This window comes from Hippopotamus amphibius, chromosome 6 (genome assembly GCF_030028045.1).
Source record: "Hippopotamus amphibius kiboko isolate mHipAmp2 chromosome 6, mHipAmp2.hap2, whole genome shotgun sequence".
Lineage (NCBI taxonomy): Eukaryota > Metazoa > Chordata > Mammalia > Artiodactyla > Hippopotamidae > Hippopotamus > Hippopotamus amphibius.
The window spans coordinates 67,121,770-67,410,127 of record NC_080191.1 but is presented as its reverse complement, the minus strand read 5'-3'; the positions used below and the strand labels follow the sequence as shown (position 1 = coordinate 67,410,127).

The window sequence follows — 288,358 nt, the reverse complement described above, 5'->3', positions numbered from 1 at the left end:
AAACCCACAAGCACGTGCCTTCAAGGCTGTCTGTGGGCTACCATGGGCTCACTGAAAAAGGAAGGTGGGGGCATGAGTCAAAAGGTCTGAAGCAACAGGCTGGTTCTAGGTTGGGATACACTTAGTGATGACTTACATGGGTAGGACTGAATGGGAGATGGCCATGTTAGCTAATAGAATTACCATTACTAGGCCAAAGGACAGAAAATAAATAGAGAGCCCCCAAATAGTGTTGTTTCGGGCCTTTGAGCAGATGGTTGAAATGGTGCTTGCTTCCGTGAGAGGCAAAAAGATTTGCACTTGGAAGAAATCAGATCTCCCAAGAGATGTAAGTGGAAAGAAAGTACATTGGACAGGTTTCAATCTAATGTGAAGAGTCGCGTATTTTCAGTCCCACAGTGCTGATAGAGGAAATTAGGTTTGGGGGTGATTCTTTAGGGCTAACGATTTGGAGGCAGCCTTGAAAGAGCTGCCAGGGGACTCAATGCTCTTTAACTGCTATTCATTCTCAGGTCCTTCACAAAGACTGGCGTGATACCTTTAACAGGAGAGGTCCTCGGTGAAAGAATATGAATAAATGAATCAATAAGTGGAGCCCACCAGAGGGTATAACCTTGAGCTACCAGAAACGTAAACTTCCGTAAGACTCAAAACCTTTCCTTCCCTCCGCCCTCCTATTTCCACCTCCCCCTAAAAAATCCCTTCCCTCTAGGAAGTCACTGCATGTGGCCAAGATCCCTAAGAAAACTCATAGAGGTAGTTATTTCTCTCCAAGTCTAAGATGCATAAAGTAACTCCATAGGAATATAAAGACCAAAGGCAAAGAGATCTCCAGGAATAAATGGATTTATAAGTATGTATGAATTAGTTATTATGCACATTATACCCCAGATAATTTGTGCTACTCTATAAAGTTCTTGGTCATCATCCCACACTAGGTCCTCAATATTTCCCAGTAGTCCTACTAGATCTGTTGTATTTGCCACAGGCTTTTTCTTATGTCCAGAGCAGTCAAAATCACCAAGTCTCACCAATGCTGACCCCTAAATATCTCTCCAATCCATGTGATTTCATACATGCCCAGTTTTCTTCTGGAGTTTGGACCATCTCTTCCCTTCTTGATTACAGCACTAAATTCCTAACAGGCTTGCCTACTTTTCCTACCATGCTTCTTTTCCTGCATTCCAGTAATTGTCTTGGCCTTCTCTCGACTCCTAAAATGGGCCACATTCTCTTCCTCCATGTTTTCCCACATGTCATCCTTTTCTCTGAAACAATTTTTTCTCTCCACTCTCCATCTCAAGAATATCTGCTTATGCTGAAGGTTTCCAATTAATATCTCTTTTCAGTGAGTCGTTCCCAGATCATAAGCCGGGCCAGGTCCCCTTCCTGTATATTCTATCAAATAATCAATTCACTTTATTGCATTTATTTGTTGAAAGTATCTTCCCTGTAAATTCTTTGAGGGCAGAGACAGAGGTCTTCTCTTCTTCACTCCTGTGCTCTCAGCTCCCCAAGTTGTACCCCAGGAACCTACGGGCTTCTAAGTCTCTCTACTTTCCTTATTGAAGCCCAGGGAATCTTTATCTAGTCTGGGAGGGGTTGAGAAAACTTTTCTTACACTTTCTACTTTCTTCCAAATATTTTCTCCTTGCCAAGGCCAAGGTTTTTGAAACTCAAAGGCAAAGAATGATCCCTTTGTTCTCTGCATTCTGCTGTTTCATCCTTCTGTGGAGAAGGATGGCGGAAAAGTATGGGGTGTAGGAATGTGTATGTGGGGGAGGGACCAATCAAATGCTATCTCAACTGTCAATCCACCTCACATTCAGAGCCAGCACCTGCCCCGAAGATGACACCCGTTCTTCATGACTTCTGGATCCTGTGCTGCCCTGCCTAGATTCCCCCTCCATGACTAAAGTTCTTATTTTCTGGAGAGGTAGGAATTTTGCCTGCTGACAGCTATCAGCTTGCAGCTTTCTCTGGGAATTGCCCTCAGCTGTAGAGAGCTTCCTTGCCTATGTTCAAACCTCTTCCCTTCGATATCTCACACCCAGTATAAAGGATGGCCCCTTTTTCTAACCTAATCCCAGGAGCTGGCTGAAGTCTTGTGACTGCATTATAGCTCATCTTCTTCGTTCCACTGGGCCTCCTTCCCTTTCCCCATTAGTGTCAATCCCAAGACCAGTTCCCAATAAATTTTCCACACACAAGTCTCTATCTCAGAATCTACTTCCTGGGGGACTTATCCTGCAACAGACACCTTTAGACTCCTTCTGTCTGTGATTATACCTGTGTTTTTTCATCCGTCTATCTCCCAGTTCCAGACATCTGAAAATGGTGGGGGAGTTTTAAGTTGCTTGGAATTGTCCCTCAAGCCAGTCACATGGGAAAAGAACTATAGCTTATTTCTGTTCATTTTAGATTTTGGATATGGTCAATGGGATATTATTGCAAGGGGAGGGAAAAGGTTGGGGAGAAAAAATTTTGCATATTTACTCCTTCCTAGATTTCACTGAGGAGGATTTTATGCAGATATATTGGGAGAACTTGTAGAATTAAAAATAAGAAGTGTAAATGAAAGTTGCTGACAATTTTTAAGTACAAATTACAAAGTCTTATAAAATTTTCTAAAAACCAAAATAACTTAAGTCATCTTGAAGAGCAGAGCTGATGTATATATGCATATTGGGAAATACCATATGCCAAGACTTTTAGTGTCAACTGCTTTTCACTGGAAAACTGAGGAAAATGAAGTTGAAGAAAAGGTAAGACTAAAAGAGACAACATTCATTGTGTTTTTTAGTACAAAGGAATAAGAGTATTATTTTTTCCTGAGAGTTGGAAGGATCTTAGAAGTCATAGTCTATAAAGTTCTGGCCAGTGCAGGAATACCTTCTGGGAGTTATTTTACTTTTGCTGAGGACAGACAAATATAATATTAATTTTATATTTTCTTGTTTTGAAATTTGATAATCTTTGCTAAATATTAACTTGAGGCTATATGCACTACATTGCTTTTTCTTGTTCCTTGATTGCATTAATATTGATACTTTTACCTATCTTCTGTTTAATCTTGTCCCTGGAGTCTATTACATTTAGTTAGCACAGAGTGTCTAAAGGAGATACAATGATTTACTTTGGTTTGCCCTCAAAGTCATACTACATTTAACTCATCCATGTTCATGATAGTTCAGGTTTCCCCTCTTTGCTGAAAAACTTGTCCAGTGTCCAAGTAATGTAGTATAACAACTATCTTGAGCCTTGCCTCATTATGGATGGATTACGCTACCAAGGATGCATCTGTAATTTGTTTCCCTGTGTACCTGTGTATGAGGAACAAGAGCTACAGTGTCTCCTTTTCCATATAGGATTTTTGGGGGGCCTCTTTATGAACAAAGAGCAATTATATTCAGAACACAGAAATTAAAGTAATAATAATAATCACTTTTTATACGTGATTCCCATATTGTAGGCACCATGCTGGGTGTTTTACATACATTTGGCCCATTTAAGGCTCATAACCCTCTGAGGTAGGTATTTAAACCCACATTTTATAAATTAAAAAACCCTGAGTCCTCAGAGAGGTTTAAGTAATTTGCCTAAACTCACGCGGCTGGAAAGTTATCCTAAGTCATATCTTATCTTTTTAGCCACTCTTTCATAATTTTTAAAGATTTCCCCTTCAGGTCTTAGCTCCGCACTCCTTCCCACGGCGCGCTCTCTTCCCTTCTCCAGCCATCTCTCTCTGCTCAGCATTTTATCTCTTTGTTATCTCCGAGACCTTACTAACTGGATGACTAGCTGCCAAATAAAATCACAGGAGGAAAAGATAAAGCATCTCAGCTTTCTCCCTTAAGCCTCTGCTCTCTTCCACTTCCTCCTCAGTGAGTGTTCACGTTCTCCAGTTTCCCCAGGCAGGCCCAGTGCTAAAAATAGACCACTCTGCGTGAAGGCGCTGGTGGCATTTCCTGGGGTAGGAGAGTCCGAGTAAAAACAACTGGCGAGATGAGATGATGAAATTCTGAAGTGAGTCTGGGGACACCCTATACCTCTCCCCGCACCCACTGCTGGGATGCTGAGACTTCCGCAGGAATTGGTTCATAGTCGCTCTCGGACTGATCAGATCAAAAGGAACTAGTGTGTTTCCTCTTCTCAGATGAGAGGGGCGTAAATTATCATTGTTTCAAAGGCATAAAACACGTGTAATCGAAGAAATATAATTCAAGCCTTTCTGTCCACCATATCGCTGTTTCAACTAAGCAGAGAAATTTGATGAGAAGTAAATGTTAATTGAACCGCTAACGTTTAGCAAACATAAACTCATTGCAAAATTTTTCTCATACATACATAATGTTTTGGGGGCCATTTTTAAAGGAAGATTCCATTAAAAAAAAAAAAAAAAAGACTACCTGACAGGACAAAGATGGAAATGAAATGATAAAAAGAAACTATGTATAAATCTGTATACTCCCCAGCTCTCTGTTATTATGAAGTATACTTTTTCCATAAAAAATAGCTTTATCATTTTTTTCTAATTATGGTAATAACATGTTTACTTCTAAAAATTCAATCTGATATTAAAGAAGAAAGTAAAAACTAGACAAAATCCCCCACAATGAGAAAACCAAATTTTGTGACAATCCTTTTATACACATACACCTAGGCTGAAGCCCATCAATTCATTTCCCTCCCCACAGGGACTCAGAAATGTGGCCAGTTGGGGCCAATGAGGTGTGAGAAGAAACTTGCTGAAAGGTTTTTTCCTCACTCAAAGAATGGACCATTGGAAGAAATTTGCTCTTTTTCTCCTAGCCATTGTCAAGTGTAGATGCCGTTTCCAGAAAAACTGCTGTAAGCCATCTTGATACCAGCCTCGAGAAGGCCAATTCAAAAAAGTGGGCAAAGATGGGAGAATCACAGAGAATGATTCTGATAAAGACACCGGGTTGAGCCACCCTACCTCTGGACTTCCAGGCATGTGAGCCTATAAATTCTGTTATTGTTTGTATGACTTGCATTTCTTGGTACTTGAAGCTGAATGCATCCTAACATGATATTTTTTGCCCTAAGAACAAGTTAAATATTTATATAAGGTCAATCATGTATTTTCTTAATAATTTCTGGGTTACTAACTTGCTTTAAAAAGTATCCTCAGCATACAGGTTATATGTATATGATCTAAATTTTATCTCTTTAAAATTGTATTTATTTTTTATTTTTTTAAATTTTATGACTAATACAATGTTTTTATCTATTATATAACATCAGCTCTGCCAAAGATGTCTTAATCTCAGACTTCTAGCCTCCAGAACTGTGAGAAAATCATTTCTTTTATTTAAGCCTCCCAGTCTGTGGTACTTTGTTACAGCACCCCTAGCAAACTATCATTAATATGTCCACTCTCACCCTCAAGCCCAGGCAATCAATGACCCATATATTATCATTATAACTTTGACCTTCTTTGAATTTTATATAAATAGAACCATACAGTATGTAACATTTAGCATTTGACTCTTTTTACTTAAAATGTTTTTGAGATTCATCCATGTTGTTGCTGTCATAGTTTGTTCCTTTTAATGATAGTTTTCCATAGTATGAATATATCACAATGTCTTTATCTTCCAGTAGTTGTGGCTATTATAAAATAATGCCCCTGTGAGCACTGATGTATGTTCTTGTGTGAGCATACTTCACTTAGAAAAATACCTAGAAGTGGGATTGCTAGATTCTATGATAAATACACTTTTAATCTTATGAAATACTGCCAATCTGTTTTCAGAAGTTGGTATCTGTATCATTTTGCATTCCCACAGCAAGACATAAGAATTACTGTTGCTTCCCATTCTTGTGAATACTAGATATATCAGATATTTTATCTTTGTTCTAGTGGGTGTGTTGTGATATGTGATTGTGATTTTGATTTGAATTTTTCTGATGAATTGTGATATCGGCCATCATTTCATGTGATTATTTCCCAGCCTTTTATCTTTTATTGTGAAGTATTCAAACTGTTTGTTCTATTTAGATTAGGTTGTTCATTTTCTTATTACTGAGTTTTGAAATTTTTTTATATATTCTATATACAGGTTCTTTATCCAGGATGCATTTTTTCTTTTCTTTTCTGTTTTTTTTTTTTTTTTTTTTTTTTTAGCAAATGGGTTGGAGAGTACACAAGTGGAAATAGAAATTACTTAAGAGGTAGATGATGCAGTGGTCAAGGTAAAATATCCTCTGTTTGTTTAAGAAAACGGTTAAGGAGATGAGACATGAATTGGTTTGAAGGATATTAACAGGTAAAATCAGTAGGATTTGGTGATTGGGAATGTGGTGAAAGGAGATAAGTAATTGTTGAGGATATTTTTAATGTAACAGTTTGGACGGTAGCACCCACTAAACATTGGAGCATGACTGTCTTGGGAGTGGCTGATGGAGAGAGTAATTATGTTTTTGGACATACGGAGTTGATATCTTAGTGAAAATGTGAAAGGGGAAATTGAATACATATGTCTGGAGCTCAGGTGAGAAGTGGGTATAACATTTTGAGAACTATTAACATATAAAAGGGTAAATAAAGCTTCGATGCAAAATAAAATACAAACTAATGCAATGTTTCTATGTATCATGAGGTAGTGGTCCAATTTTAATTTTTTTCAAATGAATAGCTAATTATGCTACCTACTAATATAAAACTAAAATGTGCTCATTTACTAAACCATTATCTCCCCTTTGAAGTGAAATACCACCCTTATCCTATGTGGTGCTCCCATGTATTCTGCAATTTTTGTTTTGTTCTGCTAATCAATTAGTCTATCCCTATGCTAATAACAACCCTTTTGATTATGCTGACTTTATAACATTTTAATATCTGGCAAGGAATCTCATCATCATTTTTCATGTTCGTACATTTCTTAGCTTCTCATGGACATTTATTCTTCCACATAAAATATAAGATAATTCAATTTTCTAAGACCATAGAGATTTTTTTAGTTGAAAACTCATTAAATGTGTCACTATATGGGCAGAATTGACATATTTGTAAAGTCAAGAGCCAGTTATGTTTTCCCATTTGTTCAGCTCTGGATGTAGCCCTTTAATAAGATTTTACAGTTTTTTATAGGCTTTGTGCCTTTCTTGTTAAATTTATTTCAAAATATTTTAAGTTTTTTGTATTATTGTATGTGGCTTATTTTTTCCATTTCTAATTCTATCTGATTATTTCTAGTAAAGAACCACTATGGCTTTTGAAATAGATATTGTTTCTACAGGCTTGTTACTAAATTCCCTTATAACAGTTTTAAGATAGTCTCTTGGGTTAATATCTAGAATGATGTTTGCTCTTGGTTTTGCATAAGTAGTATTTATCATATTTAGGTGGTTTCCTTTTATTCTTACTTTGACTGGAGGTTTAGTACAAATGGCTGCTGAATATAACCAAATTCCTTTTCAGCATCTATTAGGAACATTTTAATCCATTAATATTACTGGTGTAATAAATTATGTTATTATAAGAACTCTCTTATTGAAAGAATTCGTGACATGAAACTGTCTTTGTATCTTGGCAATAAACTATATTAGTTCACCACTGACACATTACTGGACTTTATTTGCTAGTTTTTTATGAATAATTTTGCATCTATATTCTTAAGTGAATAATTGGACTATTACTTTTTTCTATTATTATTACCTATCTTTACTCAACATTATGTCAGCTTCATAAAATATATTAACAAGCTTGGTATCATTTTCTATGATTTGGAATGGCTTAAATAACATTGGAATTGTTTATTCTTCAATAATTTTACATGTAATAAATGTACTTATGTTTTGTTTACATAATAAAAGAGCCCCACAGTCAGCTCTTGGTTACACCTGAGAATACATACACTCTAAAAATATTCCACATGGTCAATGTAGAAAACAAAAATGGATATGTTAAGGTATATGAAAATCAAAAAAGTAACTTAACTCCCCATCTCTTACCCCATGATAATGGCTCAAGGTGTGTATTCTTCCATTCCCCTTCAGAAAACTTTTTACCTTCTCTTTCTCCAATCAGACCCTTACCGATTCTCCTTAGAAAAAACTTTTCCAAAGTGACTTTGGGACTCTTCATTCATAAAAATCCACAGATTTTGCTTAGTTGACCTCCTTTTCTCCTCTTCCTCACTGCATTGACTAAAACATAGCTTTTTCTTTTTCTTTCTTTTTTTTTTTTGGGCATGCCGCATGGCCTGTGGGATCTTAATTTCCCAATCGAACCCGTACCCCCTGCAGTGGAAGGTGGAGACTTAACCACTGGACCACCAAGGAAGTCCCAAATGTGGCTTCTTCTTGATAAAAATTTCCTGAAAACTCTGTTTTTCATATCTATATATACATCTATCTATCTACCTATATACACACATACATATATTCTTTTTCAGACTCCTTTCTATTTTAGATTATTAGAAGATATTGAATATGGTTCCCTGTGCTATACAGTAGGTCCTTGTTTGTTATCTATTTTGTATATAATAGTGTATCTATTTTAATCCCAAACTCCTAATTTATCCCTTCCCCCACTTTTCCCCTTCAGTAACCATAAATTTACTTTCTATGTCTGTGAGTCTATTCCTGTTTTGTAAATAAGTTCATTTATATCATTTTTTTAGATTCCAGATATAAGCAGTACCGTATGATGTTTTTCTTTCTCTGTCTGACTTACTTCATTTCATATGATAATCTCTAGGTCCGTCCATGTTGCTGCAAATGACATTATTTCATTCTTTTTTATGGCTAATATTCCATTGTATGTATGTACCACATCTTCTTTATCCATTCATCTGTTGATGGGCATTTAGGTTGCTCCCATGGCTATTGTAAATAGTACTTCAGTGAACATTCGGGTGCAGGTATTGTTTGAATTAGAGTTTTCTCTCGATACATGCCCAGGAATGGGATTGCTGGATCATATGGTAACTATATTTTTAGTTTTTTAAAGAACCTCCATACTGTTCTCCATAGTGGCTGCACCAATTTACACTCCCATGAACAGTGTAGAAGGGTTCCCTTTTCTCCACACCCTCTCCAGCAAAAGTTCTTGAAAACTCTTGAAAGGCGAGGCTGTCGTTTTCTCGTGCTCTATGTCTCAGCAACAAGTTGTAAGAATGGACAACCTTCCTAGACTACTAAGTTACCAGTCTTGAAGGTCATGCCACAGTTATGCCATTCTCTTCTCCTCATGGTCATTACCTTATTATGTCATGGTATCAACTGAGAATATCACACTAGCTCACAATTTTCTTTTCTTTGTCCTCAGCATCTTGAGATTACGCACTACCCACATTTACAATTTGCCAACACAGTAGCCACATTTACAATTTGCCAAATCTCTCATCTTACAGTTTCTTAACCCCCTTTCCATCAGCAGTGCTCATCTCCTTACACCTCAGCACCCATCTCCATGGCTGCATAATCTCTACCATTATAACAACTTATGCTTATAGAACACTTTATGCCAAGCACTATTCTAAGAGCTTTTTCTATATTGACTCATTCAGTCATCACAAAAATCCTTCAATGGAGCTTAAAATGTCCTATGAGGAGACTGAGGCACAGAAAAAAAATGTGACTAACTTGGCTAATATCATATATCACTAGTAAGGGGCAGAGCAGCTACTGAAACCCAAACAACCTGCTCTTAACCATTGCATTATACTACCATCTCGATGTCTTTTAACCTCTTCCACACCAACAGCCCTGATAAACTTTCCCTCTGTCCCACTAAAGCATCCAGTTTTTTGTAGAGTCTTTTGCTCTATCAGCTTCCTTTTGGCTTCACTTTCTTCCTGTTTGCATCAAATGCTATTGTCAGTCACTTCAACTCTACTTTCCCAAGCCTCCCTAATTTTTTAGATATCTCCTCTTCATACCACAGCTTATTTTCCAAGCCCTCATATAAGCATAATTATTTGTTTTTACTCTCAGACTGGCAACCATTGCTGTAGAAAATGACAAACTCATGTTGGCTGACTCCACTATAAATGCATGAGCCACAGATCCAGCTGAGCGCCTACCTCTGCTCTGCATTTCTTTCCTTCTGTCTACCCCATTCTCTCTCACATTCTGTATGGTAATTTTCCCCTCAGCAACTGCTCCATCATTTTATTTCCCTCAGTCTTGCCAGTCACCTTCTCAGGGGAAGACTTAATTTCCAATATCAGAGGATTGTAGTAGCCATCATGAATAAACTCCTTTCACTTCCCTTTTTATACCTCCAAATTGTTCTATATTTATTGTTTTATATTTTATGCCTCCATAAACTTTCCTACATGTTTCAGGGGAAGAAGTAGCCCCATTTCTCTCCACACCTCTTAACTTATAACCTTGAATCTATCCTATGTGACCATTGAATTATATGCTCTTTAAGTACTGACTTTTAAATTTGTGTTTTGGTCAGGATCACCTATGCTATGCTGCAGTAACAAAAATCCCTAAATTCAAAGACAATAAAAAAAAATTTTTTTAATGTATTCCTTCCGCCAGATCTGCTATGGATCTGGGCAACCCTCCAGGGCAATTGTCTGTGATGTGGTGACTCATGAATTCAGGCAACTATGATCTTGTGGTTCCTTATATCAACATAAGGCCCTCTTGGTTTCCATGACAGAGGAAGAGAGGCACTGGAAAATCACACTGGGGCTTTTCACTACCTCAGCCCGGAAGTAACACATTAAACTTTTGTTTACAATATATTGGCCTGAACTATTCATATGACCTTGCTTAACAGCAGGGGAGCTGGAAATGGAGATTTCCTTGTGCACTGGAAGGAAAAATATGGAACAGATTTGAGGGCCATGTAGAATTGTTTCTTTCATCTTTTGTATTCATCCGTCTCTCTCATTTTGCTGACTCTTTTGCCTCTACCACAAGTAGTGCCAAGTATAAACCATCTTGAAAAATGCCCACCTACCATTACATCTGCATAGCTTCTCTGATGGGTTCCCCACATTTCAGCTACATGCACTGCCTGATATTGCCCATATGGCCCATGCGTTCACATGCCTCCTTGTCTCTCCTTATGTGATTCCAGCTTCCACGCATATAGATGCTCCTTCCTGGAATGCACTTTCTCTACCTCTTGCCTCTGCAGCATCCCTGTTCATCCTTCAAAGGCAGCCCAAATTATATCTTCTTACTGTAGCTTTCCCTAAGTCCTGTAGACAGAAAGAAGGCTCTCATATCTGCAATTTATGAATAACTCTATCTTAACCTATATCATTGTATATTATAATTATTTGCATGATTTCTTGGCCTTCCATCTAAACTATGGGATCATAGTAAGAATAATCAAATTTTATTTATGGATATATTCAGCACCTTGCATAGTGGTACCTGGCATGTAGAAGGCTTTCAGTAAATGTTTAAATGGCTGAATAAATCAGTGAATAGTAAAATTGCTGAAAACTGAGAGTGGAGGGTGTACGTTGCAATTTTTGAGGTATTATTTATGTTATAATTGTTTTATTTTTTCGGACAATATAATGATTATTTATTTTAAAAAATTAGTTGATAGCAGAAGTAGAAGGAGGCAAAGAATTACTAATAGTATTATAATGTATTATTTATGCAACATTAAATAAACATAGCATGACACAAAGGACAGACTAGACAAAGTATCTATTTCAAGGAGTTAAAGTACATCTTGATATTTATGATACAATGCCTTGCAGTAAAGGCTGGGGTGCTCTGGCATGTCTCCCATGAGTGGTGATTATGCTTACAACACCAGTAATATTGAAGTGAATTTTACTTCTGTATGAAGTATAGATGTTGTAAATGAACCTGTCTGCTCCAATATATAATATTACTGTTGGAAAAGAGTTGACTAATTAATAATAATAATAAAGCTAACCAAATGTTTAAGGAAAGGTCTTTTTAAATATTCTGAGGAAAATTATAATTATTAGTCGGAGTTCTTGAAATTTAAATTTGAAATAGATAATAAGTCTTGGGTTATGAATAAAGCTAAAATATTAGGACATTATTTCAACATTTAATTTTGAGTATTTCTATAATGCTTATTCACTTGATTATCACATCCTACCATTTTGTTTGAATTGCAGGACAAAAATTATTATCTTCTGACCCTTTCTTTTGTCCTAAATTATAAGCAAATAGACAAGGGGATCCTGGCTAAATAAAACACTGTATCATTCACTCACTCATCCTAAGTCACACCATATAGAATTTAGCCAATGTGGATGTTGCTTTTGATAGAAAATACTTTATAAAACTAAGTTTCTTTCATGCATTAAGCTCCTCACAGTCCCCAAAATGGAGATTACGGATTATTAAACTTCCCCTCACCCCTTTTTTTTGTTAACATGTCCTGGTCCATACTCTGGAACTGGTTGGAGGTAGTTGGGAAAGAGTCAGGAAGCAGGCAGCACAAGTAATAAAACGTCAAATATTCATCAAGGGTTTGCTCTGAAATGGGAGTCAGAAACCAAAAGGAATCAAGGTGAGAAGCTGAATCCAAGGATCAAAGGCAAGTGGGGTCCTAGTAGACAGAGATATTGGGGGGGGGGGAATAAAGAGCAAGCAAGAGGAGTCTAGGTAACCAAGGCAGTGAGCAAAAAACACAGTTAAGAGACAGAATCAGGGAGGGGGCAGAGTATTTAGCTGGGAATGAATTAGTGCCAGAAGGATAGTTCAAAGAGCAAGAGTGCTTGTTTGGAATTCTGCTAGACATCTCTTTCTGCTTCTACTTTTGTTTATTCTTAATCCTCCCATCCTGGGGTTTTGAGCCCAGTCCTTGAAGGCATGAAGAATGGCTACTGACACTTCAACTTTTACAAACATTTTCTTTCTCTCCAAGAAAAAGTGCAAAGGTCTTAACATTTCAAACACCAAAGGTAAAAGCATACAGCTGAGAATTTTTTTAACAGTGAGGAATTGTTTAGAAATTCACAGAAGTGTTTTTCCTCTATATGTTGTTTCAAATTTCATTCTACAAGAGGAATATATCTATATCTATGTGTACAAGAGGAATGTGTGTGTGTGTGTGTGTGTGTATACGCTTTTCCCCTGGAAGACAGTAGCCAAATACTTGTCAATCATTCTGTATGCTCTATTCCATGTCACTGATTCACTCATCTTCAACTAAGTGGGAGTGAATGGAAAGTATTCAAGTCAACCCTTTGTTTATCTTATACAAGATGATGGTGCATTAAGAAGAGAACATATAAATCTACACAACTAATGGTCATATCTTGCCATTACTAACCCCCTGGCAAAATGAAATTTCAGATTCATTTCCAGGAGGCCAAGAATTTCTTGCATGGTGGAGGCTTCCTGGAGTCATCCCTCCTTAGATAACAAGGAAAACACATCCTAGATGGTGTCTGTGAAGGCCTGCAGAGAAGTGGGCATCAGCTCTTCTCTTGTATGAGGCTGGCAAATCAAAGTCGCAATGATGGCTACTTCATTGAGCACTGCTCTGTAGCAGGCACTGACATGGGCTCTTGTTTAAATTCTCCCAATAGAATCCTAACAATTAGGATCCCATTAAATAGGCATTAGTATCAACATGATTTAAATGCAAGCAGAGGCTCAGAGAGGTTTAAAAGTTTAGCAAAGGTAACAATACTAGTGAATGGTGGAATCATAAGTTAAACCTAGCTCTGGCTTCAAAATTATGATTCTCACCTTAGGCAACGTACGCATTTACTGTGAGCTTCAGTTTCTTCAAATATCAAATATAAATACCTTGTTACTAATTTAACACAGATCCTGGCACATAATCCCAGGTTGTCCAGAGATAAGATTCTTTGAAGTGAGTGTGAAGATGACAAAGATACTGGTCTGTCTCTTCCAAGAGTAGGGAGAGCAGGATACACCAACTGATTTCCTCTTGAAGGAAGCACTGCTTCTGTAAGAGGTATTAAGAAGTAGTAGTTAAGAGCACAAAGCTTCCATTTCCTCATCAGTAGAGTGGGGGTGATAATATTTGGCTCATAGGGTAAATGAGATGATATTTTAAAAGTGTTCAGCTCAGAGCTTGCACATAGTAATTAAACACATTATAAATTATTAACACCATGGTGATGATGATAGTGAAGATGCAAAATCTGTATATTAATCTTGAATTCAAATTACCAGAAGCAATAATGCTATTCACAGATTCTAAAAATATAAAACTCCTAAGTAACTGTAAATTACTCTCCAAACACAACAGTTTTCATATCCCTAATTTGCTGGAGAATTTTGCTTTGTAAGATCTACCTTTCTAAGGAGAGGCCACCTAGATGGGTGATGACTTTCCCTGACTTGTACTCAAGGTGCTTGATTCTGAAAACATGATTGGCCAGCTTTTGGGCATCCACGCATGTTTGTCTGTGGATACCCAAAGGAGCAGGGATCTCTGAGCTGAGTCTGGCGCCCAAGGATGCCGTGGTTGGCTCCCATTCCCACTCTTAGCCACTATCAAACTGGACATATTCACGGAGAACCCACATCTTTGACCTGGGCATAATTTCGGCCACAGAGCCATTTCACCTAATGAAGACTTTCTTAACAATTGTTAAAGCAAGTTACACAGAAATAATAGGCAAGTGATTTGGTTGTATTGTATTAAGAACCAACTTAGGCTTTGTTTTTATCAGACTTGGTGAGCATAGCCAAAGGAGAAATGTAAAATACAGCATGAAATATATTTATGATCTTTCCAGGGCTGTGGACCTCCATATGTAAACTAAATAATTGCTGAATCAAATGACCCATTATTCAGAACTGTGTTATCACAGAGTCAAAGTCCAGCTCATATTGTACATCCACAGTTAATTGTGGAATTTCATGGCTTTAATGAATAAGCAAAAGTGAAATATTTTACTATTTCTATGAAACATTCAAATATCATACTCCTACTCAAATTATTTATTATTATAATGATGCTTTTTATGAAGATCAAGCATGAGTAACCTGAAAAAAAAAAAACTTAAGCTGTTTCTAAGGGCATAACATTTAGAAACAACATATGGTTCTTGTAGTCAAGAATAGGTTCCTTAAATTAGCCAAAGACATTCACAGAGATGAGTTGGAGGAAATAGGATCGTGGGCAAGAGGAAAAAAATTGTCATCTCTCTTCTCTCTGCTCTTCTTCTTAGTCTGGCTGAAGGTGGTTTTCATTTTCTACCCAGTTCTGAATGTAAAAATAAAACAAGAGTAAGTCTCATAGTGCAAGGGCTTTGAATGCACTCACCTTTAGTTACTATTTTAAGTGTTATTAAAATAGAAGAGTACCCCATACTGTAAAATGTAAATATTCCATTCATTCATTCAATCAGCATGCATGCATGCCTTCTCTGTGTTCAGGGCTGGGCCCTAAGGGGCAGCACCTATCATCTCTTCACTATTACAATCCAAATCAGGGGAGAAAGCCAACCTACCCTGGCTCCTGCTCTCGTGTTCTCAACTCTTTTCAGTATAGATAGGATCATATACCTTATCTGCTGAAAATCCCTCCATGGCTTCCCGTGTCAGTAGAATAAAATCCAGACTGATTACTTTGTTTCATACAGTCCCGTTTGATCACGCCTCTGCCTCTCCAGTGTTAGCCTTTGCCTGTATCATCCACTTGCCTTCCTTTAGCCTCTCACACTTATTTGCTTTGCTTTTCCCCATCATAGGGCTTTATACACATCTCTCCTCTGTCTGGAGCATGTACACCCACCCACCCCACCCCCCACCCCCATGCTAGCTTCTTTTCATTCTTCAGACTTCAACTTAAATATCACCTCCTGGAGAGAATTTCCATGAAACCTACATGTAAAATAAGTCACTTCACGTGCTTTCTCTTATTCCCTGTTATTTCCTTCATTGCAATTACTGCAATTTATAGTCATATTGCTTACTTACACATTTTTATGTGTGTTTCATATATATATATATATATATATATATATAAAAGCAGTTTTAAGTTCACAGCAAAACTGGGAGGGAGGTACAGAGATTTCCCTTGTGCCTCCTGTTCCCACACATGCACAGCCTCTCCCGTTACCAATATCTCCCACCACCCACAGTGACACTTTTGTTATAATTGATGAACATTCACCCCAAAGTCCATAGGTTCCATTAAGGCTCACTCTTGGTGTTGTCCACACTTACTCATTTATTGTGGTATGTTTCTCACACTAGACTATACATTACATGAGGGCAGGGACAAAAAGCAGTGTAATGTGTGGACCGTAGTAGATGTTTAATAAATTTTGTTGAATGAATGAGTATTGAATGAATAAAACAGGAAATAACTTCAGAGTAACATTTACACAAGCACATGACAGTATAGTAATAATTCTAGATGTATATTCTAGGAAAACCTTGGTCAGAATAGAATGGAATTTATAGTAAGATCTTTAGTAGAAGTGAACTAATCTAGCTTGGTAGGTCATATGTTTCCAGGAGAATTTTCTTCACTGAATTCCATGAAATGAAAAGAAAAGAAAGATCCTTCACAACCACCATCCTGCTCTCTCTGAACGTGCAAAGTATGGTGGTGGTCTTGGCTCTGGACAAGGAGCTTCAGGTAGGCAGGGCTTATTACAAATGTGGAGGAAATCGAAATTTTCCTTAGGTGACTCAAGTGGTATAACAGTTGACTAGAACTTAGAACTCAGGTCTCCTTCCATTTCCTTCCTGCTCTACTTCCACCACAAACCCTGAGCAAATCATAGATAATTCACAGACATTTATCTATGGCCTTTCTCATATTTATTATTTCATCTTTCAACCTAAAATGGTTTCCAGATATTTGTAACAGGGTGTCTTCTGTATAACCAGGAGGAGGAGGAGATAAGGTTTTTGCTTCTAAATTGTGCATTTTTTTAAACAATCAGAATTGTATTCCTATCCATCAATGAGATCACCTGCTTTAAAATCCTCATGTCATTGGGGAGAACTGAATACATTGACTTCAGACCCAATTCTGAACTACACATTCCTCTCTCTAGCATGTTGGTAAAAATTATAAAAGTGGAAGCATCTGTGCACTTATCTTAAAATCTTGACATTTCATTCAACTAAACCATTATTTTATAGCTGTAACACACAAACTATACACTGTTGCACATTATTTGTCCTACATGCTAACAAAATTCTTCTGTTTGTCATGGTTATAAATTTCCCAGTAATCACAATTTTAATTCTAAATCTTAGGAGTAGGTAGGTAACACAATTATAATAAAAAAAATCAGTTGAGTTAACTAAGTTAATAGCCTCACACAAGGTTGAATTAGACCATGTGGAAAGTTCCTTTGCATAATCTCTTCAGGACTTTGCATTTAGTTATTTCCAAGCTAGTGTAGCGAACTTCTAATTTTAAAGGAATTATAGACACAAATTTATTATTTTCCCTTTGGAGAACTTTCTGATAAAAATTGAGTTGCTTTACTATCTATTTAAATCTCACTATAGCAGTGGTCAGAAGTTCCAATAACAGCTCTCTCCAAGGATTTGAGGTTTGGCATCCACCTTTGTAGGAGCTGATACACTCTGTTGTTAACTAGTTTCCATGTAAGGAATGTGGGGCTCATTCACGTCACAAACCTAATAATTATATGGGCATAATGCTTCTCTGTATATATCACATGATGGATGGCAAAAGAAATCATCTCTTAACAAATATGTATTAAGAGTCTAACGTGCCCCAACCATTATGGCTGGTGTGGAAGGGTCAGAATCAACTAAGAAGAGAAAACAGAAATGGGAACCTGATTTCAATGCAGAGCGAGCTACAAGGGAAGTGTGTACAAGGTGGCACAAAGATCTGCCTAAGAGAAATTGGGGAGGTTTTCTAGAGAAAACTTTTAAGCTGAGGTTGGATGTAAAAGTAAGAATCTGCCTGGTGGATTAGGGTTGGAGGGTGGATAGGAAGAAATCGGGAGGACTGGGTCATCCAGCAGAGGAAACATTAAAATAAATGTGCAGGGGCATGAAATGATGTGGTGCACAAGCTCAGCTTGGAAGAAACAACACATTTAAAAGGTAGAATAGTTAGTTAGGCAACAAATATTTATTGGGTGCTTGCTAAGTGTCAAGCACCCTGCTTAATTTTGCATATTCCAGAAGTGACTGAGACAGACCCTCAAAGAGATTATAGGTTAGACCAGAAGGTCAATATTAAACAAATGATTTCAAGTGTGTTATGTGCTTCAGAGAAGAAGTAAGAATAGGATGCTAGGATAGAATAATACTGAGTCTGGAAGAATAATAATTTTGACATACCAAAAAATGTTGTTCCTTTCCCTCATGTTTGCCCATCTTTGCTTTCTTCCATAAATGCCTCCTTTTCCTCCAAATCGAATTCGGGTAGCTAGTTTCATTGCCTAAGAGTAATATTTTGACAGTATGGAGAAAAGAAATAATTTCTGTGGCTTTTCCTGGCTTTGCCATCAATGGTATAATAGTTTAAGTCATGGAAGTGAATGATTGACCTAGAAAGGACAAAGGGTATAGAGCGAACAAAGGATGGTGCCTCTCATGCTCCTTTGAGAACCACACAAAGGAATTTGTGAAAGAGCTAACAGAGACATAGGAGTAAAAACGGACAGTAAGAGAGAGAGTAGGCAAGTTAGGTGGCGAGGCAGGCAAGGCTCAGCTCAAGAAGGGTCTTATGGTCACCCCTTCTCTTTTGCCAAATCTATTATATTCCTTTTGCCACTCCTCTATGTACATTTCAGAAACTCCTTTTATTTCGTCTTTGTTTCACACCATCTGCTGTGGGGCAACACTTCTCTTACCCACATGCAAGGGGCTGCTGTACTTATTTAGCAACCTTTACTGTGAACAATGTAGAGTCACTAAAAGGGCTATTTTTCCCCACTACTTTTTTTTCCTGTTAAACATTTTTGTTAGTTTTACTGAAGTTCAATTTATATAAATAAACATTTATTTATATAAATAAAATCCACCAAGTCTGTACTTCAGTGGGGTTGGACAGCTGGATGTAGTAGTGTAATCACAACCACAATTATGATATAGAACTTACCACCGCCATGAAAAGTTATCGTGTGCTCCCTCTGTGGTTAATTCCATCCCCCCACCTCTTGAAAAATGTGGATCACTTTGCTGACACTACAGTTTTGCCTTTTCTAGAATTCCATGCAATAGAAATACAGTATGTAGTCTTTTGTGACTTCTTTCAGTAACTGTAATGCTTTATAGAATTGTCAATGTTGTTGCATGTAGCAGTACTGTTCCTCTTTATTGTTGAGAAGTAGTCCAAAATATAGATTTATCACAATCTCTTCATTCATTCACAAGTTGATGGTATTTGGAGCTCTTATGAATAAAACTTCTATAAATAGTCCTGTACAAGTCTTTATGAAGATATGTACTCATTTCTCTTGGGTAAATCTCTAGTAGTGAAACTGATAATTCATATGAATGTATAATAGAAGTAGTAAGAGTAAATATCCTTGCCTTGTTTCCAAACTTAAGAGAAAGGCATGTAGCCTTTCACCATAAAGTATTATGTTAGCTATAGAGTTTTTTGTAGTTGTCCTTTATGAGATTGAGGAAACTTCCTTTAAATCTTAGTTTTCTGGAAACGTTCTAGTTTCTTAATACAGTGAATTACATTGATTGATTTTCTAATGTGGAACCAAACTTGCATTCCTAAGAAAAACTGCACTTGGTCCTGATGTATTTCCTTTTTATGTATGTATATAACTGTATTCAATTTGCTAATATTGTGATAAGGATTTTTTGCATCTATATCCTTGAGAGATATTGCTTTGTATTTTTCCCTTTTGTTATGTCTTTGTCACATTTTGTTATCAGGGTAATGCTGCTAGCTTTGTAAAATAAGTTAGAAAGTGTTTCCTCTTCTCCATTTTTTGGAAGAGTTTGTATACAGTTTGTATTATTTCATCTTTAAATACTTGATATAAATTGATGGTGAAGTCACCTGGGCCTGGAATTTTCTTTATGTGTAGATTTTTAGCTACAAATTAATTTTCTTTAATAAACGCTGACTATTCCCATTATTTATTTCTTCTCGAGTAAGCTTTGATATTTTGTGTTTTTGAAGGAATTTGTCCATTTCACCTAAGTTCCCTAATCGATAGGCATGAAGTTGTTCAGGTACTTATTATACTTTTAGTATATGTTGGATCTGTATGATGTCCATTTTCATAGTCCTGATATTGTTAGTTTTGTCTTTTCTCTCTTCTTGATGGGTCTGGCTAGACAGGTTAATCAATTTTATTAATTTTTTCAAAGAATCAGCATTTGGCTTCATTGATTGTTTTAAAATTGTTTTTCTGTTTTCTATTTTATTAGTTTATGCCATTAACTATAATATTTCCTTTCTTCTACTTGCTTTGGGTTAAATTTGCTCTTCTCTTGCTATTTTCTTAAGGTGGAAGCTTAGATCATTGATTTAAGAACTTACCTCATTTCTAATACAAACATTTAAAGCTATAAATTTCACTCTAACCACTTCTTTCACTATGTCCCACAAATCTTGAAATGTTGTATGCTCACTTACATTCAGTACAAAATATTTACGAATTCCCTTTATGACTTTTCTCTTTGACTGATATTTATAAGTATGTTGTGTAAGTTTCAGGTACATAAGAATTCTCCAGATATCTTTCTTTTACTGGATTTTAGCTTAATTCCATTGTGGTTAGAGATCATATTTTGCATGATTTCAATTCTTTTAAATTTACTGAGGTTGTTTTATCACCTAAAATATACTCTACTTTGATGAATGTTCCATGTGCACTTGAAAAGAGTACGTGTTCTGCTGTTTTAGGGAGGAGTGCTCTAAAAATGTCAATTAAGTCAAGTTGGTTAATAGTGTTGTTCAAGTCTTCTATATCTTTAGTGATTCACTCTAATTTTTCTATCAGTTACTGAGAAAAGAGTGTTGAAATGTCTAACTATAATTGTAGTTTTGTCTATTTCTCCTTTCAGCTTTATCACTTTTTGCTCTATGCATTTTGAAGCTGTTATTGGGTACATACATATTATGTTGTGTTCTTGTAGTAAACTGGCTCCTTATCATTACGTAACATCTGTTTTTCTTATTATGAAGTCTTTGATATTAACGTAGTAAATTCAGCTTTCTTTTGACTAGTTTTTTCATAGTATATTTTTCCATCCTTTTAGTTTTTTTATCCTTTTTTTGTTTTAACTTACCTATGTGTTTATATTTAAAGTGGGTTTCTTGTAAATAGCATATAGTCAAGTCTTGCTTTCTAATCTAATTAGAAAATCTCTGTCTTTCTACATGCATGGTTGATTGGAACTGCATTGTCAAGTAAGGTAGCTCCCAGTCACATGTGGCTTTGAGGAACTTGATCTATTGCTGGTCTGAATTGAGATATATTGTCAGTATAAAATACACATGGAATTTTACAAAACAGAATGTAAAATATGTCATGAATAATTTTTATATTGACTATATGTTGAAATAATATTTTGCATTAATTATGTTAAATATATTATTAAAATTAACCTCATCTGTTTCTTTTTCTTTTTTTAACATGGCTACCAGTAAATTTAAAATTACATACCTTACTCACGTTATAGTTCTATTGGACTACACAGCTTTAGACTACTTTTATTCAATTTAATTGTTAGTATGATTTTATTAAAATCCACCATCTTGCTGTTTGGTTTCTATTTGTTACTTTTTCCTTTTTTCTTCTCTTTCTCTGCCTGCTTTTGAATTAATTTACTATTTCATTTTTATATATTACTGGCTTATTACTTATAATTTTTTAAAGTTTTAGTGATTTCCCTAGGGTTACATTATAGTGTATTTACTGTACATTAATATACATTGTAGTACATTTTTTTATTTACCACAGGCTACCTTTAAATTGTTAATCTTCTTTTATATAGTATAAGAATCTTACAACAAGATACTGCCAATTCCTTCCTCCCTTCTTTTATGTTATTTTTGTCATACATTACACCTTTACATTTGAGTTTATTTACATAAACTCACAATACGTTGCTTCTATTTTTGCGTTAACAGTCAATAGTTTCTTAAAGCAATTTAAAATGGGGAAATGTCTTTTATATTAATTTCATTTTAACTGTTTCTGGAGCTCCCTATTTCTTTGCATAGATCTAGGTTTTCTCATGGTATCATTTTCTTTCTACATGAAAAATTTCCTTTAACATTTCTTATAGCACAAGTCTATTGGTAATAATTTCATTCAGCTTTCATTTTTATGAAAAAAACTTTATTTGCTTTATTTTTGAAAGATTTTTTTGTAGGTAAATATCCTGGGTTGACAGTTTTTTCCTTCATTACTTTAAAGATGTCAATCCACCGTCTTCTGGCTCATATAATTTCTGATGTAATGTTTTAATTATCACCCCTATTCCCTTGTATGTAATGTGTGTTTTATCTCTTGATACCCTCAAAAATTATTTCTATATTTTCAGTTTTACACACTTTGAACATGATGGGTGTAAAGGGCTCATTTTTTGTATACTTTGGGATTTTTTGGTATTTTCTAAGATTCTTAGATCTATGTTTGTCTTCTTTAAGTTTGGCTGTTATCTCTTCCAAGATGTATTTTATACCATTATTCCATTCTCTTCCTTCTACAATTCCAGTTACACATATGTTAAATCATTTTTATATTGCCCCAAAGCTCTTGGATGCTTTGTTATATTTTTCCCACTCTTTTTTTTTTCTTTGTGTTTTACTCTGGATAATTTTTATTCAGCTATTTTCAAGTTCACTGATTGTTTCCTGTATCAAGTCAGGTGAGGAGTACATTGAAGGCATTCTCCATCTCTGTTGATTTTTAAAAATTTTTAGCATTTTGTTTGACTCTTTTTTGTGGTTTTCTTTTCTTTAAATTAATTAATTAATTAATTAATTGGTTCCATTGGGTCTTCATTGCTGCACACAGGCTTTCTCTAATTGCAAGGAGTGGGGGTTACTCTTCATTGTGGTGTGTGGGCTTCTCATTGCAGTGGTTTCTCTTGTTTGCGGAGCACAGGCTCTAGGTGTGTGGGCTTCAGTAGTGGTGACACACAGGTTCAATAGTTCTGGCTCATGGGCTCTAGAGCACAGGCTCAATAGTTGTGGCACATGGGCTTAGTTGCTCCGCAGCATGTGGGATCTTCCTGGAGCAGGGCTCGAACCCTGCAGATTGTGTAATACTGTAGTATTTGCTGTTGAAAAATTTCTACATGTAAGTGGACCTGTACAGTTCAAACCCATGTTGTTCAAAGGCCAACTGTACATGGGAATAGGCACACCTCTTATTCTATAAGACCATGAATTTTGGATGTTGCGTCAATCTAGTCAGAAGTTGAACTGGGTTTTGATTTTGTTGTTTGTCCTATGATAACAGTTCTCCACGGGTTTCAGTTTTCTCTAGCCTTACCTTGTTGTTAGGGTTGGAAACTCTGTGCTGAATGTTTGTTTTTGTTTTTGTTTTTTCAATGTTCCTGATATATTATCAGCTTTCATGCTTTTCTGTGCTCCTATGACACATTGGCGATCTTTCTCCACAATGCTGCTTACTCCCCAGTAGTAGCCTACTATTATTTATTATTCAGTGTTTGCTATCTGGGGAGAGGGCAGGAAGTTTCTCTGTTGTCCTGGTCCAGCTCAATCTTACTTATGCTTTGTGTGCCTGGGTCTTTGTGATGGGGCTTTCTCATGATCCTTTCTCTCTACCTCATGACAGCCAAACTCTGCTTTGTATCCTTAGGCGGTCTTTTCTGGGAGTTTCCAGATTCTGCTGCCCACTCCTCCACCCACCAGCAGTAAGACATGCTTAATGGTATTGATTAATCTAGGATCTGTGTCTAGGACTGTTTCCTACCTCTGTCTTATAAGTAGAGAATATTTTTCTTTTACCCATTCACCAGCCACTGTGGCACTTCCGATGTGTCTTTGAAGTATCTGGGTTTGCTGCTTTTGCCTCCATGACTTAGGCTATTATTTCATAGAAGTAAAGTGTCCAGGAGGTGCTTTGTGCCTCTTCTGCAGCAGTTCCCAAACTCTTCAGTGATCCTGTACCACTGAAAGAAGATCTTTTTGGTCTCTTGTTCTGCGCACAATCTTTCTTGTGAGCACCCAATGGAAACCCATGGAAAAAAGTCTGAGTAGTGCAGACTCCCCTTATGTTTTTGGCTCTCAGTTATCTATACTGTCATGCTAGCCAACACTTAACCTTTTTATCAATTTCTTCAATTTTTAGCTGAATTCTTCTTACATGCTTTTATGGTCCATATCGTTTCTTTTTCCTATGCTATGCCATAGATAAGCCAGTTCTCATGTTCTCTCTCTTCTTGGAGAGCCCTGGTTTTGGATTTCAGACCTCATAGTTGCCCCATAATCTTAGCTCTCTGATGGATCAAGAAAACATATGAATTTGCAATTCATTGTTACAATTTTTTTTCTCATTATTATGGTAGAAATAGCACTCTTTCCAACTTTCTACATACTAAGAGAAAGCAGAAGTTTACTTCATTATTAAACGTTTTTTCTGGGTATGGAAATATAGGTTAAAATTTTTTTCTTTTGGTTTCATTTATTTGATGAATTCCTCCGTTATCTTCTGGCCTGCAGTGTTTCTGATTAGAAGCCTGCTGTCATCTTTATCTTTATTTCTTTGAATACAAGTGTGTCCCTTATCTCTGGATGCTTTTGAAATACTTATATCACTGATTTTTAGTAATTTGATTAGAATGTGTCTTGATGTGCTTTTCTTCATGTTCATGCTTATTGAGGCTCACTGAGATTCCTAGATCTCTGGATGTATAATTTTCATAAGAGTTGGAGAAATTGTGGCCATTGTTTTCTAAAATATGTTTTGTGTTTTGTCCTTTCTTTCTGGTACTCCAATTATACATATGTTATTAGATTGTTTGATATTGTCACATAGCTCATTAATCTTACGTTTATTAAAATTTTTTTTCTTTCTCTTTATTTCATTTTGGGTAGTTTCTCTTGCTGTGTTATCAAGTTCACTAGTCTTCTTTTTTCCTGCAGTGTGTAGATACTATTTATCTCATTCAGTTACTTTTCATTTCAGATCATGTATTTTTCATACCAGAAGTTCAACTTTTTTTTCTTTAATATCTGCTATTTCTCTCATCTTCATGTTCATATTTTCTTTACCTTCTTGAACATATAGCATTTATTCATAATAGCTGCTTAAACATGCTTCTCAGTCAGTTCTTCTATCTTCTCATCTCTGGGTCTGTATCGATTGATTGATTTTTCTCCTGGTTATGGGTTTCATTTTCTGCTTCTTTGCATGTTTGGAAATGTTTGATTGGATGCTGACAGTATTAGTTTCTACATTGTTAGATGCTGAATTTTGTAGTACTCAAATATTGCTGGACTTTGTTGCTTGAAATCAGCTTGATCCTTCAGAGATTTGTTTTCAAGCTTTGTGAAGCAGTTTAGGCTAATGTATTCCCATTACTGAGGCACCATCTTTCTGAGGACTCTACTTAATGCCCATATATTAGGAGGTTGTTTTACTCTGGCTAGTTGGAACACAAATTATTGCCTGCCTGTGTGAACTTAAGGACTGTTTAGCCTGTTCCTTCCTGAGAGTATTTTTCTTCAGTCTCAGACAGTTCATTACATGTATTCACACACAGATCAGTATGCAGCCTCAAGACTTGTGGGGAACCCTTGAAAGATCTCTTCAAGTTTTCCCCCATTTTGAAGGTGGTAGCTACCCCCACCGAAAAATTCTCCAATCTCTTTAGCATTTTGCTTCTCAAATTCTAGCCACCTTCATCTCACTGGATGCTAAACTGTGTCTCTTCAACTGAGCAAGGCTGCCAAGCTGTCTCTCACCCTTTCCAGGCAGTTAGCTGGGGCAATCAAAGGGCTCACTATATTAGTCTGCCTTCTCTTAGGGATCAATGTCTTGCAATGCCAATTGTCTAAATGTCTAAAAATTGTTTTGTCAGTTTCTAACTGTTTAAAGTGGAAATTACTATACTCTTTTGCTCTATCATATCTAGAAGTGGATGTAGCCAACTTAAAGGTATGGAGAAGATGGGAAAATATGTAGTTAAGTCACTCTGATGGGCAAATAAAGTATTAATTGGAAGAGAGTGAGACTAGGGACCAAACCAGATTAGATGCTAGTAGTCCAAACAACAGACAGCAAGACTATGAATTCTTGGCAGTAGACATGGGTAGGGGTAAGAAGTGATGGATATAATAAATATTTAGTGCAGTGGGTTGAATCTGGGAAAATCAAAAGAGATAATCAAAATCATTTTAAAACACCCATTTAAACATTTATTGAATAGCTACTGTAAGCCCAGCCCTATGGTAGGTTCAAGACTACAAATATAAAAAATAATTTGTACCTGGGCTAAGAGAGTTAACAGACTTATAAATATAACTATAAAACAATACAGGAATTGCCATAATGAAAGTACAAACAAGGTGCTATATTACACAAATAATGGAGCAAAAACAGCTAAGGGGGGTTAAAGAAACCCTTAAAGAAGAGGTCATATTTGAGGCAGTTCATAAAAGGTAGGTGAAAGTTTTTCAGGCAGATAAAAAAGGAAAGAACATTGCAGGAAAAGAAGCATAGTGATTTCTGGGAACAAAAACAATTTCATTGTGAATGAAGTGCAGAATATGTTGGATAATCAAGGTATATAAATATCAAAGTAATATTATAAAAGCAGAATAGTATTATTGTATCTCCAAGGATTGATTCTCTAGATGTATACACCATGTGAAATGTATAAATAACTTTTGGTGATGCCATGGTACTCAAAGTAGACTCTGTGCCATTATTTACAGAGAACAGAAAAAAAAAATCAACATTTATGCCTACTTTCAATCTAGGATACAACAAATGCAATTACTTAAAATGTCTATATTCATGTACCAAAATAATGTTCAGACATTTTAAAAGAAGTAGAAATAAATATTTGAAATGGCTCTAAGAAGTAAAGAAAATTTTACATAGCATTCATTTTTTAAAGTTCCCTTTATGTAGGTGAATGCCATTGACAATCATTGCTACACATCAAAATAATGTTCTTTTTCTTATCTGCCCCTGTATCCCTAAGAAACATATAGGGCACTTCCTTGATATTTCAGTTGTAAGCATTCTGATGTTAATTTTGACTTAATCTACCTGTTTTCTATTTGGAGTTCTCATCTTTAAGTGTGCCTCTTGTTCTCCAGTCAAGACCCACTCTTTAATCCTCTCCAGAAAATAAACCTCCAATCTGTTGCTGTGTAGGAGAAGGTTAATCACCTGCAGTGCAGAGTGGTGAAAGTGCTGTGGGTGTAACTGCTTCTGAAACAGACTTTCAGCCAAGTCTGTTGTTGCTGAGCACTTATCTCCTCTATCAGAGGTGCCAGACACCAATTCCTGCGCCTTGGGGGTGGGGGTGGGGTACAGGATTCTGAGCCCTCGTAAATCAGACCACCTCTTGGCTTCTCCCCACAGCAGCCTCAGCTCTCCTGGGTCTGATAAGTTAGTTGCCATTCATCTGTCTTCTTCCAGCTTCCCATATTCTGGTGCTATTGTTTGACTCCTGTTCTCTTTGTCCTTGCGTGTTTATATCTTATTTTTAAAAAAATCCGTTTCCTATCACCGTAGTGGTCTTAAGGAGGGAGCTGAAAAATGCATGTGTTCAACGCTTCCACTTTCACTGGAAGTCCGTCAGCTCATTCTTTTTTTAATATCATGTCTGTTTTTTATAATGTACATAATATATTTGTACAATAAGACAGCTATCATTTATCAATAAAAATCTACTATACCATTGCTCAATTTCAATTATTCTTTTCTTCTTCATACAGATAATGCTATGTGATGATAAAGGTTTGAAGACCACTGCCTGCTTGGCCTCTAAATGGTGGACTCCTCCAGGGCTCAGAGCTTAGCATTTATCTCTTTTTGTGTCCCTACTCCCCCAGGTGACTTCATCTCATCCAAATGTAGATGACTCCAAAATTAATAGGTTTAGCCTTAACCTCTGTATTCAGCTGCAGAAATCCAGATTCATTTGATAGCCTCACCTGGATATCTAACAGGTACTTCAAATTTAACATCCAAATCAAAGATCTTGATTGCCACAGTCTCCCAGCCTCCACAGACTGCACCTTGCCCAGGCCAGCAGTTATTCGGTCAAAAATTTGTATTAAATATCTATAGATTCCAAGGCTTGAGAATACAACACTAACCCAAACTAAAAAAGAATGCTGTCATGCAGCTTACATCCTCCAGGTTGGGGGGGTGGGGGAAGGAGGAGAAGGCAACAAAAATTTTTAAGTAAATATGTATCTTGTGTTTATATGTATTTATATTTGTCCAGGATAAGTGCTACTGAGAAAAATAAAGCTAAGTAAGCAGAATAGATAATCTTGTGTGTGTTTTCTGTTATCTCTTCTTTCCAGCTTCCAAAATGTTGTCATTAGTGTCTCCTCTTTTGTTCTCTTTGTCTTTGCGAGTCCATGGGCTTAAAATACAGTCATCAATTGCTATTTAGTGGAGACTGAAGAAAGTGCTGAAGGAAATGCATTTGTTCAACCCTCTATCTCCACTTAGAAGATGAAGCGTATAAAGGGAATGTCTTTATGAGAAAATGATATTCAAGCAGAAACCTGCAAGCAGTGAGGAAGTAAACCATGTAGATATCTAAAAAAAGAGCATTCCAGATGGAGGCAGTTGCAAGTGAGAAAGGTCCTAACGTGGGCGTGTGCTTAATGCGCTCAAGGAACAGCAAGGAGCCTAGTGTTGCCGGAGTGGAATTGAGAGATGGGATGGAGAGGGAAGACTATTAGCAAAGGAGGGTGGAGAAATGACAAGGGGCCGGATCATTTACTGGAGGCCATCGTAAGGACTTTGAATTTTATTCGGGATGAAATGGGAAGCCCTTGGATGATTTTAAGCAGACATTATTAAATTATATTTTAAAGAAATCACTCGGGCTGCTGTACAATATCCTGTAGGAAGATGAAGGCAGAAACAGAGACATCAATTAGGAGTGTATTGTCAAGAGACCAGGATGACTTGCGCTGAATGGTGGCCACAGGTGTGGTGAGAAGTGGTAGGATTCTGGATATGCTTTGAAGTTAGAGTCAACAGAATTTTACTGCTCGATTGGGCGACAGAAGAGTCAAGCACATTTCAAGGTTTTTGACTTGAACAAATGGAATCACAGTGTCACTGAAATGATGATGGCTATAGGTGGAACAAATATTTGGAGGGTGGGGGGTCAGGGGGACAGGAGCTCAGCTGGACATGTTAAATTTGAGATAACTGTTAGACAACTGAACGGTGACGTCAACTGGCTGCTGAATATACGAGTCTGGGGTTTGAGGGAGCAGTCAGGTGGAAGATACTAATTAAGGCTCACCAGTGTATGAATAGGGTTTAAAGCCATAAGACTTGATTAGGTCAACAAGGAAGAGAGTATGGATAGAAAAAGTGAAGAGCCCTAATGACTGAGATCTGAGGAGTTCTACATTTACTGACAGTGAAAATGAGGAAGAACTCACTGAGGAGACAGAGAAAAGAGTGGCCAGTGAGATAGGAGAGGGAAGAGAGGATGGTGCCTGGAGGAAAAGTGAAGGTGTTTCAAGAAGAGAGTGATGGACTCTGTTAAATCTGATAAGAACTTGAATAATATGAAGTCTGAAAAATGATCATTAGATGCATAGTTTGGAGGTCACTGATGACCTTCACAAGGATAATTTCAGTGGAATGGAGGGAGTGTAAGCTTAAGTAGAGTGCTGCATGTGCTGACTGATGACTCAGGAGAGACGGGCATTACCTGTTGGAGCAATGCTCACAATTAGGCGAGAAAGACGAGATCCAGAGTTTAGGTGGAGAGGGTGGGCTTCTTTCCATGGAAGATCAGAGAGTGCACCCGTGGCAGGTGGAGGAAAGGCAGAAGGGGCCATTTTAAGTAGGTCCGCAGATGTAGCCAGAGGCATGGAAACTCACTTCTCATCGAAATAGAAAGCAAGGTCATGATCAGCTGAGAAGATGGAGAATGGAGAAGTAATGGGGGTTAAAGGAGAGAAAAGAAGCTATAAAATAGGTACCAAGGAGAGCAGGATGGGGAATTCCCTAGGATATTATAGTAGGAGTGTGTGGCAGGACAAAGGCCCACTTGAAGTTTGAGTTCTTGAAGTGAGATCAGTCAGCTTGAGCATGTGCTTTTTCTCTGTTTATGTTTCATTGCTCAGATACAGATGAAGAGTCAATGGAGACATATGGACCAGGTTTGAGGTTTTTCCAGGCAAGTTTGATGAGGAGGTGTAAGGGGGCTGAAGGTGTGGCATGGTGGTGATTATACAGCGATGGGACGTCTCAGCCAATGCGCTCAATCACCTGCTTGCTCCACCGCAAGATGTAGGAGTCAACTTTCATTCTTCCCTTTTTCATTCCCCAAAATCATTCTATCAGCAGATCCTATTGTTACTTCCAACTTACATCTGGTATCTATCACTTTTTCTTAATCCCCATGGCCACCACCTTGGCTTAGCCACTCAGCTCCCTTTGGTGCCAAGGTCTTGACCGTCTAAGTACTCTACCTGCCTCAGTTCTTACCACCTAGCAACCCATCCTCCACACAGCAGCCAGAGTCACCTTCTAACATCTTCATCAGATTATATAGTCCCTTATTTCAGGCTTTAGTGACTTCCCACTGGACTTCTGTTTTAATCCAAATGGTGGTCACCAAGGTCCTTGTTCCTCTGCCCAGTTCTCTAACCTCTTCTAGGGCTGCTTTCTCTGATGACCACTCTATTCCAGCCACACTGGCCTCATCTCCGGTTCTCAAACATGTACACTCTTTTTGTCTCAGATTGATGCAATTCCTTCTTCTTCTTGAAATGCACTTCCTCTGGCTCTTCAATTGGTCACTCTTACTCACTCTTCAAGTCTTAGATCTAATTGTAACTTTCTCATGGAAGCCTTCCCTGGGCTTAGAATTGAAAGAACTTTTACCCATGATGTATCATACCACCCCATTTGTTTTAGAGCCTCCACAATCTGAAGTCATGTTTATATATTTGTTTACCTGTATACCCCAACTAGAATGAGGTCAAGGACTCTGTCTCTTTCATTCTCCTGCCTAGTCTTAGAGCAGTGGTTCTCAAGCTTATTTGTCTCAGGAAATTTACACTCTTAAAAAGCATTCAGGAACCTGAGCAGCTTTAGTATATGTGAATTATATCTATTATTATCTACTACATACCAGAAATTTAAATGGATAAATTTAGAAAATATTTATGTATTCCTTTATTTTAAAACAATAATAATAAATCCATTACATGTTAACACAAATAACACTTTTATGAAAAGTAACTCTATTTTCTAGAGTAGCAAAAATAGTGAGAAGAGTGATATTACTCTTCATTTTTGCAAATATCTTTAGTGTCCGGTTTAATAAAAGACGTGGATTCTCTTATCTGTTTCTGCATTCAATCTGTTGTGATACGTTGTTTTGGTTGAAAGAAAATCTGTCCTTACACTGACATGTAGTTGGAAAGGGAATAATATTTTACAGGCTTTTCAGATACTGTGTACAGATTTTCCTTAACTTACAGTGGAGTTATGACCCAACACATTCATTGTAAGTTGAAAATATTGTAAATTGAAAATGTGTTTACTACACCTAACCTACGGAACATCATAGCTTAGCGTAGCCCACCTTAGATGTGTGCAGAATACTTACAGTAGCTTACAGTTAAGCAAAATCATCTAAAACAAAACCTGTTTTATGATAAAGTTTGAATATCTCATATAATTCATTGACTAGTGCACTGAAAGTGAAAAATGGAATAGTTGTCCGGGTACAGAATGGTTGTAAGTGTGCTGGTTGTTTGCCCTGGTGATTCTGTGGCTGACTTGGACCTGCAGCTCACTGCCCGTGCCCAGCATCTCTAGAGACTATCATAGGGTCGGCATATCAATGACCCAGGAAAAGATAAAAATTCAAAATTCAAAATAGAGTTTCTCCTCAATGTGTATCACTTCCTATAATGTCTAGAAAGTGTATGTTTTGAACCACCAAAAGTCAAGGACCATCTGTATGTGTTTAAAGTAGTTCCTTAAAGGCTAGTTGCAACATGGAATCTGAAATCACATCAGTTAACTTTTTCACTGTGCATTAAAATTCATTGGTCTATTTTGAAATTTGAGTGGATCAGTTGCCTTTGCATAATTTTGTAGCTTCATGCAATGGTCATTTGGTAACTAGTTTATGGAAATTTTTCAAATGTTGACACATTTTATTAGGCAATATCAAAAAAATCATATTTGTTCTAATCTCATCAGAAAAGTCTTTAACTATTGAGAAGTCATCAAACTCACTGGGTGGATAAAAAGTCTCCAAAATTCCAATTTTTATTTGGAAGCTTTATTTTTTTATTGGCGTCATCTACTGCTTCTTTTGAAATGAAATGCTCACTTTTCTCATTTTTGAGGAGATATTTACCAAATGCCCAAGTCTGATAATCATAGTTTGTCAGCCAGTTATTTTTTCAATTATTAATATGTTCCATGAAAAAAGAAATTCAGCTTTTAAATAATAGCAAAAGTCCTTTTTCTCTAGAGAACCACTGCACTTCAGTATACATACTTTCCACTTTATCACAAAACATTTTTAAAATATTCATGATAAAACTAATAATTTTATTGCCTCAGCAAGGAGATTCTTAATATAACTGGTGTTTTTTAAATTTTTTCACTATGAATGCATGTCAGTGAAGAACACAAAGACTGTGGGACAGTTTGGTACTACTGCCTTGATTCACGCTAAGACTTCAGCAGTTTTACCCACGATTGCTTTTGTACTATCTGTGTAAATGTAAACAGAGTGGAAAAAGCAAATAAATCTTAGAATCATTATGAATATAATCTTATCTCACAGACCTCTTGGAAGGGTCTCAGAGATAAATGGAGATCTAGCCCATGCATATGGATAGGAGTGACTTGACAATGTAAAAATGTCAACTATCCCTGAATTACTCTGCAGTCCCAATCCAAATGTCAGTTGTAAGAGACAAATAGATGAATGGAATAGCCACAAGAATAGATAACGGAATAATAGCTATAGGTGTACTATAAAGGGAATTCCTAGAATCAACAAGACTGAAAACCCTAGAGAGATGGAAATATAGATGAATAAATAACAAGTATATTATCTCAGTAAGTAAAGAAGAAAATCAATGAGATACTACTTTACACCCATCAGATAGGGGAAAATTGCCCAGTTCTGTAATGCAAAGTGCTGATGGGGAAACAAGAACTTTTTCACACTTGAACGCTGCCATTTTGGAGGACAATCTGGCACAGTGATTGCACATATACCATTTCTGTACGGTTATCCTATCACACTCCTAACGGAAAAAGGAAAGGGAGAAACCTTACAAAAAGAATCACGTAAGAGAATATGTTTTTGCCAACACTGCGCTAGCAGGGAATTGGAAACAAGCTCATTGTCCACCACTAGAGGAAGAAAGCTGTGGATGCACCCTCCTGAAGATGACACAGCAGTTAGAAATAGCACACCTCATAGAAAAATAACACTTGGTGAAAAACAGAAGAAAAAGAATGAGATCTATTTATGTAAATTTAAAATATATACACACAATATGACACTACATATTTCCAAAGATGCATGTACACTTAAGAGTACACATTAAATACATCAGAGCAATTACCTGTTGGGGGATGGGAAAATGGGAGTGAGGAATTTGATAATAGGAGGAAATCCGTCTAAAATTGCTTATTGCCCTTGCCCAGATCAATGATGATACTGTGCCATGAACCAAAGAGTTAGATTCATTCAACCTCTGCATGTTTCCCACCTCCTTCAAAAAAGACAAGAAAAAAACCCTATATATATTATAGTAGAGTTCCTCAACTCCCGGGCCACGGACCAATAGCAGTCCACAGCCCAACAGCAGTCCACAGCCTGATAGCAGTCCACAGCCCTTTAGGATCTGGGCCACACAGCATAAGGTGAGCAATGGGTGAGTGAGCAAAGCTTCATCTGCCACTCTCCATCACTCCCCATCACTCGCATTACCGCCTGAACCACGTGTCCCCTCCACCCCCACCCCATCCGTGGAAAAACTGTCTTCCATGAAACCTGTCCCTGCTGCCAAAAAGGTTGGGAACCGCTGTATTATAGGATGGTAACAAATTCACATAGTCTGCATGTTTGGACAAAAATAATTAGAAAAACTTGTTACCTACCAATCTTATGATCAATCAGGAGAATTAGTCAGAGCACTGTAGAATTCTTGAGAGCTAAAAGATCTCAATAAAAGCTTTTCTAGTTCCCTGCTTGCAAGTATATCTGTTCCCTGACCGTACCAAATTGATTTGTGTCTATTCTTCTCTGGATAAGTCATCAACAAAGGAGACTCCACATCTTCTTTTAATAGCCACTTTAATAGTTAACAAACAACCCTATCAGTAAATTCTTTATGTCTGTACTGTATTTTCACAGTTACTTTCCAGTCATTTCTCAGAGAAGATGGATAAAAGGTGGTCTACATTTTCCCTATGATAATGCCTCATGTCTTAGGAGGCAATTGTTGTCTCCAGACTAATTAATTCCAACTCCTTCTACCTGTCCTCTAGGGTCTTATTTATTCACCACTTTAATCATATTATTAAACTACTCCGAACTTCTCCACTTCACAGCATCCTCAAGGTGAGGAGACACAAACTGAATGCAATACTAACTCCACAATGGCCCAATGTGTGACTAATTGAGAGAGAAATTTTTTCCAACTATTGTTACCATGGGTCCTTAAAGATAATAACTAATGGCTGGGAGATCTCATCAACTTTTTTCTTTATGCATTTTAATTATAACAATCGCTTATATGTATAAATGTCATTGTTACAAAGCACGGTCTAATTTGATCTTCCAATGACTCTATAATGACAGGAAAGATGTCATGATTCTCACTGCATAGATGAGTAAAGTGCAAAGAGGTTAAAGCAACTTGCCTGAAGTCACTGAGCTCTTGGGTGTTGGAGGTAAGACTTCTGATTCTAAGCATGCAGGAAACAAGCTTGATTTCAAGCCTGTGAAGAGCTTGAATGGGAAGTAGCATAGAGCAAGAGAAAGAACATTAATTTGTTGCCAGAGGACTTGGACTGAGACTCTAGCTCTGCCACTGGCAGCCGTGTGACCAAATAGGGATAATAATAGGGTTGATGTGCACATTGTGGTTAAGGTGTAATGCATGCTATAAACTTTGATTTTCATGTTTTCTTTGTTCTGATGACTTGACTACATCTGACTTTAAGAAGTTATTCCAAAATAATTTTCTTTTTCCTCCCTGCTCCCATATCACCAGTTTAATTCTTCTTGAAAATATATTTCTTTTGATGTTATCAGTCATTTGGTTTTTCTTCCCCTTCCAACTGGAGCAAAATTTCTTTGCTTCTCTTGTGTTTTAGATGTTTATTAACAAAATTGGGAAATTAGGAAACACATTCGCTTTGACATATTGGTCCTTTCCTAGGTTACATAATCAGTCTCAAAATATTAATAGACTATGAACAAAAAAATTGAAAAGCATTAGATATTTGTGCTCCCTTATATTTGTGGGGTTTGAAGCAGTAAAAGAGGGAGCAAATGATCACAGGTATTGAGGGAAAAATAATTAATATCATTGTAATTTATGCAAATCTAATGACTTTTGAAACCTTTAAAAGTTAGTGTTGGAGAGCAAAATTTCAGAATGTGTCAATGATCCACTATTGCAATACTTTATTTTATTGAACATAATTATAGTACTTATGTGCCAGATTTTCCCACCTAGAGTGTCACAAAGTCTTCACAAATTATAAGCAATGTGTATACTTTATTTTTTTTACTACATAGGGAACGTCCATAAGTATCTGATTAACACTGCTCTTCTAGAAAATTCCCGCTTTTTATCCACATAATTAACACTGGTCCAGGACCTCTGCCCATGTTTCCAGAATTTCCTGAGACTCAGTGATTCCTGACTTACTTATGATTTGGTTGTTCAATACTTCCTTGGATTACATGAGCCAGTTTATTTTTTCTTTTGCCTTAATGTGGTAAAAAGTGATATTTCTCTCACAACCCAACTAATATCTGCTATAACAAGGTTTTACATGGTCAAGGTGATGTCTGTCAGATGGGATGCTGAGCTGAGTTGGTCATGTGGAAAAGTGTAGACTAGAAACTAACATTAAGCCGGTAACGAAGAAAAACTCATGCAACATGGGAAGATGCAAAAACTTTACCTGGTGAGTATTAAAGAGTACACAGTCAGGGCAGCAGCAGTACAGTATTGAAAGAACCATCAAGTGAACTGTCTAGTAACTGTCTCTGCTTTTATAGACACTGTGAGGTATTATTATACAGTTGCCATTGATTGTGTTGTAATTATTGCTCACTTTAGCTTTGCTTCAAGTCTTTAGCTGTTTCAATGTGCTGCCATGGCTAACATTCATAAGTGTGACAGGCACATAGAAGGTTTGAGGACTCAGACTGACATACAAAGTAGAAAAGAAAGAAGTTGCAACATACCATATTTTCTCAATTCTAGTCTTCTCTCTTCAGATTTAACGCAGCTAGAGTTGGAATGTATTTTACAGCGATATTTTCTTAAAAACCCGCCTGTCATGGGGGGTGGGGAGTGGGAAGTATGTTGTCATTGTCTGCGCATGAGAGCCTGTGTTTCAAAGGAATACGATCAACTTGTTATATACTGTTGAATTTTAAGTTAAAAGGGGATCTTCTTTATGTGAAGTGAAAGTCTTTCACTAAAGACTGGACGTTTATGTCAACAGCTCCCAGCTGGCTTCTAAGAGAGGTAGTTTTTATTTTACAAAAAACCTGCGAGTTTTACCCAAATGGAAAGTGCAGGAAAAACATTGGTATTCTTCAATATGCCTATAAACTCTCCTGTTAAGTCTTAAGATGTTAAAGAGGTAAATTTGAGCATGAATTGTGAAATGTAGTGGGTCACCAACACAGACCTCTTAGATGTTAGACACGCAGAAGATTTACTCTCAAATTCCGATTTGCTGCTAAAAGAAAAAAAAAATATATGTAAATATATGGGTAAAAGAATGATATTATTGGCAAATTAAAATAAATTATTTTCACTTAATATATTTTTTCCCCTTGAAAGCTGCTGTAAAATGGGTGAGGTGGCCACATATAATTGAGGGATTCATGTATTTTTTTCTGTGTTTCTAAAACAGATTGCTAGTTGTGACTCGAGTATCTGTTTTTCAAATCTGTGAGTCTAAAACAATGTGATTAAAATAAATACACCCAGGTCCAATTGAATTGCTTAACAAATAATTTTATTCTCTTCATCCTCTAAAACTTCCAGGACATGATTAGTTAATACACACTGAAGCTTGAAGGTCTGTAAGTTTCTGCTACCATATTTTTAAAATTATCTTTTTAGAAAAACTTGGAAACCTTTTTAAAATTTTACTTATTTTTATTTGTTTATTTTGGCTGCATCAGGTCTTGGTTGCAGCATGTAGGCTCTTCTTTACAGCATATGGGCTTCTCCCTAGTTGTGGTGTGTGCGTTTTCTCTTCTCTAGCTGCAGTGTGCGCGTGGGCTCCAGAGGGCATGGGCTATGTAGTTTGCAGCACAAAGGTTCTCTAGTTGAGGCGTGCAAGCTCAGTAGTTGTGACACGCATGGGCTTAGTTGCCCTGTGGCATGTGGGATCTTAGCTCCTCAACCAGGGATTGAACCCGAGTCCCCTGCTTTGGAAGGCAGATTCTTTACCACTGGACCACCAGGGAGGTCCCAGAAAAAGTTGGAAAACTTTTTATGAGAGGTTTTCACCAGGAATTTTGCTGGGGAAAAAAAAAAAAGATGATTAAATAGGTTTCATTGCCACTTTAGGAATTCTTTTTAAACTCTCACAGAGATTGGAATTAATTGGGATTGAAACAAGAAAAATTCTCCAACTTTAAACCATTTGAATGACATGGATCTGAAAAAAATTGAAAACTGTATACTTTGTGGCTAGTGATAACTGAGATGGAGGGATCATTAGTAAGGCAAACAGTAAATGTAGCTGGCCATGCACTGGGTCTTATATACCCTTGCTTTTCTTTCAGTATCAATGGATCTGACTGAGAATATTTAAGTGGTCTTTAGCTCAGAGTTGCAACAGTGTGGAGACTTTTTATTTTAGAATCTCTCATTTAATTGAATTCTATAGCCTATTTAGAATTTGTGGTCTGTATCAAGAATACATAGCTTTCTTAGATCTCTCATATTCTTGTTTTAAGAATAATTGTGTCTGATTTGTTAATGCTAATACACCCTTTTGTAAAGAAAATTTCATTATGTAAAAGTGTTGGGTTTTTTAAAGTAATTGAATACTTTTGTTCATCCGGACCCTAGTAAAAATAAGTGTGGATTATTGTAGCTTGATACTAACAGATCAGATTCAGTGCCTTTGATCTGCTTAAGTTTCCACAGGGATGGATCTTAAAAATAGTCTCCATATCATGCTAAGATATTGCAACTTGTCGCTTTTGCCACCTGTGCCACCAACTGCCCATCATTGTTCAAGGGAAGCCACATGCAAGCATGACCAGACTTTATTATCTTTATCATTGTTATTATAGTCCGTAAGTTAAGAGAATACATTGAAAGCATTTCCTACAATCATATACTACTTTTGAGATTACAGTTGCTGGTATTAGATTTAGCTTTTTTGAACCCTGACATTTTATATCAATATTGCATAGGTAAATGATAATTTCCTTACAGGGAGAAAAATACTTTACCCAACACAATGGGTACAATGGGAAAACTTAAATAATGATTTAAATTAATAACTTTAGAAAGAACATATATGAGAGATGGATTTTCATTTACAAAAAAAGATTTTTTTAAAAAAATCAATATTTACTCATTATATTTATAAAAAATTTTTAAATGTAGTTCTCACCAAAAGAGAGAAAAAGAGAGAGAGAGAGAAACTTAGTAGAAAAACTTAGAATATCTAGCTCTATTTCTTATATTGGATAATTGGCAAGTAAGATATATCCTCAAATAATAATGCAGTAAAATGCTTCAGTGATCAAAGAAAGCACTTCCCTCTTGAAATATATTTTATTTTGGTATATATAGTGACTCTGTTGTTGGTATATATATCAACTGACTCTGTTGCTATGGGTGACCTGCTTTTTTGATATGTACTGCCTAATTCTTGAATTGAAGAAACCAAAATGAGAAACTGCTGAAGGGAGAACTGAGCATAAGTTGAGTCTGAGACATGACATGAAAAATAAAAATATGAATGGATGATGGAAAAAATTCTAGAAGTACAACTTCATTGTTACCATTATTTTCAGCAGAGAAACATTCCTAGGTATCAAAAATGAAACTAAACAGAGCTTCAGATCAAAAGATGGTGCTTAATAAGCATAATTCAAAAATAAGGAAACGGACTTTCTCATGAACATAAGCTGTTTTGGAGGTTCTGGTTTGTTAGAAATGACATAGAAATAATAATGCTTCCCCTATATAAATCAAGATAAAGTGAATTATTCTAGAATGATTAAAATGACTAGACTACAGCCTGAGACCTAATGTTGCTTGACTGGAAAAAGGAAAGTAGCCAAGAAATAGTTTACTATGAGAAAGAATGATGTGATTTTAAAAAGTCTTTTGAGTCTTGATAGATAATACAATTAATCTTATCAAACTGGCTTCATGCTTTAGCATAGCATTGGTAAACTAGCATCTCATTGCTTTCACTTGAAAAGTGGATCATGTGGATGGGCAACTTTTTCTTTTTTCTTCTTTAATGTGAGTTCCCTAGAAATATTTTATAGCCTTAAACAAAAGCTTTGCCTGAATATATATTTATTTATATACATTTTAACATGAGAGAAAGAAATAAAAACCACATACAAGACAATAATACTTTTTAAGGCACCAAAAGATCTGATTAGCCTGGTGTTAAACCCCCAGCTATAATTTGGTATCTAGTAGGTGACCATTGGACTAAAAATGTCCACTTTGAGGCCTGAGTGATCTAGATTCTTAATTTATCCTCAAAAGATAATTTTATGGGGGTGTCATTCTATAGTACTTTTACAACAGGTCTGATTGTTCTGTTGTTCTACTCTGCTATAGGACTACATGGAGGACCCATTTAAAAACTCTCTGTGTATCAAATAAAAGTTACAGATTCCGTGTACAGAAAATATGAACACATGTACAAACATCTGCATACAATTACAAGATATTCACAAATTCCAAAGCTCTGTGTACCTGATCCCAGGTTCAGAGACTATTTTGCAATGTCACATATGCTATGAACTTGCTGTGAGGACAGCATTTCCTCCACCACTGAAGTCTATATAACTTCCATAGTATGATAGTCTCACCTGCCAGTAGGTATAATGCTTGCTGGAGGAAAGGACAGCAAAAAAGAGAAGCTTTGTCTGCCGGTAGTAAACCCCAGAAGGGTTCACAACAGCATACAAAAGGAACGAACAAGCCTTAAATATTAGACAGTCTGTCAGCACTGACAGCCCCAAAGAAGTCAAACCTCAAATTCATCTAATGCTCAAAGTTTAGCTTTTGATTTTATGGTAGATTTGACAGACAAATGTATGCTTTACCTAAGTAACTGTAGAATAATTTATATTTTTCTTCCTTTAAATGGTTAAAAAAATATGTCTTTATGACATTCCAACTAACTAACCCTAGTGGCAAAAAAAGAAAAGGACACAAAAGAGAGTATGGCTGGTTTCCAAGCTTTTCTGCAAAGAATAGTGCAGTGATGAAGAAGAATTAGGCACAGCAGTTAAATCTCTTGCTTAGATTTTTTTTTCACAATTAGAGAATGCATTCATCATACAAAGTCTTACTGTCAAATTGATCCCAATAGCTTACACTGAAGACCTTTTATGAGGCTGATGGGTGAAAATTATATGAGTCAAGCATCGAGATGAATACAAAAGTGAAAAGCTTTTTTCCCCCTTGGGGAAAAGTCACATTTTTTACAGTGTCAAAGTTTTAAAATATTACTAAAAAATAAGCATAAAGTAAGAGAGATAAGTTAGTCAAATTTGGGTGAGATAAATATTTTAAAAGCTGAAGAATGGACTTCTACTTTCAGCCAAGATGGAATAGTAGGGACGAGATTTACTTTCTTGCTTGAAATAAATTAAAAACTGAATAAAATATATGAATCATTGGTTTTTAAGAAATTGGACATCAGGAAATGAGTGATAGTGATTCCAAAAAATAGGAAACAAATGAGATGAGCACCAAGATGGTCTCAGTTTATTGCCTACAAACAGTTTCTAGATCATGGCACAGATTGGAAGAATTCAGGTGGATACTGGGCAGTCTCTCTGAGTTCAGGAAGCATAGTTGGGGTCCAGGGAGGCCAAGGCTGCTAGAATTTGCAGGGAACAGAGGAAAGAACTTTATAAGTGGAGATATCCTACACATACTAACAAAGCTCACTCAAGAGCAAATAGATCATTTTAATGGTCATCTATTAAAGAAATAGAATTTTTATAGAGAAAGTTCTAAGTCCAGATGGTTCTATTGGTGAATTCCACCCAAATATTTAAAAAAGATAACAATCTTACAAAAGCTCTCTTAGAAAAGTAAAAAGAAAAAAAAATAACTTTCTAACTCATTCTTTGAGACCAGCTTTACTCAGATACAAAAACCAGACCAAGCCTTTACAGGAAGAAAACTACAGACTAATATTTGTCATAAACATAGATGGAAAAATTCTTAACAAAATTTTAGTAATTTGAATCAAAAAGTGGGTTCCAAGTGGATTTTTTTCTCAGGAATGCAAGGTTGGCTTAACATTTGAAAATATATTTGGCTTAACATTTGAAAATCTATCAGTGTCATTCATCATATTAACAGACTAAAAAGAAAAACCACTTGATCATCTCAGCTGGTGCAGAAAAGCATTGAACACGATCCACATCCATTCCTGATTTAAAAAAACAAACAAACAAAAACTCTCCACAAACTAGGAAAAAAGGAAACTTCCTTAATCCAATAAAGGGCATTTATGAAAAGCCCACAGCTAACATCAGACTTACTGGTGAAAAACTGAATGCTTGTCCCATAATATCAGCAACAAGGCAAGTGTGTCTGCTCTCAGCACCTCTATTCAACATTTCACTGGAGAATAGGGTAAGCAAAAGAAATAAGAGGTATGGAGTTTAAAAAGAAAGTAAAACTGCCTTTATTCATAGGCAACATGATTTTCCTATCAGGAAAATTTTATGGAATTACATAAAATGTTTTAAAACTACTGGAGCTTAGTGAGTTTGAAGCATACAAGATCATTATAGAAAATTCAACTGTTTTTCTGTATACTAGCAATGAAAAGTTAAAAATTGAAAAAGTTTTGACAAAGAAGCAAAGGCAATTTAGTGGAGAAAGGATTATCTTTTCAACAAATGATACTAGAAAATTTGGATATGCATGTGCAAAAAATAAAGTTTGATTAGCATCTCACCTCATGTACAAAAATTAACTCAAAATGGGTCAGAGTACTTAATAAAACCTAAAATTATAAAACTTCTAGAGGAAACATACTAGAAAATCTTGGGTAAGGCAAAAGTTTTATAGATGTGATTCTGAAAGCATGGTCCATGAAAGAAAAAATTGATAAATTGAGCTTCACCAAAATTCAAAATTGCTCTTCAGAAGACACTGTGAAGAGAATGAAGAGACTAGCCACAGATTGGGAGAAAATATTTGCAAATAATCATTACATATATCTCATAAAAATTTATATCCAGATATTTTAAAAAAACCTCTCAGGTCTCATTAATAAGAAAACAAATAACACAATTTTTTAGATGGCTAAAAGATTTCAGTAGACCATCCACCAAAAAAGATATTAGGATAAAAAATAAATACATGAAATGTTGTTCAACATCATTAGTCTTTAGGGAAATGCAAATTAAAGCTATAAGATACCACTCTGTGCCTATTCACATGGCTAGATTGAAAATAATGACCATACCAAGTTTCGCTGAGAATGTGGAGCAACTGAAACAAACAAACAAGCAAACAAAAAACCCCTATAGTTAGGCATATCACTTTGAAACTACAGCAGTCAAAGATAAAAGAAAGTTGCTGTAAGAAGTCAGAGGGGGAAAAATCCTCACCTATAAAGAAAAAGGGATTGTAATTACATCTGATTTCTCCTCAGAAGCCAAGCAAGAAGAGACTACAGTACAATATTTAAAGTATAAAGAGAGAAAAAAAAATCAACCCAGAATACTGTACCCTGTGAAATTATCTTTCAAAAGTGAAGGAGAAATAAAGACTTTCTCAGATAAACTGATATTGAGGATATTTGTTGCCAGTAGACCTGCCTTTTTTATGCTCATATGTGAGTGAAATGAATGACAGTAATGATATAAGGGACAAGAGGGAGGAATTAGGACAATTTTGTTATTATAAGGTATTCACACTACCCATGAAGTGGTGTAGTGTTATTTGGACTTGGACTACTTGAAAAAAAGTATATTGCAAACTTCAGGGCAACCACTAAAAGAAGTTTAAAAAGATGTATAATTGATATGCATAAAGAGAGGAGAAAAAGTGGAATCATATAAGATGTTCAGTTAGAACCACAAAAGGCAGAAAAAGAGTGGAAGACAAAAATAAGAACAAAGAACAAGGGCAACAAATAGAAGACAGCAACAAATATGGTAGACATTAATCCAACTGTATCAATCATCACTTTGAATATCAATGGTCTAAATGTACCAATTAAAAGACAGAGATAGAGTACATGAAGAAATAAGACCTAGCTAACTATATATTGTACACAAGAAACCCACTTTCAGTATAAAGATACATATAGATTAAAAGTAAATGGATTGAGAAAAATATACCATGCTAACACTAATCAAAAGAAAATAGGAGTAGTTGCATTAATGTCAGATAGAGCAGACTTCAAAGCATGGAAAGTTATCAGAGATAAAATGGGCATTACATAATGATAAAGGAGTCGATTCTCAAAAAAAAATCCTTAAAATGTATTTACCTAACAACATAGTGTCAAAATATTAATACATGAGTGAAATTGACAGAACTTCAAGGAGAAATAGATAAATCCACTATCATAGTTGGAGATTTCAACATCCCTCTATCAGAAATGGACATATCAACAGGCAGAAAATCAGAAGGATAGAGTTAAACACAACACCACAAACAATCAACTATGTTTAATTGACATCTGTATACTATTGGGTGGGCCAAAAAAATGCCTTCGGTTTTTAAGTAAAAATAAAAGATACATTTTTCATTTTCACCAAGAACTTTATTGAACAACGTATTCACCCTTTTGTTCTACTACTTTCTGCCATTTTTCAGGCAACTTCCTAATTCCATCTTCCCAAAACTTTTTACCATTTTGAGCAAAGAACTGTTCCAGGAGCCTTTTACAGTCTTCCAGGTAATTGAAATTTTTTCCATTGAGAGAATTTTGTAAAGACTGAAATAAATGGAAATCTGAAGGTGCAATGTCTGGTGAATATAGCAGATGAATCAGAACTTCCCAGCCAAACTGTAACAGTTTTGCCTGATCATCAAAGAAACATGTGGTCTTGTGCTATCCTGATGGAAGATAATGCATTTTCTGTTGACTAATTCTGGTCACTTTTTGTCGAGTGCTGCTTTCAGTTGGTTTAACTGGGAGCGGTACTTGTTGGAATTAATCGTTTGGTTTTCCAGAAGGAACTCATAATAGAGGATGCCCTTCCAATCCCACCATATACACAGCATCACTTTCTTTGGATGAAGACCGGACTTTGATGTGGTTGGTGGTGGTTCATGTCACTTGCCCCATGATCTCATCCATTCCACATTATTGTACAGTATCCACTTTTCATCTCCCATCACAATTTGTTTTAGAAATGGATTGTTTTGTTATGCTTAAGTAGAGAATCTCATGCGGAAAAATGGTCAAGAAGGTTTCTTTCGCTTAACTTATGTGGAACCCAAACATCAAAGCGGTTCACAAAACCAAGCAGGTACAAATGATTTTCAGTGCTTGATTTGGATATTTTGAGTATGTCGGCTATCTTCCGTGTCGTATAACATTGACTGTTCTCAGTTAATGTCTCAATTTGATCGTTATCGACTTCACCTAGTCTACCTGACCATGGAACATTGTCCAGCGAGAAATATCCAACACAAAACTTTACAAACTACTTTTAACACATTTGATTGGTCACAGAACTTTCTCCATACACTGCACAAATCTTTTATTTCCGTTTTGGTTGCATTTTTACCTTTCTTGAAATAATAAAGCATAATATGTCGAAAAGTTGCTTTTCTTGGTCCATCTTCAACAGTAAAATGGCTATACACAAATTCACCAATTTTGATGTCTTTTTTCAAATGCATGCTGATATGACAGCTGTCACACACAATCTAACAACATTGTTTCGAATGAAGTCAAAGACAACTAAGTGCTACTAGAGCCATCTTACGGGAAAAACCGAATGAAACTTTTGGCCAACCCAATACTTCATCTAACAACAGTAGAATATGCATTCTTCTCAAGCTCACATGGAACATTCAACAAAATAGTTCATATTATGAGCTATAAAACACACCCTAATTTAAAACAGTAGAAATCAAACAATGTCTGCTCTCAGACACAATGAAGTTAAACTAGAAATCAATAACTGAAATACAACTGGAAATTCCCAAAATATGTAAAGATTAAACAACATAAATAATGTATGAGTCAAAGGAGAAATCTCAAGAGAAACTTTAAAATATTTTGAACTCAAGGAAAATGAAACACATAACTTAAAACTTGTGAGATACAATGAAAGTAGTGCTTAGAGGGAAATTTATAATATTGAGTGCAGGTATTAGAAAATAAAAAAGAGCTCAAATCAATAATCTAAGTTTCCACCTTAGGAAACCAGATGAAGAAGAGCAAATTAAATCCAAAGTAAGCAGAAGAAAAGAAATAATAAGACTTAGAGTGGAAATCAAAGAAACTGAAAACAGGAGTTCAATAGAGAAAATCAACAAAATCAAAAGCTGTTTCTTTGAAAACATCAGGGAAATTGATAAACTTTTAACCAGACCAACAACAACAAAAAAAGATAGGACATAAAGCACTAATATGAGAAATGAAAGAGGAGACATCATTATAGACCCTATAGACATTAAAAGATAATAGAGGAATACTATGAGAAACTGTACGCCCATGAATTTGACAAACTAGATGAAATGGACCAATTCCTTGAAAGAAAATTTGCCAAAATTCATAAAGAAGAAAGAGACAATCTGAATAGGCCTCTATCTAGTAAAGAAATTGAATCCATAATTAATAACTTTCCAAAACAGAAAACACCAGGTTTCACTGTTGAACTCTATCAAACATTTAAGGAAGAAATTATACCAATGCTCTACAATCTCCTTCCAAGAATGGAAGCAGAGAAAATAATTCTAACTTAAAATATGAGGCCAACATTACCCTAATACTGAAACCAGACAAAGATGTTGCAAGAAAAGAAAACAACAGACCAGTATCCCTAATGAACATGGACGAAAAGATCTTTAACAAAATATTATTTCCTATATACCAATAATGAACGAGCGGAATTTGAGATTAAAAACACAATACCATTTCTATAGCACCAAAAAAACACAAAATATGTAGGTATAAATTAACAAAATATGTACATGATCTAATGAGGAAAACTACAAAACTCTTAATGAAAAAATCAAAGAAGAACTAAGGAAATGGAGAGATATTCCATGTTTATGGATAGGAAGACTCAATATTGTCAAGCTGTCTGTTCTTCCCAATTTGATCTGTAAATTCAATGCAATCCCAGTTGAAACCCCAGCAGTTATTTGTGAATATCAACAAACTGATTCTAAAGTTTATACAAAGACGCAAAAGACTCAGAATAGCCAACACAATAATGAAGAATGAGAACAAAATTGAGAGAGTGACACTACCCACCTTCAATACTTTCATAAAGCTACAGTAATTAAGACAGTATGATTTTGGTGAAAGAATAGACAAATAGATCAAGGGAACAGAATGGAGAGCTCAGAACCCCCACCCCCAACCCCAGGCCCCATAAACATAGTCGACCGATCTTTGACAAAGGAGCAAAAGCAATCCAGTGGAGCAAGGATAGTCTTTTCAACAAATGTTGCTGGAACAACTGAACATCCACATGCAAAAAACTGAATCTAGACACAGACCTTACATCCTTTACAAAATCAAAATGGATCATAGACCTAAATTTAAATTATAAAACCTAAAAATCTTAGAAGATGATGTAGGAGGAAATCTAGATAACCTTGAGTATGGAGATGACTTTTTAGACACAGCACCAAAGGCACAATTCACGAAAGAAATAATTGATAAGCTGGACTTCTTTACAATTACACTGTGTTCGCTCTGTGAAAGATAATGTTAAGGGAATGAAAAGACAAGCCATGGGCTGGGAGAAAATACTTACAAAACACACATCTGATAGAGGATTGTTACTCAAAATATATAAGAACTCTTAAAACTCAATAAAAAAGCAACAACATAATTAAAAATGGGCCAAGGACCTTAACAGACACCTCACCAAAGAGGATACACAGATGTTTGTAGCAGCTTTATTCATAATTGCCAAAACTTGGAAGCAACCAAGATGTCCTTCAGTAGATGAATAGATAAATAAACTGTGGTACATCCAGTTAATGGAATATTATTCAGTGCTTTTAAAAAAGGAAATATCAAGCCATGAAAAGACATGGAGGAAACTTAAGTGCATATTTACTAAGTGAAATAATCCAATCTGTAAAGGCTACGTACTGTATGATTCTGACTATATGACAGTCTAGGAAAGGCAAAACTATGGAGACAGTAAAAATATCAGTGGTTGCCAGGGGTTGAGAGTAGTGGGCTTAGAGACTGTTCCAGGTTAGAGGAGAGTTGAGAGTTACATCTACATGCAATGTAAGATATCTGATTGGACTCTGGATAAAAAAAAAGAGGAAGGAAGAAAGGAAGGGAGGGAGGAAGGGAAGAAGGGCAAGCTACAAAGAAGATTATTGGGACAATTGGAGAAATTTGGATACATATTTGTATCATATGTTGTATTATAGTACTAATGTTAAGTTTCCTAAGTGTGATTAATACATGTGATCCTGCAGAAGATTCCTTTCCTCTTGGGAGATACATTCTGAAGAATTCAGGGTTTAACAAGAGCAACAAGGTACTTGCTGGTTTTGGAATTCTAGGTTTTGTTGAATAAGTCTGTTTTCACCCTACACATTTTTATCCTAACTGTATCATATTATATTCCTTTTCAGTTTTCAAAGGTATTAATATTCTTAGTCAACTTTCTGGCAGGCAACTTTCTATATATCTTTATGTCATTTTAATTAGCTTTCTCTAGATGATTTCTAACCTTATGTCTTCCTTAAGGTGTGGTGACTAGAACCACAAAATATTTCTAACGCCAATGTACAGTACCATGGGATAATGCTTTCTATTTCTGATACTCTTCCTTGTGGCACTTTGCAATAGTTTTTGGTACAAAAGTTTTTTTGGACAATGTTTTACAGGGAATAACCTAAAATGACAATAGATCCCTTGTCTAGCAGTTCATCTTAGGATTCTGCTATTTTATATCATTGATTTGGCCCTTTTCTCCCCATAAAAGCTAACTATCAACTGAAAATTAATACATTTTTATGTGTATGTGTATGCCCCGTCACGTTCTAAAAATGAAACTTGACTGGCTCCGATGTTGACTCTGGGGACAGCAGCCATCAGGTTCTGCGCTTCAGAAACTTACTAAATTCTTCCTTTGCTACCCTTTGTTCCCTCTTTGCTAAAAGTTGCTCATCTCTAAGTCAATTAAAACATTGATTTTATGTGTATGTGTGTCTCATGTCTTGGGTGCATACCTACTCATACACCTAAGTGTGTTTTTGGTACAAGAGGAATAACAAATTAGAGTATGGGCTGGAATGCAGTAAAGAGAACATAGGCTTTGGAACAAGACCAATGTCTCCCCGAATCCCAGCTCTGATCAGTTGAGCCATGGAACCTCTGTGGGCATCTATGGCCTTCCAGGCTGGTTGTGAAGAGAATGTATTATCCTTAAAGTAGCTCTTTAATCAATATCAGGCCTCCTTTTCTTCTTCCATCTGAGAAAATATAAAAATAGGGATCACGAAACTTATTAAGCCCTTAATATGTACCCAGGCTGTGCATGAGAAGAGGTTTGTACATATTAATAACACAAGAGTGAGGAGACTGGCTAAGAGTAAGGGCGCTAGAAACAGTCTTCCTGGGTTCAATTCCTGACTTTACTAATAATTAGCTTCAGGACTCAGGACAAGTTACTCCTCTACTCTGTGCCTCAGTTCTCTCATCTTTAAAGTGGTAAGATAAAAACAGTATTTTCCTTGTGAAGACTGAGATGATATTTGTTATTACTGAATATATTATCTCACTGAATCCTCACAGTAGCTCAGTGAGTTAAATGAAATCACTTTTCTTAAATTATTTGTGGGAAAATGGTGATAAGTGAGGCAAAACAACTTCCCCAACAACACTCAGTAAAAGCCAGAAATGGGACTTGATTCTTTATCTATGATATTAACCACTCAAATTTCTCCTTATTTCTCACCAAGCCAATTTCTTATGGGGGTTGTATCAATAGTCTGATATAGGAACTTGTCAAAGGGCTTTTTGAAAGTTTAAATATAAATTTTCTCTAAATCTCCTCAGTCATGCTTATTTATCCCCTCTAACAACTCTAGTGAAACCAACAAACATCATTTCTAGTGCAGAAATTATGTTGACTTCTCCATGCTAAATTAGCCTCTTTTGGCTGTTCAGTTATCCTACCCTTTCACCAATAACCTCAGAAAGATTGCAAGGCTGACTGAAATTTGAAAAGGAGGGTGTGAGTTTTGACAAATCATTTAATCTCTTTGAAAAGGGGTTTGGACTAGATAATCTCTGGGGTCCTTCCAACTCTAAAATTCTGTGATCCTGTGTGTGGCATCACCATATTATGGGTGTAGTAACACAGCTCCCCTTTTCCATTTGCTATAGGGGCCCTGCTGATGCACTATTCCATTTATTTGATATCTTATTCACATGTATGTTTGTTTTCCTTCTGATTCTTTAGGGCACAAGATATAAGACGGAGACAAATTATATGTAAGAAAAATGTACTAAAAAGGACAAGTTAAAGTGAAGTGGAAAGGAGGGAAATAACCTAAAGTCATTCACTTTAGGTTAAGCTTTCTTTTTTTTTGCCATTATTTTGGCATTCTGTGACCTTCTTTTACTGACCATTTCATTCCTTCATTTTATATTCAAGTAATAGAGTAATAAAGGATCTGAAAGGGCAGAGCTGATATCCAAATGTCACATGATATTCTGGTGTTTCTTTAAATATAACACCTACTTGGTTTGCTTCCTTTCAATGGGAAAACTATCAGTGGTTCCATGGGCCTCTGCTAACCCTGTGAAATCATGGTGAACTGGCGTCATTGTTGGGATCCATCCTAATATACCTCCAGACATGACCATAGTTTATCTGATAAACATATTCCAAGAAAAAAAAACACTGACTTTATTAAGTACCTATTGTATATTCTGATTGTTGCATGTAATGGGGATACAGAAATCCAAAATTCAGAGCCTGTCTTAAAAAAATCTTAGCCTGGTTAGTGAGACCAACATAAAACTATGATATACCTGAAAGCTGTGCTACAATAGAGACATACAGAAGACATTCTGGGGGTACAGAGGATGAACACCTAGAGGTTTGTTTTCTTAAGAGGAGAGGTATACAGCATTACTCAAAGTGATGATTGGGGTTGTCTTGAAAACTGCAAAGAATTGGTCTGATTTTGAGATCGAGATCCCAGAAAGAGGGACCAGCATGTACAAAAATGAAAGAAAGGCATATTTGGAAAACTATATTCATACAGGAGTTGAGAGTGCTCCTGGTCCAGTGGGTAAAGGTGAGTGTAGACAGATTGAGGGGGTGAGATTATGAGGGGTCTCACATGCCATACTAAGGATTGTCCACGAGTTCATGTAGCATCATTGGATGGGGTTTAAGCAATTGAATGATATGATCTGATTTCTTAGGAGCTTACATTTCCAATCATAAGAGAACTTCTTAGAAAGGGTCCCCAATGACCATATCCAGCCAATCAATTTCCAGAGCTTAATATAGCATCTAGAATACAGTAGATACTCTACAAATGTCTCATATATGAGGTGGTAAATAAATGAATGAATGAATCAATGAAATAATTAAGCTTGTTAGAATTTGCTTCTGGACTACATGCCTAATTATTTACAGGGGTAATGATGACATTTACTTTAAAGCAAGAAAGGGTGTGGTTGGCAGATAGATACTATAGGATTGTCCAAATGTGGATAATTATGAATGCTGGGAATCTGGTACCTGGGGGATCAGATTGCTATTTTCTTTACTTTTTTTGAAAGTTTGATATTCTTCCATGATAAAAAGGTTTGAAAAACTTCTCTTGAGTTAAAGAGACTTGATTTCTAGACTTCAAATATTAATGTGTTGAAATATAAATATCTTAGTTAAGAAGAACTAAATTTTAAAAGAATGACAATATATGTGTGTAACTTTAAGAAACTAAAAGGAAAAGAAAAATGTTGAACATTATAAAAATTTTTGGAGTCAATGCAATTCATGACTCTAGGTTAGTAAATTTTCAGTCTGACTTTGGCTAGAGATCTTCTTGACTCAAACCTCTTCAGAGTTTATAGAACTGAAACTAACCTGTTAGAAGTTAGTTGTTACATTTTTTAAAAATATGGAAATCATACACTCATTTCAAAAAGCGTTTCCAAAAAATGCTTTCACTTTAATCTATATCACACTCAATTGATTATTTCACATTTTATATTTTGTAGCTAATAAAAATAACAGTGGAATTTAATGGTGCTAACATTTACCTAATATGAACATTTTATACTAAAAGCAATTAGGTTAAGACACAAAAACAGTCTATAAGTACTGTTTGTTTCTATTTCAGGAATGTGAATTCTTTGTAGTTAAAATCTGAATGGTATGTATAGCCATTGATTCATCTGTTAATTACAGTTCACTCAATAAATTGTTATTGCTGCTAAAGTCAGGTTTTAATAATTGATACTTCCTGGAGATTGGTCAAACTATCATGGAAACCTCTGCTTTCCAGGTGTAGCCGTCAGAGGGGGTCTCAGCTGCTTCAGATTAGCTTTTATCTCTACCATCAGCCTCTAGCACACAGGGCATCTCCATGTGTTGGACTAAAGTACACAATAAGGGTCAAACTGCAAGCCAGTGTTTAAATGATGGTTCTTCAGCTGATGCCCAGAATGCTGCAGTGAGGATACTATAGCAGTAGGAATGGCACATGGAGACAAGGGAGAGATACTAAAGGTGGACTTTGGGTTCTTATGTCAATGCAAACAATTTTGCCCAGGAAAAAGAAAGATGTCTTCACAGAAGTAGTATAGGTCACTGGAACTTGTGACTGAAGTTCTTATTTCTTTTCCTTTTTCATATTTAAAAAATAAATTTCTATTAAAATATTCTTTTAGTAATAAAAAGAAAAAGAAGAGGTCACATGAGAAACTGGCTGATTGAAGGGGAAATGACCTTTGTAATTATTATCCTAATAAAAGAATGCGATATTAACAGGTATTAGGGGAAAATATCTTACTGTGCCATGGAAAGTTGCCATTGTGTGTTTATCAAGGATTTCTTTTTCAAACATTTTTTAGGCATGATGGGATCTGGCTCTGAAACTGAAGTGACCTTCCATCCTAAATATTTCAAAGAGGTGAAGTTAAGTAGTATTGACCAGAGAGTGGATGGAGTCAATGTGAGTCCTCTTCAGCCACTTTACAAACTAGAGTCTGAAGGATGCATTAAATACTCCAAAAATAATTTCTAAAAAAAAAAATCAGTAATGCCTCTAACTCAGAAAATCTAATGTTTAAAGAGACCACATTTACTTTGACTTTGGCAAAAATGTTGAAATAGGAAAAATTTAGTAACACAAAACTATATATATTTCACAAACAGAAAATGCTTACTGTTTGACACATTTCTTTCCTTATGGAAAAGTAAAGAAAGGAAGGCTTTTCCCCCCTCCTTTTCACACCAGTTGTGTAAATTGTTTCTCTAGTCCTTTGCAAAATAACCAGGAGGCTGAAAATAAGAGATGAGGAAGACTTCAGCGAGTGACAGTTTTAACTATAAGAAACAAAGAATAGATTCATCTTCATATTTTTGGAGCTCTTAGGATATATCCAAATTAATTATATATGTTAATTCCTATATTTGATTTACCATTAGAACTAAAGTGTCAATGATGGTAGAGAAGGAAAATTTTGTAGAGACACTGAAAAAACTGAAAATGTGGGGGAATCAGGGAAAGGTGGAACTCTTATATATACACTTACTGAAAACCCCAAATCACTGAATGACAAACACAAGTAAAAAGTGTAACCGGTGCCAATCAGAGAGGTGAGGATGGCAAGACAAAAAGGCAACATATTTCTTCTTTCTCATATGATACCACTTACTCAATATTCTTAAGATGTTCCTTAATGATATTCAATGACACCACTTCTGATAACTGTTGAGAGGAAATAACACATATGTTCTTACCAGGAGATTCCATTTAAAGGCTAAATTAGTTTTTCTATAAATCATTGTCAGTTGGAAGTTTGGATAAGCATTAAAAAATTTACTATAACCACTTAATGTGCACCTTTGTATGTGTTCAAATGTAAGCATGAAAACTTTGCAATGGGATTTGTAGGTGTAATCTCAAAATCAAATTCTAAGGTTTTCTTTTTTTCTTAAATTTTGAACACATCTCATTTGAAAGATCCACTTAGTGTCAGTATTATTTTAAATTTTATAACTGTATAACAGAACTCATTCTTTGGGCTAGTTAGCTAATCACCATTTCAACAAATAGGTATGATTATATCCATTGAAGGAAATAAAGCAACAGAGGCATAAGTCAGGGGATCTTTGCCAAGTATGTGTGTATTTATACATATATATATATACATGTGTGCGTATTAATTTACAAATAAGCAATTTACAAATAAGGTGGTATAATGAGATGTGACTTTCTATAGGAATTTAGAAAGTGGAAACACCATTTTTTATTACAAGGTCAGTTTAAATTTAAATTGGCTTCATTCTCAATTTTGAGTTGGGTCTTCCTTTTATATGTCTTATTCTCATATTTGAGTCTCAAGGCAGCCTTGTGGGCATTCTGGTGGTCAGATCTTATTCTTCTAAACAACCATTCTCCTTCTTCATCAACAGTGTTTGCATTGGTGTCCTTGAATCTGATTATGTAGAAGTTCCTTACTAACTTGTCAGACAAACCTCTCCCTTTCCATGAATAAAACAATTTTTCTTCTTGGGGGTTCTTGAAGTTTATGAATTCAGGTCCATACGAAGGCAAGTGGCTATATACCTTCTGTCCTCAAATTCCATCTTAAAATCATATTGATAATAGTATGCTTTATTTAGTACACCACCACTAGCAACATTTGCAGTCTCTACATCCCTTCTCCTGAGTCTACCTTCTCTTCTTCTACTGGTTCTCTATTCAGTCCAGCTCACTCTCAATCCATCAGACATAGAACATGCCTACAGACTTACATTAAAAAAAAAAATCTAAGCTACCAGAATAAATTAATCTGGAGGAAAAATTCTTGAGTGGTAAATTACTAATAACATTTAAATAAGTAAGGGATTATATGATTGTTGATAACCAGCTAATCTTTGTTACAGGTTAAAGGGAAAGGTGCTCTAACTTAAGTAAAAAGGCATCTCAGTGAGAATATAAGGGAGACAATACGAAGTGTTAAATAATGCATTGGCTTATTAAAATTGGTTATCTCTATTCTTTCTGTAGCAGCCAAACAGTATATCTGCTTACATGGTTCAAATATGATATATATTCAAGCTTTGTGAAGGAAGAAGAACATGTGTGTTGAGAAGTAGAAAGTCAGACCGACATGGACCGAAACAATACTGGGGAGCAATTCAGAAGGAGGAGTGTGGTATGTGAAACAACACTCTTGACAATTGTATTTTGTTGTTAGGTCAGATGAGGATTAAAAAAGAAGGAAGTTTTTGAAGAAGAGTGTTTCCTACTTTTCCATTTCTACACTTTCTAGGAGAAAGCTTCTGCTATTAAAAAAAAAAAAGCAAGCATAATATCACACACACAAAAGATTTAACATATAATCTTGAAAGTTGTAATTATGAAGTTTTTTTGAGCTATGTATTAGTTCACCAGACTAGTAGAGGCAAACTAAATTTCATAAATATGGTTGAGTCTTTTTATTTATAAACTGTCCCATCTCATTCCAGAAAGAACTTGAATGGCAGTGTTTGCTTATTTCATTAGAATAGTAACTTATCACAATCAAGACAAACTTTTTGTTAAATGTTTATCTTGTTTCATGTGATGCCAAGTGAAGTAATGAATTTCACAGAAACTTTTTACATTTCACGAAGTTTGTATTCTCCTAGAGACTGTATTATATAAAAACAGTAGTTGTTGGCTTTCTAAACTTTTACTATTTTTGTTAGCCTTCTTATTAAAAAAAAGGCATGAAAATCTTTTTAAATTGACATTTTATGTTTGAAACCCATGAAAAAGTTAAAAAAAAAAAACAAATAGAAAGGGATATAGATGGAGTTTGAACTATCCTTATATGCAAAAGAGTTAGCTGAGAATGCCATTGCCCTGGGAACTAAAATATAGGACTTCAAAGTAAGATTTTCTTCCTATTTGGTATGTGCAGACTTTTTGTGTACACATGCACAATAAGTGACATTATAAACCCTATAGTTAACTGATGATGTCAGATTCCATAAATGTTTTATGTTTAAAGAAATTAAAATGTTATAAAGGAGTATTTATTTTATTTGAAGAAGTTAGTAAAATTCAATTTAACATCTATTATTAAAAACAAATAGTTTGGCTGAGAAGTTTTAATTTTTAGCAGTTAACCTATATTTTCTTATAACAGACTGATAGTTATAAATTAGTTCAAAGACAGGCTTACAACTATCTTCAAATTAGGTCTTTGAAAAAGAAACTACAAACATTGTCAAAGGTTAGTCAAGATGACAGGAACATCATATTCAGAAAATTTAGAAGGAAAATTTTCCTTAAAAATTTTTTAGGAGCTAAGAACTAGTAGCATACTTAGGAAAAGCTTCTAAATGAAAAGCATACATGAGATGTTCATACTAGCTTTCCATGTTTACATAATACTCGCAAGATAAAAATAGAAAACTTTACCCAGAGTAATTTTATATTCCATGTCATTATTTGGTTTATTTTCCTTAGCAAGGATAAAACATCTATTAGTAAGAATGAGACTAATGCAAACATTTTAAAACCATAATATTCTAACTAAAATTTTTAGTTCTTAAAAATCTGTTTATTTGAAGAACATCGTAATGTAAAAAATCACAATTATGATTACTTTTTGAAAGTTAAGATAAAATAGAAAGCATCAGTCACAGAAATAAACAGAATTGCAAAAAGGCATATTAAGTGTCTATCTTTTCAAATCTAACCATTTAATAGCAAGCTACTCTACCTAGAATAGCTAAAATGGAACTAATGTCTTTAAAAATGCAAATATTTTCAGTACTTGAAAGATAGCCATTTCAATAAATAGCAGTGACTCTAACTCGACTACAATAGGACAAGTCACGGTAACTTCTCTTTTTTAAAAAATTTGGTTCAGATTGTTATAAAAGCCAATTTTTACATCCTATTATTCCAAAGAGGTTTAGGTGTTTTTTTCCTCTTTCTGGTTGTTTCAGTACAAGGCATCACACCGGTGCAGTCTTGCAATGCAGCCCAAGGCAGTTGCAGCAAGTATTTCCCACTAGGAATGTAAGGAGCTAGGAGGGTACAGGGGTTGAGGAAGCAATCTAGAAAACCACAATGCAGCTTGTTGGTCCTTTCCCCACAAATAACCTTTTTAGACCAGGTCCATAAAATGCAGTTTATTATCTAAATTTTTTTAAGGAGACTCTTTTGTTAAAATGTTAACAAAAGAACAACTATCCTAATTCCCTTTAAAATGCAATCCTTAAAAAAAAAAATCAACTCTCAAGTCTTTTTGAAAAGTGCTTAAATCATCTGGGGATAAATATCACTTGGTGTCCTTGTTTCCTAACAAATGGCTTTTTCCATTGTTTCCATTAATTTCACCCATATTCGTTTTTTAAAAAACAAGGCCCTTATCCTAATCAGCAAAAGACAGATGTATGATTTAGCATATAAAACCAGTAATTACATACTAATTTACGAAAGATTAATTTTTTTTCTCTTTTCGTCAGTCTTCACGAAGTCTTCCCGTGATTAACTGTAAACAGGAATGGTTTATACCTCAAATTAGAAGCCATTAATTAGCATGACGAAGTCAACTGCAAGATACACAGATAATTTAAATTATTTAATCACCAGTCACCTTGGCTAAAGTATACTATACGCTTTCATTATCCTTCGGTAGGTTATCGATCTGTCACTATATTACCTCCAGATCAGTTAGAGATAAATATTAGCGTTCTTTCCTTTCTCTCAGGTTTACATTATTCCTTCTTGTAAACACTTAAAAAAGCTTTAAGGTTCTTTAATCCCAAATCCCTAATTAGCCACTACTAGCCTTTTTTTGTATCGAGGGAAAAGAGTATCTGAAGTACAGATGAGGAGTTCGCTTTGCCCAATAACAATAAAAAACATTTTAAAAATGTACGCTTAAGGCAATGGCAGTAATAAAAGATATGCAGAGGTGGCTTCAGCAAATAACGGGCTTGCAAACGCAAGTGATTCACAAAAAGCGCCTGAACCTCTACGGCAATATACAGCACTCCAATAAATTACACAACACTTTGCATAGGCTGCAGAAATAACGCAGGACAAGACTTACACTGATGCCAATCCGCAGCATTTATACACATGCACATGGCAAGAGACAGAAAGCAAACACTATCGTTCAACTCGGGCAGGGCAGCGCGATCCCGAGTTTGCCCAGCGTAAGAGTGCTCTCTGCGTGTGTGTCTGTGCGCGCGCGTGAGAGTGAGACCCATCCTCGGGGCATTTCCCCTCTTTGGGCAGTTTTGCTTCATTTGTTTCCTATTTCTGCTACATAGAAACTAACTTCCATCTCAGCCCCAGCCAGCGCCGCTGAATAGAGCCTGTGCTGCGGCACCGTGTGCGTCAGATCCCTCCGCGGAGCCGTCCCCGGTCCCCTCCCTCCCGCGATCGGCCTCCACAGAGAAAGCGCCTTCCAGCCAACCGGCGGCTCCGGCTCCGACATCTTCGACTGGAAATAAATAAATAAATCGCACCTCCGGCCGGGGAGCCGCGGGCGGGGTGGGGTGGGGGGAGCTCTCGCCGCGCCGGGTGCGGGGGCGCCGGGGCTGCGGGGTAGGAGGCACTCCTTTTTCTGCGCCGGGGGGCGGGGGCGCGGGCCGAGGACGGGCCGAGCCCGGGGCCGCGAAGGCGGCGGACTCCTTTCTGCGGCGGAGGGATCCGCGGCGGAGGCGGCGGCGGCTGTAGCCGCTGCCTGAGAGTTGTTGTTTCCTCCTCCTCCTCCTCCGCCTCCGCCGCCGTTGCTTGAATGGTGGAGCCGAGGCTCGGCTCGTGAACACACAGTGACAGCTATAGGGCAGGCGGCGGCACCATCCCCGCTTTCCCTCGGCGGCGGGGTGTCCCGCCGGCGGCCCCGAAGTGACCCATAAACATGTCTTGTGAGAGGAAAGGCCTCTCGGAGCTGCGATCGGGTAAGTCGGGGGGCTGCCGGGGCCGCTGGCACCGGGCGATTCCGCCCGCGGTCCCCCGCCCCCCGCCGCCCGGCCGCTCAGCCTGTGTGTCTCCCCGTCCCTCTCTCCCGCGCAGAGCTCTACTTCCTCATCGCCCGGTTCCTGGAAGATGGACCCTGTCAGCAGGCGGCTCAGGTACGGCGGCGCGCGGCGCGGGCCGGGCCGGCGCTCGCGGGCGTGGGGGAGGGCGGCGGCGGCGGCGGCGGGGCCGCGGCCCGGGGCGCGGGGCTCAGCTCTCCCCGCTTTGTTGTTGCAGGTGCTGATCCGCGAGGTGGCCGAGAAGGAGGTAAGGGCGGCGGCGGTCCGCCGCGTCCCGCCGCCGCGCGGCCGCCGCTGGGCCGCTGGGCCGCCGCCGCCGCCGCCGCCGCCGCCGCCGGGGCGCGGGGCGCGGGGTTCGGGGTCCCCGGCGGGGCGCGGGGCGGGCGGGGGAGGGGCGCGGGCGGGCTGGGGCCGGGGGCCGGGCTCACGGGGCGCCCTCTCCCCGCAGCTGCTGCCCCGGCGCACCGACTGGACCGGGAAGGAGCATCCCAGGACCTACCAGAATCTGGTGAGACATTCACGTCGCGGAGCAAAGAAACTTTTCCCCGAGTCGAATAAAAATTGAATTTCCCGCAATTTTTTTTTTGCAGAGACAAAAACTTGGCCCCAGAACCTGAAAGCTCCAAAGGCCACGGGGAGGGTGGGGAGGCCGGCGCGGGGGCTGCGGGGGGCAGCGGCCGGGGGGACCCGCACCCCGGGGCCGCCGGGGCTGCCGACAATTTATTTGTGATATTTTGTTAATGTGCTAGAAATAAAGATACGTCATGAGTGTTGTGCAGTGCAAGGCCGGAGGAGGAGGGGCCGGCGCGCGCGTCCGTGCGGGCGCGGGGGCGCGCGCGAGGCGGCGGCGGCGACGGCGGCGGGAGCGGCGCGAGGAAGGAGGGCGCGCTCGCCCGCCTGCTCGCGCTGCACGCGCGCTCGGCTCGGCTTTCTCCTGCCGCACACAATAGCTGGTGACTAACTGCGCCGGAGTGGCATTAGCATTTCACAAGCAGGCTATTCAGCCGCGGCGGAACCGTGGCAAGACGTGCTTTTTATTTTTCTTTTTTTTTCCTCTCCCGTGTCGTTTTCGGCTTTCCTTTCCCTTCCGAGCTAGGTTTTTTTTCGTCGGAGGGGTTCGGACGTGTGATGATCGTTGGCCAGCGGCACATCTTGCGTTTCCCCAAGCTTTTTCCGCAGAAGTGTAAAGCCTGTGACACCCTAAAGCCAGAAGTTTAACAGGCTTTTTCTCATTTTGCTCATTGTCGCGTTAGGTCCCTCGTTAAATCGAAAGCTGTTTGGATGCCACTGAAGAGTTTTGATTTTTTTACAAGTATACTTGCTGTGGAGTGGAGGTTGGCAAGTAAAAGTTTTTCAGTTTATAGCGGGATGTATTTTCTTAGCGTAGCTTGAAAAATACCTCTGTCTTAATTTTGTGCGTCTTCGAAGGGAGTATTTTAGTCATTTCTACAAATTGATTTCTGAAAGTGGACCTATCACTTTAAGTATTGTGAATGGAACCGTAGCATATTTGTATTCGGGAGTTTTGTTTTCCGAGTTAATTTCTCCTTAACTGATTTAGGTTGTACGCGTCTGTGTGTAATGCGCAGTTACAGCAGTCAGTCGGGCAGATCAAGCCTTTGAAATCTATGCAGTGCATTGATTTTTCTGAGACATGTTTGCAACTGATGATTTGAGATAGTTATAATGTTACTTCAAGAGGGCTTCTGAAAGGGGTCAGGAAGCTTCAGCTAGCTTTGAATGTCTTCGGCGAGATTGAAGGCAGGACATGATTTTTGATGGCTTTCGTTTCATGTGCATATAGAACATCTAACTTTTGTGTCTGTGTTATGATTTAATATAGGTCGTTGGTAAGTGCTCATAGCTATTGAAATAAGCAAGCATACTTAGGTTTAGTTGATTTAATAGAGACTTAACAGCGCATTCATTTCCATGCTGTTAGGTTTCAAGTATGTAGTGATTTGGGCTAGTCTTATTCAATACTTGGCTAAATGAATGGAGTTTGAAGCAATCTCCAAGTTACAGTAACAGCAAGATTTAATTTTTAGGTTTGTAAATACTTGACAAAATCTTAAGTGGATTTCCACGTTTTTCTTGTTGTTTAAAGAATTACCACAAAGATTCTAATAATCCACTTTTAAGAATTGGACAGACAAAATTCATCTTTGCCTCTTTTTACCAAACTCATCTTTGCGTTTCATAAAACCTCACAAACCCCAAGTCACTGAAGGTTGCTGTTTTTTTTTAACATGGAGACTATTGGTAATGTTATGTTTATATTTTTTAAATGAAGCGGCCAACGGTATCTGGCCAAATTATAAGAAAGTCTAATCCTTGTGGGAATATCATTTTATTTTCCCGTAAAAGCAGGGTTACCAATGTTTTTCAACTTTTTTTGAATGAGTTTCTCATTTCTCAAGTACTAATAAAATGCATTTATATTCCTAATCTCTTTATCAGACTTAAGATACCATAAGCAGTCTTTATCTGTGTGTTATATATCAAAATCCACCAGTTTTGCACGGAAGTGGTTTTTCTTGTTTAGAGTGGTTTCAAACCTTTTTTTACCAAAGCAGTCATGTTGGCAGGCTCATGAGGTAGTTAAGAACTCTTATTAGACTTCAGGGTTCTCTGGCTCATTTTCTCCTTTCATCCGTTTAGCATATTACTCACTCTGTATCAGCTGGATCCGAGGCACCATTTGAGGTACTTTCATACCCATCAAACTCTATATCTAGGTGTGTGGTATTTGGTTTAACTTTGTTTCACTTTTGACTGAGATTTAGTTAGCTTTAAAAACATTTTGAAACATTAAATATTTGAGAACGTTTTTGTTTAGTAGTAGGATTTGGAAATTTTATGGTGAGCTAGGTGAGCACATGCAAAGTCTCTTGTACATCATTCTCTATTGTTTTAATTTATTCCTAAGACTGAAAAAAGTTTTATTTTGTTTCCTATCAAATTGAATTTAACATTGGTTTGAAGATTATTTTGGTGAGTGAAGCCAAAATAATAACTATTGTTTGTGGTTTCAGTACTGTTTACCTTTACCTGGAAATTTGTTGCTTATGTTAACCAATAAATTGGGTAATATTTTAAATGGGCGAATTTGTATGTCAAATTGAAATTTCTAGAGAAACTCAAATTATAGCCATTTACGGTGGGATATGATATTTGTACTTGCGAGGTTAAAAATAGGCATAGATCAGCATCTGCAGTCAGGCTACAGATAAAAACACAGTGGCTGAGTTTTAACCAAGCAGAAAGTGGGGTTTTAAGAGCAGTTTAAAAGTTTACAGAGTAAAAAAGAAAAAAGGAAAGAAAAATTAATACATTTATTTCAAGTGTCATTGGTAAAGGTATTGTAAAACAGGATTATGATTTTTACCGTCTGTCTACCTTAAGACAAAACATTTTTAAAAGTGGATGGAATTTGATAGGAAGTTTAAAGGGTTTTTAAAAAAATTTTTTTGGCTCAATAGTATATGTTTAATCAGACTTTCTATTTTTAAAAAGTTTGAGGTTGTTTTTAAAGCAAAAGGGCATTTTTTAAGCTTTCATTAAAATTCTTATTTTTTAAAACGGAATCAAGCATAAGGAGGCGAACTTTACAGAATAAGAAAAAAACTAGTTTTTGGACAAAGAGAAAACTTTGTTATTTATTTCTTAGTTTGAATAGTGAAATCAGTTGGTTTATTAAGTTTCGCTCTCTAGTTGTCACCTTAAGTAGTGGTGACATATTTAAGTTGCATATTTATGAGCTCTTGAGGTGGAATTTTTAAGCATTTTGGCCAGATTTGGGACTGATGACATTTCTTGCTTACAAGGCATTATTTTCCAAAACCGCGTTCTTGTTTTGCTAATCTCTTATGATATGGTAATTATTATTTTTTTGTAGTGGCATTTGCTTTTTAAAAAACGATTCCACTTCATTAGAAATCTTTATGTTCAAGGTAAAGGATTGGGAATCGGGAGATTGTGGGTTGTTATCTTAGCCCTGCCAGCAGTTAGCCTGCCGGTTAACCTCTGGCAAGTCACGAATTTCTCTGGGCACCTGTTATCTCATTCTTGTAAAATAAGTGAATTGAAATCTTAAAAAAAGAAAGTGATTTTTAACTAGAAGTAGCAATGCATTGTTTCTAAGAGCTCAACTGTTTCATTTTGGAGTTTGATTATCTGAAACACAGAAAAGTAGACCTGGACAAATCGTGTATGTTAGGAGTTTGTATAAATGCTTTTTGTAGTGCCATTCTTAGGTTGTAGTATCATTTCTCCTTGAAAAGATGAAGATTTTTGAGACACAACCACTTTGTAGACTACCTCTTTATAATTAGTGTGTTTTCACCATGAATTAATACTAGTTTTCATAAATTATTGGTGGTCTTAAATTCAGACGTAAATAGGAACCAGAAGTAGGATTTACTTAAGTATATATCTTAAGTATGCATTTATTTAGAGTATGCTGCTTAATGTGAAAGTTAAGGTATAAAACCTAGGAGACCAGTTTTAGGTAAAAAAAAAAAAAAAAGATAAAAAATGTTTTTGAGTCAGGGATTCCAATTCTATGTTAAAGGTAGCATAGTACTGTCAAAATTTAACCAGTATCAGTTTTGGAGGGGGGTGGCATATAATGAAGAAAATATGTAGTAGACTTAGTATTTCCTTTTTTAAAGAATATCAATGAAATAGTAAGCTTTGCTTGGTAGTCTGCATTACACGGTTTCAATGTCTCATAATCATTACTGTGGAGAAAAAAATGTTAGATGTGAAGGGAATAGTGTATGTTGAAGGGCTGAAGTAGGCAAATCTTCATCCTTTCTTATACATGCAGTTATTCTTTTGACACACCATTTTAAAGAGTTTGAGGCATTTACAAAAATTTTTAAATAAACGTCTGTTAAATTCTTAACACTCCTGAATAATTGTAAAGCGGCCTAAATATAAAGGGGGAGTTGGATTATCCCCTCCCCAAATGTTTTATGATTGTTGTGAGGCAGAAAGATACTGTTATTTCCCAGTCTGTACAGTGGGTTAATAATAGCTCCTACTTTGTAAGATTGCAGTGAGGGATAACTGACTGGTATAAATCAAGTACTAGGTAAGGGTTTGTGTTTGCTATTATCGGAACTTTAGTAGTAGTGGTAGAGGTTGTTCCAGCTCTAGCTTTATAATGTATGAAAATTTAAGAAAAAACATTATTTCAGAAACAAGTATGCATAACCTTCTGAATACAGTAGTTGCCATATAAAATTGGCTGCTTAAAACTTTAGAAGGTACTGTGAGTTACTTTGTAGATTCAAGGATGAAATAAGCCTAAGATATAAAGAAGAAAGAATAGTAAATATCAAAAAATAAATCATTTTTAAAGCATTGTGGGTAGATTTCTAGAAAAATTTTGTTGGTCTGTGTGGTGATTCTAACTATGACTATGTTTGTGGACCAGTTAACATTAAGAAATGTTTGGGTGATTGAAATAAACAGAATTGATTAGAGGATATATGAAGGTCTTTCTTTTGGTAATGATCAGATGGCACTTAGGAATATGTGAATGGAGCTTGATTTGCATTTGGTTCCGTCTGTACAGAGATTTTTCATAATTTTAAATCATCACAATAGTTTGTATTTTTGGAAATTGTCAGGAGGAGATACTTTGTAATGTGGCTTAAAGATATTTCTGTTTTAAGCAGAGTCTTTAAAATACGTTTTTGAGTTTATTCTTAAGTGAGTATTAGGTGAAATAAATACTGTGAATGTCAGTGTTTTAGTCCATACAGAATTTCTTTTGTCATATAGAGCACAAGTTTTTGTTTCTTTTATCTAGAAACTTTTCCTCACCTCCTGCAGCCATTCTTCTTTTTCCTAAATTTTGTGGTTATCTATCATGTAACTACAGAATTATAGCAAATAAAATTGTATTCTACACAACTTATTTTGGACAAGAAACACCAGGTAGGTGAATTTCATTCTTATTAGTAGTTTCCACATACAAAATTTAGAATTCATAGAAAAATATCCCTAATACTAAGCAAAGTGGCTGTTAGTTAACAGAGCACTAGGAATATACATTTAGAATAACTTCCAATTTTAATGTACTTTTAATTGACTTCAGGAAAGTCAAGCATTAAAATGAGTGTATTAGAGAAAAAAAAATTAACAGTAAATTTGCTTAGGATATTTAAGTTGCTTTTATAATTTAAAAGTGATAAAGACTATTATATAATAGGAACCAAATTGAAAATTCTGGAAGTTATAATGTGTAAAGTTTCTATTTTGTTTGTGAGAAGCTTTGTTGGTGACATATGAGTAATTTGTGAAAATAAGTTATTTGGAATTAATAAATATGTTGTTGAGTGTATGGAATATAGAGGAGTGTAAGTATTTTATAACAGGTTAGGGAAAAATGATAATTTTTTTTTTCAGTATGGCATTTGAGAATTCGGGGTAGTAAAAATAAAAAATTGTGATACTGAGCAGTGAAATACAAAAGTTTGAGAACCTTTGGTCATTACAGAGAAGGGAGTCATCAGATGTGAAGCAGGCCCACCTTTAGTTATTTGCCTTATACACACATACACATGTACATGCACACACACAAAAGCGACCTTATTTGAGCTCAGGGATCACAGAAAAGGAAAAGGATGATTGAATGAGAAGTTTTTGATATTAAGAAAATTTGGGTAGCAACATAGTCTGATGCAGGTTCTGCTTTAGTTAAAACTAATTTAAAATGTAAGAGGAGTGAGATTCGTAGTATAAGACTTAAGTTACTCATGGCAGCATGGGTGATGGCAGCCTTCTGCAAAGGAAGCACATAAAGAATCTGTGTAGTCTGGACTCCAGATGGCTGTGGTCATGGTAGCATGACCCATTTGGTCTCTATCCGGATAAAGAAGAGGCACATATCCTGTCTTGGCGTAGGTTATAGTATAAATGTAAGAAATACTTAACCTTTACTTGTGTCACTTGATTCTGGTTTAGTTTTGGGGTGTGGAAATACTAAATTCTAGTCAACTTGGAGAAATATGCATTTTCTGAAACAACTTTACACTGCCATTATATGTGTGATGTTAGTTATTTTGAGTATACTGTTTGAAACTGAAACATTACTAAAAATGAAACTGAGTGTTCTCTTAAGATTATTTACATTGGCGTTTTAAGAATAAACTGTTTAAGAATTTTCAATCTTTAAATTAATGGACAGTAACTTTTTCAACAGAATCATAGATTTGAGTTTTAAATTATACTTTACTAACTAAATAATGCTTTAAAGAGTTCTTATTGCACAGATTTTGCTTAGCAAATGACTTGATTTAAAAACAGTAATTCAAAATGTTACTTTAAAAAGTTATACTTTTTCATTTTGTTGTGTTCTAAATTATTTTTATAGAGCATCCTTACTTTGGGTTTGTGGAAACCTTAATTTTGGATAGAGTTTTTTGGTTTGTTTGTTTTTAACAAATATAGTCAGATTGTAATGAATAAAATTTGGAAGAGCAGTATTGCATTTTATTTAAATGACAAATATGTATTGATAATGCTAACTGAATTATTACCTAAATGAATTCTTAGGTGGTTGACTCAATTGTGAGTATAAGACACAGTCTTTCAAGTATGTTTATTTATAATTATTTGAGTAAATAGACCACCAGGATTAATTTTGACACTTAGGATTCTATATTAATTTTATTATTCTCTAAGTATAAATAAGTCATAAGCTTATAAGAGTCCTCCTAAGAATAGTTACCCATCTTAGAGGATTTGACTTGAAAAATGGTCATATGGGTTCTAATAAGTTTGTAATCATAAAGCCTGTTTTGACAGTGAGGGGGAAACTGCAGTTTTGAGAAGGAAACCATAATGTAATAGAAGTAACACTATACTTGGAATCAGGAGACCTGGGTTTGATTACTGTTGCTCCTACTTTCTAAATGTGTGACCCTAACACATGGCCTCACTTTTCTTTACCTGTGAAATAAGGAAAATACTTAACCTTATTTGCTTGTGAAGATAGGTAAATTTTGAGAATACTTGGCACAGAATAAGTATTTCCTATTGTTTTCTGTGTGGAAAAGCTATTACAGTTTTAAAAAATGCTGAGAAAATGTAAACTTGTTTTAAAGCATGTAGATATAATGTAACCTACACTTTGTAATAATGGTAACAGATTTATAAATTATGAGTTTAGAAGTTTTGAGAATTTTAGGGGCTGGATTTTAGTAATAGGCCTAATAGAGTGATTAAGCAATGAATAGGGTTTTTTTTAAATTTGAGATTTTGTTTATATGCTAGAATAGGCCTAAAAATAAGAACTATATTACATTTAGCTGACCTTTTAGAACTCAGAACTATAGTAGGAAGCAGAAACAGCTAGTCTTTCAAGTCTGAAAAAATTGTAAGAGAACAGATGTGAGATCTGAAAAACTGTTTTATAACCAATCAGGTGTTCAAGACAGAGGGATAAAGTGAAGAGCCTTGTCAAATCAGATCATCCTGGTGCCAGACATTAGGTGGATCTTATTTTCTTTAGGACTTCTTAATTAATCCTAGAGGAAGGACTGGCATTTCTAGGTCTCGCAGGTAAATCAAGTAGTTGGAATGAATATATTGATCTAACCTCACTTTTAAAAGGTCCTTAAAAAGATATCCACGTTTTTTTTTCCTCTGTTTAGGTCTAGAAGGATTTTTTCCAACACGAAAGGTCAATATGTAGTGTGTAATGTGGAGTGTTATTAAAATAACAGCTGACTCTAGTATAAGGTACTGTGACCAACTCCCAAGGTGGTGGCTACTGCAGTCCCAGGTCTTACGGATGAGGACACCGAGTAATGTTTTCCCCTCACTCAGTTAGCAAGGTTAAACCTAGGCTCTTGACTTCAGAGCTCTTAATCCAAATTACTGACCTTTTCTTTAAAAATTGAATAGGGAAGTTCTTAGTGGCAGTGTGGTTGGTTCTTGCAGGTTCTTTTCATTCTCTTCCCACCAATAACATACTTTAACAATACCTCCCGCTGATTATGGCAAAATTTTCTTGGCTGAAAAGGATGGCCATGTATATGAAGTACAATAGCATATAGAGCAGAAGCAGGTTGGCTTAGCCAAAAATGTAGGAAAATAAACCCCCTCAAAGAGCTCAATTTCTTCCTTCTTCCTTTCTTGATACAATTCACAATTTCAGGAGATGATCCTGTTGATCAAGTTGTAATTGATAATTCTAGAAAATTTTATATGTGCATTCTGAGAAAGGAGTGATACAGGTTTATGATTTGCGCCAAGATGGACAAGGGAAGAGTAGAGTTGCTTTTGTTTCACAAAATTCTCTCACCCCTGCTGCTGGGAACCAAGGATCATTCTTTAGATCAGGGGTGGATGAACTATAGCTGCTGTGGGTAAATTGTGCAGGAGACCTGTTTTTGCAAGGCCCCTGAGCTAAAGTTATTACATTTTTAAAGAGTTGTTAAAAAAAAAAACATATGCAACAGATAGTAGCCCCCAAAGCCTAAAATATTTAGTTTGACCCTTTACAGAAAATGTTGGCTGACCTCTGCTCTAGATAATGCAACATGATATTTACAAAAAGGAAACATTTGTTTAATGCAGGTTTTTACTATTAATTATGGACAGTTAACCAAAGATTGTTGTTCACATCAACTGATTTTCCAGTTGGGATTGGAGGTGAGGGGTGGAGATGTGAGAAGTTGGAAAATGCTCTGTCTAGCCCCCTGAATTTTAGTGGGGTGGCATCAGGGTTTATATCCATATAGCAGGCTCTTGCATTTAAGTGGGGAAGGAGAAGAAATGTTTATCAAAAGGGGCATAGATTTTAAAAAGTGGAGCAGTACTGTTGAATGCTTACTTAAAAATTTTTTTAATAGTACTCATAAGTTTTATGGTAACCTTTTAATCTGTTTATACCTTACTTCTAACTAAGATTCAAATTTTTTGAAATAGTGAGAAAACTAGGGTTAGTCATTTTGATTTCCTTTAGCCATTTTGGCAGAGAGTATTTAGGGTTGTCATATCGTTTTTCTTCTCCTTCTATCCTTAGATTTTTAAGTGTTCCCCTTTACCTATAGGAATTTATACTTTTGTGCAAGTTTGCTTAGTAGTGAAAGTCAACTTTTAACACATTTCTTTCTGGCTCACATTAATGTGAATGTTGAAAACTATTCAAAATGTCTAATTTATAGCTTGCTTGCACATGGATAGATACGTATATTTGAGGCAGTAGGTACTCCGGCCGGCGTAGGGGGCGGGCAGTATGATTGTGGCTCTGGAATTAATTAGACTGCCTTGGTTTGTCTCATCTCTGCCATCCACTAAGTGTGTGTGACCTTGGGAGGGTTGTTTTATCTTTTTTGTATCATCATTTCTTTATTAATGGGAATAATAATAGAACATACCTCTTACAGTTAAAATCATTAACTCAGCTTTTTCATGTAAAACAACAATTACCACAAGGCCTGGCATTTAGTGTGCAGCCAATATATGTTAGCTATGTTAGTATTATTCATATCTGTCACACTTTACCATTTGGTCATACTTTTTATTTGTTGAATATCTTTAAGAGCTTGAAAGCAGCTCTGGTCATGAAAAGTAATGGGCATATTAGAATTGAGAATGTCAAGTTTTGTTTTTCCTAAATAGTGTATGGACAGTTACTGAGAATCTAAGTATAGACATTTTGGATAAGGGATTTTATTACAGTATCATTTCAACTTTACCTTTTAATTATTTTACTAGTAAATTCAGACTAAAAAGCTTAAGTTAATATTAAAGAAACAGGGTTCTTAATAATTTGAAAATTAAAAATCATTATAGCCATAAATGAGCTATTTTAATTTTTTTTAAATTTGTTTTTGTTTTTACATTTTAAATATTGACCATAATTACATGGATTAATATTCACGAAGAATTAAGTTAAAAAAAGACAGTAGCAAAAAATAATTTTTATTAATTTTTTAAAATATGTGTTTGGGGCTGGTGTATATATATGATGCATTTGGGGATGAAAGGAGGTGTTCTCTGTTCTCATGTAGTTTATGGTGAAGTTGAGAAGAAAAACATTAAATCATTACATTGTTAAAGGTATAATCATGAACTGGTACACGAGCTAAGGAAAAGTCACCAAGAGTGTTAACCAAGATAATACACCTAGACTGAAGAGGGTGAAGGAAAACAAAGGAATTTACAGTGAAGGGAAGATCTGAGGCAAATAGAAGAGTTGTGTGGGCAAGGGAAGTTGGGGAAAGCCTGATAGGAGAGAGTGCAGGTAAAGAACATAAAAGAAAGCCCGTGTGTCTAAATGTGAAAGTGGGGGTTGGAGAATGTAGGACTGGGAATGTGCCAGATGAGGCAGAGAAATAGTAATGGACTATACATACATGTACTTCCGGGCTTGTAGACCATGTTAAAGATTTGGATCCCCAGAGGGCAAGGGAAACCTCTGAAGTGCTTTAGGTAGAGGTGACTTGACCAGATCTGTGTTTTTGGAAAGAGCATTCTAATTGCAGTATAGAGAATAGATTTGAATGAGGTGTAGAAGGCATGAGTGGATGTGGGAAAGATGAGAGTTTATTGCAAAGATGATTTGAACTTGGATTGTGATTATGGAGATAGAAACAGGGAGATGGGTTTAAGGCTAGGAAGGAAAAATTCAGTTGGACTTGGTGACTGCCTGGATATTTGGAATGAGGTGGGAGGGAGGAATGGGCAGTGTGAAAAATGTGGCTTCTTGATTTTAGGTTGGATAGGTGGTGTTGCCAGTCACCAAGGTAGGGAACTTTTTTGTGTGTATGGTGGAGGGGAGTGATGGCATGAGCATCATGAGTTTAGTTTTGGATGTGTTGAGTTGAGGAGGCTTTGGGACTCCTCCAGGAGAGGAGTCTTTTAAGAAAATTTGATGCGCAGTCCTAGGCTGTAGATAAAAATTGGGGAAGCTTTGGCATAAAGATTGTCCAGCAAGAGTACAGAGTAAGAGTGAGAGAAGGTCTGGAACTGGGCTCTGGGATCTCAGACCTTAAGGAACCTCACTACTTAATGGCTAGAGAAGTCATTTTTTTCCTGCATATTTTCATATATTCATTTTATCTAATAATTGGGCACTTACCTGTAAGTACTGTGTTAGGTACCAGGTGGATGAGTAAACAAGATCTAATCCTGTGTGTTCTTAGGACATGAACAAAAAAAGTTGGCAATTTTAGTGTAGTGCAGGGTCTTACGAACCCCCAAACAGGGCAAGATAATGGTAGGGCTTATATGTGTGTTTTTTGGGGAAGGGAATCATAGCTATCATTAGATTCTTACTGAGGTCTAGGTATCAAAATATATTAAGAACGACTAATATGGTATGATAAGTACCATCAGATTCAGGGGTGTAGGGTAAAGGAATGTTTGGAAAGGGGTTTAATGTGCTCTGGAAACAAAGAATGTCTACAAAGAAGCGGCAGAGGCAGGTTATGGAAGGTAGTGAGACATAGATTGACATGAAGGAGAATGAAGTGTGGAGGTACGTGGGTAAAGATTTCTAACAGAGGGGTCAGCTTGTATACATCTCAAAGCCAGAAAGCATGAGGAGTTTAAAAAAGTATCTCTTAACTTTAAAATGAAAGTTGATTTTGAAAAATTGACATATACTGAATAATGAAGGAAAGATTTAGTTGGAACAAGTGGATTCATAATATTTAATTAAAAAGATAACAGTTCTGCAGTAAAGATTTTCTGCCTTCAGGATCATCACAAAACTAAAGTTAACAAGTAATGAACTTTCTTGTTAAACATTTTAAAAAGAATTTTGATCAATTTTAAAAAGTCACATTAGAAGAATTATCATGTACAAGTTTGAAACTAGAAGGGACCTTGTAAATATTGTAGACTTTTACTTTAAATTTTTAAGTAGATTATTTTAGGAAAGATTAAAGTATAAATACAATTAAAAATTTTATATTTTGGTGTATTTTCTTCTGAATGCTTTTTCTGTTTAATCATACTAGTGCTTGAAAAAGTATATTTTGAGTCAAGATGATGATATTATTAGGGAAAAAAGGACTGTAACTAAAGGAGTTTGTGAAATTGTGCATTGAACAAAATTAGATTTATCAGGATTTTTCAGAGGCTTTCATGTCATTGTGCTTTTGTGAATCTCCAAAGCAGAGATGTAGTATGTATCATTTGTATTAGAACTTCTTTTCCAGAAATATTCATTCTGCCAATAATTATTGACCATATACTATATGCCAGACTCTGTATTGTTTTAAATTACCGAAGTGTGACAGTATGGCTCCATATTGTCTCTGTGACAGTACATTACCGTAAAAAGTAAGGTAGGTTCCTCTTAATTGGCTTCAGCCTAGAAGAAAGAATGTCAGCAAATTTTTTAAAAATATCATTCACGGTCTTTTGAAGTTAGAATATAACAGATATTGCAAGATGGAATGAAATGATTTAATCCCTCACTTCCCCCCAAATCTGTTTTATCATAAGGAATTCATACTAAAATTACCATTATTAAGTGGACTTTTTTTTTCTTTTGTCATCTTTTTTTAGGCTCTTCTTGGCTATGACATTTTCTCAGATTTTCCTTGTTATTTATTTTTCTTTAATTGAGGTGAAATTAAGATACAGCATTATTTTAGTTTCAGGTGTACAGCGTAATGATTTGATATTTATATATATACAGTGAAATGATCACCACAAGAAGTCTGGTTAACATCTGTCACTATACATGCTTAAAGCATTTTTTTTCTTGTCATGAGAACTTTTAAGATCTACTCTTTCAGAAACTTTCAGTTGTGTAATATAGTATTATTAACTGTAATCACCCTGCTCTTCATTATACCCTTGTGGCTTGTATGTTTTATAACTGGGAAGTTTGTACCTTTTGACCCCTTTCATCCATAGGAGTGGACGAAATGGGTAAAGAAAGTCAAAAGGTACAAGCTTCCGTTATTATTTTTTTTAATCTAAGGGAACTTGAGTAGCAATTCTCAAACTTCTTCATCTCAGCACCTCTTTAATAAAAATTATTGTAGTTCCTTTGTTTATGTGGATTATAATCTAGTCATATTTACCATTCAAAAATGAAAACAAATTAAAAATATTGTTATTCACTTAAATACAATAAACTCACTTCATGTTAGTATAAGTGAAAATTTTTTTAACATTATCTTCCAGAACAAAACAAATTTGTGAGAAGAGTGGTATTGTTTTATACTTTTGAGGGTGTTTGATGTCTGGCTTAATTGAAGGCACAGTCTTACATCCGCTTCTACATTCAGTCTTTTGGAACATCACATATCATGTGGCCTCTGGCAAACTCCAGTGCACCCATGACAAAGAGATTGAAAAAGCAAATAACATCTTCATATTAGTCATAGTTTTTTTTTTTTTTCTTCAGTTTTTTGGTTGTGCCGCATGACATGCTTGATCTTAGTTCCCCAGACCGGGGATCGAACCCAAGTCCCCTGCAGTGAAAGCTCAGAGTCTTAACCACTGGACTGCCAGGGAAGTCCCTATTCATAATTTTTACTTGAGAAATCCCTAGGGGTCCCCAGAACACACTTTGAAAACAGCTGAACTAGAATATTTAGGTATTACAGTGAGAATTTTTTTGTATCTTGATAACCTAAAGTGAAAAAATAGTATACTTTTTTCCTTAATTTAATTCTCTTTACATTATTTTGCAAATATTGTCTATTTACTAAAAGACTTTCAGGATGGGTAATAAAAATACAGCATTTTATATCTAGGTTTCGAATCTTAGTATAAGTTAAGCAGTACTTTGAAGTTGTTCCAAAAAGTGCTCAAGCTTTTTGTAGTTCGTAAATTTATTTTATGGTTGAAACTTGTTTAACAGTTGGAATTTGTGCTTTCTCTGTGAGGTTTTTGGTAAATATACTATGAAATTCAGCATAGAACTTATATGAGTGTTTTCAGATATTGTAATGAAAACATGAACTGTCAAGTTTCTTTAATCCTGAACTATTCTGAAGATTTTTAAAAAAATAATATCAAAGATACAAAATGTTTATTGTATTTGTAGTTAGATGATTTTTTTGTTGTTTGAAGTTTTTGAAAATTAAAAAGTTAAACTGAAACACTATTTCAGGTTATAATGCTGTATATTTTTTCATTGTTCAGTATTTGCATTGACTAGCATCTATTAATTTATAACTTGCTGTATTTAGGTCACATTAATTCTTTAGCATTTTTCCTCCTCAGTGGGTTAAATTATGGTCGGGTAGCTATTTTATTCTGAGTCAAGTGGTTTTCACAGAATACATGTGAACTTTTCCTCCAAGAAAAATGAAAGGTTGACTAGCCAGAACAAATTACTATATTTTTTAAATATTTTATTTACTATAAAAAATTGTATCACTTTATTTAGCAAATATTTTGTATATGTCTTTCACATAATAGGTGAAGTATTATAGACATTTAGCACCTGATCACTTGCTGCAAATATGTCATCGACTAGGACCTCTTCTTGAACAAGAAATTCCACAAAGCGTTCCTGGAGTACAAACTTTGTTAGGAGCTGGAAGACAGTCCTTGCTACGTACAAATAAAAGTATGAAAAATTTCTGATAGAATTTAGACATTCTTTTTCTCACTTTTTGTCTTTGTGTCCTGTCTTTGTATCCATTAAAAAATGTATGTATTTATTAGGCTGCAAGCATGTTGTGTGGAAAGGATCTGCTCTGGCTGCATTGCATTGTGGAAGACCACCAGAGTCACCAATTAACTATGGTAGCCCACCCAGCATTGGTGAGTTTTTTTGAGTTCACTGCCAAGTTGATATCCTTTTGGTAAAGAGCTTTTGAAAGCAAAAATGTTTTTTTACTTGCTGTGAAGTCAGAGAATTTCATATTATGTACATTAGCATTCAAAGAGGAAAACGCTCTCAGATTTTTTTTCTTACGTTATTAATCTATAGTGAAGAAGACATAATAATGTGTAATTATGGATTGTGTATGTTGTACCTATCTAAGCTAATTAGCTCATTGGTATTTTTGCAAAAATTTGTTTACTAAGATGTATATCATTAGGTTGATTTAGTGGGCAACTGTATGATAATACAGATTACTTGTAATGGTGGAAAGCAAAAATAGCTTGGTTATTTTTATGAATAGTCGTGTATTTTTTTGCCTTTAATAAGATTTCAGAGAAGAAGACTGATGCAGATAGGTCTTCCTCTTGAAAAGGCCTCTAGATTCATCCCTTTTATGTCTACTGCTACACAATGCTTGTCTTACCTGAATTACTGTTGCATCCTTCAAACTAGTCTTCTTGCTTCTAGTGTCTTCTCCCTCTCTCCCTTTCAGGTCATACTGTATTAACACTGTAATATTAATCTTATTTAATTCTGCCTCCGCTTTGTTGCTCTTTTGCTCCAGGTAGTATAAAAGTTACCTTATGATATTTTAATGGTGTTGCAGTTCCTCTATCACCAAGTTCATACTTCTGACTTTCAGAGAACTTTGTATTTTAATCATAGCCTCTTCTCCTGTCCCTACGCTTCTTGCCTAGCCAGGAATGTTATTCTTCCTTTTTCTTCCACCTATCCAAATTACGCTTATTTCTTCCTTTTCTGGATAATTTACAGTCAGTATTACTATATTAGAATTCATCAGTATTACAGTTTTGTGTAACTTTTGTTTATATAGAATATCTTTTTCTGTTTTACTTTCAACCCTTTTGTATCCTTTTATTTTCCATATCTCTTAAAAGTAGTTTATTGAAAATGCAGTATGACAAGTTTTGTGTTTTATCTGGGGCATTTTGTCTTTCATATACATTTATTGATATATTTGGGTTTAAATCTAACTGTTGGTGTGGAAGATGATCTCTTTTTCTCTGATTGCTTTTAAGATTTTCTTTCTCTCATTGGTTTGAGTGTGATATGTTTTAGTGTCAATTTTTTTCTGTTTATCAAGCTTGAGATTTATTAGGTTCTTGAATCTGTAATATCTTTTATTGGCATTGGAAGATTGTCAGCTGTTATCTTTTAAAATATCATGTCTGCTCCATTCTCTCTCCTCTCCTCTGGGACTCCAGTTAAACAGATGCTAGACTTTCTCACTTTATCTTCTCTCTTACCCTCTCTTTTATGATTTACATCTTTTTGTTTCTGATGCATTCTGGATAGTTTTCTCTGACCTGTTTTCCAAAGGTATCATATGTTTGTATGGTGGGTAATCATGGATTTTTTTTTTTTTAAACATATGCTTGTCCTGGTTAAGTAATGATTTCTGTATAGTCTTACTATAATGAACAACTGTTGAAACAACAAAGGATCTGAGACACTAAAGTATATTTTCACTTAGAAAAATTATACTAGGAGGTAGAACAGTTTTCCTGAAAGAAGGGGAAGGTAAATTTAATAGGAGCTTCCCCTCTAGGGAAAAGCTTATCCTCTTTTTGAAAAAATGCAGATCCATGTAATAAGGGGAATACGTTATGTCGTTCTTTCAACACTGTCAGGCAACGAAAGTGCGAAAATGATTGAGAGTAAATAACTTTCCTCTTAACATTTGCTATGTGAGTAATTACTGTTCCAGTCACTATTCTAACCATTTTCCATTTATTTTCTTTTATAAAACCTTAAATGGTCTGTAGGTAGGAAATATTCTTACTTTATAGAGAAGGAAAGTGAGGCATGAAAAGGTTTGGTGACTTGAGCAAGGTTACACATTTAGTGAATCGTAAAGCCACAGTGACTTCCATTATGCTATGCCTTATTCTCAGTAAGCTGATAGCAACAGTTAGGTATTCAAGAAAGTTGGTATTAGTCACTTTTTGGAAAAGGATGCCAAATATTTATAAAGTCAGATAAAATATTTCAGGCCAGGTCGTTAATGCCCAGATCAGTAAATATTGCTGACATGGATATAGGGGATGTAAATAATGGCAAAAAGATCTTGAGTTTTGTGTCACATCAGAGAAATGCATCTGGTATATTCAGGTAATAGAATTAATCACCAAGCAGATAACTGTTGTACCTTTCTGAAAGAGCTTTATTTCATTTTTAAGGTTTACGATAAATTTTCTTCCATTCAGATTTTCAGGAAAATGCTAGTTCTTTTTATTTGAAAAAACACCTGTACTAGAATGCCGATTTTACCTGCTTTATTTTTTTGTATTTGCATATAGTTCACATCTCTAAGAGAAGCTGGACTAATCAAAATGACTCTGCTTATTAATAGTCATAGTTGAGTGTCACGTCTCGTCAGTTCACCTTGGTGACAATCTTGAATGTCTTGTCATTGCTATAAAAGTGTTATTAAGATGGTAATATAAAGAAAAATTCAGTAGGCTTTTTGACAGAATAGTTTGCCTGTATAGTGACACAGTATATCATTTCAGTTTATCATAGTATGAGTCAGAAGTTTTTTTTTTTAATATGAACGTTTGTATCTTGTTTTGTTGATTCCTCTGCCTCAAAAAATTTTCCTTGCTCTTTCCTTAGTCAGTGTAGTATTACCAAGAATCAACTGTAAATAAGAAAAAAAGCTTAGCATTATAGTTTTTCTTAAAATATGGATTGAAATGTTTAATGTAGATTCAGGTATTTAAGTTCTGATACATTTGGGAAATAGAGGTTTTTTTTTTTTTTTTTTTAATTTATTATTTTTTGGGGGTACACCAAGTTCAATCATCTGTTTTTATACACATATCCCCATATTCCTTCCCTCCCTCAACTCCCCCCCCCCCACCCTCCCTTGAGTCCCCCCCACCCTCCCCGTCCCAGTCCTCTAAGGCATCTTCCATCCTCGAGGAGTTTTTTTTTTTTAAACAAACTTTTAATTTTGAAATAAGAAATGAATTACTGAAAACTTGCACAAACAGCTCCTGTATACCCCTTATGCAGTTTTCCCTAATGTTTTAGACCTTATTAGTAGTATTTCTTAAAACTACTCCACTAACATTGGTACGTTATCAACCTTATTTGCCCTGGATTTTCCTTTCTTAGATTTTTTTTCAGTAAGGCTTACGTATTCTGTTCCAGTCTTTTGAATCTGTTTTCCATTACCATTGCCATAGCCACACGTGGGCCTTGGTACTTTTTGCCTGGAGCGCTACATCATTCATTCACTTACCAAGTAAATATTGAGTCCCTACGTTATATCTGACACTGGGTTAGATCAGGAATTGCAGGATAAAGAAGAACATGGCCTGTGCTCTCCTAGAATTTACAGGATGCCTGGTCTCCTGCCTCCAGTCTTATTCCTCTACCCTAGGATTTAGCTCTAAACCAGGGTTTTTTAACTTCAGCACTGTTTACATTTTGGGCCACATAATTCTTTTTTGTAATCGGCTGTCCTGTGTATTTTAGGATACATCCCTGCCTGTACCCGTTAAATGCTGGTAGCAGTCCCCTTCCTGCAGTCGTGACAACCAACAATGTCTCCACACATTCCCAAATGCACCTGGGGTAAAATTGCCTCCAGTTGAGAACTACTGCTCTGAACTTTCAAAAATGCAAATGTGATCATGTCATGCCTCCTTTTCCCCAGTGACTTTGAATAGTCTCAGTCCTGTAATGTGGCTCACAAAACTGACCTTTTCTCACCTTCTCCTCACCTGTACCTTGTGCTATAGCTTTTTTGGCAGTTCTTAAGATCAGCCAAAGTCTTCATCCCTTTCTCTCTTCAGTGTCCCTCATTCAGTGAACATTTATCTATTAATCCTTTAAAACCTAAACGTAACCAGGCAGAATTAAGTGCTTATACTTATCTCTGCTGTAGCTTTTATCACATAGTCATGGCTATTTACCTTTTCTCCCCCTACTGTACTGTTAAGTTCTGGAGGTTGGGAATTATGTTTTAGTGCTCTGTGTAGACCCAACTCCTCAGCATTAGTAAATATTAAATAAAGAGGCAGGAGGTAATTGATGTAATTGATGAACCGCAGGGGGACAAGAAAAGTTCAGAAGTGGGTAGGGGTATAAAACAGAATAGATGGTTGGAAGAAGAGAGAGACTTCATCCAAGGATAGCTTTGAGGTAAGCAAAAGCCCCAGAAACTGATATTTAGGAAATTAAGGTTTATTAGTGAACTGGGTTATCGATTCATTATACTTGGAATATTAAAACCCATACCTGTAAATTTCAAAACTGACTCGAGTTTGTCTCAGTGCTTTCTTATCCTATTTTATTTTATCTGCTTATAAGTCATGCCTACTTTGCACCTCCTATTATTTGATGTAAATTGTGAAAATTGAACTGGAATTCAGTCTCAGGGTAGGAGAACCAAAGTGGTTGGCTCCTTCCCAGCCCTTTACAACCTAACCCACTTTAATAATGTTTTCGAAGGCAAAAAACCCAAAAGATACCACTAGTCCGTTGTTATCACTAGTTTCTAACAATTTTCTGTGAAAGAATCAAGATGTGTACTTGGCATGGCAACATTTATTTTCAGAGGTACTAACAGATCTCTGGTATTGTCCTTTCTCACCTCCTTACGCATATTATGCCTGTTTTCAGATATAGTTTATTCTTTATTGATTTGCCTATGATAAACAATCCTGCTTCAATAGTAAGTGACATGGGTTGGGGAAGAAAATAGGAAAGGAGATACTTAGATACATTAAGGCTGTTTTTAAAGTTAAATTTGGAGATTCATTTAATGCATGTTTATCTTGTGAAAAAGATTGTATTAAATTAAAGGAATCATTTGCTAATTGCCTTGTTTGCATTTTTCTTAGATTTACCATGTTAGCAAAGTAAACTTTTTCTCTCTAGATTTTCCAGTTTTCATCTTTTTTGTTGTTTGGCCTAGGTACTTCCATATCTTTGCTGTTTTACTGGTTGCTTATGTAGCAAGGTTGCAATCTTGGTGAGTGGAAGTAAGGAGTATTGGGGAACCTGATTCTTAAAAATGATGTGTGTAAGGAAACAGCTTTGCCTTGAAAAACAGCTGTACTACATAAACATCCAGTTAATGCTAAAAAGCCTGTGCAGTGGTTCCCCTTTATCTATGGTGGATATGTTCTAAGCACCTCCAGTGGACACCTAAAACCGCAGATAGTACTGAACCCTGTATATACTGTGTTTTTTCCTATATATACATATCTGATAAAGTTTAATTTATAAATTAGGCACAGTAAGAGATTAACAACAACAATAATAAAATAGAACAGTTACAAAAATATACAGTTGACTCTTGAACAGAACAGGAGTTAGGGGCGCTGGCTCTTCCATCCCCTGCAATTATGTAGTACTGTAGTAAGTATTTATTTAAAAAATTCTAATATGGGTGAATCCATGTTGTTCAGTGGTCAACTATACTGTAAGGAAAGTTTTGTGAATGTGTTCTTTCTCTTTTTCTCTCAAAATATCTTATTGTGCAAATTTAATGCCTTTTTTTTCTTTTTTTTTTAAACCTCAACTAAGCACTTATCGCACAGTGTGGTTGTAATTTTTGCTGCTTGAAGTGCAACAGCAAAACTAGCACAAATTTCTTTTTCTTTCTTCACAATTTCGCAGATAGAATATTCATTGTTACTGTCGATCTTAGCAACCTCAGCATAGGATTCTTTTTTTCTTTTTTTTTCTTTTTGTTGGCTGTGTCCTTTGGCGTGTGGGATCTGAGTCCCCAACCATGGATCTAGCCCAGGCCCCGGAAGTGAGAGTGCCGAGTGCTAACCACTGAACCACCAGGGAATCCCCAGGATTTTTTTTCTTTCCATACTCAGTTGAGAACTTTCACCTTTTCACTTAAAGGAAGCCCTTTACAGCTTCTCTTTGGCATATCTGAATTGCCTGCATCACTATTCTCGCACTTTAAGCCATTATTAAGTAAAATAAGGGGGACTTGAACATAAGCACTACAATACCAGGGACAGTCAGTCTGATAACCCACATGATCTGATCACTCAAATGGCTATACTGAGTGACTAACTGGACAGGATATGCTGGACACAGGGATAATTACATCTTGGGTAGCATGGGCCTGGAGGGCACAAAATTTTATGTTACTCAGAATGGTGTGCAGTTTATAACTAAGGAATTGTTTATTTCAGGAGTTTGCCATTTAATATTTTCGGACCATGATTGACCGCAGGTAACTAAAACTGTGGAAAGAGAAACTATGAATATGGGGGAGACTACTGTACATTAAAAGCAGGCTTACATCTTGTCCCCATTTCTAGTTTTCTCTGAGGAAACTAGTTTGAACAAAGGCAGCAAATATTCACTTAAAATTAGGTGTAAATCTTGACTCTGCTCAAGATATGTGGTCTTAGGCAAATTATTTAGTTTTTCAACCTCTCAGCTGCATGTGTAGAATGGGGATAATGTCTACCATATCCAGTTACCTGTAGGCTTAAATGAATTAGCAAAGTGAGGCACAGAGTAGGTAACAATAAACATTACTTTTTGCCCTTTCTTTCTGTAACTATCATTTAATGAATTATTTTGCTGATAAATCTTGAATATGTTTTCAAAGAGAAGGTTCTTTTCCCTTCTCACTTTCACTGTTATATTTTGCCATGTTTCCAATATTGTATTTGACTTACTCTGCAACTGCTAATTTCTTAGCATATCTGGCACTGGGCTAGAGTCTGGAGTTGTAGGGTTAATTTTTTTACTTATGTGACTACATTTCTTTCATAAATATTAGAAAGATTGTTTTATATTATTGTAAATCTTTGAGCCTTAGCGTATAATGTCTGATTTAACATTTGGCATATAATTCCGTAAATTGTAAGATTCTAATAATCTGTGGTCTCTTTCCTGTTCAGTAGTTCTTTCCCTAATATTCTCTATTCAGTGTTGTACCTTTTCCTGCCTTCTACACAATCCATACTTCAATCCTTGGTTAAGTGTTCTACTCATCACTTATTTGAATATATTTATTTTGATCTGTTATTTTCTCAGTAATCATTTTTTCTTTCAGAGCTCATTTTCTTCTGCCGTTTTATAGTCTGCTTTTCTAGTTATATAGTTTTACAATTTGTGGTGTTCTTTAACCATTTCTGACTTAGCTATATATATGTATATATATTTTGGGGGGGTCCTTGGTTTTTGTTTTTCAGTCTGTCTCCTTGATGATATTTGTTTATTTACATTTGTTTTCCCAACTATATTTTTAGGGCCTGAAGGATAGAGGTTATGTTTTATTGTTCTTTATAGACCCAGCTCCTCAGCCTTAGTAAATTTTTTAAAGAAGAGGCAGTATGTAATTGCTGTAATTGACGAACTGGGGTGGAGCAAGAAAATATCAGAAAGATAATCATGTTTTCATTTGTCACAGGTTTTTGTTTTTTTGGCTCTCCCTACTCCCTTCCCTGTCCACCTCTTCCTTCTTTTCTTTGCTTCCTAAGAATAGGTAGTTGTGAGAGACTGCTGAAATGTATTTGCGTTTTTGTTTTTTAAGGGAAATAAAGCTAATGTTTATTATGCCAAAGTACCAAATATATAAAATAGACATTTTTATTTATATTACTTTTCTTTTGCTTAAATTTCTTTTCAAATTATGATTGACCAAAAAAGGGGAGGCCCTTTGAAGAATGACAGTTTCCTTGGGTGAGTTTAAATTGTTGCTCTTGTAGCTGTATTTTATTTTCTTTTGTAAATCATAAGATGAAATTTGTTTTTAGCTTATAAATGTGATGAGAGGTCTTCTCCTCCCCCCTCCCTCGTGATGTGTCTGGAAAGTAATTTCAGTAGTAAGTAGGAAGCACTAACCATTTCCTTTTTTAGTTTGCATCATATATTTTTCCAGATTGATTATTGGGTTTGATGTTAAATTTCGTAGCTCTGTAAGTGAAGCAAATTATCATATTTTCTTCATAAAGTCTCTGACTTTATTTTGAATTTCTTCAGGGACCCTTTGAAGTTAAGGTTCCTAGACATTTTGAAAACTGGGAAGTTCATGATTAGGGTGAGTAGGTATTTACACACACAGCAGCAATGTGTTCAGCTCCTTAAGGGGGATGCAGGGGAAAAATGATCTCCCATATAAGTCTTTAAAAAAGTAAAAGAAAAACTGTTCAGTAAGATTTGACTGTTTAAGGACAGTCAGTATAGATGTTAGTACATAATACCTTTGAGTTTACAAAACATTTTGTTTTATTTGCTATTCATAGTAACTCCACTTTATTAATGAGAAAACTGAAACTTGAGAGATAGTAACTAAGTTATATCCCTGGTTATTTTGTTTCTGATCTTAGGCATTTAACTTTATATCACATTTATATAGCACCTTTTTAATTTATATTTTCTGTGAAATTCTTTATCCATTCGTCTTGTACTACCTGTGTCCATTTGTTGATTTGGGTATAGAAGCCTTTTGAATTACGCCCCAGTATATGAACTCTAGAAACAACAAAACATGATGTGTTCTCTCAAGTTTATATCTTGCCAGATAAATACTGAAATTTGAGAGAAAATATGCAGTTCCTTGAGAAAGCCTTTGTAATCTTGTTGGTGCACTGATTAAATTTTTCTAAAATGAAATTTTGCTTTTTGAACCATTTAATTTCTTTTGTAAAATCAGCTTTTGTATTTAGTTATATACCTTCTGATCTATTCTCATTGTAGTCAAGAGATAAAACTGCCATTATCCCAAAGCAAATCTTTTAACTTTATTACTCCCACTTCTTTCTCCCTAAAAAACTTCAACTTACTGTCCTTGGGAAGTATCCCAAAATGCCTGGCATAGCTTAGAAAGCACTCTGCAGTCCGCCCTTGCCTTTTTAGTCTCTCCCTTTGACACTTGCCCTTCTGTGCTCCGTGTGCTTGTCACACCTGACTTCTTTATGTTGCTTGAATGTTATGCTCTTTCCAGCCTCAGACCATTGCACATGCTCTTCCCTTCACCTAGATAGAATATTCTTCCCTCTCACTAATGTTCTCTGGCTATTCATTTTTCATGTCTTAGTTTAAATGTCAGTTTCTTACAGAAGTCTGCCCTGCCACCGATACCCTCCTGCCCTATATGTTTAGGACCCTCTGCTGTATATTTCAAGATTCCCCTGTGCCTTCTATTTGATGACACTTTTCATTGTTGTAAGTCCTTGTTTCATGTCTTTCTTCCCTGCTTAACTGCAATCTCCATGACGGTAAGTTCTTTCTTTTCTTTTTCTCTCTTAAATCCATTAGCTCATACTTGGCCCATATAGGTGCTCTATAAATGCTTGTTGACTCAAAACTGAAAGGTTAAAATGTTTGGGGAAAAAAAACAAATCTAACTTTTTAAAAAAATTATTTTTTATTGAAATAACTATTAAAATATTTTAAAGTATTTAAGACTGAATATATTATACCTTTGTAGTATTTTCTGTGTCATCACACTAGTTTCCAGGAAAGAAAGGAGGAGAAGAATAATACAAATCAAGCAATTGTACAGTTCTAATAAATTACAATCCTAGAAATTGTAGTGCCTGGTTTTTTTTTTTTGTTTGGTTTGGTTTGGTTTGGTTTTTTAGTGCATGTTTTTGTATTTGGTTCATGATATTTTTTGCTTAACTCTTGAAATGATTTTTTTCACTTTCTGCATTTTGTTTCAGTTAGTATTTGAGTTCATCTTTTCAGACATTATTCATATTTGTGATATCTGCTAAACCTTAAAAAACAGGGTGTCTTTCAAATGGAAGTTTCAACTAAACATTCAATTGAATATGCAGAAATTTGGAGGGCAGCTACTGCGCATACTGATTATTTTAGATATAGTTGTAAAATAAGGAGAGAAGCTCTTTTGGGCTTTGTGTGGCCCAGGTAATTATTTCCTTTACGCTCTATTCTCTCTTGCCTCAGCCACCACTGCCCACCCTCCCTCCTTCTTTGTGTGTGAACGAAAAAGTTAATCATGGGATTACCCTTTAAATGTTGCAACCCTTTGTACTTTCAAGTTGGGACTTTTATTCATATGGTTACTGTTACAGCATGTTATTTGTCTTGTTCATATGCTGGTTCATTACTAGTTACTGGTGTAATATGATAAAGAGACCAGATGGTGCTGTAGAAATGAACCAACCTGTGTTGAATTATTTCCCAGATTATCTCTGGCCCACAAATTATGAATATTTGTTTGTGATTTCCTACTGATATCTATATTAGTAACCCCAGAAGAATTGTTGTGGCAAGCTTTTCATTTGTGACTCTATAGATAATTAAATGTTAAAAGTTCCTCCTTACACGATTCCTTCTCAAATAAAATTGAACCTAAACTATCTTTCACATCTTTTACTTTAAAAACTTAATGGGAAAGATTTTAGAAACAAAAATAAATAAAATTGATGGCCCTTTGTATTTTATGGCTTTTGAATGAAACTAGGTGTGAATTCTTTGTAGCATATCATTCAATCCATTGTGGAATAGGCAATGGTTATTCTCTGTAGTATACATTCAAATACTTTTAATATTAATATATTTAGTCTTTAGGGTTTCTTTTTTTATGATTAAATGAATTTAAATTCCTTGTATCTTGATCCCTGGGCCTGTTTTTATCAGTCTTTGAATTTAAGTTAATCTCCTTAGACAGTTACATTTTTCATATTGCCCTCTTGAGCTTCTCGAGGTAGATTGAGCTATAGTTTATTTAATAAAAAAATAATCAGGATGTATATATCTTTAGTGGAGAAAACTTGCAAAACAGCACAGTTCAAAAATTAACTAGTCTCACTGGTTATCTGTTATTAATACTTTGGCATGTTTCCTCTCAGTCCTTTTTTCTAATATTTTGTCTATCTAGCCTGCATGGTAAGAGTGCGCTGTTTGGAGTCAAACAGCCTGAATTCAGACCTGGGTTTTACCTCTGGGAAAGTTACAGTTTGTCCTTCAGTTCCATTATTGGTAATGAATATCCCCAGTAAGGGGATAATAGTAGTACCCACCTTAAAAGATGCGTGAAGATTAAATGAAGATGTATGTAAAGTTCCTTGAACAGTGCCTGCCACGTAGTAAAGCAGCCAGTAAATATTAGCTATTATTTTCCAAATCTGCTACACATCATAGTAGTTTTCTGTAGTCTTTTTTTCTCCCCACAAGTACAGCAGATGAGACTTTTTTTCTATCAGATTCTTGAAGTCCCAGTAAAAACCTCTCTCTGTAGCTTCAATCCTTGGTGACTTTCATCTTCCTTTATATGCATTTTCTCAAGATATTTGATTCTTGGCTTTAGCATATGTTCTCTTGTAGAGAATTATATAGCTATTTTTTTGTGACCAGCATAGTCACATCATCTCATTTTCATTCAAACATTTTTGTGATTCTTTGAAAAAATAAAATTTTATGTAATTTTATGTGTTAGCAAATGCCTTATACCATACAATACTTTATTTAATGGAAATCACCAGCATCATATAGAGACAATTTTTTGGACTTGTAGTGAATTTGGAAGGTTTTTTTCTATAGAAATTGCCCTTTGAGTGCCTGATCATGGATATAGCATTACTTCATTGGGAAAACTGATTATTGTCTAAAGAGGTAAATCATTTTGGAATTTGTTTTCACGCAGTCTTGCTTACATGTTTATCATTATCTTTGTGCAGGCATACCTCAGAGATATTAAACCTCTGCAATAAAGTGAATATCGCAATAAAGCAAGTCACACCAATTTTTTGGTTTCCCAATGCATATAAAAGCTATGTTTACAATATACTGTAGTCTGTTAATTGTGCAATAGCATTACGTGTAAAAAAAGATGTAGATGCCTTAGAAAATAATGCTGTTGGAAAAATGGTGCCAGTAGACTTGCTCAATGCAAGGTTGCTGCAAACCTTCAATTTGTAAAAGCAAGCAAAACACCACCGTATCTGCAAAGTGCAATAAAATGAGGTATATTTGTAGTTTACTCAAGTTTAGTTTTGTAGGCTTCCAAATTCTGGAAAGCCTTTATGAACACAGATTGTGGAGATTAAAATGAAATCTAGGTACTGATTATCCAGAATCCACTCTCTTTTGTATTTTAATTTAGGAACTGTTTATATGGTTATTAATTGTAAGTTGTAACTACTTTTGCATTTTATTTACAGAAACTCTAGCAGCTTTCCAAGTGTATAATCTGAATCAGAGAATAAAATTAGTCAAAATATAGTACAAAAATGAATCTAATAAAAATTAATTAAAATCTTCTGGTAAAATACTCTGGTTTTCTTATCTGAGTATCCTTTTTTTCTGTTATCAGAAAAGGGTCTAGATTGCACCTTCTGAATTACATATTCTTTTTTCTTTTTGCCGCCTCATTTAACTACTCTTCTGCCACAAACATTAATTCTCCAGGTTTTGGAATCTACAGCCACGTGCCTCTCCTTGCATTCATGATGCTGCCAGCAGGGCTCTGCTGTCATGTCCTGGCAAAAGTTGTAGGCACTAGTCCTGGGCTCTCCAGTTCTGGTTGTTAAGGGAGAATAGCTTTCCTACACTGGACTAGATACTGCATAGCATGTTACATTGTTCATAAGAGTTAAGACAACAACAGCAAAACCCCCTAACTTCTGCATTTTTGTTAATTCATAGTAATTTTAATTTTTTTCCCCAATTCATCTTTTTTAACAATGGCTAATTTTGATCTTAGATAATTTATTGCATTTGTACCATGTGTCCTTGTCTGTATTTATTTATTTATTCATTCATTCATTCGTTCCCCGACCAGGGACTGAACCCTGGCTCTCATCAGTGAGAACACAGAACCCTAACGACTGGACTGCCAAGGAATTCCTCCATTTTTTAAAGTACTTAGCAGTATGGTCTTAAAGGGTTTTATGCTAAGTGAAATAAATCAGAGACTGACAGATACTGTATGATGTCACTTATATGTGGAATCTAAAAAGTTCAACAAACTAATGAATATAACAAAAAAGCAGACTCCCAGATATAGAGAACAAACTAGTGGTTACCAGTAGGGAGAGGAAAGGGTGAGAGGCAATATAGGGGTAGGGAATTAAGAGGTACAGACGTATATAAAGTAAGCTATAGGATATATTGTACAACACAGGGAATATAGCCAGTGTTTTATGATAACCATAAATGGATTATAGCCTTTAAAAATTGTGAATCGCTATTGTACACCTGTAACATATAATATTGTGTAACAAGCATACTTTAGAAAATGGGGGGGAAGTACCTTTCAGAAGGAGGAAACCTTTTGGAGGAAAATGATGGTATTTCTCCTTTAGTTCTTATTTGCAGAGATTTTATCACATATTTTTCTAATATCCTCAAAAAGGTAGTCACTAAGCTTATTGCAGATGCTCTTTTCTGACAGCTACCCATTTTTTTCCCCATGAAACTTGATTTAGATGATACAGATGTGTTTACAGATTTCCCATGAACTTAGTTCAAATGGTACAGATTTGTATAGTGAGGAAAACCGAGGTAAATCTGCTTTTGTTTATCTTTTTCTAAAATCATTTGCATGGAAAACTTCGGCCCAGCTGTAGGATGAAAGTACCATGTTCCTGGGTAAAGAGATGTCAGTTGTTTATAACTGAAATTAAACTTACATTTCCAACAGAATAGTTTTTTAAAACTTTTCAGTAGTTTTCAAATTAGATAATAATAAATCGAGAGTAAGATATTTTTAAAAGGGCACATGAAGAAGAATAGCCAGATAAATACTAAAATATCATTGATTATAAGTTTAAAATTTTGGTACTGGCATAGAAATAGACATGACATCAGCAGCCTAGCACAGACATATATATAAAAGATAATTTAATCACAATTTAATAGACTAGAGAAGGATTAGTTAGTGAAAAGATTGGAAGAACTAGCTGGTTATTTAGGGGGGAAAAAAAGTATCTTTAGAGACTAACCAGGTAACATACTAAAACTCCAAATATATTAAATGGTTAAGTGAGAAATTTAAACCACAAAAAAGTAAATGTAAATGGATATTTATTGTACCGTTGGCTGGTAGAAGAACCCTTCATATTAAACTATTAGAACAAGTTACAAAAGAAAAGAAAAATATTGATAGAATTGGCTATATTAATTTGTGAATTCATGAGATGTCCAAAAACAGCATAATATGAAAACCCAAGTATATTGTGGAAAATATTTCTGGAAGTATAACTTGAGAAATTGAAGTTGAGAGAGAGTACCTTGCTTAAAATCTCCACAGTTTCAAGTTTAAATACAAGTCCATCAAACTTAAAGCCTAGCTTTTATTTCATTAAGGAATATGGCATAGCTATTAAAATATGTTTATGAGGGAAATCTCTGCAAACTTTTATGTGATTACTTTAGGTGGTAGAGTTATGGAAAGACTTTATGTTCTTATTTCCTACATTGAGTATGAGTTAGTATTATGATTAAAGAAATAAATCAATTCTTGAAAAATAACTTGTGAACTAGGAAGAAATGCCTTGTGGGGGAATTTTATTTATCATTTTATTACCTAGAATGTATCCACAGAAGTAATAGTTAAGACCCTACTGCCTAGAAGTATCTAGTTATATACAGTAGTTATATCTAACTTTAAGAAATTGTGGGCCTTTTGTTTATCTTAGTAATTCTGTAGACTTGTGCATATAGACTTTGTTTCAGAAACTGTTCTGAGTGATTTGCTACAAATGACACTTTTCACTATTTTTCTGCTTTTCTCTCTTCATACTTCAGAGAAACTGATACTTCAAATGGATAACAGTGATTTCTGGAAGTTTCATTTCACTTTACTGGTCTGTTCACTCAGACAAAATTGAATAAATACTTTTACCTATCCCTTTCCCTCCAAATTAAGTAAATTTAGCAGGGCAGTTGAAATGAAAAACTATTTAGAGATATTTTGAATCTATAATCTGTCTAATAAAGAAATCCATTTTTGTTTTATTCATAAACCTAATTGTTTTATTGATGTGTAATTAATTTATTAAGGACACCAGATATATGTCATCAACTAAGTGCCAGCCACCATTGTCAGTTTTTAGGCTAATCAGGAAACAAAACAGCCAAAAAAATCCTGCCCATGTGGAGCTTATTATGTTGTAGTGGGGAGAGGCAGGAAATAAAGTGAACATAATTAGCAAATAAAAGGTGATAAGTGATGGAAAAAGAACAAATAGTAAGCTACATAGAGGGAGATCAGGAGTTATGGCTGCTGGTAGGGGAGGGTTGCAATTTTCAACAGGCTGATCAGGTTAGGCTTCATTGAAAAGGTGACAGATATTTGAGGAAAGGTTTGAAGGAGGTCAAGAAATTAGCAGTATGTAGGGAGAATGTTCTGGCCAGAGGGAACAGCCAGTGCAAAGACCCCAAGTCAGGGGCATATCTGGTGTGTTGAAAGGATGGGGGAGATTAGAATGGTTGTAGCAGACCAAATAAAAAGGGGTCAGAGAGGTAATGGGAGACAAGATCATGCAGGGTCTTGCTAGGATGATATATAAGGAATTTGATGTTTAATCTGGATCAAATGAAAAACACTGCAGTTTTGAACACAGGATTAGTACTATAGGGCAAACGGTTAGGTTGCTTTTAAAATTAAAATTTTTAAGTTTAAAATAAAAATTCACTCCTTACTAGAGGAGACGACATTTAAAGTGGCCCTGGAAGGTAAGAAAGAATTTGCCAAGTGAAGAAGATAGAGATTTGCTTTCGTAGGCTTAATTTAAGAGTATTTCCCACCATCGTACGTATGAAAATAAATGTAGTTTTAAACCAAAGTCATACATGTTACTTGATTTAAGGTTAAAACTATAATAATGTCATATAAAGAACTTATTCCTTTGTGACCTCTTATATCTCTTTAACCATGTTCGTTTTAAAAATTGATGTTGTAGTTTAATAAAATTTAAGGAGTTCCTATAATCCAAGAGACATTTCCTTTTTACTCAAAAATCCAATTAGTCTATGAACAATTTCTTCAGAAAGTGAATGATAGCCATTTGCCTTCCTGCCATAAAACTATAAATTTAATTGAACCATCTTGTGTTTCTTATTATTAACTAGGATTCATTTATATACTTTTTTATTTAAAAGGCTTTACACTCAGCTTTAGGAAATAATGAATAAGATAGAATTTCTGTCCTTTAGGTACTTAAGATCTGGTAGGGGAGATAAGACATGATGCAAATGGTATAGTAAGAGAAACAGTGAGTGCATTGAATGGGATCCTACAACATCCTCCTCTCTACTTTTATAAAAATTCTCTATGTATTTGACCTGGTCAGGCCTTCTTCAAACCCAGCCTCCTCCCTTGAACTTCAACTATTGAACCATACTTATATTTTCTTCTCTAAATTCCTGTATCAAATTTAACCACCAACTTATTACCTGAGAATTCTACATGCTGTTTTCTCTATATGGTCATATCTTTTAATACTGTTGTACAAGTTTGTAAATTGGTTGAGAGCAAGGACTCTGCTGGGTACCTTTTCCCTTAGGATGCAGTCATAGTATTGATATTTAGTAGTTAATTGGTAGCCAAGCATAACATAGCATAGTGTGGAATATAGTTTTTTAACTATAAATGTATTCCACTTACTGTTTTTTCTGAGAAGTTTTACTTGATATGTTGACTGTAAAGTAACAGTTTGAAAGGGATATTCTTTTTCTCAGTTGATTCTTAAAATGAAAAAGATTTAATTCCAGTTTAGGTAAAGATTCAGTAAAAACTACATTTAAGATTGTAATAACATTTTCTCTTAAGGGAAGTATTTTTTGCTTTATCAACTCTGATTTATAATCTTTTTAACATTCATCTAAAAAATTCTGACATGGAAAAGTGTCTGATCATCATTAAAGTAATAGTTTTGATGTTGTAGTTATCTCCAACGATCATATTTTTATACCTAAACAGTGTTAAATATTTTTATAAAATTTGCCTTTTTTGAGAGTTTTGTAAATTTTGAATGGAGGGAATTAAACTAAATCTTGGTAACACAGCACTGTAACATTTGTGTTATGTGTCTTATTTTTGTATAAACCAGACAATAAGTGAGATGTCATTGATCCTTAGTGTTTGGGTAAGATCATTTGAGTTCTCATTTGGCAGGACAGTTGATGCCTGTGGTTTTGAGTGATCTTTGCTCCAAATTAGTTTGGAGCCAAAGCACAGGAGGATGTCTTTCATCACGCCATTTCTTTGCATAAGGAAAAATGTATCAGGGTTTATTAGAAACTTATTGAATCACTGTTATTGTATAACTAGTATAAGCCTAAGTGTGCTAATTAACAACTTTCAACTTTGTCTTAGATATCCCAGATGTTGAAATAGATTGTATCATAGAACTTGTGCTCTAACAGCAAGAGATACACTCTATCAGAATATAAAATGATTGATGTAGTAAAAGAACATATAAACATAATGTAATTATTCTTTGAATTATTATTGCTTTAGAACCTGCAAAGTATTCTTCTACCTATCTCCTCACCAGTCCCCAAGATTTTCTTTTTTGCTTGCAAATATAGTGTAAGCCAAACATTTATTGTATGTGAATAAAATAATAAGCACTGAGCTTCTTTATGATACACCTGAGATATTTGTATTTCATAAACTTTAGGGCATAATTATAGGCTCTAAACCTAGGTTAAATAGTACTTTATACATATATTTAAGTTTTGGAGGAACTAAATTTAAGTGAGAAACTATAGTGCTTACTATCCAATGTAGATGGCAGTCACAGTGAGAAAAAAGAAAGCCTTGTATTAAAAGATAATCTACAGGTGAATAATGTGCCTGTAGGTCAGTCAGCATGTATTTATTGAGTTCCGTCTTTGTCTATAATTATTGGTAGAGAAAATAAGTACAGTAGTAACTTAGATGGAAAAGGACATTTTGGGCTTCAGTCAGCACATCAGGCTTTGGGGCAGGAGATGAATCTCAGTCATATCTTAAAAGATGGTTAAAATGGGTAAGGTGAAAAAGGAGAGCTATAGATTCTAGAAAAATAATCATTATACAGGTCTTTGGCAAGATCCCCAGTTTAATTATTTAAATTTAATTATGTAATTAAAATAATGCAGTGAATTATTCCTCTGTCTTCATTTGTTGCAGAGTTTTTAAAAACGTCATTCAGCGGGTCATGTTTAGAGCATTCAAGAATTGCTAGTTGATGAAAAGTAAAAATCACTGGATCCAGTTTTAACTGCTTTTGTAAGAAAAGCTATCTTACAGGGGCCTTTTAATGAAATAATGTCATATAAAGTGATTCTGGTTTTTAAAGAGCACTAGCCAGAGAGTAAAGAAGTCTAAGTTTTAATCCTAGCTTCATGCCTTACTTTGTGACTTCAGACAGGTCATTCAACTAAATTTGCTTCTTTGTAAAGTGAAGATAATAGTGTGTCTAACTTATTTCAGGTGAAATAATGGGCTTCTATTGACTACTTTGAAGACTTTTCATAGGAGCCATATACGTTAGAAAGCATTTTTATTTTTACCAACATAGGAGAAGTTGAAATATGTGAATTCTTAAAAGAGGATAATTAAGAAAAGTAATTTCTGAATTATACTTATTTCCCCTCCTTTTCTTGGTAGCGGATACTTTGTTTTCAAGGAAGCTGAATGGAAAATACAGGCTTGAGCGACTGGTTCCAACTGCAGTGTATCAGCACATGAAAATGCATAAAAGAATTCTTGGACACTTGTCATCTGTGTACTGTGTAACTTTTGATCGAACTGGCAGACGGATATTTACTGTAAGTAGTTTTTAAAGTATTATCTAATTCATATATGGAATTGCAGAAGCATTGCTTGTAGTTGAACTTTGAAATAAAACCTTTGTTTTTTCTTTTAATGAAAAATTAGAAATTCAGGTAAATTAGCTTACTATAACAGAAGGTTTTAATTGAAGTTAGACTTCAAGTTCGGAATGTTCTTGAAAGACATGTTGTAGCACAGTTACAGTTATATTATGGTCCTCATGGATACGTGTAATTCCCAGCATTATGTCAAATAATGCAGTCTGACATTTTTTAAAATGTCGTACAATAATTTTCATTCGAAACCAAGGGCATTTCACCCAAAGTGTGTTAAGCAAATTAGAGGAGTCTGAGAGATTTCTCTTAAAATAGTGATAAAAAAATTTTGAGCATATGTAACATATTTCTGTTTATTACCTTTTATCGTTAGCACCCCATTCTTCCATATTTCTCATGTGTTCAGAGAGTCTCTTTGGGTTTGTTACTGTTTCTTTTAACTTGTTGAATGGAGAAAAGTGGAGCTTTTCAGCTTTAAGTGAGAAAATTGCTTTTGGAAATATTTCAATTTATTTTTAGGTGCCTTAACTATTATATCCACTAAGGGTAATACTTACTACACTATTATGGTTGTACTTAAAATTAAATGCTACTTATATTAAATGCTGGGCTGAAGGTATGCACTCATTCACAGGGTTCCTAATTTTAAATGGGAAATGGACGTTAGCATGGAAATTCCTATCTCTGTCTTTGAAGAGAACAGCTGCGAATTTTATACGGTCACAGCAATTATAGATTGCTCTTTTAAGTAAATATGCTTGTAAACTGAGATTTATTTATATCTACTTTCTCTCCTTTCCCTGTACACCCAGTCATCTACAAAACAGCTAAATGGCAGGATGTGGGAAAGGGTTTCCATACATATCTTTTCCCTGGTTCTAGAATCCACTTCAGGCGTTTGCAGATCATTTCCTACGTTAGTATTCTCCCTTTCACCTTCTCTTTTATGTCTCCTGTTCTCTGTGAAGCAGAATAAAACTGAAATTTAAAAAGTTTCTGACAGGTTATTATTTTTAGAGTGGGAAACAATTATCCCTATATTTGCTAAAGTCCTTGATACACCTGCAACAGAAATTTACTCTCAAATGGTAATGAAAAACTACTTTTAGCCTATTTGAGTTCAGTATATTATTTAAATTTAGCTCTCAAAACATAAAGTAAATTTGGTATTTCTAACGTTTAAAAGAATTCTTTCAAAAATAATAATACGCTGAAAGAATGAGGAAGAAACATTACATTGTGTTTATACTTCATTTTGGTAAGTATTAAGTTATGCCATTGCACTGAGATTATAAAAAATATATATAACTTCTTACTTAATTTTTGATGTCTGTCAAGTACCTTGTGGGAATTTTCTTTGAAAATGAGAGGGATGGTAAGCATTTGTTTGTTGTTCTTTAGGAAGCATTGCCTGTGAGTTGATTTGAATTAGACACATAATCTACAACTTTTTGAGGGAAAAATGCAGTGAGACAATACGCTGTTGCTGTCTCATGAGTTTAGCAGAATAGTAAGCATAGAGTTGGGAGAGCACTCTGAACCAGGGGTTAGTAAACTACTATGCGTGGGTCAAATCCAGCCTGCCACCTGTTTTTATAAATAAAATTGTATTCAGACACAGGCTCCGTTGTTTATATTGTCCGTGGTTGCTTTTGTATCACAACAGCAGAGTTGAGTAGTTATGACAAAGACTGTGTGGCCTGCAAAGCCTAAGATAATTGTTATCTGGCCCTGTACAGAAAAATATTGCAGCCCTTGTTCTAGATGTTTAATTCTTACTTTTAAGAACATTTGATTTGGGAAACAGGGATGATATATGATGAGGAAGCTGTTTTGTGATTACTTTCCTTTAGTTGAAGATACACAAAATAAAAGGGAAGAAAATTATCACTGTACTATTTTATGTGGTCTTATCAAGAGTCTAAAAATGTTGCTGTTTTATGTACATGATGTAATTTGCTAATTGTGCCAAACTTAAAGCCTCATTTGTAATTTTTTACTGTTGATTTGCAGTTACAAATTCCAAAATGTCACCTTGTGATAAGAAATACAAAGATATGAGATCACTGTTATTTAAAATTTCTTTGTATTTTTATGATTATCACCTCAAGTGGAGTTAGAGTACATGCGTTATCTATTCATGTTGTTTTATTCCACTGGGAACACACTAGCTAATAGCTAATGCTTTGAAAACCCATCTTGAAAACTAATAGAATAAGACTTTAGGATAGTAGATTATGACTGAACAATGAAAGATTCCTGTGAGAGAGTGGCAAACTGTTGTTATTTATTGGACTAACAATTCAGTAATGGACAGCTCAGTATTTCCTTTTTACGTATTTGTTATCTTAAGACCGTGCACATTTATTATTAAGTTCTGGTGTTAGATATATTTGAAAGCTTTTTCCAAGGGACTTTTGAGTTCTTTCTGGGTAGGCACAGCTAGAAGCATTATAGTCCTGTGGTTAAGAGCATCAGCTTTGGCATTAGGGGGCTCTTAGCTCAATTCAGAGCTTCACCACTTCCTAGCAGTGCAACCTGGAACGATTACGTCACCCTTTCTGCAGTATTCTCAGTTCTTAAAGAAAGGAGGGCAATAAATAATAGCAGTACCAATCCCACAGGATTCTTGTGGGATTGCATGAAATAATTCATGTAATTAGTATAGAACAAGATATACAGGAAGCAGTCATTAAGTTTCACTTGCTGCTTTTGATTTTATAGATAGATTTAAGTACATTGTATCCATTTTATTTTCTTACCTAACTAAAATCTTATTTATGAACACTATTCAAGATTGAAACTGAAATCTTTGTGATTGATAAGTGAAATTCTATGTTAGGAAAATTTTCCCGTATTTTGTACTAGAATATTTTAATAATGAACGTTTTCCAGTAGAATAATGAGAAGAACCCAAGGAGGAAGATAGCATAATTACCAAGTCAGACGATTCCCTAATTCTCTCTTTTTCTTAGTTTTCTAAATTTTTTTACTTGATTTCAGAATCATTGCGTCAAATAATATTTACCAAAGTAAAGCACAGTTAATGAAATCTCTCAGGGGTAAGTCATTCTCTCATAAAAGTATGTTGAGGACCTTATAAAAAGATTTCCCCTCTTTTTTCAGAAACATAAAATGTATCTCTTCAAATTAAGGCAAAAGAGCATAAGCTGTTTCCATAAATTCAATAATGTATAATAAAGACTGTGAGTGCACTCCTTTAATGAACTTCAGTGTTTTAGGAGGCAGACACTGTTATAAATACTTAGGATATAGAAATGATAGACATAGTATTTGTCACTGGAGAGTTCGCGGATGGTCAACACACAGTATTGATACAGTGTGATAAGAAGCTTAATAGAGGCAGCACAAGATGCTGAGGTATTACAGGAGAGCGGTACCTCATTCAGTGTATGGTAGGAGATAGTAACAAAAACTTCCTAGAGAAGTGACACCTCAACTGAGCTGAGCTGGATATTCCAGAGTTAGGGAAAGGCATTTACAATCATTGGGAGAACGTAACATGCAATTGTGTATTATTGGAGATGACAGAGAATAAATATGGACCACTGTTAAGCAAGAGCTAGAGATGTTGTTGGAGGACAAAATCAAGATTCTTTTGTGACGTATGAAGGGGTTTCTTTCCTGAAGGCATGGAGCAAAAATGATGAATTTAAACAGAAGAGTGAGTAGGATTTCTCTTTTTAATGACTTCTTTGTAGTCATTACATTAGTGTAGAGGATGGATTGAAACTAAGTCTTTATACAGAGGTGTTGGTGAAAAGATTCTAGCTGTGATCCATGAAAGAGTCACAGTGGAAGTAGGGATGGAATTAACAGATTAAAAGTAGAATCTCTAGGATTTAAGAGGTTTGTTTGAATGTAGGGAGGAATTGAGGAGTAGTGTGGAATGACATGTTTTTTAACTTTTGTAAGACTGGTTAGAAAGTTTTGTCACTTACTATGGTAGGGATTTAAGTGGAGAAGTTTGTGAAGGTTGGGACATGTTGAATTTGAGATCCTTCCAAAGATTGCCAAATAGCTCAGCAGGTGATGGGAGCTCAGGAGAGAGAGCTAGGCTAGAAGATTCAATTTGGGAATCATTGGATTTGGAAATTGGATTATTTTACCTCATATATGTAACGTAAGAAGGCTGAAACTTCAACTTTAAAGCAAACTAAAGAGGAGTCAATAATTAAGAATGAGAAAGAGCTGCTTAAGAGGCCAGAGAAAAATAAAAAAAGAAGTGGTGTCTTAAAAGCCAAAGGATTAGTGTTTCAGGAAAGGTAGAAACCTAAAGTAAAATTAGAACTGAACAGCATCTTTTGGATTTGGCAAGGCCACTAATAAAAAATGTTTTATTTTAGTTTTAGGGATAGGAGTGAGATTGCAATGCATTAAGGAAGGATTGAAATTGAAAAATTAAAGAGATGATATAAATTAATCTTTCAAAAAGCTTGATAGTAAAAAATCGACTATTTTCTGAATGTGGTGTACTACCACTGTACATACTTTTATTGTATTGTATTGTCCTCTGTGTGGCAATGAATTTGCTTAGATGTCCATCTCTATTAAGTTGTGACCTTCCTAACAACAAAACCTCTTTTCTTAAACCTTTTTAGATCTGTAGTGCCTTACAGGGTATCCAGTGCATACAGTAGGCATACAACAAAAGATGAATGAATGAACCAGTCAGTTCGAGATACAGAAGTGAATAATGTCCTTTCTTGTAAGAAACTTCTGTAAGGGAAGATATATACAAAAATGTCTGTAAGGCAGATTCCCTTCCTTTGCTGTGCTTCATTTATACTGATCTTTTTCTGTGTTTCAGACTGGCACAGCTCATTTATGGCTTAGAGCCTTTGTACTAGCTATTCCCTTTCCCTGGAATTGTCTTCTCCAAAACTCCTGTGACTGATTCCCTTTTTAGCAGCTCTGGTCAAACACTGTTTTCTTAGAGACCCTTTCCTGACTGCCTTCCCTCCTCATATTCCATCATTGTCTATCACATTACTTTACTATATTTTTCTTATAATATCTATCACTCTCTGAAATTCTTGTTTTTTTAAAATTAACTTTTATTGTGTTTTACTGATAAGCTCCATGAGAACGGATAGGGCCTTGACTGAGTTGTTTATGACCACTGACTAAAGTAGGCACCCATGAGTTATACTGATGTAAAGTAAATGAATAATTGAGAAAGAAGAGAAAACTTATTTACACTAGAATGCCAACTGGTAATTGTAGAGAGAATGGTGGTTGGCAGCTATCAGAGTGGTGGTTGATTCATTTGTGTGTCATCGACGGAGGCTAAGACTGGTAGATGTTGGTTTGAAGATCAGCATATCTTGCGTATGTTCCCAAAAGATACCAATTTAATTAAAGGGGGAAAAATTGTAACTTTCCAGGAGAGAGACATGGGAAACACTAACATGACAAAATTATTAACTTCACTAGTGGTGGAATGGGTTGACATTGCATATCCTCTGAAGTGATACACTGAGGAAAAACACAGCATCTTGTCTGAGATTCCTACCAAGACAGTATGATCTGGGTCTGGTCATTAATAAACATTAGACAGTTTCAGGGTCATCCTAAAGAATGTAAGGCCTGTATTCTTTGTAAACTTCTGAGGACATGAAACACAGAGAAAGCCTCAGGAAATACTCCAGATTGAAGAGACTGAAATGACAACATAACTAAAATTTAACGTGTTGCTCTTTGCAACGCTAGGCCAAAAATGAAAAGGGAACATTGTCAGGATAGTTGACACAATTTGAATGGGGCCTGTGGATTGGATGGCAGTTTTATCAATATTGATTTCCCAGCTTATGTAGATGTGTGTCCTTGTTATAGAGGAATGGTCCCTGGGATATTTAGAAGTGACAGGGCATCAAGTCTGCAGCCTACTATTAAATGGTGCAGAAAAAAAGATTAATGGTGTCGCGTGTGTGTATGTGTGTGTGTGTGTTGTATGGAGAGAAAGGAAAGAAAGGTGGTGATGGAGCAAATGCAGTGAATTGTTAATAGTTGATGAATCTGGGTGATAGAAGACATTGGTACTGTTCTTGAAACTGCTATAAATTTGAAATGCAAAATTACTTTAAAAAAATGTATTTAATTATTTTTTATTTTTCGCTGCATTGGGTCTTCTTTGCTGTGCATGGGCTTTCTCTAGTTGCAGAGAGGGGGCTACTCTTCATTGCGGTGCATGGGCTTCTTATTGCGGTGGCTTCTCTTATTGCAGAGCACGGGCTCTAGGCGCATGGGCTCAGTCATTGTGGCTCACAGGCTTAGTTGCTCCACAGCATGTGGGATCTGCCCCGGGCCAGGGCTCGAACCCGTGTCCTCTGCATTGGCGGGTGGATTCTTAACCATTGCACCACCAGGGAAGCCCTGCAAAATTATTTTTTAAAAGTACATGGGAGGTAGCGTACAGATGATACTGTATATTCAGTAAGTTTGATAGTAATGGAAAGGAGAGCTAGAGCACGGTGATTTATAGGAAGATAACTTTTTGAAAAACTGGGTCAGGGGTAAGGAACTAGGAGAGCAGGTATAGGAGGAGATAATTGATGTGCAGTGGTCTTTATGGAGGATAGATAAATGAATAAATAGATAAAGAGCAGTTTATTTGGACTATTTAGAAAGATGGATAATTAGGTTTACAGTGAACATATTCTGCTTTTCAAAGTGAAGTATTTTATCTGATTAGAGTCTTCGTTAAGGAATGGAACTGGGTTCTAGAGGTGAGTAATAAAACCTGGTAATAGGGAAAGAGTGATGAATAGGGGGGAGAAAGGATCGCTGATTAGCCTTAGCCTTCCAAGTAAACAGGAGTTATGCGTTTGCAGTGTTGCAGATTTAGTGTGCTTGTCTTCTTTTCAATATTGATACTTGGCATCTGGGAGCAGGATAAGAGCAAATGATGGTTACCTTGATACAAGGTTAGTCATTGGTGGTTTAGGTGGACAACGGAGTGAGAAAATTTGGCGTGTGTTGAAATGATTGACACTAAAGTTTAGGGTAATTTGTAAGGGAAATGAAATAGAGATCTGATAGATTGGTAAGAAAGAAAATCAGTGGCCTCTTCTTGAAAAAACATTGAACTACATTTAAATTACAAGCAATTTTTAGCTGCCTGAATAGGCTACTTTTTAGCTTGAAAAGAAAATATTATAGTATGCATAACTATATACATGATGTTTTTAACATTTAATTCTGTTTGTTCTGATGACATCAAGAGGTGAAATCTGGCTCATAAGCTATGTAGCAGTAGCAAGAGAAATTAGAATTCTCTTTGTTGATTCTGCAAAGGACTGCCAAATTCTCCAAGACACTATAAATTTAAAATTCACCTAATTTATCTTTATGTCAAAGTAATCTTTGATTGGTCTGTTCAGTTGATGCCTCTTTTTAAGCAGGGAAAGGTTTACAAATCTATTTTTTAGTTTTAAGGTCGTCTGAGCAGAATCAACCTGGTGTACTGTTGCCAAACAAATGTGTGTGGTTTTCTGCTCACAGAAGTCAACAGTTCTTTGTCACTTCCTCTTCCATCCTGTAAAGTACTCTTCTCCATCAATGAATAGTTCCATATTTGTTACCTCTAATCTTCTAGCTTTTAGTTTAAATAAGTACATATATACATAAATAATTCAGTTAAGCTCTTTAAAACTTGTCTTCCAGAAACTTTCAATTTGACTTTAGGTTCTGCTTTAGTTTTTACATAGAATTTAAATGATTGAAGGCCCTGTGTCTGAAGTTGTTTCATAAAGTTTTCATATCAGTAGGTAGGACATTTTTTTGTAGATTTTAAGGAGAATTTTAATACCCAAATGCATGACAAAGTAGAAGGCCATGTCACAGAGACCTGTGGAACTTTCCTTTACCAGAATACCGAAAGCAAATGTTTACTATGTATATATTGATTGCTTGGGCTTTAACTCTGGAGAATGTCAGCATCTGTTTTTATTTATCTGAAATTTGCCTCTCACACTTTTTAAAAAAAATTTTTTTTTGAAAGGTTCTCTTTATTTTAAAAAATTTTTTTTTCTATTTATTTATTTATTTATTTATTTATTTATTTATTTATTTATTTATTTATTTATTTATTTATTTATTTATTGGCTTGTTGGCTCTTAGTTGCTGTATGCGGGCTTTCTCTAGTTGTGGCGAATGGGGGCTACTCTTCGTTGCGGTGCACAGGCTTCTCATTGCAGTGGCCTCTCTTGTGGAGCGTGGGCTCTAGGCACGCAGGCTTCAGTAGTTGTGGCTTGTGGGCTTAGCCACCCCGAGGCACATGGGATCCTCCCAGACCAGGGCTTGAACCCATGTCCGCTACACTGGCAGGTGGATTCTCGACCACTGTGCCTCCAGGGAAGCCCTCACACTTTTTAATTTAAAGAAACTTTGTAGTTTCCAAAAGGGATTTGCAAAATTGAAACTTCTTTTGGATAGACAAAATAAATGGGAATTACCTGCTGTGTAAGAGATCTAGTTGTATGCTGGAAGTAAAGGTCATTGGTGCCACCATTTCTAGAGTCTCCTTAAAAGTGTTAAAAAAAATAACAATTCTAGAGTAAATGTCTGATTCAGTTTCCTTCCTCTGTCCTAAGCGATGATAGTTTTAAAGGCACTTAGCTTTATCAGTTTGTGTGTGTGGCTTTAGGTGTGGCTATGGAATAAGAAAATTTGTATAGAGTAATTTACATTCTTAAGTTTAGGCAAATCTAAATTTTGTTTGTTCCACCCTTTATCAAGCCTTTTCACAAATAATATCTTTACTGTTGTTTTTTTGGGGATAGAAATAAGGTATTCTTTTAGCTTTCTTGGCTTTATCTTTGCATTAACAAGATGTCTTGACATTTAAGAGAAAGCACTGTAAATTTGGTATATCTCATTTTGTTTGGGGATTTATGTAAGCTAATGCTACATGTTCTTTTTGTTATCCTTATACTAGATTTGATGTAAACAGACAAATGGTAACATATTAATGAGCACTCTTTCATGGTAATTATGACAATTTTACATTACTGAAAAGTGAAACTGATGATCCACTGCTGTCTTATATTTGCTTGGCATTAAACACTAGCTTAATATTATAATTTGATTTAAAAATGAATTCCAAAAAAGCATCTTCAACTTTCACCAGCTCATGTATTTCTTAAAACTTTTTGTGGTTAAAATATTGTAGTGACTATGTCTTGTTTGCTTAAAATTCTTAAGTAGCTTCCTCACCAGGTTAACAGGCATTTAAAATCCCGCACTCTGTTACCTTCCTTTGATAAAACCTCTCCAGCTTAATTTTTATCTTTAATTTCCTGCTTATATTTTGTACTCCCAACTTTTCTCACCTTGGCGAAATCCCCTGTCCTAGCAGCAACATCTAGGTGTTATTAAAAATAAATCAATACTTTGTTTTCTCCTAGGCATTAGAACTTTGCTTAAAAAAAACTTGTCAGCTGAGGTTATTTCTACAATCATGCTAATTTTAGCAGTAAGTTCACTCTTGCTACCAGGTTTTTTCCCTTTTTCTTATTGCTCTTAAAATTCCACCACATTTGCAAACTTGCCTCACTTTTTTTTGGTTCCTTTTGTTTCCGCCTTCTCCATCTTAAGGAAATAATCCTCAGATACTCGTCTTACTTGCTAAGGTTAGAATCATCTTATTTCTTTGCTGCTTGCTTTAAAGTTGCTCTCTCCACCATACCTCTTCCTCCTTCCTGTGGCTGAGGAGCCTGTGTGTCCCTCTTACCAAGACCGACCCCTGTGCCTGTGTTGTGCATCTCTTTCCTTTCACCATTTAAATACCATTGCATTAATAGCAGAGCAAGAATAAAGATGAAGATGTAGAGAACGGACTTGAGGACATGGTGGGGGGCAGGGAGCTAGGACGAAGTGAGAGAGTAGCATTGACATGTATACACTATCAAATGTAAAATAGATAGCTAGTGGGAAGCTGCTGCATAACACAGGGAGATCAACTCCATGGTTGGTGGTGATTGGTGATGACCCAGATGGGTGGATTAGGGAGGATGGGAGAGAGTCTCAAGAGGGGGAATATGGGGACATATGTATAAATACAGCTGAGTGACTTTGCTGTACAGCAGAAACTGGCACAACAGTGCAAAGCAACAATACTCCAATAAGTAAGTAGTAAATAAATACCATTACTTTTACTTTAATGTCCATACTCTGTTTAACATTTTGATTGAAAGACTGTAATGTTCTACTCTGGTTTATTATTGACTTTACTAACATTTGAGGTAGACTTCTGGAGGGAAGATCATCTGTTCAAATTCTGCTCTACATTTTGGTATTTTTAAAAAGAGTAGTTTTATCAATTTTTAATTCATCCTTCCACATTCAACTTAAACACAGTTATGGTGCTTTAAAAAATGTTTTCCCAGTAAATTTGATTGTTCTTCTTGTCTGCAGTCCTTTTCAAATACTTATTTATGTGTACTTGTATTTCTGATAGTCATTTTAAGAGAACTTAGTTGAATTTGCCAGATCATATATAGTTTCACATTCCCATGAAAATAGGTGAATGATCACAAGTGATGATTCATGAGCTAGAAATTGCTTGAGGATGCTTTAGGGTTTTGTTTGAGATTCTGCTGGGAGTTCAGGGGAGCAGGGATGAGGGCTGGGAACAGTATACTACTTTATATCATAGAAGAGGATAGTGAAGAGAGATTTCCCTGAAAGTACGATGAAAAATTTCTCTCCTGCAATTTAATGGAAGAAGAGAAAGGTTAATTGAGATACTACATACTAGGCAGAATTGTGTGCAGTGGTGTTTTTTTGTTTTATTTTTTGTTTTTTTGGGGGGGGTTAGTACATGTTTGGATAAAGCCGAATTATGAAGTAATATTAAATTAGTGAACTTAATAAACTCAATAGGAATATAGTGGGACATTTTGTTCAATTTTAATTGATGAAAAGTCACTGGAAGCTGATTTTGGATAACAGGTTGCCCCTGTCCTTTTCATTAAAAGCTGGCATTTTGGTCAAAAAGATGTGTTGGGTTTTTTTGTTTGTCTGTTTGTTCCAATTTCTGTTTGTTAACATGGAAAATATGTGAAACACCTTCTATAGTAGAATATAAAGCAGACTCTTATTTAGTTACATAAGAAATAATGAGATGACATGATTTTACTCTTTTCTTATATTCTGCCTGTATTAGCATACTTAAAATTTTATTTTTGTTGTGAATATAGGTCAGAGCCAAATATTGCCTTAGTTTTTAGAAGGTAAGCAAATGAAGTGAATAAATTGACTTAATTTGTGGAATTTAGAGAAATTGAGAGTTGAGTAAATGTTTTAAAACCTTTTTGTTGTTGTTGTTCAATAAGTACCTAGTGCACTTCTATGTGCCAGGTGGTATTGTAGACCAACTTTCTGGAAATCACAGTCTTTACACAGGCTCCTTCTTCATTTCCCACAGTTGGCAGGGATGTAATCCTCATTCCTTTTATTCCCCAAACACCTACCGTAGCCATCTCTTCTGATCCTTTTCTTTTTTTTCTTTTATAATAACAATATTAGCCATTCTCTCCTGCCTGTACTATTTTAACAACTTTCAACTAGTCTCTTCTATTTTTCTAGTCTAGTTCATACTGATGCCAGGATGATCTTTAGAAAACAAATCTGATCCTGATGCTCACCTGCTTGATCACCTTAAGTGATCCCCATTACATACCATATTCCTTAGTATTCCATAAAAGGCCCTTCGTAGTTTTTCCCTGACTTCATCCTCTTTTTTTTTTCCTTTAAATTTTATTTATTTATTTATTTTGGCTGCATTGGGTCTTCATTGGTGTGCACAGGCTTTCTCCAGTTGCGGGGAGTGGGGGCTACTCTTCATTGTCCAGTGCGCAGGCTTCTCATTGCGGTGGCTTCTCTCCTTGCAGAGCACAGGCTCTAGGTGTGCGAGCTTCAGTAGTTGTGGCGTGCAGGCTCAGTAGTTATAGCGCACAGCCTCGGTTGCTCTGTGGCATGTGGGATCTTCCCGGACCAGGGATTGAACCCGTGTCCCCTGCATTCCATGTGGATTCTTAACCACAGCACCACCAGAGAAGTCCCCCGACTTCATCCTCTTGCTTTCATCTCACACTTTAAGTTAGCTTATGGACTACTAAACTCACGTTTTCATGCCTTTGATCATACTTTTCTCTCTAGTTGCCATCTGGAATATTTGTTCTTTTTAAAATAGTAAAAATACTATTAAAATAAGAATAAGAATACTATTAGCAACAAAAGCAGTAATAGTAGATAGTCCATATATATCTATATATATATATCTTTTACTGTGTGCCAGGCACTCCACCTTCATTTACTCATTTATTTTTTGCAACAACCCTATGAGGTAGGTATAGATAAGAAAAATGAGGCAAAGAATGCATATGTAACTTTCCCAAGGTCAAACATGTAGAATGTGGTTGCCCCAGGTCATGAATCCAGATGTTTGACCTCTAGAGTCTGTGCTCGTAAGCAACTCCACTGTATTGACTGTCCAAGCATCACAGCTTTTGGATTCCTTTCCAGATTCTACCTCTCTGTGTTTGAGGAAAAACAGACTGCTCTCCTTTTGGATCTCTACTGATTAATAGTGTAGGACTTAGGACATACTGCTGCATTTATATTCTTCTGACTTGCTTCATAAGACAGGAATACTATGTCTTTATACTTCATCCTTGAATTTCCAGTGTTTGGCACATATTTAATCGCATGGCAAATGGATACATGAGTGCATGAATCACTGAATTTTAAAAGGGAACCTTGGAGATCATCCAATTTAACTTCCTTATCTTATAGGTGAAGAGCCTGAGATTAAGTGAATGTGTTGGGAATACCAGATTTTAATGTGAATAATTCACCAAAGTTAAGCTTTATTACTAGTCTTCAGTGGTTGGTAACTCATTTAATTTGCTTCAAAGGCCAATCAGAAGAACTGGTTTTATGGTTAATTGAGAGTGCTCTAGGTAGTGTTGGCAGAGCCTGGTTTAGGGTACAGCATTTAACATATTCTGTTAATACTGTGTTTGTGATCATTTATATGCCATGTCTGTTATCAGTATGAAGCAGATACTTCTCTGTGTCACTTGCTTTTGTAGATCCTCTAAGTACTTTCTAATGTCAGATAAAATTTTGCATATGTGTATTTTTTAACAAATTAGATTGGAAGGTTGTAAAAAGAATTCTAACCTCCAACCTTTGCAATCTTTTAATAAATTTTGAATCTGGGGAATGGCTATATGAGGTTAATGATAATATTCTCTACTTTTTGTATATTTAAAACTTTTTAATAATACAAACTGGGGAAAATAGAGGTTGGTAAAAGAGTAAACTTTGGGTTATAGGATGAAAAAAGAAAATTAGAGAAGAAAAAAAAAAGTCTAGAAGTTCTTACCACTGCTTTGGCTAAGTGAAATTGAAATGTTTATTTGTAAATATAGGTATTCATAGGAAACTCTGTATTCTTTACATTTTCTTCCTGAGCTTATGCTGCTGCAGCATGGTAAACAAGTTAATATATGTATTTTTATTGCCTTTATGCAGATGAAATTAACTTTTTTCTTATATGTGACATTGGGTGATTTTTTATATGTAATGTATTTAGCTAAAGATCAATGATGGGAAACTCATGTGTGTTATAGATTTTGGCTTCTTAGGAGAAAAAGCCCCAAATTAGCTTCCTTTCACTTTTATATGAACATAGATAGGATTAGTCACTATTGTATACTAAATTTGTTTTGCAGTTACAGTTTTGTTATTTTAGAAGTTCAGATTCTTTCATAAGATTCCATATGGAGGCTGCCGTGGGTAGTGGTGGTGGTGGTAGTTATTGCCAACATCCTGCTTTTCCTGTTAGGCGATGGGCACATGAGTGTTCTTTATAAGTGAATCATTTAATGAAGAGGAAACTTCCTAACACGAGTATTTAATACTTTTTAGTACTTAAAATTATAATTGTTGGAAAGTGGATGTAACAGATAGGATTTTTTTAAATCTGTGTGAAGAGTTTGAATTAAAATTTACAGTTAATTCTATTAATATCCATTTTTATTTTAAGGGTTCTGATGACTGTCTTGTGAAAATCTGGGCAACAGATGATGGGAGATTATTAGCTACTTTGAGAGGCCATGCTGCTGAAATATCAGACATGGCTGTAAACTATGAGAATACCATGATAGCAGCTGGAAGTTGTGATAAAATGATCCGAGTCTGGTGTCTTCGAACATGTGCGCCTTTGGCTGTTCTTCAGGGCCACAGTGCATCTATAACGTCACTACAGGTAATCATTTTAAACCCCGCAAAATCCTCTTTGATTATAATTTAAAGTAAATTTTAAGAAGTCACTTTTATAATCCATTTTATAAAGCCAACTAAAATGAAGAAAGGAATATTTCTCTTTTCTTTATAAACACATGGACTTTAAATAACCTAGTAGCCATGACCTTTGGCAATTCTAAGTGCTCTCTAATCATTATTGTTAGTTGCTGTTTGTATGATTAAAAATGGGTTTATTATTTGGACTGTGTTACTCTTCTTGTAAAAAAATTTTTTTCTTTGTTTTTCAGTTTTCACCATTGTGCAGTGGCTCAAAGAGATATCTATCTTCTACTGGGGCAGATGGCACTATTTGTTTTTGGCTGTGGGATGCTGGAACCCTTAAAATAAAGTCAGTTGCTCTTTTATTTCATAGAATAAATGTGTTTAATTTAATGGTTGAGATCGCAAAAGTGTAAAGTAGTCAACAATAGGAATAATTTTACTTTTTTCCTCCTTGAGTAAATAGTAGAAATTCATTTTGTCTCTTCACTGACCTCTTTCATTTTATGCTTTCCTTTTTGTTTTCATGCTTTAAAGAAAGTTTTCTGTTAACATGTTTATTTCTTTTTTATCCTATCTTTTTTCCTAGCCCTAGCTCTTTCGGAATATACCTGTCTTATTACCACTTCTTTTGGTATGCTGCAGTTACATATCAGTAACTCCTTTTGGTACTGAGAACATAATCTTCAGAGTTCCTAGTTCTTTAGAAGAATTGTAATTTTTCTGTTATCACATCTATAGATTAGACTTTATTATAGATCTAGGGAAATTTAGGAAAATGGAATCATTACATTTTCACTAAACTACATGAAGGTATATAGATGTACGCTTCTCTGCCCTGTAGTAGCATTTTGCATTTTTGCTTTCACCTCTAATAATATCTGATTTATCAAAATAAGTTGTCTGGACAATATTGTGTTTTGATTAAGGACACTGAGGCAAAGAAAGGTTAAATGACTTTTCCACAGTTAAAACAGTTTTTTAAAATGGTAAGGCCAGGACTATAACTTTTCCCTGCCCTCTGGTTCTTGGCTGTTTCATGCCACCTCTCAAGTGGATATAGTGGGAGAAGTGCTGTATTTATCCCATGGACAAGCTATGAATGGGGAGGTAGTGCATACACTGATTCCATGGTGTTGAAATAGCTGTCTCTGAGCTCTCAGGGTAGGAAGTCATTCAGATTAGATATATCTCAGTAATTGTCTCTGACTTCTGTTTATAGATTATCAACCCAAATTGAGTTATTTAATAAAATAATTTGTGTATGTCTTTGTTGTTTTGAAACAGTACTGCTTTAGATAAACTTCATATACATGAACATTCCTGGTGAGTGCCTCTTATGGCAGGGCATTAGGGGGCTGTGGCAGCATGAGTAGCATAATACAGCAAACTACACTACGTTTGCAGAAAGGATTGTGATCAAAGACTTGGCTCTTTGGAGAAAGCAAATTGATTTCACTTGAGTTACATTCTTAATATTTAGAATAGTAAAGGCTTTCTGTAGGCATTTACATAAAAGTCGAAGGGAAATGTTTCACTGATGTGTATGGACAATAGCAGTAGTTAAGTGTTGTTTCCCTTTGAGTATATTTTACCTCCATTATGGTTCTGATTTTGATATCTTCTTCATCTTTTCCTGTCTTGTTTTTGAAGAAAAAGATCAGCAATCTTCAAATCAACATAGGAACAAAAAATGTGGTTATAAAATTAAATTCTCACTTTGTGCTTCTATAGGATTATGTTGCTAAGTACATTTATCTGGAAGTAAGAAGTGAGTTAATCAATGTAAATCATTTTTTTCTAGAAACTTATATAGATTCACTTATAAATCCGCTACCCTAGCAGTTTTTCTCACATAATTTTACTAGCTATGTTATATTTCATTGAGTTGTTCCACACTTTGCTTAGTGATTTTCCTGTTTTTGGACATAACAGTTTTTTCTAGTTATTTGTAAGTAGTATTCTTTTCTATTTGTTATTATAATTGTCCTATGGAAACTTTTAGGTTGAAATTAGGCATAGAGGTAAGAGTGATTTTCCTTACATGTAGACTTTCTCTGAGACGTGTATTTTCCTTTTTTTGTGTATACATGGTTGATAACTGCCAAGAAATGTGGCCTTAATTACTAATCAGAGGCAAAAATTGTATTGAGCTATAGTGCTTTTGTATAATCTTTGGGGTAAATGACTTCAGCAGCCAAGTCTGCATTAATTGAAAGAATCAGTTCTATCAGTAAATGAAATCTGTTTTGGAAACCCAATCTCTTGATACATTCACTTTTATACAGGGTTTATGTGTATGGTAACAACTCCCACTAGTAAAGACGCTGCTTCTTAGATGAGTAATTTGAGTGGCTGGTTGACCAGAAAACTGACTCAGGAGATCTCTGAATAGGAGGAAGATGTCCAAGCTTAGACACATGTGAGAAAATAATTGGAATCCTAAAATATGCAAATGATAATGATTACGGATATTTGTTAAACACTTAGTCTGTCAAGCCTAGTGTTAAGCACTCTACATCTGTTACCTCACTAATTCTTATGACACCCCTAAGAGGAAGGTACAATTATTATCTTCAGGACAGATGGGAGAGAAAACTGAGGCGGATAATGGAAGTACATTGTCAGGACCTCCTCTTAACCACCATGCCAAACCAAGTAGCAGTTGTTTCTTAGTGGACCATCTTGAACTGGTTAAACCTAATTAAAATACTAATAGTGCTAATAATGTGCATTAAACTCATTCAGTTCTCTCAGTGGCTCTGAGATATGTTCTCATGTTTACTCCCATTTTACAGATGAGGACACTGAGGTACAGCAGTGTTAACTTGCCTAAGGTCACACTGATAAGTGGCAAAACTGGGAACTGTACTCAGAGAGTCTGAGTCCTAGGCCTTGTCTTGAAATATTTCCTCAAATGTACATTTAAAAATAAATTGTGTACCTGCTTATATGTTTTTTTCCCTTTAAAAATATTAATGTTCGTTTAGAATGACAATCTATGTCATTTGCATATTCTGGTTATGAGTTCTAACTAACTGGTTATTTGGCACTTATATGAACAATTGTGCCAGAAATTAATAAAAACCTAGTACCACAGTCTATAAGATATTAATGGAAGTAGTGCATTTTTAAAGGTGATTATAATTGCCTTTATAATTTCAGATAAATTTACTTCGAGTTAAATTTTTACTCTGAATAAATGCTTAGGTTTTAAGAATGTTTCAGTAACTTTCTCTAAACTACGTCAGTTATGCTCAGCTATATCAGAGCCTATGAATATTAAGAAAAATTGTTAAAATGTCAATTAACAAAATTTATTTACAAATTTATTTTAAAAAATTTTAGAAAGTACTTTCTGTTGTTCTGTTGTTCAGAATATATAATTGGTAGATCAGAAATATTTTGGACTTTTTTTCCCTAAGTGATCACAAGACTGAAACCGTTCTGTGTTCAATAGCTGTGGATTGTGAAAGTTATGCAGGGCACTCTGGTAGAAGGCTCTAATAATTTTTTAGTTCTCTCTCCTAATATTCTGAGAAAAACTAGGTCAAAATATATGTTAAGGGCTTTAAATATAATCACTGTATTGGAACATTATGTACACATTGTATATGTATTGGAACTGGTATCGGTAAAATCTGTAATTTACTTTTTCTTTAGTATGGTTGCTTGTAACACTAAGCATTTAACACTAAGCATTTCATGTCAGTTATTAATATAAGACATATAATCTGTAATATAATTATATAATTATTGCAAATATAGTTGAGTGTGACCTACTTTCTGTAGATCACCATTTTAAATGAGCATTACAGTTGATTTAAGAGTAAAATAGTCTTCAGATTTTCACTAGAATGTAAGATTCTTACTTTTTGGAGTCTTAAAGGGCATATTTTATAGAAAGTAAGCAAAGGGAGATGTTTAATTAACACTGTCTAATACTAGAAAAGTTTATTAATGGTGTACATAGGCCATTGAGATAGCACCTATTTTGCTGCTTTGTTCGTGTTTACAAACGACTTAGATTTCCTTATATATTTGTGCCTTGCTATTCTACTGTATGAAACTGAGAACCTGTTAAATTTGATTAGAAGTGAGCGTAGCTAATGTCTACATGTCAGATGTGACAGTGGCTTTGTTTCGTTTGTGGATTATTGTATAATCAGCAGCTCCTACAAAATGTGTATCTAAAGTTCCCACAAGATCCTGCTGATCATGGCACACAGTGATTTTGAACTTGTTTTTAGGAAGGAAGCCATCTATTGCTTCTTTTTTTTTTTTTTTTTTTTTTTTTGGCACACGGGCTTAGTTGCTCCGCGGCATGTGGGATCTTCCTGGAGCTGGGATCGAACCTGTGACCTCTGCATTGGCAGGCAGATTCCCAACCACTGCGCCACCTAGGAAGCCCTATTGCTTCTTATTTAATTTTGTCCTTCTGTAATTATTTTTTGAGAAAGCTGAGTTCTGGTGTTGCTGGTCCCTTTGGGATATTTTTAATTGGTTATTTTTTGTATTACAGTCCAAGACCTGCAAAGTTTACAGAGCGCCCTCGACCTGGAGTTCAAATGATCTGTTCTTCTTTTAGTGCTGGTAAGACTTTTTTTCTTCCCAATTCTCCACTTGAAGTTGTATATTAGAAGGCTTCTAGTGGAACACATAAAATTTTGGAAAATACTGTTGTAATATAGATCATATTCTCATGCACATACCAGGGGATGATCATAAATTAGCTCATAGATATTTGAACTTTGCTCAAGTTTAGCTTATACACTCATTTGATTGCATGTATAAATGGTTAAGATTTTTCTTTAACCATAATTCTTTGGTAGGAGGGAATAAATAGTTTCAAAATTGACTATTAAAGAATAAATCTTTGAATAGTTATCTCATTGAAAGAAAAATATTTTAAATCTGTTTTATATTTTTATGGATTTTGGAGGTACTCAAAGCTAAGTAAAATAGATGGATAGATATTTGTACATCGTTATTTGCTCCAGATTGTTCTTATTAGCTCTTTAAAAGTAGCAGTATAGCAGTGCTAAAATTCCAATTATGTGTTGAGTTTGTGTAGCAGCATTTTGAATGGATATTAGAGTCTTTTTAAACAAATTATGATCTGGAGATTTTAAGTGAATTGATGACAAAATGAAACATGAATTAATGTTCCTAATATCAGTGCTTTCCACATTTATTTCCAGTTTTACCTTTTCTTTTCCTTTGGTAATTGTGGATAGCAGTAGTACTTGAGATAAGTGATTGCAAACTGACAACATGACTCTAATTTTGCCGTACTAATATCTAAACATCTTTAATTTCTAGCTTCTAGATTTCTACTGCTACTCCCACAAAGACAGTTTTACTTCTAGTAATAACACAAATATAGGTACACATATGCTTCAGAGTACTCTAGATGCAATTATATATAGCACTGTTTTCAGCGCTGTGGGAGAGTATTGATTCCAAGAGAGAGTAAATTGCATATACAGATAACTATAATGCAGAGTAGAATGTATGTGCTACAAGACAAAGTCTTAATGAGAGTTCAGAGGAGAGCAGGCTCATTTGATGGCAAGTCTGTAAAGGCCTGTAGTGAAGGAGTTGGGCCCTAAAAATTTGATAGGATTTTAACATATGGGGTATGGGGCAAGAGATGGATTTCAGCAGAATTAAGACATATTTTCTAGTAAAGGTAACTGATAATTTTAACATGATTATATAATTACTTAGTGAAATCATTTATAGAAGAAAGCTTCTATAAATATTGAAAAATTCTTCCCAGGAAAAGCTTATGTTAGCAAACTTTCTTAATTTCAGGTTAGATGTGTTATATACATTAGGATGAATATGAATGGTTTTAGAATGAAATATTAGTCATTCAGCATATATTATGATAATGTTACTTGAATTTATTATTTAATTTTCAGAGATTCTAACATTGTGTTTTACTCATAAATGCTTGCTGTTATTCCTCAGGTGGAATGTTTCTGGCCACAGGAAGCACAGATCATATTATTAGGGTTTATTTTTTTGGATCAGGTCAGCCAGAGAAAATATCAGAATTGGAGTTTCATACCGTAAGTATTGCTGGAAAGAGTTAAATGAGTACAATTTATTTATTTATTGGCTGCATTGGGTTGCTGCACACGGGCTTTCTCTAGTTGTGTGAGCAGGGGCTACTCTTCATTGTGGTGCACGAGCTCCTCATTGTGGTGACTTCTCTCTTGTTGCAGAGCATGGGCTCTAGGTACATGGGCTTCAGTAGTTGTAGCCCGTGGGCTCAATAGTTGTGGCTCATGGGCTCTAGAACACAGGCTCAGTAGCTGTGGCACATGGGCTTAGTTGCTCTGCCACATGTGGGATCTTCCTGGACCAGGAATCGAACCCATGTACCCTGCATTGGCAGGCGGATTCTTAACCACTGCGCCACCTAGGAAGTCCTAGATGAGTACAATTTAAATGAGTCTCACAGTTTATATTCAGAATCCTCTTTTTTGTTCATCTGTTTATATATAGGACAAAGTTGACAGTATCCAGTTTTCCAACACTAGTAACAGGTAAACTAATTATTTTTGTTTGTCAAATTTAATTCCAGTTTTTACATTGTGAAATAAAGATTCTTCCTGTGGTCAGGTTTTAATTAGATTTGTATCTTAATTAGCAACCTAAAGATTTTGACCAGTTATAATGAAAAGTCAATAAAGCCTTCACATGCCTGTGAACACGTCTTTATGTTTTATCTGTAATAATGTTAGTTTATTTGGCCACTTTTTTTTAATAATAAGGACTTTATCCACCCTACGTATTTTCTATACAATATCAAAGTATAAGGAAACTTTTAGTAGAGATTGAAAATGTATTATAATGTAATATTTGAGGCGGAACTGTTTATTGATGATAAACTTGGATGACACTGTAAGTTTTCTCATGTTCTTGTTTTAAATTAAAAAAAGATATGTCTACATCTGAGTAGAATAAGTCAAGTTCTTTAATACTGAAAGGAAGATCGGTGTTTTTCCATTGGAAAATATCAATTCTCTTTCTGAGGTAGTAAATAGTGGCCTTGAATCACTTTTGAATGTTATTCGCTATGCACATTAGAATATGTGTATGTATATAACATTTTTAAAGCCCATGAAGTTTTAGAAATTCTTAGATTTGCAGAGAATATTGGAGAAAATAATCTCTATTATTAGAATGCTGTGTAAGTAGAGATGAGTGCTGTCTACTTTAGCATTTTTAAAAACATAACTCTATTGAAAAGTGCATTTTGATAAAGCACAAATGATTGTTTTCTTTGGGGGGTGGGTTCCTTTGCAGATTTGTAAGTGGCAGTCGTGATGGGACAGCACGTATTTGGCAGTTTAAACGAAGAGAATGGAAGAGTATTTTGCTGGATATGGCTACTCGTCCAGCAGGGTAAGAGATCAAATTTGAAATATTACAGAGATATAGCTAGATCATTTAAAGTTGTAAAGCTATATTACAGGTTGGTGTGACTCAGCGTATAAATTCATGTATCATAATCCATGTTACAATGGTTACTTTTCTGTAATAACTTACAAGGTGCTTTTGGAGATGAAGATGTTGATTTTTATTAAATGAATTTTTGCTCTGTATGAGAAGATCTGCTGCATTAATGATTTCTTTCAGTTCAGTTTTGTTAAGAGGATGATAGCAATGTGAGAATAGCTGAAAGTTTTGCTAGTTTTTTCAGTAAGCAGAACATGTTATAATGTTCCATCTGACACAGGGATGATGTGATATATCCATTGGTTATCTCCGGCCAAGAGACGTAACATGTTTTAACTGTTATTTTGGTTTTAATATTTTATCATTTTCTCTATTTGTATTTGTATGTGGTAATCGCGAATGGGAGAGCAAAGTAGTTGGCAGGGCTTGACAACAACAGTAAAAGATGGCGAGTGAGCAGCATGGCACAGAGTTCCTGGATCCAGAAAGAGTTAAAGCCAGTAATATTTACTCAAGGTCATCTGTTACTAAGGACTTAGGAGTGCTGGAATCCTGATTTTGCTGACTCCGTGAAGTGGTTTTTGCCATCAATCTTTGTTGTTTCAAACTGTTCTTAATTACTGTGTTAAACAATAGTTATCCATGTTAATGAATGTAAACTATAAGAAAATACATTTAGGTTTTTGTCATACTGGTATTTTAATAAATAATATCAGTGTAAACAAATACTGCCTCCATCACTTTCAGCCAAAACCTTCAAGGGATAGAAGATAAAATCACAAAAATGAAAGTAACTATGGTAGCATGGGATCGGCATGACAATACAGTTATAACTGCAGTTAATAACATGACTCTGAAAGTTTGGAATTCTTACACCGGTCAACTAATTCATGTCCTGATGGTGAGAAAAAAGACTAATTTTTATTTGGTATAAACAGAAGCTGATTGTAGAGAAGAATATTTTCATTAATAAATAAAGTCATTTATTATCTCTTACTTGCTGGCTAGGTAACAGGTCTTTGTGGGAGAATGGAAATAATTTTAAATTGCAGTTAAACAGGTTTGGCTTAGAAATACAAATCTTGCTATTTTTTGGGCTCGACCAGTAAATAGTATTCTCAGGTTTCACCAAATGATAGCAATCCCTGGACAGTGATATTAGCTCAGCTTTGTTATTATACATCAATAAATTTGAAGATTTTTACCACTTTAGTAATTCTTAAAATTCGTATTTTAAAAATGTCATATTGGTGTTTGAATTTTCTTTTTATCTTTTAATATTTATAATTTTTTGCCACTTAAAAAATATTTCAGGGTCATGAAGATGAGGTATTTGTTCTTGAGCCACACCCGTTCGATCCAAGAGTTCTGTTTTCTGCTGGTCATGATGGAAATGTGATCGTGTGGGATCTGGCAAGAGGCGTCAAAATTCGATCTTATTTCAATATGGTAATTATCAGTCTCTTCATTTGATAGCTTTAAAGATTTGGGGAGTTCTTGACACAGCTCCCCTACATATCACAAAGGAAATCCATTTAAGAATTGTTTCAGACATTATTTTCACTTTAAGTTTCAGAAAAGAGTTATTATTTATTCCATACTTTTATTGAGATTCTAAATTTATAAGAAAATTGTGCATATTACAGTAACCTGTGTATTGTGATAACTATTTAGTTTTTAAGATAGTTTTAATAGTGGAGCTTTGTTGAGAAATGCACAAGTATGAAAAGACAATGTAGGTAAGAAAAATGTTTGGAAAACCATGTGAAGAAATTATCAATAAATATTATATTGTGTTGTTGTATTTCATCATCAGTCCTCTAGTGCAACAGAATTTGATTCAGATGTATCCATTTTAAAATTAAAGCCAAAGAAACAGGTATTCTTGCCTTTGATCAAGTTATGGTATGTTAGATATTTATTTGGGTTAAGCCCTTTTCCCTCCACATTTTGCTTCTTGTATAGATATTTAGCATATTTTGCTGAGTATTTGAATTGCACTGGTTTCCACTCCTGACTACTATATGAAGGCAAAAGTGCTTCTCCATTGCTGCTGTTGTGTATCTAGGCATATTTTTTTTTCTACTTCCTATATATCAGGGCTGCCTTTCAACAAAGAAAACAAAAAGGAAGACATATATTTCTATTTCAGCATTTTTAAATTAGTAAAAATCAATTGTAAAAACCTCTAGTAATAAGTCATAAAGCAATACAATTAATAGTTTAATTAATAGTGTAATTAATAGCCAGAATTATTTTGCAAAAAAACTACTTGACAAAAAACAGTTGTGAAATAAAATGGCTTGTGAAAAATTTCATGAAAGTGACATTCTACTTGATTGATGGTCATAGTAAAGTTACTTCTGTGTAGTAAGCAAGTAGAATATAAAAGGGATTTTTATTAGTGAAGAATTAACTTTAGCTGTTGTCGTGGATGTGCCTTTAGTGTACATAAGGTAAGATATAAGATATGTCAAATTCTTCTTTTTCTAAGAAAACTGTTAATTATTTGGGGTACAAGTGTTAGCAATAGATGGATTTCCTTAGTGATTATGTGTATGGAGGAGAGTTTTTAAAAAGCGAATCCTTAAATACGCTCATAAATAATTTTTTCTTTTCCCCTTCTCTGTCCTTGTGTTTCTGATTTGCTTCTTTTTGGAACATCTCTGTTGAATAAGGAAATAAGTCATATCTCAGTTTGCCTTTATAGCTTCAAAAGAACACAAATTGTGGGCTATACATGTTAGTTTCATATTTTCGAAAGTCATTGATGTATTAGTACAGTGTTTGGAGGGAAGGTATTCTCTCAAACTTGAATATTGCTTTCACCTTTAAGTTATAAAGGTGAATTTTTCCTTATCAGGTAAGTTGATCACACTAATATTCTATATTATCGGTAGATACAAAAATTGCAGCACCTTGAGATTGAAATGACTTGCTCTTAGGCCAATAAAAATTAGTGATATAACCAGGAGTAGAAGTCAGCCGTATTATATTGTATACTCTTTGAAATTAGGTAAGGGATTAGTTACATTACTGCCTTAAAGAGTATTATTTGTTTAATAAGGGTTTTAGGTAAAGCTATTTTCCTGTTATTTCTATGAATAATAGAGAGAAAAGCCTCTAAAGGGTGGAAGAAACACATTTTTTGTAATTGTAGAATTAGGTGGTATCTATAGAATCTTCAAACCGTGAGAAAAACAAAACAGACTAAAAAGGATTAAAAGTATATCTTGCATTTAAAAAACTAGAACATGAGCTACCCCTCATCTCATTAAAATACAGATACTCCCTTTAATTTTTTGCATGATTTTTAATAGCTTCCAAAATACTTCTACTTTGAAAATGCATAATACCTCATTTGGGTCTCATGAAAACCTTGTAACATAATTAGGGTAGATTTTATTGTTACTGGTTTTATGAATGGAGAAACTGTACAGATATAAGGTGATTTGCCCAGGTTTACCTAAATCACAAAGCTGTCATATGGGCACTTGGAGTTTAAACCTATGTTTTTTGTCCCCTGCTGATGTATTCTTAATGCTATCTCTAGGTATGTTTGGTCATTACATAGCTAACTTCCAGCTATGTCCAGTTAGTGATATGTCCAGGGGGAGAATTTTTTCATAACAGTAGTAGCTTTGAGTAGATCTTTTAAGATCTTATTATTTAGTTTGATGATTTTTCTGTCTCAATTTACAAGTTATCTAAGTGCCCTATTTTTTGCTCTTCACTCCTTTGTTCATTTCATTTTTTTTTTTTTTTTTTTTAATCTATAGGCAGCTAGAAGATAAAGCATCCAGCATTGCTATTAAGAAACTAAAACCATTTGAGGGAGAAGTAGAAGCTTGTGTTCACTGTCTGCTATCATGAATGTTGAGTTTTGGCTATAGTTGTAACTATTTGGCTGTGTGTAGCTAATCAGTAAGTTTTTGAGTTACTAAAATCACAATAAAAGTTGATCAACTACAAATTCAATCCATGATATTAAATTGTACTAGCAATCATAAGTTCAATTTAGTAAATACTTTTTGAGCACCATGTAGAGGGATTAGTTATAGTGTTTTGGATGATTTAAGGATGAATAATTCTAGTGGAATATACCCCTTTTTTAAACTAGAAATTAGAAAAGTTTACACAGAGTATTGAGATTAAGTAATATTTCGAGTTTTCAAATTGAAGCTGTTAAGTATTGAATAAATTCACTGTTAAACTTATGGCCAGAAAATAACGAATGGAAACTACCTTTAAAAGAACAAAAATTCCGTATATGAATTTTTAAAAATACAGGTTTTTATCAAGTATGTTTTGAGAGTACTGCTTTAATATTGGTCCCTCTTTTTATGATAATTGAATTTTCTACTTGAAATTTATAATGCTTTGCAAAAGGTAATGAAATCATAGAACAAATAATTATTTTATATTAATCAGCATTTTACTGCACTTTTCTCGCCTATTACAGAAATTTAAAATCTTTTAAAAAAATTTAGAAAGAGTAAAAAATCTTCTATCTTCAAAGTTTTCAAAGGTGAAACCTTGATTTTTTTTTAGTCTTTGACATATAGTAATTGCATTTTAATAAATATATTGTTAATTTTATGATAGTATGAAACTAACATTTCATTGTAGTATGGCACATGATATTCATCATTGAGATAAATATTCTAATTCCTTTTTTTTCCCCTGTATCAAGCAGTTTTTAAAATATTTTTCTTTATTTTAGGACCACCTAAATCTGTAAACAGATTAAAAGATGTAAGATTGAGAGTTGAGATTAAAACTATTTAATTCCTTGTATGCTTACATAATTCCTTAGTTTATTTCATTTCAAAATCTTAAAGAGTCTCACCTTGCTGTAGCTGTTGTCTAGAAAAACTGATGGGGTTATTTTCCTCATTTTTATTGCTAGTTTTCCTCTTAATAGAGGATCTGAATGATTAAAGCAGTTGGGGTGGGTGTTGGGTTTGTTTTTGTTGCTTGTAAGAAGCATATGACACATGAGGTGGTACAACTCAGGGCATGATATAGCATTAGACAGTATATGCTCCCTGCATTCCCCTGCTTTTTTGTTGTTTCATCTTTAACTAAAAATAAAATAATATTGACGTAAACTTTTAAAAGCATTTGTTGGAAAAGCATAATATATAAGGTGGAAGGCTCAAGCCTTTCCTTCCTTTTTTTAATGAACCAGAGAAAGAAGCTAAAGAAAATATTGTAGAGAAGATTGTGAACATAACTTTATTCTTTAAAAAAAAAAAAACTTCTAGGTCTTAAGCTTTACTTATTTACATTCGTCTAAAAACTTTGTTAATTATTCATGTTTCAGCTGAACAGATCCTATATAACTTAAGTATTCAGGGCAAAAGTTGGAGTATTTGGGGATACTTTTTTGAAGACTGATAGTGTGTATTAAGAATATTTCAACCATTGGCAAATAGTTGAGCAAGCCCATGTTTTGTCTTTGGCAGTGGCAGGAGGTATCTTGTTTTGATAAGAGTTCTAAATTCTAGTTAAAAGCCTTTAAGATCTTATTAAATGCTGATAGGCAGATAAATTATTCCCCAGAATAACTTGAAAATGTTTCAGACTTTCTGAACTAAAGTTGAGGGCTTTTGTTTTATAATATTCCCCATTGCCCGAAAGAGGTAAGCAAGTTTAGAAGCTTAATACAACCATAAATGTTCCTAAATACAAAGTTGTTTCTTATAGTTTTTCTTCCCTTTAACTTATCACAGTACAGCTAAATTTTAACTACAAGTTTAACTAAATGAATATTAAGTTAATTTGAAAAGATATGAAAAGAAACTTTGAAATTTCTTATTACTAGGCCATTTGATTATTAGATAGTAAATAAAAGATGTTTTGGAGTGGGATTCGTAGACCCCACATTAGTAGCTTTCCTCATGTCTCTGGCACTTCTACTTTATCTTTTCTGCTCTCTTTTCTCTATTTCTGTTCTAGCTGTGTTTGTGTCTGTTTGTCTATTTCTTTCTCTTTATATCTTTCTATTTCTGTAATGTTACTCAAAGCTGTAGTTTGTTGCCTTTTGTCTGGTTTTGATTTTAATTGAAGAGTACAATGTCTCTGGCTAGAAAGCAATTTTACTGAATTTAATTTTTGCTTTGCTTTTTGTTGTTTCATGGGTAAATTCCAAATAACAATTTTCATTTGTTTAATAAAATTTTCCTTATTTTTTATAATTGTTAACCTTTCTTTCACTTAAGAGATTTTTAAAAAAATGTTCCAGTGTCCACTAATCCAGAACAATATATTTCTCCTTGCAACGTTCCAAACAAGCAGAGGCTGCCAATCCACCACTCAGAATTTTTGCACATGCATACTTCTGACATTAACATGTTCTCAGTGTGACCTATCGTTTAGTTTTGGACAGTTGTAGCTGCATGTATCTAAGAAAGGGAGAAAGAAGCTCGAAATAGGTATATCTCATATTGTGTTCTCTTGTGAATCAAGTTTTCAAGACCTACCTTTCTCTTCCTCTCCCTTCATCTCTCTTTCTCTTGCCTTTTTTCTTTTTCTCTCTTTCCTTCCTTCCCTTTATCTCATTACCTGTCTATCATCATGTAACAAGATGTCATATATACCTGCACTGTTAAAAAGATTTTTTTGATGCTTCTATTCTTTGTTTCAGCCTCTCTGCATAAGAAATTATCTTCAATCTTCTGATTAAACTCTAGTTATTGTCATTTTCTTTCAGGTTTCTGGGGTTCTTTAGATTCTGTCTGTCACTTTCTCATCTATATCTTGGTATCAAAAACATGTCTTAAAATTTGTTGCCATGAATGTGAGCTTGTCTTTCTAGCTTGTCATACTGTATTTTATTTGGTGAATTACTTTTATGTAGTAATTCTTTGACATGTTCCATGAGTCACTATCACAAGGATATTTGAGATTTGATAGTTATAAGGGAAAGTATTTAAAATTACAGAATGTAAACATACAGGTGAAAACATTTTGGTTAGCAGATATTTGAGTTCTTATTCTGTATGTAAGCACAAAATATGGGAAGAGTAAGACGTGGTCCTTTTCTTGTTTTTTTTTTTTATCCAGCTTGCAGTTAAGTAGGGGAGATAAAATATACCTGAAGATAGGTATGGCTAAATGGTTGGAAATGATAGCATGGCATATGAGAAAAGGTAATTGGTATATCTAAAGATGTAAGGATAACTTCAGGTGGATGGTCAGAGGAGAAGGAATTGGAGTCATGTCTTGAAAGATAAATAAGATTTGTGTCAGAAGATAATTTTATAAGTAAGAATAAGATTATATAAATAGCCAAATAAGAAATGTTAAGCCATGTTCATAGAGTAATTTAGAAATTTTTTCTGGAATAGATTTTGAAAAATGGGTGATAAAATATTAAAAAGCATAAATTGAAGTGTCTTGTTGGTGTCCTCAAATTACTTGTAAACATGAAGAATAGTTAACCTAGTGGGGGTTTTGGTAAATTACTTTGTATTCTAGAAACTTAAGAGAAAAATAGTTTGGTTGCCAGTGGTAGTATTTCAGGTATGAAATTGGATAGGTGGGGGAGATCTACTTTCATCAGTGAAATCATAATGAAACATTGTAGGGATAGGTAGTAAATTTGTGAAAGAAAAATATATAGGACTTGGTGTTTTATGGTGATGGAAGGATTAGAGCTAGAGAGTGACAGAAAATTTAATAAATGTGTTGAGTGTATTGAGCCTAGGTGATCTTGACAAAAATGATGCTATTAATGGAAATATGAAAGATATGAAAGAAAATTGATTTTTTAATAAGTGTATTGTGACATAGTGTTGGACTAACTTTGTGGAAATGGACAGCCAGCTTTGGAGATAGGCTGCTTGTAGAGGCTAGTTGTAGAGAGAAAGAAATGTAGTCTTCCTTGTAGAATGATGTCTACATCCTCATGGAGATAGAGAGGACAGTGTAGGGGGCTTAAAACTAAACATTTAGAAATACAGTTTACCCTTGAACAACATTGGCTTGAGTTGTGCAGGTCCACTAATATGCGGATTTTTTAGTAGTAAATACAGTACTACCCAATCCTCAGTTGGTTGAATCCACAGGATGCAGACCGTTGATACAGAGGAACTGTGTATATATGGAGGGCTTGCTATAAGTTATATGTGGATTTTTAACTGGGCAGAGTTGGCGCCCCAACCTCCTCCATTGTTCAAGGGTCAACCTTAGTCATGTTTAGCAGAATGGAGAAGAGATTACAATCTCTAGAAAGTGCGTTGGAAAGACACTGCGCTCTTATTATGTCAGAGGCTAAAGGTAGAGAATAAATTTGAAGGAGGACTTGATTAATAGTATTACTTCCTTCAGAGAAATCAGAATATTGGTAAACAAAAGGTGTTAAATTTGAAGATGAGCTATTTATTTTGGTAGCATTTTTCTTTTGATGAACATTACAGCTGATTTTTCAGAATCGCTTTTATGTATCTACTGGTTTTATCAAGCCAGTTATAGCAGTTTCCTTTTTAAATAAACTTACTTGTCTTGGCACCATTTATTTTAAATAGCTGCCTTTAATTCATGTGTAATAATGTTACCATTAACTAAAGAATTTTCAGTGTTAAAGTAAACATTTAGGAATAATCTTATGAAGTAATTTGATGACACCTGGTTGGAGTGTGGATAGCTTCCCTTAAGATATATTCTTTGCTTACACTGTAGCTATAGTAGTAATTAGAAGGTGACCAAAGCATATTTTAATCACAGGTATGAGAGTGGCTGTCTGCAGTATCCAGTGTACATTCTTAAGTTTATTTTTCCCCAGGTTGATAAGCTTTAAAGGTTCTTTATACATAAGAAGGACTTTCTAAGGGTGATTCTCAGCATAACTTTATTTTTTCAGCTCTTTTATTCTTGGGATATGAGTCTATCTGATAAAATTATTAGAGTGTTTTAAAAGATTCATAATTTAAAATTGTGGAGTATTTTCTAGGTGAGATACTTATTCCCTTCTAATCAATGGTATATTTTAAAAAATGAATGAGACCCCAAAATTGACCCTGGTCATAGACTTGGAATAATTCCATAAGAGGATGATTCCACCTAAAATGATGATTTTTAACCATCCTGATTTGTGTTGAGTTCCTTTAGAAGTACATACTTCTCATATTCATCTCCATGTATGTTCCTCACAATTGATGTAATTTAGACCCTATAATTTTAGTCTGCATTCTGTTGCTTTTAGCATACCTCATTTCCAGATTGTCCAGTTCTTCAAAAAAGGCTTCCCAAATATTAGGTGTTAGGATTTTAGAACTGAGTAGGACTCTAGTGATTGATTAAATGATCTGTATCATTTCCCCGAGATATTAAGTGATTTCCCCATTACTAGAGGAGAGGTCTCTTCAGTCTTAGGCCTCACTTTTCTCTTTTAATTATTCATCTCTCTGCTTCACAAGAATTATATTAGAAGTTGTGGATTGTATTCTGTCTTGAAAAGGGTACTGGTATTCTTCATTAAATATGACAATTCTGTCATCATCAAAGCTCTTAATTCATACGTTTTTGTATTGATTTAATTTTTTCTAAGTTCATTATAAACCTCTAACAAGATTGTGCTGTTCATTTCTTGGAAATATTTCTAGAATTATTTAGTCAGCGTGAGAATTTTCCTACAAAGGAGTTATTTTAACTTGTCTGGTCTTTTCATCTCTCACTTTAAAAAAACAAAATAACCTTATCATAGTTGCTGAATATATTTTTCTATTTTCTTTTAACTCCTTTTCTTCTTGAAATTTTTGCACTTATTAGTAAAAATTTTCTCAGCTTTCCTTACTGTGATTTAACAAGTATGAGTTTTATTATGTGGTCTTTGTTTACATATGTCCCAGATAATGTTTAGCAAGCATGCTGGATATTATTACGGGAATAGTTCATCTAAAATTCACTTATTTTGAAAATTTGTTATTATTCATTTCTTTCTGTTTTAAAACTTACTAGAGCATGCTGTAAGTACTAGCATAAGTTATATAGAATATTAAATTTTATGTTATGTTGACTTATTCTCCTTTTGAGCTTTAATTTTATGATAGGTTCATGTAACTTCTTTTCTAAATATAGTTTTTAATTGAAGTATAGTTGTATAATATAGGCTCATATAACTTTAATATGAATAGAAAGAATATTTTCTTCCTTTTAGTTTTTGAATTGTTTCATTGCTTTCTAGTTACACATGTATATTTAAATAGTGCCTTCATTATTAAATTTTTTCCTTAAGAATTCTTAGTCATAAGAGAGAATCATTTATTTTATGGTTGGCTTAATTATAGCATAAGTCATAAAAATAGCTAGGGTATATTTACTTATATAGGAACGTAAAATATTTTCCTACTTTGTATCAACTGGAAAGCCTAGACAGCAGTTTGTAGTTAGGGCTGTTTATTAATTATGTGAGGAGCTTTTTCTAAAGATAAATTTGGCGTTTTAAATAAGTTTATGGGCACCTTTTCTAATTGGTTCGTAAGTAAAGCAGATCCATTGTCTTCTTTAATGAATAGTTAATCCAAATAATGTACTTTTCAAATACACTTTCATATTCTCCATATAAAAGTCACTCTGGAGTTATACGGATGGCTTATACCGAGAAAATTGGTACCATTCTGCCATATTCACAACGGCATGTGTTATTGTATAGGAACACAGTGGTCTTCAATAGGATTACCATTTTTTCTTTGCTTTTTTTTAGAGCTTTAGAAGTTCTACCTCTCCCAAGTATTCTTTTAGAGATCTTCTACTAACTGTAAATGTGGAAATATTGGTAGATAGCATGGGTATAGGGTTGATTAATCCTCACCACCACTTCCCCTGCCACCTCCCCAAAAGAAAAATGTAGAGCAAGATTGCCTAAACATGATATAAAGGATACTATACTTATGAACATTTATCAAACATACTTTGGCATTGCTGAGTCAAACTCTCAGATCTCTTCCTCTGTTCTGCTGTATACTTAGAATTGTAAACTTAGACTTATAATAGTATTACAGTTCTGGAAGCATTTATTATATTAGATTTATAAACTAGTTGGTTTTTTTTGTTTGTGTTTTTCTCTTTGTCTTTTGTGAAATTTCGAGTGAATTGAGATAAATAAAAGACCTAACAACACATGGCCAAGACAGTTTTAATTCTTTGGTCTTGAGTTTTTTTATGTAAAATCTATTTAGAGGTAAACTTTGTTCATGTGATTAGTTATTTATTTATAATAGTTCATGTAACTTTTTATTTCCCTAGACAACACTGAAAAATAGAGATGTGAATTCTGACATTTCTACTTGCTGTCTTTCATTTTTGGAAAATATGAAGCTACATAGCTACTAACTCCCTGAGGTTAATCTGGAGAAGTAGTTCTGTTCTTTCTCATTTTTAAATAGTTTTAAAGTAGACTTGGAATCAGTTCCCTTTCTCTGTTATCTTATCCTCCAACGTTCTGCACGACCAAGAAATGATCCTGTTTCACTTATTCATTTTCTTACTTTTATGGTATATCTTTTACTGTATTAGACATTAGATTACCTCACCAATTTTCTTTCATATGATTAAATTTTAAGGCAAGTTATTCTTATTTCTTTTCCATTATTATCACCATTCAAAACAGCATTAATAAACACCAGTGTGCTCATTCCTTCTTTTGAACGAGCCAAAGGAAAAACTAGGTTTCTTTTTGAAGTATTCCCATTTGTGGAATATAAACTATATAAACTTCTTAGGCAGAGCCCTTCCTTTTAAAGCAGCATTTTCTCTTTTGACCAAAATGCAAACTTTCCTTGAGAAATCAACTATTCTTCAAAATTTTAATTTCACTTCTGTACTTGGTGAACTGTGTATTCATCCCTATGCCATATTTTTAACACTAAAGAAAGAAAATTACCACTTTCTCTCTTTTCCAAGCATTTACTGGGATATTACTAATAAAACTCAGTTTGTTCTAGATCAGTGGATACCGGAACAGAGAGGAGGTATTTCTTACCTGATAATGTGTGTGTGTTCCGATTCTGCTAATCCAGAAATCCAGTCACATTTGTTAAAAATCATCCTTAGTTGCTATTTGTTAGGGAGTCAACTCCCTATTTTAGTTGTTTTCTGAAATTCAGTCCCTAGATGTGCTTTAGATAGGGTAGAATTTTTACCTCTTTCAGAACACTGCTAAAGAAGTTTTCAACTGGAACATAGTCTGAAGAAGCACTGAGAGCAAAAAAATTCAGAGTGGTGATTGGCCACCTCTGTTTGATTGACAGGTTGCAGGGAGAAACCCATTCGTTCTGGATTAATGGAACTGGAAAACAGAAAACAATTATCAGGTAAAAAAAACCTTTTCTTTAACCTTTGAAATTCACCATTTTAAAAATGAGTCAGACCATCAAGGGAATTTATTACCAAAAAGAAACATTTAGTGTCTTGTGAGCAGTGATCTCTGGCTATTACTTCAAGTGTTACCGGAAAATCGCTACAGTTACTCCACATTGTCAGCCTTTGCTGAAAGGGCTTGATTAAATGCAGATAAGATGGATTGTAAGGTGCAGTTACATTTCAAATCTGCTAAAAGACATGAAGCAGAACTATGGGTGGGGGAGAATGGTGGTGTTTTATTTCCTGACTTGGGTCTGGTCTATGGATAAAGATAATACGTTGCTTTTCAAGGCTTTTAATCTGGCACTTTTCATGAATATTCACAAAGTTTGTTACTATACTGTGTTTGTTATATCTACACTTCATTAGGCTATATACTTACATATCTTTTATCATAGAATTTTAGTAACAATAGTGACCAGCCAGTTCTTTATATTTTAATGGCAGTTTTCTGATTGTTGGTTAAATACATTTCAGATTGAAGGCCAAGGACATGGTGCAGTATTTGACTGCAAATGCTCTCCTGATGGGCAGCATTTTGCATGTACAGACTCTCATGGACATCTTTTAATTTTTGGCTTTGGCTCCAGTAGCAAATATGACAAGGTAGAGTATGATGACTATATATCTTCTCCTTATAGTTGTTTGTTTGTTTATTTTTAAATCTTAGATGTTTAGGGGTTGTATTTTGGAGAGGAGAGTGATAATAATCTTTATACTTCAGAAGAAATAACTTTACTTAGCCTGCTAGAACAGCCTAGATTGCAGTTCTTAGGTTGAGGTATATAAGATGGGTGTTGGAGATGTCCATAGAGGGATTCATTGAAATTATGTAAAATGTTTTATTTATATGGATAATATGCATTTGTATCCGGTACACTTCTGTGGCTTTTATGTGGTTCACAAAAAAAGTATGGTCTACTATGATGGTAGCTAATATTTTTAAATACTAAAGACCCTATCTGAGAGTAGTGACTAAAAGACTTAAATAGTTTATTTGTGGTAGAGTTGTTTAAAAGGTTATCATAGTAAAAACTGAAGAGTTCAGGTTTAAGAAATGCCAAATTAAACTATAAAATTTTGAAGTTACAGATGTGTTGGGTGTGAGCTCATATTAATAATTTTTATGTTATTTCAGAAATTTTAGAGAAATGCTTATTAACTCTTAGAAAATCATGTTAATTTTTTATATTATTGTATGAACCATGCTTACTGTATACTTACAGATTTTCTTAAATTGTGTGAGTAGTTTCATTAGAGTTTAATTCAAAGAATAAATTGATTTCTCATTGCAAATGCTTAAAACAAATCATTACCATATGTGGTAATTTTAAAAATAAGATAAAGCATGATAGCTCTGAGAAAGTAGAAGTACTGCTGAAAGATTTATGCCTGGATTTAATCTTACCATTTAAGTTGAAATTACGTAACTTATCTTTAATGTTTTTTATGAATACAGTCTTTTCCTATTCCAGAGAAAATTCAAAGCAGCTACTTTTCTAATAAAATTTAATGTAGAAAATATGAAGATTTATTTATAATTAATTTAAGAAAATAATATTCTTTTATATTATTGTTTAATACTATGATTTATATTAAAATGTTTGCCTTCCATTAGAAATCTATAATGATAAATTTTTCCTTGTCCAATTTTTTGGGCCTTTCTTTTTATAGATAGCAGATCAAATGTTTTTTCATAGTGATTATCGGCCTCTTATCCGTGATGCCAACAATTTTGTATTAGATGAACAGACTCAGCAAGCACCTCATCTCATGCCACCCCCTTTTTTGGTTGATGTTGATGGTAACCCTCATCCATCAAGATATCAGAGATTAGTTCCTGGTCGTGAAAATTGCAGGGAGGAGCAACTCATCCCTCAGATGGGGGTAACTTCCTCAGGTAAATGCTCATTTTAATAGATAGACAAATTTTCCTTTTTCCGTTGAAATCTTATCAAATTGATAATTGGGTAGAACTTTGTTTTTAGTTATTTTGAACAAATGAGAAGTAAAATGACTTTTATACTTCTTTAAAGTTCTTTGAATGATGCTTTTTTTTTTTTAAGAACTTTTATTGAGATACAGTTAACAGACAATAAACAGCATATATTTAGAGTGTACAATTGGGTGTCCCAATCTCCCAATTCAGTCCCCCCAAACCCTCCCTGCTTTCCCAACTTGGTGTCCATGTGTTCTCTACCCCTGTGTCTCTATTTCTGCCTTGCATTTCCTCTTTCATAGTTGTTAGCACTTGCCTTATGTATTGAGGTGCTCCTATATCAGGTGCATATATATTTATAATTGTTATCTCCTCTTCTTGGATGTATCCCTTGATCTTTATGTAATGTCCTTTCTTGTCTCTTGGAACATTTTTTATGTTAAAATCTATTTTATCTGATATGAGTATCGCTACTCCAGCTTTCTTTTGATTTTCATTTGCATGGAATATCTGTTTCCATCCCCTCACTTTCAGTCTGTATGTGTCCCTAGGTCTGAAGTGGGTCTCTTGTAGACAGCATATATATGGGTTTTGTTTTTGTATGCATTCAGCCAGTCTGTGTCTTCTGGTTGCTGCATTTAGTCCATTTACATTCAAGGTAATTGTCGATATGTATGTTCCTATTAGCATTTTCTTAATTTTTTTGTTGTTGTTTTTGTAGGTCCTTCTCTTCTCTTATGTTTCCCGCTTAGAGAAGTTCCTTTAGCATTTGTTGTAGGGCTGGTTTGGTGGTGCTGAATTCTCTTAGCTGTTGCTTGTCTGTAAAGCTTTTGATTTCTCCATGGAATCTGAATGAGATCCTTACTGGTAGAGTATTCTTGGTTGTAGGTTCTTCCCTTTCATCACTTTAAATATATCATGCCACTCCCTTCTGGCTTGCAGAGTTTCTGCTGAGAAATCAGCTGTTACCCTTATGGGAGTTCCCTTGTATGTTATTTGTCATTTTTCCCTTGTTGCTTTTAATAACATTTCTCTTTCATTTTTGTCAATTTGACTACTATATGTCTTGGCATGTTTCTCCTTGGATTTATCCTGCCTGGGACTCTCTGTACTTCCTGGACTTGGGTAGCTATTTCCTTTCCCATGTTAGGGAAGTTTTCAACTATAATCCCTTGCAGTATTTTCTTGGGTCCTTTCTCTCTCTCTTCTCCTTCTGGGACCCCTATAATGGGAATGTTGGTGCGTTTAACATTGTCCCAGAGGTCTCTTAGGCTGTCTTCCGTTCTTTTCATTCTTTTTTTCCTTATTCTTTTCTGCATCAGTGATGATCACCATTCTGCCTTCCAGGTCACGTATTTGCCCTTCTGCCTCAGTGAATCTGCTATTGGTTCCTTCTAGTGTATTTTTCATTTCCGTTATTGTGTTGCATATCTCTGTTTGCTCTTTAATTCTTCTAGGTCTTTGGTAAACTTTTTGATCTTTGCATCCAATCTTTTTTCAAAGTCCTGGATCATCTTCACTATCATTATTCTGAATTCTTTTTCTGGGAGGGTGCCTATCTCCTCCTCATTTAGTTGTTTTTCTGGGGCTTTATCCTGTCCCTTCATCTGGTACAAAGTCCTCTGCTTTTTCATTTTCTCTATCTTTCTGTGACTGTGGTTTTCAGTTCCACAAGACGAAATACTGCTGATACTGCTTGATACTGCTGTCTGCCCTCTTGTGGAGGAAGCTATCTAGGAGCCTCCTGTATGCTTCCTGATGGGAGGGACTGATGGTGGGTAGGGCTGGATGGGTGGAGCTCAGTAAAGCTTTAATCCGATTTGGTGCGCATATTTGATGGGCGGAGCTCAGTAAGACTTTAATCTGCTTGTCTGCTAATGGGTGGGGCTGTGTTCACACCTTGTTGGTTGTTTGGCCTGAGGCCACCTAGTGCTTGAGCCCACAGGCTCTTTGGTGGGGCTAATGGCGGGACTCTGGGAGGGCTCACACCAATAAGCACTTCCCAAAACCCCTGCTGCCAGTGCCCCTGTCTCCTCGGTGAGCCACAGCTGTCCCCCCACCTCTGCAGGCAACCCTCCAACACCAGCAGGTAGGTCTGGTTCAGTCTCCTATGGGGTCACTGCTCCTTCCCCCTGGGTCCTGGTGAGCATATTTTTTTATGTGCCCTCCAAGAGTGGAGTCTCTGTTTCCCCCAGTCCTGTGGAGGTCCTGCAATCAAATCCCACTGGCTTTCAGGGTCTGATTCTCTGGGGATTCCTCCTCTCGTTGCTGGACTCCCAGGTTGGGAAGCCTGACGTGGGGCTCAGAACCCTCACTTTCGTGGGTGGACTTCTGCAGTATAACTGTTCTCCAGTTTGTGAGTCACCCACCCAGCATTTATGGGATTTGATTTTAACACGATTGCGCCCCTCCTACCATCTCATTGCAGCTTCTCCTTTGTCTCTGGATGTGGGGTGTCTTTTTTGGTGAGTTCCAGTGTCTTTCTGTCGATGATTGTTCAGTAGTTAGTTGTAATTCTGGTGCTTTTGCAAGAGGGAGTGCTCTTTGAATGATGCTTTTAAACATTGCAAGACAGTTAAGTAGCATTGAAGATTTAAAGCAATAATTTTGGTCTATATCTATTTATAAGCTTCTAAGGACTAATAGTGTAAGTTTGTATTTGGTATGAGATGAGTCAGTTCATTTATTTATTCATTGAGTAACATACATTGTGAGTCTCCTCTGCCCCTGACACTTGTTAATCTGTGATATTCAGGAGTGGATTAAACAGATGCAATCCTTGCCCTCATGGAGTGAGTTAGATTAGTAAATAGTTATAAACAAATACATAGTTGAAAATTACAGTAAGTGTTATTAAAGTGAATAATAAAATAGTATGATGTGAGAGAGAATAAGACTAGATAGCCTAGAGACTTCCCTGGTGGTCCAGTGACTAAGACTGTGCTCCCAATGCAGGGGGCCCAGGTTTGATTCCTGATCAGAGAACTAGATCCCACATACTGCAACTAAGAGTTTGCATGCTGCAACTGAGACCCTACACCTCTGAATAAATAAATATTAAAAAAAAAAAAAGATTAGACAGCCTATTCACATGGAAGATTGTTTGAAGAAGTGATCAACTATTATAAGTTTAATAAAAGTAAGATAGGAATGAAAAGTGTTGCTGTTATGGAGGGTGAAAGTCGAATTAGTTGAAGAATCGAACGGGAATTGGAATGGAGACAAGGTCTACAGGCTTCTTCCCTGCTTTTGACAAGAAGAATAGCACTGATTTATTAAATGAAAATAATGAAAAGACTATAAAGAAGGTTAAACCAGTTTTGCAATTATGAATCTTTGTTGTATTTTAGACTAGAAAAATGTTTGTGAAAATAGTTTAAGTTCTTGACTAGCATTAAATGGACAAAACTTTTAAGTAGATATGAAGGATACATATGGGATGTAATATATAATGAGTAAGTTTTAAATAATGAATTTAGATTCTGTAAGCAGAATCAATCTCATTGCATTGTAGCAAACCTGTCTCTTATTTTTCTTAAAGGATTGGGCATGAAATTATAATGAAGATGAACATACTGGATAGGAAGGGCTGCTCTTAGAACTAGACATGCCCACTCAGGATGGAGGGTGAGGAGAAGCATTAGAGGAATAGTCCCTACTGCTACTGGTGGAGAATAGTACAGGCTAGCAGACCTGAATATCTAGAGGATGTGAAGCTATAATGTTTCAGTACGTGGACACAATGTGAACTCAATTTAGTAAAAGGCAGGATTTGAGAAATCTAGGCAAGCATTCAGATTAGAGAATTCACAGTTGTTAGAGCAGGCTTGGTCATAGGACTGAAATTAAGATAAATGTCTTCATTCCCTTAGTGGGGAACTGGCAAGAATCAGATCTTGCCCAGGTCTCAAATAGACACCTAGGCTGGGATTTCAGGCACAGGGAAATAAAAAACAACTCATTTATTAAAATGTCATTGCTACTTAATTATCATGATTATTTTTCTCTCCATTTAACAGTTTTTAAAGTGCTTTCATAAATATCTCATTTAATCTTTACATCTATGATATCCCAATTCTAAAGGTTAAGAAAATGAAAATTTAACAACATTATGTCTTGTTCAAGTTAAAGTACGTGGAATCATAGGCACTCAAATCCAGCTCTGATTCCCAGTCCATTGTTCTTTCTTCCATGCTAAGCTGCCCTTAGAGTAAAAGGTGGACTTGATCTTGAAAATGAAATAGTCACCAGTTATAGTATTTGGCCACAAGAGAACCCAGAGCAATAGCTATGGCTTCAGAGTGAGTCACAGAATTTTTAAGTCTTCTGGTAGTTCACAGAATTCAGGGTAAATATCATTTCCTTCATTATTTTAGATGTGCCAGGTACAAAAATAGAACAAAAGAAAAATATTTTTTGAAAAAACTTTAGCATCATTTCTAATTATATTTCTATTTGCAAATCTAGATCTCTAGTAAAATTTATTTGGGGAAATCCCTTAGAGTTGGGTAAAAATAGTTGTTGGATATTGTAGTAAGTTGGTTTTGAGTACCGTTTTGTTATAGCTACACTGAACAATACACTTTAAAAGTTTCCTCAGTTATAAACTTGAGCTATATCAGATTACTCATCAATGTTCAAACATGAGATATTTTCTCACCAGCATACGAAGAAGGAGGCATCCATAGGCATTTTAATTTTTACCTCCACTTTCTAGCTTTGTGACCTTGGTCAGGTTATTTTGTCCCATTGAATTGTAGTTTTCTCTTATAAAATGCAATAACATAATGAGTTTAATATATATAATTTCCCCTTTTCTTATCCCTTCATACTGCTACTACCTCATTTCAGAATATATTTTGTATATTATCTTACTAGCCCACTCTGAAAGTCTGATCTCATTAAGTCCTTGCTTACATACCCACACACCTGATATTAATTGCTGCCTTCTTGCCTCTCATTGCAATGTCTTTCATATGTCTTGTAACACTTAGACATTTTCTTATTCGTTTAGCAGGATTGAACATCTTTATATGCCTAGCATTGTGCTCGGTTTAGGATTAGAATATAAAGATGAATAAGAAAATTCATGTTTTTCAGAAACTAAGTAGTGGGCTTCCTTTCTATATTGGGTTGAGTATTAAGATATGTGCACAGTCAGTCCTTCAAACTCCTAGATTGGGCATCTATGAAGTCAACCAACCACGTATAGAAAATATTCAGGAAGAACACTCCAGAAAGTTCCAAAAAGCTAAACTTGAATTTGTTACTTGCAGGCAACTATTTACGTAACATTCATATTGTATTTACAATTTACATAATGTTTCATTGTATTAGGCATTTCAGGGGTAGTGTGGAAAGATTTCACATAGGAAATATCGTGGAAATGCCATTTCACTTGGTGCTTGAAGGATGTTAGCATTTATTACATTTGTACTTGAAATGGTCAAAAGCTCCAAAGCATAAACGTGTGTATCCTGTTAAGAGAGTAGAAGAGTCAGGTAGTCTCATGACTGGTATAGGTGAGAATTGATGCTGGAAAAGCAGATGGGTTAAAATACACCAAGTTCCTCCCTACTTCAGAGCTTTTGTACCAGCTCTTACATTCTGTCTGGAGTGTATTCTAGCTCTTCACATGGATGACTAATTCTTTTTCTTCAACTCTCAACTCAAATGCTTGCTTTTCAAAGTGGGCTTCTTTGATTTTTCTGACTCACCATAGGTAGTTCCCATCTCTCTTTCCCCATTTTCTCTTTTTCATCACTTTCTTTATGTTGACAACATTTTTCACAATCTGCATTTGTGTATGGGCTTATTGTTCAATTTCCCCATTAGAATGTTAGCACCCTGATGGTCAGGGACCATGATGCATCTTATTCACCACTGGATCCTCAGTTCCTTGGCATAGTTCCTAATACGTAATGGGCACTTAAGAATTTGTTGAATGAAGCAGTAAAGCTTTTTGAGGAAGTGGGTAATCAGATTTGTCTTTATTAAAAGATCTAAGATGAAATCCTTCTTTTGCCACTTACTAGATACATGACTTTGAATAGTTACTTTAATTTCCTTATCTATAAAGTAGAATTAATAATACCTATGGGATTGTGGTATTGTAAGGATTATGTTAGTACCTGAATCATGGTAAACACTTAGTAAGTTATGCCATCATTGTCGTCATTGTTATTTTTGTTAATTAGGATTGAAGGGGGCATGTTTCCTTTGTTTTTTCCTCTCTCCCATCATTTACGTTGCCATTTTAGGTCTTTTACTTAAACAAAATTTATGTTTAATTCTGGACTCAAAGTGAGGTTGATAAGTAAAATGGTTTGAAGTATCCTAGCATTTTTGTGATTTACATAGGACTGAACCAAGTTTTAAGTCAGCAAGCAAACCAAGAGATCAGTCCACTGGACAGTATGATTCAAAGACTACAACAGGAGCAAGACTTGAGGCGATCTGGTGAAGCAGGTATCAGTAATACCAGCCGTTTAAGTAGAGGTAAGCAGTGATTCTTTTAAGTGAAATATTTAAAAAATTGAAACAGTCTAAACCTACAACAGGAGAGACACAATTAAACAAATATGAAAAATCCGTAATATGAAATATTAGGCTGCCAAAATTATCATGTTTTGGAGAATATTTAAATACCTAAGAAAATAGAGTATAAGATTTCAGACTATGGACAATGAGTTTTTTAATATGTATATTCTTCCAAATTTCCTATGGTAAACATGTATAATTTAGAAAAATGTTAAAAATAAGTTTATTCAGTAATTTATGGAATACATTCAAAGCCACATTCTCGAACATTTCACCATCCTTATTGTTGTAAATTGTTAAACTTTAGAGAAAATTTAAAGCAAATTTATGAACCATAAATGTCCTTGGGTTTGTGTGCTTTTGCTTCTTATATAGCTTTCCCAAAAATATACAGTGGGCATTTTTTTTTTTAAGTAATGATTTTACATCTTTGGAGCTTAAGAGTCCTTAGTTATGGTTCATTAACTTATCTAGTCAACTGAATAACCATATTTTGTTTTTATTAAGCTTTTGCTTGTGGTTTAGTTCCTAATTTAGTAATTTGATTATTTGCCACAGTATGAAGTTTCATGTGGAAGAGAGTATGTACTTTTTCCCCTGGTGTGTGTTTGTTTTTCCTGTTAGAAGCTAATGGAGAAATGTCTCTGAATAGAACTTACTGTATTAATTTTTTCACTTAGGCTCTACAAGTTCTACCTCAGAGGTTCATTCACCACCTAATGTAGGACTAAGGCGTAGTGGTCAAATCGAAGGTGTACGGCAAATGCACAGTAATGCACCAAGAAGTGAAATAGCCACAGAGCGGGATCTTGTAGCTTGGAGTCGAAGGGTGGTAGTACCTGAGCTATCAGCTGGTGTTGCCAGGTAAGGGGAACTGTGACTTGTTATGTACCACACTTGTTTGTATTCATTTTGAATTAATTATACTCTTCAGAGTACCTTTTCAGCTCTAATTTGTTTTAAGTTTATCTGAAGAGCTAATATTTTAACTATTCATGATTCTGGAGAAAAGTTAAATTTCAGTATATGTCCCTTTCTAGGATGATTCATGTAAATGAAATGTGGAGAGTGTTAAGGTGAATGGGGAGGTGGGGGTTATAAATTTAGTTTGAACAAATAAGAGATTTTATTTTACTGAGTAGCATATTTAAATCTTAGTTTGTCTTGTTTAACTGTATCTTAAAACATATTCATAAAATTTGTTATAATTCAGTTTTTTATGAATTTTACTAATCATTCACACCATGTCATTCAGAGGCATAGTGAAAATACATTATTATTATTTATTGGTAATAGGTTATATAAATATTTTTAAATAATTCTTTTTTATATCTAAAAGTATACATATATAAATTAAAAAGTATTGATTTAATGTAATCCTATTCTCAAGGTCATTGCTGTGAGGGAAGTTTATATCCAATTACTTTTGATTCTTTATTAATGAAATACTCATGAATGAGGTCCATATGAACCCCAACTAATACTGAATATACATTATAATATTGTACTATAATTAAAAAAATAGAAAGATCATATTTGATTTTAGGATTTTCTAGTTCTTAAAAGATAAGAGTAATTATATAATTAAAAATATTTATAATCTCAATGTTTATATATATTACGCTTTTTGATTGGACAATACTTCAAATTTGTGTTAGGTTTCAGGATTATACACCTAAAGTTTAAATTTGAACCATAACTATCTGAAGACAGATATACCTAGATATTCTTAATAAAAAAGTAACTCTCTTAATATTCTAATATTAAGGTTTGAAGAGGGTACAATAAATAACACCCATCATTTTAAAAGTAGTTCTGAAGTAGTTGAAAAATAACACAAAAGAATAAGATAAGAAATCAGAAAATTACTTTTATTATTGATACAGCTGTGAAGAACATGACTTATCTGCATGAATGTGTGCTTCCTAATACTGAACCCCAACACAGATAGCACTGGGCCACAGTATTTCTCCCCATGTGAGGCAGCTGGTTTGCTTTTTTAAACTGCAGAGCAGAATTTATACATTGACAATAGGGCACAGGACTGGGCCATGCTAAGCTGGGTTTTCCTTCTAGAACACCCTAATTAATTGGTTCACTCTTCCTCCCCTAGAGAAGAATGAGTAAGGAGGTGAAAAGAGGCCAAGAGTTGGTTGCTAGTTGGTGGTGGAGGTCCCTGCACACAGAGCAGTGCAGAAGATTTGTTTCTCTTCAAATATTCATCACCTTTTTATCTCTTACTTGAAGCTTGACCACTGAGCGTATGTCCAACAAGGCTGTGGCCATTACTTCAAAGGATGTTTGGCCTACTTGGGGCTTTGCATTAAGTCCAATCACATAACCAACAAAGGAGTAATGTCTATTATATATAAAGAACTCTTGAAACTCAATAGTAAGCAGAGCAATCCATTTAGAAAATTGGGCAAAAGCTATAACAGACATTTCATCAAAGAATATATACAGATGGCAAATAAGCACGTGAAAAGATATTCAGCATCATTAGCAGTTAGTGAAATGCAAATTAAAACTTCAGTGAAATAATCTATGTACCTATCAGAATGGCTAAAATATAGTGACAGCACCAAGTGCTGGGATACATGTGGAGAAACTGGATCCCTCATGCGTTGCTGGTGGGAATGTAAAATGGTACAGCTACTCCGGAAAGAAGTTGGCATTTTTTATAAATCCTAAACATAAGACTACCATATGATTCATTGATTGCACTTTTGGGGACTTATCCTAAAGAAATTAAACTTATTTTCACACAGAAACCTGTACACAAATGTATAGCAGCTTTATTCGTAATAGCCAAAACCTAGAAACAACTCAGATGTCTGTCAGTGGGTGTATAATTAAACAAACTATGGTATATCCACACTGTAGAATACAACTGCATTAAATAGGAACAACCTATTGATATACAACTTGGTTGAATCTTCAGGGACTTATGCTGAGAAATCAGTCTCAAAGGTTTTGTATTAATCCATTTATGGAATACTCTTGAAATGACAAAAGTATAGAGATGGAAAACAGATTAGTGGTTGCCATACATTGTGGGGAGGAAGGGCTGAGGAGGAGGAGAGAAAGGTGGATATGATCATTAAAAGGGCGCCACAAGGGGTCTTTGTGGTAATGGAAATGTTCTGGGGTGATGGATACACAAACATACATGTGTGATAAACTTGAATAGAACTAAATACACATAGACACACACTCTCTCACACACACACACACACACACATATGAGTAGAAGTAAAACTGGGGAATTCTGAGTATCAGTGGGTTGTATCAGTGTCCAGATCCAGGTTATGATGTTGTACTATAGTTTTGCAAGATATTACCATTGGCGGAAGCTGGGTAAAGGATACAAGGAGCCTCTTTGTATTATTTCTTAGAACTGTATGTGAATCTACAATTATCTCAATAAAAAAGTTTAATTAAGAAAAACAAAAAATTAAGAACAAACAAAATTAAATCCAAGGCCGTTCTTTTCACAAGATTAAATTCGCTTGTTTCCATTCAGAATTATGACCAGCTGCATTAGAGATTCTGTAATTAAGTATAAAATGACAACATTAATATACCCTAGTAATAAAATATCAACATTATAGAGCTCTTCCAAGTTTGAATATTAACTCCTTTCCAACTGTGATATCTCCAGGGAAAAATTAAAGTTCAAAGATTAGGACTTCCTAGCTGGCTCAGAGGGTAAGAATCTGCCTGACAATGCAGGGGACATGGGTTCGATCCCTGCCCCAGGAAGATACCACATGCCGCAGAGCAACTAAGCCCGTGCACCACAGCTATTGAGCCTGCGCTCTAGAGCCTGTGAGCCACAACTGTTGAGCCCATGTGCCACAGCTACTGAAGCCCACGCACCTAGAGCCCGTGCTCTGCAGCAAGAGAGGCCACTGCAATGAGAAGCCCACGCACCACAATGAAGAGTAGCCCCTGCTCACCGCAGCTAGAGATAGCCCGTGTGCAGCAACGAAGACCCAACACAGCCAATAAAATAAATAAAGTTCAGAGATCAAATACCCTTGCAGTTCAAAAACTTTAAAGTTTTAAGGAATTAAAATTTTTTAAATCTCTTGTCCTTGTGAGTTCAGGTTCCATGGAATTAAAGTGCACAGTTAATGTTCCTCAAAACTTCTGTTGCTCAAATTCAGCTTGATACCTGGATAGAGTAGAAGATTTTTCAGTGGCTGAAGCCTGACCTACCTTTCACTGGAGAGAATGTAGTTCTTTCAGGGCTTCAGGAGTTAATATTAGTTCTACCTCAAGGGTCTGTTGTGCCTCTTTTTTTGTTTGTTTTTAAGATTTCAGCTATCTGTATGGAACATAAGGTTATCACAGCATAAGCCCAACACTGACATAATTTTTGAAAAATAAACTGTTTTTAATTCTTGGAGCAGTTACCTTAGGAGTAACCATGTTCTCAGATCTTAAAACTTTATTTGCCAAAAACCATAGCAGAAACGGTAGAATCAAGTTCAAGTGGACAGAATCTGTCTTTCCAGTATTCCAATCATTTAATGCTCAATGTCCAGAGCTCACAGTCTATGAATTTAAACTAAGAAATCTTTGTCACATGCCTCATCTGAAAATAAAACATCAAGAGTAACATTCCCTTATAGACATTATAGGTTAAGATATGTGGCTTTTAATTCTTTCAGTAGGCAAGAAGAATGGAGAACTGCAAAGGGAGAAGAAGAAATAAAGACTTACAGATCAGAAGAGAAAAGAAAACACTTCACAGTTCCAAAAGAGAACAAAATGCCCACAGTCTCAAAGGTAAATAGTAATTACTTTTATGTTTAATATTTGCTTCATAAGTGTAGTGACCATTTTAAGGCCTTTTTATAATTAAAGATGTTAATATTGTAGACAGGATATTTAACTAATGAAATAAAGTAACAGTTAATTTTTGATTATCTTTGGATTATCTTTAAATCTTTAGTATTACGTTTCCTACCTACAAAGTTTGTCTGTTAAAATCCAGGATATAGCAAGTAAAAATAATAAACTACAAAGAAGCAGGGAAAAAAAAAACACAAAGTTTGTCTATCATCCTCCTCTGGAAAATTTTTCCAGTCCAGTGGATTTCAATTGTTTATGCCCTAATCTGGGAGAGGTATGTACTTACCTCCTTGAGTGTCAAGGGATGACTGGTCTCTTGACCCAGCTTTGTGCTCCTTCCTCTTATTTGAGCTCCTCAGACCTTCTAAAGTAGTCTCGTTTATTATAACTCTCTTTTCTGTTGTTTTGTGACTTTGAAAGACTCACGTAGTCCTTTGCTATTTTATGTTTCCCTTTACTAGGGGTATCATATCTTGGCATCAATAGGACTCCACACTGCTAGAATTTCTGTTAGTATAATCTGAAATAATATTTTCTTTAGGTTTTTTGGTGGTGGTGGTGGTGGTTTTTTTCATGGTGGCTGGAAAGCATACCCTTTTTTTGGTATCCTTTGCTCTGAATCCAAGGATGTGGGGACATAATGCATATAATGATTGTGAGTTTGTATTGCCACCACTTTCATGGATGGAATATGGTAATATCTATAAAAATTAAAAGGATGTGCTTGTCTTCTAATCCAGTAATGGTACTTTGAAGACCATTTTTTTAGAAAGAAAAGAATTGATGTGAATGTATATGTGTGTGTATGTGTACAGATATTTATAATGTCTCTGGTGGCAAAAACTGAAATAGCTTTAGTGTCTTTTGGTGGAAGAAAAGTAGGAATGTCATGACATATATATATACCCTTGGAATATTATACAGCTTTTTAAAGTAATGAGTTAGAACTCACTCCATTGCCTTGGAGAAATGTTCATGATGTATTTGTTAAGTGAAAAAAAGCAAGTGGAACAGTAATATTTATAACATGACCTCATTTTTGTTTTTCAAATTTTATGAGACTAGAGAAAGGTTTGAAAGCACCTACTAGGCTACCAACATTGATAATCACAGATGTACAAATTATGAGATGCTGTCTTTCATCTAAGAGTTGCATTATTTTTTTTCCTCTAATAATAGAGGGTACTTACTGTGCAGGGGGGTTGCATAAATTAATACCAAAAAAAACTGTTTAGAAAGCAGTTATAAAATTGATTTTGACAATAGGTTTGGTCCCCAAATTACAGTGCTTTAAATTTACTTATTTCTCCTAAATATGTATTTATTTCCCTTTAGGGAAATGTATTTCTTTCTGATACAAAAGCCTTGATACGTGGTCAAGGTCTGGTGTGATGCCCTCTGTGTTGAGAACTGAAGCTCTAAATATTTCTGATTCTCTTGTGTGTGAATTTGACCTTGTTCCTCAAGATATGAGGATTTTCACATAAGGCTGTGGGATGGAAGATCATTTAAGTGAGGAAGGTACAGAGTACATATGCTCTCCTGAGGAAGGTTTTTTGAAGTTGTTCTGCAACATTGTGCCCAATATCCTGTTGGCCAGAATTTAGTCACCTGAAATTCTGACAACGAAAACTTCATTTTCTGTGCAAGAAGGGGGGAACAGATGTTGGTTGACAACCAGCTTTTTCTTCTGCATTATATATTAAGGCATTAAAAATGTTCCTTGACTTGAAATTTATTCTAAAGAAATACAAAATAGTGGATAAAGCTTTACAAAATGAAACAAAAAAAAATTTTTAGTAGAATAGATTTGAGTAGGTAAATAATATTTATGTTAAAAGAAGCAAGATCCATTACATTCTTAACAATAAATTGCTCAAAGCTTATGAGATTGTAGTTGAACATTATTTCCTTTTTTATACCTTTTACATATTTCCCCAAATTTTTGCAAAATTACAGAACACTGCAGTAATTCTCTTTAGAGAGAATCTTTGTGGGGTAAATCTTGTATCCTTGTATGTGAAAATGTCTTTTATTTCACTTGGCTTTTAGAAGTAAGAGCCCCAACAAGAGTAGAGATAAAGTGCAGGGAAGAAGTCACAAGACTGTGGGGAGGGAACTGGAGAGTAGAGGAGGATGGAGGGACAGGGGATGGTTGAAGTCAGGTTTGCAGTATTATAGGTCTCGAGGTACAGACGCCATCCCCCCATGCACATGCAGAATCTTTTTTAGGAGACAGAGCAAGACCTAGATTTTTCCTTTTTCCTTGCCGTCCCAGTTGCCACCCAACACACTTGTGAAACAAGAGCCAAACATATTGTTACTCAGCATAGCATATCATTCTGAGAAAGATAAGAAAGGATAGTGGAAACATGATGTAGCAACAAGCTGTTTTGGAGAGGGTTCTGTTGGAGAAATTGGGGTGAAACATGTTGTCCTTGAAATGGAGAACTCAGTAGCTGCGTTGAATAGAGGAATATAAAACACCGAAAAATGAGTGAGTAAGCTGGAATGTCAAGTTGAAGAACTCTTCCAGAATGAATCAACAAGGGATAAAATGATGGAGAGAATGAGGGAAGTGTGAAGAATATGTATACATGTGTTTATGTAATGTGTATATTGTATATACACACATACATACACTGAGAGAGAGATTAGAAGTTCGTAATAAAAAAAAGCTTTATTCAGTAAGTCTTCAAAGAAGAAAAAACATACAGAGGGAGAAGAGTGTTGAAAAAAATAACAAGCCAGAATTTCCTAGAATTAATAAATATCTAGTTGAGCAAATGCGTACTGTGCCAGCTAGAATAAGGAAAAGATAATATAAAAATTAAAAATTTAAAACCTCAATTAAGCACATTATAGTGAGATTTCAAAATATCTAAAAGAGAATATTCTGAGAGTTTCTGGAGAGAAGAGAATCACCTAAAAATGAACATGAACTTGACTAATATTAGACTTTTTGTTTGGTGTTAACAAAATGAATTCCACCGAGCACCCTACAGCCAGAAGAGTTAAGAGGAAATTAAGGAAATAGCACTTATGTTAAGAAAATTGTCTACAACCCCAACATAGTAGTGTTTACGCTAATTTCTTATTGGAATGGCAACAACATGCCGGAGCCAAGTGCTTACATGCCTTGGTTCAAGGGATGGAAAGTCACCTGTAAAGATGGCAATGCCAGTGGAACCACGCGGCTTAAAGTTCGGAATGGGGTTCTGCCACCACCGTTTCTAATGGCCAAGCCCTTCGTGCCTACCCCTCCAGGTAGTATTGGTACTGTCCCTATGGGCCAGTTGGAGACTGGGGTTCTCTAATCTGGCATATGATCTCCTTTGGTACAGTCATCATTACAACTGAAGTGTAAAAAAAAAATTGTCTATTGAAGTGCACTTGAAGCCTTGAGTGAAGCTCTTCTGAGACAGTGTAGACCTCAGTGTCAAGAACATGTCTGTCAGAGATGCTCTCCGTGGCACTGTGGTTCCTGACAGCAAAAAAACCCATTAATAAGGAAGCAGCTAGCTTCACAGCTCACGTGATTATCCTGAGCCATCCAAGTCAGGTCAGTGCTGGCTATGCATCCATAGCTTGCAAGATTGCTGACCTGAAGGAGAAGATTGATCACTGTCCTGGGAAGAAGCTTCGGAAAGATGGCCCCAAATTCTTGAAAGGTAGCGATGCTGCCTGCCGCTGTTGATAAGGTTCCTGTCAAGCCCCCTTGTGTGTTAAGAGCTCCCTTTACTATCCTCCCCTGGGTCATTTTGCTATTCATGAAGTGAGACAGACAGTTGCTATTGATGTCATCAAAGCAGTGGACAAGAAGGCAGCTAGAGCTGTCAAGGTCACCGGTCTGCCCAGGAAGCTCAGAAGGCTCAATGAATATTACCCCCAGTACCTGCCATCCCAATCTTAAACTGTCTCAGGACTGTTTGTCTCTATTAGTCATTTAACTTGAATAGTAGAAGACTGATTAATGATAACAGTGCATCATAGGGACTTCTCTGGTGGTGCAGTGGTTAAGAATCCGCCTGCCAGTGGAGGGGACATGGGTTCGATCCCTGGTCCGGGAAGATCCTGCGTGCCTCGGAGCATCTAATCCCTGTGCCGTAACTACTGAACCTGAGCTCCAGAGCCCATGAGCCACAGCTCCCAGCCCAGGTGCTGCACTTACTGAAGCCTGCATGCCTAGAGCCCATGCTCCACAAGAGAACCCATCGCACTGAGAAGCCCCCACTCGCCACAACTAGAGAAAGCCCACATGCAGCAACAAAGAGCCAACGCAGCCAAAGGAAAAAGAAAAAAATGCATCATTTTTGGAAAGAAGAAATGTTCTGTGGACCATTTGTTTTTCTGTATTTGGCAGTTTTAAATTATTAGTTTTTTAAATCAGTACTTTTTAATGGAAACAACTTAACCAGGAATCTGTCACAGAATTTTGAGATCCATGAAAGCAAAGTTAATGAGAAGAGAAAAAAAAAGTGAGGATGTAATTACAGGTTCAAAGGAGTGAGGATATAAATAATAGGCTCCAAGTTATTTTCTGTCAACACTTTAAAGGTAGTGCTTCTTTTTCTTACGGTATGATTTATTGCAGGATATATTGTATGGGTAAGTCTGATGTCAATCTCCTTTTTTAAAGGTAATTTTTAGTATTTTTTTCCTTTATTTTTTATATTTGCAGGTTGGGGCTTTATTCCAGGTGTAAATTCTTGTGTTTGTTGAGGTTTTTCTCTGTAACCGTGTTGGACTTTCAGTTATTTTGATAATTCTTAGTTGTTTTCTCACCTGCTGCAGAAGACTTTTTCTCGCATTTGCCTGCAGCAGAAGAGAGAAAGCCAGTCACCTGATATCCAAGCCTCATAGTGATTGGTTAGCTTTGTGATCACCATTTTGTGTTCTAGTTTGCCTCTGCCTGTTACGTATGTGTCACTGTCTGTGGTCCTCTTTCTTATATCTGTTCTATAGGTTTGGTGTGGGTACAGGAGGGTTCAGTGTTAGGCTTAGTTTGTTATTATGAATCCTTAATCAGAAAAAAAAAGTTTTTTATAACCTATCAATCAACAAGTGAATTTCAGCATATCACAAACCTGTGTTTTAACTTAATGTTAAAATATTTGATCTGGGACTATAATCTAGTAGTCTCCTTATGTGATGTCTTAAATATGAATTTTTTTTATAATTAAAAAATACAATTTTTAAAGTAAAAAGCGTTCTTTAAGCATACTGTAAGTAAATTTAGTTTACTTTTTGCCAGAATCATGCTCATGAACATTTCCTGGATCTTGGAGAATCCAAAAAGCAGCAAGCAAATCAACATAATTATCGTACGAGGTCTGCATTGGAAGAGACTCCTAGACCTTCAGAAGAGATAGAAAATGGCACTAGTTCTTCAGATGTGAGAGCTTAGCACATTCATAAGTTTCTGTTTTCGTTTTTACTTATTTTTTAATATAACTTTTATTCTTTGCATTCATTGATATATTTATAGATGTGGCTGAAACATGGTATGTCTAGGTCTTAAAATGAGAGTGATAGCTGAAGACCGTAGTATGTGTTCTGGGCATGGCACAGATATTCATAACCTCCAGTCCACAAAACAAATGCATATGAATTATTCCCATTATGAGGGCTCTGAAGTTCAAAGATGTTTAGATTACACATTTACTTAACTATTAAATCCCTGGTAGAGCAGGGATTAAACCCAGGTTCCTTTTACTCCAAAGCCAAGCTTTTTAAATGGAACCATGAAGCTCTAGTCTGTAACTATAAGTAATCAATAGACATTTGGCAATTTTAGTTAGTGTTTAATCTCTATGCCAGTTTATAGTTTTCTCAATGTAAATTTCTTAAATAATCCTTATGTATAATTATTTCCATAAATGTTGTCCCTACTAAATTATATATTCTTTCAGCAAAGGCAATCAATTTGCAGTCACAGGTCAATCTTATTTAGCGCTTGCAACTGTCTTTCTTCCTTTGTCCCACTCTCCCTATTACCCCTTCACTCACAGTTAAGTAAGAGACGCTGTGATCTGAGATGTTGACAATTATACATTTTTGAAGTCATGTTATGTTTTGCAGTGTTAAATATGTATGGGGATTCTCTACATATATTCTCTAGGGACAGGGCAGTATTAAACTGAGAGTATTCTAACCATAATTTAAAAGTTAGCCTCCAGTGTTTTTAGGTCCTAGTATGGCCAGAACAAAATGATATGTTCAATCTGGCAAAAAAGATTAAAATATACTCGTTATATAAACTTGACACATAACAATTTAGATATACCACAAAACATAAAACATTTCTTTATTTTTGAAAGACTTGTAGTAGTATTCTTTGAAATATTAAATTTCTGTAAAATTTTTAAAATATGATTCAGCTCAAAATGTATTTCCAGGTACATCTGTTATGTAAGAAAATTTTACTGATTCTTTCATTTGTCTTCAGAACTAATTTGTTTATGCCTTGAGTTTGTAGAGGAGTACAGTGAGGACAGAATATCTCAATATTAGCACAATATATTAAAAATGAAGGAATCTTGGGATTTTTGGTTCAAGTAATTTGTACTTCTGTATAGTACCTTTTTGTTTTGTATTTAGAATATAGAAGTATGGTTCTGTACTCTCTTTAAAGAAGTAATATGTTAAGGGTGGGAATAATTAGATCATTTGTTTAGATTTTTTTTTCAGTTATATTGAGCAAAGATTAAATTTGCTAACTAAAATTTACTATTGGATTTTGATCTTTTCACATTTGCTTAGTTTTCAAAGCTCTGTAGAATAGTTATGTAATACAGTCTTCAATTTTAAGACATCAAAATGGGAATATTTTTCTGCAAAAAATGTAATATTTAATCAGTAAAAGAATACATTTCATTATCCTCGTGAAAAATAATCTGAAAGTGCCCAACAATTAATAATACTGAACCATTCTTGTGTAGAGTGGGTCTAAGCTTTGAAGTAAAATTACCTGAGTTCAAAATAGGCTTTGTTGCTTATTAATTGTGCTGCCTTGCATAAATTTCTCAGCCTGTTTAAACTTTAGTTCTTTCGTTTAAATAACCGTTTCCTACTACCAGCACTGTTTTGTCGAGATCAAATGGGGTGATGTATACAAAGTGCTTAGAACAGTTTCTGACATATAGTAAAAGCTTAATTAATGTGAGGTGCTGTTTCTATTGGAGCAAGATTTTGTGACCAAAAAAACCAATTTTTATAAAGAAGATGGCTTCACAGGTAGTTTCCTGTGTTGACCAGTGAATATGTACTAAAGAGAAATCAGAGTGTTTGGGTAGTTTTTAATCCTCTACCATTTGTATAAAATAATACCTGAGTTGGAATATCCTTTTTTTATATGATAAAGCTATTTTAATAATAACAATAAATAAAACATAAAAGTTCCTAAATTTAAGTTTCTTGATGCATCTATAGAAAAAGAAAACTTAAATTTTAAAAATGGCCAAAAAGTAAAGTTGAGTTCAAATATTAATTTGTTGTCTCCCAATCTAGAAGACGTGTTAAGAGACTGTTTGAAAAAAATGTTAATCATCCAAGAGATTGCTCCGAATCCAGTATTAGGAAGTATTTTATGTTTGGATACACTTAATATTTAGATACATTTACTACTAATTTTGTATAAAAATATGAGACCTGTGTTTTACAACTAATTTAAATCAGGTTTTAATATGAATATCCTAATACGATTCATACTATTAGGTATCACTAATATTTTCTATAATCATAGACTGTTATTCTGTAAAACTATACAATAAAATATGCGTTCACTATCTCTTAGGAAGGTGAAGTTGTTGCTGTCAGTGGTGGAACATCCGAAGAGGAAGAGAGAGCATGGCACAGTGATGGCAGTTCTAGGTAATTTAATAAATTTTTATTCTTCCAAGTATAGTGTAAATTCTTTGGAAAGTTGAAGATTCTTTTCTATCAGAAACATATTTCAGAGTCCATTTGGGTTTAAAATTGGTCCTTCTTCAGAGATTTTTTTTTTTAGTTGTCCAAAATTTAGATTTCCTTTGTGACATGTTTTCTCTAGTAGAAAAAAATTTTTTAAATATTGTACTAGATCTACAAAATGATGCTTTTAACTTTTTCTTAGTTAATATTTTATCTTCTGAATGCTATTATATTTGTAATACTGAAGCACAAGCTAGTTTCATTACTGGTTTTGAGAAATATTTAGGCATTAAATTATGAAAGTAATGAGATTTTGTAGAAGTAACTATCTTTTATAGTGGAATTTGTTGAATGCTAATAAAATTTTCTTCCAGCAATGGAAATAAACTTTCCCTTTTTCCTGTTGTTCCCACTCCATGTGATCACGTAAGCGCAGATTCCTTCAGCTCCTTACACTGGTGATTCACATTGTTACAGGGCTTTGATGGTGTTGGGCCTTGTGAGGTCTTAGTAGCAAGAAGGAGTAGAGCCTTTGGGAATGGTAATTATGTTTAGCCCCTGGTAGTTATTCCCTGGCAGCACTAGCTCTTAAAATTGCCAAAGAAACCAAGAAGCTATATTAAAAGAATTCTTCACCTCTTGTATCATGGACTTTCCTATTTCCACAGTAGTTGCTCCCAGTAATGATACACAAGTGTTCATTGTTATGTCTGGTAGTTTTCTGTATTTGAAACAAGACAATAGAAGAAAAACTCTATTTTGGCTCAGCAGTAGAAATAGAGTATAGGCATACATTGGAGATATCTCAGGTTTGATTCCAGACCACCACAATAAAGAGAATATTTGCAGTAAAGCAAGTCACATGAATTTTTGTTTTCCCAGTGCGTATAAAAGTTACATTTACACTATACTATAGTCTGTTAGGTGTGCAACAGAATTATGTCTAAAAAAATAAATATTTTAAAACAGCATTAATTTAAAAACAATACTATTGGGAAAGTGGCACCAATAGACTTGCTTGATGCAGAGTTGCCACAAACCTTCAATTTGCAAAAAAACACAGTGTCTGTGGAGCACAGTAAGACAAGGTATGCCTATATCTCAAACCAGGAGACAACATAGAGATTCTTGTTTTGAAAAACGCAGTGTTGGCCTCAGCAGTTGGGGAAATTGTTATAAAGTACATGGGTCTCGGGGGTTTGTAGTCTGTGCTGGCAGCAGCAGATTTTCTGTAAGTGCTGAGTGCTCCAGAGAGTAGCAATAGTGAGTATTTGGCAAGTGCCATTTACAGTGACCATGGCTAGGGCTAGTGTAAACAAATGCTCCGAAGTTGAGGATAGCCTATTGGAGAGCTGTTTGTCCTGCAGATGTATTCCCATATATCCAGAATAGTGTCTGAAAATATTTTTTATTTAAGTTCTTGAAAATCATTTTAAGTTTTAAAATGAAGTCATAAAATCATACTAGAAAACGCCTCAATTATTTGATTTTTATCTGTGTTGATTATTCTTTAGAGAGAGAACAGATAAATTGCCCATAATGGACACTTGGGCCAGAGGGATGAGATAGTAGAATAAAACTTCAGAAAAATATGCCTTCAGTGTTATCAGCAATGTTTTTAGAGGAGTAAGAATATGTATCAGTAAATTTAGGCAACCTGATTATTGATTTTAACATAGTATAATTTAGATTCCATTAAGGCAATTATATTTATAAAACTATAAAATCAAGTAATTAAATATTCTCATGTACTGAAATTAAAACAGAAGATAACATAATTGGATTCTTTATTTTGCAACATCAGTTTAGTAAAACTTAGGTCTGTTGAAAGTAAACTGAAAAGAAAGTATGAGTTTCCAGTGAAATACAACTAATGACAAACGTGATTGATAGAGATACATAAAACACTAAGGCCTGTATTTTTCTGAATCTTATTATGCTCTGAAGCATAAGATACACCTAGGGCATATGTAGACGCTAACTAAAGTTTGCAAGCACAGTCTTCCCACTGGGTAGGAATACTTCTGGCTCTGCCAATTTGATATCTAGTTACCATGAAGGCACCAGTGCTCTACCGTGGGAGTTCCTGTGTCAAGAGCGCCCAACTTCCCTCAAAAAAGGAATCCCTGTGTTTCTTCCTCAGTGTTGATACCTCCTGTGCTGTCTAGGGCTATTATTCTGCTGATGCTAGAATTGAGGAAAGTGACCCTCTGCTCCTTATTTTTGTACACCCCACAATATTTTGAACACATCCAGCACTCAGAAATCCTTATTTTTGTTAAAATCATAGAAGGTACTTAAATTCATTGTTTAATTAGGACTGCGACCTTATTTATCTTAAAAATTTTGGGGGATATTTAAATAAGTTAAGCCTACAGACTTTTTTTTAATAAATTTACTTGTTTATTTATTTATTTATTTATTTTATTGGCTGTGCTGGGTCTTTTTTGCTGTGCGTGGGCTTTCTTTTAGTTGCTGTGGGTGGGGGCTGCTCTTCTTTGTAGTGCGCAGGCTCCTCATTGCCGTGGCTTCTCTTGTTGTGGAGCACGGGCTCTAGGCGCATGGGCTTCAGTAGTTGCAGCACATGGGCTCAATAGTTGTGGCGCACAGGCTTAGTTGCTCCGCGGCATGTGGGATCTTCCTGGAGCAGGGATTGAACCTGTGTCCCCTGCATTGGCAGGCGGATTCTTAATCACTGTGCTGCCTAGGAAGCCCCAAGCCTACAGACTTTTAAGAAACTATTTAGAAGAGGATGAGTTGAAAGTTAGGAAATATTTTTACTTCATTTAGTATGTACTGTTCTGTCATTACTTTTTATTACGATCTTTCTTTATATTTTTTGTACAACAAAGTCTTATAGTAGATCTTATCTGTGTATTTTTTAAATCCCTTCTTTCCTTCTAGTGACTACTCCAGTGATTATTCTGACTGGACAGCAGATGCAGGAATTAATCTGCAGCCACCAAAGAAAATTCCTAAGCATAAAACCAAGAAAGCAGAAAGCAGTTCAGATGAAGAAGAAGAATCTGAAAAACAGAAGCAAAAACAGATTAAAAAGGAAAGAAAAAAAGTAAATGAAGAAAAAGATGGACCAGTATCACCAAAGAAAAAGAAGCCCAAAGAAAGAAAACAGAAGGTTGGCTTATGTATTCATATATATATATAAATGTTTTCTGTGAAAGCAGAGCACACATTTTAAAAGTGCAGTTGATGAACATAAACATTGTTCAGGTGTACCAGCAAGCAGTAATAGAGAAAACTCAGAGGTGCTCAGTAGTAAAATAAAATATATTAAAATCTATTTAGTTTCCTCAAGTTTTTAAATGTTTAGCATGGGAGAGTATTTACTTGTAGAATTATCATACTGTAAATATTGAGCATTTAATCTTATAACATGAGATTTTTCTTGAGACTCCAGTGAGATTTGTTTATGTAAAAAAAAAAAAGCTACAGAACATACAGTTAATTAGTCTTTTAGTTGCCTTTAGCTTTCAACCATCCTTATTAACTGTTATTGCTGACAATAGTACTGTGGTAACACCTTCATTAATTTATAGAATCTGTGAGCAATCACAACTCCTTAGGTCAGTAGTATTGGCTTATTACATCTTTAGTCTCTGAGTAATTCGAGACAGATCAGAGAAATCGGGAGATAAATGTTATGGGAATAAGACCTGTTAGCTGTTATGGAGTCGGAATTCTTTAAAAACAAGAACTGTTTAACTTTTGCTCTAAAGTAAGTGAAATAACACCTATTGTATTCCTCAGAAGACTGTAAGTTGGGAGCACATTTGGTTAAACAAATGGAAGATTTTTTTAAAACCTCTGCCATTTTTAGAATTAAATAGAAGTTGTTATTTGTAGAATTAAATACTAGGGTATTTATGTAGGGTCTTTATCCTTAGAGAGCTTTGTAAAATTTTAAGACTACATCTGTCTTAAGTGTTTATTTTATCTGCATCAGTTGAGTGCTTCTTTGTTTCAGCTTTGTAATTATGGATTACTTTAATTTGGATTCCACAGCCTACTATCCTTCTTGTCACCTCCTTTGCTTTTGTCTGGGGGATATTTACCAAAGAGAACACCACACATTAGCCACAATATTTCTCTTCTTCCTTGTCAGTGATGATAAATGTAGGCTGACCTATTATTTTACATAGTAGACAGATAAAACCGATTCAGCCATGTGTCTGGCTAATGAGGTAAACATTTTTTTTTTATCTCGAGACAATTTTGATGGACTTTTGAAGTTTGCAGTGTTATGTCCCATAATTCTTTTGTCCCAAGAGTACAGTTTACTTCACCTGGTCCCCTTTTATTTGATAATTATCCATAAACTAATACCTCAGGCTCCTTCATACATTGTTTGGATCCCCTGTTACTGTTCGGCATATTTTAATTTCACTGTTTTGCTTAAAGTATTACCCCAGGATCTGTCTGCCACTAAATTTATGTGGGACAGATTTTAAATAGCATAAGATTAGGATATTACAGGCTACTGTAATTGGAATTTTGTTCGCATGGCTTGTTGTTTAGCCTGCCAGTGAATCTAACAGTAGATAGGATTGTTCTTATTCCTTAGTGGTTTAATCTCAAGGAAGCACAATATTTCCCTTCTTATGCATAGAGCTGTAGAGCTGAAAACTGAGACATCATTAATTAGTTGATATTTATTGCACTGTGGAAAAAAATGAAGATATTTTCCGTAAGATTAATTGTTTGAATTAAGCAAAAACAAAACAAAATGAAACAAATCCAGTTAGGCAAATATAGAAAATACTTATTAAAAAATAGAATTCTCCAGAGATGCAGTAAAGTTATCTCAGATAGTATCTGACATACATCCCTTATGCTGTTAGGAGCTCTGGAAATCAGAGCAATGAATTTTTATCTAATGCCTGCAATTTATAAAGCAGTACAGTGGATAAAAAGAAGTGTAAGACATAGTACTTACTCCAGAAACAGTGTGTGACTAACAAGTTGTTTGAATCCCCCCTGCGAAAAAATAGAAGAAATATCACATGATATAATATGTTTAATTGGCAAAGTAATTTTATAGATAATAACTCAGAAACCAAACAAGGACACCTTATCTTAGAGTTTCACATAAGCCTTCCAAAAGAAATAAGATTTTAAGTGGGCCTAGAAGAATTTCCTTGGATAGAAAGGAAATAAATCAATTACATATATCTCCAAAATTAAAGAAATTTCAATTCATGAGGCTGAAAATTTAGAGAAATATCAATGCATTTTATCTCCTGAATGGTTGTAGGTAGTAACTGACAGAAACCTACTTCAACCAAAACTTCTAGGTTCCCCAAGAATTGTTGAGGAATTATCGTAATGATTATCATGTTGATTTCTTAAGCCCTCCTCATCTCAGCAGCGACAGCTCTACTTGTGTACCCCAAAACCCTAGTATTATCCGTAATTCCTCTTTTTCTTTCATTCCACATTCAGTCCATCAGGGAGTTATCATGGCTCTGTTTTTTAAATACATTCAACATTTGACTGTTTTTACCACTTTTGCTATCATGCTAGTGTGATCTACCATGAATTCTTACTTGTTTTACTGCAGTAGCCTTCCATCTCTCCTGCTTCTACCCTCATCCTCATCTGTTTTCTAAAGCAGGGATCAACAAACTTTTTTTGTAGAGGGCCAACAAACTGTGTGAACAAAATCCCAATTACAGCCTAAAAGCAGCCATAGACAATACATAAACAAATGGGTATGGCTTTGTTCCAATAAAATTTGACTTATAAAAGCATATAGTGGACTTGGACCATGGGTCATAATTTGCAGATGCTTGCTCTGATGCATCCAGAGTGATCCTTTTAAAATGTCAGATCCTATCTGCCTAAAATTCTGCAGTGGATCCATCTCAAAGTTTTTACCCCTCTCTTACTCTCCAGTGGTCCAGATGTGTTTAACTGAGAAATACAAAGGTGGTTAATAGGAAGAATAAGAAAATGAATATTAACAACTATAACGTACCTGCTGCAAGTAGTGTTCTCCATACCCGTTGTGACCTTGTTTCTTTTCATGAACTTTCATTAACTCACAGTGATGACTACCTCATAACTACCTATTTTTTTTTAACAAATACAAGAGAATAAAATTTAGAAGTCTTAGTTTACAAACACTGAACCAAAACATTTTTAATCAGCTGCGTGAAGTTCCTCTACCTATATATGTTAGGTTTCAGCTCTTAGGAAATCCATTTTTCCAAAGTCTAAAGTAACAATATCCAGACTATGTTGGCCACTTGTAGGTGACCAGAAGATTTAAACTTTTTCTCAAGGTCTATTCACGAAAGTTAAGAAGTAAGAGACCTGGCTTGACAGCGTTCTGTTTAGGGGGAAAAGGTCTGGGAAAAAAAAAGGTGTTTTTTTTTTTTTTAAGAAACTTACCTGTGAAATGGCTGCTTTAGAAGGAGTAGGGAATATCTTCAGGCTATATGATAGTATAACGTTCAGCCCATGGAAACAGTTAGCCTTGTGTATCATGGCACTGCTCAGCCCACATGAGAATATCTTACCTAGTTCTTACTAACATGCTGTGACTAGAATTTTTTAAAATAAAATCTCGAATATGCTTTGGTTTGTTACATGGAATGTTTATGAAACTGATAGAATTTTGAGAGGAAGGGCGAGTACACAGAGCTTATACTTGGGTGTTTATGGGAATATCTTGTCACCTAGTTTTGTTTTGAATATTGTCTGTAGAGCTTTGGTTTATCTAGTTCTTTTTTTATGGAGTGATTTGGAGAGATTAAACGTACCTATACAGCCACTGCTGCCATCTTCCCAGAATAAAGTTTTTAACACTTAAAGTATACATTTTTGTACAATGATCCCTTTCCCCTTTTATTTTTTAAACTACCTTTGTAGTTGTTTTAAAGGACAGATTGATAGATGAATGCTTTGATGATCATACTACTTTATATTGTTTTATACTCTTAGAGATTGGCTGTGGGAGAACTCACAGAAAATGGTTTGACATTAGAAGAATGGTTACCTTCAACGTGGATTACAGATACTCTTCCCCGAAGATGTCCATTTGTGCCACAGATGGGTGATGAGGTATTTTTTAACTTTCAAAAAATATCTTTCGTTTCATTCAAGTAACTTTAAATACTTTTTATAGCTCTTGAACCAGAACTCTAGAAAATTGCAGCAATTTTATAAAGTACCTCATTTTACATATTTGTGGCTATGTATGGAAAAAGGAAAATTGGGAGGAAAGCTTTAATGATAATCTTTTTTTGAGGCTACTGTAAAAATTGCAATAGCAAATTAAATTGTAAGAGAATAGAGGTTTTATTGGCATTTTAAGAACTAGTGTGTATTTTTTAATAAGATTTTATGGTCAGTTTTCTCTTTCCTAAATTAAAACATATTTATATGGTAAAGGAAAAACAAAGTTCAGTATTGTATTTTTATTTAATTTTATTTCATAAAAATATTTTATTTAAATAATTATGATGTTGATAATATGTTTCTTAGATCTTTAAAAAATCTGTTATCTTCAAAATATTTCATTTTTAAGAAAATATGGTTGGCCATCATTTTGGACTATGTTCTTATGAATTTGAAATGAAAATATAAGATATTAGACCAAACTTTTCCACTCAGGAGTTCATGTCTCCTTGTTTTATGCATAAATGTTAAGAGGCAGGGTTATTTGGTGTTCAGTAGACTCACAGTAATAAGTTAGGAATTAAAATAGAGGCTTCTTTAGCAAAGCACCCTAATTAGCAGTAGAAAGTGGCAGGTGGCTGTTGACAGTTAAAAACAGAAAAGGAAAACAAAAACTTTCTAATGCAGGAGTAAGTAACTCTAAAGTTCCAGGCAGCTGGAGCAATAATGATATAATGAATAGAATGAATGTGTGTAGGCTAATGGGTATCCCAAAATATTGCTAAAAACTTAATAGCATTTTTTGAAACTTCCGTAGCATTTTTTAACAAGCTCAACTATATTTTAGTTGTGAGAAGAACACTTGGTGTCAGATTGCTGTATTCACGTACCAGTTCTACAGGGTGGTAGTCAGGAGTCACATAAATTTGACCTCCATAAATGAGGATAAATATATATATGCCTTGCTCTCTTTATAAGGATAAAATACATGTGAAAATATATTTTTCATTTTAAAGTTTTCTGCATTTGTACAAACTGCTCGCTACAAAAGTAGGTGAACAATAAACGTGACTGCTAGTTACAACTTACTTTATTATGCAACATAAATTACTTATTTTGAATGCAAAAATAAAATGGTGAAACCAAAATGCCAAAAAAATAATTGCTTATCCTAACCTCTTAATGTTACTTAGAACGCTTTGGTTATGATTAAGTGACAGTAGGACAGCTTGAGGAAAAGAAGGAAAAAAAAATCAAATTATTAGGATTTCTTTTAGTTTAAAGGACATTAAATTCTCTCTGCACTTTTAGCTGATACCGTGCATCTTGGGTTAAAGGAAATACATTCAAGTTTTAAAATTGTGACTTTATTTACTTTTTAGGTTTATTATTTCCGACAAGGACATGAAGCATATGTTGAAATGGCCCGGAAAAATAAAATTTATAGTATTAATCCCAAAAAACAGCCGTGGCATAAAATGGAACTACGGGTATGATGTTTATAATTTAATAGCTCAAAAAAATGAGATTATAGAGAAAATTGTATTGAATGTTACTGTTTTCACTATAAGAAACTGTATCATGAAGATACCTTTTTTAATTGAAACAATCCAGGGGAGTAAATGATGTTTAATTTTTAAAGAAACATAAGATTGAATTTATATATTCCAGTAGTTTATAAGTTGAGAATAAAATGTAATTATGGTGAGAATTGGACAACATTAACATCCAAGGCAAACTTCATCTTAGTAAATTTGAAAGTATCTCTAGGTTTATCAGCAATACTTTAAAATTATTTACCGGTCTTTGGAACTGTGTTAGAAAATTCTTACTTTAATAAAGTTTTTCTTTTTTCTTTTTTTTTTTCCTTTTATTTCCTCTTTTTTAAGTTGAAATATAACTTGCATACTATAAAATGCACCAGTCCTAATTACACAGCTCAGGATTTTTACACATACACTCAGAGTAAATTAAATATTAAAATGGTAATTTTTTTATTTTTAGCAGTTTATTTTGTGATTTATTTTGTGAAGATGGTTTCTTACTTTCTATATCTTCCTCAGGAACAAGAACTGATGAAAATAGTTGGCATAAAGTATGAAGTGGGATTGCCTACCCTTTGCTGCCTTAAACTTGCTTTTCTAGATCCTGATACTGGTAAACTGACCGGTGGATCATTTACCATGAAGTAAGGACTGTTGAAAGAGGCAATAGTTTCTTAGTGTTGTAGATTATTTTTCAAGATTCAGATAAATTTGAACAACTTTTAGATATTTGTAAGTATGTGACCTAATCAGTTTGTTTCTGTTTGTAATTAGGTACCATGATATGCCTGATGTTATAGACTTCCTAGTCTTGAGACAACAATTTGATGATGCAAAATATAGGCGGTGGAATATAGGTGGGTAATTTATTTAGAAGCTGTAGTTTTTGTTTTACCTAATAAGTGATGTACTATTTTTCATAATTTAGGTAATCAGAGAAATCGTGCAATTTGCCAAATGTTAATAGAAAAGTAAGATATTGTGTCAGGAATTTTGGGGGTTTTTTTGTTTGTTTGTTTTTTGTTTATTAAGAATGAAAATACTTTTAATCTAGGTGATGCTGAAATTTCAAACATTTTTCTCTTGTATATTTCATAACTATGTATAAGATTGTTTGTAGCTATTCCTTTTGCTGTTATATGTGTTGAATTAAATTTTTATCCAAAAGAATTCATGACAATTCAAACGTGAGGCTAAAGAAATCTTCCAGTTAAAAATGTTTAATAATTTGGACTAGGACTAAAACTAGATTGACGTTTTTCTTTTATTGCTTAACTCTGTTAAAATTAAAACTAATACTGTAATCAAGACTTAAAAAAACTTCTAAAATCCTTAAAAGTCTCCAGTCATTTAAGGTACATTAATTTATGTATAGATGGATGTGCTATTTACTAGAGTATTTCAGAATTTCAAACAGGGCCACTGTCATCTTGGAGTAGACTGTGGTGTCTGTATGGCTTATTTGGTTTGAAAAAGCAAATCATTTAATACGGCATCTCATCCCTCCTTCAATGCCATTGGAAGGCCTTACTGTGGTGATTTGTTGTCTCTTGTTTGGTCTTGGTAAACATAGAAATTTACTTGTGTACTGTAAAAAGAAAAATTAGGGAAATGCAAGTCATTAAAATGAGGGACATGGAAGTTATAGAAGAAAATTTACATCCCGTGTACCATGTCCCTGGAAGCTTTGAAAGATGTGTTCCATCAAATAAGGGAGTAAAGAAAAAGACATGGAACCTGTGCAGGAAACAGGAAATTCAGATCAGGAAAGCACCAAAAGGAATTTCCAAATAACAGTCAACACAAGTCTCAGGATAGCACCTGTCTAGCAAGTGTGTAAAACAAATAGTCCAGAAGACATTGTCCTCTAAGAGTGAAATCTTCATGAAAAAAAAAGTGAAACTGATAAATTATCTAACTTGTTTGATTTTGTGGGAAATTATATATTGAAGAGTGTTTTATAGCTTGAGCTGTTAGAGAACATGGAAAGACATAATCATAAATTCAGAGAAAACCAGCCATAAGAAAATGAAGCAATTCTTATACAAGCAAAATTATACAGGAAGGAAATTGTGTACTATTTTGCTCATTAGCAAATAATTTTTATACAGTAGAGTCATGACAAAGGAAAATAGAATATGGGTTAAATAAAATGCACTTACCCTTTATATACAGTTATGTGGAGAGAGGCCAAAACTTAATGTCTAAAATTGATGAGTGAAGAAATAGCTATATACTCACCATTTAGAAAACCACAAGTAAATTCAAGGATAAAGAGTTAAAAGTTCTTCTTGGTTTTAGATATGTCTTTGGTACATATGATTTTTTAAATTATTTACATGTGTTAGTTGATAATAGCAATTTCATCTCTTATTTTGAAGAACATGCATCTGCCAATAAATTGGCAGAACAAATATGAGCAGTCAGAGTCCAGGAATATTCCAGAAATGCACTGACAACCTGCACCGAGAAATGCAGCAAGCATTGGACAAATGAAAGAGATATTTCAAATGGATATATATCAGAATGTTCTCATTTGGATCTTATCATTTTTCTCCCCTAAATTTATAGATTACTGTTTCTTCTGAAGTTAGTACTAGTTAGTCTTCTATTTCTGAAGATATTTAAAAATTGCCATTTAAAATTACATCAGTAATAATTACTTCAGCCTGTCCTCACATATATTTAAAGCTTACTCTGGTAGACTTTTCCTTGCTTAACTTTATTGTCATTATACTACAGTATCAGTCATTGTGGTTAGGCAGACATTATCCTCTTCCTCTTTAGCGTAATGTCATAAGTCTGTGTACATTAGGATTGTAAGAAATAGCTGTATGAAACTCATTATTACATTTACTGTAAGGTGTTGGAGGTGTCAGTAATGCTGTTTATTGGATTCCATAGTAGCTTCTCACTAAGGGTAGTGTCACTAATATGCACCTGAGGAGCAATTAGAGACTCTCAGTCTAGTAATAGATCATGTTTCTCTGTGAACATTGGCTGTTAGAATGCTTGAATTTGAATCTAAATTTGATCCCAGTGCATACCCATTCAAAGTATATATATACACATACATATAACTCAACAACATGCAGTTGTGTTTTGTTAACTTAGCCTGGCTCCAGCTTTCTTTTTTGTCATTAAATTTCTTTTATTTTTTAAAATTCATTTTATGCTATATAGTTGGCCCTCCATATCCATAGGTTCTGCATCCACAGATTCAACCAACCTTGGGTCAGAAATATTCTGAAGGAAAAAATTCCAGAAAGTTCCAAAAAGCAGAACTTGAATTTGCATTATGGTGGCCGTCTATTTACATAGCATTTATAGCTATTTCCATAGCACTTACATTGTATCAGGTATCATAAATAATCTAGAGATGTTTTAAAGTATACAAGATGATGTGCATAGGTTATGTGCAAATATATATCATTCTACATGTGGAAATTGAGCATTCACAGATTTTGGTATCTGCAGGTGTCCTGTAACCAGTCAATCCCCCACAAATGTTGAGGGATGACTATGTATCTTTATAAACTGTTAAATCCTTTTTGGTAAAAAATGAGAAGATAAATGCTTTTTTTTTATGGGTTTGAAAATGAAACTGATTCAGATGAGATTCGTTTGTTTAAAGTCACATGGATAAGTTATTTGAACTCAAATCTTTCAGATCGTAACCTACACTTAACAGTAGAAAAATCACTTAAGTACTGTGAGAAAGGGGAAAGTGTGACAAAAAGGAACGGAATAGTTTACAGATTTCCTATGACACAGGGAAGCTGAGAAGATAGCTTATTAGGGTCTTTGAGGAAAGCAGTTTTCAGTAATATGACAGTAGCTGAATACAATTGGGTAAGGAAAGGGATGTAAGGGGTGCTGTCTGTTTTACAAAGATTAGTTGTTTTTGTTTCTTTTTTATTTGTTTCTGTAGGAAAGGGAAGGTGTTTAGTAACTTAAGGGTGATTGAGTCAAAGGAAGGCAGGTTGGATTTTTTTGGTTTGGTTTGTTTTTAGGCTGGATTCTTAATTGTTGATTAGAGAAACTTCCCTACAGAAAGTAAGAAATTAAAGATAGACTATAAATATTTGTTGGGAAGAAATTGTGTTTCTATTCGAATGAAAAATTTGTGCATAGTCTTAATGATGAATTTAAAGTGCTAGATTGGTAAAAATGTTTAGAGTAAGAGTGAATTTCTCCTTACTGTAATAAAATGTAAAAAATAGTACTGAAAAGTGATGTGTCACACTTCCAGTGTGCTTATTAAATTGCTTTTTCCCTCAATATTGCTGATTTTATTTATTTTGGAATGTGTAGGTCATTTTTCATAGGTCTTTTACAATCATACAGGCAGTTTATATATCTTAAAGGTATACTTTGGAAAAGAGGAGTAACATCAGCAGAGTTTCATTTCAGAGTAATGAGATGGCTTTTATTCTTGTCCAGGTGACCGTTTCAGATCAGTCATAGATGATGCCTGGTGGTTTGGAACAATTGAAAGCCAGGAACCTCTTCAGCCTGAGTACCCTGATAGTTTGTTTCAGTGTTACAATGTTTGGTAAGGAAGTATTGTATTTTTGGTTCAGCCTGACTTGCTTTGAATGTTTTCCCCATCTGTTAATAAAATAATAAAGATACTACTTTTAAACACTGAAGTAATTATTTTTACAATGTAATTTTATTAAAATTGCAGTGCAGTGCTTTGATTTTTATTTAATATAAAGATTTTCCTTTCTTTAAGCTGGGACAATGGAGACACAGAAAAGATGAGTCCGTGGGATATGGAGCTTATACCTAACAATGGTAAGTGTGTGGTTAAGCTTTTTGTGTCTGTATTATGGCGTTAATTTCTTAAACAAAAATCTGATTTGCTAACTTGCAACTACAAAGAGTTCTTAATGAAGACCAAGTAGAAAATATTCATTTCACAAATATGTATTATACACCTGTTGTTGATCTTGGAGGTAAGGGAGGCATAACAGCAAAAAACTTAGACATAATCCTTGCTCACTTGGAATTTGTAGTTTAACAGGGAAGGTTGAAATTAATTACAGCAAAATATGACACTGATTTGCTAATTATTATTCACTCCAGAAGATGAGCACATGTAATCAAAGATATTTTTGTAGCTGCAGCAGAATACATAGAGTACAACGTAATATACTGAGAGTTTGGCTTTTGAGTGAGCCATAGGTTCGTATCCTAGCTCCACTGTCTTCTATCTATATCATCTTGGCAAGTTCCTTTAAGTCTGAAAACTCCAGATTCTTAGGTTTCTGCCTTTGAAACTATGTAAACTAATACTTTCCTTATAAGGGCTGCTGTGAGGATTAAATGATAGCATATGTGTAAAGTGTTTATTATAGAGCCTGACACATGTAGGGACTCAGTGAGTAGGTAATTATAATTAATAATAACTGTCATCTTGCATATGGCCTGACACATTGCCTGTGGATTTGGGAGTTAGCCTTAGGCAGTGAGTAGGACATCTTCCTAGAACTGAGATAAGACCAGTGTGGCTGAAGCCTGGTGATTGCGTTTTCTTTGCATTTTGTTGCCCGTTTTTGTTTCAATTTAAAAAATATACAACACACACAGTTGTATATGCCTAAAAAGGTTTCAAAGGATATATTCCATATTATTAATGATCATTTACAAAGGGTGGGGATATGAGGACTTCCACAAATTATCTTTTACATTATTCTGTATTTGGTTTTTTTAATAGTATTTTACTTTAACCATCAGATAAGAATAAAGAATTTAAAAAGCAAAAAGGAAAAAATACCTGAATTGTAACATAGTAGAAATAATCATTTATAAATGGAATTCATCACTAGTTACTGTATTCTAAAAAATCTGAGGAAGAATAACATGGAAAAAGTAAGCCCAATCTGATAAATCTTAGAAATGAGAAAATGGTCATGCTGATTTTGTTCAAGACTGATTTTTTCTAGAAATTATCACTTTGCGATACCAATACCAATAATGTCTTTTTCATCTCACTGCTAAATTAGAGCTGTTTAAAATATCTTAACTTGTAAATCTGTTACGTGGCTTATGTTCTGGTTTTATTTCTCTCCTTTGTGAAGGTTTGAATTTGAATTCACATCAGACTATTGTAAATATGAGAGAAATGAAACTAATCGATGCTGTAATGCCTGGGGTATTTCTTGAAATGAATTAGTGACAGTAATATACTACTTGTTTCCTACCTAAATATATTGCTGGGCTAAGGGGGTGGTTTTTGTTATTTTTGTTCTATTTGGATAGACATGCATATGCACTCATAGAGTTTAATTACATTTTGGGACGAGGAGAAATTTTGTAAACAAATAGTAGCATATTTCCAAACATTTCTCTCATGAAGTCTAGTTCAAAGAAGAAAATTGCTTGGCAGATTTGTAGTTTTTATGTCACCACCACCCCCTAATGATTCTCTTAAGTTAAAGATTCAGGCGTGCAAAAAGCGTACCTTCATCATTTAAGAGCAAAAAGGCATAAGAATCATCTGTCAGTATTCATAATTCTCTCTGTTCCTACATTTTAAAAAACTGAGGCTTTGATTGAAGGATTTCTGGAAGAATACCACTTTTGTTCAGTTTCACCTGGTGTGTTTTATCAAAGTAAATATGGAGATTATATATTATGAAATGACTCAGAAAACTTTTAAATTTGCATCATTTTATAAGAATACTTTCTCCTTCACCTGTAACTGATAATAGAGCAAGTTGTAAGGTATAATTTTGGAGATGTAATTATATGCTCATCCAGAGAATTATGAAATTAATGTTTTAAAGAATAAATTTTAGGGACCCCTGAAACATACTTTCCTTTAATGAAAATAAAGAATATACTTACCAAATCTTTACAAAATTATGCTTTAATTTTATAACAGTATCAACTAATTTCTAAAGATAACCTAAATATTAGTAAATTACCACATATTTTCCACTAAATCTGATTTCTTTCTTTGCATTTCAGCTGTATTTCCTGAAGAACTAGGTACCAGTGTTCCTTTAACTGATGTTGAATGCAGATCATTGATCTATAAGCCTCTTGATGGCGAATGGGGTTCCAATCCCAGGGATGAAGAATGTGAAAGAATTGTTACAGGAATAAACCAGTTGATGACACTAGGTAAATAATAGTAACACATGAGTATAGATAGAGAAAGTTGCCAGAAAGCAAAGGAAAGGAAAAATATTATTATACAAGAAAAATTTGTTTCCACAATATCATAAGTCAGTGTTTTCAAACATTTTTAAGTGATATTTTTTAATGTGATTTTACACAGGACTCAGATATCTAAAACAGTTCTGAATGAGGCTACTGTAGCTGAATTTCAGAGTGAGGGACCCCAGAAAAGCCCAGCGATACTGCTGAAAAATTTAGATCCTCCAAAACCTAATTTTAAAACCTTTGACATACTCAAGCTGACATGATGTGAATTGAAAGAGGAGGGCTGAAAGCTGAATTATATGGGTAGCTATGTACCAGTTTTCCTCTTAACTTGATATACATATAAACAATAGAATATTTGTGAAGGGTGGGGAGAGAGTATATGAACTGCTTTGCTTTATTTAAACAAAGAAAAAAAAGAACAATGACCACAAAGCGTGATTATCTGAAGTCTTGGTACCCCAAATAACTAAACTAGTGGGGTGGTTTGTATTAACCTATACTTTCAGTAAGAATCAGCTTTAAAAGAGTCTAAGGGAGAAATTAACATGAATAAGAGCTGAAGATATTGGAGATACATATTGGATGATATTTTCATCTGAAGTCTTTTAAAAGATGGCAACACTTAAGATAGTATCTGAGACAATAATTTATATAAGTAATTTTAGTAGTTAAGTAAATTTAGTAATTATGTCAAAACACATAACTGTCGAACACATAACATATAGATTCAGAAATGGCCTGGTTTTAATTATAGAAATATATGTGGATGTTCTTTAATAGGTCAGATTTATGTATTGTCTGTTACCTCTTTTCTTCTAAGGAATCTATAAGTAACACATATTCCTAGAATTTTGCAGTATAAATGTAGACGTAATAAAAAGTGAGACTGTGTTAGCTAAACTGTACGTATTTTCTGTCAAAAGATGGTGGTAGACTAATGGTTATGTGGAGTAGAACTTAAGGCTTAAAGGCTTAATTCAAGCAGAATTGTGAAGTATTTTAAGCAATACAAAAATAAATTTATAAACTTACTTGTTTCTTTATCTTAGATATTGCTTCAGCATTTGTGGCCCCTGTGGATCTGCAAGCCTATCCCATGTATTGCACTGTAGTGGCATATCCAACGGATTTAAGTACAATTAAACAAAGACTGGAAAACAGGTTTTACAGGTTAGAACCATTTGCTGTAGCTACTACCAAAAGAAAGCTAAGTGATTCTTTCACCCTTTTACTGATTCTCTGTAGCAGTGTTTCTCAAACTTTAACGAGCATGCAGATCACCTTGGGGATCTAGTTAAAATGCAGAATCTGGTAGTATGTTAAGAGTAGGACCTGAGAGTCTGCATTTCTAACAAGTTCCCAGTGATGCTGGTGCTGCTGGGCTGTAGACCACGCTTAGAAACGAATATGAATTGATGGTCACTGTCTTTGTATCGTATTTTATGAAGCAGTCCAACATGTTTTATTTTCTCCTAGATATCACACTGAAATATTTGTTCATGGATTTTTCATAGAATAATACTAAAAATTGTGTGTTCTCTTATTTACCTTAAAAGTACTTCTGAAAAATGAAATTAGGAAAATTTGGGGTACTTTTTATAGTTGTAGTTTAGTTTGAAATGTAAGTAGAGTTTAAAAAAGAAGTAGTTTCGGTTAATTTGCCTCTGCTGGTTAACAATTTTGATAAGCATTGCGTTCTAATCTTGGGCAGGCTTTGTAGGTTTATTGCTGAGATTAAGTCCATTGTTTTCACATAATGAAATCATACTTTTAGCTTTCACATTTCTTGTGACTTGCTTAGCAAGCCCAGCAACATTTTAACTTTAATATTGCATTAAAACTGTATTTTTGTGACCAGTTTTATATTCCTGCAATTCTTTACACTACTATTTACTTTAACTTAGGGAATTTTTTAATCATATTTTGTATTCACATTTTTCTGTGTAACATGTGTCTTTAGTTCTTTTTAGTACTTCAATTATAATTCTAATTTGGTACTATGTGTACCTGGCACTGAAAACACCATTGTTATTCCTTACTGACTAAGGTAGGGTTTCTCAAAAAGCGTTACTGACATTTAGGGCTGGAAAATTCTTCATTATGAGGGGCTGTCCTATGCCTAGGTCTACTGTTAAGTGCCAATAGCAGCCCCTAGTTGTAAAAGCCAGAAATGTCTCCAGACATTGCCAAATGTCTCCTGCTGGGTAGAGTTGCTTCACTGAGAACCTCTTGGAATAAAGAAAACTAAGATATTGGACTTCACATTCTGATCTTGTTAGCTGTTTCTGCTGCTGCTTCGTTAATATTTGTAAAAAGCATTGAGATGAGGAGGAAATCACCTGTGATATGTGCCTCCCAGCCATCTTCCTCTTGAAGCATATTTCTTTAAGTAAATTATTTTTAACATTACGTGTTAAAAGTTTAAGGGAGGAAATGGAGAAGAAATTTAACTGTATCCTTATTTCTTTCCAGGCCCCTAAGTGGTTAAACTTTAGGAGTTACACGTAGTGTAACAAGACATGGGAGGATGAAAGGGAGAGAAAGAGTTGTTTTCTACCCACTAGTAGTTGGACTACATCTAGAAAGATAAACTTCTGCCATCTCCCACCATTGTTAAAAATAAACTTTCTCTTAGAAATACTGCTCACATGAGAATTGCTAAAGTGTACTGTATTTCAGTATACATTACAGCTTAATTAGGCTTTTTGGCATTAACCTAGCTTAGTAGCCAATTTAGGAAAAAATCTTTTGGAACAGAATGCTTACACAAATTAGAAACAGACTGATTTTTAACCAGATATTGTAGTTACAGACCTGAGATATGTTCTTATTTCATAATAATGATGCCTTCATGTGCTGTTTCACTGTTTCACACTTTCATGCTTCTCTACTCATTGGCTTCAGACTTCTTACAGTTTATAGTTTTTCTCTTTGATACCTCTAGTTCAGTCTTAAACCGCTATCAGTTTGCCCTGCTAATATTAAATCTTCATGCCTTATTTTACACAAAGTTTCAGTAGGGTACCCTGAAAATGGCCTGTGCTTCTTTTATTAGAATGAGCCTTGTAAATGTTATTGGAAATGCACAGAGGCTTTTCTGTATGCTTCTGTATCCACAATTATATACAATTTCTTTAAAATTCCATATAATTGTTTTCTGTTCACACATCAGTAATGGTTTCTGAGTATTTTCTTCCTTATCATCTTAAGTTGGATGATGTTCTAGAAGTTGTCTTTGGATTTTTCTATAGTTACTGAAATAAAATAATAAAACACCGAAAATTTAGTACAGTTGACTCTTGAACAACTGCACGGGTCCACTTATATGCGGCTTTTTTTCAGTACATACATACTTGTAGTACTACGTGATCCGTGGTTGATTGAATCCATGGATGCAGAACCTCGGATACAGAGAGCCAACTCTAAAGTTGTACTCAAATTTTACACTGCAAGGAGGGTCAGTGCCCCTACCTCCCCCATTGTTCAAGGATCAACTGTATTGTCAATTTAGTGTGAAAAAATTTTTTCTTCATTTAGTTAGGTTTCTTAGTAAACTAACATGTTCATCACGTTTTTATATTTTTGTATCTCATAAGTAGGCTATTAGTTAGCTTTTCATTTTCAAACAGTAATAGAATTAAATTGAAATTGCTTGTTTTTTTTTATGTAAAAGTCAGATATGCTCATTAACCAAAAAATGGCACCATACATGAAAGGAATATGTAAAGCAAAAACTAAAACTCTACTGTTTATCTCCTCCTGCTGCCCTCCTTATTGATAGTCTCTCTCCCTAAAACAAGGCCCTGTTTATAGTCTAATGTGTCTAATCCAGACATTTTCTATGCCAGTACATAATGTTGCTACTCTTTTTTCCCCCTAACTCAAATGAGGTTCTCTTGTTTTGAAAGCAGCTTTTTAAGGTGCGAGTTTTGTAATTAAGACTACAGTTAAAAAGTCAGAACGTCTTGGTTTTAAAATGTGTGTATGTATTTTGAGTATAAACAGATTAATAAGACTTCTGCATTTTGTTTAAAGGCGAGTTTCTTCCCTAATGTGGGAAGTTCGATATATAGAGCATAATACACGAACATTTAATGAGCCTGGAAGCCCTATTGTGAAATCTGCTAAATTTGTGACTGATCTTCTTCTACATTTTATAAAGTAAGTTATATTTCCACACTTAATTATATTATTGTAATAATTAATAGCAGTATTTTAAAATGTAAAGTGTCAAAATGTAGAATACAATCATTTTTTATTATACATCATTTCACATGCTGTGCTATAAACATAGTTCCACTCAAAATAGGAAGCATATGTCTGTCTAAAGCGACGTTTAGTTCATTGTCTGATAATAATTACTAAATCATAAGATTGTATTACAGTTGTGTTCTGCAATTAAAGTAAGAAAATATGGGTCTTTCTCTAAATCCAGTGTTGGATAATAATAATAGCAAGCTTGTATTGAATGTGTAATGTTTTACCTAAATTAGCTCTTCTAAGTCAAATAAAAATCTTACAGATGGGAGAGATCATTATCTGGAATTTACAGTTAAGGAAATTGTATCTTTTAGAGGTTAACTTGTTTAATTTTCACAGTAAATAAGAGTCTGCCATTTGAGTGGAGAACCTTTCATCTTAACGTTGTATTGCCCCTGTCAAGTTCATGAACAGGTATTCAAATAGGTCAGCAGGAAACCGAATTTAACTTTCAAGGTTTTCTTCTTCAAAGTCAAGTTTACTTCCTCATTCATTAATCCCATACCAAGAGGGATAACTACAACTTCTTAAGACAGCAGGACTTTTATTTGTGTCTTATGGATTTTATGTATTCATGGAATGAATCATATATTTTATATAAAATACAGCTCTGAATTCATATTAAGGTAATTTATACTGGATAATTTCTCATTAAGAGGAGAATAGGGTATTTTCTAATTTAAGCTTAAATATTCACCTGTAATCAGCTTCCATTTTTACATGAAGAGATTATGGATGCTTTTTTTTTTTTTTAATACCATCTCCAGCTTCATTCTTATCAGTCAGCATAATCATAGGGTCCCTTTTCTTGGTGCGAGGTGGGTTTATGTTTGTTTGTTTTGCTAAGGGACGTAGGTAATTACATATAAATAACCACCAAATATAAAAAAATATATAAAAATGAATATTGAAAACTACCAACGAAAATTAGTAAGATAAACTTTATGCCCTTCCTCTACCTTTTTAAAAGAAATCTGTTGCCTTCCAAGTTGTTTCGGGGCTGTTATTGCTAAGCTTTTGCTGCTTTTCAGTAAAATTGGTAATCAAGAATTAATAATCAAGGTAATAAAACTTACCCTTGGAAAACTGTTTATATAACTTGGTTGTAAAAGTTTGTAATATCCTAACTATAAAGTTTTGATAGTTAAAAATCTGTAATTTTGTATTTTTATGTATGTTATGTATATCTATTTTTCCAAAGAGATAGGAATCAATAAAATCACGACAGTAAATTCATATTTTAGTGAAATAGTTTATATGAAACGATTATTTTTGCATTTGGTATAATCTATAGAATTGTATTTCTTTCAAATAGTTATTTTGAAATGCCTTATAAGAACAGATTAAAATAAAATAATAAAGTATTTATATTATATATATCTAAAAGTAAATCCCTGGCATTTTTTAGAGGTATATAATTTGTTAAAAACCATTTTTAGCTGACTTTTCAGGATGTTTGATATGTCTTGAAATTTTGGTAATTGTACTTTTTAATTAAGTTATTTACCCAAGTTATTTCAAGCAATAGATGTATACACAGTATTGTAGTAGATACTTGAAGATAGAAAGAAATGTATAATTATCCTCTTAATATGGTTTTTATAGGGTAGATAAATCTGTAAGGAACTATAATATAAGGAAAAAGTAAAGAGAGTTTGCATGAATGTTTAGATGAAGGATAGGGTCACTTCTGGCTATAAGGGTGGGATTTCAGGTACAGGGAGAAGTATGTTAAGATGTTATGGACAAGATAGATACTGATTCAAAAGTTAGATGAAAGAAAAGCCATTCCAGGGATGAAGAATGGCATGAGGGAGGAAGGTAAAGATTTGTTAAGGGAGTGGAGTAATTGAAATCAGGTGAAGTAGAGAGTACATGAGCAGAAGTAATAGGGATACAGTGTGCTAAACTCGGGTTTGGACCATATTGTGGAGGCCTCAAATGCTGATCTGAGGAACTATACTAAAATATGAGCATGAGGAGCAAGAGGCTGTTGCAAAGTTTTTTTCATGAGAATAGCATGATGCTTGCTGTGCCTTAAAAATATTAATTTGACTGCCGTGGCTAATGTTAACCAATTGGGAAGAGACAGAAAGCAAGGGGCTGTTGAAATTATTTTAATATGAGAATAACATGATGCAAATTGCCTTAAAATATTAATTTGACTATAAATTGACTTCTACAGCTGACCAAATAAGAGGTGATGAAGGCTTAATTTATGGAAGTGAGAAAGAAGCAAATTCCAAGAGATTTTGAAGGTAGAATCATAGAACGTGACCAATGACTGAGTTTATAAGGAGAAGGCAAGGGAAGGAATAGTGAAAAACCATGCATTACTGTGAGAATGGTTAAAAAAAAAGTTAAAAAGAAAAGGGAGGAAGAGTGGGAAATGGCAGGTTTAGACATGCAGAATTTTAGATGGTGGCAGGAATCTCAGGAGAAGAGTCAGACCAAATTATAGTAATTTGGAGTTCATTAACACAGATAAACTGCAAATATATAAGATTATCTGGGCAAAAGGTATAGCAGCTGGCTAAGGACAAAATTTTAGGGAATGCCTACATTTAAGAATAAAAGGAAGAAGGAATTAGAAGACAGGAGGTATACTAGCTATCCCTTGTAGACTGAAGAATGAAGGAAGGCATTCCAGGCACAGCAGTGACCTGAGCAAAACCTGGGAGATGGGAATTGGGCTTGGTGTAATGAAATAGGCCAAAGTGGAGGCCTCACATGGAGTGGAGGGGCAGGGGCAGATGTGTTTGCATAGGGTTTTGAAGTCAACTGATGAAGAAGCCTTCAACTTCAAGTTTTATCTTAAAATCTTCTTTTAGTAACAGGTTTAAAGGACAAAAATCTCATGACTCCAATCTTGTATACTAACATTTCCTTGTTATTTAGGGATCAGACTTGTTATAACATAATTCCACTCTACAATTCAATGAAGAAGAAAGTTTTGTCTGACTCCGAGGTACTTAACATTTCATTATGATTACTACATTTGTTCCATATATAAAAAGAAATTTACACATAGTAGTTTTCAGATAAATGCTGTTAAGAAAATTATTTTTGCCTAATGCTGTGGTTAACTTTTAAAAAAAAAAGATTCAAAATTGTCTTGTTATAATTACAATTTTTTTTAATGGTGGGTGGATGGTAGACTCTTTAATGAGTCAATAAAGTGTTCCAGCATCATGTATATACTTTGGGTTTTCCAAAATGTAAAGGAGATAATTGGTATTAAAAAAAAACTATAGGATATAGTGAAACCTAGAATATTTTATGAATCTGATAAATTCTTGCTTCAAAGGAAGAAGAGAAAGAAGACACTGATGTGCCAGGAACTTCTACCCGGAAAAGGAAGGTAATAAGTTTTTTGTTTTAACAGAAGTACTTTATATGAATTAAAATGTATTGAGCATTTTTTATTCTTAGTATTTTTAAAGACACATTAAGTATTACTTTCTGATCAGTTTCCATCACAAAAATGCGTGGTTTTCAGAACTAAGTGAATGATGTTTTCCTTTATTTGAATTGCTGTATATTACCTAATTATCCAAGATTAAAAATAAAAATTTTATTATATGTATTATTAATATATTTGGACATTTTAATTTTAGGACCATCAGCCTAGAAGAAGATTACGTAACAGAGCACAGTCTTATGATATTCAGGCATGGAAGAAACAGTGTCAAGAATTGTTAAATCTGATATTTCAGTGTGAAGATTCTGAGCCTTTCCGCCAGCCAGTTGATCTTCTTGAATATCCAGTAAGCATTTTTGAAAATACTTTCTTTACTTATCAGTTTGATTTTAATATATATGTTTGTATATATATAATATATACATATATATCTTATTCATGACAGTTTACTGTTTATTTTTATGATTATAGTTTATTTCTTTTTTATTTCATACATGTTCTTATTATCTCATTATCATTTGGCTATATAATGGTCAATCTAAATTGAACAGTGTGGTAAAAAAGAAGTAACCCTGAACTAAGACTCTGAAGAACTTGGTTATTGTCACAGCTCTGCCTCTTACCAGTTTTGCAGTTTTGAGCAAGTCATTTCGTTTTCCTATCTGAATATATTTTTACTATTTTCTTTTCTATGCTAATTCCGTGAATTTATTATGGAAATTATTTAGGAAACAAGAAAAAAATACTTGTCTCTAACCTTCCTTACAGGGTTATAGAAATGGAATTGAGAATATTACTAGTTATTATTAAACATTAAAATAGTTTTTAAACTGAAGCACTATATATAAATGTAGGGTGGCAGTATTATATATGTAGCTTATGCCAATTTATGATCTTTATGGAATTCATGGAAAAAGTTTGAGTAAACATGTTACAAGTATTTATTTTTGCATTTATATTGCATGCAGTCTTAGCAATCTAAATTTAACTACGATTTTTTTTATTCCTTTTTTCAGTTATTAAAGATTACATAGTTCAGATAATATTTATGGTTTCAAAGGAAAATTAAATGTTTTATGAGAGATCATGACCTGGGTGCAGTATCATCTGACTTTATTATCTGTTTTTTTATGAGTGTTCTAATTTGCAGTGATGAAAATAGAGAAATTTCATCGATAGGTAAATATCATAAAATGACTTTTTCTTGTCATTTTAAAAATCAAGAAACATAATCGTAAATATAGAAGATAAATCTTTAATTCCAGCAATGTGATAACCTGGACTAATTCAAACCCTACCATCCAAAAAACCTCTTAGAAGAACTGAAGTAATGCTACAGTGCTCTGCTTTTCATTTCTCTTTGTTTGGGGAACGTATGGATTTGTTTCCTGTAAGCCCAAGTATGTATAATCTCTAAGCCCAGGTGTCTTCACTGGAAAATTCTACCAGATGTTTAAAGAATTAACACAAATTCTACTCAATCTCTTCCTCAAGATAAAGAATGCTGCTACACTCATTCTGTGAAGCCAGTATTATCCTGATGTCAAAACCAGACAAAAACATTACAAAAGAAGAAAATGTAAATATGAGCAAATAGAATTCAGCAATATATAAAAATGATTTTGTACCCTGACCAAGTGGGTTTTTCCCCAGGAATATAAGGCTGGTTCAGTATTCAGAAATCAAGGAGAAAAATCACGTGATCATATCAATGCAGAAAAGGCATTTGACAAAATTCAGTACTCATTTGTTTTAAGAATGTACATGTTGGGTATGGTATGGTGTGGTAGTTAATCATTGTGGCCACAGGAGGAAATGACAGTGAGTCCTGAAAGGAAGAAATTTATTATACTTACAAGTCCCAGAGAGGGGGTCACCAAATCCCACTTAGGGCCACAGGGGAAGCACAAGGTTTTAGTCAGGTTGCAGAAGAAAGGAGCAAAGGAAAAGCTTAGGCCAGAGCCTTTATTGAGGTTTTCATGAGAAAGGCAAGGGGGGGCATAGTCTACAGCTTAAGATTGGCTGGTTTGAATTAGTCCAGTTGGCTTTGGGGTATAGGGGTGGTCTGGTCTCTAGTTGTCTGATACCTGACCCTAGGATGATTCAGGGCAGAAGAAATATTGGCTTGGTGTGTGAGGGTTGCTTGAGGAGGTGGTTGGTTTGCATATGAAAGATGTATTCCCATAACAACCCTTTGCTATCTGTAAGAATTGCCTAGTCCCTGGGAGGGGGCAGTCTCTCCTTAGATCTGTTTGGCTTCCAAAATGCCAGAGTATCAAGAATATAGAAAATAAGAAAATATAATTAATATAGTTGGCCCTGTGATGAATGAATGCCCAATATACAAATACATAATCTAAGAAAACAGAACACCATTAATGATGAAAACAAACTCTTAAAAAAACTAGGAATAAAGCGGAACTTCCACAACTTTATAAAGAACATCTGTTTAAAAACCTACAGCCAGCATTATGCTTAATCATGACAAACTGAATGCTTTCCCCCTAAGACTGTAAGTGAAGCAAAAGTGTCCATTCTCACCACTGCTATTTAACATAGTACTGCAAACTCCAACCAAAGCACTAAGACAAGAAAAGGAAATAAAAGGCATTGCAGATTGTTAAGGATGAAATGAAGCTGTCCCTATTTGTAAAAGGTACTAATACTACTTGCTTTGTGGTCAAATATATTTGATCATAATTTAAACTTGATGGGGCCAAGTCAAGTGATTATCTTTCAAAAAATAGTTACGTATTCTAGGGCTATGGAAAAGGTATAGTAGTATTTATTCCTATTAAAAGATACCATATTCAGATTATTTTATACTATTCTCTTGCTTTTTTCTCCTTTCATTTGTCTGTTATTATTGCTTCTAATCTGTTGCTTTATTTTATACACAATTGACTAAGTAAGGACTCTGAGTGATTGCACTTTTCCTCTATGGAATGAAGTACAAAGGCTTTGTGACAGATACTTACATTCATAATTCTTTATTATTGCAAAGTTCCCAATTGTAGTAGTTGTAGTACTGAAGTTGAGGTTACTAGAACTCAGTCCTTCACATAAGTGGGATGTTAACATATTTTCATTGTTTTTATCTCTTAATGTTAAAGGTATACTTAATGTTTCAGTGAATCAGCAGCTTTTAGGGTTCATGGGCAGTATAACGTTTTGGGTTTTTACATCAAACTTGTAGCTGTAGAACTGAGTGTTCTCAATATTCTTTTAGGCCCCTTTTTCTAACACAAGTCTACCCTTTACCTCTTTCTGAAGGGGAAAAAAAAGCAGAATTTATAGGTTCTTGAATGAGAAAAATCCTGTGTTGATTGCAATAAAAGGTAGGGGACATGAAAAAAATAAAAATGACTTGAGGGGAGAAAGGGAGCCTTGACGAGGGAAACAAGGAACGATTATTAATAGTTCTAGGACTTGGAGCCGTCACAGAAATTGTGTGTGAATCCCTGTTATGAGAAGTAATGTATTATTATTATTATTATTAATATGACTTGTTTTCCCTCTCTTAGGATTACAGAGACATCATTGACACTCCAATGGATTTTGCTACCGTTAGAGAGACTTTAGAGGCCGGGAATTATGAGTCACCAATGGAGTTGTGTAAAGATGTCAGACTTATTTTTAGTAATTCCAAAGCTTATACACCAAGCAAAAGATCAAGGGTATATAATTAAATTGCTTTATTTTCTGTTTAAATTAAATGAAGTTAGAAAAGTATATTGAGTAACTAAATGCTGCTTTTATTTAAAATTTAAAGCAAAATTGACAAACTTCCCATTAGGTTCTTAATGATATGTTAGTGGAAGAAAAGAATTCACATCTTTCTACTTTATTCCGTCTATGAAAAAACGCAGCTGTCACTAATGTTTGGGAATGGTTACTTTTCTTGATGATAGTGCGGTTGAATAGATATCATGTACACATTGTCCTGATATGTTTTAGAGGTACGTGTTCTTAACTGTTCCAGCTATTTTCTGCATTAGTGGAAAGGAGCATTTTTTTCATATAATGCTCACGTGATTCATAAAAATGAGTAAAGCTATAAATAACATTTACCTTTCTTTGGCCAGACAAGAAATAAAAACATAACTTAATTGTAATAATGCTAAATGCAAAAATAATTTAATTGTAATAATGTTTCAGTTTTAGTCTTTGTCAAAAGAGATTGAGAAAAAGCAATGTTTTAAATTCTAAAAACTTTTTGCTAGAAAAATATTTAAATTATATGTTAATATTTACTAAACAGGCATTTCCTTTGAGGAACATTTGAGCAGTTTTTTTTCTTTCCATAGATTTACAGCATGAGTTTGCGCCTGTCTGCTTTCTTTGAAGAACACATTAGTTCAGTTTTATCAGATTATAAATCTGCCCTTCGTTTTCATAAAAGAAATACAATAACCAAAAGGAGGAGGAAAAGAAATAGAAGCAGCTCTGTTTCCAGTAGTGCTGCATCAAGGTATTTGATCTCTTTTAAGTATCATCAACGGATCTATAACTTTGTCATCTAAGTAATAGAACTTGGTGTTTTTTAATACTTCCTTTACTATTCCCTATATTACAGAATGATATATTTGACATGCAAGTTCCTATGATGTGGAGGATTTTTAATCTTTTAACTAAAGCTATACTAGTGTAAGTGCTTAAATTCAAACTGCTAAATCTGTACAGTAAAAACAGCATTTTTAGGATAGTGATGGCATCATGCTTCCTGTCATATAACTATAGCATTTACAGCGATCCTTCACTAAATATTCACTTTTCAAAGGCTCACAACCATATGAAATCCACTACAAATCTCATATTTTAACATATTTCATAACAGTACAAATATTGAATCCAACAGTATTATAAAACTATTTTATCCATCCACATAGAACTGTAAGAATTATTAATGATAACTGTTTTACTTACAGCCCTGAACGGAAGAAAAGGATCTTAAAACCTCAGCTAAAGTCAGAAATTGCTACCTCTCCATTCTCTGTACCTACACGATCAATACCACCAAGGCACAATGCTGCTCAGATAAATGGTAAAACGGAATCCAGTTCTGTAGTTCGAACCAGAAGCAATCGAGTGGTCATAGATCCAGTTACCACTGAGCAACCATCTACTTCATCAGCAGCAAAGACGTTTATTTCGAAAGCTAACACATCTGCAGTGCCAGGGAAAACAAGTAAGAATCAGTTACAGTTTCTAAGTTAAAGTATGTATAATGACTTTTTCAACATTTACTTTGCCAAATGGAATATATTGGATTTAGTAAATTCCAGCACACACTGTTGGTTTTGCTTTTCTTTATGTTTTTACACTTTTTTTTAAATTTTGTTTTTGATAAGGAAAAGAATTTTGAGGTTTAGGAGTGTTAGTATAGGATAATGCTTAAAAATGACAACTCTGATCCAAACAGCTTAAGTTTAAATCGTAGAACCCAGACTTGCTAGCAGTTTGCCAGCACTTACCTTCATAATCTTGTAATGACTGGACAGCTTCTGAAAGGTCTGAAACTATATATTATGTATACCTTTTTCCTTTTTGAAAGATTTCTTACAGAAGCTTTAAGCATTCCCCAGGTTTTGTCCTGTTGGCTAATTCAAGCAATTTACATTAGAAGTAATCCCAACCTTCTTGCTTGTTTTAAGATTAAATAATTTAACTCTTAGCTTTTAATCTTTTGTATGTTTGTTTCAGTTCTAGAGAATTCCGTGAAACATTCCAAAACCTTGAATACTCTTTCAAGTCCTGGTCAGTCCAATTTTAGTCACAGCACTAGGAATAATTCTACAAAAGAAAACATGGAAAAGGAAAAGCCAGCCAAACGTAAAATGAAATCGTCTGTGCTCTCAAAGTCATCAGCTATCATTGAGCAAGGTACTGTAGATCTTTTTTTTTTAATAAATTTTATAAAAAATTTTAATAAATTTATTTATTTATTTATTTATTTATTTGGCTATGTGGGGTGTTTGTTGCTGGACACGCACGGGCTTTCCCTAGTTGTGGCGAGCAGGAGCTACTCTTATTTGCAGTGTGCAGGCTTCTCAGTGTGGTGGCTTCTCTTGTGGAGCACAGGCTCTAGGCGCACAGGCTTCAGTAGTTGTGGCACATGGGCTCAGTAGTTGTGCCTCAAGGGCTCTAGAGCACAGGCTCAGTAGTTGTGGTGCACAGGCTTTAGTTACACCGAGGCATGTGGGATCTTCCCAGCCCAGAGATCAAACCCATGTGCCTTGCATTGGCAGGCAGCTTCTTGATAAACTTAGTGAGACAGCTTTTGATTTGCAGTTGTGTGCCAAAAGCAAACTGTATTGTTAAATTCTAAAAGCCAAGAAAAACTTGCTATATGAAAAATAAAAGCATATTCTACAATCAAAGGCTTTTACTGATATAAATTTAATAGTTTTTAACTTCATCATTACAAAACCAAGTGTATCCAAGTAGTTTAAATGAGTTGAATTTAGTTAACCCAGTATAGCACTTTCGAAAAATTTTTGAATTGCTTTTAATATCACAAAATTCAACACACTGACCTTTAAATAATAATTCATTAGGATTATCTATAGCCAGGTGTCTATTCTAGTATACAGCTTTTGACCCCCTTACAGTTATGCTTCCAAGTTATTTTGTCAGCACATTTTCATTGTAAAGGTTTTATGTTTGAAAGATGGAGAAAGTAACTGATAAAATACACCCTATGACGTTAAAACAATTACGGCTTCTTGACAGCAGACAGCTCAAGAATAAGCATTTTTTGTCATGACTTCCAGAATGTGTCTAGACCATTTCCTTTCAGTATTCCCCCCCCAGAAACCTCTCACAATTTAATTTTTCTACTGAAATGACCTCATTTTGATGAATGATATTGGGATCTACCCACCTATGTAAGTTTAAAATCAGCATCCAAATCTGCTTATTTCTTTCTGTCTCCTTAACATCTCTGAAATCCATTTCCTTCTTTCCATTCTCACTTTCATATGGACTCGTACTTTCCTAACTGGCCTCCCTGCCTCAGTTCTCAACTCTTCCTTACTCAGTCCATCTTCCACATTTCAGCCAAAGTGACCTTTCTGATCACATGCAGACAGACGCATACACACAGAGAATTAAGATTCTACCCTGCCTTCAAATCAAACATGGAATCAGAGTTTAATGTTTCTGCCTGTTATCCAAGACTCTTTGTTCATTGCTTGGCTATTACCTACATTCCAACTGTCCTTCCTTTTCTTTCTCCCTTTTATGTCCCAGCCATCCTAACTACTTGGAAGTCCCTAAATATTGTCCTTCCTTCCTTCTTTGGAATTTCTTTTTTCCTACTAGTGTAATAGTTTCCTGTTTATTGCCTTTTGGGGCCCTTATAATGTTGATAGAAATTCTTTGTTAACGTTGTCTGTCTCCAGTAGAATCTGAACTCTTGTGCTTGCTCTTTTTTTTTTTTTTTATAAATTTATTTATTTATTTATTTAATTTCTTTATTGGCTGCGTTGGGTCTTCGTTGCTGTACACGGGCTTTCTCTAGTTGCTGCGAGTGGGGGCTACTCTTCATTGTGGTGCGCAGGCTCCTCACTGTAGTGGCTTCTCTTGTTGTGGAGCATGGGCCCTAGGCGCTTGGGCTTCAATAGTTGCAGCACATGGGCTCAGTAGTTGTGGCTCACGGGCTCTAGAGCACAGGCTCAATAGTTGTGGTGCACGGGCTTAGTTGCTCCATGGCATGTGGAATCTTCCCAGGGCAGGGCTCGAACCCGTGTCCGCTGCATTGGCAGGTGGATTCTTTACCACTGCGCCACCTAGGAAGTCCCTGCTTGCTCATTTTTTAATTGCATGTACTTAGTATATAGTGGACAGTTAGTGTTTGAATAAATAAGCAAATGGTTTTTTATGTGAGTGTTTTACATTTTTATAGTTGCCTCCTTTCTGAACTGAATTCAGAGTTTTGAATGGTATATTGGCCTTGCTTCTGTTAGTCCTGAATCCTAGAGAAATCAAATGTATATAGAGAATAGGTTCTAGCATTATGATAGGGGAGGCCCAACAGCCAATTTGATTTATAGTTCTTGAGTATTACAAATACAAAGAAATACCAGTACAGTATAGAACTGTAAGCTGTTACATAACTCATTAATGATGACTTATCACATAATAGCACTCAAATTAACTATTAGAAACGAGCAGTGCTGTGTGTTGAAATATAGTACAAGCCACATATGTTCTAATAGCTAGCTACATGTAGTAATGGCAAACAGGTGAAATTATCAGCTTTAATAATGTATTTTATTTATTCCTTTATATCCAAAATATTATCATTTCAGTGTGTAATCAGTATTTCAAAATATACACTGCTTCATATTCAAATTTAAATTTAATTAATTCAGTTCTTCAATTGCATAGTTACATTTCAAGTGCTCAGTAGCCGTGTGGTTAGTAGTGACCTCATTGGATAGTACAGGTCCAGATGAGCGATTTTTAACACTTCTTTTTTAGCACGTGAATTCCTTTTTAGAAAAGTATTAGTTCTTAACCTTTTTAGGTTATGTATTGCTTTGTAAAGTGAGCAAATCCCATAGTTTTTTCCCCCCAAAATGCACATAGGCATATTCACACAAAATTTGGACCACTTCAAGAATCTTTTAGAATCCTCAGGCAGGTTAAGGGTAATTGTTTGTTAGAAAATACTTTACTACTTTATGCACACACACATTTCACCCCTGCACCCCTCCCCTCACCCTTATGCGAAACCACTAATCTGAAGGAAGTCATTTATACTGTGGGGTCAGAAAACAAGGGCTTCGCCCTCTTCCTCTGCTGTTGGCTCAGAGACTCCGTCTCTTGACAGTTATTTCTTAAAATTTACAAAGCACTGTACAACTCAAACCCAAGACAAAAAATACCATTATGAAGAAGCATTCTCTTTAACAGCACTTTCTGTCTCTTTATGGATTTCCTGTAAAATACTGCATTGCAGATCTCCCACCACAACCAAAACAAAAAACTTCAGAATTTTAGAAGAAAAGTTAGTGATAGTGCATGTTTGTCATCTCTTTCTTCATCTGAAAGAGTAATAGAATTTTTTTTTTTACCATAGAAAAGCAGTTCATCATGATGTCCAGATCCTACAGATTTAGAATTTGATCTTCAGAATTCTTTTTTAATTTTTTAATAAAGCATAATGCCTTTATTGTGGAGTTTGTTTTAATGGGATTTTAATCCTGATAATAGTGGTGCACATGGATTTGATTGATACATGCAGCCAGTATTGCTTATGATTATAAATCAGTCATTTGCCCATTCAGTTACATAAGGAGATAGGACTGTTCTAAAAAGAGCCTGTGAAGAAAACTGCCATTTAGTTGTTTTGTGGGGGGGCGGGGGGGGGGTTGTTTTTTGGTGACCAAGAGTAACTTATTTCTGCTCTCGTGAAAAGGGTATATGAAGACTATCAAAGCCACGGTGGTGTTTATGGAGAACAGCTGGTATAAATTGTTCCCGTAGATGTGCTTCCAAACCTCTTGCTTAGAATTTAGTAGGAAAGGAGATCTTTTTCACTTCTGAGGAACGTAAGGAAACATTTAGACTATAAATTCTCTGATGTCAGAGACATCATGATCATCACTTCCAGGAGAGAATTAAATAGTTAGAATCATTCCAGTCTTGATAGTCCCCTTCTCCTCCATCCATAGCAGAGAAAATGATTAGAGGAAAATAGAGGGTGGTGATAATCCTTATTTATTCCTGTTACCAAGTTTTAAAGGTCATGGATTTTATGCTAAAATTATTTTCCATGATGCAGCTGCTTGAAAGTAGGAATACAGAAAAATTCTGTGTAAATGAGGGGAAGCAGTAGAGTGCTTTGTGGTGGTGAAGTTCCATAAGAGTAAACAGGGTCATTTTGTGTAATGAAAACAACGCTCATACACTAGAACGTGTAGTAGCGGTGGTAGGAGTAAGAAACCTTGGTTAATCCCAGCTCTGTCATAATTTACAGTATTCACTTAGACAAGTAATTTATTTGTGCTGAGTTTCATTTCCCTTTTGTCAATTCATCAATGACTTCATTAAGGATGTTTCTCCTCTGTGAGTTTCAAATAGAAATAAATAATATCATTAAACTGTTAGCCTTTTGTCAGTTCTTTTTCTCATTAATAAAAAAAATTAGGATTATGTCATTACATATATGCATAGCAGTGGACTTATTGACTAGTTTGAGGGTCAAATAAGAAAGCAATTTCATATATTAAGTGCATTGTTGTTCCCTTTCAGCAGATTGTAAAAACAATGCTCTTGTACCTGGAAGCATTCAAGTAAATGGCCACGGAGGGCAGCCATCTAAGCTTGTGAAGAGAGGACCTGGAAGGAAACCTAAAGTGGAAGTTAATACCAGCAGCGGTGAAGTTACACACAAGAAGAGGGGTAGGAAGCCCAAAAAGCTACAGTATGCAAAGCCCGAAGACTCGGAGCAAAATAGTGTGCATCCCATCAGAGATGAAGTAGTTCCTTCTTCAACCTGCAATTTTCTTTCTGAAACTAATATTGTAAAGGAGGATTTGTTACAGAAAAAGAGTCGAGGAGGCAGAAAACCCAAAAGGAAGATGAAGACACAAAAACTAGACTCAGATCTCATAGTTCCTACAAGTGTTAAAATGCTAAGGAGAAGTAACCGAAAAAAGACAGATGATCCCATGGATGAGGAAGAAGAATTTGAGGAACTTAAAGGCTCTGAACCTCACATGAGAACTAGAAACCAAGGTCGAAGGACAGCCTTCTATAACGAGGATGACTCTGAAGAGGAGCAAAGGCAGCTGTTGTTTGAAGACACTTCCTTGACTTTTGGAACTTCTAGTAGAGGACGAGTCCGAAAGTTGACTGAAAAAGCAAAAGCTAATTTAATTGGTTGGTAACTTGTACCAAAATATTTTACTTCAAAATCTATAAAGCAGGTACAGTTAAGGAGTAGGTAGAACTAAGGCTTCTGCTTCCTTGCTGCTATGATGGATTAGGGAATGTTATGATTTGATCTGCAAAAAAAACCAACAAACTTACAAGACACTTCACTTCTTTAAATGAATATATATATATAAATATATACATATATATTTTAAATGTTTGCTATTTATTGCCCTTAGATAGGTTATGCATTTCAACATTCATTTCATCTACTGTTCAAAACAAAAGAAATTGAGTCTCTATAATGAATTCCCAATTTATTTCTGGAGAAGACAGTTCTGCTACACTCTTAAGGAGCATAATATTCCTAGTGATAGAGCATTTTATGTTAAAATGAATTATTTTTGACCAAGCCAGGTACATTTCTGTTGATACAGAAGTCTTGTCCCTAGGAGAACAGATGTTACCAGAGTAGCAGTAAATTAAGAAATGTGTTTCCTCTAAAGACAAATATAAAATTCCCACCATTTGATACCCTGAAAAGTTTAATTTTAATTATAGAATGTTCATCTACAAAGAATCTAGAGGAGGCTTTTGCTGTATTCCATTTCTGCCAAACTTAAGAGAAAATGTACTGATGAAAAGGAAACATATCCACATTGGAAAACATTTGACTGTCTAATTTTTCAGACCTTGATTCTTATGTCAATCACTCAATCTCTGTTTATTGTGCCAAAGACTGAGAATCAGTGCAGTGGAAAGCCTGTTTTTGACTGTCAGGACAGCATACACTTTTTCAATATTGGAAAGGCTATATATTATTCTAAAGAGCAAGTTATTAAAGAGTTATGCTGAGATGTATCTTTTTTTGGTACTAATAGTAGAAAATAATGCACTGGTGGGTCCTTTGACAGAGATGTTTTAGAGAAAATGTTTAAGTGGTTAAAGGATTCAAGGAAAATACAGGAAAAAGGTATGGGATTTGATGTTTACTTGTTAATCTGGATTAATGTCATTTCTAAACTTTAGACATATCTAATAGGCTAAAATGACTTACAAAGAAATGTGTCTGTGTGTGTATGTGTATATATTGATAAATGGGTATAATTAAATATATATACAAACACATACTTATATACTATTACCCAGGTATAAATTCTTTTTTCAGGATTTTTTAGATAGTGGTAGAATAAAAATAATTTTAAAATGTCATACTTTATAGTTTAATTTTAAGGGGAAGATTGGTTATTTTCAATTATTAAAGGTTTAAAAATAGGCCAAATCACTTTTTATGCAATCATGTTTTATACAGTGGTCTCATTGCACATTGTGTTTTTTCTGCACTTTTTACGGTATCCTTATCACGCTGGTATGTCAATATACACCCTAAAGAAAAATTCCATTTAATGATTGTGCCTTGTATTCTATTATTTTTTGCATCATTAGTAAAATTAAGTTGTCTATTGTAAATGATAACTATATGACTTAGGAGAATGTATTGCTATATGTACTGCTATGGAAAAGGAAAGCAGTTATTTATTTGTTTATGGTACAGTTAGTTATTTTATACCTTAAAAACCAACATAAATACCATTTCTATCGTTTAAAGATTATTGTCCATTTTTTTAAAAGTGTAAAGAATGTAGTATGTTCTGAGGACTGGTATGGTACAAAAATGTAGCCAAAATTTTCAGATACTACATTTTTAAAAAGTGAGGATGGGGAAAATATGTCTCAGCATGACCCTGATGTAGAAAAATTAAGTCTCTAATTGAACCTTGGCAAAATACATTACATAATTATTTCTGTAATGTTTCTGGTAGGGATAAATGTTAGCTGTCATTTGATTGTCTTGAAAAAGAATGGAAAGTGATGCATTTGGGCTTTTTAGATTGTTTGTAACTAAATTTGTACAGATATCCTCTTGTGAAATTAAGTAAACCATTTTCCAGATCTTAACTGGATTGCTGTGATTTTGCAGTTGAAAATAATTTCAAAATTTTCAGGTTTTTTGTATATTTATTTTTTTCTAACAAATATATTTAACTATATAATTAAAATTCAGTAGTTAAACTCTTCATAATGCAGAAATGGATGGCTTGGTTGTATAGTAAAACGAGTCTCAGTTACACCATTACTGAAAATAATAGTGTGTATGTTTGAAATTTGTCATTAATTTGTTGCTTTTGAAGGCAATCTGTTTGAAACATGTAATTTCCTGATGTTATCTGCATTGTGATAGAAAATAAGACTATAAAATCCATTTTTGTAAAAAAAATATATATATATGTGTACAGTTTTAAGGTGTGTACAGAAAAAGGAAGAGCGTACCCAGTCTTAAGAATGAAATATACCACTAGTAGGGTGTATGAGTTCTAACTCCTGAGCATAAAAAATGAGTATTTACCATCTTACCTGCAGCAAGTAAATGTATTATTCCTGTTCTAAAGACACTATATATTTATGACCTTATTTGGATATTAATTAGACGCTGGTTGCTTAGTAAGGCAAAAATGACTTGGATCATTTTTGGATCAGATTATTTGTAATTGAAACACTTAAAAATGTGTTAGTATTAACCAGATATATCTAGTTTTGTTTTTCTTTTTGTTTTTATAATTTAGCTTCTAAACATTGCAAAAGTTGAGAAATTTATGTCATCACCATAGTTTTATTCTGTTTGACCACTTGGAAAATATCTTCTTTGAGACAGTAACACCATATACATAACTGTTTATAGGTCAGAAAGGAAATGTTGGCAGTTGCCCTAGGTGAGCAATAAAAGAATTTTAAGTTTACTGAAAGTTTCAAAAATATAACTTGTTACATTCATAGAAAATGTAAGTCAGTTTATGTATTTTTAAGTATCTAACCCTAATAATCTCTCCCTCCACCCCAACATTCTCAAGTCCTAATCAAATCTTATAAAATTATAAAATGTTACAAATGAGCAGATTAAACAGTCTAATTATAATCTCATAACTCTGGGCAGTAGACAGACTTTAAAAATTTTATTCTTTGCAGTCTGCTGTTTCGGCATTGGACTATTTTCTGCATATATTCATGAACTTAAGATTTGGCCTTGCTTTCATTGTTTTTATTGTTACACAACATCACAAATTCGAAGACTATTTGATAGCATTGTAACAAAATGATCTTCCTTAAGTAGGATAATTGTATAGAAAAGCTGTGAGCTTGTTTAGGTCACATCTGAGACACAAAGTTTGGTTGACTCTAGTATCACTTGGAAGTGAATTATGTAATATACAGTGATCAGCAGAAAGATCCTTGTGCAGCATGTATGTTAACATCTAGAACTGTCCCTTATCTGCAGTGCAGTAGATTAATCAGACATTTTAACAGAAGTATTTAAATAACATTATCTTATATTAGCAACATTTACATGTTTTGAAATATGATTTGTAATATAAATTAGTTTCTCCAGTTTATAGAGTTTAATTCTGGCATTCCATTTTATACATGCAAACATACCTCTCTCTCAGCTATCAACTGGAAGCAATTTTGACTGTTTTCTACCTAATGAAAAATTGTTATTCTGAACGTTTTTGTTCACCTGAAATTTATTTTTGAGTAGGTTGAAAGGACCAAGATACTTGAGTGTTTAAAAGGGCTATAAGTGTTCTTATATGCAGGAAATATATGATTTTAAAAGTTATAATAGGGGAAGTACTTTTATGTTCTGTGAATTACCCCCATATTTAGTTTTTTTTTTTCTTTTTTTTTTTTTTTTTTTAGAACTTTTATTGAGATAGAGTTAACATACAAGAAACTGTGCATATATTTAGAGTGTACAGTTTGGTATCCCAGTCTCCCCAATTCCCATATTTAGTTTTGTTGGTTTTTGTTTTTGTTTTATTACAGGTTGAGAAGTGGTTTAAAGTTAGGTGACAATTTATTTTCCTACTAAAATTGGAAAATATACATTTTCCTCACTTCCCTCCTTGCATTTCCCCTCATTTCCCAAATTTCCAAGTGATTTGAACTAAATATTACATTTACTAAGAAGCTATTTTTGTTCCTAATTGTACTAAGCACTCCAGATGGAAAGTCATTTTGTACTATGTACAATACCCAAGAAGAGGTCACATTGAGTCAGAAGACTGTAAGTACTGCTTTTGACACTCCAGATGTAAACCTTGTACACACTGTAGTAAAACAATTAGAAAATATTATGAGCTATAAATATATATTATTTTTAGTTTTGATAGCACTGTGTTGAAATAACTTTTTTTAATGCAGATAATATCATCAGGAAATTAACCTTATATGGCACAAACCAAATACGTAATAGTGGGTGGCTATGAGTTTCTACATTTAAGGAGCTAAGAAAATAGGTTTGAGATGATATATAGTACACACCTATGATGCAGATGCACACATGCTCATTACTTTTAAGATTGTGCGTGTTGATCACAATGAAAGGCTACAAATTGAGACAAAATACAAAGTTACATTTTTGGACCATATTAAAACTGCAAGAAGATGGGGTCTTATTTAAAGATGTTTTAGGAAACTGTTAAATCCTGTCACACGATATTTAGACGTGTAGAATGTAGCTCAATTTTTAAAAAGTAACTGACCTAGAGGGTTAATGTTGAAACTGACACATTTTCAAATTAAAATGCTTATTTTGTACAGAAAACAATGTTAAACACAAGCAAATCTGTTGTATGTAATAAGTAACAGAGTTTAAAAACAAATTAATTATTTAGCTTTATTGAGGTTTTGGTTTTTTCTTTCTGGAAACCTGGAGTATCATGTTATAAACGGCAGTCTCACACCAGAATAGCAGTGCCCTTTCTTTTTGTACATATTGATTGGACCTTTCTTTACTGTTAGGTGGACACTTTCTATGTTAGTTTTAAAGCATAATTCTTTGAATCCTTTTATACAAACTAGAATGTATGTGTAAGAATTCCTGTCCCTGCAATGTAGTAACTACAAACTTATTTTTAAATAAATAGAAAACTTGTTTTTCTAAGCTGTTTTGTAGAGCCTCATGATTTCTTTATTTTTTTGGTAACAGTACATAATTTCAAGAGGCATTGCATAAATGCTGGTACATTAGTGTTTGCAGTGCCCTGTCTACTTAGCAAAATGTTAAAATATATTAGCTAATTAAAGGAGTGTGGGTGCCCTAATGTAATTTAATTCCAAAATAACCAAAGGTTAAAAATGTCATTTCCTTTTCAATGTGTACACTTAAAACTATACTGATTTGCTACTATGCATAAGTTACTGTACTGGGTATAATACTTCAATATTCAGACTTTTCTGTAAGAGATGTATTTCAAAGGAACAGTTCACGTAAGTATTTTCTCAAAAATGTGAAGTGAAATTTCTGGGAAAATTAAATGGAAGAATAATTTTAAAAAATTTCATTTGTTAAGCAGTTATACAAAATGAGATTCGTAAAAATATTGCTGTTTTTTCTAGAAATTTGTTCAGATTGGTATACATTTTTATTGACATCCTGAGAATCCCAATTTTAGTATAAAGACTATATAGGCTGTATAATAAATGGCAACTCCATTTAAGCACGTGAGATAATTTGTGAATTTGTGCTATTAGTCATCATTTCTCCTTAAGAAATTTGGTTTAAATAGCTTTGTATAAGATAAATTTTTAAGTTGAGGAAAGCAGATAAACATTCCCAGGTACCTTTTTGTTTCTAAAGTATGCTAATACTAATACCTAGTTTATACTTAGGAGAACCAGCCAAGAAAAAATTTATTTTTAGCAACCACTTTTTAGTAGTTTCTCTTCTGTAATAACATCAACTTTATGGTCTAAACTATGCTTCTCCATTATTTGAGAATAATAAAAAGTTAAAGCTCAGAATTTCTGTTCTTTGCAAGAGAATACCTTGTATTTGTAATCTTTTGCATTTAACACGTTTACTATATATTGATTACTCTTTTTGGTTTTGTTTGGGGAAAAGAGTGTGGAAAGGTTTCAATTAAGTACCCTTCTGCCTAATGTACTAGACGTGTTGACAGCACAGTGCAACAGGACAAACTGGGCTTAGAGTTGAGTCATTTCATTTCTGAATTTCACTTATCTGTAAAGTTAAAAAAAATGGTTAGATAATCTGCAAGGTCCAATTCAATTCAAATAGTTTATGATTATTTCTCATGTGTATGTTGTTTTCTGTACTCATGGCTCAATCTTGGCTTTTCTATTTAGTCCCTAAATAAAATATGCCATTTAACGTGTAGCTTTCAGGCAACCTGTGTCTTGTGGCCATGACCTGATTGTAATACTATGAGATCTTCTGAACCCTTAGTTTCAGCTGTGCTGTTGTAACACATCATAAATTGAGCTGAGTTGAAATATTTGTTTACTAGTAATAAAAAGCACTAACGTTTGTGATTTTCCCATAGGCTGTCTGAGGAATCTCAAAGATAATTTTAGTGTAAAACATCCTGAAATTTAATTTAAGATTCAGTCTTGGGAAAGCAAAATCAAAAGAGTTGGAGGAAATTTAATCATGGGCGCCTGAGAGTAATAGTTGGTTTCCCATGAAATTAAAAATGAAATAAAATATTTAAATATAGAAGGCAGAACTATTTTAAGAAAACTTAGATCTTTGACAAGTGGAAAATATTTGTTCTTTGTTTTGTTTTGGTCTTTGTTTTGATAAAAAAGACATTATAAAGTTAAAGCAAATTATTCTGATGAGATATGAAAAATATGAACAGATTATATAGAAGTTAAAAAGCCTGAAAGAAAACGGAGTTGCTCTTTAAGAATGGGATTATTGTAACAAAACCAAATTCTAGTTTGGTATTGACATAGTACTTAGTAAAGGTATTACAAGCTCTTCCCTCCCTCTCTTCTCATGAATAAGTGCATCAAAGGGAGGGGAATTGCCAAATTTTTAACACAATTTATAGTTTCTTTTCAGGCTCTTATTCTCTCTTCTACTTATATATACTTGTTTTTCACATTTTGGAGTAAATAGACACTTCAGGACAAAATTCTTTGTCCTAGAAAAACTCATTCTGTTATCCTGATATTCAATTTTATTTCTCTGTCACTGTTTCTTCTTGGACTCAACTACCTACATTTATGACAAATTTTAACGAAAGTAACTTCAATTTTAGAGCAAAATTGAAAGGAAAGTAATTTAGAAACTGTCATATGCAAGCATTTTTGTAGACTAGCAAAGCTCATGAATACACATAAATTTAAATCTTAAAATTGCAAAAATAAACATTCATTAAATACAGGACCCAAAGATATATAGCAACTCCATAGTATATAAATATAAGCATATGTACATAAACTTGCAGTTGTGCTTCACAATATTTCAGTATTGAATCTTGCAATTAAATAGGTGCCCAATGATTATCCATTGATTCACTTTAATATTAGCCCAAAGTTTTAAGTTATCTGAAGATCTTGGAAATTATGTCAAGCTGACATACTACAGAACAAAATTACTGTTTTAAAAACATTTGTCAGAATTATGATTCAATTTATTTGAGCACATTTTATGTTTTTAGTTCTTCCAAATACTGTGTAAAAGTGACATTAGCTTATCTAGTCATTAGACCAGCATAAGAAATTTAGGGGCTTTAGATTAACTTGTCTCTTCTTGAGATAGCAGACCCAATTCTCACTTTTTTTCATAAATTTATTCATTTATTTATTGGCCGCATCGGGTCTTTGTTGCTGTGCGTGGGCTTTCTCTAGTTGCAGCAAGCAGGGGCTACTCTTCATTGTGGTGCGCAGGCTTCTCAGTGTGGTGGCTTCTCTTGTCACAGAGCACAGGCTCTAGGTGTGCGGGCTTAGTAGTTGTGGCTTGTGGGCTCTAGAGCACAGGCTCAGTAGTTGTGTATGGGCTTAGTTGCTCCGTGGCAAGTGGAATCTTCCTGGACCAGGGCTCAAATCCGTGTCCCCTGCATTGGCAGGCAGATTCTTAACCACTGCACCATCAGGGAAGTCCCCCAATTCTCATTTAAAAAATAAAATATTCTTGCATTATACTCCATATTTATATAGAAAGCCAAAATTATTAAATAAGTTTAAACCAAAATTATTAAATAAGTTTAATCTGTTCAAAGGCTCATCTTAATTATTTTTAAAACCAAAATTATTAAATAAAACCAAAGTTATTAAATAAGTTTAATCTGTTCAAAGGTTCATCTTAATTATTTTTAAAACCAAAATTGTTAAATAAAACCAAAATTATTAAATGAGTTTAATTTGTTCAAAAGTTCATCTTAATTATATGAATTGAAATTCTTAAAATATTTGTGAGCTTGTTGCTTCTGTAAGATTGTTTTAAATCTCTTAAAAGTACTAGAAATTTAGTTTCTCTATTTTCTGTGAATTTGGGAAATATTAAGTTTATAGAAACACATCTCTATAAACCAATCAGAAAAGAGCACCTTTAAAGTCCTTTAAGAGCTGTTTCAGTTCAATTTATTAATACCTTCTGGTAGTAGGAAACCCTTTCATGCTTAAGAGGGTAAAAGCTTTTGCTGAAACACAGATCTTATAGCTTCATTTATGCAACTTTATTTAGTTAGTAACAAGTCAAACATAAACACTGTCAACTGAAAAAAAAATGTACAACCTAAAAGTTGAGAATTATGTTTTATTCGGTGGACAAAACTGAAGACTTAAGCTCAGGACACAGTATCTCAGCCCTGAGAGACTGCATTGAAGAGGTAAGGGAGAAGTCGAGATATATAGGAATTTTTGCAACAGACCAGGTAGTCAGAATATCAAAATATTAAAGAAAACCAGACATCTCAAGTTTTAGAATTTAGCACTTTTCTATGTATGGGAAGATGCAAGAGTCTGGGCTCACTGATATCATTCTTTTGATATGCACCTCAGCTATCTGGAGCCAGTATCCTGTGTTTCCTCATCCTGAGTCTTCTCAGGGTGCACCATCTGGGGTGGCTGCCGCAGTTGACTGTTAGATGGCAGGCATTCTTTGTTTCCATCCTGAGTTCCTCAGGGCTCACTGCAGCGGCCGCTGTAATGTGGTAGCTAAAAGAATTGTAGTTGTGTGTTTTGACCTGTCTAGTGGCTTCTGGAAGGGTCAGGTCAGGGGTTTACCTTTGTTTCAGCTACCCCTGAACTTCCTCAGGGCTGAAGTGGCCGCCAGGGTGGTGTTTGTCAAGAGCATTTAAAGAAAAATGTACTAGCCACAGCTGCCAGAAGCAAAGGAGAACAGATGGGGCAAGCAGCAGGCAGACTGAAAGGCTTGAAAGGAGGATAATACATGGGTGAATCAAGGCTTTGAGCGCTTCTGTGTATACTACATGGTCTAGGAGGCAATGTGCATGCAGGGGCTGGATGCATGCTCAGGAAAGACCTGAGAAGGTGCTCAGCTTTCACCTGGGTCCGACCTTTCGGCTCCTCACAACCGAAAGTAAAGGCTAAGGCAGAGTTGTAAATAGGCTACCTAAACCATGCGTCCATGTCCCAACACAAAGCCAATCTGGGAGGACCAGAGAACTACATTTTGTGGGGAGGGTGAGGTCTCTAATTCTTTAAGAAAATCTGTTAGTTCAATAGCTGACAAACTAATGGAAGAGAGACTCCGGTGGCCACACATGACAAAGAATACAGTCTTTACAAAAATAATTTTAAAAATTGACTAAACAAACAACTACAACATTCAACAAATAGCAACAAAAAAAAACCCACGGAGGCTGGGGGGAAGACTCTGATTTCCAGTTACTAGATTAGAATATTCAAAATGTCCAATTTTCAACAACAACAACAAAATTGCAGCATGAAAAGTAAGAAAATATGGCCCATTCACAGGAAAATAAAATTGCTGGGTTGGTTACAAAACTGGTTAATGTTTAACAGAGCAATACCACAACTCTGTAGTTATGTTTTCCCCTGAACAGAAATGATTTTTAACACTACTGGACAAAACCTAAAAGTTAACCTGTAACTTCACTTAATGTGAGGTCTTTAAGCAAAATCTTAAAAGTCATATGAAAAGGACTTTATATACTCAGCTGAAACCCCCACACCCAAAGACTTTTCAAACAAGTAATTTCATCAAGCTTTCAGCTGTTCTCATAATATAAGGACATCCTATTAAACCATGTAGGCCATATTTATTCCAGAGAAATAATGAACATATATGAACACTTTGCTCCTAGTTAGAACTGTATCCTAAAGACTCCGAGGTCCCAGTTTTGTTTTTTCGGATGAGTCACTAAGTTTTGCTAATCCGCATGGCAACCTATTTCCTCTTTAACCTTAGCCAGTCACCTTTACTTATTAAGACCACTTGAAAGATTAACTGGACTGTATTTCTCTTATCATTACTACTAGGGAACCAGTTGAATGCTAATAAGCTCTCATAGTGGTCAGTGTAGCCATATTGTTTTACAAAATAGAGTGATATTTAACTGGACACCAAGCTACAATTAATATATGTTTGCTATATAAAAATAATGCAAAACAGAGCAAACGGAACAAGTTCCTCCTCCCCCTTTTCAGATATACCCTTGAATAAACAATTCTAGCATCTCTAACCACTCTGTCCATTTCTTTTCTGAATCTTTGTTCACTTAAATGTAAATTTTCTATCCTAGCTGTCTTTGCAAACTACATGTTCTCAAGTGCCAAGCTCATACTGGTAGTAATAATGATGCCCAACATGTAGTAATTAAACACTTGTGTCAATATATACCCTTTATACATATTTTAGCTCATTTAGAACACACAACTTTGAGGTTGGTACAATTATTATTTCTATGTTAAATTAGGAGAAAATAAACACCCAGAGATTAAGTAACTTGCACCCCCCACTACCAAATGAATTGTCTGGATTAATGAGTGATTTCCATATAGGATTTATAACATTGGTTCTGAAGACAATTCAATCTAAGATTAGGTCTTATTATAAAAGGCCAGTGTACAGAGTGCCACAAGGACTTTTTTGTACTATCCATAATCATTTTCTGATATCTAGGATTTAACAAACTTCACCAGTCTGGCATAGATCACTTTACTTTTGTTACCAAATCCAAGCCGGTGCTGCTCACCAGTACAGCTTGACATCAGAGTCCCACTAGAACATGCTTTAAACCTACAGATGGTGCCCATGAAATCCTAAGAAAAGGAGACAGAACTCTTCCCTCTCCCCAACCCCAAGGTTTACAAAATGGTAAGTCCAGAAATGTGTGCTGATGGCACCCCAGGGAAGGCCAAAAACGTGTGGCCAATACGGATCCCATTAAGAAAGGGATGCTGGGACACTTGATCTGAAACAATAGCCTCCGAGGCAAGAGGCCCAAAAGGGAATTCAGTCAGTTGTCAAAATTTTGAAAACAGGACTGATTAAACCATGCAGGTCCCTGTACCACACCCCTATTCCATCTCCTGGTCAAAAAGCCAAACTCAGTAGAATATCACTTTATCCAAGAGTTGAGGGTTATTAATGAAGTCATCCAAGACTTGCACCCTGCGATACCTAATCTGTATACTCTGTTCACAACTATTCCAGGAGAGCACAGCTGATTCTCGGTTCTGGACTTGACAGATGCTTTTTTCTGCATTCCTATTGCAGAAGAATCACAGCAGCTATTTGCTTTTGAAAGGCAGAACCCAACACAGGTAGCCCAACAGTATTGTTTGACAGTCCTGCCTCAAGGATTTAAGAATTCCCCTCCTGTGTTTGGGGAAATCTTGACAAAGGACCTTAGAAACTTCATATTGAATGAATGACTCTTACTCCAATATGTGCATGATTTGTTCATACTGAGTCCTACATGTGATAAATGTGTACAAAATACCATCAGAACCTGAACCACTGTGGATATGTTACCCCAGAAAAAGGTCCAGATATGTAAGCAACAACTCACATATCTGAGCTTTGTCCTTTCCTAAGGACAGCAAGATCTTTTGCCTGACACAAAACAGGTGACTGTAGGCTTGGGAACACCCAAGACCCTCAGACAACTGAGGGGGTTTCTGGAAATGGTAAGGTTCTGTTGGATTTTGATCCTGAACTGTGGGCTCATCGTAAAGCCCCTCTATAAGGGCTTAAATGGGATGTGATCTTGAGTCCCTTACTTGAACTACAGAGCCCCAAACAACTTTTGAAACAATAAAAACAACTTTTGAAACAATAAAAACTGGTTAAGAATCCACCTGCCAATGCAGGGGACATGGGTTGAAGCCCTGGTCCAGGAAGATCCCACATGCCACAGAGCAACTAAGCCCATATGCCACAATTACAGAGCCTGTGCTCTAGAGCTGGTAAGCCACAACTATTAAGGCCATGTGCCACAACTACTGAAGCCCGCATGCCTAGAGCCCGTGCTCTGCAGCAAGACAAGCCACTGCAGTGAGAAGCCTGTGCACCGGAACAAAGAGTAGACCCTGCTCTCTGCAACTAGAGAAAGCCCATGCAGCAGCAACGAAGACCCAACACAGCCAATAAATAAATAAATAAACAAACCCTCAATTATATGCATTAGCAATGAACAACCCAAAGCAAAATTAATAAAACAATTCCATTTATAGTAGCATCAAAAATAATAAAATACTGGGAATTCCCTGGCAGTCCAATGGTTAGGACTCTGTGCTGCCACCGCAGGGGACACAGGTTCAATCCCTGGTCAGGGAACTAAGATCATGCATGCCATGGTGTAGCCAAAAAATAAATAAATAAATAAAAATTAAAACAAAACAAAACAAAACAAAAACTAAGTTAGCCTCAGCCCTGGCTTTGGGACTACCAGATTTAAAGAAACCTTTCAAATTGTATGTCCATGAAAGACAGAGCATAAGTCTTGCAATATTAATTCAACCTCTAGGGCTTCAGACCTCCCCAGATTGGGACTCAACACAGAGGAATCTGCCCCACCAAGGACAAATAGACTTTACTCAAGTACTTGGTATATAGACACATTTTTAGGATGGGCAGAAGCATATGCCACCTGACAGAAAGTCTCTGAAGAGGCTAAAGCCCTCCTTAAGGAAATTATCCCCTGCTTTGCATTAAGGCATGGAAACTACATTTATCCTGGAGACTACAATCCACAGGAAAAACTGAGAAATGGAATCATACATTAAAAAGGAGCACTGCTAAAATATGTCATGAGACTAATTTAACTTGGGATAAGGCCTTGCCAGTTGCCCTGCTACAGATGAGAGTGGCTCCCAGAAGCAGGCTTAAATTAAGCCTCTGTGACACATTGTATGGTAGGCCATTCCAGGTGTCTGCCTGGGCAGGAGAATCTATAAAGTCTTTAAAACATCTAGCAGTTGCGAATTATTAAAACTCTGGGTAAACTTCTGTTCATGAGCTTGCCTCCAGCAGGTCTGCCTATCCAATTGATGTAGCCTTACATCCTTCCTGACCCGGAGACCAAATCTTCCTTAAAATTTGGAGAGAAACAGGGCCTGAACATCAGGTGACTGCAAGGTGGATGGGACCACACGTGGTATTACTTACCACACACTCATCTGTCAAGTTTGCTGGGGTGAAGCCATGGATTAAAACAACACCACCATCATCAGAAAATGACCCACCTCCTGAGAGGCCTGGGGGACAATGGGTTTGTGAACCTTACAAGATTTAAGATTGCTCTTTTTTAGAAGTTTTGAGATGGTAATTTCATTGTAGCTGGAGCAGGGTCAACCTATTTAATTTTGTCCAAATAAATAGCACAGGAATGTATTGGGAACTGGAACCCAAACCCCAAGATTACAAATTAGACAACAAAGTACTCAGGGATTTCATCAGGTTAAAATAGTTGTAGACAAAAAAAAAAAGAAAAAGGATTATACTATGGACTAAAGACTCTAAGGAATATCTGTTGCCCTCTTTCAGCAGGAAGTAGCCAGAGTGGGGTCTTCATCCCTCTTCCCACAGGATTGTGGAATGAATCACTGACAGTGGGAAATTGTAATAGGGAAGAACCTGTGTATTCTATTACTTGAGCATTCTGTTACTTGAGCATTTCATTTACAAAGGAGATCTGGGCCCAAAAGAGTTATTGGACATTCTTGCATATATAAGAAAGTGTGTTTCAGGGTGAGTTCTATCAGAAAGTTAATCAGCTCATTCCCCACTTTCAATTTTACCCAGGGCTCCTGTGGGGAAATTGGAATTGGGCACCTCAGATCCAAGGGAGCCCCTGGGCCTGTTCATTCATCAAAGTGTTCCTCTCTTTCTTCCATATGAGAGGCTCTTGTCTTTCTTTTTTTGTTTCTTCTTATGTTTTAGCCTAGGGCAATCTATTTTCCAATGCCCTTCCTTCTTACAGTAAACACATTGTTCCCTCCCCAGTGGTGACTTACCTCTCTTTGGGTTACTTGCCTTCCAGGAATCCAATGAGGCTGCCAGAAAAGTGTCCTTTCATTTAGCACCTTCTTTATTCTGTTGTTGTTCCCTGCTGAACACTTTAAAAGCAACATCTACCAACAAATAAGGGTTCATTCCAGGGAAGAAAGATGGCGGTGAAGTAGAAGGACATGGAATGCATCCCTCTCCATGGATGCATCAGGAATATACCAAAAGATGCACTAATTCCCACAGAGAACCAGCTGAACACCAGAAAATTACCTCAGACACCAGAAAGGACTGCAAAGATCCCAACATAACTGGGGTTGGCTATGGTGACTTCAAGGAGGGAGGTGAGATATGCAATCCTGGTGCTGCAGGCATCCCCGAGAATGGGAAGCTTGGTCAGGAAAACATGGAGCGAGCCCCTCTGGGTAGACAGTGCCAGCAACTGACCATCATCTGTCCAAGACAAGGTGCCCAACCCTGAAATAATGAACAAAACAAAGGATTATTCAAAAACAGATATACTATTGTAGGCAAACAAGCAAATGTCTTCACTTAAGCTACCAGAGGCATAAAAATCTTCAAATTTTAAAAATAGTCTTTATTTAGACTAGGACATTCATCATGGATTGGTTTATGAACATGAGCCCTGATTCATTCAACACTGGCTCAAAGGGAAGGTACATAAGAATTTAATTTTTGCAACTGGATTTGGGACAAAACACACCAGAAATCTTTGAATCAAAATGGACTTATATCCTTCTAGTTAAGGAGTGTGACTCAACATAATTACTAAAATAAGGAGGCTATTTTAGGGAACTGTAGTGAAAGGTGTTAAATTTAATCCTCCTATAATGAATGCAAACCATACAGTAATAAACATATTACTGTCTGTAACTGAAATGACAAAATGTCAATCTGCTACAGAAAAATCAATACCTTTATTTTCATCATCCAAGTTGATTATAACATACATGTCTTTTAATTCTGCCAAGTCATGGGTTTTAATGCTGAAAAATAAAAAAATATATACTTTAAATATGAAAAAAAAAGGGGGGGTTCATTCCAAATGTACCATCAAATTGTTGCAACTTCCTCCTGATATCCAAGGTGCTTTGCCTCCCAAAAGGTCAAATTTACCATTCTCGTATGTTCAGGGGCCTCAGAATCTGCACTAGTATAATATCTGTAGGTCTGATAAATCCTTTCCAAAAATTCAGAGAGGTGTTCATTTGTATTCTTTTGCTGAATTTCTTGAATTTTTTTCGAACTCTTTTGCTTTGGTTTCCCCTTTCAAAACCCTGCCAAGATCCACTAACAAGTAGGACTCTAATAAGTGCCTTCTTCCCTCCCTGGGGTCCCAATTTCGTTCTGCTATGGGTACTGCCAAGTGGGCTTCAGGTGTAGAGGATCCTCTCTATAAGGATGGTTGTGAATTTTCCAATTAAAGAAGCCTGAGAAATGCAGCCAGCTGGCATTTACATTTAGGCCCCCTAGGAGATAACAGCATAAGGGAAATTGGCCTGCCTTGGGAGTGGCTCCTGGCCCAAACTGGGTGTTCTGTCATGTCTTAAATGGTGATACCAGATCAGGTCCCTGTGCCCCATAAACTAACAGAGGATTTTCTGATTGCTCCCTAGAAGGAGGGTGGAGTCCTGGGGCCCCAGTGTCAGGAATTAGGACTGGATAGGAAGGGGTGGATATATTGGCATAGCGGCCAGAGAAGCTGAGACAGCCAGGTTAGCTAGAGGAGTTAAGGTCTGAAGCAACATATCCTCACTCTCATTCCCTTCCTTTTCTTATTTTCCCTGATTTAAGAGCACAAATGCTTGCACATAAAGGATTTCATCATTCTTCCCTGTCTCTTCGCAGAATAGCTATAGAACCATTCAAAAGCCACTGTAAAACCACAAATAGCAATTGATCATTTCCAACCATTAAAAGGGTGTCTTTGATTTGTCATCAACCAACCAGGCTGAATCCTGGGATGGGGCTTCTTTGGTGATTTTTAGGAGTCAAGTGGAATCTTTCTTTTCTTCCTGGAAAAGAAACAGATAAAGGCAGTTCTTTTTTCCCCCCCATTCCCTTCCTCAATTTGACATCAGTAGAAGTTTTAAATATCACAAAACTGACTTGGCTGTAAATGGAGAAATGGTACAAAACAAAATGAAAGAAAATATCCAAAGGACAGACAGAAAACCCTAAATAAACCCTCATGTTTGGTTTTGGGGTTTTACATATACCAACAACACAGGAGACCACAAACAATGTAATTAACACAGCAAGGATGACAGTATATGGTGCATAGGGTCCCAAGATAACCCTGCCTAAACCCTTTATGGAGATCCTAACAGGTACTGTGGCCACACAGTTATAATAAAATATCATCTTCCTCTCTCTCATGAGCTTGTAGCTGAAATCAGATCACTTATCCAAAATGGGCCTCAGAGGACTTTCTTCAGGGATAGTTGAAACATTCCCCATTTTTTAAAGACAGAAATATAAGACAAACAAAACAAAAATGGCACACACAAATACTAGCATCCAAAGAAACAAACAAGCTGGTACACAAATTAGGTAAAAGTCCAGCAACTATTTCCTCTCTGTACCAGGGTACCCTGCTGAAATCAGGAAAAAATTGGCTTATTCTGGAGGAAAAAAGCCCAAACACAGAGGAAGCAAAGTTTCTGGCTGTACACACTGGAGAAACTTACCCTACTTTATGGAACTCGTCAGCTCCCAGATGAAAATTCTTGTCTCCAATTGCCAAGTGTTGGGGCAGCTGGTGGCACTTTGGGGACTTTTGAAGGGAAGATCCACAGGACAAGTTGTCCTGGCAGCTGCTTACCTGAAAATTCCCCAATTGGGGCTGGCTGGCCCTGAGAAACAAGGCTTCTGGCTGGCTTCACGAACATTTGTTACCAAGTCCAAGCTAGTACTGCTTGTTGCAGGACAGGCCAATAAATCAAGGGATGAGTTGTTGGGGCAAGGAATAGCAACTTTATTTGGAAAGCTAGCAGACCCAGAAGATGATGGACTCATGTCTCAAAGAACCATCTTGCCTGAGTTAGAATTCAGGCTTCTTTTATGCTAAAAATGGAGGGCATAAATTCAAACTTTTCCTGGTTCCCGTCAGCCTCCAGATGTGAGGTTGTGCGTTTATTTCTTCCTTCCTGCAGTCATTCACAGGTACGCCTGGTCAGGATGTTTCCTGTGAGCTAAACAAAGATATTTTAGCTTAATGCTCACTACCTGGGAGGCAGGGTTCCCAGCAATGGGCCATTATGTGCAATTTAAGCATATAGGCAGCATTCCTTTAGTGATTAACTTGTAATAAGATAGAAAGGTTCTTCCCTATTACACTTTTAATTGAATACCCAACAGATATCTCTAGATATATGTATTAGTCCAGGTATTCCAAGAAGTAGATGACAAGTTGGGATTAAACATACAAGGATTTGAATAAGGAAGTGCAATGAAAGAAAATTGGAAAGGAGCCCAGAAAGTCTAGGTGATCCATCAGATTGCAGTGTAAGTCTGACCCCAGTGAAGGAGAAAGGGAAGCAAGGTTGGGAGAAAACATTCCGACTGCCATGTAGTCTACGAAAGGTCAGCAGGACAAGTGGGGAGTCCTCGAGTCAAAGGTGCCCAGGGAAGAGTGAATCCGAGCCACAAAAGCAGCGATGGAATTCAGAGTGCAGCTATTAGGGCTCCTGGTCTAGGCTCTCTGTAGATGGAGCTTTTGGAACCCCAGTCACATGGCTACCATTACATGCCAAAGAGTTTTTGGCTTTGAGTCATGAGGTCAATGTAACATTTCTGCTTCCGTGACTGCCATCACTTCTAACCTCTTGATGTATTACCTTGTTAGGAATGCTCACAGTCCTTGAATAATTTTCTCTGCCTGTCTCAGTTGTTCATAATTTGATGCATGATGTGCACCCAGTATACAAGCACCCATAGGATGAGGCCAGAAGGATCCCTGTGCAGCATGATGACAGTTCTGCCAACACTGCCTAAGCTATAAAAACTATAACTTAATTATTAGTATTAATTGGTACCAATAAAATGTATTTGGCTTATTAAGCCAAATGTCATAATCATCTGACAAGGGAGTTTTCCATGATCACATATAGGTAATGGGTGATTCATTGAAAATCTTGAAAGCAGTTCTATATATGCCATATTTCACAGCAAGCTTTGAAATTGTTTAGGGGTGTTGCCTTGAATTAATTTTTTACAGAAGAGAGGGCATCAACCAGAGGACCACAGACAGGCAATTTAGGCAAAACAGCTCCACTGAACATAATACAGAAATGTTAGATTCCAACTTCATAAACAGAGCTTTTCAGCCTGAGAAACATTATTATTTTTTTCTCACACAGTTTGGATGCCTGTCCACCAATAGCCTTGGTGTGCAAAAGCCAGACATTATATTTTGGAAACATGAAGGATTATAATAAATAAATTTAATGTGCTGGATGTCATGATACCAAAACTCAGATAATGGCTTATCTACAAATTTAACATTCATTTCAGTCAAGACTTTAAAAGAAACTACCCTCTAGTTTAGCCTTTTCATAATTCTTGTTATTTGAGAGGAAAGTTAAGAGGGACACAATTTTCCTTGATTTTTGAGAGAAATAATTTTCTCTTGCAAGTTATTAAAATTACCTAGAAGTTAGCTAACAAATGTATTAATCAGTTGATCTCTAAATCAAGTTTCTTTTTGTTTAGAAGAATCGTTAAAATGGCTTATATTACAAATGAAATTTTATTTGGGTACATTTCATATGGCTCAGCCTTTTTGGCATAATATTGTTATAATTACAAATATAGATTTAAAATTTTGTCACTGTGTGGTTACTAAGGAGCAGCTAGAAAATGTCAAAAGACCTAAGGTTATATCATCTGCTCACTTCCTATTTACTTCTCTCTATTTTACTTACTATTTTACCTAATGTCAGTATTTTTTCCAAAAGTCTAAGAAATGCCATTTTTTACTCATTTGACAGAAATTGTTGAAATATTGCTCGAGAAAAGAACTTTCATTTTTAATATCTGTTAGTCATTCTCATCATTTTTTGATCTATTTTATCTTTAAACTGCTTTTTGGTTTTTATTTTAAACTCTATTTTACTTTTTCCTGGACTTATTAAAGTATAATTGACAAATAAAAATTGTATATATTTAAGGTGTACAACATGATGGTTTGATATACACCTCAAAATGTGATTGTGAAATGATTACCACAATCAAATTTATTCATACATCCATCACCTCACATAATTATCTTTTTTCTTTTTCTTTTCTTTTTTCTTTTTTGGTGTGGCGAGAAGACATAAGATCTACTCTCTTAGCAAATCTCAAGTATACAATACAGTATTATCAAGTAGAATCACTATGCTGTACGTGAGATCCCCAGAACTTATTCATCTCATAACTGAAAGTTTGTACCCTGTGACCAACCTCTCCCCGTTCTCACTTCCTCCCCAGCTCCTGGAAACCACCACTCTACTGTCTGGCTCTGAGTCTGACTTTTTTAGACTCCACATATAATAAGTGAGATCATACAGATTTGTCTTTCTTTGTCTGGCTTATTTCTCTCAGCATAATGTCCTCCAGTTTCACCCACGTTGTCACAAATGGCAGGATTTCCTTCTTTTTTGGTGGCCGAATAATAGCCTCTTTATACATGTACCATATTTCCTTTATCCATTCATTTGTTGATGGGCACTTAGGTTATTTCCATATTTTGGCTCTTGTGAATAATACTAAAATTAACACGGGGGGAGTGCAGATATCTCTTTGAGATAATAATTTCATTTCCTTTGGATATATACCCAGAAGTGGGATTTCTGGATCGCACGGTAGTTCTGTTTTTAATTTTTCAAGGAAGCTCCATACTGTTAAACTCTATTTTAAAGATGCAGTCACCTCCTCAATAATAGCATTTGTGCCATCAATCATGCTTTCACAGTCTGTTGTATACCAGTTGTATAATGTGCTTATATAACACGCATATACATGTGCTTGTAGAGGCCTTGTGAGTGATACACATCCAAATATTTGTGAAATAAATTGCATATATTGTATGCAAGTGTACACATGGATATCACATTTTTCTTTACCGAATAAGGGGCCTGAGTGCTCTCTAATATTGTTTTTTCCCTACATTTTTAGTGGCTTACTGTCTCTTCATACAACAAAAAATTTGTAATATTTCCGAGATTTATTCATGTTTTACACAGAGTATAATTCATTCATTTTTCACTGCTGCATAAGATTTATTGTGTAAACATATCACAATTGAACGATTCTGTTGCCAATAGACATGGTGGTTTTTTCCAGCCTTTTGGTGTTATTGACAACCCTGCTATGGACATCACTTGCTTTTGCCCCTTGATAACCCACATCCCCTGCACTGTTGCTGGTGGTGAGTGTGTTTGTGTGTGTGTTTGTGTGTTTTCAGTAGATTCAATTCTGATCATGTTACGCTTTGCTGAAACACGCTTCAATTTGGTGGCTTAGCAGAATCACCTATAATTTTCAAGATAACCTGGAATGATCTCGAGATAATTCCACTAACTGAAGCCATTCCTTTTAAGGATACACATCTAAAGAGTGATATTGCTCAGGGGGGTTGCTACCCCTCTTCCTTTTTGGCAGCAGAACCTACCCTGTCCCTTTCTACCCTGTACTCTGGTACTACACTTGCTCTAAATCTGATCAGAGGTGAAATGAATCTCTTATCACAACAGTTTTCCAGGAAGAATCAAAAGGAAATCGTCTTCTGGGAGGCTGTCCCAGAAAAAGCTACAATGGTGAAAAGAGCCCAGAGGAATCACATGTTCCTAGTCTTCAACAAGCACTGCCATTTAAGAATCGCAAAGTCACTCAACTTTCTGGATCTCTTTGCATATCTAAAAACAAGGCAGTTATGATTTGTGAATGGCCTGCCTTCTAGACTGGTGTAGAGGATCAAATAAAACCTCGGTTTATTCTGCAAACACCTACTGTGTCCCAGTCACTGTGCTAGGTCCAGAAGCATGGGTGGCCCCTTGTCCTAAAAGACCTCACAGGCTAGACAGTGGTTCTCAACCATGGCTGCACTTGGGAATCACCCGGAATGTAAGTTTAAAAAAATAGATGCCTGAGTTCCTTGCATCTTGGCCATGTCAGATTAGATACATTTCTTAACCTCTTAGCCTATGCTCCATGTGCATGATGGGAATACCAGAAGCTACTTCGTAGGGTGGTGGTTAAGTATTAAGTAATTCATAACACCTGCTTAGCCCTGTGCCTGGTACAAAGTATCAGGTGATAAGCGGCTGGAAGTGGGGTGGGGAAAACCGGGAACTATGTAGCTGTAGTAGTGATGTTTGCTACAATGTAGAGAAACACGTAGGTACTCTGAGGGTCATCTCACTCCGCAGGGATGGCCGTCCAGGAGGATGTGATGTCAGAGGCGACTTTTTAACTCAAAGGAGAATAAATTAGCCAGACAAGCCTCGCAGGCAATAGGGGTGAGGAACATCGCATAGAAGGAAGTCTGTGGAATTCTCCTGGGGCGCGCGAGGAGAAGGGATGAGACTGTGGAGACCACAGGCGTCATATCTTAAGGGACTTGGAAACCACGCAAGGGGGTTGGCCTCTATGCTGCTGGCCATCAGGAGCCAACAAAAGGTTTTAAAATGGGAAGAACGCGATCAGAGTTGCGTTTACTTTGGGTGGCAGGCGTGGGTTTGGGGTGATCAGATTTTGAGACCAGAGGAGGGTGATCAGTGGGGACAGTGGCCTGGTCTCAGGCAGCTGCAATAGGAACGAAGCAAAAGGCCTGAGAAGAAAGGACAAAAAAGAGGTAAAACCTACATCCCTTGTCGGCATTAGGAGGGTGAAGGATACGGAGGACACGAAGGCCATCCTGAGCCTTTGCATTAATAGTGGGCAAAGTCGGGAAATGGCACGGCCTAGGGATGGGGGTCACGGCACGAGACGGGCTCTGGGTGGACTCCGGTAGATCCCGCCGAGGGCCGGTGAGTCTGAAACGCCTGCGGCCAGGGGGCCGAGGTTGGAGAGCTAAGGCCGGGACCGAGCGCGCGGTCCCAGCGCAGCGCGCCCCCAGAGGCTATGCCCGCCGAGCGCGGGTGCGGGGAGAAGAGCGGCGGGGAGCCGACCGCGCGGGCGAAGCGGGGCGCCCCCGGGGCCGATCCCAGCCGGGGAGAGGCTGGCCCAGGGAGCCGGCCCGGATCCCGGCTTCCCCGGGGGACAGGCCCGCGCGCCGCGTGTGGATGGACAGGCCGCGTCGCGGCGCCGGGACGCCCGGGACGGAGCGCCGGCCGGGCCGGGGCCTCGGCGACGGGAACAGCATTGAGAGGGAACCAGGGCGCTGGAGTTCCATCTCCCTCGCCTTGTGTCATTCTAGGAATTTGGGGGCGAGGCAGAAGGCGACGTGCGTAATATATCGCTCTTTTTCGGTCTTGGGGGAGGGAAGTGCTTGTTAAGGTTAGTTTTGGTTTGTCCTTTGTCGTTTGCACCTTTCTGTCTCTTTTGGTTGATGTCATATTTTCCTCCTTTGCTATAACCCATTCTTTAGGCATCTTGGAGCTGCCAGAAATAGTTTTTTTTTTTTTTTTTTCTGTCAAATGTTCTTACCAGGCTAAAAATACTTTACATGAATAGTTTACTCAGGCGATTATGTTCTGATGCTGATTCCTGAGCTAAATTCTGGGATTTGTATTTCTCTAGAATATTTCGTAATGCCCAGGAGTGTGGTAGGCACGCGGTAGACTTTCAATATATATTAAAAAAATTTTTTTATTGAAGTATAGTTGCTCTACAGTGTGTCAGCTTCTACTGTACAGTGGAGTTCCCTGTGCTATACAGCAGGTTCTCATTAGTTATCTATTCTATGCATATTAATGTACATATGTCAATACCAGTCTCCCAGTTCATCCCATCCCCCTCCCGGCTATCCCCCCTCAATATATTCTTGATAAACTGTCGTTTTTATGCAGAGAAGGCCGTATCCTCTTCGCATTCCTCTTGTGACCTGATCAGAACCTCGCGCCGCACCCCCCACCCCGCCCCCAAACATACCCTCATTTTTTCTCGCAGATCCTGCCCTGCATCTAAGGAGCAACTCCAGTTTCTCCCGTCATAGTCTAGCACCCCCCGCTCCCGAGAAGCTCCTCAGGCTCCTCGTTAGTATCACTTGAATAAATATCAAGGTTTGGGCCCCCGGCTTTTCAGCTTGCCTTTCAGACTCTCCATGTCCATCCTTTGTGACCCAACTAAGTCTTCTCATGCTTTTCCTTCCCTTTTCTTGTGTTCTTACTGAAAACAGCAGGCAGCAGTGGAAAGATGCCATTTTAAACAACCATATTATGAAAAAGAGCAAACACAGAGAAATAACATCAAACATCTGGTCAGTATTCAAATTTCCAAATATCTCCTGCTATATTTTTAGTTTGTTTGAATCAGGATCCAAATAAGCTCCAAATAATTGGTTAATATATCTTAATTAAGTAATCCGTAAGTTCCCCTCCATCTGGACTTCAGCTCAGCCTCTGGACCACTTTCTGTTGTTACTGAAGTAAATTATTATTTTTTAAGGACCTTTTCCTAGATAGTGAAATGGATTCACCAGTGATGTTCGGATTTAGAGGTGTAGAATTCCTCTGCACTTTTTATGCCTTAAAAGTCCAGCATTTTGGCTTGGAATCAGAAAGTGAAAAAGAACATACAGAGACAAGTCTCACTGAGGGGCATCCTTGATATACTTTTAAAACATACTCATGTACACACAGTGGATTTGCTGAGAAGCTAGGTTAAAATCTTTACGTTGCCAGGATGTGTGACCCTTCGGGCCAATGTGTTATTTGCTTGCTTTCCCTTCTTAAGTCAGAAGTTTTCCTTCTCTTCAATGTATACTTCTCCCTCTTCCCATTTCATATTTTCTCTCTTGTCCCCGAACTGGCCTTCATGCTATCATTCTTCATGATTTTCTACCAGTGCTCTAATGCCAAAGACTGGCTGACCACTCATCAAAGATGCTATAGAAAAAGTTTGGGTTTAGGTAGTAGGTAGACCCAGAGTTGACCTCTATGGTCCTTCAGCTCTATAGTCTGTGTAAATCAGGAAACAACCCTGATGCTGGAAAGAAATTGAAAGGAAGAAAAATCAGTCAGACCACTGTCAGTGAAGAGTCAGCAGATGGTGGCTTAAAAAATTAGCGCACATCGATTCTGCCCCACTATGTGTCTCAATCCCGAAGTTCTTCTGTTAGATGTATACACTGCAGCGGTAATGTAGGCACCTGCATGACACTGTCCAACAAGAAGTGTATCTGAGACTGAGAAAAGCCCAATTCAGCAAAAAAAAAGTCCAAATTAAAAATTAGGCTCTCTCAATATTTTATTGTGTGTGTGTGACACATACAAAATAAACATTCTCAGTGCCAACTTCTATCCTGTTACTGTTTTAACACAAGCTGTGGATTAAATGGGTCTTAGGAATTTCAATTTACTCTTAAGAAAGGATATTCTATTCCTACTGAAGGACGCTTTCCTTGCAGTGTAAGATTTCTCATTGGACTATTTTTTATCAAATATATTAAGTGAGCTTTTATCTGGGCTTACAAATGTAAGAAATTTAAGTGAACTTGTTTTGTGGAAAGTTGGATGCTTGAATTAGGGGAAATAAATTATGCTATTTATCATTTATTTTAAGAAGAGTAGCTGTAGCTGGGAAGACACTTAATGACCTGGTAATGCTTCTAGTTAGCTTTCAATCCAATACCAAAAAATAAAAAGTAGTAAGTTACTGAGTTCAGCGGTAGTAATTAGAAAACATCTATTGTTTCATATGTAAATGTTGTCAAAGGAATTGCACATTGAAGGTGAATAAACATATTTTTCTCCTTTTTTGTCTGATATACTACATAGAGAAGCATCCTGGAAGACTTCTCTGTGGAGATTCCTGCAGATAGTGTACTGATGTTTCTGTACATGGTTCCGAACTCCACCAGCAACTCTACTGACTCAAGTATGGCAATGGTTCTGTTTAGAGCCTTCATGGAATCAAAGGGTTGTACTGAATTGTATTCTTTTATTTTTTTAAAAAGTTAATTTATTGGCTGAGTTGGGTCTTTGTTGCTGCGCTTGGGCTTTCTCTAGCTGTGGTGAGTAGGGGCTACTTTTCGTTGTGGAGTACGGGATCTAGACAGGCAGGCTTCAGAAGTTGCGGCACGTGGGCTCAATAGTTGTGGCTTGCAGGCTCTAAAACACAGGCTCAGTAGTTGTGGCACCCGGGTTTAATTGCTCCTTGGCATGTGGGATCTTCCTGGACCAGGGCTTGAACCCGTGTCCCCTGCATTGGCAGGCAGATTCTTAACCACTGTGCCACCAGGGAAGTCCCTATTTTCTTTCATCTTTAAAAAGATAGCTACCATCCTTCAGAGGAGCAGGATGGTACACATTGCTTAAAATAATATTTTGGGATTGTGGGAGCAGAAAATGGTTAATCAATTTAGTGGCTTTTGGCAAATAAAAGATATTAAACAACATGTGTGCATTTTACCATTTATACTGAAAAGTAAAGTCCAGGAATGGAAATCCCCTAACACAATGATATAGTCATGCTTCTGTAAATACTTGGGGAAAAAAAAACAACAAAAAACCTAATACAAGATCAGTATGCATTTTCCTTTTGTAGTGGAAGCTCTGTAACTAAACATTCCTCATCTTTTTCTTCGGGTGGGGGGGGATTGGCAGGGTGGCTCAATAAATTATAACATTATATCTACTTATTGAGATTAGTACAATACTTTTCAATAATATTTGATTGATTTGAATACTTTAAAATTGCAATTAGCATTAAGAACAAACAGGAACTCTTAAAATCTTTTTTTTTAAACTAGCTTGAGCACTGATGGGCAAATCGGGGCTCAAAACAATTTTGGAGAAAAATAAAGTCACTTAGTAACCTTAGATGACAAAGTGTAATCTTGAAAAATATTTACATTTTAGCTTTATCTCAAGGAATATGAAGCAAGACTATGAGGGTAATAGAAACATGATCTCAGTCTGTTCTTTGTCCACATTCTTTCATATATCATTTCCCTATACAGTTGCAAAAGAAACCAGATTATTCAGGAAAAAAAGAATATTCAGCACTCCACATACTTGAGGGTAGTTTATTCCAGCATCCATAAATCTTACATTCAGCTTTTTACTGGTGTATACTTTCCTTACCCTTTGGAGGAAAGACAGACCCTGTGTGTCACATCAGTGAGGGTGACGTGAGGGTTGTAGTCAGTGTTTTAGCCTTGCCAAATCTGGATTTTACTGAGTTTCTTCTTCTTCTTCTTTTTTTTTTTTTGCAGTTTTGTGAACTCTTGGGACATCAGAGAACTGTAGTAAAATATTATTATGAAATCAAATATCAATGTTGAATATTGGTATATAAGACTTTAGAATTCTTTTTTAATATTAGGTCAATTTTGACTCTACAGGGTAAAAAGCTCCACAGTATTCCAGAGGTGATTGATTTCCCCATAAGGTATATTTCACTTTTTAAAAATAGTGTGCTCACAAAAGTTTTTTTCTAAACAATAAATATTATCTGACATATATTCCTTTTAAACATGTACAAAAAAATTCTTTGTGGAAAAGAGAAATTAGCTCTAATGAATAAAACTGTAATAAAATGCAGAAAAATACTGTAGAGCTAGATTATATTTTTCTGATTAAAAAATTAAGATAAAATAACATATAGCTCTGACATCTTATTTCTCACACAACAGAAAACTTACTGGGCATTAAACAGACTGTGTGTTTATGTATTTTAATACTCTTGTTTCATGGAAGAGGTCTATTTTCTCTTACTTTTACAATGATAAGCTCAACATGGTTGGATAAAAGACAGATTCCTCTCTCAGAGATGATAGCTAGACTTAGGTAACAACCAACATCATTTGCTATATATTAATGTGCATAATGCCATTTGTTTTAAAAGCATTTTATTTACTTCTTTTTAAGGCTTTCTGACTGTTGGAATGATTTTAGATGGTCATCCCAGAGAATGAAGGTATGGATGATTCACATGAAGCGCTGGTTATTAAAGACAAGGTGGGACCATTTATAAATCTGCTTTCAAATTTTGCCCAATCTGCTTCTGAATTTGCACATGCACTTTCCAAAATATATTTTTACAAATATATTTTGTAAGAAGAACTTAGGAAAGGTCTTTTCTGACCACCTAGAAGATTCACCAGGTTTCTAGTAATCTACTTAAATCTTATTAATTCCATGTTATTCCTGCATAAATATTTTAAAGGCCAGGGAGCTAAGAGTAGGGATAATTACTTCCTATTTAAAAAGAGGAGGCAGATTCATTTTCTTTGAACTATACTGTTAGTAGTAATGGGTAAGTGGCAAAGGAGTAATCCCTTTTATTTTGATAATTTATGTATCTGTGTATCTAGATCTATATGTACAAATGTTTACATGATTTTTCAGATAACAGTGTAAAACCATGAATTTAAAAGCATCAAGACCACTTGAGAATAAAAAGTGTTCTGAACATAATAGTTGGCATAGGGATATAACTGACCACAGACATCTAGCAAACAGAATGGTTTAAGGGATTCTACAAATCTAAGATTATCCAAAGTTCATTCAAAGCTTGAAAATAAAAATAATTTATTTTTGACATTTTCATGCTGGTTTTATTCTGATTTTTTTTAATGAAAAAGATTTTAAAAAAACGTGTAAGAAATAATTAGGTAACTTGACACTTATTCCAACATTTGTCCCAGATTATTTTAGGCTTGGCTGGAAAGGGGGATATATTTTGGACAAGGTATGAAAAAAGAATTATGATGTAGGTAGCAAAATATACCCTAATTATTATTAAAACACATAATCCAGTTTTTTCCAAGTAAGTCATGAAAACCTCACCATCTATGATAATTCATCTTCTCAGTGGCAAATTAAAAGATGTCTGGCCTATTTGCAATATGGCAGACTCAAGAGCACTTGTGCACAAGATTTTGGGCTGTTTATCTTGATTATATATGACTAGAGAGAGAGCGCATTCATGGGAAATAGCAATTTGTATGTGAGACAAGGTAGGAAGGGTAGAAAGGTATTCAGAATTCTTTTTTTTTTTTAAAGACTCCCATGTTCCCTTTCTGAACACACGGAGAAGCAGTAGTTGGGTGGCTCTATGGACACTGCTGGGGTGTCTGCTCTTCCTGCCATCAGGGCTGCTGTGGTGGAGGAAGGGTAGAATCTCTCCAAGTCTCAGCAGCAGGTGTTCTCATAGGTTTTCAGTCGTGTGGTTATTGCAGGGTTTTTTCCAGAGTTGTCACCAAATAATATGAAAAATTATTAGTTAATACTGGACATTGAAATGTCTAATCATTTAGATAAAACATTTCTTAAGTGTTGGATTTAATTTTAGTGACATCCATCAATTCTCTATTTCTTATTCAAATGAAATAGTAAACAATTGAGTATTTTAAATGAATGTAATGTTTAAGAGGAGTAACATTTGGGGAATACTATGAATTCTCAATATTCCTACAGAATGAAACAAATACAGTCATTCATCAAATATATGCTGACCTCTGTGGCTTGCAAATAAAATTTTCAAAAGTTTCAGCTGCATATTCGTATTGGATTCTTTGCAGAACACATCAATCTGTATCAATGCATCTTTATCATTTTAGGAATATGTACTATGAAGAAAGAATCTATGCTTTCCTTGCAGGTATTGAGCTAGTGAAACATTTGCTATATTAAAGTAATTTTGTGTTTTATTTGGTTGACATTCAACTTTAAGTTAATTACACTTCAACTCCTACTTCAACATAGTATGTAACACTTTAGACCTTTCATAATTAGTTTAGCATAAACTAAGAAAAAATTTCTTTTGATGCTATTTACTTACTTGGGCTAGACTTGATTTATCTGAATCATTACACTAATTCTTTTAAAATGGAATTACAATAAATATGACTGATTCAGTAAAAAGAAAAAGCATAAAAACTGTTTTGATATGAGGTACAAATTCATTACTGCTATGAAGTACAAATAGGTTTTGAAAGTAAAGTTAATGGTAATGGAAACATTCAATTTAAGCATCTGTTTTTTTAGAAGTTGTAAGTTAACTGAATTTATTAGATGCAGTTTTATAGTGGTTGCAGTCAGAACTGCAAAGCACCTTTCCCTGAGAGCTTGTTATGGCCTGTTGGTGAGCAGTGTGTGGCACAAGCATTATCACTCTCAAGTGGTGACAGGAGCTGATCCAGTAAGCTCAAAATGAATACAGTTTCTGAAACACTTTAAGAGACTAGTTTGGACAACAAAATGTATGTTGTCACATGGCCACAGACTTCTTTTCTGAGCAAGCTTCCACACTCCTTCCCACCAAGGATACTACAGAAGAGATGGATAAGTAGTTTCAGTGCCACTTAAGAAAGTGGGTGGGGATGAAAACTACATACTGGAATGTTACAGGAAAGAAATATTGGTATATGAGTGTCGAGATATATCAAAGGAAACACCCTAGGGTTGGGGGGGAGGGGCGGGGAATGGAAAGCCTATGCTGCGTAACAGACATGGCTTATGTAGACACACCTATAGACTGTGTGTAATGCAACAGCAATGACATGTACTTGCTCGGATAGCCTTAAGGATCAGTATTTTCTCAGTGTGTGGCCCTGCACTGTCCAACATGGTAGCCATTATCCACTTACGGCTTTAGAGTCCTTAAATGTGGCTAGTGCAACTAAGGAACCTGAATTTTAAATTAAAACAAATTTTAATTTACAAAATGACACGATCCAGTTACTAGATCTTTCAAGAATGTATGGAACAACTTGGGTGTGTGAATCTATTTTTCTGCTTATATTTTAAGAAACTAAAATACAGATCAAGTATTTCTGATAAAAATTTGGCATCTGAATTGAAATGTGCTATAATATAAAATATACACTGGATTTTGAAAACAGTATAAAAAATAATACAAAATATTCATTAATTATTTTAAAACTAATTACGTGCTGAAATGATAATATTTTGGATATACTGGGTTAAATAAACTATTAAAATTAGTTTCAACTGTTTTTTACTTTTTAAAAAATGTGTCTACTAGGAAATTTTAAATTACATATGTGGATTGCATTATATTTGTACTGGAGAGTGCTGGTATAGTCAAAGGAGCCCTGGTGAAGAGAGTCTGGTCCATATTTTATTTCTGGCATCAAATATTTTCTTAGTATACCTCATTACCCTTTTATCAAAGTTATGTATTGCTCATCGTTCTCTCTATGAATGTTAAGAATCACGTTAATAACTGTGTCAATATTTCTTCCTATAGTAAAAACATAAAATTATTTACACATGCACTTATATGAGCTGTTAGTATACAAGTGTACACATATAAGGCATTTATTTCCAAAGAGTATTTCCATAAGCATTCTGTGGAACTATATTCAAGGATGGACAGACTTGGGGGAGAAACACTTTATATACTATACAATATATATATTCTGGACAAAAGCAAACATTATAAAAAGTATAAAAATAGACAAAAAGATACAAACAATATATTTTGGTCAGAATTTCAGATATGTTTTTTTTTCTTCTCTCTCCCCTTTACTTCAAAAGTTATAAATACTTTGGAAGCAGCATGTATTGTTGCACTTTTGATTTTTTGTTGTACAGTTAATGAACTTGAGAGTCTGGATGACTGGTGATCATCTATTTGGCCTTCCCATTCTTTTGTTTCTTCTTCTTTGATTAATAAAGGTTTTCCTAGAGTTTGGCCAACAAGGTTACAGACTTCTTGAGCTTTGCGCCGTGCATTTTCTACAGCAACAAGACAAGCTTGCCGTCTTAGGAATTAAATGCAGAGATTATTAATAAGACATTCAACAAACTGCAGCACTGAGTAGTTTTATTTAATTAGTTGATAATTTATTTAAATATGTGCTTAACTTACCGAAGATTCTCAACAGAACCTGGAGTATGATAGAACTGGGCTTGGCTGATAACAACAGAGCTATCTAGCTTTTCAATAAGAAAGTTACAAATATTTTGCATTTTTCCGAATTCAGTAAATGTAATGCAGACCTGTAAATAAAATGACAATTGAAATTATTTTCATGTCTGATGCACTATTTCAAATTTTTCTTTAAATGTGAGTTAAAGTAAAGCCAGATTACAATGAGGTCATTTTATAGTATGTAACAGATAAGAAAGACCTACTTGGTACTTATAACTAAATTTTGTTATTAAATTTATTTTTGCTTATGAATTTTTGCTTATGAACATTTATCTAATGTTGACTTGAACATTTAAAAATCCATTTTAAATCAGTCAGGGACTTTTTATGAAAGAGAACTGGAGGGTTTCCCCTTCAACTTTATTATTTGGCTAAATTCAAACCCTGATAAATCTTTCATGACTCTTTAGTCATCTATGCCATTAACTAGCTTCCTGATTAGCGGTAATTACTTCATACTTCACTGCTGTCATTGAGGTATGTTTCTTCTTCCAAAAGTTATTTTCAGATCTATATGCAGAAGCTCATCTATTTCACTATGTCCTCTGCCTTTAAATATGTGAAAGCAATTCTTATATACAGAAATACTTTAAAACTGTAGTCTTAAAACATTTTGTGGAAGCAAACTAAACCTTTTCTTCTAAGGAAACTTTACACAAGCTCAATATGTAAAACAATAAAGTATAGGTACTAGAGAGCAGGCTGGAGTAGCAAAGAGAAAGAGAGGGTGAAGTAACCTCCTGAGTCACCTTATACAATGCAGAACAGTTGTCTTTAATCATAAATGTTATCCAGGGAAGACTGATGTTCTATCTGTTTTCAATACTAAGTGAATAATGTCTTTTATAATTAGTTTGTCAATTTCTATTTCTTTAAAAAAGCTGACTGGGATTTTGATTGGGATTGCAATGAATCTAAATATAGATCAATTAAGGAAGAATTGATACCTTAATGATATTGAGCATTCCAAATCAAGAACAAGGTATGTTTCTTCATCTATTTAGGTCTTCTTTATTTCTCTTAGCAATATTTTGTAGTTTTCAGCATATACATTTAAAAAATCAGATTGATCCTTAGGTATTTTATATTTTTGATATTTATTAGTTCTAATAGCTTTTTTATAGATTCCATTAGATTTTCTACATTGATGGTCATGTTTTCCATGAATAAAGACAATTTTACTTCTTACTTTCCAGTATGGATGCCTTTTATTTCTTTTTCTTGCCTCACTGCACTGTCTAGAACTTGAAGTACAATGTTGAATAGAAATTGTGAGAGTAGATACCTTTGTCTTATTTCTGATCTCAGGCACAAAGCAATCAGTGTTTCATCAATAAGTATGGTGTTAGCTGTAGATTTTTCAAAGATTCCCTTTATCATTTTGAGGAAGTATTCTGTACTATTCCTAGTTTGTTGAGAATTTTTATTAGGAATGGATGTTGGACTTTGTTAAATGTTTTTTTTTCATTTATTCAGATCATCATATGGTATTTCTTTTTTATTTTGTTAATATGATAAATTAGATCGATCAATTTTTTAATGTTGAAGCAACGTTTTATTCCAGGGATGAACAATACTTGGTCATTATATATTATTCTTTTTATATATCACTGAATTTGATTTGCTAAAATTTTGTCTATAATTTCTGCACATAAGTTTATGATGGACACTGGTCTTTGCTTGTAGTATTTTCCCCCCTGGTTTTGTTATCTTCTGGCTCCAAATAATGAGTTGGGAAGTATTTCAGCCTTTTCATTTTCTGGAAAAGTTTGTATAGAGTTGGCATTAATTCTCCCTTAAATGTATGCACTTTTTAATTTCTCTTTTAATTTCTCCTTTGACCCATGGGTTACTGAGAAATATGTTAAATTCCAAATATTTCACTTCTAACATTTTTGCCTTAAGTATTTTAAAACTTTAATATTAAATGTATAAGTACTTAAGACTGCTATGTTCTCTTGATTGACCCATTTATCAGTATAAAATCATCTTACTGGGTAATACCCTTTGCTTTGAAATCTACTCTGTCTGATATTATCATAGCCTCTACAACTTTCTTTTGATTATTGTTAGCATGGCATATCTTTATCCATCCCTTTGACTTTTTTTAAAGTCAAGTTTATTAAGGTAGAACTTATATAGAGCAAAATACACTCTTTTGAGTATACCTTCCATGAATTTTGACAGATGCATTTACCCGTGTAGCCACCATTATGATCAGTCCCATCAACTTCCTCAAATTTCCTTGTGTTGCCCCCATCCCAGCCCCTGAAAGCCACTGATTTGTTTTTTTTAAATAGTTGCACTCTAAGTTTTTAAATTTAATTTTTTGTACAATTTTAAAGGTTATTTTCCATTTAGTTATTACAAAATATTGGCTCTATTCCCCATGTTGTAGAATATGTCCTTGAGCCTATCTTACACCCAATAGTGTGTACCGCCCACTCTCCCACCCCTATATTGCCCCTGCCCCCCAACACTGGTAACCATTTGTTTGTTCTCTGTATTTGTGAGTCTGTTTCTTTTTTGTTTTATTCACTAGCTTTTTGTATTTTTAAGACTCCACATATAAGTGATATAAATTATTGGTCTTTCTCTGTCTGACATTTCACTTAGAATAATGCCCTCCAAGTCAATCTATGTTGCTGCAAATGGCAACATTTCATTCTTTTTAATAGCTGAATAGTATTCCTCTGTGTGTGTGTGTGTGTGTGTGTGTGTGTGTACACACTATAGCTTCTTTATTCATTCATCTATTGATGGACACTTAGGTTGCTTCTGTCTCTTGGCAGTTATAAATAATGCTGGATCAACACTGGGTGCATGTATCTTTTTGAATTAGTGTTTTTGTTTTTTCCAGGTATATACTCAGGAGTGGACTTGCTGGTCATATGGTAGTTTTATCATTTGCAAATATTGTCTTTCATTCAGTAGGTTGTCTTTTCATATTTGTCAATGGTTACCTTTGCTGTGCAAAAGCTTTTAAGTTTCATTAGGTCTCATTTGTTTATTTTTACCTTTATTTCCTTTACTTTAGGAGATGGATCAAAAAATACTGCTGTGATTTATGTCAAATAGTTTTCTGCCTATGTTTTCCTCTAGAAGTTTAATGGTATCCAGTCTTACATTTAGGTCTTTAATCCATTTTGAGTTTATTTTTGTATATGGTGTTAGAGGATGTTCTAATTTCATTCTTTTATATGTAGCGGTCTGGTTTTCCCAGCACCACTTATTGAAGAGACTGTTTTTTCCATTGTATATTCTAGCCTCCTTTGTTGATTAATTGACCATAAGTGCATGGGTTTATTTCTGGGCTCTCTTTCCTGTTCCATTGATCTCTGTGTCTGTTTTTGTGCCAGAACCATACTGTTTTGATTACTGTAGCTTTGCAGTATAGTCTGAAGTCAGGGCGCATGATTCTTCCAGCTCTGTTATTTTTCTCAAGATTGTTTTGGCTATTAGGGGTCTTTTATGTTTCCATATAAAATTTAAAATTATTTGTTCTAGTTCTGTGAAAAATGCTATTGGTAGGATTTCACTGAATCTGTAGACTGCCTTGGGCAGTATAGTCATTTTTAGCAATATTAATTCTTCCAATTCAAGAACATGGTATATCTTTCCATATGTTTGTGTCATCTTCAATTTCTTTCATTAGTGTTGTATGGTTTTTAGAGTATAGGTGTTTTGCCTCCTTAGGTAGATTTATTCCTAGGTATTTCATTCTTTTTGATGCAATGATAAATGGGACTGTTTCCTTAATTTCCCTTTCTGATACTTCATTGTTAGTGTATAGAAATGCAACAGATTTCTGTATATTAATTTTGTATCCTGCAAATTTACCAAATTCATTGATGAGCTCTAGCAGTTTTCTGGTGGCATCTTTAGGATTTTCTATGTATAGCACTGTCATCTACAAACAGTGCCAGTTTTACTTTTTACTTTCCAATTTGGAGTCTTTTTATTTTTTTATCTTCTCTGATTGCTGTGGCTAGGACTTCCAAAACTATGTTGAATAAAAGTGACAAGAGTGGGCATCCTTGTCTTATTCCTGATCTTAGAGGAAATGCTTTCAGCTTTTCACTGTTGAGTATGATATTAGCAGAGGGTTTGTCATATATGGCCTTCACATATGTTCAGGTATGTTCCCTCTATGCCTGCTTTCCAGAGAGGTTTTTTTTTTTTTTTTTTTTTTTTTTATCATAAACAGATGTTGAACTTTATCAAAAGCTTTTTCTTCATCTACTGAAATGATCATATGGTTTTTATTCTCCAATTTGTTAATGTGGTGTATCACATGGACTGATTTGCAGATATTGAAAAATCCTTGCATCCTTGGCATAAATTCTACCTGATCATTAGTATATGATCTTTTTAATGTATTATTGGATTCTGTTTGCTAATATTTTGTTGGAGATTTTTGCGTTTATGTTCATTAGTAATAATGGCCTGTAAATTTCTCTTTTTGTGTGTGAGATTTTTGTCTGGTTTTGGTATCAGGGTGATGCTGGCCTCAAAGAATGAGTTCAGAAGTGTTCACTCCTCTGAAATTTTTTGAATACTTTCAGAAGGACAGGCATTAACTCTTCTCTAAATGTTTGGTAGAATTCACCTGTGAAGCCATCTAGTCCTGGACTTTTGTCTGTTGTGAGTTTTTAAATTACTGATTCAATTTCGTTACTGGTAATTTCTCTGTTCGTATTTTCTATTTCTTTCTGGTTCAGTCTTGGGAGATGTACTTTTCTAAGAATTTGTCCATTTCTTCTAGTCGTCCATTTTATTAGCATATAGCTGTTTGTAGTAGGTATATTTTGATTTCTTCTTTCATTTCTTCAGTGATCTACTGGTTGTTTAGTAGCATATTGTTTAGCCTCCACATTTGTGTTTTTCAGCAGTTTTTTGTTGTTTTTTTCTTAATAGTTGATTTCTAGTTTCATAGTGTTATGGTCAGAAAAGATACTTGAGACAATTTCAATTTTCTTAAATTTACTGAGTCTTGTTTTGTGGCCTAGCATGTGATCTATCCTGGAGAATGTTCCATGTGCACTTTACAAGAGTGTGTTTTCTGCTGCTTTTAGCTGGAATGCTCTGTATGTATCAATAAGTTCATTTGGTCTAATGTGTTACAGAAGATATAACAATTGCAAATATACATGCACTCAACATAGGAGTACCTAAATATATTAGACAAATGTTAACAGACATAAAAGGAGAAATCAATGGTAATACAATAATTGTATGGGACTTTAACACCCCACTTACATCAATGGACAGATCATCCAGACAGAAGATGAGTAAGGAAACACAGGCCTTAAATGACACATTGATCTTTTTTTGGTTTTTTTAAACAATTTTTTAAGAGCAGTTTTAGGCACACAGCAACATTGAGAGGAAGGAACAGAGATTTCCCATGTATACCCTTCTACCCCCACACATGCATAGTCCCTCCCCTCCTCCCCACCATAATCAACATTCCCCACCAGACTGGTACATTTGTTACAATATGTATACCTACACTGATACATCATAATGACTGGAAGTCCATAGTTTACAATAGAGTGCATTCTTGGTGTTTTATATTCACTGGGTTTGTACAAATGTATAATGATATGTATCTACCATTATAGTATCATACAGAATATTTTCACTGCCCTAAAATTCCTCTGTGTACCCCCTATTCATCCCATCTTCCCACTAACCCCTAGCAACCACTGATCCTTTTACTGTCTCCATAGTTTTGCCTCTCCCAGAATGTCATATAGTTGGAATCATACTGATTGTCTTAGTAATAGGCATGTAAGGTCCATACCTATTTCCATGACTTGTTAGTTTCTTTTTAGCACTGAATAAGATTCCATTTTCTGGATGTACCACAGTTTATATATCCATTCACCTACTGAAGGACATCTTTGTTTCTTCCAAATTTTTGCAATTATGAATAAAACTGCTATAAATATCCATGTGCAGGTTTCTATGTGAACAAACATTTTCAACTCCTTTGGGTACATATTAAGGAGCATGATTGCTGAATCATATGGTAGGAATATGTTTAGTTTTATAGGACACTTTGTCTTACAAAATGGCTGCACCATTTTGCATTCCCATCGGGAATGAGTGAGAGCTCCTCTTGCTCCACAGTCTTGGCAGCATTTGGTGTTGTCAGCATTCCAGATTTTGGCCATTCTAATAAGTGTGCAATGACATTTCACTTTTGTTTTAATTTGCATCTGCCTAATAACATATGATGTAGAACATCTTTTCATAGGATTACTTGCCATCTATATATCTTCTTGAGTGAGGCATCTGTTAAGGTCTTTGGCTTATTTTTAAACTGTGTTTCTTTTCTTTCTGTTGAGTTTTAAGAGTTCTTTATAAATTTTGGATAGCAATCCCTTAAAATAAGTGTTTTGCAAATATTTTCTCCCAGTCCGTGACTTTTCTTATTATTCTTTTGACGTTATCTTCCATAGAGCAGGAGTTTTTAACTATAATGAAGTCCAGCTTATCAATTATTTCTTTCATGGATCATGGCTTTGGTGTTATATCTAAAAAGTCATTGTGATATTCAAGGTCATCTAGGTTTTCTCATATGTTATCTTCCAGGAGTTTTACAGTTTTGTGTTTTACTTTTAGGTCTATGATACATTGTAAGTTAATTTTTTGAAGGGTGCAAGGTCTGTATCTAGATACTTTTTTTTTTTTTGTATGTGGATGTCTAGTTGTTCCAGCACCAATTGTTGAAAAGATGATTTTGCCCCATTGTGCTTCCTCTGCTCCTTTCTCAGAGATAAGTTGATTATATAGGAGTCTATTTCTTGGCTCTCTATTCTGTTCCATTGGTCGATTTGTCTATTCTTCAAACACTACTACACTATCTTGATTTTTGAAGCTCTTTAGTAAGTCTTGATGTCAGGTAGTGTCATTTCTCCACTTTGTTCTCCTTCAATATTGTATTGGCTATTCTAGGTCTTTTACTTCTCCATATAAACTTGAATCTTTTTTTTCAATACCCCTGAAATAAATTATTGGAATTTTGATTGGGACTGCATCAAATCTATAGATCTATTTCAGAAGAACTGACATGTTGACCACGTTGAGCCTTTCTATCCATGAACATGAAATATCTATTTATTTGGCTCTTCTTTGATTTAATTCATCAGAGTGTCATAGTTTTCCTCATATAGATCTTGGACATATATGTTGTTAGAGTTATACCTAAGTATTTCATGTTTTGGGGTGCTATGGAAAATTATTTTAAATTTCAAATTCTACTTGTTTGTTGCTGGTATGTAGGGAATAATATTTTGTTGAAGATTTTTGCCTCTATGTTCATGAAAGATTGGTCTGTAGTTTTGTTACCTTGTAATGTACTTCCACAGGATTTACAGTGATGCCTCTTTTTTCAGTTCTGATATTAGTAATTTGTTCTTTCTCTTTTTTTTCCCTTTAGTTAGCTTGGCTATAAGCTTATCAATTTTATTGATCTTTTCAGAGAACTAGCTTTTGGTTTCATTAATTTTCTCTATTGATTTCCTATTTTCAGTTTCACTGATTTCTGCTCTAATTCTTATTATGTTTCTTCTGGTTATTTTGGATTTAATTTGCTCTTCTTTTTCTAGTTTCCTAAGGTGGAAACATTAGATTATTTATTTTAAATTTTTCTTCTTTTTATTATATGCAGTCAATGCTAAAATTTCTCTCTAATCTCTGCTTTCACTGTATCTCACACATTTTGATAAACTGTAGTTTCATTTAGTTCTAAACATTTTAAAATTTCTCTTGAGATTTCTTCATTGACCCACATATTATTTAGAAGTGTGTTGCTTAATCTCCATGTATTATGGGATTTTCCAATTTTGTTCCTGTTATTAATTTCTAGTTTAATTCCACTGTGGTCAGAGAGCAGACATTTTATGATCTATCTTTTTAAATTTGGGGAAAGCATGTTAAGGATTGTTTTGCTTTTGTTTTTTTGCAGCATGTGGGATCTTAGTTCTCCAACCAGGGATTGAACCCATGCCCCTGCATTGTAAGCATGGAGTCTTAACCACTGGACCACCAGGGAAGTCCCCAAGGATTGTTATGTCTCTGGGAACACTGGCCCTGTATCATTACATAATGCCCTTCTGTATCCCTGATAACTCCTGTTGGAAGTCTGCTCTGTCTGAAATTACAATAGTGACTCCTGCTTTCTTTTGATTAGTGTTAGCATGAGTAATTTTTCTCCATGGATTTGCTCTTAATCTATGTTTGTCTTTATATTTAAAACAGATTTCTCATAGATAACATATAGTTGGGTAGTGTTTTCTGATCCACTTTGACAATCTCTGTCTTTTAATTGCTGCGTTTAGGCCACTGATGTTCAAAGCATTACTGATATAGTTAGATTAATATCCACCATATTCTTTACTGTTTTCTATTTGTTGCCTTTGTTCTTTTTTCTAAGTTCTGTCTTCTTCCTTTTGTGATTTTCACTGAGAAGTTCATGGTTCTCTTTTTCTCCTTTCCTAGTATATCAGTTATATTGTTTTAAGCTTATTTTAGTGGTTCCCCTAAGGTATAAAATCCATATTTACAACTAATCCAAGTCCACTTTTAAATAACACTATACCACTTTATGGGTTGTGTAAGTACCTTATAATAACAAAATAATCCCAATTCCTCCATCCCATCTCTTGTATCATTACTGTCATTTATTTCACTTATAAATCAGCATACATAAGTATATATAAAAGAAATATGCATAAGCATACATAATTGAATGCATTGTTGCTATTACTTTAAACAAACTGATATTCATTAGATCACTTAAGAATAAGAAAAATATCTATAGTACAGGGAACTCTGCTCAATATTATATAACAACCTAAAAGGGAAAAGAATTTGAAAAAGAATATATACATGTATATGTATAACTGAATCACTTTGCTGTACACCTGAAACTAATGCAACACTGTTAATCAACTATACTCCAATATAAAATTAAAAGTTAAAAGAATAAGAAAAATAAAAGTATTTTGTCTTCACTTATTCCTTTTTTGATGCTCTTCTTTTTTTTACATAGATCCAGGTTTCTGATCTGTATTATTTTCCTTCTTTTTAAAGAACTTTTAACATTTGTTGCAAGGCAACAAATTTTTTGTAGCTTGAAAATAATACGCTTAGCAGTAGAGGGTTTTTTGGGCATTTATTGGGTAAATAGTCATTATTGTTTCAAATATTTTTTCTGTTCCTTTCTCTCTTCTCATTCTGGTACTTTCATTATGTGTATGTTATACCTTCTACAGTTATCCCACAGTCCTTGGATATTCTGGGGTTTTTTTCTTTCTTTGTTTTTGTTCTCTTTGCTTTTCAGTTTTTGAGGTTTCTATTGAGATATCCTAAAGCCTAGAGATTCTTTCCTCTACTGCATCCAGTCTACTAGAAAGCCCATAGAAGCATTCTTCACTTCTGTTACAGTGTTTTTGATCTCTAGTATTTCTTTTTGGGTCTTAGGATTTCAATCTCTCTGCTTATATTGCCCATCTGTTCTTGCATGGTGTCTACTTACCCATTAGAGCTCTTAGCACATCAATCTCATCAAGCACATAAATTCTCAGTCTGATAGTTCCAACATCCCTACCACCTCTAGTTCTGATGCTTGCTCTCTCTTCAAACTGCATTTTTTGCCTTTTGATGTGTCTTCTAATTTTTTTCTTAATAACTGGACATGATGTATTGGGTAAAAGGAACTGCTGTAAACAAGTCTTTAATAATGTGATGGTGAGATATAGGGAGAGGGAAAGTATTCTACTGTCTTATGATTTGGTCTCAGTTTTTTAGTGTGCTAGTGCCTCCAAACTATGAACTTCACAAGTGTTTCTGAGTTGTTGATATTGTTTTTTTTTCCCCTCCTCCTCTTTAGGTGGAAGAGAATGGCTAGAGTAGATCCAAGTAGCCTAGATCTGGGTATTTCCCTTCCCTCTGGTTAGTTAGGCTCTGATAACATACTAGCAGGTTAGACTCTAGTTAACTAGTTTCTCCTGAGGACAGACTTTGTTAAGAAGAACAGATTGCTCTGGCATATTTTGAAATGGTTCCTTTTCCTCTCCCTCTGCCAGACACTGTCCACACTGAGCCTCCAGGAATTTGTCAATTACAGTTCAGATTTTCCTACCCAAACACTGGTTCTGGAGGTGGTTTCTGTTGTGAGTCTCTGCTCTGGTAGGCTGTGATTCACTGTGCTTGCCTATCTGTCACTCCAATTCTGGGGGTAGCAGTGTGCCCTATATTCTCATCTCTCTTATGGATCCTATAAGAGTCACTGATTTTTGTTTTTTTCAGCTTTTCACTTGTTGTTAGGATGTAGTGGTGACTTCCAAGCTCCCAACATGTAGATTAAGAAACTGAAAGTCTGCCATTACTTTTAACCAGTTGGTGCCTTCATATTTAACTTATGTTTGTCACAAGCAGCTTATAGGTGAGGTGTGTTTTTTTAATACAATCTGAAATATGTGCCTTCTAATGGAGGTGTTTAGAATATTTATATTTAATGTGATTACTGATATAGTTACACTTAAATCTCTGATCTTGCTATTGATTTTCTATTTGTCTCATATTTTTTTGTCCCCCTCTCCCCATTTTCTGCCTTTTTTGGGGGGGATTGAGTATATTTTTATTATTCTATTTGATATCCTTCACTGATTTCGTTGCTGTAACTCTTGTTGTTGTTGTTAACTTAGTGTCTGCTTAAGAGTTTATAGTATATATATGTTTAATTTATCACAATCTACCTTCAGAAGATATACCATTTCACATATAAGAAACTTACAATATTATACTTCTATATCTCCCTTCTTGACCTTCATGCTATTGCTGTTGTATGTTTTACTTTTACATATGCTATAACTCCTAAAGTTCATCATCATCATTCTTGTTTAAACAATTATCTTTTATATAGATGTAGAGATATAGAGCCGATATAAGAGAAATATATTTACCTGTGTAGTTGCCATTTTCAGTGCTCTTCATTCTTTTGTGTAGATTCCTACTCCTTTCTAGTACCATTTCCTTCCACCTACCCAACTTCATTTAACATTTTATTGCAGGTCTATATGAATTCTTTCAGCTCTCTGAAAAAGTCTATAATTGGCCTTTAATTTTGAGCAATATTTTTGCTGAATATAGGGTGATAATAACAAACTATAAGACAGGAGAAATATGATTTTAAAGCTCCAAGTGAGAAAGACACTTTTTTAGTTGTAATCATTGTTTATGACTGTAAGCTCAACAGAGGGGAACAATGTGATGCAAGTGCTGAAAAGTTCAGACTTATATGTGTTATTAGAAATCAACATTCTGGAATAAGGAAGATAACCGTCTTTCTCTAGCATGGAATCACAATTAGGACACTATAATTGTAGGTGCTTTAGGAGGAAATGGGTTAACAAAAGAGAGAGCTTGTCATACAAGAAATGACCAAAGAAACTGGGGATTTTTACACCTGGGGAAGAAAAAAGTAGCATTGATATGATACTAAACCTCAAGTATATACTTTGAGGAAGAAATATTTGTTTTGTCCTTGGAGAGGTACACTATTAAAATGAATAAGTACGTGGGTGAGTCAAAAATTATCTGCACTCTGGCTGCAGAGTTTAGTTTAACTTTTAGAAAAGACAAATACATCATTTTTCAACATAATCTCCTTGCTTTTCAATACACTTTGTCCATCTGTCAACAAACTCTTGTATTCTCTCATTAAAAAATGTTTTAGGCTGAGCTGTGAGCCACGAATGCACCACTATCCTTACTTCTTCATCAGAAGTGAATCTTCATCCTTGTAGGGCTGCTTTCAGGGGCTCAAACAGGTGAAAGTCCAATGCAGCAAGATCAGGACTATAGGGAGGATGCTTTGATGCCTCAAAATGAGGTTTTTGCAGAGTGTGGACATTGTGGGCAGAAATGTGCAGACGTACATTGCCATGCAAGATCACAACACCCTTAGATAGCAGTCCTCTGCGTTTAATCCAAAGTTTAGGCTTCAGCACAAACTTTTCAAAACCTAGGTCTGTCATGATAAGACAGTGCAGCCAACAGAAGTTTTAACATAACCGTAGTATGGATAATTTTTGACTCACCCTTATACTAGTAAGTCAATTCTTGGTTTAATGTTAGAAAATTTTATATTGATTAGATGTCTGAAAATGAAATTGGCCTTTTATGTTCATACCTATCCATGTATAAAATATTTCACAACAAAAATGAAGAGTTAAAAAAAGATTAGATGAGATAATGTATGGAAAACATCTGACACATGGAAACATGCAAGGAAAAGGAGGGGGAAAACTGGTTATATTACTTTTTTCTATTTAACAGACTTTTATTGAATGCTTACTATATCCCAGGCTTTTATAATCCATCCAACACTGAAGTTATAACAGGAAAACAACATGAGAAGTGGAAAGAGTAGCAACATAAGAATCGCAAAGCCAAGGTTTTGCTCCAACCCCAAACCACCCACCTGCCCTTAAAGAACTCACTTAGATAATTTCTAACTTTCAATATCTTCTCTTTAAAATAAGGCAAAGCAGCAGGGTAGGCAGGAGGTTAGAAAAAGAATCTCTAAAGTGCCTTTCAGGATGAAAATTTCAGATATTATGTGAAAAGTAATGTTATACCATCTAATCTTATACTATGTATTTAACTATCCGTGAGAATATTGGTATACATCAGACATTAGGTTTTGGTTTCACTACAGCCATAGCCATAAAGCCACATATTGTTCTTTATGCATACTTTACACCTCATGATCCTACCATCCTGGTCTCTGCTGATGCTGACTTAAGGGCAGTCATGTATTGGACTGCACCATATAAGAGTTCTGGCTGCCAGGGAGCCCTATACAAAATATAATCAGATTCTCTCTTAAGAAACTCGAATATAAGACATTAAAAAGGTAAGTGCAGCAAAAGGATGAGGAGCAGAGTTTAGCTAAGTCCTAATTTAGCCATGTCGTACAACAAAATAAGCAGTTCTAAAGCACACTCTGTACCTGGCGGGTCAGTCCCTGAAATAACACTCAAAAACTTTCCAGTTTTCCATGAAGCCTGGCTGAATGTTTGCTGGAACTGTTCCTTTTCCTTCTTATTTCCTAGTGTACCCTCACAACAAACCCCATTAACTAAGATAACCTGAGCGCGCCTATGTTCACTGCAACCTGAAGTCCGAATAGATACAACTACTGGAGGAGTGCTAGAACAACTCCCAGCATTTGACCTCCATAATATGGAATCTTACCAGACCACTCTTCATTCTGCTTTGAAAGGTATTTTTTAGTCCTCACTACTACAGAATAACATTTGCCAAATGGATCCCTAAAATCATCATAAGTATTTTTAAAAATTCCTTAAGATAGTTAAATTTTAAGTGAAGAAATTACAAATTTATTAAAGTAAGTATAGGGACAACAGTGTGTTGTGGAAATTACTATCTCAACAGGTAAGAAGCCAGGATTCTAATTTCCATTCTAATTCTTGTAATATGATCTTCGAAAAGTCTGAGCCTAAACTATCTAAGCCTAAAGTCACACTCTTAAAATTAGGAAAAACAATACATTATCTGCCTGAAGGTGGGACTAGGCGATTTCTTGAGATGTTTTCCACCTCTAAAGGCAAAGATTCTCTGATTAGATAAGATTCCATTCTAATCCCATTCTTGTTTGTTTCCTGTGGCAGAAAGGCAGCCTGATTAAGCACATATACCAAGATATTTGGAATCAGGAAGAGATAGCAATCTTGTAACATACTCTGATTTCATAAAATCCTGATCATAAAATCTTTAAAGATAAGTAAAAAGCTCGACAGTTGTAGGAACTAATGTTTTCATTAACTGAGTGTACAAAAATATTTTGTTCTTTTTAATTTGTGCAAAGGTTGAGTAGTTTTTATTTTTAAATAAACCTTAACACAAAACAATAAAATTGTATTGTGAAACAAAAGAATGTTTAAAAGTCTTCCAATCCTTTATGCTATGACCATTAATTTGCTATTTATTTGAAGAGAAGAAATTTTTCTCCTGCAGTGTTTCCTGCTCACTAGATGGTAACATTACTAAAATTTTATTCAGGTGGCAATTAAATGCTACTTCCCTCTTGCTATTTTTACTCCATTTCAAAACAATTTCTCTTAAGTCTCATTAAATTTATTTTAAAAGCTCACCCAGATACATAACACCAAAAATGATTTTGAGAAAAATTATCTTTTATCAATACTATGAGAAGCATTTCTCCTATACACTGAGTTTCAAGAATAAAATTAAATACAAATTGTCCCCACAAAGTCATGCTGTTTCCAATTATATAAGATAAGTACCTACCTCTGCTTCCATGTGATAAGCATTTTCTACTCTTTTAAAATCCTTTGTCACAGTTACATTTTCTGACTGAAACAGAAAGTACAAGAGTATGATTACTAAATGTTTGGCTACTAAATGCAATTACTCTAAAACATAAAGTATAAACCTGAACTTATTAAAATCAGAATGACAAAATATGCAGAAACAACTGGTTTGCCTGATGTTTTAAAATCTTCCTAAAAGTAACATAAATTCAGAAACCTACACATATTTGCTGAAATTTCATCATAATTGTCACTCCACTTGTAATTTTTATATTAACCAGTTCAGAAAGTATGAACTTAGAGTGGTTTATACATATACATACATATGTATATGAAGAATTATTTGTTTTTCATATATATATGACCATTCTGAATGTTGTAAGAGTGTTAGAGTTTTAAAAATGTTTAATTTACAAATAATACACATTTACCAAATATGTATAGTATACAACTTTGGGCAAGTTACTCAACTTTTTTGAGACTTAGATTCCACATTATTAAAATTAGGAAGTAGATGGGCCCTGGGCTGAGCAGCTGGAGTTTATCAGGCTGAGCAATTGGAGCCTGTCTCCCAGCAACCCCACTGACATTTCAAGAAAAAAGATAATGGTAGGAGCAGAGAGGAACTAAGCTCTGGTGGAGTAAAAAGATAAGATGATCACATCTTTCATTCTTCAGGTCAAGGAGACCTCCCCACGTTCACATGTGCAGAAAAGTTCCTAGGGGCTCAAAAGGGAGGTGTTGCTAACCCATAATATGTTCTGCCAACCTCCTAGAGACTCTTGTGCTGGAATCCATCTTGGCCAAAAGATGTGCATGCACATTAGACAGGGCCCTGAGTCAGATCAGATATGGGCAGCAAGCAAGATGACTGGCCAGAGGAAAACAAAGACCTGGAAGATGGGCCCTACATAAGCAATTTAAACCACCCCTTTAGCGCTCCTCATTAGCGAAGAGACCCACACTCTTCTCTGAGGGTGTAGCTCTGCTTTGCTTCTGTCCTAAATAAACTGCTTTTCTTTGTGCTCTCCCACATGTACTGTGCTTCTAAAAAACTCTGTGCCTGTTTTACAACCTTGGTCTCTTTGTAAAATTCTTTTTTCGAAGAGGTCAAGACCACGGCTCTGCTTCTAGCCACTGGTCCCTGGTGGTCTAGTGGTTAGGATTCCTGGTTTTCACCCAGGCAGCCCAGGTTCAATTCCCAGGCAGGGAACTAAGATCTTGCTTCAAGCTGCCACTCTCTGTTCTTACCCCAAGATCACATGGCACTGTTTGTTGAGGATTTAATAAAAAGTTGTAAATAAAATGCTTGACACAGAAGGCACTCAGCAAACATAGATGCTATACTATTATGATATAAATATTTCCTGAAATACAGGACCCAAGCCAGTCTGTTCTTAGAAAAGTAATATTAATGCTTTTGATTCTCTGAGTAAGTACAGGGTACATAATTCTGATAAAAAAAGTTCTTATTTACATTTCAAAAGGGTTTTAAAATTTAGTGAAATGGCCGAACTTATATTTTATGAACTTTTGTATCTTTAAAAATATATGCTAAATAAAGAATATTATGTCCAGTAATGATTTAATTATAAGTTATTGGTATGGGATTTAGCTCCACCTGAATTTTAAGATATACACTAATTTCAAGCCATTATGTGATGTAGAGAATTCTAAAAAGCCTTAATTTGAAAATTTGAACTTAAGTTCTAATTATAGCTCTGATCTCTGTTACAATGAAAATATTAATTCATTTTTTACAATATGGATAAATATAAAATAAACCAGTACTGTATACATTGCTTGAAGTTGAAAGTGTGAAACTTGAAACATGAAACATTTCTGTCATTTAATAGTCTTTTATGACATGTAAACATATCTTCTATTTCCTTGGATCTCTTTTTTTTTCAGTTTTCCCCCTACTTCACTTGATAAATACATATAAAACTTATGATTGAAAGATTATTAGAGAAATAATTTTATGATAGGTAGCTGAAAAGAAAGTATCTTTAATTTTTGCACTTTACAGTGTTATTGTTTTTATAAAAATAATATATGCTAATTAATGAATATCTAATACTGGAGAAAAGAACAAAGAAGAAAGTAGTAAGTCTCTAAACCCATTACTGTTGATATTTCAGTAAACATTTTATTAAGTCATCTATAAAACATATCTAGAACAATATGTTGACTTTTTCATAAATGAAATTATACTCTACATGCTGTTCTATAACCTTCTAATGTTTTATTTTAGGAATATTTTAAATCTACAGAAAAGTTGCCAAGATAGTACAGAGTTCCATATACCTCAGTTTCAGATTCCTCTGATGTTATCATCTTTTATTACCATGGTACATCTGTCAAACTTAAAAACCATCATTGGTGTACAGCCATTAACTAAACTCCAAACTTTACCTGCATTTCACCAGTTTTTCTATTAATGTTCTTTTACTATTTCAGAATCCGATCCGTGATACCACACTGTATTAATTCATCATGTCTCCTTAGTCTCCACTAATCTAAGAGAATTTCTCAGTCTTCTCTTGTTTTCATAACCTTGAAAGTTTTGGTCGGGTATTTTGCAGGATGTCTGTCAATTTGGGTTTCTTTGGCGGTTCTTCCTCACCATGAGACCAAGGTTACAGGTTTTAGGAAGGAGTATCACAGAGGTGAAGTGCCCTTCTCATCGCAACATATCAGGGGGTACATTACAGCCACGTGACATTACTCATGATGTTAACCTTGATCACTTGGTTAAGGGAATGTCTGACAGGTTCCTTTACTATGAAGTTACTATTTTTCCCTTTCCATGCTTTATTCACAGAACGCAAGTCACTAAGTCCAGCCCATATTCCCTCACTACATACTACATTGTTTATTGTGCTGCTCAAATTGTTCTAGCTTTAGCTATTGAGATTTCTTTCAGGTTGGATCTTGTATTCCTTTGACATACACACATCTTTATTTTTCAGCACTTCCTTACTTTCTGGTGCAAGATACTGCAGGCTCAGGTTGTGGTTTCCCTGCCCAGCCCTAGAGTCAGCCACTTCCCTGAGAAGCTTACCATCTTTTCTTTGAGATTGGTATTTAGAACCAAGACCTGGGTGTTGAGACTGCTCATCACTACTCAAGTGTCATTCCATGTAGGCCGTCTCAGTGGACAGTTTGATAATACATGTATGTGTACAAACTCACATATACACATATATCTACAATTGTTTCTGTAACTATCCGTCTGTACATATACTATGCTAAACATGAGTTCATACTGATGTTTCCAACTCTTAATTAAAAACCACAGATTTCATTCCAATCCTCCTTTCTTATCTGTAACTTCCCTCTCCAATAATGAAAAGCCTGGCTCCCATCACCCACCAATCACTTATTTTTCAAGCCTACTATACATATAAAGCAGTTTCAGAACTGTTAACCAGTATCACCTTGGAAAACAAATTTACTAACTAGAGTATAGTGTGTATGTATCTTTCACCTTTATCCTTAGTTCCTAGTAAAACATAATTTTCCAAACTTTTTAGGATACTCCTCTCAACTCTCACCCCAATGTTCAGTGCAGTTATGTCATTCATTTGTAATAGAGTTAGGTTCATTTGTCACAATCTGGATTCTGTCCTGGAATTGATCTTTTTTTGATGTCTTTTTTTTTTCAATTTACATACATTAATGTTCACTCTTTGTGATTTACAGGTTTATGGGTTTCGACAAATGTGTTTACCACCCCAATACCACACAGAATAGTTCTTTCCCTTGAAAAGTTTCTCTGTGCATCTCCTTCACAGTCAACCACTCTGCCAACCAACAACCCCTGTCCACTGATTTATGTGCCTACAGTTTTCCCTTTTCCAGAATGTCACATGAATGGATCACAAAATATAAAACTTTGGGATCTTTTTTCACTTGTAAATCTAAGATTTGCCCACGTTGTTTTCTGAATCAATAGCTTGTACCTCTTTATTGCTGAATAATTTTCCAATGCATGGATGTAACAGTTATCCATTTTCCTGTTGAACATATCTTGCAAGTTCTAAAGTTTTAGTTTTAGTGATTTATGAATAAAGCCACTATAAACATTCTTTTGCATATTTATATGTGAACATAAGCCTTTGATTCTCTTGTGGGTTAATGATTCCTATGGTAAGTCTAACTTTACAAGAAACTGTACAACTGTCTTTCAAAGTGGCTGTACCATTTTGCAATCTCACCAGCAATGAATGAAAATTTGTTGTTCTACATCTTTACCAGCATTTGCTATCATCAGTGATATTGGATTTTAGTCATTCTAATAGGTGCATAGTGGTATCTCACTGTGGTTTTAATTTGCATTTCTTTAATTACAAACAATGCAGAGGATCTTTTCATATGTTTACTTGTCATCTGTATATATTCTTTGGTGAAGTACATGTTCAGATATTTTGTGCTTTTTAAATGAGCTACTTATTTTCTTATTATTGAATTGAGTTCTTTATATATTCTTGATGCAAGTCCTTTATTAGATATGTAATTGACAAATTATTTTCTGCCAGTCTGTAGAATGTCTTCTTTAAGACTGTATTTTTTCAGAGCAGTTTTAGGTTCACAGCAAAATTAAGTGGAGAGTACAGAGATTTCCCATATGCCCCACACATGCAGAGCCTCCCTCATTATCACCCCCACCAGAGTGGCACATTGGTTACAACTGATGAACCTACATGGACACATCGCGATCACTCAAAGTCCATAGTTCACATTAGGGTTCACTCTTGGTGTTCTATATTCTGTGGGTTTGGACAAATGTAAAATGACATCTATCCACCATTATCGTACCAAACAGAGTATTCTTACCACTCTAAAAGTTCTCTGTGCTCTGCCTCTTTATTCCTCCTTCTCCCCCAACCCCTGATCTTTTTAACGCCTCTATAATTTGCCTTTTGTAAACATGTCATATAGTTGAAACATTACCATATGTAGCCTTTTCACATTGCCTTCTTTCACTCAGTAACAACCATTTAAGTTTCTCCCATGTCATTCTTTTTTTTCTTTCTTTCTTTTTTTTTTTTGGCTGCGTTGGGTCTTCATTGCTGCGCACTGGCTTTCTCTAGTTGTGGCAATTGGGGCTACTCTTTGTTGTGATGCATGGGCTTCTCATTGTGGTGGCTTCTCTTGTTGCGGAGCACAGGCTCTAGGCATGGGAGCTTCAGTAGTTACAGTATGTGGACTCAGTTGTTATGGCACATGGCCTTAGTTGCTCCACAGCATGTGGGATCTTCCCGGCCCAGGGAATGAACCCATGTGCCCTGCACTGGAAGAAGGATTCTTAACCACTGCGCCATCAGGGAAGTCCCTCCCATGTCTTTTCATGGCTTGATAGCTCATTTCATTTTGGCACTGAATAATACTCCATTGTCAGTTTATTTATCCATTCACCTTCTGAAGGACATCTTGGTTGCTTCCAAGTTTTGGTAACTGGATTGTCCCTTCATTTCCCTAACAATTTCTTTCACAAAGCAAAATTTTTTAATTTTGATAGTTCAATTTACATTTCTGTTTGTTTTTTCATGGATTGTACTTTTGGTAAAGTATCTAAAAAGTCATTTTCAAACCCAAGGTTACATAGATTTTCTCCTTTACTTTCTTCTTTATGCTTTACATTTAGGCCTACAGTCCATTTTGCACACATTTTTGTATAGGATGTGAGGTTCATTTTTTGCACATGGACATTCAACTGTTATGGCACCACTTGTTGAAAACTCTCCTAACTCTACTGAACTGCATTTATACTCCTAGTATTTTTCTCTCTGAGAAAGAAACAATTCTTAGAAGCAATTTCATTTAGTTCATCCCAGTGATTCTTTTTTTTTTCTTTATCCCAGTGATTCTTAAAGCAAATGTGTGTAGTTCGAAGGCAATATATGTAAGATAATTACTTTGCTTATAAATGTAGTAACATATTTAATAAACATTGAAATTCCAAATATTATAGGGAATGAGGAAACAAAAATTGCCTCCTGGCAATCAGACTGAGACGTTCTCTGCAGAATATAAACAGTTTTCAACAGGACACAGACAGAAACAAAGTTTCTAACAGAAACTAACTGAACTGCAACAGCAAAAGTGATTAACATTCTTTCTCTGTTTGATGGCTGCCTTTACAGAAGCCTGCTCTATCCTAACTTTAATCCTTTGGGTTTCCTGTGAAAAAAATGAATAGAATAGCCAATCACCAAACTTCTTCACTGATCCCTCCTCAGAACCACTCACAGCACAAGTCCAAAACCTCTAAGAGGTCTCTCCTTACTCCCTCTTTTTGAAACATTCCTAAGGTCCTTTGAGATGCAGTCTTTTTTTTCTACATCATGCTATATAAACCTAAATTTGTTTCACTATAGATATATTCCTGATTGTGTTTAGCTGGTGGGATCCCACACAAAGCATTAGATTTTTTTTGTTTATCTATAGAGCCGTGGATCTCAACCAGAGGGTGCTTTTGCGCCCCACAGGACATTTGCTAATGTCTAGAGATATACTTGATTGTCACCATGGGATAAGGAGAGTACATTGCTGTGATGCAGTGATTAGACAAGGTGAACAAATGTCCTTGTTTACCAGGATCTGAGGAGATTCCTGAGACATGGGGATTTCAGCTGTAAACTAGGACAGTCCCAGGTAAACTGGGATAAGTTGGTCACCTTATGTGTAGCAGCCAGGAATGCAGATAAAGTATTCTACCATGCACAGGACAGCCCCTCTCAACAAAGAATTATCTAGTCCAAGATGTTAGTAACAGTGCAGAGATTGGGAAATCCTGCCATACTGGGTATAAACTAAAAAATATTAAAATATACCAACCTAGTCCATTAAACTTTCCCAAGTAAGCTACTGATGTTTTATATCTAAATACAGAAGACAGAGTTTTAAAGGAAAAATGGTCAATATAAGAATACCTACTTAAGTCTATGAAAGAAACAAGGTAACATTCTAAATAGCTGTAAAAAACCACATTATTACAGGAATAAACTTAAAAAGGGTAAACAAAAGAAAACCATAAAAATTTACAGAAACGGGTCTGAATAAATGCACTAGGACAAATACTGTAAAATCAGCCATTCTCCTGAAATTAATGTATAAACAATACAAAATATGAACAGATCTTTTATTTATAGAACAAGATGTAGAATTTTCCACTATCTGGATTTCCTAATAATATCCCCATGGTGTCATTTAATGTGTCCCTTGCAGACAGGAAACCTTTCCAGTAGAAGAGTAATGAGGGGAGAACCTGCCCTACAAAAGTTTTACAAAGATGTAGTAATTTCATGTGATACTAACACAACAAGGTGATCAAAAGAACTAAAATAATCTGAAATAAAGAATGTCTGAATATCACAAATATAATACCAGTAACATTTCAAAACAATAGGCACAACAAACAATATGGAATCCTCACTTCATTCATTCTGCCCCTAGTCTCTCTGAGCAGCAACTATGTGGTTCAAGGTAAACTCTGACAGGTCGAAACCATTCAGAATTACCATATCTAACTTGACACAGGATTAGGTTAAAAAATGGGCAGAAATCTAATCTAATCTAATTAGTATATGGCATTTCTCTGGCCACAAAGACAAGTTAAGGCTGTCCACTTATTGTGAACTACAGGAATTTGTATTTTTATGTGGTTGCAGGAAATAAGAACCATTGTCTTTCTCTTTAAGGTACCGTATGTCATGAAAGGCTTGGGAGTGGTACAGTCATTTTGGTATCACACAGAAAGCTGCAGATAAAGCCAAGAGAACTACATCAAAATAGAGCCTTGACCATTGCATACATGAAACCCATGTTACAACTTGACCGTAAGGTCACATAAAGCAATAAGTTTTATTTTTGAGGGCAGAGGAGTTACGTTCTTGCACATGCAGTAAGGGAAATAAATGATTTCAATAAATATTTTCTCCGAAGTGGGTAAGTACAGCAACTTACCCATTTAGAAAACGAAACCCTTTTCTGTATACCAAAATAAATTCCAAGTGTAATAAATATTTAATGTACTATAAAGGGTCCCTACAAATTCCTGGAAATATTAGTTAATGGTTATATAGACTCAGGCTTGAGAAGGACCCAAGAAGCATTATACCAATGTCAGAAAACATATAGAAAAGATTAATGAATTTGACTAAATAAATCTTTAGAATTTTGAATGTTTAATACTGTAAACAAAGTCACATGGCAAATATGAAATTGGAAAAATTTTTGCAATATATGACAGTTATTGATAATCTTAATTTTTAAAGTTATCATAAATTAATAAAGAAAAGATAAGAGAAAACAGGCAAAATATTATGAACTGGCAATTGACATGAAAAAAGTTTCATCTCAAATGTAAAAAAAATAAAGCATAAGAAATAACAAAAATATTTTTTGGACTACTGAACTGGCAAAGTTAAAAAAGAAAATAATGCCCACTGTGCCAAGGATATATTTCTGGTGAAGGATATATTTCTTCCTTGAGTGTAACTTTTCATAAGCCTTAAAAATACTCATAAACCAGGAATTAATGTCAAAAGAACATAATGAAGAATATGTATAAATACCTAACAAGGATATTCATTTTGTCACCATTTTTAAAAACATTTTATTTATTTACTATTTGTTTATTTGGCTGCATTGGGTCCTTAGTTGTGGCATGCAGGATCTTCATTGCGGCATGTGGGATCTTTCATTGTGGCACACAGGCTCTTCGTTGCAGCATGAAGGCTTCTCTCTAGTTGTGGTGCATGGGCTCTAGAGTGCATGCACACAGTAGTTGTGGCACACAGACTCTCTAGTTGTGGCATGTGGGCTCTACAGCTCATGGGCTTAGTTGCCCTGTGGCATGTGGGATCTTAGTTCCCTGACCAGGGCTCGAATCCGCGTCCCCTGCATTGGAAGGCGGATTCTTAACCCTGGACCACTAGGGAAGTCCCTCATCATTTTTAATAATGAAAAACTGAAGTCAACTCATATGATATGTTCAATCTGTTCCTGTGAGTCCCTATCTTTATTTGGGGGCACCCAGAAAGACTCTGAGACATGGATTTGAGTACAAGTAGTTAATTTTTCAGATGATTCCAAAAAGCACCATAGCACAGTAGGAAGTAGAACAGGGCAGGAAAGAAAGCCATTAAAGGGTGTGTTGTCAAGCAGTCACTACCAGGGGCAACTGGAAACTTGCCCCTGCAGAGAAACTCTGGGAGCTGGAGTAGAACACATGCCTCAGAGTTCTCCTGCCCAAGGGTGAGGAATCCGGGGTCTCTTTCCACTCACCACCCTCAGCTGTTAGTTGAAGGCTGCTGGAGCAAGGGGAGGGGCTGTTAATTTTCTGGTACTATTTGCAGGCCCACGTGTCGGTAAGAGCGGCCTCCTGCAGCCAGGGAAAGCTGTCAAAGAATTCACAAGTGTTGGCTGATGGAAGGTGGGCCTGCATGCATACAACTGTGAAGCGCCAATGGATGCAAATGTGGGGTATCAATAGCATCTGCCGTGTCCCCTACCTGGAGCTCAATCACCTGCTGCCAAGACCATAAAGCAGCAACATACCATAGTGGTTAAAGAGTGTGGGCTTTGAGGTCAAAATTCTTGACTGAAGTCTACTCCACCAATTCCTACCTATGAGATCTTGGGCAAGCTACCTGCCAATAATCACTCTGATCCTGAGAGTTCCCATCTGTAAAACAACAATTGAGACACCAGTCTCATATAGCAGGAGTGAATGTCAAATGAGATAACATTTGTAAAAAGTCTAGCAATAGTAAGCAGTTTTTTTATTATCAATGATATCCAACCCCTCAGTATGGCACACAACGCCTTCATCCTTGCTCTGCCTACAGCTTTCTTCCTCAGTCTGATCTCTTAATTCCCCTCCATTTTCTCCAGGCACTCCTGTGATCTAGCCATGTTGAACTGCATACAGTGCTCTGAACACACACAGTTGCTGCATTCTAGTGTGGAACTGAAATGCTTTCTCTCCAGCCATTGTTTAAGACTTGATACAAGTGTCACTTCCACTATGAAATCTTTCTGGAATTCCTCAAGTAAAATGAACATTATTTCCTTTCTTACTGCTGTAGTGTATCATGTACATACTTTCATCACAACACTACACACTAGTGCAGGACTACAATAAGACTCCTGCAGCACAGTGCCGAAGTTTTCCTCATGCTCTCTTTCAGGTGCCTAGCAATATGTCTGAGGCATCCATGACACATCTATCAAAAAATACAATTATGAACAGGCAAACACTGAAGCTTACAGCCTATGGGGGTAACACACAAACCAGAAAACAAAATAATTACATATTATGTTAAATGCTATTTAAAAAATGAACAGTGTTAGGGAATGCTTAATAAATGTTTTATGGTTGAATGAGCAAATACTGCTTAGAACTTTAAAACATTTTTCCATGAAAACAATACTAAAAATGAGGGTTATGCCTTCACACATGAAACTATATATGACCATAAAACTATATATGATCTATACGACAGCTGAACTAATAGTTTACTCATTGAGTGCTTCACTCACTTTTTCTTTTATTCATTTAAAAACCATTTTCTAAGTACACATTATGTGATGTGTATGAAACATAATCCATCAATACAAAGCAAATGAGACAAAATGGTCTCTGCTCTGGAGACAGTCAGAATATGGAGGAGAGACAAGTAAAGCAACAATTATAATATAGAGGACTTCTCTGGTGGCGCAGTGGTTAAGAATCCACCTGCCAACGCAGGGGACATGGGTCGGATCCCTGGTGTGGGAAGATCCCACATGCAGCGGAGCAACTAAGCCTGTGTGCCATAACTACTGAGCCTGTGCTCTAGAGCCCGCAAGCCACAACTATTGAGCCCACGCAACATAACTATTGAAGCCCACGTGCCTAGAGCCCGTGCTCCACAAGAGAAGCCACTGTAATAAGAAGCCCGTGCACCACAATGAAGAGTAGCCCCTGCTCTCTGCAACTACAGAAAGCCTGTGCGCAGCAACGAAGACCCAATGCAGCCAATAAATAAAAAATAAAATAAATTAAAAAAATTATAGAGTGATACATTTTATTAAAGGTGGGGAATGGAGCGTGGTAGCAGAGACTAGTGTTACATTAGGAAAAAAGGGCTAAGGAGGTGAATTTGGACTGGTTTTTAAAGGAACAAAATGGGAGTCGGTTAGTCCATGAAGGGAGAGAGATGACAGGAAGTGACAGAAACTTAGGCTCCATCTATTAAGCAAAAGAGTTTGGAATATGAAGAGCCCCTTAAGCAGGGGAGTGATGTGTATACACCCAGATTTTAAAGTTTAAGATGAATAAAGACTTTGTGAAGATGTTATAATTCATCCTGAAAAGTAATATCAATGATTTTTTGCATTATCTACTGAACAAATTATTTACATGACTACTATCCTCCGTCAGCAGAGATAATTGGGAGATTACTGACCTTCGTATGTCTTGTCTTGAACACTAAGTCTTAATTACTGTAAGTTGGATGTAGTGATTTATCTTGTTTTACATATTAGAAGTTACAGCCATGTGAGCTCAGTATACATTTTAAGTAAATAACTTAAGGATTAATTATTCAAACAGGCCTTCAGCACTGGCAGTTTTTGTGAGAAAATATTTTTCTATATATTAAATTCACTTTACTCACGTAAACTGTAAAATCATTTAGACACATCTTTTTGAAATGTCTTTTTAAATAACTCTATGTTTATAAATGCAGTACAAATGTATTTTCTCCTTAAGAGAAAGACTTGCTTTTTCAGGGTGTGTTATTTCTAACAAAAGCACTTTTATGAACTCAGTTTTTTTTTTTTTTTTGGAGGGGGGCGGTCATAAATCACAGCTCTGGCCTTTAGGGTCCTACTCTGTAAAATGAGGGAACTGAGATAGTTGACCCATTCTGGGCTTTCTAATTCTTTTTCATTCTAATTATCTGGAGCCTAGGCTAGTTGGAAGAAACCTCTATTTTGGTTTCAGGAATACAGGAGTTCAAATACAGCCTTGGCTGAAGTCCAAAGCAGTATTTAACCTCCTTCAATCTGGAGAGTGGGGATATTAAAATCTGCCTAACAGGGCTGTTGTGCGGGTTACATAATGCTGGTTGAATTTTTCCTCTTTTCTTAGAAGTAGGCTTAAGGTAAGATTTACTGATTTGTCTCATGGACATCTCTGATAAGCAGAGATATTTCATATATGTGGCATGTTCAATACACTGGCTTAATTTTCTTTTTAAGCTAAAAGTAAAAGATTTGGAGAAATATTTTGAGAGTCTTTATAAAATGAAAATGGGTGCAATCCCCCTGCCCCTGCCCCGCCCCCTAATTACTGTTTGCGAAAAATACCAAAGAACCACTTCATGCAAAGCTGAGGCGGGTCGTGCTTTGCACTTGCCAATCCCGTGGTGCAGGATAAAAACAAAACAAAACAAAACAACAAAACGATTCGTGTCGGGCACACTACTTACGCAAGCCCTTACATCTAACGTTTCAAGTTTAACAATTCAACATTTCGAGGTTGAAAACAAAAGTATCGCAGCAGATATTGCCAAATAAAACCCCATTCAATCTGAATCCTTTTATTTTACAAGTCACTGAGGCTGACAGTCACTTTCCTCAAGAGGGATGGGCCAGAGATTCACTCTGCCAGGTCCTCGCGCCCTCTCATACCGCCCATGACACAAAAGTGTCCCAGACCATCCCCATCCCCAAACCTCCGGCGCCGGGTTCTCGCGGTCCAGCTAGAAGCTCCCCGCCCGCAGAGCTCTCACCTGCACGCCCTGCTGCTGGAGGCTCTGCGTGATGTAGTCCAGGCGGCGGCAAACGCTCTTCTTGGCCTCGGCCGCAGCCTCCTTGGTGCTGCTCACCCGCACGGCCACCTGCGCCCGGTCGGGACTCGCAGACACCTCGGCGGTGCCGCTTACGTGCACCTCGCGGGTGGAAGTCTGGGCCTGCGCTGAGGCGGAAGGGTGGCCGGGGCCGGGCAGCGTCTCTCCGCCCGAGAGCAGATAGTTCTCCCGGTCCCGGTCAGCCCAGGGAACCAGTTCCACGAACACCCGCGACTGAGGGGCCTGTTGCAGCGACATAGCGGTAGCCGCTGGGTTTCCACAGCAACTCAGAGCCGACGGCGGCCCAAGGGGCCCAAACGCGTTAGGTTTGCTCCTGCGCGGTGCTAAGGGCTGCCGGGACGGATTCGGAGATCCAGGAGCTCCTTGTGCGAGAGAGTTACGCTCTGTGGAGGATTTTGCCGTTTCTCCTTTACAAGTTGTTGGCTGAGCGAGTCGCTCTGGTTTTTAACTACTTTACTTTACGGCCTTCAAAAATATTAGCAAGGTTTCTCAGCGGCCTCCCTCTCAGTGAGCTCCCCTTTCCACATCCTCCGTCTGCCTCGGCCGGCCGCGCGCCTTGCGTACCTCGGAAGTTTCCTGAGAGGCCGGGCGGGCGCCTTTATCTTTCTCTGATGCTGGTCTGCAGTTGTCACAGCTTTGCCTTTACTTTTGTCTGACTTTGCCATTCCACTTGGGCACAGCTTTTTGGACCCCACAGCACCATAGTTCGCCAGAAATTTGTTTTGGAATGAACTGCTCTTTGCCAGTTTGATCTTGAAAATTTATGATTCTTGGACTCTGTTTCATCGTCTCTAAAGCCGTGATGATAATACAAATACACGTTTGCAATGTGGTTATAAAGTGCTTGCCATATGGAAAGCAGAAAATAATGAAGAATAATAATAGCTAAAGCTTTGGTATGCTTTTCAAGTCTCTTGAATTTTCTCTAAAATTCCTGAAACGGTTCTGCCTTGAATAAGGACAGGAGAAACTCAAGTGATATCAGAGCACATTCAACATGGACATTGCAGGACCTGTACTACTTAGTTCTTGTCTATACCCTTTGCTTGAGACAACAACACAATCCTTAACCCAGTGACCTGCATTAAGTAGGTTTTCTTCTTACCAGTAAATAATGATGTATAAAATGAGGGAAAAAAATTTTTTTTGATAACTAATTAAAAAAAAAAAGACAACTGTTCTCTTGAAAGGAACCTGAAAAAGCCAACTGACAGTACTCAGGTAGTTTTTCTATCATTTTTCTTTTACTTTTGATTAGTAAGATAATTCAACTAAATTAGATGGTACTTCCCTCCCTGCCTTCATTTGGCTCATTACTGGGTAATGTAGTTTTGTATATATTTTTTTGATGTTTATTGTTAGCGAAAAACAATTATAAGGTAATATTTTAATTTAAAAACTTTCCCACCATAATTTTTAAATAATTGAATCACCCAAAATAATGTTTCTTGAATTTTGTGGAAAATTCTTTTTAATGATAAATGTGGAAAAATATAATCTCCAAAATGAACTATTGAATGAATGAATAAGAAGCAATAGGAGTTTTAAGTGCATATAAATATTTAGGATCTGATAAAAGTAGGTTTCAAATAAATGGGAAAATGAATTAGTGGTACAGGGATAATTGGTTGGCTATGTGAAAAATGTATTGATCTGTATCTTACATCATGCATTAAAAATAAAATTCAGATGAGACAAAAAAATAGTAAGAGAACATGACTGAATATGAATATAATTTTAGGAATGAAAAGGACTTCTAGGCATGATTTCAAGTGCAACAACCACAAGGAAAGGTCTGAAAAATTTGACTACACAAACAATTTCAATATGTGAAACAAAAGAAAAAGGCAAGGGGACAAATAAATTGGGAAAAATATTTGTATAAAAAGCTGATAGTCTTAATATTTAGTGAGCTCTTACCAGAAAAATGGAAAGAAAAATGAATAATGAACACAGAGGCAAACCATTGGTCAGTCAGGGCTGCTTTAATAAAATACCATGGAGTGGGTGGCTTAACAGAAATTTGCTCTCTCTGGAGGCTGGAAATCCGAGATGAAGTTGTTAACAGGTTTGATGTCTCCTGAGGCCTCTCTCCTTGGTTTGCACTTGGAGACTGTCCTCACATGGCGTTTCCTATGTGTGCAAGCATCCATGGTGTTTCTTTGCCTTCTTGTAAGAACACTTCTTATAAGAACACTGCTAATAAGAACTTTATTGGATTAGAGCTCTACCCAAATGACTTCATTTAACCTTAATCTCCTCTTTAAAGACCCTATCTCTAAATATAATCATATTGGGGGTTAGCACTTCAACCTATGAATTTGGATGGTGGTGGGGGGACACAATTCAGTCCATAACACAAATCAGTAAAGCAGAAATACCAATAGTCTATAACATGAGAAAAAAAAATTAAATCTTTACTTAGTGGTTAAAAAATGCAAATTTTACAATAAATGTAATTTGTTTTAAACTATCATTTTGGAAAATGATAAAGGCAATAGGCATGAAAATGGAATAGATAAAAGAGTAATTTTGAAAGAAGAATGGAATATTTCATGGTGAAAGAACTATATAGTAAATAAAAGAGAAGGCTAAACCGAAGTCAGGAAAACTGGGAAAATGAATGAGAATGTTAGAATATATATGTTCAGCTCACAATGACCTAGTTCTCCTTTAGAGTCAATGCTGAACCTTTAGCAACCATCTTGACTTTGTACTTGTACATGACTCTTGACTTTGTATTTTACACAATTTGATTAGACCCAGAATAGGCATTTGATTCAAGCTGGGCCAGTTAGAGGTTTTTTTATCTGTTTTTATTATTTATGGGAATCTATATTTCCACCAAATTTTAAAAAATCTCTGTCAGGTGGTGGACCATGATATATATATATATATATATATATCCTTGAGAGACATAGATTTGCCATTTTTCATATACCATTTCTAGCAGAGAAGCAGAAAGTCAGTGTGTCAATGTATAGAGAAAACGAAAGGAGAGAGAGGAAATCATAACTTTAAGAGAGGAACAGAGATAAGATTAAGAATCCAAATGCAGTTCCAATTTATGTTTATAGAATTTTCCTTAAGCCTGGTTTCATTCCCACCCTGGAGTTCTATAAAATATTCCTGTATCCTTATCATAAAATTTCCCCCACTTTTTTAATGCATAAGTAGGTTGACAGAGTTTTATGTTATCTTAAAACCAAGAATTTTGACTGATAATAGTAGATAGTACAGGAGAATTCAAAGAAGATTTGCATAGCTTTCAGCCTTAAGGAAACTATAGAGCTCCACACAAAGTGGATTGTTAGGTGCACAGCTGAAAGTTTGCCCTTTGAGAAAATTTTGCTTTTCATTGTCATTCAGTTAAATGATTGTCATGCAGCTACTTTGCATTTCCAACTTGAACCTGTTTATCTAGCCAACCTACCCATAAACCTATCCATAAAACCACAGGCTTTTTCCTCCTGCTTTAGCATTTTACACAAGAACCCCCATATAATCAGTGGTGTGAGTTGATAATGGTGTTCTAGTGCAACCTTGGTAAGTGGCATGGAAGTCTGAGTAACCTCCTCATTGAGCTTGCTTTTGTCCTCTGGTCCTGCTCATCCTTCCTGTTGTTAATGTGGTGTATCACATTGATCAATTTGCAGATATTAAACCATCCTTGCATCCGTGAAATAAATCCCACCTGATGATGGTGTATGATCCTTTTTGTATATTGTTGAATTCAGTTTGCTCATATTTGTTGAGGATTTTTGCATCTATATTCATCAGAGATATTGGCCTATAATTTTTTTTGTAGTATCTTTGGTTTTGGTGTCAGGGTAATAGTAACTAATTAATGATAATTAATGGTAATGTGGCCTTGTAGAATGAATTTGGGAATTCTACCTCCTTTTCAACTTTTTGGACTAGATTGAAAAGGATAAATATTAGCTCTCCTTTGCATATTTGGTAGAATTCCCTTCTGAAGCTGTCTGGTCATGGAATTTTGTTTGCTGAGAGTTTTTTGTTTTTTGTTGTTTTTTATAAATTTATTTATTTATTTATTTATTTATTTTGGCTGTGTTGGGTCTTCATTACTGCACACGGGTTTTCTCTAGTTGCAGTGAGCAGGGCTATTCTTCATTGTGGTGCACAGGCTCCTCACTGTGGTGGCTTCTCTTGTTGCAGAGCACGGGCTCTAGGCACATTGCCTTTAGTAGTTGTGGCACATGGGCTCAATAGTTGTGGCTCATGGGCTCTAGAGCACAGACTCAATAGTTGTGGTACACGGGCTTAGTTGCTCCACGGCATGTGGGATCTTCCTGGGACAGGGATTGAACCTGTGTCCCCTGCATTGGCAGGCGGATTCCTAACCAGTGCACCACCTAGGAAGTCCTGTTTTTTTTTTTAATTACAAGTTCGGTTTCACTACTAGTGATTGCTCTGTCCAGATTGTCTATTTCTTCCTTATTCAGTCTTGGAAGGTTGTATGTTACTAGAAATTTATCTCTTTTCTTCTAGGTTGTCCAGTTTTTTGGCATATAATTTCATAATATTCTTTTATGACTTTTTTTTATATCTGTGATATATCATTTCCCCTCTTTCATTTCTTATTTTCTTTATTTGGGTTCTCTTTATTTTCTTGATGAGGCTGGCTTAAAGTTTATCAATTTTGTTTACCTTTTCAAAGAACGAACTCTTGGATTCATTGATATTTTCAGGGTTTTTTTGGGCTCTATTTCGTCTCTGATCTTCATTAATTTCCTTCGTTCTGCTGACTTTAGGCTTTGTTTGTTCTTTTTCTAATTCTTTTAGATAGTAAGTTAGGTTGTTTATTTGAGAGTTTTCTTGCTTACTGAGGTAGGCCTGTATCACTATAAACTTTCCTCTAAGAATTCTTTTGCTGCATCTGATAGATTTTGGAAAATTGTGTTTCTATTTTCATTTATATTGGAGTATTTTCTGATTTTCTCTTTGATTTATTCATTGACCAAGTGGTTTTTTAGTAGCATGTTGTTTAGTCTCTACCTGTTTGCATTTTTCCCATTTTTCTTCCTGTAATTGATTTCTAGGTTCATACATTTGTGATCAGAAAAAATGCTTGATATAATTTCTATCCACTTAAATTTGTTGAGAATTGTTTTGTGGTCTAGCATGTGATCTATCCTGGAGAACATTCCATGTGCACTTGAAAAGACTGTGTATTCTGTTGTTTTTGGATGAAATGTCCTGTAGATATCTATTAAGTCCAGCTGGTCTAACATGTCATTTAAGACTTTTTCTTTATTGATTTTATGTCTGGATGATCTGTCTGTTGATGTAAAGGTGGTGTTAAAGTCCCCTACTATAATTGTGTTGCTGTCGATTTCTCCCTTTATGTCTGCTAATATTTGCCTTATATATTTAGGTACTCCTATATTAGTTGCATATGTTAACAAATGTCATATTCTCTTCTTGTATTAATCCCTTTATCATTATATATTGCCCTTCTTCATCTTTTGTTATAGACTTTGTTTCAGTCTTTATTTTTGTCTATGAGTATTGCTATGGCTTCTTTGTTTCCATTTGCATGAAATATCATTTTCAGTTATCTCATTTTCAGTCTGTGTGTGCCTTTAGTTCTGAAGTGAGTTTCTTATAAGCAATGTGTAAATGGGTCTTTTTTAAAAAATTTATCCAATCAGCCACCCTGTGTCTTTTGATTGGAGCATTTAGTCCATTGACATTTAAAGTGATTACTGATAGGGGTATGTGCTTATTGTCCCTTTTTTACTTGTTTTCTACATATTTTTGTAGTTCTTCACTGTTCTTTTCTTCTTTTAGGTTCTTGTGGTTTGATGATTTTCTATAGTGATATGCGTGTGTTCCTTTCTCTCTTGTTTTTGTGTATCTGTTGTAGGTTTTTGATTTGTTGTAACTACCATGGGGCTCATATGTGTTGACTTATAACTATGTCTACTTGTTTTAAAATAGTAGTCATTTTAGTTCAAACACATTCTGAAAGATCTACCATTTTTACTCCCCTCCCTCACATTTTTTGTTTTTGATATATTTTAAACTTTATGTTTATCCCGTTATAGTTCATTGTAGTTATAGTTGATTTTTACAGTTTTTTGGTATTTTTATACAAGCATATTTACTTGATTATATATAACCCCCAGGTTATGGGGCAGAGGCAATCTAATGATCTTTCCACTGTGCCTTGCTGCTTCCCAGTGATCAATGATTATCTGCACTACATATAGGCCTACTGCTATTGGAAAAGCTCTTTTTCAAAGCAAATGAACACATAATCTGCTTCATCTCTAGCCTTTCTTGACTTCTACAACACTCTGTTCTTCTTGTTCTACCTCCTTCTCTCTGGTCATTTCTGTACCGCATATTTCACTGACTTCTTTTTTCTGACTGACTCAGTCCTTAGCCTGCTTCTTCTCTCTAAATTTGTAACTACTTTCATGTATTCAGTTTTCACTTTTACTGACTCAATTTTCTTATTTGTAAAATGAGAGAACTGGAGTAGCTTCTTTTTACTTTTAAAAGCAGGGTCAATGACAATAGAAAATAATGGATGTTATAAAAGTTTTATCTTAAAAGCCAGCATTGTCTGCACAGACACTTCGCCAAAGATGTACAGATGGCAAGTAGGCATATGAAAAGATGTTCAGCATTATACGCCCTTAGGGAGTTGAAAATTAAACAAGGAGATACTACTACACACCAATTAGAATGGACAAAATTCAAAACTCTGATAACAATACCAAGTGTTTACGATGATGTGGAACAATAGGAACTCTCAGTCATCGTAGATGGGAATGCAAAATGGTACAGCCAATTTGGAAGACAGGTTGGCAGCTTCTTCTGAAACTAAACGTTCTTTTATCATATGATCCAACAATCGTGCCCCTTGGTATTTACCCAAAGGAATTAAGAACTAGGTCCACACAAAAACCTGCACATGGATGTTTATAGCATCTTTATACATAATTGCCAAGATGTAGAAGCAACCAAGATGTCCTTCAGTATGTGAATGGAAAAATGAACTATTGTACATCCAAACAATGGAGCACAATTCAGTGCTAAAATGAAATGAGCTACCAGACTATGAAAATACATGGAGAGAAATTAAATGCATATTGCTAAGTGAAATAAACCAATCTGAAAAGCTACATACTGTTTGATCTCAAGTATATGACAATTCTGGAAAAGGCAAAACTATGGAGATGGTAAAAAGATCAGTGGTTGCCAGGAGTTAGGAGGGAGGGAAGAATGAATAGGCAGAGCTCAGAGGATTTTTAGGGCAAACTATCCTGTATGATAGTACAATGGTAGATACATGTCAATATTCATTTGTCAAAACGCATAGGATATACAAAACCAAAAGTGAATGCTAACGTACACTTTGAACTTTGAGTGATTGCGTTGTGTCAATGTAGGTTCATCGATTGTAATGAATCTACTACTGTGGTGCAGGATGTCGACAATAGGGAGATTGTGTGTATGTATGAGGACAGGCTGTCTATGGGAACTCTGTACATTCTGCTTGATTTTGCTTTTGCCTCAAACTGCTCTAGAAATATAGTTTATTAATTAATATGAAAAACAGCATTGTATTGACAATATTTTTAAAAAGACAAAGGTATTTAGAGTAAAGTGATATGTATTGTCAGGATTTGAGCTGTGAAATTTATGTCCTCTTGAGGCTTAGTTGCTTTATATTTAAATGAAATACATGTATAAATATATGTATGTATTTCAGAAAATATTAATAACCACTGTTACTAGAGTTCCACTTAGGGAACTGTCTTCATTTAAGAAAATGCCTTGATAAACTTCCATGACTGTGGAAGGTGAGGCCTTTAGAGTGGGGTGTAGAAGGAGGCTGCAATATAAAGAGAGAACTAAACAGTTATGCAAAAGAAGCAAACATAGATGTGGAGGAGGAAGGCCAGGAAGAAAAACAAGGAAGGATGGAGTTAGAAAAAAAGCCATATGACATAGGTAGCAGGCTGAATCCTGTGGCGAAAGATAGAAAAATTCCTTGGTGGCATAGTAGCTGAGAACTTTAAAGGCCGTTTGGCAATGTGACAACTCATGGCATTGCAGTGTCTATGCGGTTTGGGGAAAATCAAGGAAAGAAGCTCTGTGTAGAACAAAGAGAAGCAATCATCTATAAGAGGTGAGATGTGTGAAATCAATACTTTAGCAGAAGTAAGAGCCACAGTTGACCATGAGAAAGCAAGTGCATGGGATTGGGGGCAATGGAATTTCTCTTAGGAGTCTTTCTCAAAGAGAGGATGAGGTTCCAGTTGACAGATCAGATGACTGGATTCACAGAACGATTATGGAGATAGTTGAACGGGTGCAGCACACTGCCTGACACGTAGTAGTAAAAATTTAAGTAAACATAAAACTTCCAATGGTCTTGTATAGTCCTGCATCACTTCTAGAGCTGAGACAGCCTTAGCTTTGAGGATTACCTGTGAGTAAGGTAGTAGGGAAGCTTTGATGGAATAAAAACTCTTATAAGGTACCTAACAGAGCATGGGGGAAAACTGCTTATCTGAAAATGCCATTCACCCAGATAGAGAAAAAGGTTTAACTCAAGTCATGACCTCATAAGGATAGAATGAAGACATGTAATCTTTTATTTCCAGACTTGTAGAAACATGATAAAGTCACATTAACCTTAGAAAATATCATATTTGTGAGAACAGTAAAAGATTGTCCCAAGGAAGATTAGATAAATAACCTTCTGAGAATGGCAATAGAAATGAAAAAGAAAACAAATTATATTCTTTCAGAAACATGTTCATAAGATTTAGTAGAGTCAGGAATACTGACTAACATGATATGGAAGTGCTCTTAAGATGCAATGAATACAGAAATAGAGAAAAAACATAGCAAATGACTAGCATCATTGGCTCTTGCCTTTTTCATTATCATAGTTACCTTCCTTTTAGATAGCTTTCCTGTCTGTTTGCTTCTAGACTTTCCAACCCAAAGCAATTGCATAATTCAATGGCCACTAAAAGAAATTTGATCATTTGCATCAGTAATGTAGAGCCCAATGTGATCTTTCATATCAAATTCAAGTTTCAAATCTTTGAACCTCAAGGTTTCTTATTAGTAGTTCCAGCACTTTTTGCCTAGATAATCTTTTGATGTGTCTTGATTTCTATCTCATCTATAGTCAAATTAGCTTAATGATTTCCATATGTACCTAACTGTTTTATCGATACTTCATAGCCACCTCACTAGTCACCTGCCTATGAAGCAAATACTTTGGTTTCATGTTAATAACTTCATGTTCTGTCCTTCCCCTAAATACAATCTATTTTTGTTTGTTCAGAAATAAGAAGGAATGGAATGTTTCTGAATATTTTAACAATGTGGATGATTTACTATAAGCAGCCTACGTGAATTATCAACCTTAAATGAGTTATTTTACAATAATGATAAGATTAAACAATGTAACAAAATCTCTCTTTGATAATTCAGAAGAAACTTCAGAATCTTGGGATGGCTTAGGTTCACAAATACAAGCAGGAATTGTTCAATAGCACTGCAAAATAAATCAGATTATTCAGATGTTCTGGGTGATTTTGGATTCTGGATAAATAGGAGGTTATTCTAGCCTTCAAAATACAAATATTCTTTGGTCTTCTCATACTCATCCTGTTGGACTATAATCATTTATGGGATATCATAGGTATTTATTTATTTGGCTATGGTATTTTGTCAATGAAATAATCCACCTCATCGGTTCTATGTTTTCTGTTTGTTAAAGATTCTTAAGCCACATAGATGTATTCTTTAGTGATGCAAGGTGAAATTTTGACTGTCTAGACAGATTTTCTCACCCACGTCCTCTTGTAATGGTAAGAGAGGATAGACAGTTCAACCCCCTGTCATCTCCTGACCATTTGCTTAATCCTCTCACTGAGGCAAGTATACTGAGATGGTGATGGTTCCTGTGAGTTCTGTAATGTTACCTAGAAAGAGCATGGGCTTTAGGGTCCTATAGACCTGTGGTTGAATGTTGTTTTCTAGATCTGTGACCTTAGGGAATTTATTTGAATGTGTCTGATACTCAGTTTCCTCATCTGTAAAATAGAGATAATGATATGTACCTGCTGCAGAGACTGCTAACATTTTCCTTTTATTCTTGGGCACAATAAATATTTTCAGTCTCTCTTGCAGATTGGTGTGTCCAGGCCTGAATTCTGGCAATGGAATGCTGGTTGGAAATAAAATGTACCACTTCCTGCTTGGTCTATAAAAATCCCTCAAGTGCACTCTTCTCTCATTTTTTTCCATCTACTGGCTGACTGGAGAGGACTTCAGAGACCTATAAGAAACAATTTTAAGACAGAAGAAGCCTGGAGCAGAGCCTGCTGCCACTCCTTTGCCTTCCCATCAGATGTAAGCAAGAAATAACATTTATTTTGGTAAGTCACTGAAACTTGGAAGATGTTTGTTTCAGCAGTTAATTTGCCCCAACTAATACACCTTTAGGATTATTATAAAGATTACACCAGGAATCTTTATAAAATGTCTGACATAAATTAAGTGTTCAGTAAATGACAGTTATTGTCACCATCATCCTTCACATGTATAAGCATGTGAGCCTTCAGGCACTGCAGGGACCAGGATTCTCCCAAATGATCAGACCGCCTACAATCTGAGTTGGCAGGACTGACTTCTAGCTGCTACTCTTAGAGTTAGACCCGTTGGTACTTCTCAGATATTCCTTGGAAGTATAAATGATTATTTCATTTAGTTATAGAGTTTTAAATTAAGTTAGAGTTGACATATTATATTATATGTCAACTTTCAATATGTCAGTTTCAGGTGTACAATGTACTGATTCCATATTTGTATATATTGGGAAGCAATTACCACAATACGTCTAGTCAACATCCAGTTATAGATTTTTACGTCACATATTTAATCCTTTCGTTGGCCTGTTCATTTTATTCTCTGTCATTGTAACATAGGATACCCCTAACTTAGGTCACATGTTTTATATCTGTAATTGTGTACCATTTAGGATCCAGGGGTGAGAGACTAGACCAGTGCTGTTCAATAGAAATACAATGCAAGCTGCAAACATAATTTAAAATTTTCTAGTAGCGACATTAAAAAAGGTTAAAAAAAACCCAGGTGAAGTTAATTTTGATAATTATCTAACCTAGTATGTCTAAAACATTACAATTTAATGTAATCAGCATTCTTTGCATTCTTTTTTTATGCTGATTCTTTGAAATCGGTGTGTATTTTACACTGACAGCATATTTTGATTTAGACTAGCTTGATTCCAAGTGTTCCACAGCCACATTTGTATAATGGCTACCATATTAGACAGCTCAGGAATGGGCAAATGAAAAGACCTGTCATCACTTCTGAAAAAAAATCTTCAAAGTCATGTGCTACATTTTCCTTATAGATGGAGGATAACATTATTCTGATTATTCTAGGAGAATAGACATGGAAGGGCAAACATTTACATCACAAGGTTCAGGAGATGGACATTTTACTTATGAGGTGTCATTTATCTGGAGATACACGTCAGGAAACTTCTTTGCAGCTCTACCTTCTGTGGTACTTTGTACATGGAACTCTTACTGAGAGTCTTCAATGGGAAGATCAATGTTCATACAATTACGTATTCAACATTTATAAATTTATAATAAAAATATTTATAACTTTTGCAGGAAAACTAACATTTTGATCTTGTGTGATAAGGGAAGCCATGCAAGAGCCTGATATACAGTGACCCCCAAAGTCTAAGTTAGCGTTAAAAATGTTTATTTTTCTTAAGGAAAAACTAATTACTCCTGGTCTCAGTTTTCAAAGAGAATTTAACTTTTTTTGGTATAAAACATAGACTTTAGAAATCCATTACTGTATATTAAAATGCACATTTATTCTTGTTTAATGAAAGCATAGGAATCAGTCACTTTCCGGTGTATAAAACAAAAAACAGAGTTTGGTTCAAAGACATTGCATTTACCAAAGTAAATAATATTTGAATATTATGGTTACTTTAAAGATGATGGGCAGTCACTCCCAGAAAGGAAATCATATGTTGCAAGTTTGAAAGGAAATGGTTTATTTAAGATGTCATTTCATGAAAAGGAAATGATGTCTTTGATATTCAAAGCACCGAAAAGAATTTAACGCACTGTGCTAGAGAAACCAGAGATAACATTTGATGGTTAGAAAAGATAGGATTTTAAGAAAAAAATGTTACCTTGTTTTCCTCTTCCATCACAGAAAGGAAATTAGATATATGAGGCAAATGGGGGAAGTTCAGGGGGAAAGTAACATATACAAATCAGATGATATAAGGAAAAATTAATAAAGCTGAATATAGATTGTTAAATGATAATGGAAAGAGGTCATGTTTAACATAACTATATCTTTTAAAAACTGTAGTCATCATGTTTATTATAATACATCCCCAGTACTTGTTTATCTTATAAACACACCGTATATTAAATTTAGAGTGCACTGTTGGTGGGAATGTAAATTAGTACAGCCATTATGGAAGTTCCTCAAAAAATTAAAAACAGAACTACCATTTGATCTAGCAATCCTACTTCTCTACTGCCATTTCTGTGCAACCCCTTACCCACCACACTACAGAGAACTGAAGATTAGGCTTGCTCTTAATGCAAAAGGCATGGCTTCACAGTCACAAACTAGGAATAGAGGACTGACCCAACTATTTTATTTCTGGTAAGAGAGAGATGGGCTTTAGATGAACTATCCAAAAGCAAAAGCTGTAGTTTTGGGGAGATGTTCTCTGGCCTTTAACTTGCATGTAGTTATCAACCTATTTAGTAGATGACTCAGGTGACTTAGAATACATTTTGCAATGTTTTATTCTTGAAAGATTTGCCAAGAAATTACATTTATTAATTTTTTAAGGTCGGATGATTCTGACCTTAAAAAAATTGCTGGTTACCAATTATTACAGTCTTGCTTTATATCATTATATTGTTTGCTTTCAAAATTGATTCTCTCTTGGGCTTCCTAGGTGGCGCAGTGGTTAAGAATCTGCCTGCCAATGCAGAGGTCACGGGTTCGATACCAGCTTCAGGAAGATCCCACATGCCGTGGAGCAACTAAGCCTGTGTGCCAAAAAAAAAAAAAAAAAATTGATTCTCTCTCTCTCTCTCTGTTTTTGAAGGGGCCAGGAAAAGAAAGTTTTGGGTAAGAAAGTTTAAAAAAACTTCTTTGTTAAGTAAACTTAGGCCTTAAGCACTGTAGTTATAGTGCCTGATGGATAATATTGCCTTGCCTTTAAGGAAGATTCATAATACTTAAAAAAATAACCCTTATAAGAAAATTTTAGCATAAATTGTTTGAACCAATGAAAAAATCAGTTCTTTAATTCATGTTTTCGTATCTTACTTCATTGGCTTTAAGTTAAGAAGAAGAAAGATATGTAGAAAATAAAGCAATATGATTTCTCAGAAAGATATTGATAGTTTCTTTTACTTTTGTTATCAAAATAAGTACTTTTCTTAAGTAGGATGAAAATACTGATTCACTTCTGTGAACTTCAATCACTACCTTGGGTGACTCCTACCCTGGATTTGCTGTGGGTCTCTTGGAAGTTAGAGCTGTAATAGCCCCTTGATGCAAGGAGCAGCACACTGGTCAAGTCTCCTGACAAACAGAGTAGGGAGAGCAATGAAAACTTTGATTTCTAGAGAGAGGACAGCAATGGAACTGTTCTTTAACTTCCGTGGTTGTCACAACTGAACATTTATTCATAAAGCATGAACTATGCAATCATGCCTCTTGCTGCTAACTGCGGATACTTACATTGTGCATTTTTGGCCTTTTGTGTTATGATCAATTTGGAAAAGAATAGTTTCATTGTATAGTATCATCTACAGACTCCTTGGACTGTTCTAGAATTATATGACATATGAATACTAAATTTTTATGACACCTAAGTATTGACGTTCCCCATGGTATTTAAAGCTAATTTAACCATAATAATCCCCTAAATTCACATTTTAATGAAGCAAAAAAAAAAAAAAAAACCCCAAAACTAATTAGGTTCAAGTGCATAAGGCTCATGCTGCAGGAAATATTGCTTACTAAATTCTTCCATTTATTAAAAACTTAAAAATGGCACTCTTAAGGAACCATTTGTGTACTGAGTATGGAAAGGCATATATACTATATTAAAATTTACTATAATGCATATGTTTATAGCTTTGTTGTCTCCAAAACACTTTGGTATTAACTGCTTCACGTATGAAAAACAAAAGTTTCTATGCCATCATGATGACTAGAAACTTCTTCAGATTGTCCAGTGGCTTGAGAGAACTTGAAGTAACATTTTTAAGCAGTAGTTCCCAAAAATGTATGTTACTGAGTAAGTTTTGTACTTCAGTGTTACTGTTTTTCACATGATTTTAGTAGATAAGTTTTAAAAGACTTGCTCCCCCATATTCCCTGTCCTAGGCTGTATTATATTACCCCACTATTCACGGCCTTTCCTGTAGCAGAATTATACTTTACAGCCTCAGGCTTGGCCAAGTGCTTTTCTTTGGCTAATGTGAGCATGAATGATAGATACATATTGTCTAAGCAGAAATATTGCTTGCCATCAGTGGTTCCCCTGTTCTTTTCCCTCTGTCACAAAAAGTGTGCTTCATGGGTAGGGGCTGTTCCTTCACCTTGGATGCTGAAAAGAAGATGTGTGGGACAGAATCACAACCAATCTGCAGTTAGTTTATGATGTGATGTGGGCCAGAGATAAGCCTTCATTCTTGTAAACAACAAGATTTCAGGGTTGCTTTTTAACCATAGCAGAAACCTGCAAAAGCTGACTTAGACTATAATTATAGGCCCTGTTGAAAGGAAAAAAAGGAGGCGGCTTAGGAGGTTATATAGCTCAACTCTGTTCTACCAACCTCCACTTCAGCCTACAATCAATTGCTTGGGTCCAATCCACTCTTTTTTTTTTTTTTTTTTCCCTTGAGAATTTGAACTGAGACATAGAATGTTGTGTTCAGTTACGGTGTACTTGAGTTGAAAGGTCTTGTAGAGCAAGGGTTAGAGTTGGCTCCACAAGCTAAAGTTATGAGGCAGCAGAAGGTATGAGTGGAAGCTAGTATGCAAGTTATTATAACAGTTAACATTTACTGGGAACTCACTTAGGGCCAAACGTTGCTTCAAGCACCGTCTATCTCTTTTGATCCTCATATCCATGCTATGAACAGAGCCATATTGAGACTTAAGATTGCAATAAGCACTGAAAAGATTATGGTGCTTTGTCCCTACTCCTCTAATGAAAGCACACACAAAATGGAATTTCAGACAAATACGATTCATTGTTAAAATCACTGCTTTGATGACTACTTTGATGGTTTTTAATACCTATTAAAATGTTTTATCATTTCATCCTGACAACCTTGTTTGCTAGTACAATGAGCACATCCTTATTCTGCCTACGGGGTAACATATCATTGCTTTTGAGGTAGGTACAAATTATTGTTCCATTTTACAAATAAAAGAGTGGAAGCTTCATGAGGTTAAACATTTTGTCTATGGTCTTGTAGATAGTAAGGGTTAGAGTTGGGGTTAGAATTGAGGTTCAAACTCAGATTTATTAGATATCAAAATCAGTGTACTTAGCCAGAGCAGGAAAAAAAAACACCCCCAAAAACCCAAAGAGGTTAGTGGCTAGGCAGCTCCTGAGAGACATCAAGAAAGATCTATGCTCTTGATTTTCCAGTTTCTAGTTCCCAAGCAGCCTGGCTCCACTTAATATACTGCCCTTATATATAGATGGAGTTTAGGGGATGGGAGGGGGAAGGGAAGCCAAGAAAAAAATGCCCTCATCCATTTGCTTTTAGTGTTACTCTCCATTAGAGGTATCCTTAAGCAGTACTAAATTTTACTAGATTTTAGTGAAAAGACTGCTCAGTTTTTGCCGAATCCCTCTTTCTCATCAGGCCACAGACATGCATGGAGGCAGCTAGGCTGGGGCTGATTGAATGACAACTATGCAGAATGTATAAAAATTCGGCAACTAAGATTTATTACTTGATCAAACTCATTGTGTCTGGTTCTTCTACCTCTTAGAATAAGTACTGTCTTCTGTTCCTCAGTCCCCCATGTAAAAATTTCTGTCTTATGTAATGACTCAGTTTCCCAGATATGCCTCTGAGCCCAAATGGTAGTATTAAGAGTATTTTTTCTTTAATCAGACTGCTCTCAATGGCATCACCTGCTAGGTACGTGACCTTGGGTAAATTACTTTTCTAAGTCTGCGTTTAACAGTACCTATCACATTGGGCTGTTAGGAAGCTTGAGTGAGTGAATACACAGGATGAGGGATGAACGAATGCTGACTGCTGTGTTATTTACTGTCTACATACAGTGCCTAGTGTGCTTACAAACTGATAATCCTTTGAAATAACTTTGAGGCCTGCAGTTTCCAATCCAATAGTTTAGAAAGCCCAGAATCTAAGTTCATCAATATGGATTAAGCCTTTGAGGTATTTTGATTTTTCTCTTAAGAGGGAGTTGAAATATTGAAAGGCTCTTCCAAGTCAAATCCCTGAAGGTCCCTGTGTTGCTGCCCTCACTGGTCAACATTATTCAGTTTCACCGCAGGGCATGGTGCAAAGGAGTCCCTTACACTAATTGTAGCTGGATTGATCCTGGTTAGGGATTCCCTATAGGGACCAAAATTCAAGACCTTCAGCTGTCTAATTATGATCTGATGTTTTAAGAACTGAAGTTTTGCCACATCCTTCCCTTCCTCACTTTATGGGCCTTTGGTAATTGGTGGTGGAGTAGGGAGCTTCCCCTGTAATCACAAGGCATGGGCCAGGAATTCACAGTTCTCTCTCATCTGCAGGTGCAGCCCTCAGCTGTTAGGAAGCTTCAGCTAGGGTTATTTAAAGCATGCAATCATACTGACTAGAGTTTAGACCAGTGATTTTCAAACTTCAGCATACAATCAGAATCACTTGCAGGGCTTGTTAAAATGTAATTTTTGATCTTTGCCCTCTGAGTTTCTGATTCATTAGCTTTGGGTGGGATCTGAAAATTTGCATTTCTAACAAATTTCTAGGATATAATATTGCTGGTCCAGATACATAGAAATATCCCTATGACTGTTAAGCTAAAAAGTGTTTTAAAAATTTAAATTGTGTCTTTTCTTCATAGGGATTTTGCCATTCAAGAATGTTTTTATAAGCCAATATCATATCAGATATGGGTATATTTAACTGGCAGACAGAACTGTACAAAAGTTATTGATCGGGACTTGCATTGAATTTCCTCTCAAACCAAGGTATATAGTTACCATATTCATTTGTATGCTGATTTTTTTATTTTGTCATTGTAGACTTAAACAGAATTATATTTGGGTGAAGAACAAAGATAAGAAAAATTGGATTTAATAATATGAGACAGTTTTTTTTTAGTGATTGAAATTTTTTCATTTAAAAGTATTTTTCAACTTTATTGAAGTATGACTGACAAAAGTTGTATTTATTTAGGTTGTACAATATGAGTTTTTTAAAGGTATATGATGTAGTTATAGTGAAGTGACGACACAATCCAGTTAATTAACACACCCATTACATCACATAATTACTTGAAACAGATTTTCAAGAAGTATAATGCAATTTTACTTTTGGGGACTGTATTTTTATAGAAATCACAATAGATTATGACCTAATTTGAAAGGTCTAAAATAACACTGCTGAGACATATTCTTTGCTGAACACTGATGAATGACAAATATATTTGCTCCTAACAAGTCAATGTGCTCAAGATGTATGTGAATTGATATTCATAACCAACATGTATTAACTGTTTATTATATGCCAGGCATTGTGCCAGATTCTTTCAATATATTAACTCTTTTCATCCTACCATGCCCATTTAAGATAGCTATTAATGTTTTCATTTTAAAGATGAGAAGGCTGAGGCTCAGAAAGTTTAAGTGACTTGCCTTGGTCATATATCTAGGTATTATTTGAGGGGAATTCTCACTCTCAAGTTTTAGCTTCTAATCAGTATTCTGTATAGATATTAGTGCAGGGGAAAATTGAGAAGTCTCTGCATTGTTACTTTTTAACAACCTTTCCTCCTTCAGAAAATTCACTCTTACCCTTTAAGTATACAGCTTCTTCCTGATTTCTAGTCATTTATCTATATCAAGAGGTTTCACTTTTCATTTGCATGTGAGAACACACGCTAATTCACTCTGGGCTTTTAATCTTTTCTTCTCTGTTAATTAAAGGCTCTGTTTCCTATTGAAGAAATTTTAGGCAATATTATGCAGGAGACTTTTTTGAACAAAGTAAAACTCTTATCTCTGAAATCACATAATTCCTGAGGTTAAGTCTAAAAGCTGACCTGCTTATGTTCTATTAGGATTCTTTGGAGTCTGAGAAAGAAACAGTGGAATTCTTGGTTCTATTGCATTCTTTCCTCTGACTGCTCCTGAGGAGCTCTGTGCAATTGGCCAAGTCATCTACCCTACTTACATCTCAGATTCTTCAACTACCTTTTCTATGCCTTCATATTTTGATACTTCTGTAGCATGATCTTCTCCCTGAACACAAAATTTGAAAATCAAAGGGGCCAGTACTTTCAATCATCAGACATTTTAAAAAGCAAAGAGACACTGTTGAGCATTAGAGTTGCATTTCATGCATCTTATGCATGCCTCTAACTTATTTTAGAGCCTAATTTATTGTGTTTATTTCATATTGTAGGGAGGTAATTTTTGTAAGAAATATTCTGTTGCGGTGTTTCCTTTTTTTTTTCTCACCAAGCATTCTATGAACATTACTCTTGAAATGCTTGATCTAAGTTGACAAGTGCTTATTTTCTTTCCTGAAGCAAAAGCCCATTAACACTTCAAAAGGTTTCAAACCAGAAGATTCCCAGTACTCCAAATATTCTCTCCAATTCAGATTGATCATGGTAAAAGAGTGTGATCATCCGTATCTTCAGAACAGTATGACACAGAAAGTGTAAAGCAATACATATATAAATTTTATTTCCAGAGTAGCAAAAACCAAAAAACAAGGAAAATTACATTGTCAGTAATCAATTTATTTATGGATCCAGCATTTATTGAGGGCCCACTATGGATGGGACACTGATGCTGTGAGACTCAGACCATCTTTTATAACATTTGAATGTACATGATTTTTACCTTGGCTTTCTTGGTAGCTATACAGATATTTTCATCAGGATAAAACAGTGAAAATTTTATTAAAATAGTCTGAGATAATATTCTCTCCTTGTATTGCAGTGTCCTTCTATACCTCACTCTAAAGGCCTCACCTTCCATACTCATGGAAGTTTATCAAGGCATTTTCCAAAATGAAGACAGTTTCCTAAGTGGAATTCCAGTACCAGTAGTTAATAATATTTTCTGAGATATACACATGCATATATACATATGTTTCATTTAAAAAATAAAGCAACTGGTAAAGTCCTCTGTGTTTTGCCTATTCATCCTTCCCTACCCCCAACCACTGATCTTTTAGCCACAGTAAAAAATATGGAGACACCATATTTTGCCTTTTCCAGAATGTCATATAGTTGGGATCATATAGTATGTAGTTTATTCATATTGGCTTCTTTCACTTAGTAATACCCATTTAGATTTCTTTCATTTTTTTTTGGCTCAGTAGCTCATTTTATATTAGTGCTGAATAATATTCCATTGTCTTGATATACCACAGTTTAATTTTTCCACTCACCTGCTGAAGGACATCTTGGTTGCTTTCAAATTTTGGCAGTTACAAAAAAGTTACTATAAACATCTACATGCACGTTTTAGTGTGAATTTAAGTTTTCAACTCCTTGGGTAAATACCAAGTAGTGCGTTACTGGACTGTATGGTAAGAGTATGCACAGTTTTGGAAGAAACCACCAACTGGCTTCCAAAGTGGCTGTATAATTTTGCATTTCTGTCAGTAAGGAGTGAGAATTCCCTTTGCTCCACTTTCTTGTCAGCATTTGAATTTTGGCCATTCTAGTAGGTGTGTAGTGGCATTTAATTGTCATTTTAATTTGCATTTCCCTGATGAATTATGATATTGAGCATCTTTTCATGTGCTTACTTGCCATCTGTGTAACTTTTCTGGTGAGTTCTCTGTTAAGGTCTTTGGGCCATTTTTTAAATTGAGTTGTTTATTTTCTTATTGTTGAGTTTTAAGAGTTCTTTGTATATTTTGGATAAGGGTTCTGATCAGATGCATCTTCTGCAAATATTTTCTCCAAGCCTGTGACTCATCTCTGGTTGCCTTGACATCGTCTTTAGCAAAGCAGAGTGTTTAACTGTAATGAAGTCCAAATTATTGATTGTGTTTTTCATGGATCATGCCTTCGGTGTTGTATCTAAAAAGCCATCTCCATACCCAAGGCCACTGAGGTTTTCTCTTGTGTCATCTTTTAAGAGTTTCATAGCTTTGCATTTTGCATATATGTCTGTTTTTGTGAAGGATGTAAGGTCTGTGTCTAGATTAATTTTTTTGTGTGCAGATGTCCAGTTGTTCTAGTATCATTTGTTGAAAAGACTAGTTATTATACTTTGAGCTTTACAGTCCCTGAAGCATAGTACCTCTGGGTTTTCAACAAAAGTGGACATGGTAGCATGCATGGTAATAATAATGATGAAACTATCAATGTAAATAATTAGAATAGTCAACATTAATATAAATGGTAGGGATAATTATAATGATAATACCTAATATTATTATAATAGCTAATATTAATGGTATTAATAATTAGACCTATGTATTAATAATAAAACAGCTACTATCAATACCCTTTACCATATGCTAGGCACTGTTCTGTGCGTTAAACATGCATTCAGTCATATGGCTTAAAAGCAAAATGCAAGAGAAGCCAGATGGAGAGATCTTGAAAGGCATACTAAGAAGTTGTAAGGCATATTTTTTACCTTTTAAATAAAGCACTGATGATGAACACTTGTGAATTTTTGAAAATGAAAGATTTACTTTTAAACTTTTATTTTTATACTTGGGTTCTATAGATTTAGCTTTGGTATCAACTAAATGTCATCCCATATGGCAGATTGTTATCACATTTGATTCCCTTTAATCAGAAAAATATCAAGAAAATAGTGAGGGAGGATATAGGGTATTCATCAGTAAATTGTATTTGCCATTCACTGATTGACTTACTGAAAGATTAGCATAGGAAAATATTAAGTATTTTAATTTAGATTTCACTTGGGGGCTTGAAGAAGTGTCATTCTTCAAAATCAAAGTTATTGCATCAAGTCCTTTTCTTAGATTAAGTTATCTACTTTATAAAAAGTGAGTGTGGGACTTTCCTGATGGTGCAGTGGTTAAGAATCCACCTGCCAATGCAGGGGACCCGGGTTCGATCCCTGGTCTGGGAAGATCCCACATGCTGCAGAGCAACTAAGCCCATGTGCCACAACTACTGAGCCTGAGCTCTAGAGCCCGTGAGCCTCAACTACTGAGCCTGCACCACAGCTACTGAAGCCCACGAGTCGTGGAGCCTGTACTCGCAACAAGGGAAGCCACCACACTGAGAAGCCTGTGCACCACAACTGAGAGTAGCCCCTACTCTTCACAACTAGAGAAAGCCTGCATGCAGCAGTGAGGACCCAACACAGCCATGAATAAATAAATATATAAAGTTATTAAAAAAGTGAGTTGTAATGTATTCTTATTAAAACTGCTTCTATCACATTATATTATTTTAATAACATTTAATTGTTACAATATATACTGCGTAAGAAAGGTGAGTTTATAGTAAATTTTTTTTCTATTTTTTCCCCTATTTCTTTCTTCAGGTGAATCTTTTGTTTTATGTTTTCACTGATGATCACTGTTGTGGTTCTTATGCTTGATTGGTAATTGACCCCCTGCTCATATCTGCATGTTGGAGATACGCTTGCTTAGCTACCTAAGTGTAAGACTGAGGTAGGCACTCAGGAGTCCAGTGGTAAGTCATTTGAGTCATATACAATTTGGCATGAATGTGCTTATCATATCCGTCTTTCAAAGAAAGTTTTTATTAGGGAAAGAGGAAAAAGACCCTGGGTATCTTTAAAGAGTAAGTAGAAAACAGTGGAACTGGAGGCTAGAACTGAAGATAGACTTAATCTTCTTTGTAATTTTGTTTAGCACTCACTGTACTAGAATGTTAGTTTTGGTTGAGTCTGCCATTAAATCGTTAGGTAACAAAGTGATTCACAAATTCTGAATTTTCAGAAAGAATACTTTAAAATATAGTTTGATTATTTTGAATTCTGCTCAGTGTCTCTGCATAGCTTAATCTGCATTTGTTATCTTGATGTTTTGAATAATCCATTGCCTCTCTGATTATTTAAATATTTAACTCTGGTTTATGTCTAATAGCATCATAACCAGGATTCTTATCATTCATGCTATTATTTTTCTGCTTTCAAACATTCTTTACTATAGATTTTTCTTCAGAAATTTTGGAAAGTACTTTTCAGGCAAAAAGCTGAATTCCTTTGTTTTAACTTTTTATTTTGGAAAATTTAAGACATATACAAAAGTAGTGGAATATCGTAATGTATATCCACGTACCATCACCCAGTTTCAACAGTTACCAGCTCATGCCAATGTTTGTTTCCACCCTCACCAACTTCCTCTGCCATATTATTTTGGGGCAAAAGCTAGATATGTTATAGTTTCATCCACACATATTTCTCCAATAGTGGCCAAGTAGTTTTTAAAATCATGATGAAGTCATGACTTAAATATATTTGATGTCTTTTTGTCCACTATAAGTATCTTTATTGAGGCTTAACTTATTCTATATTTGATTGGTATGTGCCTCTCTTTGGGTTTTCAAGCTCTTTTGGTTAGTAGTCCCCCTTTTCAGTCTTTCATCATTTCCTTGCTATCTGTTATGACAAAATGTCCCTATTCATCTTGTACATTTCCTACTCCATACTTTTGGTCAATCTTTCCTTCATTGAGTTCTGGTTTTTATAGTGAGGAATGGAATTTTAAGACAAGAATTTGGGTGCACAGGGTGCTCATTGTTCAAAAAAGACTTTCATTTTGATACTTATAAGGTTTACTTTTTGTATTCTGTGTTTTATAGTATTTGTTTTACATATTTATGTGTAAATGAATTACTGTATTTCTTCTATTATGTGAAGCCATGATGTATACTATGAACTATCTAGTTAATGACAGGTTTTTTCGGAAAAAAAATCACCTAAAAATATTAAATGTCTGTAGAATAAATATCCATTTAAAATAGTCATAATTTTTTCTTCAATATCCCAATGAAAATTTGAATTAAAGGAGTCTTCACATTTAGATTCTAAAGATTCTTCTTAATTTTCCTGTTAGAAGTTATGCATAGCTTTGTGGTGTCACACTGTTCTTCATAATTTTTGCTCATGATCTTGACATCTTTATTATTATCTTGTCTCTTTATCAGCACTCAGAATTTTGAAGAACTGGTTTGAGGTTCAGAGGTAGGCAAGTCTATCTGTTTGAATAGTAGGGAGGAGACATGGGAGGAAGAGGTGGAAATGGTGATAGAATCTAGGTCTGCTGATCTGCTGATCTGATGTCTGAGCCATGTTAGGGAGGACTCTTTGCACCTCCTCCTCTCTGCCATATCCTTCTAGTGCTAAATGAGATGTAGAGGCAAGTAAACACTAAAATGTAAATAGATGAAGAAGTAGATGTCATGGGATGGAAGTCAAAACAGTGCCACTTTTCCACTACTGATTCCTTAGTGCTTTGAATAGTCCCTGATGAATTATTGCTGAGTTTTTGAGAAGATAAAATAAGATAATGAATGTAAAAAGTTTAGCGCTATGCCTACCGCCCAGTGAGTGCTTGGTAAATATTAAAAAAAGACTCTGGAGGACATAGTGATACTTCCATTCTGATTCATCATCATAGCTCTATAAGTCTAACTTATGAGTTAACAGGAAACAGTTAATAAATGTTTTTAGTAAATGAATGGGAGGATGAAATAAATGAATACCGCTGTTGCTATTGGAGCTGACTTTATGGAATAAGCAAAGGATATTTAGAAATATAGAAAGATGTCCCAGTATTGCTCCAAGCGTCTGATATTTTTCCTTTTTAAATATGATCAGTGGGTCATCATAAATAATAGGAGGAATCCTTTTATAGTGGACATATCTCTCCCTTTATAATAGTAACTTTTCCATATAAATATTTCAGAATTAAAAAAATTATAGTTTGAATTGTGTAACTTCTGCTTGTTTACTATTTATACTTATTGATTTTTCCTTATGGATTGCATTATTTAATGGATAAAGGACAACAAACTCCTTTTGCCTTATCATATTTTCTCATTTTGATATATCAATGGAAAAAAAGACAAAATAAAACAACATTTGCGGATCAAATTAGCTATAAGTGAAGTCCCTCTCATTTTCCTTATAGAAAATGCTCTAGTAGATCTAGAATTTCTGTTTCAAAGTATGGCCAATACTTGTGGCTGTGAATGGAAGAGGATTCAGGGGGTTCCCTCATTTTTATTCAGTTGTCAGACAACCTAGTTTCTCATAGAAGCCCCAAGCCTGCTTGTAGAGACAAGATTTCATTGGTGGAAGACAGGATCAGTAGAATCCTTACTCCTAGCTAAGTTAAGATGGAGAGGGGAACGAATTTACATTGAAACACTGTGCTTCAAACTAGTTGTCCTGTGGTACTTGAAGACTGTTCTACCACTATAACCTGAATTATGTGAGAAGATTGATGACATCGATCAAATTGAAATTAAAAATTTAGGTCCATCATAAGACACCATAAACAAAGTGAAAAGAGAAGCCACAGACTAGAAGAAGATAAATGCAATGTATATAAACAAATGAGTAGTATTTAGACTAAGAATTCTTACAAATTAATATGAACAAGATAAACAACCTGATGGGAAAACTGAGCAAAGAATATGAATAGGCTATGATGGAAGAAAAAATCTGAATGGCTAATAAACACATAAAAACATGCTCCATCTCACTATTAATCAAGGAATGACAAACTAAAACAATAGAGAAATACATTCGTACTATTATATTTATAAAAAATTATGGTGTCTGACAATATCCGGTGTTAGTAAGGATGTGGAGTGGAGCAATTGAGTCTTTTCCAGACTACTTTGAGGATTATAAACTGGTTAAACTGTGTCAGGGAGAAACTTGGCAATAGCTAGCGAAGTTGTAGATGTGCATGCCCTTCAGCCTCACAATTCCATTTCTAGGTATCAAACGCCCTAAAGCAGTGCTTCTGAAACTTTAAGGGAGAAACAAATCACCTGGGGATGTTGCTAAAATGCAGATTAAGGTTCATCAGATGGAGCCTAAGATTCTGCTTTTCTAAAGAGTTGCCTCCTGGTCCTTGGACAACACTTTGAGTAACAAGACTCCAGAGCAGTGCTGTTCAATAGTCCAAATTTATGAGATGATGGAAATGTTCTCTGTGCTGTCCAATAACTATTGAGCACTTGAAATATGGTTAGTGTGGGTGAGGAACTACATCTTTTATTTATATGAGTTTAATTAAATTTAAATAGCCACATATGGCTAGTGACTACCATCCTGAACAGTGTAGCCTAGAGCATATCCTGAGAACTTGTTAGTAATGTAGACAATCAGACTCAATCTCAGACCTGCTGAATCAGAACCTGCATTTTAACAAGATCCTCAAGTGATTTATATGCACATTAAAGTTTGAGAATCACTCTCTGGAAAAATTTCTGTTATTCAGGAGTCACGTGTGAGACTGTATATTTCAATATGTTAGCGTGACAGTGGGCAAACTGTGGTACTATTTACTATACAGCAGTTAAAATGAATTACTATGCGTATGAACATGGATAAACCTTTTAATACAATATTTAATAAAAAAGCTATCTTTATGCAAAAAAGATACGTATATTATGATACTATTTTTATAAAATTTTAACATCAAAGAAATCATGCTATATATTGTTTGGAGATTTATACATATATGGTTAAATTATAAAAACATTCATGGAAATTATAAGCACCAATTTTAGGACAGTTCCATTCACTTAGAAAGGGTTGGTAAGAGTGGGAGAGGTAATGGGAGAGGAAGAACTCTAAAGACTTCAACTGAGTTTTTAACGTTTTACTTCTTAAGTTATGTAATGGGCATACAAATGTTTGTTATTCTTTATACCTTGTTGTTTATGTGAAATATATATTTTATATCTCCACCTGTAATGATTAAATTTTAATTTTGGACTGTTGATCCACTCTAAGTTTGGTGACTCAGAGGGTCATCAGAAAGTTGAGAAAACTCTTTGTGAAAATTCAAAGTCACTAAAGTTGTCTTCCTAATTTTTCAGGCTGAAAAATAAATCTTATTGGCAAACAGATTTAGGGTTTCCACATGACCCAAATTTGGATGAGTGCCTTAAAAATTGCTTATATAGTTGATTCCAAGGCTTTTTACTTTGAGGTTGGTAACAACACCCAAAGAACAACAGATGTATTAATTCTGGAAGCACTTTTTTAAAAACTGCTGATTCTCACTAGCACAGATGTACCAGGAGTGTAATAGCACCCCTGCTTGATTTTATTAGCTATTTGTACTCACAGCCCTTGAGGAGTAAGGGCACCAGAGAGAGTTTTTGCTTTATTTTCTTTCAACATATCAGCAGTCAGCCCCTCAGATAATTTCTTGGTGCCTTCGCTACTATAAATTGTCATCTTTGTATTCTGGAGTTACAAAAAATATCATTTATGTTCTAATTCGCTTTGGAGTTGACTCTTGTTTTGAAACACAATTCTGTTTTGGATGCATTCAACCTGAATATATTGTTTGCTTGATATCATCTATTGCTATGCTTTTTAATCCTTTCTCTGTATTAGAATAATCTGGTGATTTTTTTAAAAGCATGGGCTCAAGTTTTAAAGATTCTGCTTTAATTGATCTGGTACTTTAAAAAAGGCTCCTGAGGAGATTCAAATTTGCAGCCAGGTAGAGAGGCACCAATTTCCTGGATGTGTTTTCTTCTTTGTTGCCCAATATTTATTAGCTTCCCATCTCTGAGTTCCAATATCTGTGTCCCTTAGCACCATGAATAGGATGGCATCAAAGTACAATTTCCTCAGCCTCGTCCTCTGAATTCAGTACTCTGAATTAAGTTTAGGAAGTTCAGGCCAACCTTGCAAAACATAGAACTAGAGGAATGACTTGGTTTATTTAGTAAATAACCCTGTTAGCTCTAGGAAACTAAGGGTGCCTTATGTGGCTTTAGGCCTAATTTGGTTTAAATTGACTAGGTACTTAAAGTTGATTTAACAGTGATTTGTATAGTCACTTGTATCCTAGGAAACCAGGCTGAAAACTGATCTGTTACATATATGTGTTCCTGTGTGTGTCATTGTCTTAGCAAGAAGTGTTCTATATCACTATGATTGAACTTTGTTCAGTTTTTATGTGGTCTATTGCTATTTGTGGAAGAGCTATTTTATTTATTTATGTTCCTTCGGAACTTTGTTGATCAATTTTTATAGTTCTACTATATAATGAAAAACATAGTCATTGTTCAGAATGTATTCCTATATGTTCACTGTCATACTTATTTCTCTATAGAAAAGAAATCATTTAAAAACCTGGAAGGTGAGTATGTGGGACAATTATTATTTTCCTTTTCTTTTTTTCCCCCTGAAATGATTAGTATAATGTGGTCTTTTCTCTTTTAGACTTTTTATTTTGAAAATTTTTATTTTGAAGGGGGAACCCATGACTCCCACCTTCTCTGCCATCCATCACTCTTGCTAAAGAGGTTACATAACCGTCAAGTGATTGAACAGTTAAGATCTTAATAATTATCACTTAGATGTTGAAGCACTGATTGAATATATTAACATTTCTAGATTTTGTATTAGGATAATTAATACTCTAACAAAAATTAATGACACAGAACCTAATTTGTGGAAGGACTTTTTCCTTATCGAATAAAAGACCTAGAGGGACTTACACATCTTCTCTACCTTCATTTTTCCAGCAATAGATGATCCAAACTATGTTAGTTAGCATTTCAATTTTTTATTTTTTTATTTTATCTTATTTTAAAAGGTAGTACTCATGTAGACAATCCAGCAAGATACAGAGAAGAAAATGAAAATCACCCATCATCCCATCAGGGTTGACTCTTAATAGACATTTAGAAATGAAAGTTAGCACCTGACCTGATTTCAGGGGTTATTATCTTTAAAAGTCATAGATTCTTCTTTTTGAGTATCATTACTGTTCCAATTTTGATCTTTTCTTTCCTCACTGAGCAGTAACTTAATTTCCTTTTAAAACACCTTAAATAGTTTGAAAGAAGAATTTAAACAGGACACTCGTGTATGTTCTATGTGAAATGAAGCAAATCCATTCAATCTTTGCTCCTAATACTGATATTCCCCATCTACTGGGCAAATTTGTACATCTTTTGGATCTTCCCAGTTTCTCTAAAAGATTTAAATTTGTGATATAATGAAATTAGGACTGGACACAAACCTGTGAAAAGAGAAAGATGAGTCAGCAATATTCTGATAATTTGTGTCTCTTCCCCAGCTCTACAGATCTCTCAGAATTCAGTTGAAAATTCACCCTGTTGAGGATGCTCTCCTTAGCTTTGTGAGGATGGTTTGGAGACCTGCAGCATCAGGGAGTTTGTTGTTGTAATTTTCTATTATATGACCTCTGCTCTATATCCCTTAGCTCTCTAAAATTCAGTTGGTTTTATATTGATTTGTTCTTGTAAATGACTCTGTGTCCTTTAGCCCTTTCATTTGTTTTCTCTGAAGGACATGTAAGCTCATTTTAGGGCCATGAGAGGAAAGGGGCAAGTCAAGTTTTCTATTTCTTTAATATTTTTTCTTGTTCCCCTTTTATAACTCCCCAGGAGCTAGTATGGATTATATTTTTGATTCTTATTTATTAAAGTTGAAAGATTCTGACAAAGACCAGCTTTGGAAAAGACCCTTTGAGATTGCTCTATTATCAGTGGCTCCCTGGGCATGATTTCTCCCATTTGTTGTGCCACTCATGGCATTTCTTTGTTTATTTTCCTTATTTGCCAGCAACTTCATCTTTTGCAGCAATAATCTTCTGTGTGCTCTGGGTTATGGAAGTGCTCCTTTGAAGAGGTTTTACAGTTGCCAGTTACAGTGTACTAGGAGGTTTACCTGTTCTAGACCATTCCCATTAGTTCACTACTTGGGATTTTTACTCAGGCTGAATTGTGTGAGAACTCAGTCTCTACATCTGCATTCAACACAGGCTAGGTGCTCTGATTTCATAAAAAGATTCTGATTTGGCCTGGGCCTGGGATACGTTGCCCATATCTATGTCGGTCTTCATGTTGGTGGGAGATGTTCTCCTGGCCAGGCCTCTTCTTGCATGTGCATTGGGTCTGGCATCTCACCCATCACTTCTGCCTCCTGGGTATATTCATTCCAGTTACCTCTGTGAAGTGTTCATAAGCATTATTATTGGTTCTCTTTGTCTATGGCACTTGAAGATTTCCCTTACTTGCTTCAAGTATTTATCTTTTTCTCCAACATTTTACCTAGTATTATTATGTGTTTGGAGAGAGAGAGAAAGAAGCTTCCACTTTCAACTTAGCCCACCATCTGGACTCAAAGTCTTAATTGTAGATCAATGTTAATCCCATTCCTTGTGGTAGATATTGTTTGTTTCTTCCCACTTCAAATTTCTCCCTTGTATCTTGCTAATTTGTTCACAGTGATGTGCTGAACTAAAAACTCTTCCCCAGCTTCCCTTGCAGCTACAAATGGCCAGGTGACATACTTCTGGCCATGAGACTAATAATGAGAATATGGAGAATAGATGTATCTAGCACTCTCTTTTTTCACTTTGTTCCAATCTTGATGCTAATTTATTGTTTGGAACTACAGCAACAATTTTGTGATCATGAGGTGATAAGCATGAGGATAAAGGTCAGTGTTCTAAGGATGGTGAAATGGAAACCTAGAAAGAACTTTAGAAAGTAATGATATTGTTGAGAAATAGAGTCAAAGGCAATATATCCTGCTTGTGTAGACAAACTTTCAATTGCTTAAGCTATGGTTAATTGGCATTTTTATTGTTACCTGTGAATAAACACATTTCTAATTGCATTTCTCTAATAGTTGGGATATTGGCATTAGATAGTCAAATAAGAGTGGGAAGACTCCTACTGACAACTTTCTAAATTGCATTGGGTTATATGGTCTTCTGAATAGTAATTGACTAGTGATGTAATAAAAAAGAATTGTCAGGATAGAAAAACAATACAAATTTGCCTACTTGCATTGTTATTTTTAGATTAAAATACTGGTGTATGTTTGTAATTATACATTAAATTAAAGTTCTATATATAATTGGTGCCTTATGACTTGGCTGGTTTCAGGATAAACTTATTAAAGAAAGTCTGTTGACTTCTGTTGCTTTAAAGGGTGGAACTGTGCTTTGTTTCTGGTTTATTTATACATTTTAATTTCCAGCTTTTGCATTACACATGCATTTGAATAATATATAATGCTACATAGCATTTTACATCACAGTAAACTATATATGAGATGATAAATATGGCCAGAATAGAAAGTTTAAGAAATTAATAGGAAAGGAATTATAAATAATGTGCTAAATGACCAAACTTAAAAAAAAATCCTGTTGTAAATAGATGGGAAATGGAAAAATAGATATGTAATTTTTATGTGGAAAATGTAGGTTGATATAAAACTTCCAAAAAGTGCTTTTGTTTTTTTTATTAATGTATGTTGCTCCTTTTGTGCAGTGACAAGACATTACATAAGATGGCAGTAGGAGATTATAAATGTTCCCTCTCAGAGTGACACATTCCAACAAATCAGCCAGCGAAATATAATAAACATAATTATGTAATAGCTATTTTGGATTGCCAGATTTCTCACAACTATTATTTTCCTTGGCTATTCATCCTGCTTTTTAATGGAAAGAATAAAGCTTTTAATTTTAAGTTCACATACATTTTTAAAGGAATCATATACTGTGTTGTATTTCAGTTCACTTTTCTCTGCCTAACTCTCTAAAAATTAAAATTTTGCTTAATTTTATGGAGCTATGACTTACTAGAATAAACCAAGATTTCTTAGACTATTTTAGTGTCTTAAAAATATGAGTATTTTTATTGTTCACTGTAAATCCCACTAAAAGGGTATATTTCCAGAGATTAACCATTTCCTTTTTTTTTCCCCCAAGGGTTACTGGATTGGATTACTTTTTAGACTATATCATTATTTTAAATTTTAGAAAATTAATCTGAGATGAGCTCGGTTTTCCAGGGTGTAGTTAGATATGAAATTGACAATAAGCTTGGTGTCCTTTGCTGCTTCCCCAAAGGATGAACAAACTGCTTTGTGTCTCTCTGCATTTGAGAAGCCCACACATGAAGATGACCCATAATGACTGTATATTGATAAATAGTGAAGAAAAATTGGAGGGAAATTTTCTAATATTAAATTTGCACTTATCTTTTCTGAAACAACTTCAGTGTCCCTAACATCAGTCCATAAGCACCAGGGGATCATCTGAACATGGACAACACTGCACATTTGTCAGCCAAGCTGGGACTGGAAACACTGAATCTATCTGTATAGAATCTTTACGTGGATTTGTTGTCATCCATGGAGAACTGAGGTTCACAATCCAATGAATAAATGACCATGGGAGAAACACTTCATGGATGACAAATGTGGTCTTGTTCAACTGTTACTTTTTAGATTAAGAAAACTGCCTTTTAATTCTCCATATTAACTTTCTAGAATGCTAAGGGATATGGCATTTCTTTTTTTAAATTAGTTCTAAGCCTTAACTCAAAATGGCCATTTATGTGTTAAAATAATTTATTTTCCTAAAAGAGTGTCATTAAATTAAGTATCCATAGCAAAAACCAAACAAACAAATAACTCTTGGAGCATGTATTTTGAGGAAGTTCCACAGGCAGAGTCAGAAAATATTCCCCCTCATTGAGCATATGCTTATTACCTCTAGAGTCAGGTAAAATGCTTGTATTGTTTTTTTCTGTTAAGAGCTTTTATTGAGATACAATAGACATACAATAAACTGCATATATTTAAAGTGTACAATTTGATATTTTTTTTTCTTATTAGTAATGTATATATGGCAATCTCAATCTTCCAGTTCATTTGCCCCCCTCTCCCCTGCATTCCCCACATGGTGTCCATATGTTTGTTCTCTATATTTGTGTCTATTTCTGTCTTGCAAACCAGTTGATTTGTACCATTTTTCTATATTCTGCATATATGTGTTAATATACAATATTTGTTTTTCTCTTTCTGACTCACTTCACCCTGTATGACAGTCTCTATGTCCATCCATGTCTCTACAAATGTCCCAATTTTGTTCCTTTTTACAGCTGAGTAATATTCCATTGTATATATGTACCACATCTTTTCTATCCATTCATCTGTTGATAGACATTTCAGTTGCTTCCAGGTCCTGGCTAATGTAAATAGTGCTGCAATGAACATTGGAGTGCATGTGTCTTTTTGCATTATGGTGTTCTCTGGGTATATGCCCAGGAGTAGGATTGCTGGGTCATATGATAACTCTGTTTTTAGTTTTGCAGGGAACCTCCATACTGTTCTCCATAGTGGCTGTATCAATTTACATTCCCACCAAAAGTGCAAGAGCTTTCCCTTTTCTCCACACCCTCTCCAGCATTTACTGTTTGTAGATTTTCTGATGAGGCCCATTCTAACTGGTGTGAAGTGATTTGCATTTCTCTAATAATTAGTGATGTTGAGCAGCTTTTCATGTGCCTCTTGGCCATCCATATGGCTTCTTTGGGGAAATGCCTATTTAGGTCTTCTGCCCATTTTTTGATTGGGTTGTTTGTTTTTTTGATATTGAGTTGCATGAACTGTTTATATATTTCAGAGATTAATCCTTTGTCTGTTGATTCATTTGCTAATATTTTTTCCCATTCTGAAGGTTGTCTTTTCGTCTTGCTTATAGTTTCCTTTGCTGTGCAGAAGCTTTGAAGTTTCATTAGGTCCCATTTATTTATTTTTGTTTTTATTTCCATTACTCTAGGGGGTGGATCAAAAAAGATCTTGCTGTGATTTATGTCAAAGAGTGTTCTTCCTATGTTTACCTCTAAGGAGTTTTGTAGTGTCTGGCCTTACATTTAGGTCTTTAATCCATTTTGAGTTTATTTTTATGTATGGTGTTAGGGAGTGTTCTAATTTCATTCTTTACATGTAGCTGTCCAGTTTTCCCAGCACCACTTGTTGAAGAGGCTGCCTTTTCTCCATTGTATATCCTTGCCTCTTTTATCATAGATTAGTTGACCATAGTTTATCTCTGGGCTGTCTGTCCTCTTCCATTGATCTATATTTCTGTTTTTGTGCCAGTATCATATTGTCTTGATTACTGTAGCTTTGTAGTATAGTCTGAATTCAGGGAGTCTGATTCCTCCAGCTCCAATTTTTTCCCTCAAGATTGCTTTGGCTATTCGGGGTCTTTTGTGTCTCCACAGAAATTTTAGGATATTTTGTTCTAGTTCTGTAAAAAATGCTATTGGTAATTTGATAGGGATTGCATTGAATCTGTAAGTTGCTTTGGGTAGTATAGTCATTTTCACAATGTTGATTCTTCCAATTCAAGAACATGGTATATCCCTCCATTTGTTTGTGTCATCTTTGATTTCTTTCATTAGTGTCTTATAGTTTTCTGAGTACAGGTCTTTTACCTCCTTAGTTAGGTTTATTCCTAGGTATTTTATTCTTCTTGTTGCAATGGTGAATGGGATTGTTTCTTTAATTTCTCTTTCTGATCTTTCATTGTTAGTGCATAGAAATGCAAGAGATTTCTGTGTGTTAATTTTGTATCCTGCAACTTTACTGAATTTATTGATTAGCTCAAGTAGTTTTCTGGTGGCATCTTTAGGATTTTCTATGTATAGTATGTCAACTGCAAACAGTGGCAGTTTTACTTCTTCTTTTCCAATTTGGATTCCTTTTATTTCTTTTTCTTCTCTGATTGCTGTAGCAAGGACTTCCAAAACTATGTTGAATAGTAGTGGTGAGAGTGGACATCCTTGTCTTGTTCCTGATCTTAGAGGTAATACTTTCAGTTTTTCACCGTTGAGCATGATGTTTGCTGTGGGTTTGTCGTATATAGCCTTTATTTTGTTGAGGTAGGTTCCCTCTCTGCCCACCTTCTGGAGAGTTTTTATCATAAATGGGCGTTGAATTTTGTCAAAAGCTTTTTCTGCATCCATTGAGATGATCATGTGGTTTTAATCCTTCAATTTGTTAATATGGTGTATCACATTGATTGATTTGTGTATATTGAAGAATCCTTGCATTCCAAGGATAAACTCCACTTGATCATGGTGTATGATCCTTTTAATGAGTTGCTGAATTCTGTTTGCTAGTATTTTGTTGAGGATTTTTGCATCTAAATCCATCAATGATATTGGTCTGTAATTATCTTTTTTTGTAGTGTCTTTGTCTGGTTTTGGTATCAGGGTGATGGTGGCCTTGTAGAATGAGTTTGGGAGTGTTCCTTCCTCTGAAATTTTTTGGAAGAGTTTGAGAAGGATGGGTGTTAGCTCTTCTCTAAATGTTTGATAAAATTCACCTGTGAAGCCATCTGGTCCTGGACTTTTGTTTGTTGGAAGATTTTTAATCACCATTTCAATTTCGTTACTTGTGATTGGTCTGTTCATATTTTCTATTTCTTCTTGATTCAGTTTTGGAAGGTTACACCTTTCTAAGAATCTGTCCATTTCATCCAGGTTGTCCATTTTATTGGCATATAGTTGCTTGTAGTAGTCTCTTATGGTGCTTTTTATTTCTGTGGTGTTGGTTGTAACTTCTCCTGTTTCATTTCTAATTTTATTGATTTGAGTCCTCTCCCTCTTTTTCTTGATGAGTCTTGCTAGAGGTGTATCAATTTTATTTATCTTCTCAAAGAACCAGCTTTTAGTTCTATTGATTTTTGCTCCTGTTTTCTTTGTTTCTATTTCATTTATTTCTGCTCTGATCTTTATGATTTCTCTCCATCTACTCACTTTGGGTTTTGTTTGCTCTTCTTTCTCTAGATTCTTTATTTGGAGTTTTTCTTGTTTCTTGAGGTAGGATTGTATTGCTATAAACTTCCCTCTTAGAACTGCCTTTGCTGCATGCCATAGATTTTGGATCATTGTGTTTTTGTTGTCATTTGTCTCTAGGTATTTTTTGATTTCCTCTTTGATTTCTTCAGTGACCTCTTGGTTATTTAGTAGCATATGTTTAGCCTCCATGTATTTGTGTTTTTTACAGTTTTTTTCCCTGTAATTGATATCTAATTCTATAGTGTTGTGATCAGAAAAGATGCTTGATATGATTTCAATTTTCTTAAATTTACCAAGGCTTGATTTGTGACCCAAGATGTGATCTATCCTGGAGAATGTTCCATGTGCACTTGAGAGGAACGTGTAATTTGCTGTTTTTGAATGTAATGTCCTATAACTATCTATTAAATCTAGCTGGTTTATTGTGTCATTTAAAGCTTGTGTTTTCTTATTAATTTTCTGCCTGGATGATCTGTCCATTGGTGTAAGTGGGATATTAAAGTCCCCCACTATTATTGTGTTACTGTCAATTTCCTCTTTCATAGTTGATTTGCCTTATGTATTGAGGTGCTCCTATGTAGGTTGCATATATATTTATAATTGTTATCTCTTCTTCTTGGATTGATCCCTTGATCTTTATGTAATGTCCTTTCTTGTCTCTTGTAACATTTTTTATTTTAAAGTCTATTTTATCTGATATGAGTATCGCTACTCCAGCTTTCTTTTGATTTCTCTTTGCATGGAATATCTTTTTTCCATCTCCTGTCATTTCTTCTAAAATAATAAACACTGAGGATTTGGGATCTGGTGGACTTTGAGACAAAGTAAGGTGCATAACTTTGTTTTTTTCTGTAACATCCGTATCTTAAACCCAATAAGATGTGCAATTAAACATATATCAATTTATAACCATATTACAAACCTGTTATACAGCTGGAATTTTAAAATAGACTTTATTTTTCTTAGAGCAGTTTTAGGTTCATAGCAAAATTGAGCAGAAAGTACAGAGAATTCCCATTACCCTCTGGTCTCACACACACAGCCTCCCCCACTATCAACATCCTGCATCACAGTGGCATATTTGTTACCATTGATAAACCTACATTGACTTGTCACAATAACCCAACATCCATAGTTTACACTAGGATTCACTCTTTGTGTTGTATGTTTTTGTTGTTGTTGTGTGGGTTTTGACAAAAGTATAATGTATAATAACATGTTGTTATAGTATCATATAAAGTAGCTTCACTGCCCTTACAATTCTCTTTGCTCCACCTACTCATCCCTCCCACCTCCCCACCCCTAGCAACCTGTGATGATTTTAGTGTCTCCATAGTTTTGTCTTTCCCAGAATGTCATAGTATTGGAGTCTTATGCTCTGTAGCCTTTGCAGATTGGCTTTTCTCACCTTAATAATATGTATTTAAGTTTCCTCCATGTCTTCTTTCTTTTTTTCTTTTTTTGAGTCTTTTTGCATTTTTATTGTTTTTTTTTAAAAACGTTTATTGAGATACAGTTAACATACAATAAACTGCATATATTTGGAGTGTACAATTTGGTATCCCAGTCTCCCAATTCATTCCCCCTCAACCCTCCCCACTTTCCCCACTTCGTGTCCATATCTCCATGTCGTCTTATGGCTTGATGGCTCATTTCTTTTTAGCACTGAATAATATTCCATTGTCTGGATGTACCACAGTTTATTTTTCCATTCATCTACTGAAGGATATCTTCATTACTTCCAAGTTTTGGCAATTATGAATAAGGCTGCTATAAACATCTGTGTGCAGATTTTTGCATGGACATAAGTTTTCAACTCCTTTGAGTAAATGCCAAGGCATGCTATTGCTGGGTCATATGTTAAGAGTATGTTTAGTTTTGGAAGAAATCACCAAACTGTCTTCCAAAATGGCTATACAATTTTGCATTTCCACCAGCAATGAGTAAGAGTCCCTGTTGCTCTACATCCTCCTCGGCATTTGGTGTCAGTGTTCTGGGTTTTTGTCAGTCTAACAGTGGTCAAACTGAACTTTGAGACCTGCAAATTGGCAGTTATTAGAACATGTCAATAAATAACTTACAAGCCATAATTTAAGATAAAATCGTAGGGTATGATTGCTATTATTATTTTAAATTTGAATTTTGTAGTTTTATGTTTATTGCTTTCTGACCATTTAGAATTTATTATTAACCAAATTTAAAATATAGTAGAGTTTACTTTTATTCATTACATGTTTATTATTTCAAGTGAATGTATTAACATTTTTTAATCTTTTATTTCCCTAGTTACTTAATATTTCCTTGAGTATTTCATAGTGTTAAAACAAAAATTTATTTTAATTTAGTATTATATTAACATTTTATCAGATTTTGTTAAAGAGTTAGCAACAAAATATTCTTGAATAGGAGGTTTTAAAATTTTTATTTTTTAAAAGAAACTGCATTATTATTCTGCTTGTGGTCCTAGTTTCACAATCTTTATATTCAGACCCCTGTCTTTTCCTATTTGACAAACCCCCAAAATGTACCCATTCTTACCCATACAGCCCCAATGAGCAACATGGCTCCACTACCAGTTCCCCAGCAAGCTTCCCAGTGAATATTCCCCGTGATTCAGTATCATTTATAGTTCTTTCCTGGGCAGCTTCTCAGAGTGAAGGAATCTATCAATATTGTTACTTCAGAGTCTTAAACTCTTTCCACAAATTCTTAAGGAAATCACTGATATTGGACAGTTTCAACAAACTAATTATGCTTTCATCTTTCTAGCCTTAAAAAAAGCAGTTTCTCATATAACTGTGGAAAAATCTAAAGATCAGTTTTTTGAGGTATGAAACTCAAATTCAGCCAGTGCTATCAACCCTGAAAATATGTGAAGTGATTAATGTGTTTGCACAGAGTTTACCTGGGAAGTGAGTAACACTAGGATGCCCCATCTGAAAAGGGAAATGATAAATTGGTGGTCTGGGGAAATGGCCAGTGCGTGTTAAATGCCGGGTCCTTGCTGTGGATCCTGAGGTGCAGAAAATTCTTCAGGCTTTTGGAACTATATGGAATTGGGGATACTCCTGCTTCCTCAATCTCCTACTAAGGAAAATTCACTTTCCTTATGAGAGGGCCCAACTTAGCAGCAACTTTGGGAGCCATTTCATTGAGATCTCAGGAGTCCTTTCTTGGCATATTGATCTTTAGTGGACAGTTTTTTCTTTAGCTTCTGTTTACTTTGCTATACCTACCTCAGTGGGGACACTAATTTGAGTTTTACCAAAGGAAAAGCCAGTGTGATAAAAAGACTTTGATTAAATTCAACTGTCATATTTGGGTAGTTGGTTTTGAAGGAGGAAGAAGTGTTTTCAGGTACAGAAAACAGCCTAAGAAAAGATTTGGAGACTTGAAAGAACATTCTGCGTTTGGGCAATGGGACAATGGAAAATAGTCTGGTTTGTCAACAATACTGGGGCAACAATACTTGGAGGGAGGAAAAGGGGAAAGATGGAATTCTAGATCTCTAGAATAGAGGTGCCTTTCAAGTAAAAGCCACCTCCAACTGAAAGACTTTCTCAGCTGTGTACACTTTTGCTCTTCTTTTTCTTCACAATTTCTTCCTGTCTGTTCCAGGCAGTTGGTTACTGAATTGTGGTAACTCTGGCCTTGAGTGACAGTCTTGCCATGGCCAGAAGCCTGTAAATCATACCCACACCTGCCTTTCTGTTCCTGTTCCTGTATCTTTTACTCTTTTACTTGAGACTCTCTTGACGGAATCCCACTTTTGCTCCTCAGGTGCTTTGATTTCTTCTGGATTGGATCCTAATACTCTTCTCTTTGTTCATTAATTTCTGATTATGTATGTTGGATGGAATTTCTTTCCCTGACTTTCAGCCCTGTTGGGACCAGATTCTGTCTGTACTCTACCTGTACCTCCCCTGATGCTCTAGCCATATTCTCTCAGGCAGAACTAATACCTTACATGCTATTGACTTCAAATCCCTGTATCCTGTCTTAGAGTATAATTTCTCCCTCTCCTTCTCTTTCTTAATATTTCTTTCTCCCTATTTTCATTTTCAGTAAGTTTCTCTATGGCAAGGTCTAATTTATCTTCGTGCTTTATAGGATTGCACATAAAAATATTCAGCAAGTGTTTATAGAGTTGAATTCTATTTGAATTGAAATTTTAATTTCCTGTTCTATACAGTAACTCAAATTACTGCATTGCTTTTTTCTCTTCAGATTTATTGAGGTATAGTTGACAAATAAAAATTGTACATATTTAAGGGGTACAACTGGATGTTTTGGGTATATGCCCAGGAGTGGGATTACTGGATCATATGGTAGTTCTATTTGTAGTTTTTTAAGGAACCTCCAAATTGTTTTCCATAGTGGCTGTACCAACTTACAGTCCCACCAACAGTGCAGGAGAGTTCCCTTTTCTCCACACCCTCTCCAACATTTGTTGTTTCCAGATTTTGTGATGATGGCCATTCTGATCGGTGTGAGGTGATACCTCATTGTGGTTTGACTTGCATTTCTCTGATGATTAGTGATGTTGAGCATCTTTTTCATGTGTTTGTTGGCCATCTGCATGTCTTCTTTGGAGAAATGTCTATTTAGGTCTTCCGTGGATGTTTTGATATATATATATATATATATATATATATATATATATATATATAGTTAAATGACCACCATAATCAAGCTAATTGGTATATCTTTCACTTCATATACTTACCTTTTCCTTTGGTGATAACACTTAAGGTCTATCCTCTTAGTATATTTTAGGTACACAATACAATATTGTTAACTATAGTCACGTTGCTGTACATTAGATCTCCAGAACTTATTCATCTGCATAACTAAAACTTTGTGCCTTTGAGACATGTCCCTATTTTCACACCCCCCAGCCTCTGGAAACCACTATTCTACTGTCTACTTCTATGAGTTTGACTATTTTAGATTCCACATATAAATGAGATCATAAAATATTTGTTATTCTACATCTGGCTTATTTCACTTAGCATAATGTCCTTCAGGTTCATCTGTATTGTTGCAAATGGCAGGATTTCATTTCTTTTTAAGGCTGAATAATATTCCATATGGTATGTATATATCACATTTTCTTTTTTTTCCCCCAGTCTTATTGACACATAATCGATATATAACACTATTATTTTTAAGGTGTACAACATAACGATTACCACAATAAGTTTGGTTAACATTCATCACCTCATGAAGTTACAATTTTTTTTCTTGAAATGAGAGCTTTCAATATGTACTCTCAGCAACTTCCAAATATACAATACAATATTGTTAACTGTAGTCACCATGCTGTACATTACATACCCAGAACTTAATTATTTTATAACTAGAAGTTTGTGCCTTTAAATCACCCTCACCCATTTCTCCCACATACCACCCCATTCTTCTGGCAACCACCAATCTGTTCTCTGTTTCTATGAGTTAATTTTTTGTTTTTTGTTTTTTTTTTAGATCCCACATATAAGTGAGATCGTACAGTTTTTGCTTTCTCTGTCTGACATTTAATTTAGCATAATGTCCTCAAGATCTGTCCATGTTGTTGCAAATGGCAGGATTTCAATCTATTTCATGACTTACTAATATTTCTTTATGTGTATCACATCTTTATCCATTTGTACATCGATAGGCACCTAAGTTGTTTCTATGTCTTGGCTATTGTATATAATGCTGCAATGAACATGGGGATGCAGATATCACTTTAACACAGTGATTTTGTTTCCTCCAAATATATACCCAGAAGTGGAATTGCTAGATTATATGTTAGTTCTATTTTTAATACTTTGAGGAACCTTCATACTGTTTACATGGTGTGGCTGTTCCAATTTACATTCCTACCAACAATGCACAAGAATTTCCATTTCTCCACATCTTTGCCAACGTTTGTTAACTCTTGTCTTTTGGGTGATAGCCATTCTAACAGGCGTGAGGTGATATCTCATTGTGGTTTTGATTTGTGTTTCCCCAATCATTATTGATGTTTAATACATTTTCAAATACCTGTTGGCTATTAATATGTCTTCTTTGGAAAAATGTCTATTCAGTTTTTCTGCCCATTCTTGAATGAAATTGTTTGATCTTTTGCTATTGAGTTATATAATTGCTTTTTGTTGCTTTGAGTCTATATTTTGGATAGTACCCCCTAATCGGATATATATAATTTACAATATTTTCTCTCATTTGGCAGGTTGCTTTTTCATTTTGTTGATAGTTTCTTTTGCTACTCAGAAGCTTTTAAGTTGTAATCATATTTATTTTTTTTCTTTTGTTGACTTTGCTTTTGGTATCAAATCCAAAAATCATTGCCAAGTCCTATGTCAAGGAGCTTACCCCTTGTGTTTTCTCCTAGAGGTTTTGTGATTTCAGGTCTTATATTCAAGTCTTTAATTCATTTTGAGCTAATTTTTGTGTCTGGTGTAAGATAATGGTCCATTTTCATTATTTTGCTTGTGGCTGTCCACTTTTTCCTTTCCAACACAATTTGTTGAAGAGACTATCCTTTGCCCATTGTATATTCTTGGCTCCTTTGTCATAAATTAATTGATCATATATATGTGGGTTTATTTCTGGGCCCCATATTCTATTCCATTGAGATTTGTGTTTATTTTTATGCCAATACCATACTGTTTTGATTACTATAGCTTTAAAATATAGTTGAAATAGGAAGTGTGATGCCTTCAGTTTTGTTTTTCTTTCTCCAGATTGCTTTAGTTATTCTGGGTCTTTTGTGGTTTCATATAAATTTTAGGACTTTTTTTCTATTCCTGTGAAAAATGTCATTGGAATTTTGTTAGAGAATTACTTGAATCTGTAGATTTTTAAAAATTAATTAATTAAGTAAGTAATTAATTTTATTGGCTGTGTTGGGTTTTCCCCAACACTATGTTGCTGTGCACGGGCTTTTTCTAGTTGTGGCAAGTGTGGGCTACTCTCTGTTGCGATGCACAGGCTTCCCATTACAGTGGCTTCTCTTGTTGTGGAGCACAGGCTCTAGGCACTCAAGCTTCACTAGTTGCAGCATGCAAGCTCAATAGTAGTGGCTCTTAGGCTTAGTTGCTCTGCAGCATGTTGGATCTTCTCAGACCAGGGGTCAAACCATGTCCCCTGCATTGGAAGGCAGATTCTTAACCACTGCGCCACCAGGGAAGTCCCTGTAGATTGTTAGAATGGACGTTTTAACAATATTTATTCTTCCAATCGTGTTAACCTCTTGCTGTGTGCTAATATGCATGGCTTGACCCAACACACTGTAGTGATACCAGTAAATCATCCGGTACCTAGATCCCCAAAAAAGCCCTCTTTCAGCCTCCTGGTTTCATCTAGTCATGCTCAAAATGCCATTTTATGCTTCATTATGAACATTTGTCTCACTGCTTTGCAATAACTTGCATACATGGCACCACTGGACTCCTGATGCAGGAGTCACAAACAGCCTATCTTTGGCCATCAATAACTGTTAGCTGTATGAAGTGTCAGATTTTTTATTATCTGGGAAAGTTGAAAGCTCTTGCGTGTCCCCCATGATTAGTCTCTGATGCTCTAAGAATGTGAACCAATATAAATATTTACATAAGCTACACTTGATAAAGTGATTATTTTGGGAATCCTAGGCACAGTATTTTATTAACCATATGTAAATGGCATCTAACTTGTTTGTTTTGATCATCTTATTTCTGCTCTTCTTTATTATTTTGAAAAGGAAGGAGTAGATCTCTATGTGAAATTATAAATATATTATCTTCATGGCTTAAATTAAATGAATGGAATAGGAATTTCCTAACAATAAACTATGACCAACTTCAAGTTCTCAAGTAACATAAATGTGACACAAAGATTCTCTAGAACAGCGGGCTTCAAACTTTGTTGGCTGAATACATATATCTGTAAAAGTAATTGAGCATATGTCCCAATGCATAAATTTCTTAAAATATTAATATTTTAATTTAATTTAACTTAATGATACTTATGTAGAATTTACTATGTTGAAGGCACTGTTGTTAAAGTTTCACAAATTTTAACTAATTTTTCTTCATAACAGTCCTGTGAAATAGGTACTATTATTAGTACCATTTCACATATAAAGAAGTTGAGGCAAAGAGAAATTAAATAAATTGTCCATGTTAAAACAGTAGTAAGCAGCAGAGCTTAGCAATCTGGTTCCACATTCATGCTGTTAATCCACTAACCTGCTTTATAATAAATAAAAAATAGCTATAATGAATAATGCTATTATCTTCCAAACATTGAAAAACAAAGTAAAAATTTAAAAGAATAAGCAAAGGGGAATGAAAGTGTTTTAAAATGTCAAGTTAATTGTAAGAGCTGTATGTTATCAATGACTAAATATCATGAGAAAAAAATAAATGCACAAAAGCATTTATAAGTGAATGATTGTGGATGTAAAGTAATTGAAATGGTTGTGTTGCTAATTTCAAATTTTTTGACCAAATCTTTATCTGATCTATTTAGATCATCTTTGTTTTTAACCTTATTATATGGCTAATGAAGAACTAATACCAGGAGTAGAACTTTCCATGACAACCTTTTCTTGTTCACTTACATCTTTGCATCACTAGTATTATCTTTAACATGTAGTGCCTTTGTGGGAATATTTTAATTTGTCCTTCTTGTGAAGGTTATTTTAGACAAAATTCAACAATATAATCTGCAAATCCTCCTAACTGGTGTCTTGTAAGCCATTCTAGGGTGTAGCCTACTGAAATCAGAGAATGAATGCATGAGGGCACCACTTAGTCCTCTGTGCCTGCATCGACCATGCTTCCTTGAGGACATTTTGCTCACTGTATGAGATGTGGGGCCTATGACCCTACTTACTGAACAAGGATGCAGTGATAATCCATATATTAAATGTAGACATATTATTTTTTATTTTTAGAAAAAAATAGAAATGGAAATTCTGATATTTTTCTTTAAAATATCCCCAAAAGGATTGTCTTGTGCTTTTCCTGAAGGTATGCGCATGCTCCTCTTGGTTAGAAAAGCCTTTAATGCAGTTAAAGAGGTTGCCTAAATGTAAGGACTCAAATATGAAATCATCTGAACATAAGGATTCAACTATGAAAATGTTATTGTGGCTCAGGGAAGCAAATGAGGGCTTGTAAACATGAAGTACTGTAGAGTTGCAGCAGAAATTTGGCCTAAAAATAAAGATAGATATTGTTAACCTACTAAAAAAGTGAGAAAAGAGTAAGTTGCTCTAGCTTTTTCTATTAAAAAAATCTTTTTTTTCTCTCTCTCCCTCCCTCTTTTCCTCTCTCCCCTCTCCCTTCCTTCCTTAGTTCTTCATCCTCCCTCCTTCCCTCCCTCCCTCCCTTCCTTCCTTCCTTCCTTCCTTCCTTCCTTCCTTCCTTCCTTCCTTCCTTCCTTCCTTCCTTCCTTGTCAGGCAATTCCTTCATGGTTATGTTTAATCTTCAATTCATCTCTTTTGGTTGAAGTCTATAGGCACATTGTGGAGTTAACAAAATCGGACACACCCCATTGCTTCTCCCTTTACACTGCTAGGCTGGGATCCTTCACTTGATTCCATGCACTAATGAGCCATGAAATATTACCTTCTGCTAATTTAACTCAGGGAGGCTATTGGGGATTTGTCTGAACAATTGAGAGAGGGATGGAGTGCTTGGCTCACAAATTAGTTCACTGAAATACATGAGATTTTTCTTCGGGAAAAAAACAACAACGGTCAAAAAAGTTGTATGACAAAAAAAAATTGCACAGTTTAAACAAATAATTTTTTGATAGGTATGATATTTAGTCACTATTTAGGTACTTAAAGAAGACATCATGTCTTATAAAATAATAAAATGCTAATTTCTCTGTAAATTGCATGGTCTTCACAATTTTTCCCTTTCTAACTAATCTGAGCCAAGAAATTTCTTCCTAACAGTTTGATGTTTTTCACTTTCCTAACTTAAGGCTTTTTTCTACCTTTTTGTAGTTCAAGAAATTTAGCTCAGAGCAGTGAGTATCTGTCGCTATGCAAATATGAGTACTTGCATATATGTTTGGATAAATCAGAAGTGAAAATATCTCAGGGAAAGTTAAAACTCTCTTTTGTTTGTTTAATAAATATGGGTAGGTAAAAATAATTTCTAAAATGACACTTCCTTAAATCTGAATTGTTATTACATCCTCTATCATGCAAAGATATTTTTGATAGATGTTGATCAATGCAGAATGAGTGGCATAATTGAATAGAGTCACAAATTATACTGTTTTGTAAAATGTGTTCATCCTCCATTTTCACTAAGTTAAAAATTTTGATTTTCAAGCAAAGAGCAAATGGCACAAATATTCCTTGAAAATACAGAATTTGACTGTTTCATGCCCTCTCACATGTTTTTCAAAATAATTAATGCATGTGAAAAATCAAATAGTGTAATAATGAAAAACTGTTGTCCTTTGCCTGCCCCTTCCAAATCCCCAGTCACTTTTCCAGAGTCAAACATTTTTATTTCTTTCAGCTGTTTCTATTAGTATTTTCCTCCATATTAGCTGCTGATTTCCCATCAAGGTAAGACTCTTTGAATTGGTATCTTACCTTTTCCCCCCACGCTTTATTTTTCTGCCCAACTATCCTTCTGATATAATATAATAATTTGGGGGCAAGTCAGTTTTTACTTTTTTATGACTGAAAATATTGTTTACTACAAGAGAATTGATAGTCTAGGACTGTTTACTTTTCATAAAACGTTTTTCTTTGTACATAATAATTTCCTTTTTCCCCCACTTGCATTAGTTTTCAGTGTACCCACCATCAGTTTTTTAGGGCTCCATCTAAGGGATATCAATATTAATTTCCAAGTATGAGACGTTTCAGATAGCCTATCAATTTTATGAATTTTTAGACTTCCCTGCCAGGTCTTTCCCTACTGCATTCCCCATCTGAATTGGTTATTCCCTTCACCTGCTGAATTCCTGTCATCCTAGAACCTCCTTTTGCAGCTCTGTCGTTTGTTGGTTCTACTATTTGACAGATTCTGTGTCCTCATCTTTTTCCCCCCATCTTTTTCTGAGGCACATCCTCCCATCACTTCCTAGGAAAG

At 35.2% G+C, this 288,358-nt stretch overlaps 2 protein-coding genes and 1 non-coding gene across 7 annotated transcripts; 2 read left to right on the top strand and 1 right to left on the bottom strand.

The window, feature by feature from the left end:
* The first annotated feature begins 58,574 nt into the window (after positions 1-58,574).
* PHIP (pleckstrin homology domain interacting protein) lies at positions 58,575-188,437 on the top strand. Of its 5 annotated transcripts, none has more exons than XM_057738027.1 (40): positions 58,575-58,911; positions 59,027-59,085; positions 59,207-59,236; positions 59,438-59,497; positions 74,404-74,554; positions 74,653-74,751; positions 93,402-93,562; positions 107,700-107,921; positions 108,208-108,308; positions 112,482-112,552; positions 113,936-114,036; positions 114,476-114,516; positions 115,280-115,378; positions 116,180-116,333; positions 116,747-116,881; positions 128,276-128,404; positions 129,473-129,698; positions 136,098-136,235; positions 136,958-137,141; positions 140,954-141,071; positions 146,377-146,532; positions 148,933-149,009; positions 151,953-152,184; positions 156,012-156,131; positions 157,571-157,678; positions 158,252-158,376; positions 158,507-158,589; positions 162,176-162,287; positions 162,471-162,532; positions 164,711-164,866; positions 165,961-166,081; positions 168,947-169,072; positions 172,070-172,139; positions 172,479-172,532; positions 172,789-172,938; positions 176,117-176,269; positions 176,900-177,063; positions 177,521-177,780; positions 178,296-178,475; positions 182,853-188,437. In XM_057738027.1, the coding sequence occupies exons 1-40, from the start codon at positions 58,872-58,874 to the stop codon at positions 183,488-183,490; spliced, it is 5,466 nt and encodes a 1,821-aa protein (XP_057594010.1). In that variant the 5' UTR covers positions 58,575-58,871; the 3' UTR covers positions 183,491-188,437. The 5 variants fall into 5 exon arrangements, 4 of the variants coding, with proteins under 4 accessions (XP_057594010.1, XP_057594011.1, XP_057594012.1 ...); XM_057738028.1 differs by having other exon boundaries at positions 58,576-58,911; positions 182,856-188,437; XM_057738029.1 differs by having other exon boundaries at positions 58,589-58,911; positions 146,392-146,532.
* Positions 188,438-196,040: 7,603 nt separating this feature from the next.
* On the top strand, positions 196,041-196,113 carry TRNAG-GCC (transfer RNA glycine (anticodon GCC)). The gene has a single exon. It is a non-coding gene; the product is annotated as a tRNA-Gly (tRNA).
* Positions 196,114-214,298: 18,185 nt separating this feature from the next.
* Positions 214,299-242,612, bottom strand: IRAK1BP1 (interleukin 1 receptor associated kinase 1 binding protein 1). The gene is made up of 4 exons (XM_057739546.1): positions 242,015-242,612; positions 229,204-229,269; positions 214,792-214,922; positions 214,299-214,684 (listed from the first exon to the last, which is right to left on the bottom strand). The coding sequence occupies exons 1-4, from the start codon at positions 242,327-242,329 to the stop codon at positions 214,414-214,416; spliced, it is 783 nt and encodes a 260-aa protein (XP_057595529.1). The 5' UTR covers positions 242,330-242,612; the 3' UTR covers positions 214,299-214,413.
* Positions 242,613-288,358: the final 45,746 nt, after the last annotated feature.

What these genes read in the sequence shown, in the direction of transcription:
- IRAK1BP1 (XM_057739546.1), bottom strand. Translation starts at nt 242,329, where the DNA reads ATGTCGCTGCAACAGGCCCCTCAGTCGCGGGTGTTCGTGGAACTGGTT. An exon ending in TCCAGCAGCAGGGCGTGCAG is followed by an intron (nt 229,270 to 242,014) that starts GTGAGAGCTCTG and finishes TTTCTGTTTCAG; the next exon opens with TCAGAAAATGTAACTGTGAC. An exon ending in GGTTCTGTTGAGAATCTTCG is followed by an intron (nt 214,685 to 214,791) that starts GTAAGTTAAGCA and finishes TTAATTCCTAAG; the next exon opens with ACGGCAAGCTTGTCTTGTTG.
- PHIP (XM_057738027.1), top strand. Translation starts at nt 58,872, where the DNA reads ATGTCTTGTGAGAGGAAAGGCCTCTCGGAGCTGCGATCGG. An exon ending in ATGGCTACTCGTCCAGCAGG is followed by an intron (nt 115,379 to 116,179) that starts GTAAGAGATCAA and finishes CATCACTTTCAG; the next exon opens with CCAAAACCTTCAAGGGATAG. An exon ending in CCAGTAGCAAATATGACAAG is followed by an intron (nt 128,405 to 129,472) that starts GTAGAGTATGAT and finishes TTCTTTTTATAG; the next exon opens with ATAGCAGATCAAATGTTTTT.